The sequence below is a fragment of the Rhinichthys klamathensis genome, unplaced genomic scaffold, assembly GCF_029890125.1.
Source record: "Rhinichthys klamathensis goyatoka isolate OS25496 unplaced genomic scaffold, OSU_Roscu_1.1 h1tg000384l_1, whole genome shotgun sequence".
NCBI lineage: Eukaryota > Metazoa > Chordata > Actinopteri > Cypriniformes > Leuciscidae > Rhinichthys > Rhinichthys klamathensis.
This window is the reverse complement of record NW_026606888.1, coordinates 232,659-507,583: the sequence shown is the minus strand read 5'-3', so window position 1 is coordinate 507,583 and position 274,925 is coordinate 232,659. Positions and strand designations below refer to the sequence as shown.

General features: G+C 37.7%; 16 protein-coding genes across 34 annotated transcripts; 8 read left to right on the top strand and 8 right to left on the bottom strand.

Annotated features, from left to right (window-relative positions):
• Window positions 1-28,136: 28,136 nt before the first annotated feature.
• On the bottom strand, window positions 28,137-29,191 carry lratd2a (LRAT domain containing 2a). The gene has a single exon (XM_056233922.1). The coding sequence runs from the start codon at window positions 29,029-29,031 to the stop codon at window positions 28,222-28,224; it is 810 nt and encodes a 269-aa protein (XP_056089897.1). The 5' UTR covers window positions 29,032-29,191; the 3' UTR covers window positions 28,137-28,221.
• A 3,176-nt stretch (window positions 29,192-32,367) lies between these two features.
• On the bottom strand, window positions 32,368-54,219 carry fam91a1 (family with sequence similarity 91 member A1). Its single transcript, XM_056233909.1, has 24 exons — window positions 53,925-54,219; window positions 52,675-52,759; window positions 52,317-52,468; window positions 48,609-48,666; window positions 45,792-45,859; window positions 45,457-45,570; window positions 45,004-45,094; window positions 44,021-44,083; window positions 43,696-43,802; window positions 43,548-43,586; window positions 42,010-42,122; window positions 40,805-40,914; window positions 40,531-40,640; window positions 39,438-39,524; window positions 39,006-39,135; window positions 38,098-38,246; window positions 37,572-37,706; window positions 37,144-37,257; window positions 36,967-37,039; window positions 36,630-36,767; window positions 36,204-36,311; window positions 35,908-36,031; window positions 34,459-34,528; window positions 32,368-33,907 (listed from the first exon to the last, which is right to left on the bottom strand). The coding sequence occupies exons 1-24, from the start codon at window positions 53,994-53,996 to the stop codon at window positions 33,722-33,724; spliced, it is 2,496 nt and encodes an 831-aa protein (XP_056089884.1). The 5' UTR covers window positions 53,997-54,219; the 3' UTR covers window positions 32,368-33,721.
• Window positions 54,220-55,714: 1,495 nt separating this feature from the next.
• On the top strand, window positions 55,715-60,441 carry klhl38a (kelch-like family member 38a). Its single transcript, XM_056233943.1, has 4 exons — window positions 55,715-56,174; window positions 56,976-58,332; window positions 58,412-58,517; window positions 59,468-60,441. The coding sequence occupies exons 2-4, from the start codon at window positions 56,977-56,979 to the stop codon at window positions 59,755-59,757; spliced, it is 1,752 nt and encodes a 583-aa protein (XP_056089918.1). The 5' UTR covers window positions 55,715-56,174; window position 56,976; the 3' UTR covers window positions 59,758-60,441.
• A 15,597-nt stretch (window positions 60,442-76,038) lies between these two features.
• On the bottom strand, window positions 76,039-120,709 carry spire1a (spire-type actin nucleation factor 1a). Of its 8 annotated transcripts, XM_056233901.1 has the most exons (20): window positions 120,240-120,709; window positions 116,632-116,666; window positions 98,440-98,673; window positions 95,543-95,668; window positions 89,855-89,926; window positions 89,593-89,757; window positions 88,817-88,903; window positions 88,535-88,664; window positions 86,789-86,830; window positions 84,120-84,167; window positions 82,202-82,371; window positions 81,996-82,089; window positions 81,736-81,878; window positions 80,524-80,541; window positions 79,338-79,364; window positions 78,698-78,835; window positions 78,464-78,534; window positions 78,344-78,371; window positions 77,201-77,355; window positions 76,039-77,118 (listed from the first exon to the last, which is right to left on the bottom strand). In XM_056233901.1, exons 1-20 carry the CDS (start codon window positions 120,550-120,552, stop codon window positions 76,869-76,871), a joined length of 2,346 nt encoding a protein of 781 aa, XP_056089876.1. In that variant the 5' UTR covers window positions 120,553-120,709; the 3' UTR covers window positions 76,039-76,868. The 8 variants fall into 8 exon arrangements, with proteins under 8 accessions (XP_056089876.1, XP_056089878.1, XP_056089877.1 ...); XM_056233903.1 differs by lacking the exon at window positions 79,338-79,364; XM_056233902.1 differs by lacking the exon at window positions 80,524-80,541.
• An 8,817-nt stretch (window positions 120,710-129,526) lies between these two features.
• si:ch211-215i13.3 (brain and acute leukemia cytoplasmic protein) lies at window positions 129,527-130,901 on the bottom strand. Its single transcript, XM_056233927.1, has 3 exons — window positions 130,597-130,901; window positions 130,214-130,344; window positions 129,527-130,030 (listed from the first exon to the last, which is right to left on the bottom strand). Exons 1-3 carry the CDS (start codon window positions 130,778-130,780, stop codon window positions 129,896-129,898), a joined length of 450 nt encoding a protein of 149 aa, XP_056089902.1. The 5' UTR covers window positions 130,781-130,901; the 3' UTR covers window positions 129,527-129,895.
• Window positions 130,902-131,717: 816 nt separating this feature from the next.
• On the bottom strand, window positions 131,718-139,971 carry atp6v1c1b (ATPase H+ transporting V1 subunit C1b). Of its 2 annotated transcripts, none has more exons than XM_056233930.1 (13): window positions 139,815-139,971; window positions 139,100-139,236; window positions 138,931-138,998; window positions 138,608-138,693; window positions 138,277-138,371; window positions 138,094-138,185; window positions 137,329-137,427; window positions 136,487-136,555; window positions 134,355-134,447; window positions 133,535-133,628; window positions 133,246-133,343; window positions 133,043-133,166; window positions 131,718-132,339 (listed from the first exon to the last, which is right to left on the bottom strand). In XM_056233930.1, the coding sequence occupies exons 2-13, from the start codon at window positions 139,232-139,234 to the stop codon at window positions 132,244-132,246; spliced, it is 1,149 nt and encodes a 382-aa protein (XP_056089905.1). In that variant the 5' UTR covers window positions 139,235-139,236; window positions 139,815-139,971; the 3' UTR covers window positions 131,718-132,243. The 2 variants fall into 2 exon arrangements, with proteins under 2 accessions (XP_056089905.1, XP_056089904.1); XM_056233929.1 differs by having other exon boundaries at window positions 139,100-139,239; window positions 139,815-139,970.
• A 3,044-nt stretch (window positions 139,972-143,015) lies between these two features.
• Window positions 143,016-146,310, top strand: LOC130069786 (uncharacterized). Its single transcript, XM_056233900.1, has 5 exons — window positions 143,016-143,114; window positions 143,202-143,236; window positions 143,324-143,477; window positions 143,591-143,811; window positions 146,200-146,310. Exons 1-5 carry the CDS (start codon window positions 143,027-143,029, stop codon window positions 146,308-146,310), a joined length of 609 nt encoding a protein of 202 aa, XP_056089875.1. The 5' UTR covers window positions 143,016-143,026.
• azin1b (antizyme inhibitor 1b) lies at window positions 144,862-152,506 on the top strand. 2 transcript variants are annotated; one of them, XM_056233911.1, is made up of 12 exons: window positions 144,862-145,047; window positions 146,200-146,343; window positions 148,262-148,438; window positions 148,556-148,729; window positions 148,850-149,022; window positions 150,007-150,135; window positions 150,223-150,304; window positions 150,384-150,458; window positions 150,550-150,715; window positions 150,797-150,912; window positions 151,004-151,221; window positions 151,374-152,506. In XM_056233911.1, the coding sequence occupies exons 3-12, from the start codon at window positions 148,337-148,339 to the stop codon at window positions 151,447-151,449; spliced, it is 1,311 nt and encodes a 436-aa protein (XP_056089886.1). In that variant the 5' UTR covers window positions 144,862-145,047; window positions 146,200-146,343; window positions 148,262-148,336; the 3' UTR covers window positions 151,450-152,506. The 2 variants fall into 2 exon arrangements, with proteins under 2 accessions (XP_056089886.1, XP_056089885.1); XM_056233910.1 differs by having other exon boundaries at window positions 150,779-150,912.
• Window positions 152,507-152,710: 204 nt separating this feature from the next.
• On the top strand, window positions 152,711-157,467 carry rrm2b (ribonucleotide reductase M2 b). Its single transcript, XM_056233939.1, has 9 exons — window positions 152,711-152,865; window positions 153,428-153,577; window positions 154,589-154,705; window positions 154,811-154,944; window positions 156,310-156,404; window positions 156,503-156,636; window positions 156,791-156,895; window positions 156,987-157,100; window positions 157,189-157,467. The coding sequence occupies exons 1-9, from the start codon at window positions 152,818-152,820 to the stop codon at window positions 157,339-157,341; spliced, it is 1,050 nt and encodes a 349-aa protein (XP_056089914.1). The 5' UTR covers window positions 152,711-152,817; the 3' UTR covers window positions 157,342-157,467.
• Window positions 157,468-159,328: 1,861 nt separating this feature from the next.
• Window positions 159,329-168,544, top strand: mtdha (metadherin a). 5 transcript variants are annotated; one of them, XM_056233921.1, is made up of 12 exons: window positions 159,329-159,778; window positions 160,345-160,464; window positions 162,200-162,284; window positions 162,451-162,615; window positions 162,763-162,810; window positions 163,484-163,651; window positions 163,961-164,041; window positions 164,159-164,242; window positions 164,703-164,824; window positions 165,877-165,978; window positions 166,083-166,194; window positions 166,979-168,544. In XM_056233921.1, the coding sequence occupies exons 1-12, from the start codon at window positions 159,428-159,430 to the stop codon at window positions 167,044-167,046; spliced, it is 1,506 nt and encodes a 501-aa protein (XP_056089896.1). In that variant the 5' UTR covers window positions 159,329-159,427; the 3' UTR covers window positions 167,047-168,544. The 5 variants fall into 5 exon arrangements, with proteins under 5 accessions (XP_056089896.1, XP_056089893.1, XP_056089894.1 ...); XM_056233918.1 differs by lacking the exons at window positions 166,083-166,194; window positions 166,979-168,544 and having other exon boundaries at window positions 159,331-159,778; window positions 160,348-160,464; window positions 165,877-166,011; XM_056233919.1 differs by lacking the exons at window positions 166,083-166,194; window positions 166,979-168,544 and having other exon boundaries at window positions 159,332-159,778; window positions 160,348-160,464; window positions 162,454-162,615; window positions 165,877-166,011.
• A 3,136-nt stretch (window positions 168,545-171,680) lies between these two features.
• laptm4b (lysosomal protein transmembrane 4 beta) lies at window positions 171,681-180,173 on the top strand. Its single transcript, XM_056233931.1, has 7 exons — window positions 171,681-171,932; window positions 173,359-173,476; window positions 175,268-175,341; window positions 175,544-175,666; window positions 175,749-175,847; window positions 176,571-176,666; window positions 179,512-180,173. The coding sequence occupies exons 1-7, from the start codon at window positions 171,837-171,839 to the stop codon at window positions 179,584-179,586; spliced, it is 681 nt and encodes a 226-aa protein (XP_056089906.1). The 5' UTR covers window positions 171,681-171,836; the 3' UTR covers window positions 179,587-180,173.
• A 5,451-nt stretch (window positions 180,174-185,624) lies between these two features.
• Window positions 185,625-188,965, bottom strand: rpl30 (ribosomal protein L30). Its single transcript, XM_056233923.1, has 5 exons — window positions 188,868-188,965; window positions 188,705-188,753; window positions 186,243-186,388; window positions 185,985-186,115; window positions 185,625-185,727 (listed from the first exon to the last, which is right to left on the bottom strand). The coding sequence occupies exons 2-5, from the start codon at window positions 188,723-188,725 to the stop codon at window positions 185,675-185,677; spliced, it is 351 nt and encodes a 116-aa protein (XP_056089898.1). The 5' UTR covers window positions 188,726-188,753; window positions 188,868-188,965; the 3' UTR covers window positions 185,625-185,674.
• A 17,191-nt stretch (window positions 188,966-206,156) lies between these two features.
• Window positions 206,157-213,029, top strand: si:dkey-284p5.3 (uncharacterized protein LOC557830 homolog). Its single transcript, XM_056233946.1, has 4 exons — window positions 206,157-206,425; window positions 210,464-210,718; window positions 212,700-212,750; window positions 212,854-213,029. The coding sequence occupies exons 1-4, from the start codon at window positions 206,347-206,349 to the stop codon at window positions 212,871-212,873; spliced, it is 405 nt and encodes a 134-aa protein (XP_056089921.1). The 5' UTR covers window positions 206,157-206,346; the 3' UTR covers window positions 212,874-213,029.
• Window positions 213,030-215,279: 2,250 nt separating this feature from the next.
• On the bottom strand, window positions 215,280-221,685 carry rida (reactive intermediate imine deaminase A homolog). 3 transcript variants are annotated; one of them, XM_056233940.1, is made up of 6 exons: window positions 221,502-221,678; window positions 219,706-219,811; window positions 219,416-219,470; window positions 219,256-219,324; window positions 216,405-216,460; window positions 215,280-215,415 (listed from the first exon to the last, which is right to left on the bottom strand). In XM_056233940.1, exons 1-6 carry the CDS (start codon window positions 221,564-221,566, stop codon window positions 215,356-215,358), a joined length of 411 nt encoding a protein of 136 aa, XP_056089915.1. In that variant the 5' UTR covers window positions 221,567-221,678; the 3' UTR covers window positions 215,280-215,355. The 3 variants fall into 3 exon arrangements, with proteins under 3 accessions (XP_056089915.1, XP_056089916.1, XP_056089917.1); XM_056233941.1 differs by lacking the exon at window positions 221,502-221,678 and adding an exon at window positions 221,169-221,299; XM_056233942.1 differs by lacking the exon at window positions 219,256-219,324 and having other exon boundaries at window positions 221,502-221,685.
• A 1,200-nt stretch (window positions 221,686-222,885) lies between these two features.
• stk3 (serine/threonine kinase 3 (STE20 homolog, yeast)) lies at window positions 222,886-227,900 on the bottom strand. Its single transcript, XM_056233926.1, has 11 exons — window positions 227,715-227,900; window positions 227,330-227,410; window positions 227,121-227,249; window positions 226,910-227,024; window positions 226,651-226,815; window positions 225,870-226,037; window positions 225,640-225,777; window positions 225,365-225,490; window positions 225,086-225,281; window positions 224,828-225,000; window positions 222,886-223,896 (listed from the first exon to the last, which is right to left on the bottom strand). The coding sequence occupies exons 1-11, from the start codon at window positions 227,735-227,737 to the stop codon at window positions 223,738-223,740; spliced, it is 1,473 nt and encodes a 490-aa protein (XP_056089901.1). The 5' UTR covers window positions 227,738-227,900; the 3' UTR covers window positions 222,886-223,737.
• Window positions 227,901-230,823: 2,923 nt separating this feature from the next.
• On the top strand, window positions 230,824-257,676 carry nt5c1aa (5'-nucleotidase, cytosolic IAa). Of its 4 annotated transcripts, none has more exons than XM_056233936.1 (7): window positions 230,824-231,239; window positions 234,277-234,321; window positions 243,862-244,029; window positions 244,160-244,205; window positions 247,327-247,449; window positions 253,630-253,814; window positions 256,570-257,676. In XM_056233936.1, exons 1-7 carry the CDS (start codon window positions 231,093-231,095, stop codon window positions 256,921-256,923), a joined length of 1,068 nt encoding a protein of 355 aa, XP_056089911.1. In that variant the 5' UTR covers window positions 230,824-231,092; the 3' UTR covers window positions 256,924-257,676. The 4 variants fall into 4 exon arrangements, with proteins under 4 accessions (XP_056089911.1, XP_056089909.1, XP_056089910.1 ...); XM_056233934.1 differs by having other exon boundaries at window positions 244,160-244,289; XM_056233935.1 differs by lacking the exon at window positions 234,277-234,321 and having other exon boundaries at window positions 244,160-244,289.
• Window positions 257,677-274,925: the final 17,249 nt, after the last annotated feature.

Genomic DNA, 274,925 nt, shown 5'->3' with positions numbered 1-274,925 from the left:
ATTTTTATGTCCTTGTAGTGTTTCCTCTGGATTTTTTATCCATTTCTGCTCCGTACAGAATGTAATTCAGGTTTGAACCAGCTTCCTTAACATTTCAAAAGGCTTTTTGTATCCTGCAAGTGACAAATAACATGGGGAATGTTGCAATAAATCTGAGAGAGAGCTAATCTTTTAATAATCTTACTATGGTTCTCAGAACGCAAGCTGCAGTACGCTTGTTCTCCCTCAAGAGATCACGAGTTTGTCAGAGCTGGGTTATATCATTACCCCTCCTGATGGAAATGAAACTTTCAGAGGAGCAACACTCATCACGTTTGAGTCACACTCATCATTTTATTACCGCTCTCTCTAAATGTCATGTTCATTTCTGCTCACTCATTCATCAGCCATCACATCTGTTAATAGACTTGCTGGAAGTCTGCTCTGGAAATCCTGTAATTTCTACACCATTGGGATGGTAAAACTGAACAGAGAAGCTACTTGTTATATCGACTGGTTTTAGATTAAAAGTGAATCACAATAAAAGCAAGTTTAATAATATTAATATAAGGTATAATAGGAGTTAAAAGTGTTGATGAAGGAGTGTCAATGTTTGTAATGGGACTGAGGGGGCATATAATGCAATACTGAATTTTTTTTTTTTTTTTTTGCTGAAATAGTTGATGTAACTTAATTGCTTTATGTGTAATCAATGCACAAGATTTTAAAAGCACTTTTTTGAATAAATGTTGTAAAACTGTTATGTTAATCTCAGGGTTATATGTCACTTTAAAAGGGTGAAATGATACAGTTTTATAAGCAAGAAAACAGTATGTGGTCCTAACTTGTACTGCCAAACAGAATTAAAAAAAGAGACAATGTTTTTTTCATATTTTAAGGGGTAAAGGAGCACTAAAGCTGAAACAGACCGTAGCATATAGATATAAAACACAATTTGTTTCTTTTGCAGGCAGTAATAACTTCAGAAAATATTGCTGTTTTATTCAAACTGCGTGCTGTTGATCGAGAGTAAATTGGACATGTTGGATGTATTGAATGTGACACAGTGGAGCAAGTGTCAGGGTTGCTGCAGGTAGCTGAGGACGAGGAACCAGGATTTCTATGCAATAGTTTATTTACAAACTCAAATAACAAAAACAACAAGAACGCAGGAAAATGCCAGGAACTCAGTGGAAACACAACCATAGATTGACGACGATCGACAAACACTCAGGGAAAACACAGGGCTTAAATACACATGGAATAATAGAATAATTAACAGAACACAGGTGATAAAACTGAACACAAACGAGGAGCGGGAAAACTTAACAGGACTAAACCAAAAACCACAAAGACAGGGGGAAACAAGATCTCAAAAACATAACTAAACACATTGAAAATATGACAATCGTGACAGCAAGAGGCCTAAGTAGCTCATTTTAGATCCAGGCTCCATCAGAAAATGCCTAATAAGCATTTTTGGAGAAAAAAATGAGAGAAAGATTAATTCTAATCAGTCTTACACCATATTGTGAGAGGCTTAGCTGCAATTTCCAAAAATTGACCATTATATCCAAGCGCACAGGCTGCTTTGGTAAGGAAGCTGTGGATTTCTTTGGTGTAAAAATTAGTTAACGCCCAGCCTTCTGTAAAGCCACAGAAGAGAAAATCCTGGCTTGAGCAACAAGATTAGATTCCCTGCACATAACACCTTTGTGTTCGCTTCAAATCCCACAGATCAGCCATCTCATTGGCAGCCTTGTTGGTTGTTCTCCCCATACGTCTACGGGGATGTGATGTGTTAACAAGCATATAAATAAACTGTGACTAAAAAAAAGTAACTATATAGGGATCAAATGTGAGAAAGTTGGATTGCCATTATGAATATATTCCCAAACAATTGGCTTTATGCCACAGCTTCACTACTTCCTGAACTTCAGCCAGCTCCTTGTTTCCTGTCTGACATTATTGGACAAACTGATTAACCCAGGTGTGTCTGGTATTTGTTACTGGTCAGGCACACCTGGATTAATCAGTTTGTCCAATAATGTCAGACAGGAAACAAGGAGCTGGCTGAAGTTCAGGAAGTAGTGCAGCTGTGCATAAAGCCTATTCCCTCTGTGAAGGTACATTCAATAGCTATCAATATATTTGATCAAAAGAAATATTGCTGTTATGCACTGTAAAAAGTATACATCAATAAGTTGTGGCAACATATGTTTTTACATTGCTTTATCTGTTTTATGCTATACAAGATTTGACTCATTTTTTTAAGTCAGTTTAATCATGTAATTCAAGTTGAAATGACTTAAACATCCAAGTTGATGTACTTAATTTAAGGCATCAACTTTTTTTACAGTGTGGTTACAGTGTGATTATTATTCAATGACTTTCAGGTGCGTCGACTTTTTTAGTCAGTAATTTTGAGTTAAGATTTATGATATTTTGTGGAATGTAAATCTATAATAAAGTGATAAATAATAGTTATATGTTTTAATGAGAAGCGCATTAAAATGTTGATATGGTTACATGCCAAGGAATATGTATCTTCTGTTTGAGCATATTTATTTAGCCTATTCTGCTCCAAATCAAACTTGTGTCATTAATGACCACAAACAGCTTCAAATGGTTACACTTTATTTCGAAAGTCCACTTTAGACATTCTACTGACTAAGTAACTTTGAAACATGTCAACTATCTCTCATTAATTTGCAACTACATTTCTACAAATCTTGTTAGAGTATTAGTAGACTTTTAGGTTACAGTTAGGTTTATGGTTAGGGTTAATAATAGAATAAGTTGACATGTACTTCCATACTTAGAATGTTTGTTGGGGAGCATCAAAATAAAGTGTTAGCAGATGGTAAGCAGACAGTCGTCTACTAATACCAATGACTGGTAGTTGACATAGTTGCAAAGTTACAGTTAGTACTAGTAGGCCTATGTCTAAAGTGGACTGTCACAATTTAAACACATATATACACTCTTTGAATAGGATACATACTTTCAAGAATGCCTTAAATCTTTGAATGCTTTCAACACCTCCCAAGATTAATAAATATGCAAAGGTTCTGTGTTGTTTCCCAATTAACATGAGGTCATAAAAGCTGCGTGCATAATAATGATAAAATAAGCAGCAAAATTGTGTTCGGAATAGCTTCAGATTGAGTACAGCATTTAACACCACAGGATATGTCAACCTTCGAAAAGTATTTAATGTCAACTATACCTATGCAGTGTTTATATTTACATTCATGCATTTGGCAGATGCTTTCCTACCAAAGCCATTGCAGGAGGGACTCACTGCATTGTTTTAATGATGTGAAATAAAGGTTTTGTTCCATTATTATGTCAGGGAGAATGCAAAACCTTAGATTAACTTCTACACCAACACATAAAAACCTTGCATTGCCTATTTGTTGTTTCTCTTTCAAATTACAGGGTCTTATAAAACCTCTCAAAGGAACACGAAAGACTTGCTAAACCTTTGATTCAACTTTTTGTTTGATGTGTCATGCACTTGTGTTCTAAACTCCTTGCAAAGTGCACAAGCCATCTGTCCCTATAAGGCATTTAGGAAGTGATTGCACATTTTTAGCGTTAGCTACCCTTTCTTGTGGTCGATTGAAGGGTGTAAAGTGGTTTTGCACAACCTCCCTCCACCCATCACAGAAACCATCAACTGTCATTCCGGTAGTGCAGTGGATTTTCCTATGTGAACAAGAGTACGATGGAAGGCCATTTGTCCTTTTCGCAATGAAGGACATCACATAATCAGAAACCATACAGAATGTTGAAAGATGAACAAAACCTTTAGAAGCTGCATTAAAAGAAAAACCCTGACATATGTGTAACAGCGTGAGATTCACATGTCAACTGGGGAAGGAGAGTGGCATGCATGACCTCCTGCAGGAGAAACTGCTACTTTATATTTCAGCAGTGCTGCTTTTCAGAGGCATAGACCATGGTCTGATCATCTCCTTCTGATTATTAGACCTTTGTGGAGGCTCTGTGTGCTGTCAGGCTGTAATTATAAGAAGCCCAGATAGCTTTTACATGTCAATGCCTTTCACAGAGCAGTTCTGGAGAATATGCTAGCATTGGGAGAATTAAAAAACAACAACCTTGGATTGAACAGCACCAACTGAAGATAAAGAAGGTAAACGTTATTTCGTATTTAAACAAATGTGTTCTTTTTTTTATTTTACATTAACTTGAATTGGCCCTCAGCCTTAAAATTAATTTCAGTTGCATAGAGTGGATGTTAAATGTGTTAAATGTCATGGTGCAAAAGCAGATTGCTTATTAACTTCACAGTAATATCACAGTGTGAAGTCTGCATGAAGAAATACTCATACTGAAAGTGTGAAATGTATTAAAGTTCACCTCAAAATGAAAAGTCTGTCATCATTTACTCACCTTCATGTCATTCCCAAACTGTAGGATTCTTGTGGAACACATAAGAAAAAGTTAAGCAGAAATGTTCACACAGCTCTTAATGGAAGTGATTGACCAGTGGCTGTTAAATTCCAATTATGTTCATTGTTTAATATATATATATATATATATATATATATATATATAGGCTATATTAAACAATTAACATAGAAGTAGTCCATATGATTTGTGCGATATTCCAAGTCTTCTGAAGACATGCGATATACTGTAGCTTTGTATAAGAATCTGACCAAAAATATCCATATATGAAAAAGATTTGAGAGCTGTTGCTGATGGTAAGATATTTAGTGAATGGGGACTTCCAAACATTCAAAGCTCTCGTATGACTTCAGAATACTTGAAATATAGCAAGTGAGATATGGACCACTTTTGCAGGGTTTTGGTTTTATTTGTTGGTGCTTGACAGGCCCTGGTCCCCTTATTGCGTAGGGGCTTTTGCACTGGAACGTTTTCATAGTTGCCATAACTACTGGCAGACATTCACACTTTTGATGTGCACCGCAGGAACTGCCAATGATTTTAGTTATATAGGAACGCCCTTTGGGGACTAAATTAGCTACTTCACAGTAGGTTCTAACCCAACACAATAGATTGCAACAGTTGAGTTCTAGAATGGAAATTGATTTTTAACAATAACTTATAAACCTTTAAACTCAAAGACAGCCTTACTGTGAGCTACGAGGTTGTTAATTCATAGTATTTGCTTCTGTTGAACCCATCACCCCACATTCTTTCAACTTAGTTTTAACATAATCATGTTTAACAGAGGGATTCGTGGTGAAAAACTACATTACCCATGATGCTGTAAAGACAATTCCACCAATCAGACAGTCAAAACAAGCAAAAACGCATAAAAAGATCTCTTTAGCCCCGCCCACTCCCACGAAGCACTGTGAATGACGTAATCGAGTCGATCTTTCTACACTCTCAAAATAATTTAATAACTAAAATAACTAAAATAATAGTTCCGATATTCTATAATACTTTTTGCTTTGAATCAATGTTTGTAATGGTATGATTCACCTTGTAACTGTGGCTTGGTTCATGGCTTACAGTATGTGATGGATTTTTAAAATAAAATAGTAAACTGTATTTTAAACTAATCATAATTCTAACATGTAACCTTACTTCTCCTACAGGCCTAACATTCTAACACTTGAACAAAATGTACTCTGAAGAAAGTTGGTGTGTGGAAACCAGTGAAAACTTTGAGATGCTGGCTAAACAATATCAAAAATATAAAAGTCTATAACAGTCTCATGACATATTGAGTAATCAAATGAACTTCTAACCTCTTCCATTTTTTGAATGATTTTGAGATCTAAATTTTTTTTGATCTAAAATCTAAAAGGGCTTGTTTTGCACAGATTGAACCAATCATATTGAAGGAAGATGACCATGAGTAACAAGTCACGTTAATCTTACTGTTGTACATGTCTCTATCCTATAAAACCTGATGTATTCTTCTTTTTGGGAGAGATTCTCTGAGAAATGCCAGAGAACTCCCCCGGCCATGATTAAAGCATCTAAAGGGCATTTGCTGAAGTCTGTCTGGTTATTGCTGCTCAGCAAGTTAGTGGAGCACTAGAGATCTTATTTTAGTGTTCATGGGGTCAAGACTTTGACTGACTCAGCCGACGTCGATTAGGAAACGCGCTAGAGTATAAATATTATTGAACGTCGATCAGGAGATGTTCAGGGACATTGATTAGGAGATGACCCAGGTAAACTTAAGTCAGGTGCGAAAAAGAGAAAAGACTCTTTTTTTTAAATCCCTGGGAGAAATTCATGGAAAAAATACTTCAGGAACCAACGGCACCAAAATAGTGGGCGGGCACTGTAGCACTCTATAGGAACTACCAGTGACGTAAGTGTACGTTGATTGGCCGAACGCATGCCATATGACACACCGGCACCTGCCATTTTTAAAAAGCCAAACAAACACACAGTTTACGTATACTTACTCCAGGAACTAATTCCAAGAACCTGTTAAACAGCGATAGATATTATTTGCCTGTTGCCTTTGTTTGCGGCGGTGTGTTCTTTTCTCAGGCTGAAGGAAATGTATACTGCAAGTTGTCATGGGAGATTTTGTCTCTTAGCCCTCCTTTTTGTTCTTTCAATCGCATAACTTTTACGTCTATATTCCATATCCATTGTCATGAAACCCATGACCCACAACAAAAACAAAGCTCTGATCATGGAGTCCTCTCCAGAGAGCAACAGTGTCGACCCAGATCCGGCCCACATCTGGGCCGTGTTGAATCCACATGTACCAGATGTGGCCCGGATCTGGGCCGACACTATGTTGCTGTCTGCCTACAGTTGTTGATGTTGTTGAATGCCGCGCTTAAATGATGTCGCTGTCTGCCGGCTTACGTCACTTCAGAGTTCCTACTGGCAGTGCGAATGCAACCAGGAAAATGGTTCGGGAACAATTAGTTCTCGGGGGACCGCCCTGGTGGCTAGTTCCTATAACTGAGTTTCTATAACTTCCCGGTGCGAAAGCCTAAGGGGAAGAGAACAACTTAGACTTTCTGTCACACATATAGGTCATGGGTTTAAACATCTTAAACATCTCGTCCTTTGGATGAGACGTTAAACCGAGGTCCTGACTCTCTGTGGTCATTAAAAATCCCAGGATGTCTTTCGAAAGAGTAGGGGTGTAACCCTGTCATCCTGGCCAAATTTCCCCAGTGGCCTGGGCCTCCTGTCCATCATGGCCTCCTAATAATCCCCATATATTAATATACACTCACCGGCCACTTTATTAGGTACACCTGTCCAACTGCTCGTTAACACTTAATTTCTAAGCAGCCAATCACATGGCGGCAACTCAGTGCATTTAGGCATGTAGACATGGTCAAGACAATCTCCTGCAGTTCAAACCGAGCATCAGTATGGGGAAGAAAGTTGATTTGAGTGACTTTGAACGTGGCATGATTGTTGGTGCCAGAAGGGCTGGTCTGAGTATTTCAGAAACTGCTAATCTACTGGGATTTTCACGCACAACCATCTCTAGGGTTTACAGAGAATGGTCCGAAAAAGAAAAAACATCCAGTGAGCGGCAGTTCTGTGGGCGGAAATGCCTTGTTGATGCCAGAGGTCAGAGGAGAATGGCCAGACTGGTTCGAGCTGATAGAAGGGCAACAGTGACTGAAATAACCACTCGTTACAACCGAGGTATGCAGCAAAGCATTTGTGAAGCCACAACACGCACAACCTTGAGGCGGATGGGCTACAACAGCAGAAGACTCCACCGGGTACCACTCATCTCCACTACAAATAGGAAAATAAGGCTACAATTTGCAAGAGCTCACCAAAATTGAACAGTTGAAGACTGGAAAAATGTTGCCTGGTCTGATGAGTCTCGATTTCTGTTGAGACATTCAGATGTTAGAGTCAGAATTTGGCGTAAACAGAATGAGAACATGGAACCATCATGCCTTGTTACCACTGTGCAGGCTGGTGGTGGTGGTGTAATGGTGTGGGGGATGTTTTCCTGGCACACTTTAGGCCCCTTAGTGCCAATTGGGCATCGTTTAAATGCCACGGCCTACCTGAGCATTGTTTCTGACCATGTCCATCCCTTTATGTCCACCATGTACCCATCCTCTGATGGCTACTTCCACCATGTCACAAAGCTCTAATCATTTCAAATTGGTTTCTTGAACATGACAATGAGTTCACTGTACTAAAATGGCCTCCACAGTCACCAGATCTCAACCCAATAGAGCATCTTTGGGATGTGGTGGAACGGGAGATTCGCATCATGGATGTGCAGCCGACAAATCTGCGGCAACTGTGTGATGCCATCATGTCAATATGGACCAAACTCCCTGAGGAATGCTTCCAGCACCTTGTTGAATCTATGCCACGAAGAATTGAGGCAGTTCTGAAGGCAAAAGGGGGTCCAACCCGTTACTAGCATGGGGTACCTAATAAAGTGGCCGGTGAGTGTATATATACACTGATTGGCTTCATCACTCTGTCTCCTCTCCACCAGTAAGCTGGTGTGTGGTGAGCATTCTGGCGCACTATGGCTGCCGTCGCATCATCCAAGTGATGCTGCACATTGGTGGTGGTTGAGGAGATTCCCCCTTCCATGTGAAGGGCTTTGAGTACCTAGAAAAGCGCTATATAAATGTAATGAATTATTATTAATTATTATTATCTTGAAAGTATGACAGAATCTTTTTATTTTAGTGAACTATGGAAAGTTGGTCAAAAGTGGATTGGCATCATTGAGGTCAAGATAAAAGGAGCTGTTCAGATGATGGGAGAGTGAGAACTTCTTAATGTGAATCATCCATTCAGTCAGAAGCAGCTATAAAAACATCGACAAAAAAGGCTTATCGCAAGCAAAGGTATTGCCATGAAGCTGTGACATAAATAAATCTTTTTCATTTTTCTCAGTGTAGTAAAAAAATATCCCAAATCAACCAAGCTTATGGAACATGAGAATTTCTGTGGTTAGTTATTTGTTATTTATATATCTCTATAAATTATGATCTGTTGCAATGCTTGTGCCAAATCTTGCTCATCTAAATTACCATCTTATGTCCCACAATACCTTTCAACTGGACCACAGCAGGTGTTCACTGATGTCCAACAGTGTCCAAAGCTCCGTATCCCACAATTCCCTTCACCTGTGTCGACTGAAGGTCCTTCACCCATTGGGTGGACGGGAGGCTTCAAACAGCAGCTGCAGAGCTTTGAGAGAATTACTCTCATCTCTGTCTCCAAGTTGGCATCAAACTGAGAGGTGCTTCACGCTCCCCATCTACTAACAGGGATGTGCTCTCAGGGCAACGATTGTTATTGACTTTAAATACAGGGTTTGACTTAATATATATAGTAGGCTATATAGTATGAACAAAAGCTATTCACTAAGAGGTTCTCATTTGAATATGACCAGTGGCGGCTCGTCAGGGGAGGCAAGGGAGGCACAGCCTACCCAAAATTTTATGTCACAGAATGTGAATTTCTTGTTTGTAATTTCACCTCTTTAAGTGTAACCACCGCGCGCTTCTTCCCAGAATGTGCCGAAATGCGAGTCTCGGGGGGATAGAGAATGGGAGGGGGATACAAATCCATAACCGGAGACTTGTGCCTCAATGGAAAAAACAATTTAGCCAATCACCATCGAGTATTTTACTTTCAGCGATTAGGTGTGTTGAGAAAAGTAACATGGCAGAGGAGGCAAGCTTCCCTTGGTATATCAACCAATCATCGACAAGACGTAAATTACATGATTTGAACTGCTACTGCTGATGTAACTGGAGAGTAGAGATATTGAATATTGGATCGCAAACAAATTTACTAAACTACCATTGAAACAACAGCTACAAATTAAAAATAAAGAAGATCTCATGCCCAAGTTGGCTACAGCAATCAACTTCACTAAACGACCGAACGTGCTCTTTTCACACACAGTTAAAAGGACAGAAGGATGTTTTTTTGCTTCAGGTGATAGGCTTGGACTAGGTGAGTGAACTTATATTTATTTTGTATTGATGTCTGTGTCGTTTTCTATAAATATTCAGGTATAAGTGACTAAAAAAGCCATTTTAAAGTAGGTAAAAAATCTGACCTTTTTTTTTTTTTTTTAAACCCACCAGCCACCACTGAATATGACTTGATTTGACTTCTATTCAGGCAGAATCACATCACTTCATGACTAAGGTTGGGAATAGAAAATCGATTCCAATTCAAGAATCGGATACTTGTTATAAAATAAAAATTTCCATTCCGCTTATCGATTCCTGTGAGCGCATTTTATTGTGGTTCTAAACCATTCAAATGCAAGAGACATGAAAAAGAACTCAAATTGGCACTCATGCGTGGTTTTCTGTGCTGGGCACATCCAGAGCGCACGCACAGAAAGCCACCTCTCATTTAGTGCACAAAAAATGCTGAATTGAGTTCTCTTTTGCGTCTTGTTGCACTTGAAAGGAAAAATACACACAGCGTTATGTCAAAATATCCTCATAAACACCATCGGTTGTGTCTTAGGTAAACGTAAACAGTTGAGAAAGAAAACACGTGTAACAGTATATTGGATCCGCGTGCATTCGGTCTTTAAGTGACAGCAGCCATAAACCTGCTGCCGTCTGTGTCAAAGAGCAAAAGAAAATCACTCTCTGAGATCTTTATTAAATAACTTTTGTAACTTTAATAAGGATTAATCTATATTTTATTTATAAAAAGAAAACTATTTGATTCCAATTTCTGAACTTTGTTCAGTTGTATTTATTTGTGCTATTGCTAATTTGCTCATTTGAGATTATTGTAAATACTGACTGTATACTTTTCTTTAATAATGTTTGACATTTATCAATCAATCATTTTATTTCTAAAGCACGTTTAAAAACAACACGAGTTGACCAAAGTGCTTTATATTAGTCAGTCTATTATTAATTAGTTGTTCTTTAGGCTGCTGATTTTTGTTAATGGTATTTAGCTGCAACAGAATGTTTTGCAAAAAGTCAGAATAAATATGTTTGATATCTATGTTTGACTTTTTTTAACATATTGGAATCGAATCTGGGAATCGACAAGCAGAATCAGAATTGGAATTGAAATCGCTAAAATTTAAATGATACCCATAATCATGACATTAACTATGAATATGACTAGCAATTTGTGTCCAAATATGTTTAGTCCTAATTTGGACAGTACAGTATTTATATTGTTTATTAATTGACCTAATAAATGTATTTTTGCTTGTATTCATTATTTTGTTATCAAATACAATTTATTGGTGTTTATTCAACTATAGGCACTTTTGGTCCTGTGGACTAATTTTGTCAACAGTGGACATACATTTATCTGAAATTATGTATTGTGTTTGTGGTGAATATATTGGTTGTGGAAATAATTTGTTTGTTTGTTTTTTAATTGGGGAAAAGGCCGATAAATTGGTCTTGCTAAAGCTAATTTCATTGGTAACGTTTTATGTATCCTAAATACGTTGAATGATATTTTTTTTTAAAAAATCATAATTTGACAAAATTACAGCTTGAAAATGGCACACAATAAAAATAATAAAATCTAAATCTAAAGGGCATTTGAAAAGTAGAAGAAATATGGCCTGGTAAAAAGTCCAAATTAGTTTTAATGTGATCAAAAAGAAAAATATTGAAATCTGTTAATGTTAATAGCAATAAACCAGTTACTGATTTATACAGTTAGCTTTATATATTTGTGTCGTTTTCCAAAACTTGGACCACTACATGTCTACACAGATTCTGAAAACCATCTTGAAAAGTATCACTCCTGACAATAATATGAAACAGTCTGTTCTTTCAACAAAGCTAAATGGCTTTTTAAAACCCCCCGGTATCATTCTGCTTCTTTGGACCAGAGTGTTTTGCTAGTTGATATTAGACTTGATATTAGAAATGAAGCTTTATGGTCTCCCCCACATGAGTTTCTCTTGACATGATTGGGCACATGGAGGAGGCTGGGATGTGAAATTAACGTTCCGCTCTGATAGTTCTGACCCTGAGCTTGCTGTATTCAGTGCTCCAAATATTGATGTACTTAAAATGCGTCCGAGGCAATCACCGCTGGGCACCAGTAAGGCCCTGTGAATGAATCATTCAGGCTGCCCATGGGAAAGTGAACAGGAGCAGTGATCCGATCATTCAGGCATTACCCGCAGAACCAGCAACGAATAAAATCTTTAAATTGACAGAGATTTTGCATTTGGTATAACTTGAGAAATGTATGATTCAGCATTTGGTGTTCATCATGGCTCCTGCAGTCTGGAGTACCACCTCTTGAGTAGCCTACTTAGTACTCAGAAAGTAACGTGACAGCTATCAAAACACAGTCAGACAGGATAAACACAGTGAAAGTAGCTTGGTATTAGACCTGATATTAAGCGTCTTGTTTGCTAAGGGATATAAAACAATCCTGGGTTGCATTTAGACACTCATTTCATTTGCATTTGATGGCAGAACCAAACATATTCTAATGACCTTTAACCAAGTCAGTTTCCAAATTGTCCAAGGAAAGTAAACACAGGTGTAGTTCATTAGATTAATTACGGAAAGAATCTACTTTTAACACTGAAAAGTAACCAAACAGATCATTTTAAACCTATTTAGCTGTTATTTTTACAGTTTGCATAACTCTGCTTGTTTTTGTGCCATTTTTCAAGTGATTGATTTTATGAATGAGTAATTGAATCAATCATTCATTCAATCGATTTGTTAAGGAAACGCTACATCCGGTCTAATCGGACATGTCACGACGCCAAAAAAATAATAGAACACATTATAATCGGTGATACTGTCTGCAATGGTTGTAGACCTTCAGTATCACTGGACGCATCAATGTGAATGTTCAAAATTGCCAACGTTCCAAATCAAGAGCAAAGAGAACCTATTATGCTAACTCTTTATTTTGAATGCTAACACTGTCTATAAGTATCTTTGCAAGTACATGGTAACTTATTCTAACCCAAACAGTCTACTAATACTCTAACACTCTAATTAGAGTTATAGACATGTAGGTCCAACGTTACTTATAGTCAACAGAATGTGTTAAGAGACATAAAAAAAATTAAATCAATGATACTGTCTAGAGACGTTGCGCCGTCGACAGTATTCATTCGTTCTATTTTTGACGTAGGTTACACACTAGCGCTACTTCCTACAACTGTACAAATAAATTTGGAACATTCACGAGTATGTGTCTAGTGTAGACATGGTGTTCACAACAAGGACGGTAACTATAAAGTTTTAATAATCATAATAATTCCATAACAATATGGAAGTCCACGCCATAGCTATGATAACTATACAGAACAATATAATCAAAATCACTTTCAGAACGTTTTTTTTTTTCGAGCTGATGAACTACAAAAACATTAGCCATGCATGTTTCCATCCACCTATTTTTATGCTAATTTTGGGATATTGCATGAAATGTTGCATGCAAGTTGGCATAAATTCTAAAAATGCACTGTGCGCTCAATCGAGTTGGATAATTTTTTATCTGATTAGATAAAATATAAAATTTTGCGTTTCGTCTGTGCGATTTGAGGTGCAAGTTATTTATGATGAAGGATAAAAGAGCCACAGTGGCTTCCCCGGTTGCAGCAACATCCATTTTTATTACAGAAACTTTGTGCCAATTTCCCAGGAAGTGACGATTTTGTTCTCTTGAACACATGGAATGAGACGGTGCTTTATTTGCAAATGTTGAATGCGATATTCCAATTTTGCGCATAGGTTAAATTTGCAACTTTTGATGGAGACATACCACAGCTATCAGACTCAATCTAACTTTAAAAAGCTTGAGAATTTAACGCAGTCAATATAACTGCAGCGCGCTTATAACGCAAACGCGTTTACGTTATCATCTGTTGGTGTGGACGCTAATATCAGATATCTTTATAGTTATCATTCTTGGTATCATTCGTCGTTTAGAGCTATGTTCATTGACAGAGCAAAATTAGATGAAGTAACTGTCAATATTGTGCCTAAATATAAGTTAAGCAATAATAACGTCTAGTTTATTAAACTGTTGTAGGCCTAAAAAAGCAATATCACACTGTGTTATTGGTTTGAATGATCAGGATTGTGATTACCTCCAGAGCTGCTGATATTCAGACAAGCAGCATTCTGAGATCTTGCTTAGGTTTAATTGAACAACTAAATTTGAAATTACACTGGACTGGAAAAAGCAAACTCAATCGCTGAAATAGCTTGGGTTTGATTCAATTATTTATTTTAACAGTGCTCAAACATGCAGACATCAACATTTATGCTTCTCCTCCATTCATTCTATTATTGAGGCAAGTGTGAAACAAGTGACTAAGAAACAAGCTGTGGAGGGAGAATATGTTCCAATTCACTGGAACCATGTAATTAAATGCAAAGCAGATTACCCAGTGAATTCATACATCAGGGAAGGCTTGATTAGATCCTGGAGTATGTGACTATTGGCATTAATCCATTGCCAAAATAAAGCTTTTTCACTTACATTCTCAGATCTTTGGTGTCAGACAGGTTTTTGTATCTTGGCAACCATTTAATCTCCCCTTAAACACGGTAGCGTCTAAATGGGCCTCATTTCCCAGCATCCTACTCATAGGTATTAGCATGTCAAATTTTGTTATGGTTGCTAAGTATCAGTAACTCAGGAGTGTGTGTGTGTGCGTGTGTGTAAACATCCAAAAACAATTAAAACACTTAAAGCTTTAACTTTACGTTAAAGGGATAATTCTCCAAACATGACAATTCTGTTATCATGACTAATTTGCCAAGTTTGAATATGTATTGATTTGAGAGATATGAAAGTTGCCATAATTTTTAAGAGTTTTAATAAAAAAGGGCTTAAATTTGAATATTATGTTTGTTTTTTTGTTTTTGAAGCTTGACAGTTCCTGGTCAATATAAGAACATTTCAAAATATATTATTTTGGGAAAACATGACAGTAAATTGATGATCACATTAAATTTTTTTGAAAAAAGTGCATTATTATATTTGACTATTGTCTCGTTTTGCTCAACAATGTCTGTAACAGATAAAAAACTAAAATATTAATAATATTAAAGGGGTCATGACATGAAATGACATGACATGATTTTTTAAACTGATTCTTTTATCATGAAGTTCACTTCTTATGATGTTAATAAAGTTTGTTGCAAATCTAATTCGTATGTGGAAATATTTTTGTCGACCCTCATTCGACCCTTTGTCTGAAATCAATAAACAGCCACGGTTATAATTGACTAAGGCCATTGCATAGGAAAAAGTATAAACGCCCCCTCGCTGTTGTACACGGGTATAGGTGTTCTGAAAACATTATCAATGTAAACATTATCCATCATTTACACACAAGACATTGTGAAATAGTTTACTTACGGTTTGCAATGATGTAACTGCTGTCAAATCCAATAGAGATGACTTCATCTTTTTAACAAAACTTTCTTTGCGAACTTAATGCCTTGTTTAGGCTACAAAACAATCTGCAGTCAAATGCACCGAACAAACATATAATCCTCTGACACGAACCTGGATGCCGTTAAAATAAACCTGTCGAGATGCTGAGATCCATCTAGGCTGAATACTAGAGACGCAAAGGAGCTGTTTACAGAAGCGAATGTTAATCTTCCATTCCACCTGTTGTCAGCAGACTCAAGCACATGGAGTACATCAGAAACTGAAGAGCCTCTTTATACTGTATTGTATTGATTAGTGGGTTCTGTTTGCTTTTGAGGCAACGCGACGCTCGCGTCTGAACACGCCAGTGGTGCGATGATGAATAGGCTAACTATTCGTCGATGTCAAATGTCATATGCAAATATATTTGCCCGTGTGATGTCACAGATCCCCAAACGAGCTGCTTGATTAAATAAATGCCTTGTTAGTTTGTTTAGGTGGATGTTTTATGCTATGAAACTTGCAGGCTGTTTTAATGGTACAAGGAAGTCAATTGAAAATTAGATTTCTCAAGTCATGTCCGATTTAATATCATCTATTTGAAAGTGGTTACAAAACTTAAAGGGGTCATATAATGCCATTTTTGTACAAGCTAATATGATTCTTTAGGGTCTAAATTAAAAGTTTGTAATATACTTTAATTAAAAATTCTCATTAGTATTGTAAGAAAACACTTATTTTACTTGGTCAAAAACAGCTCTGTTTTCAGCACGCCGTTTCAGTGCATATGACTTTAAATGATAATGAGCTTTGCTCACCCCGCCTCTCTGTTCTGTGTGTACATCGTTTGTAACACAATAACACAATAACCATAACGCGTTGTTCAGTATAAACGTGAGATTATGAATTATATTGAGAACGTTGTACATAGAAAACATGCCGTAATGTACCCTAAGTGTAAACCTTAGACGCATTCATTGTGAAGCGTGCAGCTAGCGATTTGCAAAGATTAATATAAATATTAATATAAAGTTTAATAAAATGTTACACTCACTTCAGTTCTTCTGGAGGTTCAGCAGGAACACGAATAGCTGGTACCGATCCTTTTTTCATGAGCAGCTTCTTAGCAAAACCAGCTCATACTGACCCTCCTTTATAAAGCAGTCTGGTGAGAAATGATTCGCGCAAACATGAGAGCATTGACGTTGCTCGTGGGGAATATTCCCTTCGAAAACAAACTCAGCCACTGCGTCTTCAGTGGTTCGGATTTAGGAACATTAAAATGACTGTGTTCGTTATTACACCCAAGAACAGAACACCACAATCGCTTAGACGCCATTCTGCTCATAGACAGTGCTCCAGCATATCAACAATGACCGTGCCGGTCCGCGCAGACTATGATTGACAGCTCGCTCACGAGCGAGGGCGGGTCTGTGTTGAAATGCTGCTGTCAATCAACAATCGTGGGAGGGGCTTCCGACCGTGTGACGTCACACGGTCGAACGGCTTGATTTGAGGCAGGGGAAAACATATAAGGAGATTAAAACAAAAACACTGGATAGATTTTTATCATTGTATGATGGTTGTGTACAGGCACTGCCAACACACATTTCAGTACAATCAACTTGTAAAAGTGCATGTACCATTATATGACCCCTTTAAGAAAAGTTCTTCTCTGTTACTTTCTTGCAATAAGCCATCTTTGTTCATATTGTCTGTGAGTGCTGTGATTGTTTCCTCCAGTCAAATTTACCATTGCTATGATGTATACAAGATGTTGCGTAGTGTCGTAGGACTAGAACGTACGCTGTTCCAATTTTCTGTTATGCAGCATGAGTATCTCTTGCATTTCTTGGCATGTTTCGAACCCACTTAGTGGCATCGCCCTTGTTTAAATGTACTATCACAGACCTCCGTGCACAGCAGGTGCTCTGAAGTTGAGCAGAACACATTCTCTATCAATTACCTTCCTCGAGTCATTTACTTCTCTGTCATAAATCGTTTAACTCAGCCACCATTGGGTCTTCTTAGCAGTAAAGGTACTATTATGAATGATGGAGGTTTGGGTTTTGAGGAGCTTTTATGTGTCAGACAGGAGAAGTGAGAGTGCTCTAATGAAAGATAAGGCCAGTCCTCCACAGCACTTATCTGCATGAGGCAGACCTCAAGACGCCCTCTTCTCTTAAATATTAATGCATAACCAATTCCTGTCTCAACACACAGAAAGAAGGGTTGATTTTTCCCAACACATTAAAGTGCTCTCACAAATACATTAGGCTGTTGTTCACAAGCACTCAATAGCTCAGAAAGTAATATGTGTAATAGCAAAACTGCATATTTTCACAACCGACACATCAGTAGGTTTCCTGAACGACTACAAATGGGTCAATGCACGTTTTATTTCTGGAAGGAAAATTCCATTCAGTTTTGCCATATAAACTGATTTTAAAACAATTCCTTTCAAACTGACCCAAGATCCAAGGTTAATAATCATCAGTCAATAATAATCAGTCAGTGTCATTTCAATTACATTTTTACAGGCCAAATCCCATGTGATCAACCACACTAAACTATACACTTCCTGAAGAGAAAGATCCATATAGGCCTGCAGTATGTATAATGTATAAATGTGTGCGTGTGTGTGTGTGTGGAAAAAGTAATATTGTGAAATAATAGCTGAATTTTCAGCATCAATACTCCATCTTCAGTGCAACACGATCTTCAAAAATCATTCTAATATGCTGTTTTGCTGCTCAAGAAACATTTAGCCTATTATTATTAGCAATGTTGAAGAAAAAAAACTAAGGCTCAATATTTTTGTGGAAACTGTGATACTTTTTTTTCAGATTCTTTGATCAATAGAAAGTTCAAAAGAACCGCATTTAAATGAAGCACAAATATTTTGTAATATTACAAATGTCTTTACTGTCAGTTTTGAATGTAGTAATTTATGCCCCCAAACTTTTGAACGACACTATGAATCTAGGCTAGTCATTTGACCCTTATAGCTTTTAATCATTTTAATTCATGTCCTAATGATCCTTTATAAATACATTAAAATGATTAAAAGAAGTACAGCTAACAATAATTGAACAGATATCTGAATGAGATATTCTGACATTATCTTCTCACATTATCCCAATTCTAAACCGTTATCATCATGAAATATTTAATGCATCCATTCACAATGCTGACAGAGGCATCTGATATGATTGATATGCTAATTTCTTGTATTTTCAGACATATCACGTTTGTCTCATAAAAAAAGAGAAAAATCAACATTAATCAAATTAGAATAAGGCGCTCCATCTAACAGCACCACATGGAGTGAGTTTTTATTGTGCGCCCGGTGTTTCGATGGTGCCCGGCATCACAATGAGGCCCCTTGAAGCCCTGGAATTTCCATAGCTTTGATTGAGCCAGCAGGTACTCAAACTAAAAGTGATCCAAATACATCCGTGCGAGTTCATTACATATCCAGAATGAAAATATGTCTCATGGAGTCTGGATGATTGATAGAGTTTGGCATTTTTTATGTCACCTTATTACGCTCCAGGCCCTTTATTAATTATCACCAGCTTTAGAAGTCATTTCATCCTTTAAATTCAGTGTCATTACGCTGTTTAAACGGCAGTTCTGAAGGACAAACTCTTAAACCTTTAAAAGCTTTTAAGAACATATCGGCACTCTTTCATATGTCTAGCATGCAGGAAAGGGCCTGAATTCAATCTACCTTTATAAAAAATGGATTGATGTGGTTTTTCTAGGACTGGGAAAAAACAATATTTCGTGAGTCCAGCAGTGGCTTCCATGTTCCTCTATGATAGCTTTTATGTTGTCGATCAAATAGGGTTTTCTTCTGGAGAAATAAGATAAATAATCAAACAAGCTTTCCTCTTTCGAGGATGTTCAAAGCAAAACACAGACAGTGGGTAAAAGTTAATTTTACAACATAGGCTGGCAAAATTGTTTCATGACATGTTTGTCTTTCATGTGGAAGAATAAGTAATTAAATACAAGATAAAAACAAGCACTTAAATAACTAAATAAGTTTATATTCAGCCACTATTCTTGCATTTTAAAGTCCCCATGAATCCAAAATTGACCATACTTACTTTGTTTGCCTAAATTGATCGTTTTGTGGTGAACAATTCATCCATGCAAGTCAATCCACACAAAAAAAATTTTTGGCTTCGTAATCTTTAATCAAAATCTGAAATTTCCCCTCCCCTCTGCGTTGGAGGACCTTGCCTGATGACGTAGGTTTCACGGTTTGGGCGTCTTCTTAACATCCGTAACCACGCCCCTCCAACTGACAGTAGACAGGCTGAATGAAAACACCTACTTTTCTAGATCCAATCAGGTGCTAGTTGGGGGAAAAGCCACGCCCACCATTTTGCCTCATTTAGTATTCCGTTTCTCTCGGAAATACGTCACAACACTGGAGAAAAGTCGTTTGCAACTTCCGGTTCACGGGGACTTTAAAATAAAAGTTTATTATAATTAATATTCATTTTATTATTATTAATAACAACCTAGATTGTTCTCTCATAGAATATCTCTATAGTTGTTGCAATAACTAAAGTTCATATAGAAAAGGCCACTTGCCTTTAGATCCACAGAGGTCTTTTTTTCATAACAAGGAAGAATTAAAGAGGTCTTGTTTCATCTTTCTGATGCGAATCATTTTTTTATATATATATATACAACAAAGCCTTTTAAATGAGGAAAAAAACGGTGCACCTTTAACAATACAACGTTACTGTATTTACAGTGTTTTTTGGCAAAAGTGTCATTGTTTTAAAGATAATGTTCTGTTTAGTGGTGTTTCGTTCATGAATAATCTTTTAAATGAACAAATTCTTTTGATTCACTTCCAATAACTCCCTCCACTGAACATGAGGGGGCTTATTGCTCATTCAGTTTGTCGTGATGATTCACAAATGTGTAAACATGACTGATAACCGTACACAACGCATGGTTATAGGACATTATTGCATAAAGACAGTCACTTGTTTGTTTCCTGAACGAATCAGTATTTTTGAAGGAATCGGATAAATGAATGATTTAAATGACTCACTCATAAAGCGAGGCTACGTCCGAAATCGCATACTTTCCTTATAGTAGGCAAAAATATATGTGACAAAATAAGTATGTCAGAATTCACAGTAGGCCTACTCATAAAAGAGTAGGCAAAAAGTAACTGGATTGACCTTCTTCCGGCAAGAAACTTTACTATCCCATGAGGCCATGGGAAAGGATTTGTGAATGGCAGTGAACTGACTCTAGATAACATTATAACGACAACATGGCGAATGTAGATTGCCCGAATTACATTCATACTACACACAGCCCAGTCCAATGCTCTGTCCAAATACCCACACTTGCGGTCTTTGCACTTGACCACTCTTCTACTTGCATGACATATTTCCTGTATTTGGCCCAAGTGTTCAAGTAGGCATGAAGACACAGCTGAAACTTATAATAAAAAGTTGATAAAAAAAGTAGGCGTGAAGACTGCAAGTGTGTTCAGAACTTTTGATTACCTGATGGGACATACTTTTTTCATTTCATTTTCATTTTCTCTTTATGTGAAAGGCGACAGTGTACATTAATCAACATTAAAACAATGTAAATGTACCCGAGTTAGCTCAAAAGTGCTAATTGTGCTAACTTATAGGCTTGCAAAAAATGCAAGTGTTTACAGTTTTATTTGAATTTTTTTCAATACTCTGCATTTTAAAATAAACTTCTAAATGTCTGTTCAGTAGTCGCCATTTAACTAACAGAAGACACAATTTTAAAATAGTGGTGCTTCTAATTAAGTGATAAAAAGCAGTTGCAAATGTTGTACAAAATACACATAACCGCCTACTCATCTTTGCACCAATAAAATGTGCAACACTTTATGTTTTACTACCAAATTATATGTAATATCTAATTAATTTAACTTACATTGGATACGCTTAGCCTGGAATACCGCTCCGAAGCGGTATTTGAAACAGTGTGGGTTTAATGTGCATTAAGGGCACTGCATTTTAGCATTTTTAAGACATGGGACAGTCTTGCACACTTTCTTCCTGTCACGTTCACGCCCTCTCAAGTGGCCAAGACCGCAAGTGCAGGTACAGTGAAGGCCCCGAGAATAAGGTGGATAGAACATACTTTGTAGTGGTTGTAATTACTCATTCCTATTAAGAGAGTATGCAATTGTATGCAACCTGCCGATCAAATTCAATTTGACTTACTGGGATGATTCAGAATCCCCAATATTACCGTACTTATATTTCTCCTTTAAATATTGCATTGCCTCCTGTTGCAAATTTACACAATGTTCATCAATGTTGTTGACTGTGCGAGGTCTCAACTAAAACAGTGGATGTATTCCAGTGAAACTTTGAGGTGAAGTTGGGGAAAACTGTCAAGGTAGTCTGTGATAGAACAACCAAACTGTCTTATCAAACTCAGAGCAAGGGCAGCTTTCAGAACAATGACAGAGAGGCAGGTTACAACACCAGAGGAGCTGCAGGTCTTTTTTGTGTGTGTGTGTGTGTGTGTGTTTGTTAGAAATAGAGAAACAGGCCAGATATGAACACTCACTACAGCACTTCACATTTCACAACTCTTTGAGAGTGTCTAGAAGGAAGACAGAAAAAGCAGTTTTAAATCATGCCTGGAGTTTGAGAACATCTCAAAACGTTTTGAAGCCAAATTTGTGGACTGATGAGACTAAAATTGAGCTCTCAGGCCTGAGAGTGAAGCATTATATTTGGCACAAACCAAATGCTCCGCACAGTATCACGCTGTGGAGATGATTTTCACCAGTATATGAGAACCTGTTTCAGTTGGTCAGAGATCTGCGTCTAGAGTGAAGATTGATTTCCCATCAGGACAATGACACAAAGCACACAACAAAAAGGATAAAAGGATGGCTTGGGAAAAAAGGTTTGTGCTCTGGAATTGCTGCGGCTGGAGCCAGGCTTGAATCCAATCGAAAATATTTGGCACCATGACTCGACAATTGCTGTCCACCGACGCTCTCGTCTAATCTAGCAGAACAAATTTGCATTGAAGAGAGGGTAAAAATGCCAAATGTAAATGTGTGACGCTCTAACAGACAGACCCAAGAAGATCCACGGTTGTTTGAGATATGTACAAAGAATTAACTGGGATTGGAAATGTACTTTTGTATGGGAGACATGTGTTTTTCATTTCAGAGAAATAAATGTTTTGGTCTGTAAATGTGTTGTTGAGGGACGAAATGTACAGATTGGAAATAGAACAGCTGCTTCATGTTTACCTCTTTGCAACAGGAAGATTCATAATGCAAGAAGTGAAAAAGCAAATTGATAGCAAGCAACTTCCTTCCTGCTTGTTTTTGCCGTTAAACCTGAATTCACTGTAGTCTGTTATGCCACTGAAGGAGAGGCTATAGTGTTATAAATAGTGTTCAAAAAGGTGGTTCAGGCTTAATCTCCAATATTACAATATTAGCCTAATTTAAACACGATTTTAAAAAGCATTTTGTCAAGCCCTGAGGATATCAAATGTATATCATTAAAGGACACGCTTTTAACTTGCATGGAAATTTGCAAGAAAACTGTGACTTAATATTAATTAAATATTATTATGAAAGTCTATTGAATGCTTCAGACATTACGCCATAAAGTAGATTTACATAATGACTCAGGTGTGAAGAGTCTATAATGAGATAATGAGAAGCAAAGAAAAGGTTTTGCTGTGGTTAAATAAGCACGTTTGACAAAGTTGATAAGCTCTTTAAGCATTGACAAATGAGCTTCACAAGTTCACCTCAACCCCAGTCATGTGACGTAAAGGTCTGCCAAAAACCATGCGGCTGATAAGGACAGTGGATTTGATAAGTGTCACTGGACTACTCTTTTTAAATATTTACATTATATTTATATTTATTTGTTGGTTTATTAGTGAATATTTGCAGCTACAATACTGGGATTTTGTAGCCTGGTTAAAACCAGACCATTCTCAGTTGTACTGAGTTATGGTCTGGCAAAGCGTCATAGACAAATCATTTCCAGAGGGGCGTCCCCAACGGACGTCGCGGATAGACCTAAAACCAGTCAGAGCGATTAAGGAGATGGCGTATGCAGAGCGGCAGAAACATCTCCGAGTGTTGTTCTTTGCTCGGTTTTTGACAAAAAGGAAACGTTCAAATCGCTTAAAACAGACGCGATAGCTGATTCGAACGAGTGATGTTCGACGGTGGCATCCATCTTTGTAATGTAGGCTATAAAATCTGCTTCAAAATCCCAGCGCTGACGTCATCGTGTAAAGCCCACCCCAACGTTTCTGATTGGTGCCTCGATTTCGACGGATTGGAAATGGGCTTGAATGAGCTCTTTGCCAGACTAACTTTCAGAGCAAATCTAAATTTGCCGGAAGTTGTCTGGGTTTTCCCAGGCTATATCCATGGCCTAATATTACACTTGCATAGTCCAAACCAATAGAGCTGTTTGATCATAATGGCAATGGGTTGGCCAACCAGGGAGGTTGCCATGGATTCCCTAAGGAATTTCTAATGCTAATTCTATTCTGGGTTTCAGCACGACAAACTGAAAACAGCTCTATGGCTGAAATGGCTAACTATTCACATAAGAGCTGAAGGGACTAGGCAGAAACCTGTACTCACAGCACAAAGAGCAATGTCACTGAGTCAGATCACAATTCAAAACATCACAGACTAAGTGCTCATTAGGGGGCTGTTGTCTCAAGCTGGCAATAGTGTTGGCTTTCCAGTGATTCACAAAGACTGTCTTGTTGCCTTTGCGGGCAACCATTACTCACTCACAGTATGGCATTTGTAATTACTTCCCTGTTTCCCAGCATCTCGTGTTTACTCAGTGTGGACCTGTGGCAGTGTGATTGGGCTCAAATCATAAAACACGATTTCCTCCTCTAACAAAACACATCATCTGTGGCGTATCTCAAAGGCACGGCTATACTTTGTAGAGAGATAAGTCATACTGAGTTTCTGTGACACTGTGTTTTGACCCTTCGGATTGTCCATGCATTTCAAGTTTGACCACCTGATGTTTTCCCATGAGGTCAAAGTCCAGTTTGGATGAAGCAATTGCCTGATCAACATCTCATGATCTCACGACTGAACGGCTCACTGCTATGAACTACTGCCTGTGGCATTTGTTAGGGCTCTTATTATTGAGTGTCAAAGCAGAGATGTGGCATTTTATCCCTTGGCCTTTGATACATTTATTTAATCCAGTCTTAGTAAACTGTTTTTACTACAGCCTCACATCATCAATTCAATTCACACACTCAGAGAAAATTGTAAACTTCACAAGTGGGAGGAAAATTAGAAGGTAAGCCAACTTTGGCAGGCTTGCAAATGAAAGTCGTGCAGAGTTTGCAGGGTATTGAAGAGGCTCAGGATTAAAGCATTTGCTGAATATTAAAACACTACATCAAATGATTTCTATCCGATTTTTTTTAGCCTTTTCAGCCTTCCAACCCAACCATATTAAGTGGCCTCTGGCAATAAAAAAAAAGTCCCAAAATATAAACAGATGGAAAAATGAGACCTGTATAGTAATGTCAAAGGGAAAACAAATGTTCATTTACTGAAAGGCAGGGTAGGTGATTTGTTCCAGAAACTTTTTTTGTTTTTTGTTATGCTGGTTGAAAGTCTATTCACATCCTGATAGCAATCAATAAGTTAAGTGGTCTAAACGTATTTATATTTATATCTTCTGTGTAAGACCATAAAATGTTCATCAATCATTGAATTTGGTTTGAATGCAATTATACGATGTCCTACCTGCCTATCAGAGTATGTATTTCCATACTTCCTCACGCAGACAACGGACGTCATCAGCGCATTTCAAGTTATAAGTAAGACAGATGTCAGTCACCGAGCACCGCAACCGAAACAGCAGAAACCTTTTACAGTTCCTCCTGAACCTACACAACAAGCTTATGCTGCGTTCACGTCATAACTGCTGTAATCTAAACCCGTGACGTTTTACTTCGAGCGGTTTGTGACTCAAATTTATGCATTACAATGGCAACACTATCAACGCCAAAATGAATCTGCAGCAGTCAGGTAATAAGCGTCAGTGCTCTTTAAGTAGTTTATGTTCATTATTATTGTAATGTTATGTGCTTTGAGACATTAGGTAGTTTAACGCCGTCTCTCGTGATGCTTTTGTTTGCTCCCTGCTGTGTACATTCATGTGTTTTGGAGGAGTCGTGGCTTTGGAGACACTCTGGAGGGTGGGATATTCTTTCAAAGCTAGCTCACTGTCCTAGCCTCTCCGGAAATTGCCTACCCTACCTTTAAAGGAGCACTTCACCCATTTCAACATTAATCTTTATTGAAAGTGGGTCATATATGTAGTCGAAGTGTAAAAGAAATTTTGAATTTGGTGCCCTCTTGACAGAGAAAAGACAGAAAATAACTTTTGGGCGCATTTGTATGAAAGACAACAACTCCCACAATGCACCACATTGCACAGCTCCGCAAGCCACTCCCACTAATCCAGAACAGCAGCGCAAACATCACAAATCCCTCTTCCGTCTACAAGGCTAACGTTAGCTGCCACCAGAGTTAGAAATTCATTTTACACAAAATTTATAGCTAGTTAGTTGGCTGTGGCGAGCAGGACGAGGGCGAGCCGAGGCACGTGAGATGACTGTGCGAGGCCGGTGGCGTGAGTGATAATGAACGACACCGATGAGACGCACCGGTCTCTCTCGCGTCTCTCACCGAGGAGCGGACGCATAAAACGAGGAGCGACGACAGGGCAGATCGACTGAGGAACAGGCCTGATTTTATGTTGTGTTTTGTTTCTGTTGTGTGTGGCCAACAGTGAGGGGCTGCTGGCTTATACTTTTGTTTTGTATTTGTTTATTTTACTATTAAAATGTTTAAATGTTTGCCGGTTCCCGCCTCATTCTTCCCACAACAACGAACCCCGTTACATTGGCAAACTCATTAGCGAATTACTCCTCGTTTGTATTTCTTTCTATATGGTGAATTATTGCATGATACCTGGTTCAGTCAGAACATGAGGTGCGACACGAGGATGGTTCACATCACAACACAAACGTCCGTGTGGTCGTCTGATTCAGAGATTTCGTCCAGGAGAAATTGCTATCGTTGAAATTCTCGACAGCAGACGGAGTCTATCTGTGTCCGTAGCGCACAGCGAGAGCACAGGCACCAGCAGTCCGCCCAGCTCGACCCAGCCCGGGCTCCTCGTCCGCCTCCTGTTCCTCCATCAGCCTCAGCTGCTTTTCACTATATTGCGGCTCATATAAATAGCCACGAACATCAGTTTCGAGCAAAAGATTGTCAAAATCCTCCTCTTCCATATCGTGTGTCGTAAATTCAGGCATTATGGTAAATCTAACTCCTTGAGCGCTTGTTAGCTTAGCTTGCTGTCTTCCAAGCAAGATGGCGGATTAATAGTTTAGTTTCTTCAGGTTTAGTCCCACCCACTGATCTGTAATAGGCCGGTGGGGTGAGTGGGTCCCACGCCCTTGAATAATAATGAGCTAAAGGCTGTAGTTTTCTTAATATGCAATGAAATTTATCTTCCGTCCTATCGTGACGCAAAATGACGATATTTACGTCACGATAGGACGGAAGTAAAACACTTAAATCCTTTTTTCTCCCATCTCAGAAAAAAAACTAGCAAAATTCCACCATCATTATAATATATGACTGGGTTTCTAACAATACAAACCTTAATGCAAATGGGTGAAGTGACCCTTTAAAGGTGTTTGATGACTGACGTCTGTCTAACTCTGCATAGCATGAAATGCGCTGATGACGTATGATGTCTGCGCGAGCAGGCTGCACGGAGGTATGGAAATACATACTTTGACAGGACATCATATCATCGTATCGTATCGACATTTGAATGCAATGATTGGACAAACATCTTATGGTCCTAAGCCTTCCACAGACGATTTATATACAAAAAAAAACATGTATACCACTTATATATAGGCCTATACATAAAATACAAATAACCAGCATAACAAAAAAATGTTTCTGGAACAAATCACCTACCCTGCCTTTAAGAAATGCACCATACTGACCCAGCTAAAGAGCTAATTGTGAGGTCAGCTATGTTCATGTGTAATGAGAAAAACAGGAATAACTGAGAGAGAGGGTAAATAGGTGGATTCAGTCACAGTTTACTTGCTGCAATTTCATCTGTGCCAAAACTTTTATAAAGGAAGGTCCACATATAAGGATTTATGGCAATTTTGCAACTCATAGAGAGCCTGATTATACATGATAAAGAACAGCTTACAACTTGAGAGCCATTTTAAAAACAATACCATCATCTGACTAGAATTTTTTTAATAACTGAGTGTGAAATTTTTCTAACATAATTTGTCATCATAATTTGTGATGTCAGATGAACCATCATAATACGTGATGTCATGAATCTCACGAAGCCCCAAAACTGAAAAAAAAAACTAAAAAAAATTTGGCCGAAAGTAGGCTAAATGAAGCATGTAGGAACATTAAGATGTTTTGCATTGTAACATTATTTTTAACACATTGCCATAGAGTGTTTTACTGTTTTTATAAAGGCGGTTGTGAAAAAAAATTATTTAGTACCCAATTTTTGGCAAACTCTTTAAGTGACATCCTTCTCCTAGTCCCTGACATAACAGAACATCTATGCGAGCGGCGCAGTGATATGATGAAGAGCTACTGTATCACAAGTGTGCTGCCTGTACTGACACAATGTGTTCTTAAAACAGTTATTTAAGTTAAAATGATTTTCCAGGGAAATGTTCTGAACGGCTTTCGTGAGAATCACGGATATGTTATGTTGTTGTGAAACATTTCTTTCCGCTACCTGTTGCATGTCAATGAACGTTCGCTTCACTTCCGCTATGGCTTAAATGATGCGCCAACTCCTGTATAACAGCCGCTTTACCGATCTGATCATTTCTCCTCTTTTCCATGATCAAATCCTCCAAACTCTGAAACTCCAGCATATGAAACTGTTTGTCAGGCAAAAGGATCTTTAATCTGTACGGCTGTTTTCCTATCCGTATCTCCACTCCCATCTTGAACTCCCGTTTACCGAATTTGCACCAGGCGGCGAAACACTCCGAATTTCTCCAACTTAATTCTCTGTCTTTCGCTCCCACCTGCTCCATTGCGTTCTGCACCACCATGTCAGAACTCAGGGGTTTGAATTTGTACAGCTCGTTTACGATCCTGCCCCTCCTGCCCTGACTAGCATCGGTCAGAAAACTGTTCTTGACCTCCGCCCGATGCAGGTGCACCACCTGGAAGTCCCCGACGTACACAGCCCAGTGCGGGTACTGGCCGGTGGACACGAACTCCAGAACGTCTCCGGGCTTACATTTGTTCAGTAAATTCTCCGGGCTAAACGTCTCCAGTTCCCTAGTGTTGCCACTCTTCTCGTAAATGCACTCGTCTCGGTGGTAAACTGCGCAGCCCAGCTCGTTGTACGGCTTCTCTTCCTCCTTTTGCTCCGGTCCATCGACATGTTGATGATGATTATCGTCCAGTTCGTCGTCGTCGGTCGCGAAAATGTACGAGACCCCGATCCGCGGGCCGTCTTCCTCCGTGTCCAGTCCGTTCGGGTCAGTCGTGGGAACTTCGGCGTAACTTAGGTGTGACAGTTTGTCAACCTGGTTGCCCATATATGCCACTTCAGCAGCGGACAGATGGAGTGAAATGAGCTCCACCTGTTACGAGCAGAGAGAGATGGACATCTGGAAGTAGATTCGCTGCGATGCTCGCTTTGCGCATATGGTTGCTTACTAAAGCTAGGTCCGCGCGCATCACAATAACAGACCAAAACAAAGTAGGCTACTTTACCTAAGAAGAGAACGTTATTGTTTGGGATAAGTAAGATGCATTACATCCGGTGTGTAGTTTTCATCCAATGAGTGTTGCTCCACGCAGTTAGTTAGGCTACTTAGTAGTCCTATCACACCTGATGTTTCCAAGTTCTTCAAAGCTTCATACTGATGAAATGAATCAAATGTTTCTGCGGAATCCGAATAGAGAAAGGCAAACACGTTATTCGCGTCTTTACAGTAACGTAAAGCGGGTTTGTCTCTCGTGCAGCGAATGTCAAAATGCTCCCGATGGTTTGAACTGCACCTGCTGCTGTTTGCTCGGGTCTATCAGATACGCGAACTAAACTAACAGGCAGAGCTGAAGAAATAAAACCACAGTCACACACTTACACGCGCTCCCTCATTTAAAGTGACATTACTGGAAAAGCATAACATGATTTAAAGCAGTTTAGACAGACACCATCAAGCCATCATTAATATGTGAAGTATCAACCGCATTTGTGCTCTTGTTTTACTAAATATAGGCCTATTGCAACGCTAGATCAGAGGACCCACTGAAACTAAAGCTGTCTAACAAATAAATAGCCTAAGCAAAAACATAGGTTATTAACTTGCAATAATAATGTAGCCTAATTAATAATTATAAAGTACATTTTGGGCCATAGACCCAATACTGATAAATCCTTGTCGGGCAAAGCGATATTTCAGCCATATTTCACTGTATTATTTACAGTAAACCAAAATATTTCAGCAATCATGGCATTTGTGTTTTAGAATCAGAACGATTCGCCAATAAATCACTTGATCTAATCGATCAAGCGGGTTTGCAAAATGGTCTGAAACAGTTTGTGATTCAGTTTGATTCATTCGAACGCATCACTCACTCACTGAATTGTTTTTCAGAAAATAAAAAGAGTGCTGGAGGATGAGGTGAATGTGTTATGGCACACATACGTCTGCAAGATGTCTGTTAAAGATCACTTCATCTGGAAAGCTGATTTTACTAACATCTGATAGACATCTTTAAGATGTCAGTTTAACATACATTCTAAATCATTACGTCTTAAAGACATCTTCTAAACGTCTATTTGACATCTGACAGGAAATAGACGTATTGCAGATGACCAAACACTACGTCTTCCAGATGTAAACACGCACATCAAATAGACGTCTCCGTGATGTACGTGTGCTATCTGGATATATTCTACAGTAAGAAACAAAACTAGCAAATGTCTATCTTTTGTCAGTGAATAAGGACGATAGCTAAGGATGATAACTTATAGCCTATAACATTTTAATAATTGCTCTAATTCTATGAGAATAGGAACTATAACGATAAAGAATGATATCATTGGAATCACTTTCAGAACAACTTTATCTAGCCGAACAATAAAAACATTGACAGCCAATCAGTATATCGTGCTTTAAAAAAATTGAGCATTAATGCTGCCTTAACATGCTATCGGATTATAAATACGGGTTTCCTAGTCAGATATTGGACATGAACACCCCTCTAAAGTCGTATTTACTGGGAAACTGGGAAAATAATTTTGATACCCGAGTTTCCGAGTTAGGCGTGCCATAAACTTTATACATGGTGGAGGGGAGAATGATTGCTGATGTGGCTGGTATTCTTTATTAGTTTTTTACCACAACAGATAGGCTATAGTCTATAGATACCACACATACGTCTGCAAGAGCTCCATCTGGAAAGCATCTGCTGTGTACAAACATCTGACAAATGTTTTTAAGATGTCAGGTTTACATTCATTCTAAATCATAAACATCTTAAAGACATGTTCTAAATGTCAGTTTAACGTCAGAACGGAAACGTCCTAGAGACGTATTGCAGATGAGCAAACACAATTTCATAAAAAATAGAAAATAGCATATTTGACCGAAATTCAAAAATCATCAGCAAGCTCTCAGAGAGAATAATATGACACTACATTTTATTAAAAATTAAATTTCTTCAAAACATTTTGACTTTAATAAGATTTCCCCAAGAAATAGGCAAGACTAAACCATGTTGTCCTTGATTCCTATTCTTTCCATCAACAGCTTGAAATCACGACTTCAGAAGTGGGAAAAAGATCATTTCTGATAACATGTGAGGGCAGCAAAGCAACAGACAACATTTCTGCAGTTTATTTTCCAACTGATGAACAATAAAACCACTGACAGCCAGTCAGAATCCAACTGAGCTTGCACATTTAAAACATAGACGACATAAACAGCGCTTATACAGAGCGTCATTGTCTTGGTGTGGACGTGAAAGCAGTTATCATTATATAATTATATAGTTATCAGTATAGTAGTAGTTATATTATAGTTGTCGTCCTTGGTGTAAACACACCTTAGCATCTCTTTATTGCGTGTACAGGTTGTGAATGACTTACTACAGGTATAGGCAATTTATATCCATAACATTATCACAAGAGTATAATATTGGGACACATTTTAATGGGGCTTGTGCTACTGATGAAAGTCTACAAACACCCCTGTTCACAAATGAGGTCTATGAATTTTAAAGTGAGCCTCAAGTCTTTTCAACTGTAAATAAAAGTATTTAACCTCTTTCCAATTAAGTGACAAATTACATCAACATAGTAATTAATGTAGATCGTGCCAGTTTTGTTTTATTAAGCACTGCTTAGAAATATGAAAGGGTAGAAAGAAAGTTCTCTGGCTAAAAGTTTCATAGGTTGCAAGAACATCTACAATAAAAATGGAGTGTAACCACCCGCTGTGTCAAATTTCCTCCCATACACACATTTCTTGAAATATTGAAAGTTTCTGACTTCAGTTACTGACCTAGTTTTAAAGAGCAAGTCTCCAGATAAAACCATTTTCAATTATTAAGCTACAAGAAGATTAATTATAAAATTAATGACAAAAAGTAAAACCACTACGTACAGTGGTCTTGCACATACTGTAGGATGGAAAATACAGAACAGCTCAACACAAATTGTTGACAGGCATCATCAGATGCTTTTTCTCCCCCTCTATTCCAATGATGACATGCCCCATTTCAGGGCCTCACTGCCCCCTGGTGACACCCCGAATTTGTGTTGCTATAGTAATTACAGTCACCGGGGAGCCGGCCTGCCTGTAGCTGAGCAATCAACAACCTGAAGAAAACAGCTTTCGAAATGAAACGCAGCATGCAAACACTTTATAATTGGTGTTTTTGTAACATATTTATTAGTACTTTCATATACTTTTTACATATTCATTTGTTATGACATATATTTTGGAGAATGGGATGGCGTGAGAGGGGAAATGTAACTTTTGTACCCATTTAATTACAAGAGCATGTACACAGTCCCATCAAGTACACTACAACAGAGATTTCCTAAAATGCAGGGTGACTTTATAAAACTATCGGTTATTTTTTTCCCTAACACTGTGACAGGGTCAGGCACGGGGCCGCTGTTGTTTTGGATCATATCGATGCAGGAAGGAATGGACAGGGGAAATAAAGAGATGAGGAGAGAACGGCGCACAATACACACAACGACTCTACACACTCATCATGCAGCATCAAGATCTCTAATCGGTCTTCATCATCATCATACACCACTATAAGGTTTGTTTGGGGAAACACTGGCAACACCCTCAGTAAAGGCATGAGGGAAAAGGTCAGGCCACTGAGGGGGATTTTAATGCTGTATTACTGCATAATACTCGCACAACAAACTCTAAACCTATACTGATATTCAACACATCTAGGTACTGATTTGATATTCGATAACCGTGTCACTAATTGCAGGTTTGTGTGCCTGAGCTAGACTAAAACGAATTGAACGTGTCAAAACTGGCCAAGTGGAAATAAATGCATTTGGTGACACAGCAGTCTACTGGGCACAACGCAAATAAGGCAGCAAGAAAGTAAAATAATGGTAAAAAATCAACATAAAACAAGTTGGTCTTTGGTCTCAGTGAAGCAGAAATGCTCCTCTGCTAAGCAGAATTGAGAGACAGGTTTTCCAGCTGGAATACGACTCAACCAAATAGACTGTAATCGAGTACCAACTAAGGTCTTGATTTACAAAGAAAATAAAAAAACAAATCGATTATACCTGAATGTCATCCACAGGCTTTGTGCAAAAAGTAAACCTCAACTTCATGTTTTCAAACCCTCAGTCAAGTAGTTTTTGAGATTTTGTGCAGTGATATCATGCATCAGGTCACAAAACATGACAATACGAGTAGGGTGACTTTATCCAACCCCAGGATTGGTCCTATGTTTTCCAAGCAAAGTCTATATACACATTAAAAGGTCAATATAGGATCATTTGTAAATAGCTTTTCTATTTTGTATTCGTGTGACGTTGGGTGAATGAGATGTTTGATTGAAACCGTTGGGATTTTTGAGTTACTCTGGACGCTCGCATCCAGATGTGATGGGTGGCGGCAGCACTTGATGGCTGTGTGTGATTGAGTGCCACAGGTAACATGGTAACTCATGACATAAGTGAGTGGAGAATGGTGTGGATTTGAACAGGGTGATTTTGAGAGTGGTATTTTATGTGGGCTGATCTCTCTGTGGGGCAGAGATGTGTAGGGAGGGAGGCGCTCGGCCGCTCCATTCCTTCAGCTCGCCGTCCTTGAAGAACAGGTTGATCGCAGGGAGGGGGACGCCAGACTCTGCCGGGGGCTGACACAGGGGACCCGAGACCCCACTGTCAGGGTCCGCAGGCTGTTTTCCGTCCTGTGAGGGACGGTGAAAAATGGTAAACTCATCACACATACAAAGAACATCTGACAGTGAAAAAACACCTGGAGTCTCACACTTCTTGCTCATTTTTATAGAGATTGCACTCCCAAAGAGCAATTTCTAGCTGATGAAATATTTTACAGCAGAGCATACCCTGCTAAAAAATCCAGCATAAAGCATCATGAATTTCATGTTGGTCCAAGCTGGTTTATGCCAGTTAGAGCTGGTATGGTGCTGGTCTAGCTGGTGGACGAGCAAAACAGAGCTGGTGTAGCATGCTGATGATCCCAGCATACAAAACAAACCTTATGCTGGTGACCAGCAATGCTGGATTTTTCACAGGGTAACTAGAAAAAAATTATATGCATAGAAATTTCCATGACTTTTAAAGTTCCTGATTTCATTAAACTCCATGATACTTCCAGGTTTTCCATGACAGTGTAATACTGCTGAATGAAATTTTTGAAATAAGACATTAGCACTGCTACTATGAACTAAATCCACATTATATTAGGAACAATAAAATAAAATAAGTGAATATTTACCTGGAATGAATGAACAAAACTGAGAACTTTTAATGCCAGTTTTCGACTGGAATGTAGTAACTCTTGAAGACTGCAAAAGAAAAAGAGTATGTTCCTTATTCTTTAGTCCAATTTGACCATATCTGTTGTAATTAAAGCTGTCAAAACTAACATGATTAAATATCCTTAACGCTGCTTAAATATGCTTAATATTGTTAATGCATGTATTCAATATGTCATTATGCAAGCAGACATTGTTTCTGATTAAAAAGCACAGGTCAGTCGCAGACTGTCACAGAGAACAGGTGTGATTTCTCACACCACCTATTTTTAGTGTTACCTGTCAGTATAGCTGGGACGATAGTGATAATGAAACATGGCAAAGGTGATTCTTTTTCTTTCTGGTATACACACATTGAATTGGTATTCCAAAATACCAAGTTTATTTATAACATTTCAGACTTTGCATGTTTAATTATAATCAAAGCCCAACAAACATTCATTTGTACAAACATGAATGAGAAGGTAATTATTTAATTATAACAGATTAATTATATCACTGTACCAAAATATAACATATTTTAGTGCTGTCAATTCCGTAATAATAAATAATTATATACAATAATCGCACATTTTTCCTGCAATTAATCACGATTAATGCAACCTAATATTAAAGTTTTTCATACATTTTTATATTGTAATAATTTCACATTCAAATTAAGGTAGAAACAACAAAGACAGTAGCTTATATTTTAAATATTTGTTTAATGGCTTCTTTTCATGAAAGAAGGCATCACCAACCACCAATACCGCTATGAATGTCTCTATGAAATAGATTTTTTTTAAATAGCATAATTAAAAGCTATATTTTTTGTAAATAATTGTAACATTTATTAGGCTTTAAATAATGTAACAACTTTTAATTTAAGTGAACTTAAAATAATCTACACATAAACCCATAAATGCCCCATTTACCTGCCCTTTCAAGTTGAGATTTTTACTTGCCCTGTCAAGCAGTGAGTGATTTTCTCGGTCTTTTGTTCTTTGATTAACATTAATGACAGACATCACAGCTGCAGGATTAATAGGATTCTGTCACATATGCTGTCACCTGACGCATATGAAGTGGATCAGACGCACATCCTATTTTCTCAACTCTTTGCATACAATTAATACTTAATTTAACCGTGCTTGCGAGGATACTCGACAAAACTGGCATTTTGGCATAATTGTGTGTGTTGTTGTGCGTTCAAGCGCTGTCTGAATCGGCTTAATGTTAATATATAAACAGTATAGTGCTACTTTTACTGATACGGATAGTGTACAGACAAAAGGAAATGGTTAAAGGGAAAGTAAATGGGCTGGATTCATATGTGCTTAGCCAGAAATATTTGCAGACATGCAACCACAGTATTTTTAAAAACCTTTATGCACAGTAAAAAAAAAAGTGACATTTGTTTAGGTTGTCACCTGTCTTTGCTGCAGAGTTTGTGGGAGACGATCCTCTGACACACTTTGCGGTTTAGCTCAGAGCTAAAAAGAGGCATCCCAAAGCAAAGCTCCAGAGGAACCCATTCATCCTCACTGGACGTCCCTGGGAGAGTGAGCAAACATGATTTTCTGAGCGCCTCATATTGATTAGCATTCCCCACTAGTACTCTCAGTTCAGTTTAACACATTCTGGCATGTTCAAATCCATTCCGCATGTTTTCTCAAAAAAATTAATACATCTGCGGTTCTGGTTATATCAGTCAAAGAACACCTACCTTCTGTTCCCTGTTTCTTGCTGCCATCTCCGTTATTCTCCTCTGTAACCAGCTCGAAAGATTCATTGCTCCCGTTGGCTTCAAGCACTCCGCTTAGATCAGGGTCTCCTGTGAGGAAAGTAAAGAGAGTGAATCTCATGTTTCTTTGAGACCCTGAAGGTAGCGTTCATGTTTCACTCTGATTAGTGATGCAATAAAACATGTGGACTGCAATTAAAACATTAATTGAATTAGAGACCAGCTCTAATAAAACACAATGGTGAGAGCTGTTCTGAGAAGTGGTTGTTGTTCTCATTCTAATCTAATTGCAGCACTTATCGATACAGCTTGGAGTGGCTAATGATCAGCGTAGGTGCTGTCCTTATCAGGCCCTTCACAGATTGGTTCAATGGACAGTGTAGATTCAGAAGAAGCTCTTAGCCCCACCGTCGGCGTCACTGGGTCGTCTGCGATGTCTGTTGTTGTGGTTGAGCATGGTGATGTAGCCACACTGGTGCTCCAGATCCACTTTGTCCTGCAAGATCTTAAGGGCTTTGTGCGCACACATATTGGAATATGAGAACTCTGGGAGAGGCAACACAAACCAGAGTGGCCAGTTAGAATGGCTTTGCTATTCAGAGTGCTAAAATGAGGCACAAAGACACATCTTTAGTGACCCAAACAAAATATAAATCACTTTTTTTTAGGTTTAACTAATGACATTCAGACATTTTTATGTCCAAATACTGTATTGGGCCACTGTATGTATAGATAGAGATTTTACCTGCTTTAAGGTCTTCCTCATCAAATGGGAAGGGGACATAGACAGTCTCACCATGTCCGTGCATTCCATGTCCCTGAAGAGAGTGATACATTTTGGTATAACTTGGATAAGAGAATATGTTCTAAAGTAGGTATTTGAATATGTAACTCTTAGTTGTTTAGGGTCTCCCTGTATTACCTGAATGAGCACAGCAGAGTGGGTCAGGGCGTCATTCAACATTGTTAGCACGTTGGATGATGGGACTACCCCGGGGTCATGACCCCATGATGTAATAAGCAGTCGATCGTAGGCCTGAGTAACATGCCAAATTGAAATGTAAGCGTTATTTCACTTTAAAAGATGTACGGAATTTATGCATTTAAATGCATCAAATAAAATGCAGTCTTGGTGTGCATAAGAGACTTTGAAAAAAATCATTATTTATTTACATTGAATGTAAATACATTTATTTATTAAAATGCATTCAAATATTAAAATAAATGCATGTAATTATTTAAAAGGAATACTGATGCAATAAGAATTGTATTAAACTGGAATGCACAATTAAAAAAAAAAAAATGAATTAAAAAAAAAAATGAAATAAATATTTGAATGCTGAGACTGACCTGGAAGATATCTGGCAGCTTCCGGAGCCTGGAGCCCTTGGACAGCAGCAGTGAAGGAGGGCCTTGACCAGTGATAGAATACAGATACAGCTTGAACCAGATGGAGCTGACCTCAGGAATGGCTGGACCGATGTGCTGAAAGAAACAGACCAGACAATATAAAGATACTCTAACATACAAGCCTAACTTAAAACCAAAAGCACCTAGTGACAAAACATGTAATGCGACGTGAAATTATTCTAAACGCACACTGAAACTTATCCCCAGGCCAAATGCTGACCTTATTTGTGCTGTTCAAAATGAAAGACATCTAAACAGCAAAGAACATTATGGAAATGCAGAGATGTAGTCAGTGGGTAGTTTTATACAACGTGCAACTTTTGTAAAGAAACCCAGAGGCAAAGAAAGACCTATTTAGCTTGAATCATACTCTCAAGAGGACGGGGATCTGACTGCTCACTGAGCACACACAAAGTCCCAGTGATCGCACATCCCTCTCTACGGGTCTGACTACAGTTGGGACTACCTGAGGCGTGCAGCTGCTGATTGGCCGGATCTCGTTGCTGAGTGGCGCCATGGAAACTAGCAGTTTATAGTTCTTGTTTAAAACACGGCTGCAGGTGGCAGGGTCCAATCCCAGCAGGCTTTCACAGCGGAGGAGGTCCAGAGGCAGGCCTGATGAGAAACACAAACATATATTAGTGCCAAGTTAACCAGAACGTGTGAACATGCATGGACTTGTACCACTCCATAATTAAAAGAAAATTTAATTCAATAAAGATCATACAGTGATACAGTTTATATAAGGACACTGATAATGATTACCAAAGGGAATAAAACAACATGCCATTGATCCAATATCTCATTAGAATTTCAATAAAATATTTGCTGATGTTTGAAAAAACGTACAGACCAAGTTTGGGAAATATACATATATTTGTGTCATTTTTATATTACATTTGGCATACTCAATATGTATACTATATTTGATATACATATATTTGCATTTGCTCTGAAAATACTTACATTTAAATACTTAAAAATGACTCAAATGTTAATGCGAGAACTTTATTAATTTAGCATTTTGCTCCTTTTTTTAAGGCATATTCCACACATTGTTTTTAACTAAATAAACAAAAGGAAGAATGATTATTAATCATTTTTATTTATCTGTAATAATTAAACAATTTATTTTTATACATACCAATACTTTTGTGCTGTATATATATTTTGTATAATTTTTCATTCATTCAATCATTTATTGTATTCTTAAAAATGCATCAGTAAACATGAATGAATTCTTGAACAATTCAGAAGGCCTGATATGTGAAAATGAATTCATTTTTGTCAAGTGACGATATAATATTTAATGCATAAATATTTGATTTATCACCAAGGTTTTGCACATTCAAGCCCTCAAATACTGACACATACCTATGTTTGGTAAATCAGGGCCCTGATCAGGTGTGAGATCTTTGTTGTAGCGCAGAAAAAGTATTGTGTTCCTGAGGGTCAGCGCATGGTCAAAATATCTCTGAGCCTCTCCTTCAGCGGTGCTCTCCACCTTATAACATGAAAGCATCCTTATCAACCTCAGCAACACAAAGACAGTCATTATATGTGTGTGAGTGTGAGAACGTGTGCAAACAAGAAAAGAGATATTAAGGGAGAAATGCAATAGCCTTTATGCTTTTGTGTGTGCAAGAGATGTGAGAGCAGTGCCAAAGTGAAAAATGCGACTCTGTGTGTTGTATAATCAGCTCCTGGCGATGGCCCCTTTCTATTTCAATACAAGCACAGAGCTGGAGATTGTCTGTCCACTGTGTGTCCCTCAGCCTATTTTGTGTCCTATAATAAGGGTATTACCTTCTCCAATTCCATGAGAAAACTGTCCAGGGTCTCATCAGACAATTTCCCCACCTCAAACATAGTCACGGCGTGGCTCTTCAAGTTCTGAGATGAAAAGAACCACATGACATCCCGGTATTTATAGATGATATACAAAACATCTTTGATAATAGTTCAATCTTAGACAATTTTAGAAAATCCTTGAGTATGAATCCTCCTCTAAGTTAACTAAATCAGTGGTTCTTAACTGGTTTAGCTTCAGGGTCCAGCTTTTACACTGGAGTTCAAGTGGTGACATAACACAGTACTAAAATTGTTTAGTGTACAAAATTGAATTTCGATGGTTTCATGCTCTCGGCAGGCAATAATTCACCACACTAAACACATTGTGGAGGGCACAAATCGTGTTTTGTCCTTGTTGCAAGTGAACTCATATTTAACGTATTCTGGGTGTTTTTCTTTAACTTGAGTAGTTTTGTTCATGGTTTTTTAAAGGATAAAGGGCATGACACAATTCATATTGGCATCTCCCTTATTTGGCTGCTTTTATCAAGTGACAGATTAATCTGCGTCAAAATACCATAGAAAATGACCATTATATGATCAGTGCGAGATCAGATATCAGCCGATATTAAGAGTTTTTAAAAGTTGACATTCGATAGTCGACATTCGATGCCTTTTAATTGTACATTCTCCTTACCCAAAATTTTACATTTTGATGACCTTTGCTGTAACCTAACGTTCACTTAAAGTTAATCATTAACACTGTTAAATGTAAACTTTATCCATTTTACACACTGCATTATAATGTTGTGATGCCTAAATTCACTTGAATCATTTAAAACAATTTATTGTTTTATTCCTAATTTGCAAAAAAATGGTTAAAAAAAAATCATCCATTTAGCGGTTATCATACAAAAATGTAAACATAATTATTGGCTTACTATATCGGTCATAATTTTAGCATTGGTACAACCCTTGTCAGTTGCATTTAATTAAGAAACCAGGCATGCAATCTGCAATAAATTATATCAAGCACTATAAAAATACACTATAAATCTAAATACTTCTGTAAAACAGAAATACAAAAATCTGTGAGTGAGACACTAACAGGGGAGAGATTGCCCATCATGAGGAAGGCGGTGAGGGTGGAGTCAAACAGGAAGGCGATCCTCTTAGTCGGGGCCACTGGAATACTTAGACTGCTCACACTTGCTGTGTCTAGAGGGTTGGGAAAATCACAGTCATTTCATCCCCATTATTGTGATTTATGTACTGATTGGAGCCAGTCTAATGTTTAACAGTAAACTGCAGTAGAGTGAGTTAGTGTTTAACAGATGAGTGGAAAGCCGTTTATGATTTAATGAATGCAGTTGTGCTCTCACCCTGGTCCTCTAGGCTGGTGGTGTCTGTGTCAGTGGCTGAGGAACCTGCCTCCATCACTGGACTGCCACCCTCCCATGACAGCAGCATCTTCTGAGGGTCCATGGTGCCCCTGTCAAGTTGAGACAAACAATCTCATGTTAAAACACAATAAGCCTTTTACAGGACGTTCACACATACAGCAATTGCAGCCAACAAAAAAAAATCCTGATTCGATTTGACTCTGAATCACAAGCTCTCGATTCAATTCTGATTTCAATTTGTTAGTGTAAATTTTGGAAATATTTAAATTACAATGTCAGGAGTGTTTTACTAATTACTTAATCGCATAACATGCATTTTTACTGTCACACTACAGGTTCTCTTTATTTCAACATTTACAAATATTTTAGCCATTACAGAGTGTGATACAAAGCTAGCACAACACAATAGAACAGAGGAGTTTTGGGGGTGTTTTTTTGGATGTCACTATCAATAACACAGAAACTCTTTCCTTCATGGGAAATTAATTTAAAAAAAAGTATTATTATTCTGAATTATTGTTAAGTATGCATACTTTTTTATATTATTGCATTATCAAATATAATAATTATAAAAAGTATTATATAACATTATATTTTTTATAGATTTTTTAATTTATATTTTATTTATACAATTTTAATTTAATTTATAATTGTAATTATGAAACAAATTAGATTAACATCACTAGCAAAAAAATAAATAGCATTATGAATAGAATATTATTATAAATAAATAATATTATAAATATATAAATAAAATGATTAATAGAGGTAGAGTATGCATCTGTGTGAAGTAGCGACAGCAGCCCAGCGAAATCTAGACAAATTATGTTTGGCAGTAATGTTCATGCGTCAACTCTAAAAATGCATATTTTATAAGATCAATCTTCGGATTTTAAGAATCAATATTTATTTCATACTCATTTTCATTCACTGGAAGGACTAAATCAGAAAATAGATATTTTCCCAGCACTATTGCCCTTTTTTATCAAAAGAAATGGCCAGCTGTGTAGCCCACCAATAATAATAGAGCAATGGTCACTAACACCAACCAAACAGATAGAGTCTCTGTATGTCTGAATGGTCCATCTGGCTGAGCTTGAGGTTCCCACAACAGTTTTTTTTTTTCTCAGACATGAGCCAGCACTAATAGCCTATTCATCAGTGTCAGGAATGTCTTCTCATACTTGAGTCTATTGACCGAAGGGGCACTCTTCCATGAGAGGTGCAGCTGGTCCGGGCTGATCACCTGACCCTTTTTGATAGCAAACCCCAGGCGACAATACATGGACACTGCATTCTGGAAGACAACAGAGAAAAGTCCAATATTCACTCAGCATTCATACACAAACCAATGATGATTATTGACAACTATATATGCATGTTAACACCATAACTTTATGGGCAAGTCGTCCAGTCTCTGAATTATGTTTGGAAAGCATCCACACATCTTCATTAATAATCCATAGCAATATCGGAAACAGCTTTATAATAATAAACATTATCACAGCAGCATCCAGCCAAAACACAATTTCCATCTGCCCTTTTCACCTGACAACAAGAAACATAAAAATCTGTTGCATCCAAATCATTTTGCAGCTAGGCCAACCGAGCTAAGGTTATGAATACATATTCCCTTATTTTTCCAAAGGTTATTCTCTACATGGCTATAAGCACAATTCAGAATGGTTCCAGGTGAAGTGGAACAGAAAAGAAAATTGCGGTACTGTCACATATGAAGATAACACTGTTGGCTCTGAGAAAGATTGAATGGTGCTGGAGAAACTAGGTCAGGATTTGGGCTCCATACAGCCTGGTATTATATCATTGTGCTATAAATTATGATGAGAATGAGAATTTGAATATCACTGCACTCTATTTTTAGATGAGTTGATTAGAATGTTCACTCTACACTGATATTTCTGAATATTTTTATTTTATTCATAAATCATGAAAGGAATGAAATTGTGTGTAAATCATTAATTAATAATGTCCATTAAACCATTCTTACATAAATTGTTGCATTGACTGGTTTTAGGTTTACACCAAAAAATAATTTGCTCATGTTTCATGAATGAGGTCCAATAATCAAGCTTTTCCAACTTTCCAACATCCCTATCAAAAGGGACCATGTCTGCCACGTAAACACTGACGGCAATGGATCTATTCAAACATACTCTATTTCATCATCATTTACTAAATGAATAGGTTTTCTCTAATAGGATGACTGCAGGAAACGTTTCATTCTATTTGTCTTAGCAAAATGTCAATGAGATAATGAAAATGAATACTACCTATCCTGCGTAAAAATAAATTCATTGGTAAAGATCGTGTCCTTTGAGTCACGTCAGTGTTGGTTTTTCTAATAAGGAGTGATGGTTTTTCATGACAGATCTTATGAATAAGCTTGTTTTCCACTCTGCCAGATACTGAAATGGGGGTAAATGGCTACAAAGGAAATGTGTGAACACAATGGTCCAGTCTTCATTCTCCTCAGTCTGCATCATACATTCAAAGAAGGACTCATTTCATAACCCATCAAAAGAGCAAAGGATTTAGAAAATTGCCTTTCGGTTTTTTTTTTTGGTTTTCTTTTGCAGTGGCGGTAACTACAGCACTGGTGCATCCTGGATTCACCGCCCTCCCAGTCAGCTATAAAAGCATCATTTCATATCAAACATTCCATGTAAATGGCCTTCCATTTTCATCCCTGCAAGATACGTACCTTCACCAGGCCCAAGTCAATCTCCAGTACATTAGCCAGCTGAAATGACAAATAGAAAAGTGGTATGAGGGGCTCAAAGACAAGCAGAATCACTGAAGAAACGAGACAGCATTTCAAGAGCACTGCAAAGTGAAAACTGAATATGTACCTCAGACACGTTGGTCTGCTCGTCGATGGAAACGAAGATTTTGTAGAGAAGCGTTTCGAAATAATCGCCCTGGACTCTGTTCATGACAAACCCCTCAAGCGGAGGCACTGAAAATGAGAACCAAGTAGAGGTTGTGTGGGTGAGCCATCATCCCTTTTTGATCAATGATTCTCCCATCCTCTATTGCGTACAATCTAAGCGAAACTCGGGATGGATAAGCAAAATCCTTTCAAAAGGGTCATACAAAGCAAACAGACTTAGGGTTTCATACAAACTCACCAGAGAGCTTATAAATAAAGCCTATTTGATAAAGTGCAGTGCATACCTGAAATACAGCTGTCATCTGATATGGGCACATCAAGATATATATAGCCCCGGTTGTACAAACCTGAGAAAATGAGAAAATGAATAGGTAGGACTTTTCTTGTACTGAATGCACCATCTAAGAGCTGTGAGTCCTGTGACTAAACTGTGGCATTTTGCAACCACTTTTTCTGCATGTGCGACTACATTTTTGTTAGAGGTCGTACTGTTACTGGCCCCACACTTTTAGATTGTTTGCTGCCATTATCTGCTGGCATGGAAACCAATCCTCTGCACAGGCCAATGGACAGCTCGGCACAGTCCAGTACAGACCAGACGTTTCTGTAGTAACTATGGTAATTTGGCTCAAATGTTAAATATTCAGTAAATATGTTGTTGTTGTTACTATTTTTATTATTATCTTATTCAAATAATTATGTAATATTTAAGTGGAGTGGCAGAATATAATTTACTTTGGATTTATATATATATACATAGAGGCCTATATATATATATATATAACTATGGCTGTTATATAGTCTCATTTCATAATTCACTGTCAAAATGTTTGGAGTCTATAAAAATTAGGCCAATATAAAAACTATTTATTAAAATGTGTACCTTTGTGTCCCAACATCATCAATGCTTTACAGCCAAATATGTGATTTCATGGGACAAAATATATGGTGATTGCATTTATTGGTCACAACTATTATTTGCAATTAATTTTTTTTTGTCTTTACTTTTTTGTTTTAATGGCTTTGTCACCAGTGCTACCTAATCAGCAAGTTTCAACATCTGCAGTACTGAAAAAGGATGACAATCATAGTCATCATCGCTACATTGATTGCATTAAAACATTAATGGTAAAACATCTAGATTAATCAGTACAGTAACTTGGATTCACGCATAGATCATATCATGGCTTAATCAGTATATTATTACAAGTGGTTTTTCATTTAAGTTGGCCTCCTAAAAGACTGAAACTCTCTCAGTGACACTCACTCAGAACCACGTTGTACTCCATTGATCCAGCCAGCTGTGGTCCAGAATCGATCAGCTTATCAATGGCAGACTTCTCCGCCACAGAGCAGATCTGGAATCATCCAGCACAAAAGGCCACAGGTATTTCACACCAGTTACAAACCTTCAAATGAACAACTAGGAGAGACTTTGTCCTCTTGACAGTTTCATGCAGGAAATATGAGAGAGAATGTGGCAGTTGATAATAATTTGGTTCTTTGTTCGGATCTTTTTTATTATTTTTTATGGTGTGTTAGAAAACAGAGTTTTAGTTGCATCATAACAGGAATATTAAATTCATAATTAAGTTCTATTCTCAGCCATTCCATTTCTTTGAAGTAATATTCTTTCCTTTTTTCCATTTCCAAAAGCCTAATATCCTAAATAGCCTAATAAATAACACTGAAGAAACATAGTAGAATTAATCCGTCTTACCCTCATGTCGTCCTCGGTGATGTATCCGGTCTGTACCACCCACCAGGGCTCTACTGTGATCTCCACAGGTTTTGCTGGCAGGAGATCCCGAGCCGTTTTCCTCCGGAAGAATTTCTAGCCACAGACAGATGCTGCTTAGGCAACAGTGTGAGGTTATCACTGTGTGTACAAAGCACTGCTCTCTATGGATTTAGATCTTTCATCTTCAAAGGGACCCATGAAACCATCCAGATTTGAGAATCATCTAATGAACATCATGTTGAAATCCCAGAAGAGCTTGGAAGTTAACCAAAAGATCCTAATTGATCTACATTGTAAAACCAAGAACGACTTACTTTGGAAGACCTGCATTGGTTCATTAGGTCAATGTACTGGTTCCTGCCAATCCCAAGTAGCCTCAGACCTGAAAAGGTCAACAGTTAGATCAATTAATATCCTAATGGCTGCTAATTTTCAAATACTTTATGTGTGGACACCTAATCTGCAATCTATGCCCCAGATCCTGCCTTCCTGTGGCCTCAGCAGCCTGTCCCTCCCCATGCATAGGACACAGGGTCCTGGGATCATTAGAGAAGGCCAGGTCTGACCGAGTCATGCCAGGCATGATGCCAAAGGCTGTGGAGTGAGCTGTGAAGGGCAAGAGAGCAGCATCACTTCAGACTAAGATTAGAGAGAGAGACCCATGGATAACCTGCTGTTTACCTTCTGTCTACCCAACCCAAAGACCATGCTCTCTGAGATCTCTGAGCATGCACAGCCTAACCAGCTATGGTGAACAATTATTGTTTCAAATACAATTATTTGTTTCATAACATGGTTTAATGCTGTGCTATTATGCCATTGATGTTTTACCCAGATGCTTTGGAGTGCATATGTACCGTATGTATGAGTGGGTTACACTGTAATTTACGGTGGCCGAGAGAGCTCAACGCGCTGCAACTGAAGAAAACACATGCAAATACAAAAAAACACATGCAAATAAAATAAAACGCATGCAAATACAAAAAAACGCGTGCAAATAAAAAAACACACCCGCAAATTAAGAAAACATCTTCATCAGTTTCACAACACACGTGTGCTCCAAATACTCACAACACCACCAAATACAAACGCGCTGCAAAAGCTCACAACACAAATACAGAAAACGCGCTGCAAATAACACAGAGCACAACGGAAATGTTTCCAGAGGAACCAAATAAGTGACGAACCCGGCTGGGACGTGCTGGAATAGATATCCATAAATCTAGGCGTCCATACATATAGTTTTATGTCTATATCTATGGACACTCTTGAAAATGAGATGTTGCATCTCAAGGGGCTATCCATTAATAAAATTGAAATTGAAATTAATTTCCTCATTATTTTCACCTGGGATGTTCCCATGACAACGCAGCACAGCGTCCATCAGCTGAAGAGCTGTTCTTACCACAGAAATATAATGCTGTCAACATAACGGATGCAAATACATTTTTATTTTTAGTTTACAAAAAAGCTTTTAAAATATGCGTTATATCTGTGTGTCTCAACTTTAAAATTTTGGACCCTACATAACCTAACATTTCTTACGAAACTTTTCTTTATGAAAATGTAATAACATGAAACAATTTGTACAGTGTAACTGATGTATAGATAAATATCTTTCCTTCATGATTTTCTTCTTTATCTTTTTTATTTATTTATTTTAGTTTCCAGCTCATTGTTCTTTTCTCATTTGTATTCTGATGACATTGAACACATTGTTAATACATTTTGTACATTGTATACAAGTTGCATGTCATAAAAAAATGTAATCTCTGTATGTTTTGCACAAATAAATAAATAAAGTATAATTTTAAGCTGTAAGCACCAGCACGCATAGATTTATGGATATCTATGCCACTGCCAGCACGCACGTCCCAGCCGGGTTCGTCACTTATTTGGTTCCTCTGGAAACATTTCCGTTGTGCTCTGTGTTATTTGCAGCGCGTTTTCTGTATTTGTGTTGTGAGCTTTTGCAGCGCGTTTGTATTTGGTGGTGTTGTGAGTATTTGGAGCACACGTGTGTTGTGAAACTGATGAAGATGTTTTCTTAATTTGCGGGTGTTTTTTTTATTTGCACGCGTTTTATTTTATTTGCATGCGTTTTATTTTATTTGCATGTGTTTTTTTGTACTTGCATGTGTTTTCTTCAGTTGCAGCGCGTTGAGCTCTCTCGGCCACCGTAGTAATTCCTTCTACACAATTCACTTTAATCTGTGCCCGCAATTCACATAAAAGTGATGACTTCAATTCCCATAGGATACACAGGCACGTGTCTTTCATGTGAATAATGAGAAGGCATATGGGTAAATGTAAGAGTTTCGTAAAATACTCTAAAAATTACATGCCTTCTTTTTCCACAAAATAATGTAGTGTGATGGTTTGTTTTATTGTCAAGTATTTTATTGCTCCTTCGTGGTGATTTCAAAACTTGTATTCATAAATGCATAATCCAGCAAGCTAAAGAAAATGCCAGTCCAAAGTCTAAACACATTTTATGTCGATGTCTGACTATTTACACAGTATTACTTGAACCTGCAAAACTATTGATTTCAGTGTTATAAATTCAGTGCTTGTTGAATACTAGTAATGAATTGAATACTAGTAATTGTTGAATACTAGTTGTTGAGTACTACTATTTTAATGGGTCTTTCGTGATATATGATATTTATTGTTAAAAAAAAACAATACCTTCAGAAATTACATTGATTGCTGACTGAATCAATTAACTGACTCATTTTTTAGTTTTACAACTCTATAGCTTAAACAGATTCAACTGCATAATTCTATTTATATTTTATTTCATTTTTTATAATTTGACGTTTTCACAAACTGTTTCACAAACAGTAAACGTACCTGTAACCTTTGTAGTGTATATATATTTGACAAGTTTGTAGCATAAAGACGGCATTGCTAAATTAATTACTTTCAAAGCAATAGCAAAACATATTGATTGAAATATTTACTGTACTTTCATTTTAGTCCGAATAACTCATTTTGAAGTGCCACTTCATTTTGAGTGGGCAATGTTCAGTCGTCTCCAGTGGTTTGTGGCCTCGTTATTGTGCATGAACAGTCAGCAGCACCAGTAACAAATAATGATTCCCAGTTCAGACAGAGAGAAAACAACTTACAATCAGCAGCAGTGAAGTTGGGCAGGGAATCATAACTCTTCTCACAGTTCATGATGTCCTGAATGAAGAGGAAAGAGATTGGGTTGTAATATTCAACTGAAATGAAGTTTCAAAACAAGAGTTATGATTCTGTCATCACACTCTTCCTTATGCCTTTCAAAACCCATATGACCTTCTTTCTTCCATGGAAATCAAAAGGAAGTGATTACAGCAGAATGTCCAAGCTGCTCATTTGAATGGATGAATGATGACTGTGGATAATTTTCGTCACACAAAGCTATCATAGAGTTTCAGATTTTTTAAAATATACCCTGGTTGACAGCCTGGTTACCATCCACTTTCTGTCACACTGGGTTGACGCAGAGAATGAAAAATAAAGGATCTAATTGCAGCAGTAAAGTGTTTAATAAAAAAAAAAAAATAAAAAAAAAAAAATCAGGTAACTTTAAACACTTGACAGAAACAGAAAAACCTCTTTATAATGACAAGAGGATACGGAGGAGTAAATATGGAAACAAGATAACGAGCAACTCAACTACAAACAGGTGCGTAACTCAATCAGTAACCAAGGCAACTAACAAGGAAATCAGAAAGGCAGGCAAGCAAATACCAAAACTAAGGCTGTTTACACGGAAACGATCTGAAGAGAAAACGCAAAAGTGGCGTTGCGTTATCACTTTTTATTCTGCGTTTAGACGAGCGTTATGGGTGGGAAATCTGTGTGCATATGGTGACGCAAAAGTGTGTGAAATTCGATGTAGTATGCACTCCAGGCGGCTAGGTGGCAATGTGAAGCACTGCCACACAACAACACTGTCTAGCAGACCTTTGCGTTTTTACCCTTTAGACGGTGGAGCGTTTTTAAGATTTCCACTCTGGAGGGTGGTTTCACTTTTTTGCGTTTTTAAGCCCCAAAACACCGTCTCTGTGTAAACGAAGACGGCACATCTGATAAAATATTTTTTCGTTTTCACCCGCGAGCGTTCTCGTGTAAACAGGGCCTAAAGCCACATCCACACGAAGCCAGAGCTTTCCCTATCCAATCTTTTTTTTTTTCCTCGTTCTAATTTTTTTTTTGGTAAATATGGCATCGTCTCAAGAAATATATGCGAACACGCGAAACCACTGAAACTGACTGAAAACGATGTGGTATACATGCCAGACCAGTATGTGGCGCTGTAATTTTGCCACAGAAAAACACTAAACAAGGAGAAGAAGACTTGGAGCATGCGCATAACCTTGCCCGCTCTATACGAACCCAACACGACAACAAGGTGAAGATGAAGATTGCTCACCGTAGTAGCATAGGAGCAGAAGATTTTGCTTTAGTAAAGCTAATAGGCTCAGTAGCTTCTGCAGCATGACCACAAGCATATAGTCCGCCATTGTTGTTGCTGTTACGTGTGACGTAGTGGTGTGTGACTAATGCTGACACGTGGTGTGATGACATCATCGTTTCACAAAATGTACGGATTGGCCGTACACACGAAAACGCAAGGGTGTCATTTTCAGGTTTATCCACTCTGGGACCCGGTTTAAAAAAATAGCGGTTTTAGTGTCCCAAAACGCCGGATCCGTCTGGACGAAACGCCAATACGATACAAAATTTGTACGTATACAGCTAAACACGTCTCCATGTGGACAGGGCCTAAGGGTAAGTTTACATGACAATGATGTAACGTTTTTAGAAAGACGACAATATTGTCAGAACGATTCTTGTTCACACAGATCCACAAAAACGACTAAAAACACTGTAATATGCATACTGGGCCAGAAGTTGGCGATGTCACTTTGTAAAGAAACATTGCGCGCCCATAGACTGAACAACACATGATATGCATGCACATGACGCCACCGTTTTCACAAACTCGTGATTTTGTAGTTTACATGGAGATGATAACGGTATCGTTTTCAAAAGTTTGCGTTTTCAGGCCGCCGCGTTTTCGTGTAAATAAATGGTTAAAGCGCTTAAAAAGTTTAACATTTTTCGTTGAAAATGGTGTCGTGTAAATGGCCCCTCAAACACAGACAAACCAAACATAACCCTGACGCTTTCATTTTATGGAAAAGAGCAGCATTAAAACCTTTCCTTTAATGTTTCTCAGAAGAAAGAATGTCATACAGGTTTGAAATGACGTGAGAGTGAGTAAATAACGAGAGTGAACTTTCCCTTGATACTCTCAGAACATCAGAATATATATTTAAAAACGAACTAAGACTAAAACTTACTGATGGTAAATTAATTTAAAGCTGCAGTCCACAGTTTTTCCTCTTTGTCGCCATCTCTGTTCGAAATCTGCAATTGCAGTTATTCACAGAATTATCAACTTTACGTGAGTTGTGCCTCGACACGGCACAGCGCGGATGAATCCAATGTTTTGAGGAGAGTGTGCAGTATGTCAGTCGTCGCACCGGTGTGGATACTGGTGTTCAGAATCACAGATTATTTTTTTTGGAAGTATGACCAACAATAATTTTCACCCTAAAATGTCATCTGAACAAGTAAGTAACAGCCACTTTTGTTATTCTGACCAACTAACTGAAAAAAAGCATTGTAGTAAATTGCGCTGATTAAATCTAACGATCGCTTATCATATCACGTCAAACCGTGCAAATTATACTTTGTTCTCAAATTGTTAATGTTAACAACATCAGCATTGCGTGACTACATTTAAAGCCCTTCAGATATTTATCCTTGTTTTCGCATGGGCCGGTTGCAGTCTCTTTTTCCAAACTCTTAGTCTAAAGTCTTTTGCATTTTACAACGGGTGAATCTCCAGTTGTCACTGGTGATTGTCGTTTAAACCTTTCTGGATCCGCCATCAAATTAATAAGTTTAATTATATCAAGTGCAGTGAGAAAAGGCTATAAATCTCCACCTCCAACATCCTCACTCGCAAAATAGCCTATTAGCCGAGACTCCTTCTTTATGTGTACAGATGGGACGTAATGACGCAAAGACATGCTCGAATCTCACGCGGAAATCCACCAGTACCACTGGAATTAAAAACATTATTACAAGCTTACCGTTTTGAATCGAGCTAAGGCAAGCAGTTAGTTTTGAACACTGGCTGGTTATGTACTTGCTCAGAAATTTATTTTGGATAATTTTTAACCCAAAAAAGTTACGGACTGCAGCTTTAAGTCACAAGAGATAGAAAGCAGACACTTGCTTTATACAATTAAATATGGTAAGCTGACACTGCATGAGTCATCTACAGTAATCTTCATAAGCTCAAACACAAAACTACCCGTCAAAAAAAAATTACGTGCCAGGACTCTGGAGCATTGTCAGAATGCAGAACTTATACTGTAATGATCATTAACAAGAGCAACAATAAAATGGTAAACAGTTAATACTTCTCTATCATTAGGAAGAAAAACAAAAACACAACGCTTGGATGATAGCCCATGTCTACCATATGTTGCAACAGTTTTCACATCATCAGTGGTAACTGTAGACCAAATAATTTGGAAGGGTTGTTTGAGAAAATTTAATTAATTCTTTAGAGATGTAGCCTACACATTGAGCTGTGGTGCTTAGGTGGGCAGTGCAGGTTTGAGTTAAGCATAATTTGCAGTCCCTCCCTATTCTCCCCATTATTGTTTATACTCTCTTTACAAACAATTACAAAACAAAAAAGTACAAACAAATGTTAAATAAACGCTTTCAAAACTGTTCAAGACTTTAAGAGTTTAAGAGCAAACCTCCATGATGCTGATGTAGTAGGAGAAGGGGGTGACCCGCAGACCCTTGACCATGATGTCAGACAGGTGGTAGGGGTAAAGCATCAGATGCTCTCGGCTGTACTTCAACAGCTCTTCGTAATACTTGCGTTCATCCTTCTTCACATGCCTGACTGTTAAAGAAGAGGTTTTTAAAGAAGACAGTGTTGTGGGACACTAAATCAGGGCAATGATTTGGTCACTCCTTCAAGTTATTACTTCAAAGTAATTACATCTGCTAATAGAAGCTACAAATGAGATTTTTGGTCTGGAATGGAATGAAAAATAGGAGTTATGGAAGAGAAAAGCAATAGATTTTCTGAGTTGATCTAACGCTTACCTAGGTTATTGCGGAAGCGTAGCTGGTTTCGGATACTGTACAGAAGAACCTGCTTGTCATATTCACGCTGGGAGTTTCCAAGACTCTATGAATTAAGCAAGATGACAATTAAAAAACAAAGCAGGTATGAGAGAAAGTGTGAAAACATTTAATCCCAAAAGATTCAGGAACACAGTGCATGGTCAGTAAACACAATGTTTGACACCATTTATGAGAACGTGAATTTGACTGTGTGAATATGAATTGAATGTGAAAGAAAAATCAATTGCCACATGAAAAATCAATTTCAACATTTTATAAAGTATTTCAAAAGCCACATTTTCTATATTATAAACATTTACTGTATAACCCAATATTCCTACTGTATGTCAACAAATGTCTCATTTTGTTTCCTTTTTAACCATCTTATGCATGGTTTCCAATTTCCATACCCATAATTATTCTATACTAGTTTATATTGCAGTGGATAGTGGATGACTCAAAATATATCATTTCGATAAATCAATCAATCCAACGATAAATTAATGAACTACTCAATAAATAATTCAATAAATACTAAATAAACAAACAATAAAACAAATAAATCAAACCATTCATAAATATTATAAAACGTATATATTATGTCCACTACAATATAAATTAGAATTATGGATCATAATACATAAATACATTTTGTATATATATATTAATAAACATTATTGTATTAATATATTGTTAACTTTAACATGCATTGTTTCAAAATAACTCATGCATCACAGGGTTACTGTCTCCGAAGGAATTTTAAAGAAACATATGATACAACGTTGACATGCACACATCTTATTCAATAATCCATTTACTGGCAATGTAAAATTAATTATTGGAACAAAATGGCAATTCCAACTGTCTTTAACACTAAAAAATGTCAACTTTCTAACGTATAATTAACCTTCCAACATCTATTGATCTTACACATGGACTAGTGCCATGCAGAGGAATCTGATGACAGTAACGACGACGATGATGATGATGATGATGTGTGTGTGTGTGTGTGTGTGTCTGTCTGTCTGTCTGTCTGTCTGTCTGTCTGTGTGTGTGTGTGTGTGTGTGTGTGTCTGTGTGTGTATTTACGGATGAATGAATGAGATGCATGACAGAATATCTGTAAATCGTGCTGATGCTGTGAATTATTACGCAGGTAGGGTAGGCAGTGATGGCAAATGTATGTGTGTGTGTGATAAAGACATGTGTGCTGCTGTGTGTTACAGTACCTGTTTGACATTTGCTGGCAGTTTGTTCCACGGGTAATTCTGCCTGACGTGAAATTCAACGTCCGTGTTCATTGCTGGACTCGAGCTCCACGGTTATTCAAACAGATACTAACGGGCTTTCGGGTAAGTCCGAGATGACTATACCCTCCCGGAACTTTTTCAATGATAGGTCGCCGTTGGACTATTAAATGTCTCCTTTATAAATGTTATTTTAGCCTTGACAGTGAAGGTCTACTTCCTTGTTGTATTTCTAAGCGAGCCTTCGTCACGCTTCTGGCTATGGACGTCACTTCCGCTCAGCGCATGACGACAGTTGTAAGTGCGGATCAGTTAGTGATGGGAAGTCAAGTCCGACTCATTTTTGGCATTTTTGCGCATCTCTCTTTCAAACGGTTGATTTCTATGAACGGGCTCGAAAAACTGATTTGGCGGTTCTTGCTGTTATTTTCTACAGGCGAGCACATATCGCTGTTTATTATGGGTGTCCCTGTTATGTTTTATTAATCAGGGTTTTACTGTAATTTCATGTATATCAGTTCCATTATTCCAGTCCTGATTCGGTTTTCTTTTAGAACCTAAATAGGTTATAAATTCGGACTGCTCGGACCGATTTAATCCGATTTGTGAAAGAATTGTTCGTCACGTTTTTGTTTTTTTGGGGGGTTCAACTGATTAATGGAAAAGAACCGACTCAAATGAACAATGTGGCCACGAATCAGGCATCGCTGAATAAACATTAAATAAACATTGCATGCAAATGTAGTAACCAAAATAAACTCCGATATTAAATCTTTGCCTACTCCAAATTGCATATTATAGGCCTAAGCATTCAAAATGCTCCCTAAAAATGAGAAAAATCCTTAGTGGGACTGTTTGTGTTTAGATGAACGAATTAACCACATGAGCCTGGTAATTCCAGGTATAAAGCATGCAGTAGGCAAACCAAACACAGCTGTTGTCATCCAGGGAAGAGGTGGCATTGCTAAAGATGATGCTCCCTTGCTGACATTCCAGACTCCATGGCATTCAAGGACTGTCATATAATCTGCCTAGATGCATGTTTGTTTTTCTTTCCCTCTCCAGCAATCTAAACATGACAGTAATTCATCTTCTCCCAACATACAGCTGATGATATGTATACAGACTATCTGCTCCAGTATATAGCGTTCAGTTCGTCTGAGATGGGTTTTATTTTCCATTTTATTTCTTTGCCATCTTTATTGTTTGCTTTTATATTGCTTGTAAACGTTAGTATAATTTTATAAAAGTAATTCTTTGTTAATCTGTCAGTATGACTTCAAGATGTGTGCAATTTACAGAAAAAGACAGGTTGAGATTTGCAATTCTTACTGCACATTTTATTTAGATTTTTTGTAAGTCTCTATGACTGTTACATAAAGCCTGTGAGACTATAAATTGATAACCCAAATAAGAAGTAAAAAACAATAAAACTTTATATTCAAGAAACCAAAATCACGACTTGACTTGAAGAACAAAATATCTTGAAAACATCCGATATAGGCTATAGCAAACATGAGGGGTTTAAATACACTGATGAACTTAACCATTTAACAAGAACTAATGATGAAACGAGACTAAATAACAAGAACCCCCAGGATACTTCAAAATAAAACACAAAATTGTCATATCAAAATAAAAAGACATGCACATAAAACATGACATAAAAACAAGGTAAAGAACATGTTGAAAATGCTGAAAGGCGTAGGCTATCTGAATGTCTATCTTAAAGGCAGGTAAATAGCAGCCCAGTCTTCTCCTTATCTTCTCAAACAAGAGGCAAACCAAGGTAACCGGGCCTAACGGTTCAGCTGTTCACCACATTCATCCTAGCCATCAGCACTGCACTATATTTACCAGCTTCCTGGGTTACACAAGCCTGCCAAGGGGTGTGCACAAGCCCTCAACCCCTTCCTCTGTCCTCCGGATAAGCCTAGTTCTCTTGTCACTGCCATAGTAAACACACAAAAAGAATGGTGCACGGCCCACCGCTGAGGGAACAAACAAGGGGAGGGTCACATGTGAGACCCGGAGGACAGCAGCCCTCCAGACTATTCTAGGTAACTGGAATGTATACAGCGACCTCATGGCAAACTCCAAACTTGAGACCTCGTGTCTTTCTCCATGCCACTTTTGACTGTGTCGTCTTTGAGAAAGAAATTCGGGAGAAATGTATCTGCTTTTATCCTGCTGAACTGTGTCTGATTCACATTGGAACTTAAGAACAAACAGGTGAGTTCAAGAGCTACTTTAAAAATATAAACAAGATTGAATTAATGTACAAATTGCAAATTCTGATACAGGGCATATGCTTTTCCTGAATTGTCCTGCTAGTTTATTTGTTGTTCAAATCTAGTTATTTTATGTTACATGTTTGATGAACTAGAGAATTATATTAAAATCCTTATTTATTGAGGTTCTCTTACGGTAGTTATTGTTACTCAGCCATTTTCACAACTGATAGTTTGTTGTCTATTTTGAAGCTGTCTTTTTTTTTAAATGAGTGCCACTGGAATATGATATGGTATCGTTTTTCTGTGGGGAATACTTTCAGCCTTGTTGTGGTGTCTCAGAATGGTGATTAATAATAAGAAAAAACAATTAACATCCCAAAATAGCCGTCAGACCGGCCCATGTGACCTGGAGTGAAATAAAATCAGTAGCTGTCTCTGGGGTGATTAGACGACTTAGTGTTGATAATAGGCCCATGAAATGTCCTGGTCTAAATGGTTGCTGTCAAGGGCAAACCTACTGAGAGGATCAGAAACAGCTGGCAAGTGATACAACGGCGTTGATAAACTTAGCTTTGATTGGGAAATGTTGCCAAGGGTTACACGTGAATGCATTTAAAATGATTTAAGGGACTCTGGAATAGAACATACGGGGTGATAAAATAACAGAGAAAGAGAGCTTAAAGGGAGGGAGGATAGGCTGTGTAGTGGCCATGACAAAAGCAAATGGTAACTTCTTACTCATCGTGACTGAACGGTAATGTTTATTTGCCATTAAACTCTCAATCCTTACCCTTTGCAGCATGGCTAGTACATCAACAGAGATCTTTCCGTTCAAGGACCAAGAGCTGCCTGCTCACCTCCTGTTTCAGTTGAACATACTGAGACAGGAGCAGATCTTTACCGATGTGATCTTGTGCATCGAAGACAGGGAGATCCCGTGCCACAGGAACGTCTTGGTTTCCAGCAGCCCATACTTCCGAGCCATGTTCTGCAGCAACTTTCGGGAGAGCAGCCAGACTAGAGTGGACCTGAAAGGGATCGCATCGGAAGTCATTGAAGGGGTCGTGGATTACATCTATACTGGTACCATCACCATCACCATGGAGCTTGTGCTGCCACTGATGCAGGCGGCCTCCATGCTGCAGTATGGGAGGCTCTTTGAGGCCTGCTCCAACTTCCTACAGGAACAGCTCAATCCGGAAAACTGCCTGAGCATGATCCGGCTCTCTGAGATCCTTCACTGTGAAAGCCTCAAGGAGAGAGCCAAAGAGATGGCCGTGCGGTGTTTCTCGGACGTAGCTGCTTCCGAGGACTTCTGCGAACTTTCTCTTCCCGAGCTAATGTGCTACCTGGAGGACGACCGACTGTGTGCGGAGGAGGAGCAGGTTTTTGAGACGTTACTTGCATGGATCCACCACGACCCCTTCTCCCGTCGAGGAGCCATTCACGACCTCTTCAAGAAGGTCCGTTTGCGGTACATCCATCCGACGTACCTCTTCCAGTTCATCGCCAACGATCCGCTCGTCCAGTCGTCTACACTGTGCACTGAGATCATAGAGTCTGTGCGGCGTCTGATGTTTTCCGTAAGCGCCAAATGCACTCGAGAGCTGAAGCCTCTCTGGACCACACCGCGTCGCTACACGTGCCGGGAGACTCTGGTGGTGGTCGGAGGCCGCAAAAACAACGAACAGACGTCTCGGGAAGCACTTCTCTACGACGAAAGGACACAACGTTGGCAGTGGCTCGCTAAACTACCTTTGCGGCTCTATAAGGCGGCTTATGTCTGTATTCACAGCATTCTGTACGTGGTGGGTGGCCTCAGTCTTAGTCTGGTATCTGGAGACAGTGCAGTTAGTGCCACAGTGTACACACTCTCATTGAAGACAAACCAGTGGAGGACCGCCGAACCCATGCTGGTGCCAAGGTACGCCCACCAATGCGTCTCCTACCTTCACTTTATCTTCGCTCTTGGTGGAATAGGGCCGAATAAGCAGATCTCGAATGCGGTAGAGCGCTACAACAGCATGTTCAATCAATGGGAGGCCATGGCGCCGATGCCCACAGCAGTCCTACACCCTGCAGTGGCAGCCAACGACCAGAGGATTTATGTGTTTGGAGGCGAGGATGCCTTGCAGAACCCAGTGAGACTAATACAGGTAACAAAAGTAATTCGGGAAAAGATAATCTGTGCTTCGCTCAAGGTGTGATCCCACAAATACCTCTCATCTTTCCAAGGTTTATCACATCTCCCGCAACTTGTGGTCTAGACTGGAAACCAGGACAGTGAAGAACGTCTGCGCACCTGCTGCAGTGATAGAAGACAAGATTTTTATTGTTGGAGGTGAGTAAAATTTGTAAGAAAAAATATGCAACATACATATCAGTTTTAGTTATTTATTTAAAAAAAGAAGTCATGATGTAAAACACTTTTTGTAAATCTATGTAAAAATGTTGCATTCATTTATTGACAATTTAGTTTTAGGTTGACAAATTTTTTACTTGTATGCCTCTCATTACTCACAACAATATTTAAAGGCCCCCCAGCCATAATTTTGTTTTCCAAAACTTATTTAAAAATAGTTATAATAAAATAATTACATTTCTGAATCCCATAAGTTTAAAAGATGTTCTTCGGTGTTCACACTCTTTAAACAATTAATTTATTTATATGAATCTCCCAGCCGTTCATGATTTACTGGTCAAGAATTAGGGATAAGATTAATAAGAATTAGAAATGTTTTACTCACAATTTCTTCCCAATGTAATATTTCAGAGCTTAGCATAACTAGAAAAAGAAAAATGCCCATGGAGTTGTAATATTTTAATAATGGAACCCTGGTCTTTCAAAGTAAAACAGACATTGAGGGGGTGAATTAAAATAAGAAATATCTTGATTTTTAGTTTATTTAGGTTGTTTTGTATTATTTTAAATAATTTCAAATGATCTTGAGGCCCGCTAGAACCACTGATTTAATTAAATAATTGAACAATGACAAGCAAAAAACGTAATTTTAACATTTTGTCAAAATAAAGAAATTTTTAACAAATAGTCATAAAAACATTTTAATATAGAACATTAAAATAAATTCACAGGTCACTAATATACAATGACAAAATGTATTAATCAGAGCATAATTCAATGAATAGAGCAACGTTCAATAAATGTTGAGATGAAATCAGTCAAGAGGAACATTCTTGTCCCTTCCTATAGGATCATACAATATTCCAACCATGAAACATCTGTTGAGTTGATGCATTAATTAAACTGCTGTGTTTTGACAATCTTTTTAGGATACACAAGTAGAGTGATTGCCTACGACACCAAAGCTAATAAATTTGTGAAGTGTGCAAACATGAAAGAGAGGAGGATGCACCATGCGGCCACAGTCATCAATAACAAACTCTACGTGACCGGAGGACGCTTCCTCAACGCTCATGATGTCATCGAGGACTCCGACTGCTTTGAGTGCTATGACCCTAAAACAGACGTGTGGACTTCTAAAGGATCTTTACCGTACAAACTGTTTGATCACGGTTCACTATCGCTGATCTGCGTCTCAAACCGCCCCAACCCACCATGATTGCTCAGGTGGTGCAACATCTCTGCTTGGGCGTCCCGTTCGCTCCCCTGCTCATTAAGGGAAATGAAAAATATGGGGCCACAGCTGAGCCTGGAAACCATCTGAGGAAGGTTGCATTGGTTTGTGGGTTGAGTATATCTCAGCTGGGGCTTTGATGGTATGCTGCTGGTGCTCGCCAGCATCTGTGCCGTCTTAATCAAAAGAGATTTGAGCTGGCAATTGCAAGTGTCACAGTGGACCTCAGGGAGTGAGCCCAGGACCTCAGAGCAAAATGGCAGACTTACGCAATGCACAGCTGTCCCTGAAGAACTGCGACCCAAAAATCTTCAGACAGATGTTTCTCATCAGAACAGCTCGAGCAGCCCAATTTTAGTCAATAGTGCCTTGTTAGCCTGAATTTAATTAGAGAGATGTGACAATCTTTTTAGCCAATCTGCAAGCATAAGGACATATGTGATGGAGTAATTGGTGAGGTGAAGAAAACATTCCTATGGTGTGTGGTCAGTTCTGTGTAATTAATAAAGGCTCAAAACAAACCTAATGGATCATGAGATGCTTGATGTACCATGTACACCTGCTTCTAATGAACAGAGTTTACTATTTCATCTACACACATTACTAACAGATGCATAAAATCAAGCATACAACAGGGTCATGCATTTCAAATCAACCAAATTTCAGAAACTTCCCCGGCTCAAATATTTGATTTTGTTTAGCCTATATTTTTTTCTGAAGAAAGACAAACATAAATAGCAATGAAAGCCAAAATATTAAATGTCATGGATGAATATTTATGAAAACTTCGGGCAAAAAACACAAGTGCTTTTCCCCATTTTGAACTGTCACCGTTGGCATCAAACATGGCTAAAGTCAACAGATTTTACTAAAATAATGATGCTGCCATCTATCTAAATACATTTTTACCCTCCTGTAATCTGGCTCCAAATCTCAGGTGAAAATTGTCAGTTTGACGCTCCTCTAGTGGACTACTCAGTCAATATACATTTTAGCCTATTTAATATTATGGCTTTCTTCTTCATTTATGTATTTCTTTGACAAAAAAAAAGATCAGCAAACATCAGCAGGACAATGGACCCCTTTCTGTTTGTAACTCGGAAGTTAATAATAGGGTAAACTTCAATATAAATGCTGTATATATTTTGCATTCCCATTTACTCCAACAGCAAAACAATCCCCTTTATCCGAGACAATATTTGAAGACACTTCTTAAAATAAATCAACTAAATTAAAAAATATGTCAGTTTAATGTTGTACATTATTTATTTATTTTTACATTTTAATAAAGATTAAGTTGATGTAACTAAATATAAATAATTTTAAGACTTGTAAGTTTGCCCAGCCCCCCGAGTAACCACTGCATTTCAACAACTTTCCAACTTTAGAGAAACTTTTATTTTAAATTGAAAATATAAAAAAACGAACAAGATATGTCAATTATTGTGGAAATGCAGATGTGGCATTACGGTAGGCCATGCGATCCAATTACGTGCATAATGAATTAACATAGTAAATTAATTTAATATGAATAATAAATCCATTAAAATAAGACTTCAAAATATTGTTTCTCGATTTAGGCCTAATTACATTTTCTTCTGATGACAAAAAGGTCATGTACAAAATTTGCAGAAGGGATAATTCACGCAGCACTAGATTATATACACTCACCTAAAGGATTATTAGGAACAGCTGTTCAATTTCTCATTAATGCAATTATCTAATCAATCAATCACATGGCAGTTGCTTCAATGCATTTAGCGGTGTGGTCCTGGTCAAGACAATCTCCTGAACTCCAAACTGAATGTCAGAATGGGAAAGAAAGGTGATTTAAGCAATTTTGAGCGTGGCATGGTTGATGGTGCCAGACGGAGTATTTCACAATCTGCTCAGTTACTGGGATTTTCGCGCACAACCATTTCTAGGGTTTACAAAGAATGGTGTGAAAAGGGAAAAACATCCAGTATGCGGCAGTCCTGTGGGCGAAAATGCCTTGTTGATGCTAGAGGTCAGAGGAGAATGGGCGGACTGATTCAAGCTGATAGAAGAGCAACTTTGACTGAAATAACCTCTCGTTACAACCGAGGTATGCAGCAAAGCATTTGTGAAGCCACAACACGCACAATCTAGATGAAAACACGCATGTTTTCATCTACCTCCCCTATACCACTTCCTGCTCTCCTTTTTCTCATCCACCTCTTCTCCTCTTCCTTTCCTCCTTTGTAAGTAGCCATTTACTTTAAAGTGGCGTGTGTGTGTGTGTGTGTGTGTGTGTGTGTGTGTGTGTGTGTGTGTGTGTGTGTGTGTGTGTGTGTGTGTGTGTGTGTGTGTGTGTGTGTGTGTGTGTGTGTGTGTGTGTGTGCGTGTGCGTGTGTGTGTGTTTGGGTGTGTTGGATGTGTGATTGCCCTGCACTGCCTACTTTATACTGGGTGTGATCTTAAATTGACATTCCTTGACAACAATACGGCAACACATAATCTGTAGAATCAGGTTCAATTAGCTTACTTAAGATTTCATTTTTGTCTAACCTGCGCTTATGCCTTGAGCAGCAGGCGTCGGACATGCGTATGGTTAAATAATGTAATGCATGCTATATGTGCATTTATGTGTAAATAAAACCCTGAAATAACAGTTTAACCCTTCACTATATTCACAAATAATATTATATTCGCACATTAAGAGGTTATTGGTGGATTTGTCAACTCCGTCAGCTTACAGGTCAACTCCGTCAGACATAGAACCTGACGGGGTTGACGTCTGACGGAGTTGACGTAAGGGCATGTATTTTCCCGCCAAAACATGTATTGTACACTGCAGCTAGGTAGTTTTTCCTTAGTTGCTAGCTGTCCCAATAACCTCACTAAAATGCTTAAATTCAATCCACTATGGTTTAAAAAAAGTATCTTAACAGAAAGATGGTATTGACATGGTCCAGCTGTGACCATAGGAATATTGACATTGTTTGTCTAAAATATTAAAAAATGTAAAACGTTCCAGAGCATGTGTGGTAGTGCTGCATTCACCACAGACAGGGAGATGAAAAGGGGTCCTCAAGGATATAGCTGACCATGCTATTTCCTGATTTAAAGAGAAAAAATCTGACGGGGTTGACAGAAACTGAGGACACAACTTTAATAGGCAGATATTTATGGAAAATGTTGTTTGATGTTCACTTCATGCATTGTTTTTTATATTTACATCCCTTATTTTTTATTTGATAAAGGCTATATGTTTTCACAATTGTAGAGCTTTTTTAAAGTTTTTTGGGATGGTTAATATTGTAACCTCTTGCTGAGGACAAGTGCAATACATGGACCATCTAACCACAGACCATACATTTAAACAACTTTTCCCCAAAAAGATAAAAAAGTTTATTCTAAAAATCAGATAGGTATATACAATTCCTTTAGATTTAACTTTGTAAATATGTCATACATGATGAATTTCTTATTTTTTGCTATAAATTAGACTTTTCTATGTGGGACATGTTTTGTCCCGACTCTCAAGAATCAGTGATATACAGGTCCTTCTCAAAAAATTAGCATATTGTGATAAAGTTCATTATTTTCCATAATGTAATGATAAAAATTAAACTTTCATATATTTTAGATTCATTGCACACCAACTGAAATATTTCAGGTCTTTTATTGTTTTAATACTGATGATTTTGGCATACAGCTCATGAAAACCCCAAATTCCTGTCTCAAAAAATTAGCATATCATGAAAAGGGTCTCTAAACGAGCTATTAACCTAATCATCTGAATCAACTAATTAACTCTAAACACCTGCAAAAGATTCCTGGGGCTTTTAAAAACTCCTAGCCTGTTTCATTACTTAAAACCGCAATCATGCGTAAGACTGCCGACCTGACTGCTGTCCAGAAGGCCATCATTGACACCCTCAAGCAAGAGGGTAAGACAGAAAGAAATTTCTGAACAAATAGGCTGTTCCCAGAGTGCTGTATCAAGGCACCTCAGTGGGAAGTCTGTGGGAAGGAAAAAGTGTGGCAAAAAAACGCTGCACAACGAGAAGAGGTGACCGGACCCTGAGGAAGATAGTGGAGATGGACCGATTCCAGACCTTGGGGGACCTGCGGAAGCAGTGGACTGAGTCTGGAGTAGAAACATCCAGAGCCACTGTAGGAGCCAGCGTAAGTCTCACATGTGTTCTATGTCTCATTCATAATATTCACAGCACTCGTATTGTAGGTGGTGGGCGTGTCCACCGGAGTTTGGGCGGAAGTGATAGTGGCCTATATGTTTGCTTCACTGGATCACCTGGGTTTTATGGCTTTGACAGAGAGAGGGGGTGAGCCTGGGAGCGAACACTTTCTGTTGACCGCACCCGCATCCGCACTCGCACTCGCACTCGCACTCGCGCACTTCCACGGAATTCTTATGACATGGTAACTGCAGTGCCTGTTGTACTTTTATGTGTCGAAGTGGAAGAAAGGATTGAAATGAGATCGTCGAGTGGAACTGAGTTGCTGCGCGTCACAGTGTTTTCCGTCTCTCAGTGTTTAGCCCCTCACGGCTGCAGGTTTTTGTTTTGCGTTGTCTACAGCCGCTATATTTAGTCAACAGAAACGTTTAAAACCAGAGTGTTGTTCTACGGAAACGAGCCGTTCACACGGATTTCGCGGATCACAACGGAACGCTTTGGATATCAGAGGAAACACGTAAATGTTTGGAGCACCGCTGTATTGGATGGCGGTTCATTCATTAACGTTACCACTCGGAGGATAAAGACCCGGCCACAATCAACGCAGCAACTGAAGCGGTATGTAGTAACTTGACAATTTGTGCTGTGTAAGTTGTTTGTTTGAACACAGTGTGAATAGGTTACTGCCGCTTGTCCATAGGGGACGTATTGTTGCTTGCCGGTGTTGTTTATTGTTGGTCTTTGGACGTGGTTTATGATGCAGCGGTGGATTGATTGAAGAAAAGATTGATTGATTGAACGGCGTGGATTCTTGGATGATTTGTGGTACATAGGGAAATGGCAACAAGTGGATCAAAATTGAATTTAAATGTCAATGGTTCAGAGATGGATGAACAAAGGAGAGAAATCAAACTCACTTCCAAGGCCTTGGTGAATAAAATTGAAACACTGCAAAAGGAACGTAGAAAAAATGTTCATAAAATTAAAGGTCTAATACAGACAATAAAGGATCTCATGCAAAAGGATGACAATGCCCCACAAGTGCGATCCCATCTTGAGAAAATGAGTCAAATGGTGGATGAAACTACTGCGTTACATGAGTCTGTGATTCCCATACTTCCTGAAGAGGAGCAGGAAAAGCAAAATGAATGGTTTGTAAATGTACTAAAATGCCACAATGGATTTATGGAGGATGCAAAAGGATGGCTTTCTGAACTGGGGAGACCAACAAGCAGTACTATTGCTCACGTTGTCACAAGTGATGCTCCCGTATCACAAAAGGAATCAATGCACAAGTTGGTTGAACCTCATGATGATAATGAGCCCAATGTTTCAAATCACGCTGAGCAAGATGTTCAAGCCTCCGTCACACAAGATGAAGTCAAACCTAGTGATAGTGTGTCAAACACAGGAAGCAAATGTTCTAATGGTAGGCAGAGCTCGGCTGGATCAAGGTCTAGTGTGTCAACAACATCATCAGCACGCATTAAAGCCGAGGCAGATATGGCTGCTCTCATTGCAAGACAAAGACTACTAAAAGACAAACATGCATTAGAAGAACAAGAGGAACAGCTAAGGAAAAAACGTGAAGAGTTTGAACTTGAAGTGGAAATAGCTGCATCAGTGGCTAAAGTGAATGTGCTGAGAGGCTCAGGAGGGTCTCGTGTTTCAAGTCATCTATCTGTGAAGTCCAATGGCATGAATTCTTATCTAGAAAGGGGACAAAGGAAAACCAAAACACTTAGTGCTGATGCAAAAACATTTGTGCCTGATAGGAATATCCCAATACTGGGACAGCCCAATCCACATTTCTTGGGTACAAAACCTCAAGTGAAAAATGTTATACAACCAGCACAATCTCAACTCACATCATCAGGACGTCCCGAAGCCACGGGACCTCAAGATACAGTACAGTCACGTCCACTGTTTCAGCACAGGAGTCATCAATCGGCAACACTGGTGACAAGCAGCAGTGATCAAAATCAAATAATTACGGTTTTGGAAAAACAAAATGAAATAACTGCTTTATTGGTTCAGCAGCAATCTCTCTCATTTCTGCCTAAAAGAGATATTCAGGTTTTTGACGGCGATCCTTTGCAATATCATACCTTCATGAGGGCTTTTGAACACAGCATCGAAGAGAAGGCTGACAATCCTAAAGACTGCTTGTACTTCTTAGAACAGTACACCAGGGGGCAGCCAAGGGAGCTTGTCAGAAGCTGTCAACATGCGGCACAAGATAGAGGATATGCCAAGGCTAAGGCTTTGCTACAAGAGCATTTTGGTAATGCACAGAAAGTTGCTTCAGCGTACATGGAAAAGGCTCTTTCAAGGACACCAATAAGACCTGAAGATGTGAAATCTCTACAGGCATATAGTCTTTTTCTACGAAGATGTTGTAACGCCATGGAAGATGTTAGATATATGGAAGAGTTGAACATGCCTACCACTATGCTGACCATCGTAAAAAAGTTGCCCTACAAACATAGGGACAGATGGAGAACTGTGGCTTGTGAGTTGCAGGAAAGGAGTGGCCGGAGAGCCACATTTACAGATATTGTTGGCTTCATTGAAAGACAAGTGAAGATCGCAAGTGATCCACTGTTCGGGGATATACAGGATACACCATCAACAACAGTAAACAGGGACGTAAGGAAATCTAGGTTTGAGCCTCGCTCTAGAGCCAAGGGGAGTAGCTTTGCTACCACCATTGCAACAGTGGGAAGGAAAGTTGAACCTGTAACAAAATTAAAAGAGGGAAGTTCAGCTGGTATGAAGGCTTGTATGTTTTGTGGAGGTGAGCACACATTGGATCTGTGCCGCCAGTTGGAAAAGAGGATGCATAATGAGAAGATTACTTTCTGAAAGACAGAGGGGGTGTGTTTTGGCTGTTTGTGCATTGGGCACATGAGCCGAGACTGTAGGAAGCGTCTCTCATGCAAAGTATGCAGTCTGAGGCACCCTACTGTACTCCACATTTATCCAAAAGAGAAAGAAATTAATTTAGTGCAAACCAAAAGAGAATCTGAGACAGCAGTGGGAAGTGCTCTGATCTCTGTTCAATCCAGTGGTCTCACTGGGGCCGGTGACCAAGACTGTACACTCTCCATAGTTCCAGTTCAAGTTAAACCTAGGAAAGGGCATAAGGTGTTGATTACATATGCCTTTTTGGATCCTGGGAGCTCAGCTTCATTCTGTACAGAACGGCTGATGAACAAGCTGAACGTCAGGGGACGAAGAACTGGTATTCTCCTTAGGACTATGGGTCAGGAGAAGGTCGTTGGAAGCCATGTTGTTTCAGATTTAGAAGTGGCTGAATTAGATAGTGATTGTTTTTGTGAACTGCCTGATATCTACACGCAGAAAAGCATGCCAGTTCATCGAGGCAACATTCCTCGCCAGAAAGACCTCCAGCGATGGCCACATCTGAAACATGTCCATATAAGGGAGATTGATTCAGATATAGACCTGCTGATTGGAACCAACGTTCCCAGAACACTGGAGCCATGGCAAGTCGTTCGCAGCATGGAGGGGGGCCCATACCCAGTCAAAACAATGCTGGGCTGGACTGTAAATGGACCTCTTAGGGGCTATGAAAGTAGAGAAACTTCTTGTGGGCGGCCAGATGTCTCTGTCAATAGGATCTCTATTGCAAACCTCAACGATCTGTGGAAACAGCAGCTAAAGGCAGATTTTCCTGAATGTAGTCAGGATGAGCAGATGGGGTTATCAAGAGAAGACTGTCAGTTCATGGAGTATGTTACAAAATCTGCTAAGTTGGTGGATGGCCATTATAGTGTTGGCTTACCTTTAAGAAAAAAGGATGTAAATATGCCAAACAATAGAAGAGTTGCCGAACAACGTGCTATGAGTCTCACAAGGAGGTTTGAAAAGGATGCCCCATTTCATGCTGATTACACTGCATTTATGAATGACATCATCTCCAAGGGCTATGCAGAGAAGGTACCAACTGAGAATCTGGATCGGAGCGACCGCAGGGTATGGTATATACCACACCATGGTGTATATCACCCGAAGAAAGGAAAGATCAGGGTCGTTTTTGACTGCGGTGCTACATTCCAGGGAACATCTTTGAATGCTCAGCTCCTACAGGGACCCGATCTTACCAGCATGCTAATTGGAGTCATGACCAGATTCAGAAAGGAGCCTGTTGTACTCATGGCAGACATCGAGGCTATGTTTCACCAAGTTAGAGTACCAGCTGAGGATTCGGATCTGTTGAGGTTTCTCTGGTGGCCGGATGGAGACCATAAGCAGAGCCTGGTGGAGCACAGGATGGTTGCGCATCTGTTCGGAGCAACAACTTCGCCAAGTTGTGCAAGCTTTGCTCTCAGAAAGTGTGCGGAAGATAATCGGGAGCAATTCAGCTCCAAAGTAATAGAAACAGTCCTGCACAATTTCTATGTGGATGATTGCCTTACATCAGTGGCTTCTGAGGAGGAGGCGATAGCACTCTACCAAGACCTTCGTGCCCTTTGTTCGAAAGGGGGCTTTCAACTCATGAAGTGGATCAGCAACAGACGTGCCGTGCTGGCAGCTATACCTGCAACAGAGAGAGCAAAAGAGGTTAAGGATTTGGATTTGGACAATGACACACTTCCTGTAGAAAGAGCATTGGGCATACAGTGGTGTGTTCAGTCCGACACTTTTAAATTCAAAGTCCTCATCAAAGATCGACCCTTAACCAGAAGAGGGATCCTCTCCACGGTCAGTTCAATCTATGACCCCTTAGGAATATTGGCACCTGTGGTCTTATCTGCCAAAAAGATCCTTCAAGACTTGTGCAGAAAGGACCTTGGTTGGGATGACCTCATACCAGACTTGTCTGCACAGGAGTGGAGAAGTTGGCTGAAAGAGCTCTGGCAGCTCGAAAAGTTTGAAGTTGACAGATGCCTAAAACCAACGGATTTTGGGGAAGTGATTTCTGCTCAGTTGCATCACTTTGCTGATGCATGTGAGAGTGGCTACGGAACAGTGACTTACCTGTTATTAAACAACATAGACAGACAAGTTCACTGTGCTTTCATAATGGGTAAAGCTAGAGTGGCTCCATTAAAACCAATCACCATCCCTCGTATGGAGTTGACGGCTGCCATGGTTGCAGGTCGAATGGATGAGCTGTGGAGGAAGGAGCTGCAGATGCAACTTCAGGACTCAATTTTTTGGACTGATAGTACTTCCGTACTGAAGTACATCAGCAATGAGACCACAAGGTTTCGTACCTTTGTAGCTAACCGGGTTTCAAAGATACTGAGTGTATCAAATCCATCGCAGTGGAGATATGTTAACACCACAAGCAATCCTGCTGATTTAGCCTCCAGGGGAGTAAAGGTGACATCACTCCTGAAAGATAACACATGGGTGTCTGGACCTAAGTTCCTTGTTGGGCCTGAAGAAGGGTGGCCTGAAAACCCAGATGGCTCTATGAGAATCCTGCCAGATGACCCTGAGGTCAAGATGAGTTTGATTGTGAATGCCGTGCTGGCTGAAGAGAAGATCGATGCAGTCACTCGCTTGATTAATTACTTCTCCTCTTGGATCCGTCTGAAGAAGATGGTTGGTTGGTTCCTTAAGCTGAAGAGTCTATTACTGTACTTCAGTCAGAAGAGGAAGCAAATGAGCATAACTCTTGCTCATTCCGGCTTGGATAAGGACCAACAAGGAAAAGAAATAGAAAAGGAGATGCAGAGTATCAAGGCTCAAACTGGTAGTGGTCTTCTTTCAGTTGATGAACTCAGAAGAGCTGAGTTGGAGATTATTAAGTTTTGTCAGAGAAGGAGGTTTCCAGGAGAGTTCAACAGCTTGCAAAAGGGAGAAAGTGTGAAAGGAACTAGTCATATTTACAAGCTCAATCCAATACTTGAAGATGGTGTTCTGAGAGTTGGAGGACGACTTAGCAGAGCGGCTATGCCGGAAGAATCGAAGCATCCTGCTATATTGACAAAAGATTTACACATTTCTGACATAATTCTTCAGCACATACATCAAGAGGTGGGACACAGTGGTCGTAATCACATGCTAGCTAGCCTGCGCCAAAGATATTGGATCCTTGGGGCTAGTGTGGCTATAAGGAAAACCCTGTCTAAATGTATTGTCTGTCGACGACTGCATGCAGCTCCAGGGCAGCAGCAGATGGCAGATTTACCCCGCGATAGAGTTTCTCCAGATGAACCTCCATTCACTCGGGTTGGAGTTGACTACTTCGGACCTTTTGAAGTTAAGCGAGGAAGGAGTACATTGAAGAGGTATGGGGTTCTCTTCACATGCCTTTCCATAAGAGCAATCCACATCGAAGTTGCATCGTCCTTGGACACAGATTCCTTTATTAATGCTCTTCGACGCTTTATAGCAAGACGTGGACAAGTATTAGAGCTGCGCTCAGACAATGGAACCAACTTTGTCGGTGCAGAGAGAGAATTGAGAGAGGCAATGGAAGGTTGGAATCTTGCTTTAATCAACAACACTCTCCTTCAGAAAGGAATTAAGTGGGTTTTCAATCCTCCCACAGGATCACATCATGGAGGGGTGTGGGAAAGGTTGATAAGGTCTGTGAGGAAGGTCCTGAATTCTACCCTGAAGTTGCAGACCCTTGATGAGGAAAGTCTTCACACAGTTCTCTGTGAAGCTGAGGCTATTATTAACAGCCGTCCTATTACTAAGGCATCCACTGATCCCAACGACTTGGAACCACTAACCCCTAACCATCTGTTGCTACTCAAGATCATGCCATCTTTGCCACCGGGTCAGTTCAAAAAGGAGGACATCTACGCTCGTCGCAGATGGAAACAAGTTCAGTACATCTCTGACTTGTTTTGGAAACGTTGGATTAAGGAATACTTGCCTCTTCTTCAGGAGCATCAGAAGTGGTCTGGTGTCAAGCGCAACTTCCTTACTGGAGATATTGTACTCATAGTTGACGACTCAGCACCTCGCAACTCATGGCTTACAGGAAGGATTGTGCAAACTATCTCTGACAGAAGAGGACTTGTTCGTCAAGTGCGAATTAGGACAAAGACCAGCTATTTGGACAGGCCTATTACTAAGATTTGTCTTTTACAGGAAGTAGAGGAGCCATGAGGATATCCAACTGACCTTTGAACTTCATAGACTTTGACTTTAAACTTGACTGTCATACGGGCCTTTTTTCTTTTACATGACTGACTCTGATTGTGAAGATTATTCTTTACAAAGACAATTTATCTTTACAAAGAAACTTTATTTCGTTTGGTCTAAAGAAGAAAGGACACTTTTAAATGGACTGTCTTATCCTAAAAAAAAAAAAAAAAAAAATGTGTGTTGATCTCCTACATAATGTGCAGTTGTATAATTATTGTGTTAAAATAATTAGGGGCCGGAATGTAGGAGCCAGCGTAAGTCTCACATGTGTTCTATGTCTCATTCATAATATTCACAGCACTCGTATTGTAGGTGGTGGGCGTGTCCACCGGAGTTTGGGCGGAAGTGATAGTGGCCTATATGTTTGCTTCACTGGATCACCTGGGTTTTATGGCTTTGACAGAGAGAGGGGGTGAGCCTGGGAGCGAACACTTTCTGTTGACCGCACCCGCATCCGCACTCGCACTCGCGCACTTCCACGGAATTCTTATGACATGGTAACTGCAGTGCCTGTTGTACTTTTATGTGTCGAAGTGGAATAAAGGATTGAAATGAGATCGTCGAGTGGAACTGAGTTGCTGCGCGTCACAGTGTTTTCCGTCTCTCAGTGTTTAGCCCCTCGCGGCTGCAGGTTTTTGTTTTGCGTTGTCTACAGCCGCTATAGCCACCGTGCACAGGCGTGTGCAGGAAATGGGTACAGGTGCCGCATTCCCCAGGTCAAGCCACTTTTCAACCAGAAACAGCGGCAGAAGCACCTGACCTGGGCTACAGAGAAGCAGCACTGGACTGTTGCTCAGTTTTGCATGTCATTCGGAAATCAAGGTGCCAGAGTCTGGAGGAAGACTGGGGAGAAGGAAATGCCAAAATGCCTGAAGTCCAGTGTCAAGTACCCACAGTCAGTGATGGTCTGGGGTGCCATGTCAGCTGCTGGTGTTGGTGCACTGTGTTTTATCAAGGGCAGGGTCAATGCAGCTTGCTATCAGGAGATTTTGGAGCACTTCATGCTTCCATCTGCTGAAAAGCTTTATGGAGATGAAGATTTCATTTTTCAGCACGACCTGGCACCTGCTCACAGTGCCAAAACCACTGGTAAATGGTTTACTGACCATGGTATTACTGTGCTCAATTGGCCTGCCAGCTCTCCTGACCTGAACCCCATAGAGAATCTGTGGGATGTTGTGAAGAGAAAGTTGAGAGACGCAAGACCCAACACTCTGGATGAGCTTAAGGCCGCTATCGAAGCATCCTGGGCCTCCATAACACCTCAGCAGTGCCACAGGCTGATTGCCTCCATGCCACGCCGCATTGAAGCGGTCATTTCTGCAAAAGGATTCCCGACCAAGTATAGCTTGTTTTCATATGACGTCACGCCACTGCGTTTCCATGGCACGAAATGCAAATGGAGGGCAGGAAGTGATTTGCTGTATTTAGAAAGCACTATAACAAGCTCAAAATGCCTATGTTTTGCGTCGTTTATGGTTACTTAAATCGATCCAACCACGAGGAGTTTTTATCGTGTACCAAAAGTTGTTGTTCATAAGGGGGGAAAATGCAAGAAATTGACCGAAAAACTCCGGAAAAACGGCTTGCAAACCTACGTCTGCGGTCGGGAGGAGCCGGATGGGAAAATGCCCGTGTGTGCAGTGATCACTTCGTCAAATGTGAGTTAATACAACTTAAGTGGCTGTGTTTGTGTAACGTGTAACGTTTCCGAACTTTGTAAAGTCAAAGTATGTCTGTAAGACGAGGTAGTTGCTGATATCTACCGCCTCGATGGCAGGAAAATCTTTCAATTCAGTTGAAAATCGCTCCTCTTCATAACGTAAGGATCACGTCCAACATATGTTTGATTTTTTTGTTTATATCTTTCTCTTGTAATAGCGTGTAAAGTAGTACAGTACGGACTTTCCTCCATCTCGTCCATTGCGCTCTTCACTCCCTGCCCTCCATCTGAATTCCGCGCGTCATCATAATCACGTGACTGAAACCCAGCTATTGACTATTGAGTGCATAACTGAACATAATTATTTTTTGTATTAAAAACACTTCTTTTATTGGTCGGATGAAATATGCTAATTTTTTGAGACAGGAATTTGGTGTTTTCATGAGCTGTATGCCAAAATCATCAGTATTAAAACAATAAAATACCTGAAATATTTCAGTTGGTGTGCAACGAATCTAAAATATATTAAAGTTTAATTTTTATCATTACATTATGGAAAATAATGAACTTTATCACAATATGCTAATTTTTTGAGAAGGACCTGTATATGTGTGTGGCCTGGTAAACCCTACATCATGGGGACAAAATGTCCCTACATGGGAATATCCGAAATCCTTGTCCTTGTGTCGACATTTTTTTTATCCCCTGTGATGGGGAGGGTTAGGGTTATACACAAGGGGATAGAATATACAGTTTGTACAGTATAAACATCATTATGTTTATGGAAAGTCCCCATTAAACATGAAAACACAACATGTGTGTGTGTGTGGTGTTCAGGTTTAAACATTCTTTTGGCCATGTAGTTTATTTCCCCTTTGTGTCAAAATAGCTTTGAATGAAAGACTTTTGAAAGAACAAAAAGTGCTCGTTTAATGATTTGTGTTTGCTGCATTATGTTGTCTTAAAGCCCTGTGCCTTGCCAACAGTTGGAAGAGGTTCTCTTCTATGCAAACTAGATTACTAAATAAAAGATGAGGGCTTGAAGAGCCCTGATATCTTTGAAGACACAAAGGACCAATGGATAGAGATTCAATCAAGATGTAATGCTGCTTGGAAGCTGTCTTTTGACCTTACCTTTGATGAAATTATAAGAAATATCTATTTGAACTGGACTAGTGAATGAAAGAAATGTTGAAGGATTTCTAGCCTATTCATTCCTAAAAAACCGATCAATTCAGCTTAGTTTTCACTGCACTTTGTCATTTACGGTACACAACTACACACACTGAGCATAATAAAGGGGTCTGACTGCAGGAGGGTGAGCGTAACCGGAAGCGCAGCTGGTCTCGCGCAAAACTAACACTTTAGCCCCGAGCCGAGCTTAGAAAATACACACCTCAAGCGTACATAGCCCTTGACAACTGTTGTCGTGGTAACAACCAATCAGACCGCCGGACAGGCTTGTTTTGCCACTGTCATCTCGGTTTACTGTCCACTCTCTTTCAGCTGAACCTCAGTGGGAATGTGTTTGTAAATGAGTCGGCATTAACTATTCAGGCTTAATAAAACACAAGTCTTAAGAAGTTGACTGTATAGCTACAAAGAAGCCCAAAAGTAAAATATTGAGACAGCTAGTTTTTACCATACTGTTACTCAATTGACAGAAAATAACTCATATTGAGGCATATAGGCCTACATGTGCTTCTCAATCTCAAATAAGATTTTTTTATTCACATTTTCCCTAACACCCACCATATTTTTCCTGCTCATTCTGCATAACTGATCCCAAGCTGCTTAAAGGGATAGTTCGCCCAAAAAATGAAAATTCTGTAATTTACTCACCCTCAAGTAGTTCCAAACCTGTAACGTTATGAGTTTCTTTCTTCTGTTGAATACAAAAGAAGATAAATGTTGAAGAATGTTGGTAATCAAACAGTTTACGGTGCCATTGACTTAGTAGGCTATTTGTTTTTCCTACTATTGAACTCAATGGCTACCGTCAACTGTTCGATTGCCAACATTCTTTAAAATATCCACTTTTGTATTCAACAGAAGACAGAAACTCACAGAGGTTTGGAACAACTTGAGGATGAGTAAGTTATGACAAAATGTTGGGGTGAACTATCTCTTTTAAAAATGTAAAATATGCCAAAAGTCATCTGTTGAAAGTGATGTTTTTCTGCCCTCTAGTGGAGAATTTCAATTCTGTCTCTCCTCTACCAGTTTATGTCATGCATCTACAGCTATTTGGATAGTCAAATGTCAAAATCATAAGGAGAAAACATGAAACATGATTTCTAAATTACTCTAGAAACCCTACCGTTTACCCATAAGTTTGTCACTAGTTTAAAAATAGCTTACAGAGACAATCAATATTCAGGTAATAATATGTGGAAAAGTTTGCATTATCTTGAGGCTTGAGTACATTTCATATAATGGATCTCATTTAAACTGCCAGCATCATTAAATACATCCTAACTGATTATATATTTTTTCTTTATTAGGGTTCCATAGAGGTATGTGATTTATTATTCCTTGACATATCCAGTCTGATGATGAATGTTATAATATCAAATGCAATTTCAAATGTTCAAATTTCAAATGCTTTATTTATTGGCAATTCTGTTTCTTAGTCTAAAAAAAATCATAGATTTCATCATGCATACCAATCATTCTTTAGCTTAGAGGAAGGCAGTACAGTCAGTTTTGCACAAAACAGAAGAACAAGTCAACAGGCCTGTATACCATCGCAGTGCATGTGTATTTATAAGTGTGCACGTGTTTTATTAAGTAAGGAAAAACTGAACAAATCTTTCCAAAAACCCTGACATGACTTAAGTACCTTCATATTACGAGATGTTAAAGACTCCTAGGGTCTTTCATTGCACAACATGGGTAATTAATAATATAATATAACATAATTTACAAAGTTTTAAGACATCAAAATAAACATAGTTGAAATATTACAAAATATATTTAGAAGTTGAGTGAAGGTTCAAAATGAACATGAAAAGAAAAGCGAAATTTGACACTTAAAAATAAAAATCATTATTAATAATATAAATCATATAACTTTATAACAATAGTGCCTATTTTAACAGATCAGTGGATCACATGAGATTCAGATATACAGCATATGTACATAAACAACATATCCTACAAAAGTCACTTCCTATTTAAAAGAAAGCGTTGGTTTCCCCCTTCGGGCCGTCACTGTCTCCGCTAAATGTTATTGACTATGTACATCAGGTCCAAGACACATATTGCTCAGATTGTGGAGATTTGTTTGGCACAGCCGAAACACTACAGCTTTTAGCATCCGCTCTAAAAAAACACACATCTTTACCCTCGTCTTTGACTAAAAGCTCAAAAACACTGCCATCAGACAGAGGAAAAATATATATCTGTATAAGTACTCTCTGTAATTATCTAAAACGCCATTCATTTGGACCGTGTCACTATTACAGCAGCGATTTTAACGAACAATAAGAAAAACATTTGGTAAGACTTGATCTTGAATTGTTGTGGAGGCTGAGTTCATCAACAGTCTTCTTGGTCGACTAGTTCTTCCTAAAAGGGGAAAATTAGTCCTTTTGGATGCCTATTTACATCTATAACATTTAGGCTGATTATTCAGTAACTATTTACATACAATTGAACCACTTTTCTTTCCTATATTGAAAAATGTACATTCAGGCCTTGGTTCTTTCAGTAATCAAAGCAGCCTTGCGTTTTCTTTTTCACACTGTCATTTTCATTTCATTCCGTGTTAATTCAGATTCATCTGTTTTTAAGAAAAGCTGGTCAAAATAAGTTTAAAGTGTGTTAAACTACATTCCAAAGCTCCAATCACAGAATCAAACCATTTCCTGAGAAGGCTGGTGCTTAAGGACTCATGCTGGAAGAGGGACGGCTTTATTCCTTCACCTCTGGCACTTTTTAAATGGAAAAGAAGAGGTATCGAAGGTACGTTACAAAGCTAATAAAAGTGGCCGTACTGTCATAGGTAACAAAACACCTTTTACATCGCAAGCTTATTTCTGTCTGGCACGTTCACAACAGGCGAGAACAGTATAAACAGGAACGTTTTAATGGGAAGGACCACACCGTGAAAGTTCCAAGCACTTGGGATCCTAAACCTCTTTGATAGTCCGTTCAGAAGGTTTGAAGTGGGAAGAACTGGTGTTGGACATGTAGACTGAATGGGTCCTGCGGTGCAGACGGGCACGTTTGGTGGTCTGGTTACGCCTGCTGTTGCTGATGATATCGTTGATGAACTTCTTGCAGTCCACGCAGACCTCCATGGTGCTCCAGTCCTCTGTGAACTGCTCGGGAAGCTCCAGCTCGTCTTTGGAGGACGAGCGCTCACCGTGCTTTGATGATCTGAGAGGGATCGTGACAAGAAATACTCTTACTGGACGCCCTTACCGTGGTACAGATGATACTCATAATTTCTGAAGCTCACCTGGACAAGGAACGCTGAAGGCTGTGGCGCTTGTGGCTGGATGCGGAGGAGGTCTTCTCTGCCGGGGCTGATGCTCCAGACTCCTTTTTGGGCAGAATGCTGGGGCCCAGAGAGGAGATGGGTAGGCTGGCATGGGGCTTGGAGGGCAACTTCATCTGAGATGAGAGGATATGAGGTCATTAGCAAATTGAAAAATGCACACAATCGTTCAAATGTTTGAGGTCAGTCAGATTAATACCGTTAATACCTTTATTCACCAAGGATGCAACAAATTGACCAAAAGTGACAGTAAAACATTGATAATGTTACAAAATAATTATCAAAGAAAATGAAAAAAAATGTATCACAGTTTTCAAGTAACTGATAATAATCAGTGATAACTGATAATAATAATAATAATAAGTTTATTTATTTCCAAAGGATCATGTGACACAGAAAAGTAGAGTAATGGCTGCTGAAAATTCAGCTTTGCCATCACAGGAATAAATTGCATTTTAAAATATATTAATATAGAAAGCGGTTATATTATTTTGAATTATAATAATATTGCACAATATTACTGTTTTTACTGTATTTTGATCAAATAAATGCAGCCTTTTTGAACATAAGAGACTTATTTTAAGATGACCTATTATGCCCTTTTTACAAATGCTTGATTTTGTTTTTGGGGTCAACTTGAATTTTCATGCTTGACTGTTCAAAATACAAAATACTGAGTAATGCTCTGTTTAGTTCCTGTCTCTATGAAGCTCCTCCTTCCAATAAGCACACTGTTATCTGATTGGTCAGTGTGTTGTGAATGGTCAACCGCTTCGGCATGTTCCTATCTGCGAGTTTTGACACCCCTTTTTTTTGCGTATGGTTTAGACATGAATATTTTAAATGAGGAATGTTCATTCCAGGGAGAAAACTCAAGACTACAATGGAGGTGTTTCAGGGAGTTCAGAAACAGTGCGCACTAATATAGAGAATAACTCCCTTTGGAGTGGACATTGTAACTTTGCAGATATTTTTCATGCTCAAACAGCAACATTACACACTAAAGAAAGTTGAAAATGTGCAAAAACCATAATAGGTCCTCTTTAAATATTATATATATATATTAATGCAAAAGTAGCAAGGAGTTAAAGATGTTACATTTACCTTCTTACAACACTGTGAACAAACAGGCCTGTGAGAGTAAAAGGAGAAGAAATATGATTCCACTGCACATCGCTACTTTGTTTTCATTATTTAAATTTATGAATGAAAAGCTCCACCCACCTCTTACAGAACTGGCAGGTGTAGGACCAGGTGAAGAGCGAGAACTTCTTCGTCCGACACGAGAAGCAAAGCTAACGGAATAGATTGCACAATTAAACACTTACTGTAGTGAGCTGCCAGTATTTTAAGCATCATAGAGTAGGTGTGCTCCAAAAAAAAAGAAGAGGATTTCAATAAAGCTTGGGCTGTACATTTATAGTGGGCAGTGAATGTACAAGAGTAGAGAAAATGTACCTTTCCTTTCTTCAGCGCATTATAAACCTCTTTATACTGTTGGAACTTCTCCAGCTCTGCTTTAACAAGAACCTGTCTGATATGCATCACCTCCTCGACGGTCAAAGTCAGGCACTCGACAGGGTAGCAGAACTCCTCCTGAAACAAACACATCACTTTCACAAACATGCCGAAGGATATGTTGCATATTTAAACATGCCATGCTGTCACACCCAAGAATTAGGGATGGAAAAACTATTACATGCTAGACCATGACTTTACAGGGTTTCACCCTCTGCCAAACACGACACGAAACAAACCCACAACACAATGGAGATGGCGGCAAAGCAGTATTAAAGGAATGTTAAACACTCCGTCAAGCCTTGTATGCAAAATTTGCATATGAAGATGAGTGGAAATCTTTATTCTCTGTGCTAAAAAAATGCACGGCGCCCCAGGACTAGTCCTTACCCAATTTAATAAGGAACACTGATTTAAGCACACATAAAAGCCAATAGACATCTCTAATACTCACATTCAATCACCTTAACTACCACTCGACAAGACAAATCATCACTACAACAGACTCATATTGGCTTTTATGCCCCTTGTCACCCAGTGTTGGTGTAGTATCATCAACATGTAGTTTAATAGGACGTACCACACGACCGCTGCCTAATGCGTGAGCCTGACCAAAGAAAACAACATGGCTATTATTTGATATTTGTTGAAAACTGACTGGAGTATAGTTTCATGTACAACAACAAAAAGTGTCACTGATACTCCCTAAATGTTATAAAACAAGTAAATGTTAAATAAAAGTAAATGAAAGTATATTTTAAATGGGCAGAAAGTCTAAGAAACACTAACCCAGTATAAGAAAGAAAGCAAAGACAAACCTATTTTAAAAGCACACTGTTAAATTGTTGATAAATTATAAATTATGGGGAAAAAAGAAAATGAGGCATATCTATCCACTGGTATATAATATAATATAATATAATATAATATAATATAATATAATATAATATAATATAATATAATATAATATAATATAATATAATATAATATAATATAATATAATATAATATAATATAATATAATATAATATAATATATAATTAGTGCTGTCAAATTGATTAATTGCGATTAATATTGCATCTAACATAAAATTTTGTTTATATAATATATGTGCGTGTATGTATGCATGTATGTATATATATATATATATATATATATATATATATATGCGTGTGTGTATACATATACACACATTCACACATATATTTATATATGAGTGTTTGTGTATATACAGTATAGACACAGAGACATACATATAAATATAAAATATATACACATATATTATGTAAACAAACTTTTATGTTAGATGTGATTAATCGCGATTAATCGTTTTGACAGCACAATCTAATATAATATAATAATTATTACTTTGCAAATATTGCTGGCTATCTCTATAGTATCCCTTACTTCACCCTTTTATTTAAATCTTAATTATAACTTATCAAAATCTAACACTCTTTGAATGATGCACATAACTTAAGCATTATTCAAAAGGAGGAAGTTCGTTGAGCAATGTTGTCTTCCATTATGATCATAAAATCATCTTGATGACGGGTAACTGAAGTGATTTTAGTGTCGGCTCATTTCCTTCTGCAGTTTTCCCTACTGGCCATGCAACACTGTGCAACATGCACACATGAAGCAACAGCCCAGCTGAAAGACTATAAAGCGATCTCACTGCAGATAGTGATGAAATAGTGATGAAATGACTCCAAAATAATGCAACATAATCTGTGGGTATGAGAATGTGGAAGATGTGTGCTTTACCTTGTTGTCCGGAGACAGCTTCAGTGTAAGGCAGGAAAGGAAAGTAGAGCAGTTACAGCTCTCTATCTAGTATACTGCAATAAAACTACAGTATCACTCTATCTAAAATAATCATTTTCATGTAAAAGGTCTGTGATTGTCAAATTTACAACCGTTCAAAGACCTCAGAGGTTTCACAATCAGCCCTGATCAGTTACAATCCTTTTAGACAGGACCTAACACAGTCAGCATGGCTAAATCTGAAGCAGTCATTTTTCATAAATTAAGCTTCATGTAGTAAACCTATCAAGGCGGATAGATTATATGATGCACTTACTGGGTCTTACTGGATGTTCAATGTTTAGGGTACTTATTTTTTTTGTGAAAGAAGACTTATATTTGATCAAAAATACAATAAAAGTAGTATTGTGAAATATTCGTACAACTTAAAAATGTTTTCTATTTTAATGCATTTTCTTTATTTAATTTATTCCTGCGATGGTAAAGCTGAATTCTTCTCAGCATCGTTATTCCAGTCCTCAGTGTCACATGATCCTTCACAAATCATTCTAATATTCTGACTTGGTCCTCAAGAAACATATCTTATTATTATCAATGTTGAAAACAGTTGTGCTGCTTTAATATTTGTGGAAACAATGTAACATTTATTTACAGAATTCCTGAATTCAGAATTCAGCATTGCAGAATAAAAGTATTCATTTCTTTAAAAACAAAAACAACAATCTTACTGACCCCAAACTTTTGAACGGTAGTGCAAGACATTATTCACTGAAAATCTTTCCCTTTTGGCATGTGTATCCTCAGCGTACCTGCTTTCAATGTGTGAATGAGAATGAGACGAGAAACTAGAGCAGTCCCAGTCCGTTCCCCTAACAATACATCCAAGCCCCCTAAGCAGCTGTATGGCATAGAGTAGCCTTTAATTGGACTTCTGAATTGAAAATGAAAGCACAAGTTCTCCTTTAACTCTCTCTCTCTTCTCTCTCCACACTCAGGGCCTGCAATGCTACGGCACTGGACAGACTTCTGAGAATCGAATTATACTTTCACAAGACTCAGGACAGTTAAGTGTGACCACAGCCTGCAGCCAACTGACTGCTTTACACCAAGATATTCTCATTTACTGTCCTGGGATCCACTCAACAAGGAAAACGACTTTGCAGGCAGGAACATGTCAAAAACATGGAGCTAAAGAAAGGTTGTTGTAGTTACCAGAGATTTGGAGTTCTGGCGAGACGGAGGCAGGAAAGAGCGTACGCTGGTGGGAGCTTCCTTCTCTATGGAGTGCCTCCTCTGTGGAGCGAAGCGTTTGTCAGGCTGAGGAGTGGAAGATATGGGCAGGAACTTTGGAGGAACTGGGAAAAGACAAAATGGAGTGCAAAATTTCAGTTGAAAAAGAACCATAGAGTCAATGACATGTATTTGTTGGACTGCAAATACAAAAGTTCTGTATATTTCAGTATGGTTCTTACTCTTTTTGCCCACGACGGACTCTGGAGATGTGTCCTCAACCAGTGAGGTGGATATGCTGGAGCTGCTGTCGGATTTTCGAGTGTTTTGGTCCTCCTGGAGTAAGAAAAAGAGGCTAATGCAATTGACTCCCACGGGATTCACCTAGAAGTCTGGTTCAACATTTTGGCAGGGTTATTGCAATATAGAAAATATAAAACACACTCACATCAGAGTCTGAGCTGTCGAGCTCAGCCAGCGTAGGTGCTTTGAGCAACCTCTTCCTCTGGGACAGCGGCTGTCCTCCAGCTACACCGTTTACAGGGCTCCGAGCCGGCGTCGTGCCATTGGCCAGGGACAGTGTGCTGACGGCCAACTTTCGGGGTCCGTCAGGGATGTCTGTGTGTGGATGGGCATTATGGACATAATCAGGCACCAATCAGAACAGCAATGGCTTGCACATTAGGAAAAAGTAGACTTTGTTTACACTGTACCCAACTACAAATAGTTTATCTGATCTTGAGCACTAACAGTTCACATTGAAATTGTTCGCACTGAGATTGCATCTGTCTGGTAGCCGTGTCTTAAGCATCAGCCTGATGCTAAGAAACTGGGAAGTTTCCAAACAGTAAGTGAAAAGTGAGGAAGGAAAACTGGAAATGTTGTCCATCGTGGCATCTCGCTGTGTTGCTGAACTCATAAGGCGCATGAGTTACTGTATTTACACGTTCATAGATATACTGTGAAAGAAGCGGTTCACTCACTTACTACATAGCGAATGCCACACTATAGTGAATTTCACTATAAGGGAAAATTAGACACAGACACAGCTAGTAATACATGTCTCGAATGGCTACAAAACACTTGAAATCCAAAATGACAATTTAGAGGTAAAAATAATCAATTTTATTTGGATTTCAAATCATATATCTAATGTACTTTGAATTATAATTATTAATTTTTTTTGCAATCAGCAACAAATGGCCTAGGTGGTATCAGGGTGAAAGGTTATGCACAGTAGAATATAGTGATGAAATTACATAGCATTGATGTCCATAGCAAATTAAAATAGTGTAATTCACAAAATCAAGTCAATAGAAGACAACTAGGTCACAGAGTGACTGAAACAAAAAGTCACAATTGACATTATGGCTATGGATTGATGATGTTTAAAAACAATATGGTTTAATAGTTTGGGGTCGTTGAGATTTTGATAATGTTTTTAAAAGAAGTCACTAATGCTCACCAAGTTCGCATTTATTTGATACAGTAAAGCAGTGATATTGTGAAATATTATTACAATTTAAAAATAACTTTTCTATTTGAATATAAATATATATATTTAAATGCAATATATTCCTGTGATGGCAAAGCTGAATTTTCATCATCATTATTCCCGTCTTAAGTGTCACATGATCCTTCAGTAATCGTTCTAATATACTGATTTGGTGCTCATTAAACAGTTCTTATTTTTATCAATGTTGATAAAAAGTTGATAAAAACAGCATATACCGGTATTTGAAATACAAATCATTCGTAACAAATGTCCTTACTGTCAATTTTGATTAATTTAAAGCAGCCTTGCTGAAGAAAAGTATTAATTTCTTTTTAAAATAATAAAAAAACCAAACTTTTGAATGGAAGTGGAAATCTCTGACACCAAACACTAGATGGTCTCATACTGACAATTATCATGTAATGTAATTTAATGTAATGAGACAATGGTCTCATTACATACAATGTATGGGACTCTCACACAACAAAAAGCATACAATCAAATAATTTAATATAATAAAGACCAGTATACTACAGCTAAGATACTGATCATTTCTATATTAAGAAAACACATATATCTGACATCCATCTGTCAATGTTCCTCGTCATTTGAGCCTCAAGTGAGATATTTCTAGAACAGCAAAAACATTTTTAGATGGACAGAGTATAAAAATAAACTGCAGCATATTAAATATTGATGCCTGCAGACTCAGAGTTACATAACCCCCCTCTTAAACTAGACTAATCCTCATTCAGAAATGAATTCTGTGAGATCTGTGTTTGATTCATACACAAGCTCTCAGAACCCAGGCATTTCTCACACTGGGCTCAGAGGTGATGTGACAGTCATGCTTGCATCAGGAATACTTTACCTGAGCTTCGGAACAAGTCCTGTGGGGTGCTCATACTTTTGCCTGCGCCTAAAAAGGAACATATTTTTCAATATGATCCCAACAGCACAATACAGGTCTTTCTGTAGCTGACTTTCACACAGTAAGTTAATATATGAGTGTAAACCACACTTAGGTTAACCAATCAGCAGCTTTGAGTCTAACTTGTGACTGTGACATCAGCACAATAAAGCACAAACACAGTGCATCCACAGAGAAGCAGCAGCCATACATGACAGAGGATTAGTGGGATATGGAGGTGGAAAGAAGTGTGCGCTAGCAGAGGGAGGAATTATACAGGAAAGTCCGGTGCAAACAGCCATATTGGAGGCTAGGAAAAACGCTTTTAGAATTTAAAAACAATTGGCCGTAGTTTATATGGTTTGTTTAATGTAACGCAAATGAAAACAAGGCTGCAAGAGAAGGAAATGCAGTGGGCTTTATTCATTAAACACCGTCAGTGATTAACTCCGCATTGCTTCCATTTGCGTAAAAGCTCAGCTTGCGGTCACTAATGTTGTCAGAAATTACCAACTCTCATTGGAAATGAAATATGCTGCTGCAAAATGCAGTCAGTAGCTATGTTTCCATCCACATATTTATATGTAAATGTTGGGAAATGGCATTTAAAAAAACTGAATGAAAATGACAAGATGCACATAAAATCTTAAAATACGCTTAAAAAAAACGTGCTCAGTTGAGCTGAATAATTGTTTTATTCTGTAACAAAACATTTGCATAAACTATGATGGAAACGCATTTACCTGAAAATTCCTGGATGCATAAAAAGAAAAAGAAATCACGTGACTGCCTCAACAGATCATGCGATTGGATAACTGGACTAACTTGCGGACCAAACTCATTGCACACCATCTAAAATTTTGTCAATATTCTGAAATGCCTAAGCCAAAGTGTCATCAAAATGATTTGGTATAATTACCTGCCAGAACTATCTCACACCTCTGAATGCAAGATAACACGACAGTGTTTGTTTTATACGAAAGTTTAATTCTTCCAAGTTTAATTTGCAACTTTGGATGGAAACATACCTAGTGTGAACACTCCTTATATCAAGGTTTTTAAAAACGGTGTCTGGAAACTCCCAGGGGGAAGTGGATAACATGCATTTTTAGGGCTGTCAAAATTAATATACTTGCATCATACTTATTAACTTGAGCTATCAATTAAAAAACGCATTTGTTTTAAATCTATTTAACAAATCATTTTATTCCGTTGTTTTAACTAAAAATGTATTTGGTTGTTACTTTCTAGGGAGGATCTCCTTGTTCATAACATTTGTGGATGGAAAAAAACATGATACCACCATAAATTAATAATTAAATTATATATATACCCCCATGTATGCCTCATTTTCATTGCCGTCAAATTAAAGATGGTATATATTTGTATAACCAAAGTCTATTCATAGATAAGAATATCATCTGGTTATTAAGAATTACAATAAGAACCAGGACATGAGAGTTACTCTCTATTCACAGGCCACAGCAATGGATATCCAAGTCAATCTTAACAACCATAACCAAATGTATTAAAGATGGCTACAAACATGGAAGAGAGTCCATAATTTAATAGATTTGACTGATAAGCAAATACTGTAAGTCATTGCTTAAAGAATTGCTTATTCTCTATATCTGGGTTTTATTTGATTGTATATGTGTCTTACTTGGTCAGCCTGAAGTTTCACAATAAACCTTTATATACCGTACACAGCTAAAATTGTAATAACTGATATTCCTGAAACTGGAATACACTACATGACTTTTTAAAATCTGAACAGATTTTAAAACACGAGGCATCATACACTTGACAACTCAGTGTATGATGCCAAAGTTTCTCTAACCATTCACAAACACCGTGTATACACCAGAAATATTATATGATATATAACTTTATTGTCAGACAAAGTCTGAAATTTGTCTTGCATTACATTAAGCTAATTCACACTTACAAGAACCATACCACGGCGTGACACGACGTGACAAAAGCACATAGAACCCAACCCATTATAATCAGTGATGCTGTCTACACTGGATGCGGCATGACGCGACAAAAATTACCGACAGTAAACTGATGCCACAACTTCAAGTGCTCACGCTATTTCTGACAAGAAAAACAAATGGATTTGCAATGGCCGCTTTGTCGCGTCACAGTGTAAATGACTGAGGATCACACACTACCAGACTTTCAAGTCGTTCCGCACAGAAACGTGCCTTATTGCTAGGAAATGCATGACAAATGAAAACAATGTGTTCTAAAATTGTCTCAAAACATTAAAAAACTCCAACTGACCAAAATCTGCAGACTGACTCTGACATTTGTCAACAACTATCAAGCATCAACTTGTCCAGACTGCAAATAGGGGCAAAAGCTGTGTAGTGTATTCCAGCCTTTCCAGAATGCGATCCTGGTCTAAACAGACTTCTATCAATTTTGATAATGTAAGAAGGATTTCCTTTAGACTGAAGGCACTGCCTTGTCCTCTTCCTCCTCTGAGGACTATCAGGATCAATGCCACGACCCCACCAGCGGAGGAGCGTGACATGAGGGTAGGGGTGACCGAGGAGGTCAGGCACAACCACAGAAGCAGGGTCAGTGAGCTAACAGCGGTAAAGCCACAGTGAAGTCTTTACCTGATGAGTCAAAACTGACAGACATGCTAAGTGGGCGCATTACTGTGAGAGAGAGGCAGAGGTTATGGATGAAAAGAGAGGGAGGAGAAGATAAATAAAGCCATGGGTTAAAACAAGGCATTAAATGTTATGCATTCAATGTCAGATATAAAGGATGCTTTTCTGTAAATCTGTTAATAAACAGGAACACAATTCTACAACTGAGCAGTCAAATAACATGTAATTTCTTTTAGGATCAAGAAAGAATCCATGTTATTTTTTACAATTTTATACCAGACAACCACTATGCAAGTAAAACTGACAAAGCTATGATTCACATTACGAAACTGAGGACTGATGAAGCTTTCTGACAACATATAATGGATAGCACATTCACACAACCAGTGGCATACAATCAACTTCTTAAAACGATTTAAGATCAAGTGTGTTTTAAGTTTTTTTTTTATCACAATTTTGCACCGGGCAACCACTATTTAACCTTAAATTTAAAATGTGAAATACTGAAGTACAGTCCAACTATTCACAAAACATACAGTAGATATTATGATGATAATCTCCTTTAAGTTTTAAAGGTTTATATAGACTGTAGACTCTGAACTTTGTCTCTTTAGGCAGATGGAGAAAACAATACTCTTTTCACCACACAAACTGAAAATACGTCCATGGCATGCAAACTTTAAGCTTTATTAAGTCTGCTGCAAGCGACTTAAATCTTGAGACATTTATCCAACATGGATCAGTCTGATATAATGATTGGCAGATTTGTGCTTGTGTAACTGTACAATCATCCACACAAAGAGCCTAAAGGCCTTTATGTATATGCGCACATTCAACTTAAAACCTTACAATCTTTAACTATTGAATTCTACAGAGCAAATCTCAGGGCAAATACACTATTAGGATTACGTACCCTCTATATAACCTTGTAAATATCAATGGAGCTGATGTACAGTATGTTACATGAATCTAATCTTGTGTAACAAAGTGAATAAATACATTTTAAAAACCTACAGTATCAATTCAAGGTGAGAGAAATATTAGAGATTTACAGCTGTAAATTAAATGGGCAGCACAAGAGTTAGAGACACAGGGCTTTACTACAAACACTGTTAGAGACAATTGAAAACTGCAATGGTTCAGTATAACACGAGCAGCCATGCATGAGAATGGCACACTGTCACACATCTGTACTGCTGTCTGTCAAGACCTGAGGTCAATCTCTATCACATCGACACATACAGTACTCACCTCCCTCCACATGACTGAAATACTTGATATTTAGGTTAACAGCATGAAGCAAGGTTTTAATGTAAATACAATGCTATGTAAAATAGATATTGTATATAGCATATGAATAGAAGGTATTTGGAAAAATATTTGTGCACAGAACGATAAACATGGAGAAATGGTGCACTGATAAATGATGAACACTAGCAGTCAAAAATGTGGACACACTTGATTAAAATATTCCCCATGATCTTAAAAACCTTTTGATTATGCTTAAATCTTTAGAAACTGTGCCTACATTTGAATTATCATCTAATGATTATTATTTTTATTTTATTTTTTTAAATCTGAAAAATAAAAAAATAAAGAAAGAGTAGATGTCCCCAGATGTTTGACTGGTATTGTATATAATGGCAGAATTAAAAATGGCAGTGTTTTTTTTATTAGTATATGTAGTCCAGCTTATGTTTTTAGTCATATGCATCAATGATGTGATGAAGTGCGTGGAAGTGCACTAACCGAGTCGACTTCTACGGAGCATGTCGGGTGAGACAGGCCTCAGCTTTCTCTCCGACTTGATCTCTTCCAGGATACGTTCATGAAGACTTGGAGGTATTTGAGGATGAGGCTTAAGCTTACGAGCAGAAGCCTTAAAGCACATCCAAACACACAAGGGATCAATGGTTGAAAGGTTTGTGGTAATAGGTGTATAATTTGTATAAATAGATTTGTTTAATTATAAAGATACTCCAGCTCACAAATGACCAAAGTAAGTGTATTTTTGTGTGCTTTAATGCTTACAGGATTCAGTGGAGGCCTGGATCGAATGAACTCCAGTATGACCTCATGGGCACTCTTCTTTAACCTCGGAGGAATGTCACCATTGACCTACAGTAAAAAGAAGGCACAGCAGGGATCAAAGGTCAGACAGGCTCTTTACAATAAGCACATGTTGTCAGTAAACTAAAACCCAAAGTCTGTGTCATTTGCAATGAGTCAGAAAAGAATGCACTGGACACGTTTCAAACAAGTGTCCTGTCTGAAGAATGCATTAAAATATTATTAGTGACAGCTATGTGCTATTGTCTCTGCATTAATAACTGGAGGCTTGTTGGATAAAAATTTGACCCATTACCTCACTAGGTTTAAATTGGCCTATCATGCAAGGTGTTGACTCTGACGTGGCAGCTCTCTACACAATTATTTCTACACAATAACCTCCAGCCATCTTGATATACTGTTTTCAGTGGCATTCACTTGATCCAGTTCAACGCTATAAAACTTCTTTTTTTTTACCCTGCAGCTTCAGAAATAAGCCTGCTTGAATTCTGATAAGCAAAGTAAACATTGTTTTGGTTTATGATCTCTGTAACAAACAGCAATAAAAGTGAATTGAACTGACTGACTAATGTTGGTAAAAAAGAAAAAGTGACTCATGCTTGTTTGTTCATGGAGAAAAAAAGTTTAAAAAGATGCTGAAATCACAAGATATGCTCTGAAAACAGTCAGTATTCAGTCATGCAACCCAATTCAGGATTTATCAATTCCTATATTTATCTATACATGTCCACACTAACCATGACCTTGCGAAGTTTGTAGCGTTGCGAGCGGATGTCATCCATGAGCATCTCATAAGGCGTGAGCTGGTACTCGAAGGGTAGAGGGTTATATAGACGCTCCTGGACCTTCTTCAGCTTCACACCATGTCTTAGGTCCCTCATTACCTGCACCCAAAACTGTGCCTGTGGAAAAACACATCCTGAACTAAAGTGCACTCTTAACAGAGCCCAGTCTGAATGCATTCAGCACCATTATTTTGGCTTGTGGTATTGCTCTTACCCAGTCAGCATTTTGCAACTCATTCAGGTCTTTGACGGGCTCCTGTGTTTCTCCTTCCATCTTTCGCAAATTCTGAGAAAGAAAAAAAAGACAGAAAAAGATTTTAAGACATATTCCACAGGTTTCAGAAGAGGGCTGTGAAGATCCTGCAAGGGGTCCATAGACATATATAATTCTCAAAACTGAAAAAAAAAAAAATATATATAAAATATATACAATTTTATTTATAAAAACATTTTCCTATGTAGAAATGCATTTGAGAAGTAGAATGGTTGCTCTCCACAAAGATGGCCTAGGCTATAAGAATATTGGTAACACCCTGAAACTGAGATACAGTACAGTGGCCATGATCACACAGAGGTTTTTCAAGACTGGTTCCACTTGGAACAGGTCTCGCAAGGGTCAATCAGATAAGTTGAGTCCTCGTGCTGTGCGTCAGGTGCAGAAGCTGGCTTAAAAAAACAGACGCATGAGTGCTGCCAGCATTGCTTTAGAGGTCGCAGAAGCGGAAGTTCAGCTTGTCAGTGCTCAGACCATACACCGGACACTGCAACAAGTCGGTTTGCATGGCCGTCATCCCAGAAGGAAGCCTCTTCTGAAGCTGGCTGAAGGTTTTCTGAAAGCAACCTGTCCAAGAGCATGAATTACTGGAACCATGTCCTGTGGTCTGATGAGACTAAGATAAACTTGTTTGGCTCAGATGGTGTCCAGCATGTGTGACGACGCCCTGGTGAGGAGTACCAAGAAAATTGTGTCTTGCCTACAGTCAAGCATGGTGGTAGTAGCATCATGGTATGGGGCTGCATGAGTGCGGCTGGTGCTGGGGAGCTGCGCTTCATTGAGGGAAACATGGATTCCAACTTGTACTGTGACAAACTTAAGCAGAACATGATGCCCTGCCTTCAGAAACTGGGCCGAACGGCATGATAACGACCACAAACACATAGCCAAGATGACAACTGCCTTGCTGAGGAAGCTGAAGGTGATGGAGTGGCCAAGTATGTCTCCAGACCTGAACCCTATTGAGCACCTGTGGGGCATCCTCAAGCGGAAGGTGGAGAAGCGCCATGTGACTATTATCCAACAGCTCCGTGATGTCATTATGGAGTGGAAGAGGATCCCAGCGACAACCTGTGCAGCTCTGGTGAACTCCATGCCTAGGAGGTTAAGGCAGTGCTAGATAACAATGGTGCTCAGTGCTCACACAAAATATTGACACTTTGGACACAGTTGACATGTTCACTTAGGGTGTACTCACTTTTGTTGCCAACTATTTTGACAATAATGGCTGTGTGTTGAGTTATTTTCAGAGGACAGTAAATATAAACTGCTATACAAGCAGCACATTGGCCACTCTAAAATATATATATCCAAGTTTCATTTCTATAGTATTGTCCCTTGAGAAGATATACTAAAATGTTTGCTGAAATGTGAGGGGTGTACTCACTTTTGTGAGATATTGTATATATACAAACACACAACACTGCATATTGTATATATGTACAATGTACTAGAAATCCCAGGAAATATTCAATAAAATGTATTCAGAATTGGTGTAACAGATGGCCTAGATTGTCCTCAGTCTGGTGTTAAAATAAGAAAAAGTCAATGTCGCTTTAACCATTGTGGGTCTGGCTTGTTTGTAAATCGATTTGTTCTCATGTGACAGACAGTCCAAGTAAGTAGGACAATATTAATTCATCAATATTGTAGCATGATCAATATGCAGCTAAATCTAGTCTTTAACTAGTCTACACTACACTGGCAAAAGGTCATTTCCACACAGGGTTGAAGTTGGGACAACAGCATCAATGATGGTGGTAATGGCTGTGCCACCTGCAACCAACGACAAAAACTATAAAAACGTGTTTAGTAGACTTTAGCTCAGAATATGCTCTCAACCTGTTTGTTTTGAGTTTGAGTGGTTTGACATTCACAACAAAATAAATGAGATTTACCATCACAAGACAAATTAAAATGTGTATAATTAAATTAGGATTTTTTTTCTGGCATAGCCTTCAAATGATATAAACCAGGCTTATGGTCAGAACAGTAAATCATTCTTTTGCTGCCGCCTGGATTGCTTATTAAATTCCTTTGGGTAAAGCCCAGAGGGGACACACACTTCTACTTTGAGGAGGGGGAAAGACTGCAAAATCACCAGAGTCTGATCTCTTAAATCAAACACAACTGTGCTGCATCACAAAACACAATCTAAAAAGGAGGAATTCATTGATGCATAAGAAAGAAAAAGAAACAGACACAGAGAAAAAAAAAGCTCTGAATCATCAGAGCGAGACTATTTCTGTCAATCTAGCTAAAATCAAAAGAACCACACAGCAGATTCTGCCTTTTTCTGCCCCTTTCCACTCGCTCTCTTCACTCATCTTCTCCTCTAAAGCAGGGGAGCTCATTCAATCCAGCTTCTAAAAATCTACTATGGTGCAGCATTCAGTTCAAAACTTCATCTAACTAACACACCTCCCAGTAATATTCAGCTGAGCAATTGATCTGGGCTGCAAAGAAATTCTCATACTTCTATTACTCACAATCAATGTGCAATTTGTCAATGTTATTTCACACTTTTTTGATGACTTCACTATTATTTAACATGTGAAAATCAGAACTATTAAGATTGAGTAGGTGTGTGCATGAACTTTTCACTAGCAAATGTTAAACATGCAAAAAGACGACCGTCATAAAAATTCAATCTTGATAAGCTGTTGCACACTATAAATTGGCTTGTTTTGTGTAGTTAATAAATAAAGATTACTGGAGTACATATTACAAGAAAATACTATTTCATTCTTTCTACTTTAAAATGTCATGTTTTATTCAATGTGTTACTTGTTCTTTTCTTTGTAATGATTTGTGAAATTTACTTGCAACTACCAAGTGAAAATTGTTTCCACGCCAAATTTGTTCAGTGTAAGTAACATCTATAACATTTAGCTTAATTCATTACTACTTTACTTTTAGGTTCATACATTGAAAAACTGACATTTTTGACAATGGGAAAAAAAGACAGAAAATCACCACAAACTCTTTCTGCAAAGGTTGTGTGAAATGGGAATAGAGTCGCTTTGAAAATCCACTAGAAACATTAAACCATACAGGAACCACAGTAAATTAAAAGTTCAATGATGCACTCATTCTAATCTTGCATACTATTTAGGACAGATAGCATGTGAAATTGTTCCTGGATTAGCGGTTTAAGGTGTGTTTGACTAGAGATAGGACTAAATTCGGGTTTAGGATTGAGCAGCCCTGCTCTAGACCCATGATAACTGCTCCTGTTTCACCCACGAGGCCACGACCCACCAGCATGTGACCTCCACCCAGTGCCACTTGGTGCTAGAGGATTAGGAGCTATAGCAAGCAGGTTAATGCAAACTAATGCCTTTGAGCGAAAGAACACATTCAGATGGATAAGGCTCATGTTACAAGTTCACATGCCATTTGATTGCATGTGACAGTTTAAACAAACAACACATTACACAAAAATGGGCTGAACATGCCTGTCTGACTAGGGAGATCAAACAGCTATCCCCTTAAAACTGCTTCTTACGAGCCTTAGTAATAAAATGAAATGCACACATTATATATGTATGTGTGTAGTAATGGGTAGTGTATACTTTATATATATACATATACACACACACTACCCATTAATGCATGTAGGGCAAGATTTTAATTTTCTTATTGATTATGAATATGCAAAAAAGATCCCTCAAAATCTAAAAATACATAACTGGAACACTGGGATCAAGAAGCTAAAACACAATTACAATTCAATTGAACTCTAAAATCATATTATGAATTGAAAGAATGCCTCAGAGTGTCAGAGACAAAGCAGAGACTGATCCGGACCATGTACAGGCTTCAGTGAGCACAGTCTAGTCATTGAGGCTGGCAGACTCAGAAAGAGCTGGTTATGCAGAGAGCAAAGAGTGTGTGCTCACTGTAGGACAGGAGAGATTGAGACAGAGATGCACTTCCTCCTTCACGGTCACAGATTTAAATCAATAAGAGACCTCCACATTAAAAAAAAAAAATGCATAAACTTAATAAAGAACTTTACAGCCATGACTGAAGTAGAACAAATAAAGATAATATAGGGACAGACAGCAGCACAGGCTGTGAGATATGTGTCCCAGCCTTTGGGATGAACTGGAATGGAGATTACGGGTCAGTCCTTCTCCTCCAACATCAATGCCTGATCTCACAAATGCTCAATGGGATGAATGGGCAAAATTTCCCACAGAAGCACTCCAAGTGGGAAGCCTTCCCAGAAGAGTGGTAGCGGTTATAGCTGCAACGGGGGGACCAACTCCATAATAATGTCTATGTATTTAGAATGCGATTTTATCACAGTCCCTGTTGGTGCAATGGTCAGGTGTCCCAATACTTTTGTCCATATTGCATGCATGTATGCATGTATGGATGCATAAACAACGTGTATGTATCTATGGGTGTATGTATTGGTGAATGTATGGATGCATGCATGTATGTATGGATACATATGTGTATGTATGCATGTATGTAATTATGTATGTATGGATGGATGGATGTGTTTATGGATAAATGGACGGATGGATGGATGGATACCATAGTGCAGTCATAATAGTGCAGTGTATGCTGTTTATTAATGAAATGTCAAGTATTGACAGGTAAAGATGTTCATAACCGATGAAAGATTAGAGCGAATCTCTTCAAAAGTTTCTGCATGACTTGAATGTAACATTTAGTCCCTCTTTCATTTAGCCAATGAATGGAATGAGGGCCATGCTACAGTATATGCAAATATTGTTTTTAAGAGTTAATAGCATCTAAATAAAACCATGTCATAGAAGTATAACACTTCATAATAATGTTTGTTAATAAATCACTGGAACACTTTGTTGACAGTTATATCAATAATAATTGGCTTAACTTTCAAAGCAACGCTAAAGAGCTTGCCATACTAAAGTCTTGCTTTATTTTTAAAAATGGCTCTGAAAATATTTGAGATATAATAATATAATAATGATGAGGCACGTAAAATCAAATATATAAAGGTAAAAGGTAAATAAGAACATATTTATAATAATCAAATGGTTAAAAAAATTAAGTAAATACCTAAATAATTACATATCCAATACTTTACAATCTCTCTCTAAATTTTGTCAGCTTTACTGTGGTGGATTATAGAAGAATTTCATTAAATATTGAACAGAAATACCAGATCTGTGTAGATAATCTATATGTAAATGTCTGAGAATACTGAAAGCCCTTTAGGAAAACATTGGTACAAGATTTACAGTATTAAACCCTGATTAAAAAAGCGTATGGCAATGAGTTAGGTAAAAATGCACTAAAGCATTGTTGGTTTCAATCCACCTTCACAGTCCACGGCCTGTTTATTAGTCACTTGTGCTGTCAGCCCACTCACTCTATTCTATTTGATAAACACAACAGCCTCATGAGGCTTTCAGCAATGTAAATATACATCTGATTTTCACCCAATCATACCAATATTGTTGTAAGACGCTGACCGTTTCATTTGTTTTTTTTGCATAAATGACACAGAACTGAGAACACAACCCTGATAATATGTGTGTGTGTGTGTGTGTGTGTGTGTGTGCCCACTATTGGCAGTTGTGCCATAAATAAGTGTGTAGACATGAGAGTCAATATGAGGGTCTTTACCTCTTTGGCACACTTGATCTTCTCCAAGAAGGTGCGTAGCTCCTTGGTCTCTGCGTACAGGGCTCGACATACAGCCTGGTAGTGGTTGGGAGCATCCGTTGGGCTGGGGAGGTGAGACGTGCAGAGCTGGAGAGGAGAAAACAGTGAGACTAAAATTACAGCATGAGACCAGGAATTCTGAAAAAAAGTTATTTCCATTTTTTAATATTATTATTATTTTATTAGCAATATTTCAAATGTTTTATTTAGATTTCAATTATTTTAAAAGTATCTATTTATTTAAATGTTACATTTTTAGGATTTAATTCATTATTAGTTTTTCATCTACTCACAAACCCCGTGCAGTTGGGGTTTATGAACCCCAGTTTAGGAAACCCTGCGCTAGTCTAGAGTACCATTTGTTTGGGCAACCATCATATGACCAGATGTTGAAACGTTGTTGTCCCTTAGACTGAGACCAAACAAGCAATGACAGGGTAAATGTAATTTTTTATTTTTATTATTTCCCATTTGAATGTTGCTATAAATATACTATACACAACAATGCTCCCAAACATTCCACTGCTTTGCCCCATTCACAAGCAAATTGGTTACATTACGACTACAAATCTTTACTAATTGCTCTGTTTGTCAAGAAGTCTCTTTCCTAAAATAGTTCACAGGGTTTTTAGAGGAGAGAAGTGCATTTTAAGGTCAATGCATGTCTCCTCCATCTCTGTCTGAGAAGTTAATCCTTGCATCTTTCACAGACTTTAAGAAAATCATCATCTGAATCGGTCTAATAAGTTAATTCTTGCATTACACATTATGATTTGGCACATAGCTGAGAGCCAAACCCAAAGCTTGCATGCCTAGCAGCTGAAAAACACAGGCCCGTTTAAAGTTCAGTGTCCCAGGTATAATAGTTTGAGCATGACACGCATTTTAAATATACAATTACTCCGACCAAAGACACCTCCAACCGGCTTAATGACATTTTTCCCCACACCTTCCTTGAGCTCTGCCCTCTTGAGGAATGTCTTACACAGCGTAGATTCACTATCTCCATGACGTGTCTTGCTGAGGAATCACGCTTGACGAGAATACTGACTACGCCAAGGGAAAGTGAATACAACCTAGGGGGGGAAACCTGCTAGACTTGACAGGAGGAAGATACGAAGCGAAATAAGAGTTGAAGGCAGAGGATGTTAAACGAATGCTCCACAAAGTTCTTAAACTTTCCCATTCCAAGCGAATGGGCCGATAAAATAAAAGAGGCATGTCTCAACGGTAGTACACTATCTTTATCTTTTTTGTAAACCTTTCACTGTCTAATTAAAGAATTTAAAAGGTTTCACCAGGCAGAGTATAAATACAGTCAGTCAGCTTGAAGAAATCTAATGTCACGGTTCGTTTCTGTCCTCAGAGACAGAAAGGAAGGCATGAAAGGACAGAGATTATCTAACTTGTCCTGAAAAGGTCCTGCAGAATAATGCAGAACGTACTGTGACCCACACTGACCATTACCAGATGCATGTTGTAGTTTGATGCATGTGGTTTATCTTTCCATATGTATTTTCATGGCGAGCAAGTTAAAGGTACTGCTTATTACGATGTTAACTCATGCTAAAGCTAGTATCTGCGCGCACACATTCTGGTCGTATTCTTTCTTTACACAGCTCGTAAAGATTTTCTACATTAGCGTATTGATAAATATGATTTTAAATAACTGCTGATAAGTGACTAAAGGCCTTTATGGAGTCTCAGGGTAATATGTAAGTGGAGTGGGCCTGAGGGAGTAGCATAATGAATATCAGCGGAGAGAGTATCTCTCAGTAAATAACATTCACAGATCTTAAGAGAGAATAGATCAATCCAAGATCTTGCTTCCCAGGACCCACAAAGGGAGAAAACTGGACTTTTTTTATTTATGTAAAAATGTATAAAAATTCTATATGGATTATATCGTACACATTATATTTAATTAAAAATCTATATTTCAATAAGATTTTAACTTTTTTTTTATCTTGTCAGTCAGCGCTATAATTTTTTATTTATCAACGACAAAACATTTTACTCAAACGACATTTTACTCTAGCCTCGTGTATTCTTTTTTTTATCAACACTTGAATGTGGGTGAGTTTCATAAAAACATTTTGAACAAAAAGCTGAGAAAATAGCGTCAAATGCTTCGCCCAGATCGGATTCAGATTCAAAATGATGATCGAAACATAGATGGGGTAGATCGAGTCCATCAACACCTCCTATGCTTCACAGTCAGTAGCTTTTCATGGTACTGACTGACTTTTATTCTGTAACATTAGGCAGTTTTGATTTATATGCTGCTTAAGCTTGGGGCCACACTAAAAAATTTTTCAAATGTGAGAGACCACAAACATGACGATAAGAAATCATAGATTTAACCATTTTGTTCCTCTAATGTGTGTGGAGTGCATCAATCTGACCAGGAAAGCACAACACACACTTACAGATTCCATTCACAAACAACCAGAGTCCCGCCTCTGAACACAGGAAATCTCGCAAAATCCCTCGCATCAAACGTGACTTTAAAGTAAACAAACATGGCGGACGACCGGCTAGAAGAAATGGCGCTTATAGTGTATGGACTGCTTTTTTACCAAAGATTCACAGGGGGGGGAAAGGAAAATGTTTAGGTGAAGTCGGGGAGACGGTGTGAACATGGACTTTGCATATTACAGCGCAAGCTGGAGACGAGTATTCTGTCAACTCGCTTTCTGATTGGGTATTGTTTGTTTCACGTGATAATCTCCAGAGTGTCCAAAATTCCAAGTGTTGAGTCATAAACTACGGAAAATTCCGTCAATGGCAGGGAAAGAGTTAATAAAATGATAAAATTTTGATTATAACCCGATGTATAATGATCTATCAATACTTACAGAAATGATGTCACGGTAGCCACGAATGTTTGAGACTTCTGCCGGTTCTTCCTCTCCCTCGTCCTCTTCTTCCGTTGCCTCGTATCCCTCATCAGGACAGTCTGTTTCTGTGTCTGCCATGTTGGTCATGAGGTCGATGAGCTGCTCCAGAGGAGGGCTGAGTTCTCGCTCCTCATGCTCCTTCAGCCCGTAATCCAAAGCCTTGTAGATCATTATACCCAGAGACTCTATGATCTGTAACACACAGTCACATTCATCAAGCATTACTGAATAAATAACCGTAAAGGCATGACATCAGAAGCAGCACGTGCTATGACATAAAACTTTATTTTACAAACCATATCCCGACACTGATAAAAGGCATCAGAAGCTAGCTCAAGAGAAAGAGCCTCTTGGATGAGCCTCATTACAGTCTTATGACTCTCAGAGGCCTGCATGGTTTAATGGAGGGGGAATTCAGATGTTCAGATGTGACAAACGCTGGATACTTGGCTCAAATACGGCTTGGCAATGCAGGCTAGTGCTGCATTTAGTCATCTGTTGTAAATCTGTCTTGTCAAGATACATTATAGGATTTATGCTAATGAATGTCAATGACCCAATTCATTATTCATAAATTAATTGTATTTAAATATAATAATTAAAAATTGTATAAAAAAAGAGCAACAATTTTTATTTTTTGCAAATTATTTTTAGAAATAATTATTATTTATTATTATATATTTTTATTTTTATTATTATTGTAATTTTATATATAATTATATACAATTATTTTATGCTAATGAATGTCAATTGATGAATTATTATTAATAAATTAATGAATTATTATTCAGAAATTAATTGTATTTAAATATAATAATTAAAAATTGTATAAAAAAAGAGCAACAATTTTTATTTTTTGCAAATTATTTTTAGAAATAATTATTTATTATTATATATTCTTATTTTTATTATTATAATTGTATATATAATTATATACAATCATTTATGCTAATGAATGTCAATTGATGAATTATTATTAATAAATTAATTGCATTTAAAACAATAAGAATATTTTCATTTGACGCTTTATAAAAAAATATTTAAATAGCAACAATATGTATTATCCCTTATCAGCAATTTATATTTTGTTGTAAATTTGTCTCATGAAGAAATATAAAAAATATAATAATTGTTAAAATATTAAATAATGTATTTGATATTTATTTATTTATTTAAAGATACTCTGACATTATATAAAAAATATATTATACTGTTAATATTATTAGTGTTAAGGACATTTCATAATTTACAAATATTCATTCATTCATTCATATTAAACCATATTCTGACAAATTATATACAACGTTTCTAAAAAATAGCAACAATTTTTAATTTGAGCCTCATGGTCAGTGAAAATAACACCTTTCAGTGAATCAAATTTCCAGATAAATATGAACCCATGCTGTTACCCACCGTGTGCCTGACTGTTTCTGTGGACACAAAGAGGCCCTCTGTTATCACATGAGCCATCAAGGAGTTGATTGACTGGGCTAGTGTTTTGTACAAGTTCAATATGAGGTTCATGCAACAGAAGCGGATGTACTCGTGAGTCAACTAAAAATCAGCCTGGGAATCACTGAAGCTGGGTTCACATCGGGAGACTGTCATGACCCAACAGCCAACAAGCAATCGATTAAACCTACCTAATACAATTGAGCTGCAAGAACAGCTCATGCAGGGCAAATTATATTATGCAATTACTGAAAGAGTGGTAAAACCAACTATTATGCCAATGCAAAAGTTTGGCAAACATCTCAGAACAACAAGAAGGTCTGATAAAGAAGTTCAAATAAGGAAGAATTAAGATAATCTAGATACAGATTTACTCTCAACCCTTTGTCAATAAACTTAAACAAAACTCTAACATGCAATAGAGAATTAGTTGTTTATAAAGGGGGCTATACGAAACGCCTCATCAGCGAAAAGAGATAAAAAACAACATAATTATTGTTATGTAAGAGTGTTATGTCAAACAGATGAGGCTTCGCCATCATGTCTCCTAAACATTTCACCACTTTCAGCGCTGATGTACAAACCAAGACTCATCAGAGCTGCTCATCTCTATATCAATATTGACATTTTCCAGGCGTGGATTTGCTGTAGTTCATACCTGCTAAAACATGCTGTGTTCCAGACGTTAATCCTTGTCATGAGGAAAACAAATATTATAAGTGTCCTGCTCTTATCGTCTATGTAATACACTACACAAGAGCTAAGCTACATGATTCAAGCCTAGCCTGCATAGGATTGCAAAGCAAACACAGAACGGACCCTAAACTGTGTGTAACAGTCAAGGATTCATTCATTACTAGCAGACTTGTTTTTAGTTGTTAAACACTTCAAATGCTAGGAGTGGGCAGTATGAGAGAATTCTCATATCTAGCTATGAGTAATTTTATATCACTGTGGTTCATAATGTTATAAATAGGGATCAATCTACAGTATATTACAATTCTGGCTAATACAGATGATAATTATTACCAATAAATGGTCAATATAAAAATGTTATACTATTTTGTATTTTATACTATTCAGTTTAAAATTTGCCAGATTACATTTAACAGTGTTATAAAATTATAACTGTTTTGAAAGATTAAAGGGGTACTTTACCACTTTCAATAAAACTTGGTTTCCTACACAGCAGAAACTAGAAAAGCGAAGAAAAAAAAAAGAAGAAAAAAAATTCTGAGAGCTACCCGACAGGAGAAAACAGAAAAAAAGGCGTTTGTCTTCCCTTTCGCAAAATAGGTAGAAAAACTTCACCACCCATAATGCACTGGGCATGTTGCCGTCCAAGGCCACTCCCACCAATCTACTATGGATTTGCTTACCAGAGTCAAATACTGCCTTGCTTTAGTAGGAAATACTTCTTAGCAAACTTTCAGTCAAAATGGTGTCGACTTGTATTGCTCCTGGGTGCAAGAATTTAAAGAGAAAAGTTTAGCGGGAGCGAGTTACTTTTGGTTTCCAGTGAAGGCAGTGACTAAAGGCTACAAAGAATCGTAATCATGGAGAGAACGCCGCAACAAAAAATCTGAAAAACCTCCATGTTTATAATCAACACTTCAAACTGGATGACCACAAACACGGTGTTTTAGGCCAAATGGAAGGGAAAAAACTGAGAGAAACTGCCGTTCTGTCAGTTCTGCCTGAAGTGAAACACTGTCGTGTACAGGTAAGAAAGCTGTTGCTATAGTATTCCATTTTTACCACAACGCTCTTTGAAGAATATACATAGCTCAATACAATTTTCAGTGATCACCCTACCCTTACAATAACTGTTCTGTTAATAACCCTCTGTTGATCCAGCTGTCCCTGTGCAGGGATACAAAAATGCAAAAGTATAATCTGTAGTTTTCACGAAAGCCAAAAGTTAATAAATGTAAATTTCTTGGCCCAGGTAACATGGAGAATGAGTAAACATTGTTCATTAACTTCATTTACATATACTACCGACATTGCCAATTTTCAACCTCTTTGTATTGTTACAAAGTTACACTTTCATTTGAATTGAGCATTCAATGACTGAGAAGGAAATCAGAATGTAAAAATAGAGGAAACGAGCATGCAAAATTATTTTTAAATAACATTATTTAATATTTATAACTAAATAAAATTCAATATAGATCAGTATAGTCAAAGTCAACCAATATAGATCAACTTAAAAAAAAAACACATTTATAAAATCGACTTGTTTAAACCATGTCCTGTTCAGTTTTCCAGCCTTGCTCCATGATTCTTTGTCACTCTCACATAACATAAGTCCTCCCCTCAGTATAACAACTCTGTTATAAACAGTCTTCCATCTACGTCCTTTTATTCCATCATTTTCAGGTGTGGTCAACATCAACAAAGCATCAGACATCCACCTCAGTTACACATCTGGGAGAGGCAGAGCTTTTACATAACATAAGGTCACCAAAAAGGGGAAGTCAGGAGGAGGAGGATGTTGTAAATGAATGCAAGATGCAGCGACAGCTTATCGAGTGGCTCATCATTTATTAAATAATAGAGATTGTTTGGCACACGTCAGTAACTAACAGCCCTAAAGGTGAATGTAACAGTTTTGCTATTGTTTCACCCAGACAACAGAGACAGGGATATTTTTTTTCTACTTACACACACACACACACCTTTTTCCTGCAGTAGTGCTAGTTGTACTGTACCCTTATGCTTAAGCTGTGGAGGGTGCGACTGTGAGAACATCGAGTTCCTGCAGACGTCCTGAAACAGTGGAGGAACACAGGACTATTCTCTCTGCAGTTTTCTCGCCAGGCTTGTGACTCAGAAGGAATGAGGGAAAAAATGAGTTTGAGAGAAAGCAGTGATGGTGGAGGGAAAGTGACAAGAGACAGCAAACATCCTGACACACTAATACATACAGGGCTAAATCCAGTCAGAAGCACAAGACTTGAACTAGACATGCATGAGAGAATTTTTATGCTTATCAGCTCTAAATCATTGTTTATTTTCTGATAGTGGAGATTAGTTTTATTGGTCATGCCATGCATATCAGATATAAAAACTAGCCCTCAACCCCCAACAAACCCACTTTGGAGTGATATTTCATCTCCCTCGGTTTAAGTTAACAATAATGATGCAGTTGCCTTCCTCTCTTGTGAGCTCTCTCTCCGTCTCACGCTACGCAAAACAATGAAGACACAGGCTACTGTTCGCTCAGCCCAGTTCACATGACATCACTGCTCCGAGGCAAATCCTGAGTTTGTTAAGCCTGTTCTCAAGGCCTGATTTAAGGATGAACAATATTCATAACGCTTACAACTAGTTACAATTGTTGCTCTTGATTTTTTTAATGTGTTTTGTGCATGCATAATTGAGACAATTCATTTTAAATAGATATCATTAGCTAGTTTTGTAAATTGCCTCTGCCCAATAATTATGATTAGATTAATTTAGTAATAGCAGTAGTAATAAAAAGGTGACTTATATTGCATTCACATAAAAATGACTTATACAATTGTATGCATTGTATATAATAATTGTTGTATATAATAATTATTAATAATAATAATAATAATAATCATTATTATTATTATATAATAACAATAATAATTTTTGTTATTATTATATAATCTACTCATATGTTATAATAATAAAATTCGATAATTAATATTTTTCTTTTTTCTTTACTATATTATTTTCCTATGGTAATTGTATAACAGAACTATAAGTGAACCAGACCAAAGCAGCAAAAACAAAAGTCTCACCATTAAAAGCCATGTCCCAAGCACTTCAACAACAAAAAAGTACAGTAGCCTTGTTTGAACCAGTGTAAATTGTAAAATTAATTTTACACTCCTATGGCCAACTTTCCTTACCAAAAAATAATAATAATAAAAAAAAATATATATATTTCAAGCAATTCAAAACAATCATGGTGAACAGTGTTGCATCTGAAGTGTCTCAGCTGAAGGAAAAAATCCATTATTTATCAGCTTTAAAGGTGAACTAAGTAACTTTTTTACCTTAACCGAACAGCTTTGGAGTCATTGTAATGTTTATATTACTGTTTTCGTGTTGAATGGTGGTCGTCTCGCACCCCCCTGGTGCCTGTGAGCCGCAAAACCACCCTTGCAACTTTGGGCCGGCGGGCCGTCGGCCTCAGTGTTAGGAAGTATCGTGTGATATCAGGTCTCGCGAGGTAACGAATTGCTTTACGGCAAAAAACAGATCTGATAAAATGAGCATCAAACAGAAATAACCCGGCGCCGTATACATGTGGTGTTGGGCGCGCGCAGCTCTTAAAGGGGCCATACCTTATTTCCACTTGTTACAGCGTCCATCCTACTGAACAGGTACCGGTGTGCAGGGGGAGGGGATCCGGCCGTGAGTGCGAGCCATCTCTGCGTGAGTGCTATTCACGACAGTACAAGTACTCCACAGCGACTCTAGGGGTCGCTGTTTGACAAAAAACGGAATTCCTACTTAGTGCTGCTTTAAGGGTATGTTTACACGACAACGATATGCTTAAAACTGAAAAGTTTTTCCTTTGAGTTTTACAGACGACACCATTGTCAAAACGATCTCCATTCACACGGATCCGTGAAAAGGACAAAAAAAATGCTGTATTCCACTGCCAGGCTGTTAGATGGCGATGAAACACTATAGACTGAACACGTAATACACATGACGTCATTGTCTTCAGAGATTCGAGTTTTTGTTGTTTACACAGAGACAGTTTTCAAAGACTTGCACTCACCGTCGTTGTCGTGTAAATCAACGGCCATAAAAAGTTTTACGTTTTTAGTTGAAAACGGTGTCGTGTAGACAGCTCCTAAGAGATCAGCCAAATCTTCTTATCGGGCCGATAAAGATAAAATTAATTAAAAATTAATACATATCGGCAGATACCGATATGGTGGCCGATATATCGTGAATCCTTACTACTAGCAAACAGCATTCTGACCGTAACAAGGGCTGTCTGCCGGTCAGACACAGTTGGGTACCGCTCTCCTCCCCTTATTGAGTTAGCATGCCAGTGCCTTTACACAGATGTGGGCAGCAGTCACCTGTCTGCTGAAACATCGGCATGTGGCTCAGCACACACATAAGCACATGATGCGTGAACCAATGTGTGCACAGCCGCATACATAAGAGGCCATGTGTTTCTGTAACCTCTTAATAATGTGCCACAAACAAACAGCATTCAAATTCTGATTATTTCTAGACTTTATCAGAATCATTCCAGAAACAATATTAAGAGGATGGTCAGCTGTGCCAAATCGTCCACAGCAGACCTCAATAGCACATAATCAATAGAACAGCTTATATGGAGTCAAATCACATTATGCAAAAGGGAGGGGAGGTTTCCAGGTTATTTATTTATAGACGGCTGACCCTATTAAGACCATCTAAACTACAGAGCAGATGAGTGTGAGACAAGATGAGACAGGTTCTTCATCACTGTTCATTCACACCAGTTATTATGTCTATTCACTAGGGGGTTATTGTGCTGATCATCAGAGTGCACAATGGGAAGGGATTAACATCAAAACACAAGATGAATTTCTTATAAAGACCAAGGTGAAAACCATTCATTAGTTTCAGCCTCAGACTCATGCTATTGATTAAGACATTAAAGGGATAGCTCACCCAAAGATTGTGTCATCATTTAACCCTCAAGTTGTTCTAAACCTGTATGAATTTCTGTCTTCGGCTTAACACAATATGGTAGTTGATGGGGCCCCATTTACTGCCAAAACTGGGGGGGGGGCCCCAAGTCAATGGGGCCCTGTCATCAATAGTAACAATTGAATTTTCGTTTTTGGGTGACCGTTTAAGCTGCAAGCAAACTAGGTATCCATGTGCAAAAAAAAAATAATTCTGATTACTTTAGTGTCATCAAAAATATAGATTTTATGAGGCTATAGATTCTGAATATTTGAAACTGATTCAATACTCATTTTCTGCAGTATCGATACAGCTCATACTTTCCAACATTTTTGTGGACTGATGATTACAGCATTTCTCTAAATATATAATGAGAAGAATTTGTAATCCTGCTGTCAGCAACTTAAGGTCTTCCTGCCAAAATAAAAGTTCAAGGGTTTAACTCTTGGAAGTGAAGAAATTAAGGGTGTATTCACACCAGGAAAGTCCGATAGTTCACTTGCTTTGCTCCGGACCAAATAAAACATTTCTTTCTTTTTTTTTTGGTACGGTTCGCTTTCACACTACTCTTTTTGCAAGTGAACCAAAATTTGTAAACAAAACCACACGTGTGCTAAGGTCCTCTATTCATTGGACAAGGATTCTCAAGTAGGGAAATCAGGAAGTGCAAAAAAGGCTTAACGTAAATTAACGCAGCATCATCCTTGTATTGTAACTATCGTTACATTATATGAACTGCAAATGTTTTTTTTGCATCTATGCGCGATTAGACTAAAGAGAACGCTCTGTATGTGAATGTCCTGATGCACACACTCATTCATTCATTCCATTCCAATGATGCACACACGACGCGCAGAAAGACGCGCAACAGATGTAATGTAGTAGGCTACGACAGATCACTTTCCCATAACGCAACTCCGACTACGGAAGCCTGTTAACTCAAAGGCGCAGTGCTTTCTTGCAATTGGGTCGGTTCATGTTCACACCGTAAACGAACCGTACCAGAGTTCGTTTGGAACCGTACCGAGACCACCTCTTCAGCTGGGTCTCGGTTCGGTTGTTTGGTCCGCACCCGAGTTCGATTGCTGTATTCACACCTGCCCAAAAGGTCCGCACCAAGGGGGGAAACGAACTAGAGTTCGATTCAATCATACCAAACAAGGCAGGTGTGAATACACCCTAAGACATTGTATTGTATTGTATTGTACTAAACTAAAACAATTAATATACTTGTGAAATATGTATTTACAGTACAGTTGTATTACGATAGTAATATACTTCTGACTTAAAATGCTAATATTATTATTATTATTATTATTATTATTATTATTCCCACTCGGAGCCTGAGGAATCTCAGACAGCTGAGTTACAGTTAATGAGAAAATACTTTGACTTGGCTATGGTCACAAGTAAATGAACTTGGATAGTGGATACTGGTCCTTAATGTTGTGCTGGCAATTTGTCCCTGTGGTATTGAAAATGGTATCCAATACCAATATTTTTCCCAGGTATTGTATCGAGGTTAGAAATTCCAGAATCATGACAACACTACATGGCAGTCAGAGTTTCACTTCCCATCTAAAAAGTCTTTCATGACCTATAAGCTAAAATGGACAGCTCATGCAAAAATCGAATTCTGCATTCATAAACTTTCCAAACCACTTAAAAGCGTTTCCTTAGCAACATTCCATTAATAGTTATTCATTCACCAGGTGGGTTTCCAGCAGTACTAAAGACAAACTATATAAACACTGGTAAATCTCTGCTCATCCAAGATGAACTAAGCAAACATTCCGAGGTGAACAGTTAAATCTGAACGGTCTGTGTCGGTTTGAAAGTGATGGTGGAGGGGAAAAGGCCACCCATGTGAACTGAGCTGACAGGAGAGAACAAAAAAAACATCCTGCCACTTCTTCCACGCATATACATTGCAGCTCTATGAAAAAGAATATGAACAATATGCCTGGTTTGACATCCCACCTCAACTAGCTAAACCCACTTTGGAGTGATATTTCATCCAACTCAGGACATACAAATTCATAGTATATGCAGTTGTTTTCCTTTCTCCTGAGCTCTATCCGTCTCTCACGTGACAAAAAAACAATGAAGACACAGGCTACTGTTGTCGGAGCCCTTCTCACATGACATCACTGCTCCAAGGCAAAGTTTTCACCATTTCACCAGCATCATATGGAGATGAGCCACTCGAGAGGAGCAGAACAATGCCATTCTTCTCTAATTTACTCAACCGCCTCATGTCGAACTTTTGAAGATAAACTCAGGATTTCAGACCACGCATTAGGAGCACATTCTCCAAGACTGCAAATGCCCAGGGGCCTCAACCACACCTTGATAAACTTACATGGTTGCTTCACAATCACTTATGAATGAAACAAGTTGGGGGGAACGGCGGTTGTGCTCCAGGGTCCCATGGTCCTTTTACCAACCCTGGATAACCTACTGTATATGAACAGGATGTGAAATTAACATCCACCGCCACCACCAACCAAATGTTGGAACTTTTCATTTAGTGGCAGATAACAGAGCAGTTGCTTTTAATTGTAGCGTCCGTTGTCCAACTTAACTAAATGGTTTTTATCTCTATAAAAAGCAATATGACAATAGGGGCAGTGGTGCGGTATAGGCAAGTAATGTAATCGGTGTACTGACAAAAATTATATAACAGAGGTAACACAGACTAACACAGCAAAATTATTTTGCCCATTATATTTAGTTGCTGGTAAAATTGGGCATTCACCAGTCAATAGTGGTGATAAACGATAAAAAGCCCGACTCTGACATATGAAATAATAGTCCGAGTCAATTTATTTATTTATTTTAGTTTGCATGTGTTTTTTGTTGAGTATCATATTTAATACATCAGGCTTTTATGCCTCATATAGTATGATAAAAGAAGAATGTGGAGACTTGAGAAGGAAAAAAAGACACTTGAGGAAGAAAAAAACACCTCAATTATATTCAGATGAGTAAAAATATGCAATTTGGTGCAGTTGTTGTAGAACTGTGCGATTATTCAAAATTGAGTTTCAGTAACGATTTTGGCTTCCAACGATTATGAAAATATGATAATCGATATAAAGCGATTATTGTGCCCCATTCCGTTCCTTTAAATGCTTAATTTTAAGACCAAAGCTCTGTAGATTTAATTTTGGGTTTCAAAACATAATGCAATGCAATTCAATGATAATTGAGAGATGATAAATGATAATTGAGATTGAGAACATCAATTAAACCTTGAGTTGCTTCAGTCCAGTAAGTGTTTATCTTGAAATACAAAGTTTACTTCGTAAAAATCTGTAAAAATTTCAGAGCAAAAAGACACGTGTACCACAACCTGGAGGAGGACGTTTTTATAATTATACTAAAAGACCTTTTCCTTGCTAAAAAAAGTATGAGCCATCAATCAGAGGGCAGAAGGCATGTAGCAGATTGCGTACAACAGGTTTTTCAGGAAAGTTTTGATCATATTGCACCGATACTACTTTTTCCAGAATGAGTCCGATACCGATACTTTCATTTTAGGTACTTGTCGCCTACAGATGCCTGTATTTTCATTGCATTTGTAATTTTTTTTAAATATAGAGAAACCAAAACAATTATAATCATTTTAGTTGGCTTAATTCATTTAGCAAATGTATTTATATTTATAATATCAAATATAAATATATTAAATATTCAAATTGTTTTAATATTTAAAAAGTTTGCCTTTCTTTGCAATTCACACATCCGACCGAACTGCAAACTTTACAATGATGTCTGTAAAAAAAGAGATGCGCTCGATAAGCTTGCGCTCAATCCACTCTGCGTTTCACTCGTCAGCTCAGGCACAGCAGCTATATAGGCGTAATTATTTCATTTTAATTTGTTTAACGTTCTATTAATTTGATAAATTTACTTCATAGGAATACTAATCTAATCTAGTCTAGTCTAATCTACTGTATAAATGCCTTATTTATTCATTCATTCTTCTCTGATATATCCATTCTGCTCTCTGTTTGCTCTGTTGTCTGTATTTCTTCGTCACAAACACTACTGTACACGCTGCGTGGTATCGGGTTTTTGGTATCGGATCATTTTAATGACTACGAATACACGAGCGCAGTATCATGCATCCCTAATATTGACAATTTAGAGGCCTTTTACAGGGTTAAAGATTTTGCAATATGCTGAGCATTGCAATAACATATATTTATATATCGCCTGCAGTAAATGCCCATAAAAGACCTCATTTAACTTTGCCATCCTTAGTTAAGGCTAACACTATCTCTGGATGGTGGCGTGTGAGGTGAGTTTTATTATTTTCACATGACACTCCAACCAAATCCCGTATGTCATATCCACCTCATTCGTTCCTTCCTTAATAAAAAATCCTAAATAAGTCTATATATTTGATTTAAACGTGCACCAATGTGCTGTATAGGTTTTCTCCCCCACCCCTACTGGCAACCCTTTGGTGGACAAAAAAAGTCAATTTCAAAAGCTGTATAAGAACATAAACTGTATTTAAGGGGCATTTAAGGACTGTTTCTCAGGAATATTTGGAACATAAAGTACAGAAAGACATCCACTCAGCAAAAAAAAAAAAAGACTACAAAAAACACTGAGAAAGTGAATGAAAGAGAAAGCGAACAGTTACATAATGATATGGGCTACATCCAGAACCCTACAGCAAGGTGGACGTTTGCTGTCCTCCGACGAGCACTGTGACTCACTGTCCCATACACAGACTGACAGGAGGACGACTTGTCCTACTGTTCCAATTGTTCCTACTGCCTCAACTCTCTCTGACCTCATTCAAGCAAAAAATGAATGGAAAAATGAATGGAAAATCTATTCTGTGATGTTAAAAAAAAAAATCATATCAATCCCAAACTTTTTAATCTGTAGCGCATGATGTCTAAAAATGTCTAAGAGTACAGTTATGTAGCTGCTATCGCTCTCAGTAAGAAAGAGATAGACAGCAAAGAAAGAGACGCACTTTATGTAGTCTTGTGTAGTCTGTAAGGATGCACCGAAATTTCGCCCGCCAAAAATTATCGTCCAAAAATGGCATTTTCAGCTTTGTCTGAAAGAGAAAAAAGGCTGGAAATATAAGCCGAAAACATATGCCGCTCCGCCCCTCCATCTTCAGCACTCAGGTTTCACTCTCGCGCAGCTTTGCGAGCGGCTCCGTTTCTGAATACGCACAAATAATTTTTCCAGAATTTTCTTTTCGGTGCATCCTAATAGTCCGCATATAAATGTTAAATTCTTATTTTTAGTGCCTTTTTAGCTCTTATTTTACTTCTTTGTTTAGTCCATTTAATATCATTTAATTGTGTACAGTTTAGTTTTGTAGTCCTGCGTCCGGATTGTCTTATGTAGTACCATGGTCCTGGAGGAACGGCGTTTCGCTTTACTGTGTACAGGCTGTATAGAGCTGAAATTATAATAAAGCTACTCTGACTCCGGCAGATGCAGAATCCCGGTGGGCTCAAAGCAGCAGACTCTAGATGATCTGTGTGAGGGGGCCGGAGACTACGCTTCTTCTGAAACCTAAAACCATTAGTCTCACTCTGCTGTTCACAGCCCTTGAAGTCCTCTGGGAAAGGATGTGGTAACTTTATAAGGTTGACTCATGGCCAAAACAGCATAAATCTCATCAGACAAAGCCATTCAGCAGTTTAGTCAACCACACAGTGACAGAAGCCACAGAAGCAACAGGTTAGGGATACGCAAACCTACTTATTGAAACTAAACTGTGGATTATATCTAAGTGTTCCAGGGATATTTAAGTGTTTGTTTAATTTTAGTAACTCTCAGAGGTTACTGCAAAGATACTTCTAGTCAGTAGGATGTCTAAAGTGGACTACCCAAAATAAAGTATTACCGATTATCTTCCAGAAAGCACAAGACAATATGTTGAATAAGAGAACAACTTGTTTTTTGACACTTATTACGTGGCTGAAAAGTGATGTATGTGCGTAAATCGTCTCCAAATGCGAATGGGAAAATTAAAAATAACGTTGTGCGTCAAGGCTGTGTGTGACCGGGGCAAAGTACTCAAACATTCTACCTCATCCTTACACACAGACACACTCACACAGTCAGCTGAGGAAGGAAAGTTATGCAGCGAGGAGAAAGAAACAGGCTTTGTGCAAAGAATAAAAAAACCTCCGGAGAATAAACCACGAGAGCATCAAGCTCACAGCTAACAAACAAGTTCCCCAAACCCACACAACAACTAAAAAAAGAGAAAGCGAAAGTGAGATGAGGGGTATTTCAGAGGTGAATTGTTTTAAAAAAAACTCAGACTGAAGGGAAGGTTGTAATGGGAATTTACTTGAGTCTCAACAGGTGTTTTACAGACCATCAACATTCCTCCTCATCCAAAGCCTGTCTAACAGTGGCCTCTCTTTCGAGTCCAGAACCACAGACAGGTAGTATGACCCGCAGCTTGAAGAAACTCTCATTAAGAGGTCTGATAATCCCCCTTTAGTCACCGAACTAGATCTTGGGTCTAATCCTCTTTGTCTGTGCACCTTGGCGAAGGAAACACGGTGATCTTTACAAGTTTTCATTAAGCTGCCAAGATGCCTATTGGTCAAAATGGACTGTGTCTTTCACCCTTCAGATCATGTAGATCAAAAAAAGCTTTAATGATCAGTTGGCAGATGCACATCAGTGCATAATGGAAGCACTTGGAAACCCAGTCTGATTTTGATGGAGTGGGTTTGTTTTTAGCTGAAAGACCCTGGTGAGAAGCCAAGGCATCTAAATGTGATTACTATTCTCCTATTTATAAAGCAATCGAGTCCTGCCAATAGTACTGAGTTAATGGGGAAAAACTGGGTCAGCTCGCCTCTATCTGTCCAGAGAACTGCCAAAGGCCAGAGTGGGCCGGATGAAACCCAACCGAGAGCACTTCCTAAAATCAACACCATTTTGGGCATGGATCGATATGATTCGCTATTTTGATACAACTTTATTGATAAGGTAAAAAATGACAAATATCTTTGAGAGACAGATTATGGCTGTCTTGAGAGCTGAAAAATGTTGCATAACACCTTGCCTACCAAGATGCCTCCATCTGATTGGTTTTTAAAGCCAGAACAGATGTGACCTTCACTTCCTATGATATCTGGGTGAATGACACAAGGCCAGTGTTGTTGTTAAAGCTGCAGTCGGCAAGTCTGGCAGATTGAGTGGACTTAAGCAAAATGTTTAATGTTTACAACTCTCATGCCCCTCCCCCACTATCAACGGATACCCTCCCACCGAGTTCGTGCTCGTCAGTGCGTGTGCACCAGGTTATCAGTGAACGCGCCCGGCTCATCAGCATCCATGCACTATGGAGTATTTGGAGGTATTGCTGCCCTGGCTAATCTACCGATAGATTGCAATTGTTAACGTCATTTATACTCTAAATGAGCTTACTTGATTTGTTAGTGTTTTGAAAGCGAGATACATCCGCCATCACTCTTTGTTACTGCGCGAACGTCCGGCGTGTGCATGTGATTGTAACGTGTGATTGCCCGATCTGTGATTGACAGTCAGATCTCACACCCCCCTGCGCTGATTGGACCCGATGATCCGGGAGCTGTGGATTATTGCAAAACAAATAACACGCTCCAGGTGGAGTTAGAAGCTCGGGTTTTTTCTAAAACCACTTTATTTATGTTGTTCTGTCGGATTATAGTGTCGATTTCACTGAATATGATCAAAAAAATGTTGCCGACGGCAGCTTTAACTAAAACCAAAAAACTATTAAAACTATTTCATTCATTAATTGAAATAAAGCTAAAATAAAATATAAACAAAGAAAAACTGAAATTACTACTAAAACTGAAATAAACATAAATTCAAGCTAAATAGCGTTAAAAAATAACTTATAAAAATAACAAAAGAACATAAACTGACTTAAACTTAAATTAAAATTGAAAATATAAACAAAGTTAATTGTTCAAAGTTCAAAATATGAATAAAGTCTATTATAGTAAATAAATAATACACCGCACAGGGCTTCTTTTTATCCAATCCATTATTTCAATTATATATTCATTATTTCATTAAAAATGCATTTGCATAAGATGACTTAAATACACCTATTTTATGTTTTTACATTTTTAAATTAAAATTAATTTTGATATTTTTTTAGACAAAGTAAAAAATATTAGGGCGATGACAGTCCTAATGAAGACAAAGCAAGGAATTAAATTTCTAAAAAGAAAACCTTACTGAGTACCTAGTTTCTCTTAAAATGTCAAATAATTGAATCTTTTCATGCTTGAGTTTGTTCAGTTGATACAATGTCATGTGTTGTGAATCCCTAAAAATTGTGTGATATTTATGAAACAAATAATTGATGATAATTGTAAAAGAAAAAAAGAGGTATATTTCAAAACTTGATTACATAATGATTATGTGTGTTCGACCACATAATATTAAAGTCATTAAATTTTTCTTGAAAATGCCAAACAAATACAAAACCACATACATGAAAAAAAAATATAATAATTCTAAGAACTTGACGTGCTTTAAACTAGATTTTTCCTTGTATCTTGGATGTCATGGATGTTCACATTAGTCATGGACTCTTTTACTAAGAAACAAGCAATGTCACTTTTTCATGTGAAGCTCACTTAAATCTGTTGTAGACCATTAGGGGTGACATGATGCCTTAGGTGGCCTGTCTGAAACAGATTCCTTAGGAGATATGTTCATGCAAAAACACTACTGTTAAGTCGCTGACGGACAGGGCAGTTGGTTTGAGACACACACAGCCAGAGGGGGCCTGTGGATGTGGCGTGTCTGTGGCGAGTAGCAGAATACTTTGTTCAGTCAGTGTCGAGGCATTCGCTTAACTTGGCCATGAGGGCGAGGTCTTAAACATGCATACTGCAACATCACATGGTCGCTGAGAGAGAGGTGCAGTCATGCAGAACAGAGCACACACACCCTCTCATTACTGCCCTAAGACAGGGTAGGCTTTATGAAGAGGAGGGCGCCTTCGCCTAAAGCTCTGATCTCACCAAGTGTACATATGAAACATTATGTACAAGCGAAGATCCTGTCATCATTTACTCACCCTCATGTCGTTCCAAACCCGTATGACTTTCTTTTTTCTGTGGAACACAAAAGGTTTTTAAGCTTCAAAAAGGAAGTACCACTATAAAAGCCTTCTGAAGCCATACAAATTAAACAAAAGTATGGAAGCTTGTTTTCGCCACTGAATAAAAAAAAATAATAAAAAAAAAGGTAAGAGCAACTTTTTATCTTGCAATTCTGACTTTTTTCCCCTCAGAACTGCAAGTTATAAACTTGCAATTGCGAGAAAATATCGGAATTGCGAGCTGACTTTTTTTTCCTCCGAATTTGACTCTCGCAATTGCGAGTTTTTCTCGATTCTGAGGGAAAAAAACGAATAATTGTGGGGTTGATCTGAATCGCTTGCATCTTAATAGAGCAGATGCGTTTACTCACTGATCGTTCTCGATCACATCTGTGAGATCCAGTGACAAGTGCTTGAATTCAGCAAAGAACATGTATGACTGTGATTTAAACTAGTTTAAACCAGGTGAATCAGCGCTGACATTCTCAACAGCACTGACAAACACGAGAAACATTGTGCCATGAACACTCCAGTCAGAAGGCTTTTCAATCTACAAATCATCATCATTTACCATGGATTTACACTAGTAACACTAACTGGCTGTCCCACATTGTACAGCGGCTCCATAGCCACTCCACCCCTGAACTGCACCAAGGTATCATGGCATAAATGTGGTATATTCATATAGAATTATTATATTATTAATGTAGACATGTATTAAAGAAGTAATGAAATGTAATTACAGTATTTTTTGTTATTAAGCTATAGCATTTGTGTTAATACTAGAAATGTATTTAGGCTAATGTTTTTCATAACAAATAGCATAGAAACTATAGATTTTACCTTAGTAGTGATGTGCTATATGGGTGGTTTTACCTATGGTTATCATGATCTAAATGTATGATACAATGGATGATGGTTAATTTTATGGTTAATTGTAATAAAAGTAGAGTCCTAACTTAAACAGTCATAATATATTATCATGATCATTTTTTTGGCCATATCGGCCAGCCCAAGTCACAAGGTCTATGAATGTTTTATGTTTACAAAATGTCTTATCTTTGATGTGTATCAACTCTATTGGAAAAAAAGATAGTGTTTGTGTGCAGAGGAGGCAAGGCCCTGCTGTTCTGCTCTTTGAATATCCTCCCATTCACAGTCACGAGTTTACCGTCTAGTGCTCTGTTGATAATCTCGTTCAGAGATGGCCGCATGTGTTCTTTTTGTTTGGAACTCTGTGCGTGTGTGGCTGTGTGGGCGCATGCTTGCATGTTCGAATCCCCTCTGTGGACCCATCTGTTAACTCTGAGGGCATTTTAAAATCGATCACATTTAGCCAACAAATGTTACTTCAATTTTTTTAGCATAACACACAGTCCTATTTGCACAGCACTGTCTTCTTTACTAAATAGGAAGGGCGTGCAAATGTCTTGCCCTGTTCTGAGGCGGGCGGCATGAGATCTCTTGGTGCTGAAAAGCTTGGGAAAACTATTTCCAAATGTATTACAGCAAAGCTTTGGCTACTTCCCAGAGTGGCAGGGAGCTTTAGGGAAACTTTGAGGCAGGCCGAGATCCACAAAGTTGTCACGCCAACAAAGAACTAACAGCTAATGAATACCATCAAGACAATGAGGTTCCCACAGACACATATACTCCTGAAAACCACTCGCACCTAAATCTAGCTGGCAAACATCCACACCACGGGAAGAGTGACCACCAGAGTCAGCAAAAAACACTGCACCTAGAAACCTTCAGAAACCAAACATACAAAGACGAATACTAGCTTTTTCCTCCAGGTGGTTTGTAAAGCTGATGCCCTTTACCAAATATAGCAAAAGAATGACTCATTTTTCTCAAAAGTCAAAAACCAGTCTGGCACCTCAACAAAAGTAAATAAGATGACTCACCTCTATTGATGAACTGGGCGGTTCAATGTGTTTATCTGTAATGGGGAAAAGAAAAAAGAAAGAGAAACAAATCAAATATATATAATTTCTGACGAATCCATTTTTTAAAATCACATAACTCAAAATATTTACATTTCATGTACGTTACAATTTTCTGATATATCAATGAACTTGACAATAGGATATAATCTAGAACTAGATTTTTTTCATTTTTGGGTTCTTGCCAATACATAAAGCAGTTAGGTGACTAAGTATACTTAGAAACCATTTGTTTTACATTTGTTGCTAAATATGCATATCTAAACAAATATTTAAGTGGTTTGAGAGCATGGGGAGATTATGTTGTTCGCAGTGCCTCATGGAAGTGGGCGGGCACTAAAGAGTTCTTTGGCGCAAATTGTTTGTTTTGATTCTCTGATTGGTGGAGATTCTCTGAAGAATCATGGGTAATGTAGTTTTTCCTCAGGTATTCTGCTGTTGAACACAATTATTTTTAAAAAATAAGCTGAAATAATGCAGGCTGATGGCTTTAACAAAAGCACATAAATCGATTAACAACCTCATAGCTTACAGTAGGTCTGTTTTTAAAGGTTTATAGGTTATCATTAAAAATCAGCTCCCCTATGAAGAAAATGAACATGATTTTTAATTCCAGAATTGGCGACTGTTGCACTCTATTGTATTGCCAAGGTGTTCACGGAGGTTGCTAATAAATTGCTAGATGGTTAATTGGTTGATATGGATGGTTTCTTATTGGTCAAAAGAGCCCACCCTCAAGTCTCTAATATAATATGACTCGGGTCCTTCAATCAATGCGGGTCTATGGGTTTTGTTTTTGTTGCTCGTTTTTCATACACCAGCCAAAAATGAAAAAAGTAATTAGCACAAGACCATTTTGATTCATTTCCAAAGCACAAATGATGCAGGACGAGATAATTAGTTAGGGAATAATAATAAAGATGCTGTTTAATAATGATGCTCACTAAGGCCAGCATCTTTCTAGAGAAGTGGTGTATGGGTTGCAACCATGAATACATTTAATAGAAGTGAAATTGACCATGAAAAGCCCCCTCCCCCATTTCTATATTACAGAGAGGGACCCAGGGGTTCACCTCAGACAACCTTCACATTAAATATTTAACACAAATCTATAGGAGTCAGACAGAGATGCCAGTTGAGTGCCAGTTGAGCCTGAGATACACTACAAAGGGCTTAGAATCATAATGTCTGTTTTAGCCCTTCCTTTAGTGGCACTGGAGGTATAATGTTACAGTGTTAAAAGAAAGAGCCTCCTCTGGTATTGGCCGAGACCCAGAGTTCACTGCTGCAACTAATGAATGAACCCAGTGTCACTGCAACGGCCACTTTCAACAACTGAAAATCAAATATAACTGAAAATAAATTTCCAAAAGAAGTCTGAATTTAAACCCACATAGAGTCGAACATACACCATCCTGACAGGAAGAAGGCATTTTTCAAGAGGTTCTTTTGTACTTAGTGCAATAGGATGCCATTTACATTGTTGTATGAAACAGATGAGTACTGTAATATTATCTTCACTGAAAATAATTCATCGTTTACATTGTGACCTGGTTAACATGGAAATCAATTCACAAGGGGTTTTGACTCAGGAGGACAGTAACAAACTAAAATTGGGACAAAAGGGCAAAGGTATAAACCCATCCAGCTGTGACTATGACTATTTATTTAAATGACTATTTATTTAAATAAATATATTCATTTATTTTTCAGGAGATGAGTAGGGCAGTTAATAAAAAAAAAAAAGTATTACTACATATGGTAATGTTTGCATATTCATATTTTTCAGTAGACAATACTAACAACATCTGTGACAAATCTGCACAATATTCTAATGCATTTGATGCAATCCCAACACCTTGTAAGGACAGAGAGTGAAAGCTTTATCTATCTCAGATTAACCTATATGTTTGAGTTAGGCTTCTCAGGAGCTTCAGATCTACACTACCATATTTCATTTTTCTAGTTGGGATACATTCTGTTTCCAGGGCTGTAACAACTGAATCACTATATGGCTTTAGCAAGCAGAGAAAACAGAAAAAGGAGACATAAACATCAATGAAGCATTGTCTGGAGCTTGGAGACGAGACTTTTTTCTTTTCTTTTCTTTTCTTTTTTTACAAATCATATCTCGGCTCTAAAACTGTTTTATTCAATTTGAGAGACAGATCTATTCATCGGGGATAGATCATGACTGAAACTGGCAGGTTCACAGTCTGATATCATTGGTCAGTCAGCGTAATTTGAACGTACCCACATTTGCCAGGACAGCAAACTTCCCCAGGAGAGCAGAATTCAGCAGACCGTCATGTTACATAAGCATTGATTTTCCTGCCTGGTATAAAGGACCATATGATCTTACTTGCTTGGCATTTGGCACTATACACACTTCTATACTTAAGGCAGAAGACTTATGCTTGTTCTTAACAACCATAATAAAAGGTTGTATATACATGGGCATGGACTATATGTTGGTAAATGCAGGTCAGTCACAGGCTAGTACTCTATTTTAATGAGAATAAGCAGGAGACATCTAGGGAAATGTCTTTTAGATTAAGGTACCTGCCATTTAAAACATAAAAAAAAACTAAAATAACTGCTGAACCCCACGTCTAAATCCTTGTTAGGGAGGTGGAAGGATTGAGACATTCATCCCAATAATTATACTTATGAACGGCAGTCAGATTAACTCCCAAAGGAGAAACAGAGATGGAAGCCGAAGCCAAATCCAAAAGCCTCAGGCGAAAGAACCCAAATGAGATAATGGCTGAGAATTTAATTATACTACTTCTGTCTGAGAAATCCCTCTCTCAAATTTGATTAATTTTTGGTTAATAGAAAACAGTTATTATTCAAAGCACTATACTATATTTATCCTCAAATGTATTGATTTGAAATATATTGCGGTTAATCTGATTGTATATTTTAATTTACAATTGATTAATATTATTAGCCCTAGAACATTCAATGTGCTAAATATGAGTGAGAGTATAAAATCAGATGTAGGCCTATTGACCTAGCAACATTTAACATATTAAATGTTGTAATTGTGCATCCTGAACAATACATAAATACACCTAAATGTTGGATCAATATGGTAAGTATGCATATCACAGGAGCACTAGGCCAAAGATCAGGTCCCTTTTGTTGCCCCATGCCTAAAGGTGCCTATGGATGAATCCATCACATGGCCCCATTGTTTACAATGGCTCGATGGTCGATACGATATAACCGGTATTACAGAGTAAATGGTTTGTATTGCAATGAATGAGATAATAAATCAAAATCAAATCAAAGCATATAATATTTATATATGCAAATATCGGCCTATATTTAAACTTTCGAATAAAACAGGTAAAATGATGGATACAGTTAGAATTGAGGTGTTAGTCTAGGTACATCCCTAAATCTGTCTAAATAATTAAAATGGCCTCCATTAATCATAATATCGCTTATATTTAGCTGCTTTGTAAATAATAACGCATCATGCTATTGCTGTTCAGTTGGCTTCATGCTGCGCCATTTACTGCGCATTTACTTTGACTTCTCAAGTAAACATTATGATTTACCTGGACTGCTCTGTTGATACAATTTAACAGTCCCGTCCTTCCGGATCCTCACATCTCCAGGACCCGCAATCCGTCCAGGTGGACTCACACCTTTCTCTTTCCGTCTCTGTTTTTGAGTTAACCACCTGCAGCACTGATAACACACGGCCCAGGCTTGCTCCTCGTTGATCGGTTGACTGTACAGTGTTAAAATCTCCTCCAAACACAATTCATCTTCCACGTCCGTACAATCCATACTGATGTCTTCAGTTTTCGCTCCATCTCCGGGATCCTGGAGAGCCGACGGTGAGATTAACATTCCTTCGTCGGTCATTCTTCTTCTCCAGGCTTCCAAGGAGACGAAATGACTGTGTGTTGAGATGATAAAGAGACAGAAAAGGTATGTTTACGTTAGGTCTGTCATCTAGAAGGACCGAGCGTGTCCACCTCTGAAGCCTGTGTCGATACTTCTGAGCTCGAGCTACTGCTGTTCGACTCTGAGAGGCGCTCATATGACTTTTCCGCATGGTCTCAGAGTCAGTCAGGTCCGCAGTCACTTCATTGACAATAGTATTAGAGAAGATTGCTTCATCTTAAATATCATTTTTTAAATCCTAATATTAAAATAGGAATATTATAAGAACTTAAAAATTAAACAGGCCTATGCAGCCCTTTAGAAAATTGTTTGTTTAACTATCTGTTGTAAAGTCGTCATGAAAGTATTTTCTTTCTTTTGCAACATCTGAGTGAAACGGCTTCTTGAACAAAAAAAAAAAAATGTAGAACTGGACTGATTTTTTACATCGGGAATTTATTGGATCCTTGTCATTTGCGATTGCTGCGATCTCATGACATGCCTAAACTGGTGTCCCGCCCTCGCGCCAATAAACACGTCATCATCAGAGAAGCATGTGCAAGAGCTTGAAAAAAGTTATTTTGATTAAAGTTTTTATAAAATAGAAGTTGTGTTAGTCTTTTAACATAGCCTACAAATGAAACAGCTTCTCGAACAAGAAAACATATAGGGAAGGACTTTATTCATGTCCATGCCATGTCCATCGGGAATTTTTGGTTCGATGGATCATTGGTTTACTATTGCTGTGATATGTGAGTGACAGTTTAGGCTTGTTTGACTTGAACCGGCGCTGCACAGACCGATCGGTGAATGACATCAAAGTACCGCGAGCGAATAGAGAGTAGACAGCTCCTTATGGTTTTGAATCGCTCTCTCGGTACTTTGATGTCACAAACCGATCGGTCCGTGCAGCGCCGTTTCAAGTCGAACAAGTCTGCGGCCCTCAAGCCAGTAACAGCAGGTCATCAGAGAAAAGACCCCATTTGCAAGGAGAGGAAGTTATTTTGATTCAAGTTTATGAGGGCACATTATTTAAAAAACAAAAAAAAAACAAAGATGTGCACCCATAAATGGTGACTTTAAGAACAAACATCTGAAAGTTTAAAGTTAAATTAAATCATAACACATTTGATACAAATGTTACATTTAAATAAAACTGTGATATATGTTAACCCTTCATTCAAATTAAAAAAATGTTGGCTGTGGGCAGTGCCAACCAAATAACTGAGGAATAAACCAATAAGCCTGTGCTAATTTTAAATAGATTAGAATTTAGATTGCCCAATTAAGCCTGATTCACACATAATTACTGCACGCCTTTCTTTATAAAAAGGTGACAACTCAAAATTGCACTAAATTGTGGAAGCAGTGCGAGACCCAGGGAGGGCTGTAACACCATCGTTTTAACCAATTAAAAGTGAGCTACAGGGGTGAAATCACTGTCATAACTGAAATTCTAAAAAATGGTAATGGAAAAAAATTAGGGGAAAGAAAGTAAAAATGTCATATATGATTTATAGTTTGATTTGCACTCATGCTATTTGATGGTATTAAATAACTGAAACAGCAGGTTCTCTTGTTTAATTTGACAACATCCATAGAAGCTTTTCATCAACATGTCAAAAAACTAGACACATCATGTCTAACCATGAAAAGTGTGGTTGTAGCACTTCCAAATTAATGTAATTCTACTGGAGCAACAAATTCCACAAAATCAGTATAGACTTAAATTTGCTACAAATGTTTTATTTATTTGTTTGTTTGTTTTGAACAAGGGCAATACAGAATAGCATAACTTCAAATTTCATGCAGTAGAATTCTAGGTAACACTGTCACGTTTGATCAATTAACTTTCTCTCTCTCGTCTTGTGTGCTGTGTGTGTGTTTAGTGTGGGCGTGGTCACTGATCACTTCTGATCAGCAGCGCCAGCTGGTTTCACTTTGTATGTGGCTTTATATGCTCAGTAACTGGTGTCTCATGTTGTCAGATCATTGTTCGTCTCTGGTGTGTTCCTGTTCCTCGTGCCCCTGTGTATGAGTGGATTCCTGTTCTTCGTGTCGTCGTCGCTGAGTGGTATTCCTGTTCCTCGTGCTGTCGTTCCCGGTGTGGATTGTGTATCTCGTTACGTGTTCTCTGGATTGTCTTCACGGGACTTCCACAAGCAGTCACGGATACTCACCACGGGATCACCGAGCACCTTCACGGAGGATTATCACCGGCACCTGCACCATCAGCTCACCTGGGTCCCTGCGCCACTGTTCCATCTGTGTTGTGCCGTCTCGACCCTCTTTGTGTCTGTTCTGACCAACCTATCATTGTGATCTTTAATAAAGCGTTATTTGCAATTGCATCCAGTGTCGTTCTGAAATGTCACAGAATGATCTGACCTCAATGGATGCAGCAAGCGCATCAAACTGGGACAACTTCGCTGCCAACAGCATCGCGAGGATGGACCAACAAGAGGAGGGCATTGAGAACATGGGTCGAGCGGTTCAAGCACTTGTGGCGCAGGTGTCCGAGCTCACCCAACAGCTACAACATCTTAGAGTTCCCACTGCGCCACCCACACCGCCCGTTCAGCCCACACCCCCACAGGATCTGAGTCTTCGCGAGCCTCGCTTACCCACACCCGAGGGATATGCAGGTGAGCCCGAGTATTGCAGAGCATTTTTGACCAGATGCTCTATGCACTTTTCGTTACAGCCGCGGACGTTCGCTCAGGAACAATCCAAGGTGGCGTTTGTACTAACCCTGCTGTCTGGAAAGGCTGCACTCTGGGGAACGGCGGTGTGGGAGAACCGAGATCCATGCTGCGCCTCGTTCCTGGCACTCTCGGAGGAGATGAAGAGAGTTTTCGATCGGGCTGTGGCGGGTAGGGAGGCGGCCAGACTACTCGCCGATCTACGCCAGGGAGACCGCTCGGTGTCGGAGTATTCCATCCAATTCCGCACCTTGGCCGCAGAGTGCCAATGGAACGAGGAGGCGCAGTGGGACCATTTCCTGCATGGGTTGGCTGACCGTGTCCAAAATGAGATTTACATGTTGGATTTACCCGCGAGACTTAATGGACTCATTGAGTTGGCTCTTCGGGTTGATGCTCGGCTGAGCAGGAGGAGTCGGGTCGTCCAGAATCGTCATTTCGTCAGCACGGAGAGGGCACGCGCCTTAAGCGAGGACACGGTCAGCCCCGTCACCGATCACGAGCCCATGCAGGTGGGCAGAGCTCGGCTTTCCCGGGAGGAGAGAGAAAGGCGGAGATCCCAAGGACTGTGTCTCTACTGCGGTAAATCGGGGCACTTCATCCATTCGTGCCCGGTAAAAGAGCAAGCCCGATAGTAACAGTGAGGCTACTATCGGGTGGGATCTCCGCCGAGAAGACCTCATCATCTACTCTCCTCCCGGTAAGGCTCAGGTGGGCTACTCACTTTCACGACACCAAGGCTTTACTGGACTCTGGGGCAGAAGGTAATTTTTTGGACATTAGACTAGCTAAGCAGCTTCTCATCCCCATTTCCCCACTCCATCACAAGATATCCGTCAACGCACTCAATGGTCAAGAGCTCCCTAACATTTCCCATGTTTCTGAACCCATTACACTCACTACATCTGGCAACCACACTGAAACTATCACATTTTTCCTCATGGATTCACCCATTGCACCAGTGGTTCTCGGGCACCCCTGGCTTACACTGCACAACCCGAGAATTGATTGGGGCCAGAATTCTGTGTCCGCTTGGAGTAATAAGTGTCATGAGTCTTGTCTCGTATCTGCGTGTACGTCTGTACCTGTTTCTGTGTTCCAGGAGGAGGAAGTGAATTTGTCAAACGTGCCCGAGGAGTACCAAGACCTGAGAGAAGTGTTCAGTAAGTCTCGTGCTGCTTCTCTACCTCCGCATCGTCCTTACGACTGTGCCATAGACTTAGTGTCAGGTGAGTCTCCGCCTAAGGGCAAGTTATATTCACTTTCTGTACCAGAGAGGGAGGCTATGGAGAAATATATTTCTGATTCTCTAGCATCCAAGTTCATTCGCCCTTCCTCATCTCCAGCAGGGGCGGGGTTCTTTTTTGTGGGGAAGAAGGATGGATCCTTGCGACCTTGTATTGATTACCGAGGGTTGAACAACATCACGGTAAAGAATACTTATCCTTTGCCGTTGATGTCTTCAGCTTTCGAGAGGTTGCAGGGAGCATCCATCTTCACAAAACTGGATTTACGTAATGCATATCATTTGGTCCGCATAAGGAGGGGTGATGAGTGGAAGACCGCATTTAATACCCCTAGGGGGCACTTTGAATATTTGGTCATGCCGTTCGGGCTGTCCAACTCCCCGGCGGTCTTCCAGGCACTCGTCAATGACGTGCTGAGAGATATGGTTGACCAGTTCATATATGTTTACCTGGATGACATATTGATTTTTTCATCTTCTCTCCAGGAGCATGTTCAGCACGTCAGACGAGTGCTTCGGAGGTTGCTAGAGAATGGGCTTTTTGTCAAGGCGGAGAAATGCGTTTTTCATGCACAGTCTGTTCCTTTCCTAGGTCACATCGTTTCGTCTGAGGGAATGCGTATGGATCCTGACAAGGTTAAGGCTGTGATAGATTGGCCAAGTCCAGATTCCCGTAAGGCCCTACTGAGGTTTCTGGGGTTCGCCAATTTCTATCGGCGTTTTATTCGCAACTACAGCCAGCTAGCCGCACCTCTGACTGCCTTGACCTCCCCCAGAACGACGTTCAGGTGGTCCGATACAGCTGAGGCTGTATTCGTTAAACTCAAGAGCCGCTTCGTTTCAGCTCCCATTCTTGTCGCCCCTGATCCATCACGTCAGTTCGTGGTGGAGGTCGACGCGTCAGAGGTGGGGGTAGGAGCAGTTCTTTCCCAACGCTCTTCCTCAGACGACAAGATGCATCCTTGCGCGTTTTTGTCCCATCGTTTATCTCCTGCCGAACGCAATTATGACATAGGTAACAGAGAGTTGCTGGCAGTCAAGTTAGCGCTGGAGGAATGGCGTCACTGGCTAGAAGGGTCAGGGGTACCTTTTATTGTTTGGACTGATCACAAGAATCTAGAATACATTAGAACTGCTAAAAGACTCAACTCTAGGCAGGCTCGGTGGGCACTGTTTTTCGGACGTTTTGACTTTTCTCTCTCGTACCGCCCGGGCTCCAAAAACATCAAGCCCGACTCATTATCTCGTATTTTTGATCAGACCGAACGCCCGTCTACTCCCGAGCGTATTTTACCAGAGTCTATAGTAGTCTCCGCTCTCAGGTGGGAGGTCGAATCGAGGGTCTTATCGGCCTTAGAAGGGGTAACGCCTCCGCCCGAGTGTCCACCGAACCGTTTATTTGTGCCAGAGGGGAATCGGTCCGAAGTTATTCAGTGGGGACATTCTTCCAGCATAGCGTGTCATCCAGGAGTTAACCGCACCAGTTTTTTGGTCAGACAACGATTCTGGTGGCCCATGATGGCTCGTGACATCCGCAATTTTGTTTTGGCTTGCTCGGTTTGCGCCACTGGTAAGACTTCCAATCGACCTCCAGATGGGTTACTCCAACCGTTGTCAGTCCCTTCGAGACCCTGGTCCCATATCGCTCTAGATTTTGTTACCGCCCTCCCGCCCTCCCAGGGTAAGACTGTCGTTTTGACGGTCGTGGACCGGTTCTCGAAGGCGGCTCATTTCATTCCCTTGCCCAAATTACCCTCAGCCAAGGAGACAGCGGTAACTGTCATAAATCACGTCTTTCGACTTCATGGCCTCCCGATAGACGTGGTCTCTGACAGGGGTCCCCAGTTTGTGTCCAAATTTTGGCAGGAGTTCTGTAGGTTACTGGGGGCGACTGTCAGTCTATCTTCAGGGTTTCATCCCCAGAGCAATGGACAAACCGAGAGAGCCAACCAAGACTTGGAGAGAGTGTTGCGATGTTTGGTTTCCAAGAATCCTTCCTCCTGGAGCCAACAACTCCCTATGGTGGAGTACGCCCACAATTCGTTACCAGTGTCATCTACGGGCCTCTCACCGTTTGAATGTAGTTTAGGTTACCAACCACCAGTTTTTGCTAGTATGGAATCCGAAGTCGCGGTCCCCTCCGCTCATGCGTTTGTCCAGAGGTGCCACCACACCTGGAATAGAGCCCGTGAGACTCTCCTCCAGGCGGGGAAGCGCACCAAGGCTAAGGCCGATCGCCACAGGTCAAGGCCTCCCGTTTACGTCGTGGGTCAAAAGGTGTGGCTTTCTACGAAAAATATTCCTCTCCGATCCGTATCTAATAAACTTGCCCCCAAATTCATTGGCCCGTTCCCTGTCACCAAGATCATTAGTCCGGTGACAGTCCGCCTCAAACTTCCTCCGGCGTACAGGAGAATTCATCCCGCCTTCCATGTTTCCAAAATTAAGCCGGTGTTTTACGCACGTATTAATCCGCCAGTCCCGGTTCCCCCACCGCCGCGTCTCGTAGACGGGGAACCAACGTATTCGGTAAATCGTATTCTGGACTCGAGAAGGAGGGGACGCGGATTTCAATACCTGGTGGATTGGGAGGGTTACGGTCCGGAGGAGAGAAGTTGGGTACCTGCTAGAGACATCCTGGATCACTCTCTGATCGATGATTTCAATCGACAGGTAAGGCGTCCTGGGGACGCCAGGAGGCGTCCCTAGGGAAGGGGGTACTGTCACGTTTGATCAATTAACTTTCTCTCTCTCGTCTTGTGTGCTGTGTGTGTGTTTAGTGTGGGCGTGGTCACTGATCACTTCTGATCAGCAGCGCCAGCTGGTTTCACTTTGTATGTGGCTTTATATGCTCAGTAACTGGTGTCTCATGTTGTCAGATCATTGTTCGTCTCTGGTGTGTTCCTGTTCCTCGTGCCCCTGTGTATGAGTGGATTCCTGTTCTTCGTGTCGTCGTCGCTGAGTGGTATTCCTGTTCCTCGTGCTGTCGTTCCCGGTGTGGATTGTGTATCTCGTTACGTGTTCTCTGGATTGTCTTCACGGGACTTCCACAAGCAGTCACGGATACTCACCACGGGATCACCGAGCACCTTCACGGAGGATTATCACCGGCACCTGCACCATCAGCTCACCTGGGTCCCTGCGCCACTGTTCCATCTGTGTTGTGCCGTCTCGACCCTCTTTGTGTCTGTTCTGACCAACCTATCATTGTGATCTTTAATAAAGCGTTATTTGCAATTGCATCCAGTGTCGTTCTGAAATGTCACAAACACTTTATAATAACTACACGCTAATAATCATTAGTTAAGCATGGTTAATTCATCATTCATAAAGCATTAATAGACATTAATAAGCAGTTTATAAATACAGCTATAAATGCTTTCTTCTTGATTTACAAGCATATCTATAATTTATTTAATAATTGTATTTTCATCCTTTATTAATGATCAATTTATTATTTCTAAATGATTAATTACATTTTTTATAAACCAGTTATTTAAGAGTTTTCAGTGGTTTACAAGATTACTTAGAACGTGTAAGTAAATGATTAATAAACTATTTAAATGTACATTCATACATCTTATTATTCAGACATATAGTGATGGTTACTTAGTGTGTTAATAAATGCTTTATTAACATGTATTTAAGCTGTAATTTAGGGTTGATTCGGGTAGTTATAAAGCATTTAGTAGTGGTCAGTTAACTATGTTTGTGAGCTCATCTAAAGTGAGGACTGTTCATGTCTAAAGTTCTGTATCACTGTGTTGTGTTTGTTACATTTTACTGTTTAGAAGATTGATGAGCCTTTAAATCTCCTTTATAAATGCTTTACAAGGCATGAATAGTCCTCACTTTAGATTAGCTCACAAAATAGTTAACTGACCACTACTAAATGCTTTATAACTACCTGTATTTACTACATTTAGTTACACTTTCTAAGTGATCTTATGAATAACTGACAACTCTTAAATAACTGGTTTATAAATAATGCTATACTTCATTTAGAAATTATTAATTGATCATTAACAAAGTATGAAAATACAATTATTAAACGCATTATAGATATGCTTATAAATCAAGAAAAAAAGTGTTTATAGCTGTATTTATAAACTGCTTATTAATGTATATTAATGCTTTATAAATGATGAATTAACTGTTTACTCATGCTTAACAAATGATTAATAGCATGCAGTTATTATAAAGTGCTACCGAATTCGGTACAGTCTTCAGCCTGGAGAGTGAGGGTGTGTTAGATGTTTCCAAGTATTATGTTTCATATTATATATATATATATTTGTTATTTGAATTGTTTTGAATTTTAAAAAGGTTTCCTATATGTTACCTGTTGAACTTCAACTTTTTAAAGTGAAATGATGGTGATAATGGATGTTATAATGATCATTTTGAATTTAATATGGTAATTAAATTCACCTGTTCATGCAAAAAACCATTACAACTCAGCCCATTAATGGGGTAGATGTAACAACAGTGCTCTTTGTACTTGACATCATTTAGGTAGGCTATAAAGTTAACAACTTTTAAACAACTCCCTGATCTTCCTTATTTTAGTTTGTCTAATTATCAATGTTTGTCATCAGTTTGGTGATGCAGCATTAAGATTTGTCAAAAACCATGTACAGACAGTGCCTCGCATTTTTAAAAAGCTTTTTTATATAAACTATATTAAATACTTCATTTTAATGTTACACTAAATGTCCAAAACACAGCAATAGTCTGTTCATATAAGATAAGCTGCTCCATCTAGTGGTTATTTTACAGCACTTATAGCTGGTTGTATAAAATGCCTGTGAGTAAGGTCGATCGATCTGTTGTTATCCTCCAAAGAAAGCTTTAGAACTTTATTTCTAAAATAAAACTACTATGATACTGAATCACTATTAAATATAAAATAAATAAATAAATAAATAAATACTGTAAAATTTCCAGTAAATGCATATTTACAAAAACAGAATAACCCAAAAATAATATTAACCAACTGATTTTTTTTAACAATTATTTAAGCATGACAATAAAGCATTTAGTAGCCTGTTCTTTAAAATCAGTGTCATTAGCATTAAAATTGCACAGTGCATTGTGAGCAATAATTCATATATGCAATAATATGAACATATGCTGCTTTGCTCAGTAACTCCTATGAGGACATCAGGGTGCCAGCAGACTAAAATCTATATTTGGCATGCTAATGATCAGATGCACCTTGTTAACCCATTTTAGCAACAAAACTTCAGTAAAGTGTAATATTTCTATGAGCGAGCGTTAATGAGATGTCATCTCTTGTGAAGCTCGATTTCTCTCGACAGCTTATGATTTCTTATACAGCCTGTAATCCTCATGGGCTGAACTCCTCTGGGTTTCAGAGCGTATCCTCCGCATCAGGCGAAGATGATTTTTCCCTCATTGGCTCCCCTGGGTGAGACGCAGCATCAGATGAAACCCCCTCAGAATGAGACGTCCCCTCCTTACGTGTTGTCGGGTTTGAGTCACTTATCTGCTGTAAAAACACAAACAAGCTGTCACCATATCGATTGGGAAACAGACTTAATGTTACTCAAACATTGACACAGCTGTCTGTGCACTACATTGGCAAAAACCCTAAAGTTTGAAGAATTATACATCCGAGACCATAATGTTTCATTAATAGCTGCTAGCTTTTTGAAGCAGTGACTCAAACCTCATGGCCACAGGATGTCCTTTGATGGTTTGTGCAGGTGCTGGAAGTCAAAACCTGCCTCCCACATTGAGTTCCTGTATTAACCATCCGTCTGCCTCTGTCTCCACAAGACCTGGCCTCTGTACCTCTACCTGTGGAAATCATATTTCACAAAAACTTCTGTAAGCTTGGACTTTGCCTGATAACATTCTAGGTTATCATATTTCAAATCATATTTCAAAAGAGAATAATAAGCCAAACAAACTTTGATTTGATTTCAGAGCATGCTGAAGATAGTATCTTAAAGCTAAAGAGTTTTGCAGTTAAATCATAGCTCATGCATTTATAAATATAGCCTATATATTACTTTTCACCAACAACAGCAAAACAGCATTATAGGCTACCTGATAGTTTTGCATTGCCTTTAATAAGCTGGCTACATTCTCCACGAACGACGCGGTTCTTATAAGTCACGCCGTTGGGGATTTCAGCATCAGTGTTGGTAAGCCACGTCGACTCGGTTTCTCTGGTCCAGCTCTCATGATATCGCGGTTCAATAGCGTCTGCTCGACTCCCACCGCAGCCCATTGAGAATTTGAGATAAGATGGAGCGATGCATGCGCTATTAATGATGATGCAGAAGAGCGCGCGAGTGTGTGCTGTGGTCCCACGCGCAGCTGTGCCCTCGTGTTGTAGTTGTCTAACTTGAGATCTGTCATCTCTTGCGTCATCGAGGGCCGGCTACAGTTTATTGTGAGACAGTGTAGTGGCGATTTGTACGAAAACAAGTAATGTTCGGCCCAGAAAAATTGACATCCTCACCATTTATTCAAATTATTAAAAATGTGATTAAGATTTTGTTAGCAATTTGCGTAGCTATAGTTGTGCTAGTCAATTGTTTTAGTTGTGATAACTCAATGAAACACGCCAAATTGTGCGGACACATTTTTTGGCTAGGCTGTCATACAAAGAAAGAACATATCGCAAAAACAAGAGAGAACCAACGAAATATTCATAACTGTTTATGTTGAACTTGAGCCTATCGATGCATTTTCCTTTGAGTTGCTATGCAATTTGTTAGGAACAAAGTACATTTACTTGAGTAGCCTACTGTACTTAAGTACACTTTTTTAATGTTCTTTAAAACAAATTCTTTAAAACAAATTGCCACAAAGATGGCAAAATCTGAAATCATTGTCCTTGTGGGGACATTTTCTGCTTCCCATGAGGAAAACAGCTTATAAATCATACTTAGTAGTCTTTTGAAAATGTAAAAATGCAGAATTGTTTTCTGTGATGGGTAGGTTTAGGGGTCAGGTTAGGGGATAGAATATTTGTACAGTATAAAAACCATTATATCTATGGAATATCCCCATCAAAAATCAAAACCAAATAGTGTGTGTGTGTGTGTGTGTGTGTGTGTGTGTGTGTGTGTGTGTGTGTGTATGTGTGATATGTGGATATATAATATGAGTAACAGTGCATAGTCATTTGAATTGTCCTCTGACTATAAAAAAAAGCATAATGATGTGCTATAATTTTATTGACTTTGATTGGTCTTGACATTCAGCATGTGATCATGTATTTCACCGTTTCCAACAAAAATATAAATACATTTAATCTCACAGTAGAAGCACAAACACAGACAAAAACAAATATAGTGGTTCTCAATAACACAATTAAACATAATTACTGCATTACCTGCAAATGGCACAGAGTAACTAAGCACCGACAGAAAAAAACAGAGTGCACAACCATTATAGGCTCAGTAAATGAGGAGTGTTCAATGTTGGACCGCACATGCCATCTAAGGACAGATTTTAAAACCCCTGAAAATCCTTCATTTGTAAACACATTAAACCAATAACACAGATGCTAAAACTCTGTGACTGCTTATAGTGATCTGCAGGCAGGAATGAAAAAGGAACGAGCCAGTGAGAGGGAGGTACTAGCAGAAAGGTTAAAAAGGTAATGATAGAATAAACAATAAGTGTTTAATAAATTATTAGAGTCAGTCTCTGTGAAGTAGAATTAAACAATGTATTTGAATTCTATTTGAAGTCAAAGAGGTTGCAGTCGATCTTGTAGTAAACGTATGGATAATACTCTTGCTGGCTGAGATTCAAACCCGGGATGTCCATAGATGCCTATAACACAACAAAAAAAGAAGAACAAATCAGCTGTGATTTAGAGATATATTCAATTAGGTCTGTGGATCATGTAGAAAGTACACTAGCGTTCAAAAGTTTGCAATAATTAAGATTTTTAAAAATGTTTTTTTAAGTCTCTTATGCTCGCCAGAGCTGCATTTATTTGATCAAAATGCAGTAAAACAGTAATATTGTGAGATATTACAATTTAAAAGAACTGTTTTTAATTTTAATATATTTTGAAATGTAATTTATTCTTGTGATGTCAAAGCTGAATTTTCAGCAGCCATAAATCCAGTCCTTCAGAACCTGTTCTAATATGCTGATTTGGTTCTTAATTTTATCAATTGTTATTAGTGCTTAATCCTTCCTGAATAAAACTATTCCTTTCTTCTTCTTTAAAAAAAAATCTTCTTACTCCAATTTTTTTTAATGGTAGTGTATCAGAAAAACAGTTTTTAACATTAATAATAAATGTTGAAATAATGATGTAATGATGCTGAAAATTCAGCTTTGCCATCACAGGAGGAATAAATGAAAATGTTTGTGTAAATGAAAATGTTATGTTAAACTGTAATAATATTACTGTTTTGACTGTATTTTTTATCATATAAATGCAGCCTTGGTAAAAATTAGAGACTTATTTGAAAAACCTAAAAATGAGTAATTATTTCAAACTTTTGACGGTAGTGTAACTCACATCAATAACAGTAGCACTGCTGTCCAAGTGTTTGTAAAGGTCCTGCAGAACTTCTCTGAGTTTCTTTACATTCTTCTTGCCGGGCTGCAGCAACATGGCCTGGAAATTGACTGGCAGCCCATACCTGTTAAATACAAACATGGAGGTCATATATCTGACAATCTACATCTCCATAAGAAACAGTTTTATACCCCACATTGTACCTCAAGACAGACTCTGTAAAAACCCGAAGTGCCTTGATGTGTATCCATGTGATGAAAGCCTCACTGAAGTTTACTTTAAGCCAACGTACCAAAGGACCCTGAGGTGCAGAAGCAGATTGCCTGTTGTTATCATCATTTATCTTTTCGTTTTCCTGTTACTTCAAATGAAGAGTAATCAAAGCTCTGGCCCTCTCAAGCTGGCTGTGATTTTGAGGTTCCTCATCAACATTATTGTGAATGATTTTATAATGTTCAATAGTGAATAAAATGTAGACAGCTGCACGCATACAAACTGCTTTTTCTTGTCAGTGGAGAGGCGAGTCAGCTCCTCTTTGTCTGCTTTCATCTCCTCTTCATTGTACTGAAAGTCACGCACCACGAACCTGAAAAAAATTCAGTAGCAACAGGTCAGCTTCCCTCTGATTCAATGAGCATCAAAAACCGACAGGCACTGATAGCAGTCTTATAACAGTATTCCATACATAATCTGGGGATATATTTACATTGATTCTTGAAATATGACAAAACTGACAACAGAACTGAAAAAATTAAAAGTTTGTGTTCAAAAGCAAGATTTGGGATTTTAATCATTTTGATTATAAGTAGACACTATCGTTCAAAAGTCAGTAAAAAAATGTTTTATAGAATTTCATACTTTTGATCAAATAATGCGTCTTTGCTGAATAAAAGTAACAGTAAAGACCATTATAATGTTACAAAATATATCTATTTCAAATAAATCCTGCTCTTTTGAATTTCCTATTCATCAAAGAATCCTGAAAAATGTATCATGATTTCCCCTAAACATATTAAGCAGCACAACTGTTTTCAACATTGATAATAAAAAGAAATGTTTCTTGGGCAGCAAATCAGCACATTAGATTTCTGAAGGATCATGTGAGTGAAGACTTTTTAAAATTGTAATAATATTTTTTTATTTTTGACCAACTAAATGCAGCCTTGGTGAGTATAAGAGACTTCTTTTGAAAAACATTTAAGAATCTTAACGGTAATTATATATATATATATATATATATATATATATATATATATATATATATATATATATATATATCGATATATATTATTCAGAGAGTTCAGACACTCACTTGTTTTCTCGTGCTTTTTGTTTGAAGTCATCAATAGCCTTCCTGAAGAGTGTGACGCTAAACAACCCACTGTCGTGATCTTCAAATAAAAGCCTAACAGAAGATGAAAACTCTGATTTAGGATCTATCACAGAGCAGCACTTTACTTGATTCAACAAGAGGCAACAATAAACTGCTATGGACATATTAAACACATATGAAGGTTGAACATTAAAAGCAGTAATCTCATTACAACAAGAGGTCTATAAAGCCACATTTTGGTCTTTGGTCTACATTGTGATTTCTTTTAGAGTTGATTACTTCAGATGCGATTAATTGTGCACATAAAGGAGTAATGGTGTGTGAGGCTTTAGACAAGTAATAAATATTAGTTACAGAAAGTACATAATTCTATGCTTAGGCAATATAATTTGAATTTGACCAAAGACTTTAGACATACAAAGACACTTGGCACCCCATGAATAGGAGAAAGAAAGTGCAATGAGCAATATGGCGGAATAAGTCCCACCTTCTAAATAAAAAAGCCAATCAGTGAACAGGTTTGGAGAACTTGATGTTTCCCCATTCAAAGAGATAGGAGCTGTACTTGAATGACTGAAATAGACCTTATTCACAATCACAGCAGAGCCATCTTTGATTTTTAACGGGAATGACAGCAAGGCTGTGAGGGATAGAAATACATCTCTTTAGTGGGTTGTACTGTTATTTAATGTGTTTTTGGATTGTTCTGCTGACGAAACACTGCAAAAATATCTTTCCAAGAAATTTGAGTTGACAAAAAACTCCAGACAACACAAGCTGTGTAAAATTATAAGTGATCTAGGAGCTTTATACGGCTTTTTACCGAGGATAGATACCATGATAACTAGGGATGGCCCGATACCGATACTGGCATCGGGGATCGGGCCGATACTGTCCTCATATACTCGTACTCGTACTCATAAAAATTCGCCGATACCACGCACCGATACCACGTAGCTACATTTTGCAAAACGAAACTGGCCGCCGCGAGTGCTTTGTCGAGGTAAACTGAGGCATAGGAAATTATAATGTCGGCGGTTTGGGCTCATTTCAAGAAAAGGGATGATGACAACAGCAAGGCAGACTGTAAGTTATGTTCAGCTAAGGTGTCGAGAGGAGGGAAAGAAAGTAGGCTACATCGTTTAACACCAGCAATCTAATTAAACATCTGAAGACGCATCATAGATCTGATGGCCGAGCGCGCGCGCGGGCGGTAATGCAATCACTCTGTGTGTGCGGGTGCGGGAGAATAAAACGATTCGCGGGACTCCCGCAAACTAGAAATATCTATAAATAAAACATAAAAACTAATAGATTTTTATTCATCTCTTGCAGAAAAGCAACAAGAACAACTACAACAAAATAGAAACGATTTACAGGCCAGAGTTTCTATTCATAACATGGTTACAGCGTTGAGCGATGTAGCCAAGCACAGACATATGTGTTGATTTCTTGAACGCAATGGCCAATCAGAAGCATTTAAGATAGACTCCCCTCACCGCTCAAAACGGACTTTTTTGTTCAGTGCTGAATTCTGTATGCTGGCAAATCCTCTAATTATAACAAACAAATTGTGGATATTATGAAAGATTCATTGTGCAGTCAGCTTCATTGATAATAACAGAGTTGTGTGAGATCGCGAGGAACTGTCAGCTTTTTAGGATTTAAGGGAGCGCACTTTGCGCGCATTCAGTCATGCCAGACCATGCACGCAGTAGCCTGCTTGCTTTTATGTTAAATTAACAGTGGTTTGTGTGTTAATACATTTATTATTTTACAAATTTTTATTTATTTTTAGACTTGTTAAAACAAGCAGAGAAGAAAATAAAAACAGTCTTCTAACCTGTGTTCTAAAATAGTCGTCTTCTTTTCTGGGAGCCTATTACTTTTGCGGTAGAAATATCGGTATCGGTACTCGGTATCGGCAAGTACACAAATGTAAATACTCGTACTCGTATCGGTTTGAAAAAAAATGGTATCGGGCCATCCCTAATGATAACACGGTAAGTCATGGCACTGCACTGAGTAAGGTCTATAGCTGCCCAAGAGGTGTTTCAAAGATGGCCGTCAAGTGAAATGATTTGCCTTAAAGGGACTTTGATTTTACTCACTTTGTAGATCTTGGAACAACCATTTCAGAAAGGGTTTCATATGTCTTCTGCCAGTCAGGATAATTTGTCCTTTTTGGGCCATAAAATGGACAAAAATAAGGTTTTTAAAATGTTTTTTTGCAGTGATAAAAGATATAATGAACGAAAGTTTGCACATTCTGAGTTAAAGGGAAAGTTCACCCAAAAATTTAAATTCTGTCATCATGTATTCCCCCTTATGTCGTTCCCAACCTCGATTACTTTATTTATTCTGTGGAAGATCATTTTTAAAATGTTCAGTTCCCATTGACTTCCATAGCATTTTCGTCCACACTATGGAAGTCAATGGGAACCAAAACTCTTTTCTTAATTCAGATCATTTACTCACCCACAAGTTGTTCCAAACCCACATGAATTTCTTTCGTCTGTTGAACACAAAAGAAGATATTTTGAAGAATGTTGGTAACCAAACAGTTGATGGGCCTCATTGTCTTCCATAGTATAAAGAAAATACTATGGAAGTCAATGGCTACCGTCAACTGTCTGGTTACCAACATTCTTCAAAATATCTTCTTTTTAGTTCAACAGAAGAAAGAAACTCCTATGGGTTTGGAAGAACTTGATAGAGAGTAAATAATGACAAAATTTTAATTTTTTTGTGAACAATCCCTTTCACGACATTTTTCAAAATATATTCTCTTATTTACTACAGAAGAAAGAAAGTCACACAGGTTTAGAATGACATGAGGGTGACTAAATGACAGAATTTTCAGATTTTGGGTGGATAAACTATCCCTTTAATGCAATGAAGAAACATTTAAAAAGTCTTTACAAAGGAGCACAAATACTTAAGCTTGACTTACTTTGGAACAACTACAAGTAGAGTAATAAGGTATTCAGAGTCTAGTATAAAATCATCCTTCTTGACTATATCAGCCAAACTCCTGGTCAAAAGACTCCCCCTAGTGGACAAGACATGTTATTATTTGACGTCACTTAAAATTAATTTTTTTTTAAATGAAATGCTTGAAAAAAACCCAAAAAAAACATTAACAACAATTATCGTCATCGTCATAACATAATACAATACACCAGAGTCCTTCAGCCTTTCAGTCCAGATTAAGTTCCCTCAGTCTTTCAATCTTAAAAATGATTAATGCAAGCGTGCCGCACACGTCCTGAAAAGTGAAGCCAAAACATTTCTATCGCCCTCCTGGTGGCTGGCTGCAGTAATATTTTTTTCTTCCAAAGATGGTTTCTGTCATTTTAGTTAGTTCTTATCACGCTGACGTATGTTCAAGTGTTTGTTTTTCTAATAAGTTTGGTTTTAGTTAGTTATTTGACGCTATAAAAAACGGGATGTAACGTCATGATTGACAGCAGTGCTTGCGATTAAGTCTGCAGGAGCGGGATTGTGGGCGGGACCGTGATACCGTGTGGCTCCACCCCAGAATCACTACCGCAGACTCGGGCTCCAAATGACGTAAACGGCGACGACCGTTTCTGGGATATTTTGGCTTCATTCTTCAACAGTGGAAGGAAGTGGAGACACATCGTCCATCTTTTTTACAGTCTATGGAATAGTCTCACAGAATGTAAATTGAGTATGTAAAAAGCCTCCCACTTACACATTCTTCCTCTCCAGACTCTGTAGGTTCCCCTTTAAGCTATTATAAGCCGAAGCTCTGGCTTTAAGATCATTGTCAATCTGACTCACTTGCTATGAACAGAGAACCAAAACATGATGTTTATTGAAAGATCAATCTCTTTGTGCATTATAAAAAATTATAAATGATTTTAACATGCCTCACCTTGGACATAATGTCTGAGATGTTCTTAAGGGACTGTTTGATGGGATACTTGGCCATATCCCACTGGAACCGTGTAACATATGTTACCAGATCAACTGTATGGAAATTATAAATATTTATAATCATATAAAATAAGTTTTATAAGATATGTACAAAGACTTTCAAATACGACTGACTAGACTATGAGCGATTACATCATTTTTCTTTAACAAGATTTTATATAAATGTTAGTTTAACATTACTACCTATTAAATATCTGTATGTGATGTTGGTAGTAGTAGTTTACCATCAATATTGTGGTTAGTGTGTATTGAGGGTTGAGTTCACTTGCCTCCATTGGCCAAAAGATTCTCCTGAACTTTATCTCGACTGTCTTCTAACACATCAGCCATGTACTGGGCCACTTTCTTCACTACACTGGAAAATTAAAAAATATATAAAAACCACAGTATAAATATAGATAACTACATTTAGAGAACTATAATGTGACAGAAGCTATAAAATGCATGAAGTGAACTTGAAGGGAACTATGAGTTTGTACCAAAGCAGTGTCAGTGATACTGAAAAAAATATTAAAGAAAAATAATCAAATGAATCAATTTTGACAAAAAAAAAAAACAATCTCTTATAATAAGACAAATGTAGACATGAAACCTTTCTACGAAAGAGTCCAGCTTGGCCAGATCATCTGAGAGCCCTACAAGGACATCCAGAGTTCCCACCTGTTGAGAAACCCCTAATCTCATTAGATAGAGGAGAGATGCAAAATATGTGTCATTAATAACAGTGTTTTAACTGAAATAGAAAATAAGGAGTAATCAACCTTCAGTTCAGGCATGTTGAACTTGTGGTTAGTGGACAGGTTGCTGGTCTGGGTTGTGGCCATGTTCATCGTGTCCCATGTCTGCTGGCAGGTCTTCTCTCCAGGAGCAGAGATCAGCCAAAACTCTGTCATCATTACTTCTTAAATGATAACAGAAAGGCTCATAAAAACTTGTAGATTAATGCTGCCTTCACGTGCCATCGGATATTTCCTACTTCCCACTTCTGTAGTCGTGATTACGAGCTCGTCGCATGATGAAAATTTTGACTTGATGTCCAATTCATGTCCCATTTTTTTTTAACTAGGAAACTATTTACGATAATTCCGATAGCACATGAAGACAGCATAAATTCTGGTACCAGAGACACAAAAATAACTGTCAAATAAAATACACAGCTCTTTTCCACATTGGTCGTATGAGCAAATTCACACTTCTCCATTTCATTCCATAAAAATGACCAGTCACGAGTCATTCCGAAATAATACAACGCATGGCTCCATCAGATACTAAGGCTAAATGTGTCCTGCTCGAACAGCTATTCAAATTTTGAATTGATCTTTTTTTTATCTTAAATGTGTACATTAACATGGTATATACGTATGCGTGAGTGACTTAGACGCTTCTATTTTTTTAAAGTCTGTAAATATTGTATGAGCAGCGTTTACGGCTGTCAGTCACGACTATGAAATTGAAATCATTTTCGGCGATACTTACCGATTATGTAGTCCCTTAGTATACAACAAAACAATCTGATAAAACTGTCAATTGTTTTAATAAAGCATTGTATACACAGTTAATTGAGTCGCTGTGTTGAAAACGCTTCAGACCGCATCACACTTCCAGTCAGCTGATCTGAGCTGAGGAGGTTGTGTTTCGTTCAGGTGACAGTGCGTTCAGGATGCGCAAGGATTCAGGATTTTTGCACGGTTACTAAACTTTATTTCTTGGTTAATTAAAGGGAGTTAAGCAATGGGCTATGTAGCCTATTTAAAATAATTTAGCTTTTTTTTCAGCTGTTTTAAGGATTGAAATTAAAAATCTAAATTTGTGTACTTGACTGTAATCTAAATATTATTACAACAAAACCTCCCTGCAACTTCTTCTTTTTTTTTTGTTGCATAAAAACACCAAAAATGAACAATTTGATCAAAAGCAGGTTGCATTCTTTGCAACTAAATATTCTCTCCTACAAGCACTTAACAATACAATTGTAGGGGGAAAAAAACATTATTTTTGACTAAATGTAGGCCTACTAAACCTTACTCGGTTTCTAAACTTTACAATATGTGAAATAACCTCTTTCAATTGACAAAACTTTCTTCAAGAATTCAGGCTGCACAAAATACATGTATTTAATGTTTATCACTAAATACACAATATAATGTTATTTGAGCACAGTAGGCCTACACGGTATCCAAATGATCTACCTTTAAGTTACTACTCAGTTGATACAGCTAATGTGCAAATTCAGTTCAAGTCAATTAAAAATATTCAATTTAATTTTACTGTAAATAACATGATTTGCAGACAAAGTGTAGGCTGAACATATTTTGCAACGATTTACTGAAACAGAACAAGATCTTTGGTGTAGGCATGTGCACTCTAACAAGTTATTTGTCTGAAAAATACGCTTTTAGTCTGTTTGGGGCATTATCTAAAAAAAAAATAAAAAAAATTGCCAAACAAATACAACCCAAAACCTTAAAATATGACCTTTCACCCAGCAAAAGGCTATGAAAACAATTGCACCTTGTGCTTTGTATGTTTATGTATCATTGTGTACGGGTTTGTTATGACAGCTTTGCCAGCTGTAAACCTAATCATTATTGTATTCTACACTATGAATCAGATGAAATACAACTGATGAATGCAGTCTGTGTTGACAGAGAACATTATGAACACAACATTATGAACGGGTTTTACTGGTACTGGTGGTACAGTTGTATACAGTATAACAACACACAATTTGCTGGTTGTATAAAACATAATACAATATGAATTTAAAAATAACAACAATGACTTCCATGCCTATATAATGACATAACTAAATAAAAAGGGAGGGGTGTATCAGAAAGCATAAGCAGTGTATTAAGCTACATAAACAGAACCCACGTTGGCCCATACATGTCTAAAGGAGCGCATTTCTCCAAAAGGAATTTGCTAATGAATCATAATTTTTTCGTGAGCACAGATGTCCACGCCCACCACTCTGCCTTCGAAATTCGAATCCCACTAAGCGAAAGGCTGAGCTTATGAATATTAATCAGAGTGGGCTGAACTTTCTTGGAAACCCTCTCCAGAACAACCAGTCACGAGCCAGTTACGTAACCTAATTAATATTCATAAGCCAAGCCTTCGCTGTAGTGAGAAGGAGGTCTCTGCAGAGCAACAAGGGGCGTGCCTCAATTTGGGGGCGTTTTACAACCAGGTAGGCGTTTTACAATCTCTCTGCCTGGTTTGCTAAAACTTGAGTGGGTGATACTTGAATACGCTTTCCCCATCAGATATTCAGATATTAGTGATAGCGAGAAAACGGTACAGTCTATGGGTGAAATGAGGAGAGAGGTCACCTGTCCTGCATATGGATGTAAGTGGATTTGTGTAAATTCTCATTTTCCGTCAGTTAACGCTAATTAGTTTGTGTAAACTTGCTTGCAACACGATTAAGAAAAGCTCCAAGAGGTCTGCCACTTACAATCTATCGCTAACCACTATTAACAAACATTCGCTAACTTTTTGGTGCATGCGTTTGTTACTTTAGTGTTGATAGTGGTAGTTTGCTTACTGTCGGCGTATTGTAATATAAAAAAATAGTTAACGTTAGCTTGTCAGACTAGAAAACAATAGTTGTAAACAAATATTAGTGGGCTATTCCACCGAATTATGGCCCGGTTTCACAGACAGGGACAGGGTTTAGCCTAAACCAGGATTAGTCCATAGTTCAATTAGGACATTTAAATAATTTTCATAAACATGCTTAGAAAAAAAAAACATTACTGGTGTTCATCTTGAGACAAAACAAAGACACTGATATATTTTAAGATCAGTCAGTGCAAGTGTATTTCAGTTGGAACAGCTCAGACTTATTTGGTCTAGGACTAGGCTTTAAAATTGTTTGTGAAACCAGGGGATATAGGTAGCCTACTAATATGTTCTATAAATACAATAATAAATAAAAAAATAACTATAAATACATTTTAAGGAAAGTGTTGTGCACATTAATCTAACTGCAAATTCTGTCTAATTAAAAATGATTAAAAACGATTAATTTTTTTTTTGTGGATAAATTACGTTTTCATTCAGTCCAGAACCCACTCCCTTCATATAAGAAATGGTGTTTGAGTGTGAGGTGCGCTGTAAGAAAACAAGAAAAGCTGAAAAAGCATTGCTTGTTAAGTTTATTATTTTTAATATCAATTTTAATGTAATATTTATAATTTTTCTGTTATTTATATTATATCTCATAACCCTAACAAAAACCTCTGCAGACACCTAGATTTAAATAGAAACATGATTTGACCTTTTTTAGCTGTGAGATCAGCTCACTAGTCAATGTTCAACACTCTTCATTATATCAGTGCAGGCATTAATACCTCACATGTGTAGTCAAACCTATAGACTAACATAATTATGTACAGTGGAGGAAACTTGTTAAATTAAAATGGATGAAATTGTTGTCTATTCACCACATCACAATTCAGCGGAGAGGACAAGAGCCTCAACCACAGCGCTACCTTGCAGATACTAATTTATTCACATGCCCCTTCTGCACATCTCAAATATGTAAACCCAGACATTATCATCAAATAGTGGCCCATATAGCTGGGCATAAAATAAGGCCCCAGCAGCACCTGATCCACCACAACAAACTCCTTCGCTGGCCCCAGCGGCACCTGATCAAAGAAACTTGATATACTGTATTATTAATGTGTTTTTATGTCATAAATTTATCAAGATCGGTCATGGAAATCCAGCAAAGAAAGAGAAGGCGGACTGACAAGCCACACAAAACTGGTATGATTTATTTTGTTTGAGGTGCTCTATTATTTATAGTAAATGTTGACTGTTATTTACTGATGTTCTTCATTTGTCCCTTCATAGTGGCAACTGTTGACCAACCCCTGAACATACAGGAGGCATGTATTTGTTATTACTCAATTTATAAAATGCAAGGGAATCATTATAACCACAAGAAGTTCAGATTATGTTTTGTTCATGTATAGCTTCCTCCGCTGGTCCTTCGTGAAATCTTACTGGAGGTTGTGCTTCAAGATGGTGATGTTGCAATTGGCTCCCTTGCCCTCACCTGCAGGTGCTTCAACAGCATTGTGAGCATGGAAAGTTTCCGCCGAGAGGCTCACTTTCGGTGGTTGGACAGTAAGTTTTATTAGTGTCACTGTTTGGTTAATCACAGCTCTCTCTGTTTTTCTCAGTTATGTATGGTTGAATATTAAGACAATGATGAGGTCAGCTGACAACTTTTTTTTTAGGTGTCGTGAACTGGAAGGCATTCAGTGAAAATGTCAGAAACCTGTACAGGGTTCCATACAGTCTATCCAGATGTCTCCATTTTGATACTACATACAAAGACTGTGGCGAAGGCTACAGAGGAAGAGGGCAAAGAGGTGTGTTGCAGGGGTTCTATGGCTCTGATGACTCCCCAGGATACTGCGGAGACTGTTTCTATGTGGCTGTGGAGGAAGCATCTAATGTTTCATGCAATGTGTTCCTCATGTTTGAACTTGCCACATTTATTGCTTATTTTATTTGATTGGATTGGATGCTCTCTTTTTTACTATTACATTAAATAGAGAATGCTGCATTTATCAATACAGTTTTTCATCATATTGGTTACAGTATCTATACGGTCAATAAAGTGATGCTAATGTTTAAAGTTTTCAGAGTCATTATTCTAATTAAACACATTTTACCTTAATTTAAAGGTCAATACGTTTTACTTTATATATCATTTAATGTAAGCTACAAATATCACTTAAATATCAGTCATTACATATAAATATATTTTGAAAAATACAGGTGAGAAAGACCAATACAATAATTTTCACCATTGCTTTACAGTAGGATTTGGTAACTTTATTGGAAATTGAATTTTTCCTTGTTAATCACCGTTACAACTTGATTTATGTTGTGTTGTTCACACACACACAAAACGAAAATAAAACTAATGTAGGCCTAATTATAAATAGTTGAGTAATAAAGTAATTTTTAATACTTTTACCTTTTAAGGTTTACATTTAGAGAAAAATTGCATGTAGGTAGGAGAGAATATTATAAAATATAATACACACTCACAGGCTATAACAACATTTACATATACATTGCGACAACATTTATGTCAAAATAAAATCCAGCTACTTATTTTCTTTAAAAAGGAATTCTTTCATAAACCAAATTTCCCGTTATGTTATAAGATACAGATCTTGTATAACTATCTTATGAAAGAATTCCTTTTTATATCTTATGAAAGAATTCCTTTTTAAAGAAAATAGGTAGTTGTAGCCTGTATTTTATTTTTTACATAAATCAAATGTTGTCGCGATATAGACATAATAGTAAAAATCAAGAAAAAACCCGAGAAATAATAATAACGCATTTCCGCTTCTGAAAGTGCTTCCGAATCCGTACGGTTATGATTGGATGGTTGGAAAATGCCTAGACCGGTTTGAAAACGCCCATTAATTGGGAAACACCTTCTTGTTGTTCCGCAGAGACCTCTATTTGGAACCGCCCGCCTTCTTCCACCACCAACCATTCTGAATCTGCCTGAGATAGACAGCAGCGCTCTCGTGTTCGGCCGAGCCCTCTTACCCAGGCATATGGCACATAAAGCCTCTTTTCTTTCTTCTATTTGTGTCCCCACCACTCTTTAAAAATTCCGCCGAAAAAGAGAAGACGATTTTCCAAATCTTTCAGGCCGTTATCTCACGTAAGTACAGCGTTTGTTGTTGTTTTTAGTCTTCATCCCGGAAAAAATTAGCCGTTTGCTGTAAAGAGCCGTGACACAACATGGCGGTTGGTAGTAGTTGCGCTTGTTATACGGGCAATGGCAGGGCTCCATGAAGGACAACGACAAATGGATTTAAAACTCACATTTTATGAGGATTACACGCGTTTATTGGTATAAATACTTAGTTGTCGGAGTATGACGGGTGTAGTTGGGTAAATAGTTAACGTTAGTGAGCTGTTCAGTGGACCAAACCCAGGTGCTTACGACATGTCATGTCAGGTTATTGAATGACGAGTGTTACACATTAAAATATAGACTAGTTTACCTTGTTCTAAATAATTTCAGATATGTCATTCTTACTTGGCCACAAAATATATTATACTTGCATAATTTATGTGAGTTAAAATTTTGTTTTCCTCCAGAAACTCTTGTATTGGTACAACATTACCGCATGCCAAACACAAGTCTTAAATTACTTGTGTTTAAAAAACTTAAATTACACAATGTTTATTATACCATAATAACACTATATTACCACAACTTTCTACGCCTTAGTGGATTAGTATTTAATGTACTTCGTAAAGTTGAACAAGTTAAAACCTATTTCTTAACCAATTAATTAGTAAGGCCATAGGAAACAATTAAACAACAGATTTTTCAGGAAAGTTTTGATCATGGCCCTAGAAACTCATTGAATATCATTAAATATGATACAGTGTGTTTTATAGGTTAAAGCGGTCCACATGAAGAAACAAACACCATGACCTCTGATAAATGTTCAGCAAGTTACTCCATTTATTGATCCCATGTGGGAAGATGAAGATAAGACCATGTTGTTTAATGCTTAAAAATGAGAACACTGAGTAACATCACCCAGGTCAAGTACAAAGTACAACAGTAAATAAGCAGTGACTTGATAAAAGCGTTATACCCTACAAATGAAGGGATGCTAAAATATATAATGCACCCGTGTTAGAAAACTGGTTGTGATTCTGTGAAGAATTATTTCAGAAATGTTCTAACCTGTCCTGCTACTTTTTTTTTTTTGGTTCTAATATATATCAGTTTATTTTATCCATCAGCTGCTCTTGTAAATCAAATATTTATACACCTGTTTTTGTGACTCCACAGGGCTCCCCACTCTCTCTGAGAGTGTTTAAGCGATACCCAGAAGGCCTAGGGGAGGCCCTCTACCGCGAACTGTTCGACTTCAACGCTGAGCCGCCTTGGGATCCTAGTTGATAGCGGGAGAGGACCATCTCCCATCTTGTCCATGTGAGTACCTAAATATTACACTCTGCTCTTGAAGTACCGGTTATAGACAATTACATAATAACATGATTTATTTAATTCCACATAAAAATCTGTGTCTGCACGCACCCAACTGTAGTGGATTGTTTTTGGTTTTACGTAACACTATTGGTAGATTATATTTAACACCTTTGCCCCCCATTCATACTGCACAAATCCATTGGTAATACCATCAAATACTTCATTGTGCTTCAAAGCCACTGGGATTTATTTTGATTGGGTCTGAGTAAAAAAAGTAGCCTGTAGGCCACATTCTTAAAGCCTATGTGTTGTCATCTCTAAAGATGGACTCATGTGATACCTTCTCTAGCTATGTGATTAGTTATCCATGCTTGTTGTACTTATTAGCTTTGTTGCTGTTGTAAACCAAATTTAGATTAATGACAAACCTCAACTTCCTGTTCAAAGTTTGCTCATAAAACTGTGTTTTGAAATATGTGGGTAGGTGTTGTAATTGACCTTTCTTGGTAGTTTGATTGACAGGCGATCTGACCAATCATAATCCGCTGAATCTGCCATTTTTGTCCGACAAAACAGTCAGGAGAGTTAGTAAAATAACGTTGGAGGATTTGAACTTGAAAAACGGAGTGTATTGACGTCTTTCCGCGGTTAAATGTACAATATGTAAGAATTTTGTAATAAAATATCCAAAAATCACCTGCACGGTGTGATATATTTCCTGCAGTTGTGTACTTACAATATCCCAAAAGTTCCCAAAGATTTTAAATTTCAGAGAAATTTGAAATAATGGCTCGTCCCTGGTCATTGTCGCCTGTCAATGAAGTAATATCCGCGTTATCCCTGGTTTCCGCTCGTACTGCCATAGTAACCATGGCGACAGACGTGGACAACTACGCTACGTCTAGCTCGCTCACGCTGTTGTTGTTTCGTTCAAATATTATGGACCATGGCAATCAGACTTTGGGACAAAAGAACTAAAACGAGGATCAATATCGGCGTGGCGTTTCCAGATGTCAAGAGCTCCACGTCCGCAACTAACTTCGACTTGACAGAGACACTGCTCTTACATGTAGCCTACGTTATTAGACAGGTGAGCAAATGTACATAAAAATAATCGATGTTATATATCTCAACATGATGAAATGTTAGAATATGATCAGTATATGTTATTCTAATGTTGATCTAGCTTACTGCTAGTCTCATACAGCCAACAAACTAACTCATAGAATAACATTATAACTTTCAACACACTCAAATGCTGTTTAGTGTGATAGTGTAGACCAAGTGAAACAGCGCTGCGTTACCTCAGAAGTTTAATGCCAGCGTAGATGTCAAACAGTCATGATAAAAACATCAATGTATTCACTCATCCATAAACATTATTAGATCATTCGGCATGACGACAAGTTCCATAATTCCGCTTATGCGTTATCAACCTACGCCTTTGTTATCTAGCGTGGAAAAAAATTACATATTGTAGCTTTAAAACAACATTCCTTATGTTCATTCATGTTTATTTGATGCTATAAATTAACTAGAAGGAAGAGATGAGCGGTTTACGAGCAGCTTTAACTGAGGCTATATAGCGATCTGTCAGACACATTAAAGAGCCACAAAATGGTATTTATTGTTTAAATTAATGTAAAAAATGACCAAATTTGAAAATTGAGACTTTGTTTCATATCAAAAGTAACCTGGTCTGTCCTGTATATCAGTGCGTTGTCAGTGTCCTCTCTGCTCCGCGATGTATTTTTCAAAGCGTGAGAACATGGTGGGGTGTGAGAGCAGCATGGCTTGTCATAGCGAACTCTTTGCAAGCAGTCAATTGTACGCCTTGTCGTCAAGTTTTGTCTGAAAGCGTAAGGTTATTTGAATGTTATGCAAGTTTTTGTTATAAAACCATTTGTTTTCCCTTAAACAGTTTGTTGCATACCCAGAATACCCCAGCGGCTCAGTAAACTCTCTATGATTGTCGGATTTGCGGAATACGGTTGAGATGAAAGGATTCTTTGATGCACCAAACTACTTTATAGAACTACTTGAGGGAGGTACGACCCTTGAAAATGTTATCGACAACCACGTCTATGAACAAAATCTGGTGAGTTCAGAAAATTGGTTGTCAAGTTGCATCATGATGAATGTCTGTTTAAGTTAAGAAATAAAACACTGGTGTTTTTTCATTTTTTTCATTGTTTGGTCCGATTTTGTTCCTCAGGCTGAAAAAAATGCATTTGTTGTGGCCGACCTTGGGGCCCTAATGCGACAGCATGTTCTGTGGAAGACCACTATGCCCCTAGTTCGACCCTTCTACCCGGTCTGTTGTAACAGCAGCCCTGTAGTCATTGAAGTTCTGTCTGCACTTGGTGTTGGTTTTGTCTGTGCAAATAAGGTAACATTGAAATTTTTTACTTACTTGGAAGATATTAGAAAGATCTCAAAACATTATTTTGAAACATCTCATTGGATTTTGAGGCACACCATCTAATAGAACTGTATTGATTTCTTTCAGGCTGAAACCACATTGGTGTTGGATCATGATGTCCCTCCTGAAAACATCATCCTCTCTGGAGTTTGCAAGCAGCTCTCACTCATTAAACACGCTGCCAAGACCGGCATTAACTATCTGGTGTGTGAAAATGAGGCAGACCTTCGCAAAATTGCCCGTGCCCATCCTGAGGCCAAGTAAGTCCTTTAAACCTATTCACGTACACTACAGTTTAAAAGTTTGGGCTCAGTAAAAAAAAAATGAATTAATGCTTTATTCGGCAAGGATAATTAAATTGATCAAAAGTGACTGTAAAGACATTTATAATGTTACAAAAGATTTAGATTTGAAATAAATGCTGTTCTTTTAAATTTTCTATTCATCGAAGAATCCTGAAAAAATTTATCATGATTTCCAAAAATATGAAGCAGCACAACTGTTTTCAACATCGATAATAATAAGAAAAGTTACTTGAGCACCAAATTAGCATATTATAATGATTTCTGAAGGGTCATGTGACACTGAAGAGTAGGGCTGTCAAAATGGCTGAAAATAATACTATATAATACATAATATTAGAATAATATTCGAATATAAGGCATTATTTCAGTTAGGAGAAAAAAGCTTTTGGCTTGTCTCCTGAGGCCACAAGAGGGCGCAAGGAGCAAAATATTAATGCATCTCATTAAATTGTTTATTCAAAGCAATAAAATAACATGACAAAAAAAAAAAAAAAGTTTATAAATCAAATATAACTTTGTAAATTGCATAAACAATTATGAACAGAACAGCATCTTGTAGTTATGTATTTAGCTTTGTTTGATATAAAGAGCCGAAGCGTCGATCACACACTTTTTGTTTTAAAAACATGAGATAGAGTGGAATGGGGAAAAACCCCCACAAAGTCTCGAAATATATATTTTTAAAGGTTTAACTTTTTTTTAAACTTAACATGGCTTTTTAAACGTGCGGCTCTCATGCAAGACGCGAGTGCAGCGGTCAAAGATGTCCGTCTAGTCTAGTTCATGTCTACAGAAAAGTGCTTTCTGTGTGAACGAGATTTTCTTCATATTATGCTTATAAACACAATAAACGCTGTCATATTATCCCTAATTTTATTTTTCATGTAATATTTTTTATATTTATGAAATTCTCCTGTGGCACCGTTCTTGTCTTAACAGGCTTTTGCTTCAAGTGTCTACTGAAGCACAGGTGGAAGAGGCGAGTGTGACCATTGGTTGCTCCCTGAAGGGCTGTAGACACCTTCTAGAAATGGCCAAGGAGTTGAGTGTAAATGTGGTTGGAGTCACGTAAGTGAAAGGATTTTGATCCCCATAAATCTGCTATGACTTCCTTGCTTTTTAAGAGTTTTTATAAAATGGGATATTTTTTCGCAGGTTCCAGGTACTAGCATCATGCAGAGATCCCCAAGCATACACCCATGCACTGTCAGACGCCCGCTGCATCTTTGACATGGGGGTCAGTTTTAAGAGAATTCAATTTTGATTAGTTAATTTCATGTATCTATTGGAGTGCTGAGTCCTCCTTGTTTCTACAGAAGGAATTAGGCTTTGACATGAACATCCTGGATATTGGTGGAGGATTCAGTGGTTCTGAGTTTCAGTTGCAACAGGTACAGCAAGCATGCATCTCATAGTTTTTCTTTTTTTTGTCATCCAGCGTAGATGTTACTCTAAGCTTTTCTCTTCTGTCTGTTTGATTAGGTACATTCTGTTGTCAGACCTCTGCTGGAAGCCTATTTCCCCTCAGCGTCTGGAGTGAGCGTCATTGCTGAACCAGGAAATTTCTTTGTGTTTTCCTCCTTCACCCTGGCTGTCAATGTTATTGGCAAAAAAGCGGCATGCCGGGATCTCCTTAGCAGCACACATGGTGAGCCTCATCGTATTTGATGCGTATCCCATAATATATATCTGCCTTATCTTATATTCTCAGTGTCTTTTGCACTTTCAGATGAGCTGACCCCAAACGACGTACCAGAATTTGTGTATTACATGAATGATGGTGTTTATGGAACTTTTGTTGGGAAGTTGTTTGGAAATATCATCGCCACACCCTCTGTCCACAAGGTAAAAAAAAAACATGCATGCACCAGAACACATGAACAATATTTGTACCAGTTACCTGAGGTTTTTAAACCGGATGTTTTGTGTATTTCAGATGTCGCTCACCCTTGATGAGCCTGTGTTCTCCAGCAGCTTGTGGGGTCCATCGTGTGACCCACTGGACCAGGTGGTGGAGCATTGCCTGCTCCCTGAGCTCGCTGTTGGGGACTGGCTCATTTTCAGCAACATGGGGACAAGCGGTCAGGAGGGCCCAGCAACCCTCAGCGACACAGACCAGCCACCTGTGTATTACACCATCTCCACAGATGACTGGTGATTATGATCACATTTCATTTGACCTTATGTGCTTTTTGTAGACTGTTTTTGTCATCCCTTTTTCATTTCACCCATTCTAAGAAGTGATTCTGTGATTTTAAAGGTTGTTTAAAGTGAATATAATGCTGTTTTTTTTCTCTTTCCTCCAGGTTTGAGATGCAAGAGGCTGGAATTTCTCTTGATGACACCATGAAAAACCTCTCTTTGGTCCAGTATGGCTTGTAACAGAGCCAGAGTCTGTCCACTAACCACTGGGCATGTGTATTGCTTGCAGAGTCAACATTCCATGGGTGGAAAAATTCTATTTGACTTGATGTTATTGGTCAAAAACTAATTGATTGACATTGTTACCTCAGTTTCTCACAATTACAACAGGGTCACTTTCCTTTTCGCTCAAAAATGACAGAAAACCCATATAAGATAACATATGCAACAAAATGGATGACTGTGGAGATGGCACCCAAATCCTGGGTTTCTTAAACACCGTTTACATAAATGTTCAACTAATTTAATTTTATTATGTATACATATATTGATATAGATGATCTACTGACAGTCTTGTAAATGAGTTGTCCGTACAAGATGCATTTGTTTCAAATCATGATAGATTTTAGATTCTGCACAAATAGGCCATGACCCTCAGTGTGTGAACAAGTGTACATTGGTTTAGCGATCTGTCCTTGTTCTCTCTTTTTAGTTTTCCATGGTTTTATAGAAGTAGGGAGCTTCTCTTCGCTCCTCATGCCAAATTATGGTTTCCTAATTACATGTGGTGCGTCACGTGACAGTATTTCCAAAGGTTGTTATATATTTCATAGTGCTCTATGGTAGAGTGTGCTATAATTTGCAGTGTCCCTTCGAAAGATTTTGAACCTTCTGCCAGGTTGTTAGTAGAAGGCAGATGTAAATTGGTCTCATGTTTTCCCTATTGTATATTTTATCAAACTAGAAAAACGGCGTGGCGTTATGACTCTGCTGATAACCTGCTTAGAGATGACATTTACCTCAAGTTACAGCTAAAATACAAGTTTCACCACAATCAGATTAAATACTGCAAGGCACTAGTTCTCAATCTAAAATTGAAAAGTCAAATGGTGTATATTTCAAATTCATGTTATACCTCATGGTGTCCAAGTTTGATTATAACAGCTCACGGTTTTATAAAATCACACCCCTTAGTAATGAAATATACTTTTGTCTAAGGCACTAATGGACCATTGCCTGTTTTTGACTGTAAAGTTGTGCTTGTAAAAGTGATTGATTAAAATATTAATTTAATACATTTCTGAGCAAATACTAATGAGTCATTTTTGTCTCGATTTTAAAATCGTGTGTGAATTAATTAAACTGCATTACACAAGGTACTAATATTATTATTTTTTTCTTCATTGAACTAGCTGACGGGTGTTTATATTTTACAGTAATTTTACCTTTAGTGAAGAATCGAAAGGGTTAATGTCTACAGAGGAACTGTGGAGGAGGAGGAGCGATAAGCGTGGTATATTCTTGCTTCAGTTAACTTAGTCATTTTCAATGACAGTCGACGTAGAGAGATCGCAGCTTCATCGCTGCTGACCAAACACGATAATAATCATGAACTCCAGTAAAAGCAACTCTCAGACGGACATTACGGAATATCAGGTAATAATACAATTATTATGCAGCATACGGACTTTGAATAAATGTTGAATCTGCCTGCCTGAATATGTGCGCGGATGTAAGCTTTCATAACAAAGCCTCGCGCACAGGAAAAGGTGACCTTAGCGCTAAATAAAGCGTATAATATAATAATAATACATAAATAAGGGTTAATAGCAATACAATTTCGAAAATAGTGTGTGTCATAATGACAGATTCAGTAAAAAGGGTGTTATGTGTTGCAAATCGCGAAAGCGATTTGAAAAAGTGGTAACTTGGTATGAATAAAGTGAATTATGTAGAGATTATTTGTATATTTATTTTGATGTGTTAAAATGTGAATATAGTTAAGAATTGTAATGTTATTCTTTAAATCACACGTGAATGAATATGTCCTTTTAAATTTTTCGTAAGCAGATTCGTCATCAGTCCGCACCACATTAACGTTATTCAATCAGTGACAGCTCTGTTTATCTGTTCTCTTTGCGCTTTAATAACGAGCCGATGTTATAAGACTGCAGTGAATAAGTTAAATCCGCTATTAACAGTCATGTTTCTCTTGCAGAATGGTCACAAGGATGTTGGCCCAAGCAGTATTGAAGACGAGCCCCTCCTCAGAGAGAACCCCAAACGATTTGTCATTTTCCCTATTCAATATCCAGACATCTGGAAAATGTACAAACAAGCTCAAGCTTCATTCTGGACAGTTGAGGAGGTGAATATTATTTTTGAATGATCAATTATAATAAAAATGAAAATATTCTTAGAATCACTTTTAGAATGATTTTTACAGCTGATGAACAATAAAAACATTAACAGCCAATCAGAATCCATTAAAATTTAAAGAGCTCGAACATTTAAAACATAACTGCAGTGCATGTTTATAATAAACAGAACGTTATCTTGAGATGGTGTGTTTGCTAATGGACCGTTGTCGTGGCAAATCAGGTCCTCCCCCGAAGTCGGGTCTCTGTTAGGACCCCCAAACTTTCCCATTTGCTCAAAATACTTTTAATAACTACTCTTTTTAGAGCCCGATCACAATTCCTTTTTACAATACAAAACCATGTTATGATAAATGCTGTTTGAACTACGTTATAATGACCATTATAATGACATTAGCTTATGTACAAGCATTGCATACAGATATCTGATTAGCTAGTTTAGTTTATACACGCAATACCCTACATTTTATTCACAATCATCTTTAATGTAATTACTATTAATTAATAGTATTAATTTAAGTGTTAAATATTTCAGTTATAAAAACAATGTAATGATGTTCAATTATTCACTTAATATTGATATTAGGCTATAATTAATAAATAACAGTTTATCAAGTGATGTTATGTTCAATTTGTTTTATTATGCACTGTATAGTAAGCTAAATTAATATAGTTTGTTTGTGCTTAATGTAATAATGAACCCGATTTGTCATGACACTGTAATAACTATAACATTTGAATAATCCTTAAAGATTAGGAAAGTCCGCACCACAACTTTAACAATAACGACACAGAGGAATTAACTCAGTATCACTTTCAGATTGATTTTTTCCATCTGATAAATATAAAAAATAAAAATAAATCAAACCTGTCCATTAATGTAAGAATTTACATTATAATGAATTATTATTTTTGGTGCTCTGTTCTTTTCATTAAAATGAGTATGTGCACTTGTCACTGCTGAATGTGAAACCACTAAACGTTTTAATGGGTTTGTATAGGTGGATTTATCAAAGGACTTGGTTCACTGGGACAGCCTGAAGTCTGAAGAGAAACACTTCATATCCCATATACTGGCTTTCTTTGCAGCAAGTGATGGGATAGTCAACGAGAACCTAGCAAGTGCATCTCCTTCTAACCCACATTAACCAATATAAAATGTTATGAAATAGATCAGTAGAACAAGATGTTTCCAATAAACATAATGTCTTTATTTCTCACAGGTGCAGAGGTTCAGTCAAGAGGTGCAGCTCCCGGAGGCTCGATCCTTCTACGGCTTTCAGATCCTCATCGAGAATGTGCACTCCGAAATGTACAGCATGCTCATCAACACCTACATAAGGGATCTGAAAGAGAGGTGAGATGAAAATGAAGTGTACTTTTAACAATGTCAGTTACAGCTTTTACACAGGTGACAGGTGCAAGATTCAGTTAAGCTGTTTTTGCTAACATTTTCCTTATGTGGTTTATGAGCCTCAAAACCACACAAAAAAAACATCTGTAAGAGATATGAAGGTATTAATTGTTCTACTTGTGTTTTATATGAACATCATGATCAAGATTATAATAGTCTTAAAAACAACTTGTGTTATAAACGTTTCATACATAGCCTACTAGTGACTTTAAACATAACAACATAAATTGCACCGCCTTTCAAAATATTTTCTGAATGAAATCCAATACTTTTTTCTCTCTAATTTTGGGGCGCTGATTCCAAAAATTCCACACTTTCTCACAAAACATGGGTAACACTTCATTTTACAGTGTCCTTGTTACATATGTTACATGTACTTATCATAGCAATAACAGTAAATTATGGATAATTACCATATCCTAATCCTACCCTAATCCTATAGTAAGTACATGTGGTTAATTATTATTACTCAGTACTTAAATGTATAATTACATTGAAACAATGACACCTTAAAATAAAGTGTAACCAAAACACAATATGCATTTCGTAGCATTTTTTGCTTTCGACAACCATTTGCAAGTTGAAGTCTTGTATTATCCCTTTAAGGAATAGTTCACTCACTTACTCACTCATTTACTCCCTCTCAAGTTGTTTCAAACCTGTATGAATTTCTTTCTTCTGCTGAACATAAAAGAAGATATTTTGAAGAATGTCGGTAACCAAACAGTTGATGGACCCCATTGACTTCCATACTATGGAAGTCAATGGGGTCCATCAACTGTTTGGTTACCGACATTCTTCAAAATATCTTTTCTTGTGTTCAGCGGCAGGATTCCTACCTTCCTCTGAATTCTCAGACAATTTTCACATGTATGACACTATTTTATGCCTAATCCGGATTTCAGGCTTAGAATTATGGCCAATGACAGAAGAGGATGCAAACATGAGCCGGATGTTTTCTACTACATCCAAACAGAAAATTACAGATTTCGTGAAAAAAGCTAAAAAGAGTATTTGAGCATATTTTTCCACTCCTGTGCAGATTGTAAGTTGAATAATAGGCTGAATTATATGAAACTTTTGACATTTTACTGCTTTTGTTATTATGATAAGTGCATTAAAGTCACTGAAAAGTCTTCAGCTGAAAAGTTTTTAATAATATTTTTTAACTCGGCATCATCAAATTAGATAATATTAGGCTCCCCGACACCCCCCATCCCCCCAACCCCCACCCCACTTTGTAATTTTTTTTGCTATTTTAATACAATGTAAGGATCCTCTCTAAATCCAAATCTCTTCTTCCTAAAGGGACTATTTGTTTAATGCAATTCAGACCATGCCTCTTGTAAGGCGGAAAGCAGACTGGGCCTTACAGTGGATCTCTGACACAAACTCAACTTTTGGTGTGTGGGAAAAATTCATTTTTCCTAAAATAAGAGTACGAAATTGATTATTATTAGACTTGATCAACAGCAGCTTTTGTTCATTTATTTATTCTTAGGAGAGCGACTAGTAGCTTTTGCTGCGGTGGAAGGCATCTTCTTCTCTGGATCATTTGCTGCCATCTACTGGTTGAAGAAAAGAGGCCTGATGCCCGGACTCACCTACTCCAATGAACTCATCAGCAGAGATGAGGTTAAAACAAAAATATGATAATGTTATCAGTAGAGGCTTTAAGATAATTAGATCATGGTTTGATCAAAGTGTGTTATCAATGATAAAAAAATATAGTGGAGATAACAGTAAAAAACTAATCAAGGCTATTGTTGTTTATTCTGAACCTTCACAGGGTCTGCACTGTAATTTCGCCTGTCTAATGTACAGCTACTTGGTGAAAAAACCTTCTGCTGGCAGAGTGAATGACATCATCAAAAAGGCTGTGAGCATTGAACAGGTAAGTTCACATTGCTGTGCTCTAGTAATGTGGAATGCATTATTGCAGGCATGAATTTAATTGTATCTGTCTTTGCTTGTCTTTCCTGAAGGAGTTTCTCACAGAAGCCTTACCGGTCAATTTGATCGGGATGAACTGCTCTCTCATGAAGCAGTACATTGAGTTTGTGGCTGACCGATTGCTAACAGACTTAGGATTGGCCAAAGTCAGTATTCTATCTAGATTGTCTTCTGATTTTTGTCTGATAATCTTTATATTTATATAACTGTGCTTTAAAATTTATGTCTCAAAAGGTTTACCGTTCAGAAAACCCCTTCGACTTTATGGAGTCAATCTCATTGGAGGGAAAAACAAATTTCTTCGAGAAGCGAGTTGGCGAGTACCAGCGACTTGGAGTGATGTCAAACATGATGGACTGTGAATTCACTCTTGATGCAGATTTCTAACGATGAACTTGAAGAAATTGTATTTATTTATTGGACAGTGTTTTATTACTTCCTAAAGAAAGAAAAGTCGTCAACTGACTTTTTGTTTGTTTTTAAGTCCAAGCTGAAAATGAAAAATGAACAGTGGACTTTTTAAGTTTTGTTTTATTTAGGGTTTTTTTTCACATGGGACTCCATGGTACACAGACAAGCAGAAAACAAATTATGGGTTCTCAAGCAGAAACAAAAACAAATATTTTGTGGTGTAAATCTTTTAGAATTTCAAAGATGTTTTAGATTAAAACATAAATATTGAAACTTGTGTAACATGGAAAATGATAACCCATGACACATTAAAGGGATAGTTCACTTTGAAATAAAGTTTTGGTATGTTTTAGCTTACCTCAAGGGCATCCAAGATGTAGGTGTCTTTGTTTCCGCAGAAGTTTCAATTTTGATATTTTTAGGTCAATCCGTTCTTGTCTGTCAGTCATATAATGCAGGTCTATGGTCACAGAGAAGTCCAAATTAAACATGATTTAATGACTAGTAGTTTCATATCATACCAAAACATATCAAAAATTTTTTTCAAAGTGAACTATCCCTTTAACTTCAACATTAACAATTACATTAACAAGGGCTAAAAAATTACATTGGGTTGACAATGTCAAGTGTGAAAATCCATTATATTCCATTTCAGAGAGAAAACCTTGAAACGTTGAGGTTTATATTACAATAAAAGTTTGTCAAATTAGCCTAAGATGTCGGCTGCAATTTGTCTGGGTGCGAATAGAAACTGCAGACAGCTAAGAAAAATAACAAACTGTAAAAAATATTAAAGAAAAAATAGAATAAATACAAAGAAAGAAGTAAAAATATAGGAAGACACAGAGAGCCACTTTTGTAGATAGGTTGATACGCCATGGATTTTTCATTTTTAATATCAAGATTTTAGATTAATGGTATTGCTTTTTTTTTTTTTTACCCAACAGTCAGCGTTCAACTTGATTGAAGCCTTTTTGTAGCTATATTGTCATCTGCTGTCGCTGAAACCTTGTGAGTTGCCCACATAGACAGCATTTTGGACATCTTAAAGGGAAAGTTCACCCAAAAAAGAAAATTCTGTCATCATTTACACCCACCCCACCCCCAAGTTGTTCCAATCCTGTAGGAATGTATTTATTCTGCTGAACCCAAAAGAAGATATTTTGACCAGACAGTTGATGGACCCCATTGACTTCCATAGTATGGAAGAAAAATAAATACTATGGCATCAACTGTTTGGTAACTGACATTCTTCAAAATATCTTCTTTTGTGTCCAGCAGAATAAAGAAATTCAAACAGGTTTGGAACAACTTGAGGGGGAGGAAATTACACAAAAACAAATGGGTGAACTTTAACTTGAACGCACTTGTGTTCAGGGTTAAGAGAACCGAAACCTGATCTTATTCAGAACCGGTTAAATATTTCGCAATTGATTAATCGATTACAAATACTGTGCAAATGACACGTAAGTCAAAGATATTTGTACAGAATTATAAAACTTTCGGTTCCGTATCTTTAAAGTGATTCCGCAGAATATAGAGCATAGACTGTGAGAGTGTTTAGTCGGATTCCTGAATGAATGACTCGTTTGAGTCGGTTCTTTTTAATGAATCATAACCATTTATGAATAAGAATTAGATTTATTTCACTTTTACGTATTTATTTTTGTGTTATATGTTCTGCTTAAATCCGAAATTATCTCATAATTTGGCAATAGGCATAGTTAAAAAAAAAATATATATACTCTTGTTTCGCAAAGGCAAAGGTAGTAGTTGAACTATGAAAGAACTCGTTCAAGATAAACCAGAAGCGGAACTAGAATATTTACATTTCTTTCGATTCTACTTCTTTTCGATGTACAACAATGCAGCGCCCTCATATGACGCCCAAAAAGTGTTGTCTCTAGGTAGCCAGATCGATAGGTATTGAAACACAACTATCATGCAAGAAAGCAAGCATTTCTAAAGCCACTCCCTCCTGCCGTCCACTGACTCTCTCCCGCTGCCAGCAGCAGGAGCTCATTATTCGTCTCTTCGTGCGGTTCTTGTCCGCTTGCTAAAAATGGACCAGGACTGGCGAACTTTAGCCACACAGCGAGCCGAATACGTGTCCGACCGTATCCGCGGGCTGCTGTCCTCCGGCCTGGATTTCCTCCGAGCCGAGCTGGGGATTGATCTGGGGATAAAGCCGGAGCAGTATCCGTCGTGGCTGATTCTGAGCACGGCTCTTATCGGGCTGATTGTGCTGGTGGTGCTCCCGGCCTGTGGACGGAGGAAGCGCCGAGCGGTCCCTGTTACTGTGAGTCCCAGCACCGTCGCCGAGATCCCGGTCAAGACCGCCCTGCCACCGAAGACTGTGAAGACCGAGCCAAGCGAACCGAAGAAGAAGAACAAAAAGAAAGCATCCGACAAGGTAAGCGGCCTGTGATCGTGATTTCCTAGTGCTAATGGCTGTTATCTCAAAACCAAGACAACTGCCTTCCTAGACAGCTCTTTTGGACACTTATGTGACACCCACATTTAAGAGATAGATAGACAGCTTATTAAGGTTTTGAGATGCAGTCCTATAAATCATATGCAACTTGTTAGAGATTAGCACGAGTAGCTGCTAACGTGCTAACCTGTCAAAACCAGTGAGAAACGGCTGTTGATATAGAAATCTTTCCCCTATCAAAATTATGTCATGCTAAATTGTTTATCGTCCCCTTTCAGATTAAATGAACAAATCAGGCCTTGTTATTAATATTTCGAGTGTCGTGATATAAGAGACACGAAGGCGATAGAAGAGCCACGTAGCACTGTAGAGCTGACCGGTTAACTCACGCTTTCACAACTTTCGGTTTAGCTAAACACCACCTTTTGTAAGTCTAACGCATATTGTGACAGTTTTCGTGCCCTAAGTGGAGTTTTCAAGCACTGTCAGTTCATAGAGGAAGGAAATGTGAAGTTTGTTGGTTTGTAACTGTCATGTGCTCGCAGCAGAAGGCCCAGGCGAATGGACAGACAGTGGCTGAACCTCAGCAGGAAATCAAAGTCACCGAGGAGAAGAAGAAACCCCCTCCTTCACCAGCACCAGCACAGCCACCTGCAGATACAAAGGTTGTTCCACATAGAAGTATTCATTCTGGTTTCATAGAGGAAGTGTATTGGTTTGTTACTTTGTTTATATATTTGTAGTCACAATAACTGTAGTAGTATTTTAGACATTTGGCAGCTACTTCAGTAAAGGGTGGTTTGCTCTGCAGCTCCTCTGAATAGCAAAACCGTTTGGAGTTTTTTTTTTTTTGCTTACATCATCAAACATAATTATGCAATGATTTATCTTTTGCAAATGTTTATACAGCACTTTGAGATAAAAAAAACAACAACTTTATTTACCTACGTTTCATTTGATTATTAACTGACATAAGAAACTTGTGAACATACGAATGTCCTGACTCCTGTTAAATTATTGAAATAATAACTTAAAATCTTGTGGGGTACATCAGGTGAATATTTCATGTCATCCCATTCCCAGCACTACAGACTTGCATTCTGCTCACTGATACAAAACAGTGATAGATAAAAAAAAAATAGATATATAATGTTATATACATGCTTGACATTAACACCCGCTAAATGCGGGTGGATTTCAGTAGTGGAGTGTAACGCAGTCATTCCTACTAGCCACTTTGGTGGGTTGAATTAATATAAAAAAAATGGTAACACTTTACAATAAGGTTCATTTATTAAACATTAGTTAATGTATTAACTAACATGAACTAACCATGAGCAATACATTTGTTACTGTTTTTGTTAATCTTTGTTAACGTTAGTTAATACAAATCCAGCTGTTCATTGTTTGGTCATGTTAGTTCACAGTGCATTAACTAATGTTAACAAGATTTTAATAAAGTATTAGTAAATGTTGAAATTAACATTAACAAAGATTAACTAAGAATGAACAATACTTCTTCAGCATTTGTTAATGTTAACTAATGTAGTTAACTAATGAACCTTATTCTAAAGTGTTACCAAAAAAATGCAATGTTTGGATGCTTGAATTTCTGCGTGGGATTGCGCCTAATTTTACTCAATCCCGCAGATTGTGCTCACACCCAAAGTGAGCGCATACAAAGCCGCCTCTCAGTACTAAATTAAGTTATTGGTTCACGAGTAAACACAGTCAGTTATGTTTTAAGTGAACGCATATGTAACAGATCCGTGCGTCGGGTCTTAAAATGACAGTAGCCTAATATACCTGCTTCCAAGTTATGTGATAATGTTAAAAAATTCCATTTTCCCCATGGTATCGATGTCAAAATTGTTGCCAATGAAAATGCTGAGTGGCTAGTAAATTTGGAATACCACTAGCCACAGTAGCTGATAATTATCCTTATAATCCCTGGATATTATCTATATTAGTTCACTCTTTCCAGTCTTTCAAATCTACACACCCCTTCCAACGCTTGAAAATATGACTTTGGTTGTTCATTCTTGTACTCAGAACTTGTAAATGTAATTTCGAACTCCACTTCAAGTAGGGCTATGAACGTTTGCACCAGCCTTGGTTCAGTCTGTAAACAGTGATTGAGAGAGGTCGGGTGTCAGTATCGGGCTGTAATTTGATAATGCAGATACAGCAAATGTAGGGTACATCCAGAGGGGAAACTATGTACTTTGTCCCAAGGCCTCAAACTTTAGGCATAGTTTTTACAAGACCAAATAAGCTTTTTAAGATATCTTAATATGTCTGAAATGGCACTTTGTGTCTGTAGTAAGAGTGAGAGCAAGAAGATTCTTGCTTTATGACTTGTCAGGAAATTGTAAATGAGTGTTTTTGGTTCCTATGTAGACCAAGAAAAACAAGAAGAAACCAAAACCAGAGGTGAAGCCAACCAAAGCTGTTTCCTCCACCGATGGCAAGGAACCTGATGAAGGTATGAAACTAGGTTACCAAACTGTAGTGGCAACTTGACTTTTTCAGTATGGAAATTGTTTGTTAGTAATTAGATTCAGAAGTTGAAATGCAAAATATCTTGCTTAAATAAATTCAAGTGAGCTGCTTGCTTTGAGAAGGTTCTTTTTCAGTATGACTGTGTTTAGCAGGTGCTTGGGAAACCAAGGTCAGTAATCGAGAGAAACGTCAGCAGCGCAAAAAGGAGAAGGGCCCTGGCGACAGCTCTGGGAGCCCTGAAGCTGGAGATCATGCCAGCCAGAAGGTGGAGCAGCCTGTGGTTACAGTCACAGCTGGCACCAAGAAGAACAAGGGTACGCCTTTCCTTTGAGTCCTTTTTAGATTTTACTCTGTATATTTCTGTGCTGATGGCATTCAAGATAAGGTTAATACGCAGGGGTTTCCTTTAAGACGCTAAGCAGTTTTAATCATTAGAGATCTTTTCCTTTGATTTATTGTAGAGTCATCACGTGCCAAGGCCGGGAAGGGTGATGTCATCACAGCCCCAGGTAAAAAAAAAAAAAAAAAAAAAACATTTAATTTACAGAATAGAAAGTCTGTGATCATTCCTCTTTTTCTGTCTTAAGTGTATTGAAAAAAATTATTAAATATTTAAAGATAATATAATAGACTTTTATTGTCAAACAGATTAAATTTGATTGAATTTCCAGATTTGCTGTTATGTATTTTTTTATACACTTTGAAAAGGCATAGATTCCATGTACAATGTTATTCAAAAATTATGCATTGATTAAAAATGTCATTAACAACATTAATGTTACTAAAGATTTCTATTTTAAATAAATGCTGTTCTTTTGAACTTGATCAATGTTGAAAACTGCTTAATTTTTGGTGGAAACCATTATACATTTTTGACTAATCATAAAAATGGTTCTTGAGCACCAGATCGTCTTCAGAATGATATCTAAAGGATCATGCGACACTGAAAACTTGAGTACTAATGCTGAAAATTCAGCTTTGCCATCTCATGAATACATTACATTTCATATATATTCAAAAAGAAAACCATTAATTCAAGTTGTAGTAATATTTCAAAACATTATGGTTGTTACTGTATTTTTGATCAAACAAATGCATTATTTTTCAAAAACATTTTAGCAACCCTAAACTTTGAACGGTGTCACTCAGAATATACCTTACAAATATGACCTTTTTCTTTAGTGACGTCTAACTGTAATGATGTGAACTCTGTGAACGGTGGAGGGTTAATGGAGGAGCCTGTGAAGTCAACACAAACAAGCGCTTTAAACAACGAGAAGTGGTCTACTGGGAAAAAGACCCTTGGGCAAAAGAACCGTGATAACTCCACCTGGAAACTAGAGTCAGAAGGTAATAGATCACAGTTGTTTATGACCTTGCCTTGAGTTTATAACAGTTACGGCTGCATTTGAGGGTTTTTAGCTTTCAGGTAATTGTGACAGAGCTTGGAGTTTCTTCTTATGTGTAGTAAATGATTAGATGGTAGTTCCAATAAATTCAAACCTTGGGGTTATTACACTTTACTTAATTTTATATTAAGATGGTTAGCATAGTAACACCTTTATCACAGTACTTTATATTTATAAATTTGGTTTATCAAGTAATATTTTTCAATTTTACAGCCGCTGTGGATAAACATGCTGTCTTATTATTTGTCAGGGGCATGGACTAGTTTGGATGGAAGAATTAAGGCAGAACCAAACCCAGTGAACTTAACAATGCTTAGACTGAACCCATCAGGTATGTGTAACCTTTTATTTTCACTAAGAGGGCATTCTTGTAAGGAGCACATCATTTTGTCCTTGTATGCTAATAAACACTACAAATATTAATCATCTTTTCCCATGTGTTTTACAGGTGGAGAGACTCGGACTAAATCGAACATTGAAATAGGGAAATGGGACAATACACCCGCCCCTGACAATGAATGGTCCAGCTCCAGTAAGATCAAAACTTATTTAGACTCAGAAATGAGAGACAGTATTTTCTAGAATACATTTTAATACAAAATATCGGTTTGTGGTCGGTAAGATTTTTTTTTTAAAATCACCAAGGCTGCATTTATTTGATCAAAAATACATCTTCAGTGTCACATGATCCTTTAGAAATCATTCTAATATGCTGATATGGTGTTCAAGAAACATTTGATTATCAATGTTTAAAACAGTAGTGCTGCCTAAAATTTTTGTGGAAACCGTGATGCATATTTTTTTCAAGATGCTTTGATGAATAGAAATTTCAAAAGAACAGCATTAGAGATCTTATTAAAAAGTCTTTACTGACACTTGATGAATTCAATGTGTACTTGCTGAAGAAAAAAAATCATTGACCACAAACTTCTAAATGATAGTGTATATCATAAAAGACTATTAACATTTCCTGTGTCTCCGTATGATTTCAGATGGTCTTTCCGCTGTGGACCCGAGCTCAGACTGGAACGCTCCAGCTGAGTTATGGGGGAACTATGAGCCCAAAGTTGATGCTCCTGCTTTGAAAGAGATTCCAGTTTCCAACCCACTTGTGGTATAAAAAACAGTTATAATAAGGGGTGTGCAGTGGAGCTAATATTTGGATATGTATCTGTAAAAAATATTTGAATCTGTATTTAGATAAAACCAGAAGTGGGTGAGGATTTAACCAGAAGTTAATATGAATTGGAAAGACAGTTTAAAATCTGTCTGAAATTGTACTTCAGGCGACCCAAGGTCGAGACATGCCTCAAGGATCTTTCCCGATCTCGATAAATACATAATTAAATATCTTCTAATTATAATACTAAATGTTAAATAAAAAAAGTTGTCTTTGCGTACTTTAACTTTATGTACAAGTCGGACTATATAAAATGGCTGATTGGAGAACATGGAAATTGAACGAAAATATTTAGTGGTTAAAAATCACTAAAATTACTTTTACTATGCATACAAATGCAAATCTGAAAAAATTCAAAATAAACGAATGCTTGCCATCTTACAGAGAAATGGTAGCCTATCATTATCATACAAGGTTTAAAACACTTAAATAGAAACATCAAGTAGAAAATGTGTACGATTCAGTATCTTAATTGGTATTACTCTTGACAGAGCTGGTTTTTAAGAGATGGCAATGCGGCTGTTTGATTTCCAGTCGTGCTATGCTCATTTCATTTATTTTAAATCATTTAAATACACGTATTAAGTAGAAGAAAATGTGTATGATTTAGTATCTTAGTTGATATTCCTCTCGTCAAGCTCTGATTTCTGAGAGACGCACTGAGACAGCAATGCAGTTATTTAATTTGTGCTCATTTCATTCATGGAGTTTACACTCATTCACTTCTTACACGCATTATATTGCATAGTGATTTTTGAGGTTTATGCATAATATTGTGTTATCCTCTCACCTGTGATTCAGCAAACACAAGAAATGACTGTCTGCTGAATATTTTTTCTATTATTTGGTTGAATTCATTATTTGTTTTGAAGGCATTATCTGTGCCTTTCCTATTAAGGTATTTGGCTTTGGGCACATCCCTAGTTATAATTTTATAAATGTACTTTTAGTAGATTTTGCTAAATGTTTGTTCGTTCTGGTTGCAGGAATCAAATGATGACAAGGACCAGGCAGATCCTGCAGGAGGTGGAAAATCTAAGAGACGAAAGAAAAAGAAGAGACCAGAGGAAGAAGGTTCAACCGCTGAGGTACAAATCATGTTTTAATAAACCGCGAGTCGACACATGAACGCTTAAACGTCAACACTTTGTGAATTCTGCTTGACTGACCAGATTGTATGTTCCTCTTCAAGGTGACTCCAGAAGGTTCTGCTCCTGCAGAGAAGAGTGTGACTGTCAAGCTTCATCCTCATGTTCCAAAGGATGAGGGATCCAAGCAAAATATCCCTCCACAGTCTTCTTCAAGTAAGTAAATCACAAATGAAATGGTGAATCTAGTGAGAATGTTTAAATAGGGCATATTAGGCTTTTTTAGTATGTGATGTCTCTGTTTACAAAGCACAAAGTCCACTCTAAAGGGAGGAATTCTCTATATCAACAGAGAAACACTGTTTCTCAACTCCCTAAAACACCTTGAGTTTTCTTTCGGGAACATATACGACATATTAAATTCAAATAATTTCTCTCCAAGGCATACTGGAAAAAAAGGGGTGAGACATAGTTGAGTTGTTAAAAGCATTGACCAATCATAACACACTGGTCCAGCTGACCAATCAGAGCACTTTGCCCTTTTCAGCAGGAGGGGCTTCATAGAGACAGGAACTAAACAGAGCATTACTGATAGATTGAAAAGTGAGGTCCTGCAACAATGTGAAATATGTAAAAAGGGTTCTTTTTTTTACATTCAAGCATAAAAACACATTCTAGTAGACTCCAAAAACAGAATTAATACTTTGTAAAAGGGCATAATTAGTCCTCTTTACCATCAATATAATGTGTGAGGTAAATGCATTTTACCACATACAGGTCCAAAAGCCTCTTTTTTTTTTCTTTTTTTTTTACTTAATTTCAGAATATTGTTTGTATGTCATTTATCCACGCTTTTCTCGCCACCAAAAAAATACATAAATAAAACTTTAAGTCCTAGATTTTCAGATGTGGCTTTGGGATGTTATATAATAACATTAATAATGTATGATAATCTTGCTGAAAATAATGTATATTTTCTTTTCCATTTTTGCTCCCACAGAGAAATCTGATCAGAATTGGGAACCACCGAAGCAAGTTCAGAAGAAAAAAGCCAGGAGAGAAACATGAACTGTGAATAAAATCCAGGATAGCTTATGCAAATAGATTGTTTATGCAATAATTCCACAGTACAGAATTTTATACTGAAAAGTTGACTGTGCTTTTAAAATAAAATCCAAAATAGAAACAAAACTGAGTTGGAAGAACTCAGCAAAAAAAAAAAAAAAAAGAATGAAAACTATAGAGTAAAGGTGAGCAGTCTGTGGGCTGGAACACTACTTATGTGCACTATTACGCCACACTGAGGTTTGTTAATATCAGACATGCTTTCAGTGGAGCAAAACATTCATGATCATTATTTTCCAACAGATGCTTAATTGATTTTGAACTTGGAGGGTTGAAATCATTTGGGAAATCGACTTTCTTTCCATCTATTACTGTTCCTGTGGCACTTTAGTTCTGCTGAATTGCACTTTGCTGTCCAGCAGTTTCTGAAGTGTTGCAGTTCCTGTTAGAAGCCACAGAGAGGCGCTGTGAGCCCGCGTCTCCTCCAGCAGTTCTTCTGTGAGGTGAATTACTGTAATCCTCTAGATCGCGGTGGTGGAAAACCAGAGAACAGTTATATTACAGAGAAGTTTTTTTAATGATAAACCTATTTTCTTAGAGCCTTTCTTCCGTCCTGAGTACCGGTATATGTTTTTTACCCATGTAACTGGGTATGTGGATCTTGGAGATGTTTAGAGTTACAACTCTTCCCTTTTTAATCAACTACTAGTTGACTAATGCTTTATTTCCTGCAAACTAAAGTAGAAAAAGCCACGCCATATGTATAGAACTATAAGGGCTTTTTTTATATGGTAAAACTCTTTGTAATTGCACTGTGCTGAAGGTTGTAAAATACCATGTGTATTTACTTATTTGTTTCTTGCACAATGTGAACATTACATTTTTGTTCATGTTTGTTTTGACTGAGTTAGTTAGTAGGTTTATGTGATTTTGATTGGGAAAGTTGATGATTATTAGCGCAGCTTTAATTCCATGACACTAAAACAGTATCAGTATCAGGAATCTGTTGCCTTAATCTATAGCCTACTTAATAGTGTATGCTTTCTGTTCTCTTCCTCATTTTCTAGTCTTTTTAGCAGGTTTGGCGTTACTTTTCCTTTCAGATTTGATTGATGTCAGTGTTGCACTTGCATGAACTTAACCATTTATATAGTGATGAACAACGTCCTGATTTTCTGTTCACTTGTGCAAGTACCACTCACTGTAAATAGGCTTTAATGAATGATGATGATGAATGGATGTGGGAGGGGGGGATAAAATGCTTATTCATATTTGGGTTGACTTAGTGGTGTTTTGCCCATGGTTTTTTGTAAATTTCAGTAGATCATGTGTTTCTGAGGGACTCGGGTCTAGCATCGGATGCCTGCCTTAGTTTATCATTCTAGAGGTTACTCAAATGACGTATTTCTACAAATTTATGGATTTAAGAATGATCATGTTTACTTAAGTCAATGCAATATTTCTATGTTGATTTGTTAAATAAAAGAAGATTGCTATTTGAGCTTATTGAGCTGCTGATTTGTTAAATAAAATAAAAGGCCGTTTGGACTCCATGAAGTGCATTTTATATTATATTTAAGAAATGTAATCATTTAGTTTAAAAGTATCCAATCTGCTTAAACCCCACAGCATAGTCATAATGGAATTTCATGAGGAATTTCAGTTATTATTTAAAGAGTTATCAGCCTTTTCTTAATCCATCTTTAGACTGCAAACACAGCACATTGTGTCTTTATTTATCCATCAATATTTAGGTTCACAACGTTTCTAATGTCAAGGTTACACTATTTTGCTGCATTGCAAGCACATTAATTTAAAGCTACTTTAACTTTTTTTGATCAAAATTGTTAAAATAAGTCAAGACATCAATCCTTTCACAACGTGTTGTCTAACCCTGATTAATTATGGTAATATTATAAAGGTTTATATTTAGACCTGAGGGAATGGTTTTTGCAGACAATTACGTCAGCAAGAAATCTTGAACCTCTGTGGAGTCGCGTTAAAAAGCCAAACGGAGGACAGTCTGCTGGCAAAGAACGCGACCGAATGCATAATAAAACCAGAACCAACATTGTCTTGACTTTCAGAAATGGCGAGAACTGAGGGATTTGAAATGTTGTAAAAGCGACACAGAGATGGTGTTTTTATTACTCAACAGGTGAGTACGGTATTTTATTGAACCCGTAAACTGCCATAGCTCTCTAACAGAGTTAATTGTGAAGCATTATCTATTAAGGGTCATATTATTATGGTTTTAGTGCTGTGTGTGCTGGAATTTATTTTCAAGGAAGTACCGTGTCTATTAATGGGTAAAGCTACAGTAACGTCTTCAGCTAGTCATCCTGAGATCCTTTCCATCTACACTGGTTATTTCTGGCCCTGTAGTGAGTGTTTTATAGGACAAAGAACCATATTCATCCACAGTCACGCAAGGCCGAAGCACAACCACAGCAATGTTCTTCCTAAAAATACATGCAGGTTTTTTTTTTTTTAACCGCTAGAGGTCCAAACGTTACATAGAAAGAAATGCAATTCTTTTTAAATGATTTTATTTTTTTTTTTTATTTTTTTAATCTAACAAAAGCATGCACTAGACAATATAGATTTGTTGGTTTTCACTAGATTGTACTGCATCCTGAATGATGCAGTCTCACGTCATATGAGATTGACCTCTCCTGCCCGTTTCTCATTTCATTTTGGATCTGTGGCACATTAATCCTTTTCCATTGATTTGTTCTTCAATTTGTTGATTTATTTGATACAATAATACAGTAAAATAGTAGGCTATTATAAAATATTTTTACAATTTAAAATAACTGGTTTTCAAATGTAATTTATTCCTGTGATGTCAAAGCTTTCAGCATCAATACTCCAGTCTTCAGTGTCACATGATCCTTCAGAAATCATTCTAATAATGCAAAAAACAACAACAACAACCATTTCTGATTATTATCAATGTTGAAAACACTTGTGCATCTTAATATTTTTATGGAAACTGTGATACTTTATTTATTTGTTTTTTGTTGTTGTAACATTATAAATGTATTTACTGTTACTTTTGAGCAATTTAAAGTGTCCTTGTTGAATTTAAGTATTATTTTCCTACAAAAAATGTTAATGACCCCCAAGATTTGAATGGTAGTGTAGTAATTTAAGTAAAAGAAAAAAGCTTGTATAGCTAAAACAAATATATACAAAAACTACAAATTAATAAACAAACACAACAAAACTTTTTACGCCAGACTAAAGGCTAAAGAACAATTAAACACTCTAGTGATAAAAAATAAATAAATAAAAAAACAGAACCAGTGAACCTTTCAGTCTTTGTACAGTCACCATGTTGATTTGTATCTGTTAAACTTTCTTACTTTGGCTGAGAGCTGTAAATCCCCTGATGCAGTGATGAAGCTGCCGCCCACAGAGGCTTAGCGGACACACACACACACACACACACACACACACACACACACTGTCTCACTGGTGGTATGGCCCATCTGCTCTCCTCCTCTGTCACGTAGAGCATGCCCTGTCCTCATCAACACTGAATCCCTTCATATAATCTCACAGGAGATTATCAACACTTTTGTAAGCAAGAGGGGGAATAAGTCTGCATCCGAAGACATGTTTGCTCCAGTTTTTACTTGCGTTTCTCATATCCATGTGTATCGCCTGTCACTATAGGGATGGTTTTCAAGGTTTTGTCACAATGAACGGTTTAAATGTCGATCACAAATGAAAAAAAAGAAGTGAGATCATCTCAATCATTTATCCAACCACGTTTAGGCAAAGAGCAAATGGAGACGAAGGGAGGCTTTTGTGATTAAAAAAGAACCCCAGTTATGTCATCTGTGGAGTTTCATCTGAATAAGCATATCTCAAACTGTGCTCGGATTTGCCAACATGACATATATCATATTCTTCATGTGGAGCAAGTTTATTATTTCTATTATTGATTGTTAAAATAGTAGCTTTTATTATGAAATATTATTACAATTTAAAATAATTGTTTTCTATTTGAATATATTTTAGCCTACATTTATTCTAAATATTCTAATTATAAACATTATAATTATCAATGTTGAAAACAGTTGTGCTGCTTAATATTTTTGTGGAAACTGTGACTTTGATTCATTGATGAATAGAAAGTTCAAGAGCGGCTATTTTTTAAACAAAAATCTAGGCCTATTTTTTTATTTATTATTAATGTTTGAAATGTTATGCATTTAATACAGCTTATTATTTACAGTATGTGTTGGTCAAAATCCTTTACATTTTTACTGTTTAATTTCAAAAAATTATTTTGTTTATTATTTACTTTACTGTTTAAGTTTAGCTGAAAAACCTATAATAGGTTCCACTGTGACAACTTGCCCCAGATAGAATGACAATATTGTTGTAACAAAAGGTCAAATTATGCATAACTGTTTCTTCCTAAATGTTTTACATCATCTTTCTCACACAACACAAAAATAAACCCAAATTTTGACTTCCAGGCGTGACGTCTGCAGTCAAGTGACTTGGTCTGGAAGAGCGAATTGCACCAGAGGGCCCCTGACGTCACACCAAATCCCCCTCTGGTCACGTGGTGCGGAGATGAGCTGCTGGATTAATGCAGCGGTAGGGAACAAACCGAACAAACGGGACGGGACGGGAAACGGAAACAACACAGGATTTAACTGCGACGGTGAGCTGTAGCAGCAAAAAAAAAAAAAATTCCATCGAATTATATAAAAATAAATCTATAATATAAGATAAAGACACATGCACTAGTCGTGCAGTTTTTGTACGGAAAGATGATGATTTCGCCGTGGGACAGATGGTACACGACCAGCTGCTGCCTGTGTTGTCATGTACGGACGGGCACCATTATCCTGGGCATCTGGTATATGGTGAGAGTCAAGACGACTTATTTTAAATAACATATGTAACGTTATTTATAGTTATATATATATATATATATATATATATATATATATATATATATATATATATATATATATATATATATATATAACCAGCATAAACTATTTTTGAATATTGTTAGTAAATTATAAATATTTGCAGAATTCTAATTGAAAGTTTTTTCTAAAATTACTAAAAATGGTCGTTATAATATTGTGTTACCTATGTAGACAGCATTTTTGTGCATGCCTAATTCTTGATGTTCAAAATTCTCCCCGCACATTTATGATTCATAATGTCATTGTGCTGATTAATGCTATAGATAAAGCAACACCGCTGACAGAATATGAAAAATAAATAAAATACGAAAGAGAAAATCTGAGAAGAATGAAATAATTTAACCACTAAATGATTGTTTAACAACGCGTAATTGCTCCCATGATGTCGTGCTTCCTCCTAGTTGAGACTTGTTTTAGAAACTAGAGCTCCTTTGCGTAGTATAAATAGAAAAAGAATCCTTGATCTTAAGCTTGAAACTGTAACTAAAGAAAGTTGTCTAATCGAACTGTGTCCAAACAAAGACCTAAATATAGGAGATAGAGAGTAATAAACAGTGGACTATTCTGGTCACCTCCAGTTTCTTCTGCATTGCAAGGAACTACAGAATTCATTAACCTAAAAACTACAGTGACGTTTATTGACACAGACAGGAAAATGCTTCCACAGACAAAACATTATAAGAGACAGTGAGTGAGGATAAAGGAAATGTGTGTCACGGATTAATTAAATATAAATGTCCTTCAAGAGCTAATGGCATAATATGATTGATTGGTCTTTTGTTTGGTCTGCAAAGTCAAACAGCACAATATATATATATATATATATATATACCAATTAATTAAAACATGAATATATATGTATTATATTATTATGTTATAATATTATGTGTGTGTATATATGTATAATATTATAACATAATAATATAATACATATATATTCATGTTTTAATTAACTTATATATAAATATATATATATATATATATATATATATATGTATGTGTGTTTATTAGAATACTATAATTTTAATTATGTGGCATGTATTATGAAAGTTAATTATGCGAATACAGTAGACCTTTATTTGTATACTTCGAACAACATTATTAAAATATCCAAATGCCTAATAATAAACTAAACAATAAACTTTGTTAATGAGAATACTTGTATTAAATCCGAGCAGTTTATTCCAAAACTCAATTTATACTTTAAAACATAAGATTCCTGTTTTCTGCTGATCCTGTTTGCTTCTGCCTAAAAACTAATTTATCTAAACATCTATATTGTTAAAAATTATATATATATATATATATATATATATATATATATATACCGGTATATATTCTCTGTCCTTTTCAGCTCATCAATGCAGTGGTTTTGTTAATCCTGCTGTCGGCTCTCAATGACCCAGTCCAGTACCACTACCACCTCACCAGCTCCGAACTCGGCACGGATTTGGACGTCATGGACGATGCAAGTACGTTTGAGACATTTAATCTCCCATAGTTATTCTATGCCAGTATGAACAAACAGATCAGCATCAACTTTTTAAGTTCAGCAAGAACTCAAAGACTGCTATCGTATTTCCTGGTGGTATCAGCACTGCTATAGATTCTGGCTCTGGTGACTTTGATTAAAACTGACTCTCATCAGCAGGATTCAAACTATGATTCCCTGTAATTGGTTTGGGCTGCTTTGCATCTGGCCTCTGTTATATGAAGCCTGTTTTGTAACAGGAGCTGAAGTATACAGTGTACGGTTGAGTCGTGTACTTAAACATATGGAGGAGATTATGTGGAGGGAGCTATTTCAAAGACCAGCACCAGTGCTCTCAATTTACTTGCAGTACTGAGAGCTCGAGCATCTCAAATTAATTTTATAGTTACAGTGTCTCATTCAGAAGTGTCAGAGATTAGAAAAACTGTAATATTAGCCGTTGACTGAACTGAATATTTAAAGAGGGCATATTATGCTCTTTTACAAAGTCTTGATTTTGTTTTTGGGGTCTGCTAGAATAGCTTTTCATGCTTGCATGTTCAAAAAACACAATCCTGTAGAATTCAACCAATCAGATGACGACAACTACGAAACTTCCGAAGTGTTTGTGTGCCTTATGCATCCGTGGCGTGGGCGTGACGTCACGTCATTACAAATATATGTAATAGGTCCTCTTTAATGGTCAATGATAATATAAGACATTCCCTAAAAAAGGCCAGGAATCTGCTGTTGCCAGTGTGTTCAAACAGTCTCCCTTTTAGAAACTAGAGAAGTTAGTTTACTTGTTTTCCTCCACTATGTGCTTACTAGGCTGTATTATTATCCGTAAAACGTATTTTTCCAAAAACATGAGATATGCTTGTGTTTCGGAGAGAATGAGTGTTTGGTGGTTGTTTTGGCTAATTCAGTACTATAGATAATAGGTCAGGTAACTAGTTCATGAGTGCCTGTAATGTCTTGTGAGCACTAGGCTGAACTACTAAAATTTTAACTCAGGCAGGCAATCTGACTGGCTCATATATCAGTCTCTAGCCTTTTCTGATAAATTAGTAAGTTTGTTCATGCATTAATCATTTAGAATGTCAGCATGAGCATTCATGGTCAGAGTTTACCAGAGTGGTTTACCAACAGATGATTGAAATGATGTATAATTATCATTTGAATGAATAAAATTCATTACAATTTTCATAGATATATTTCAGATATATTGATTTAATTTTTTTCGCAAAGTCTTCTTCATTCAGTTCAGTCTGATCTGTATTTTAGTTGGTTTACCTGACTAAATCTACATTTGAGTTAATGTCGATTCGAGTTAATTTTTTATTAGATATAAATCATTTTGAGTTAATTTTTGATTAGATATATATCTTATATTAAATGAACTGATACTTTGAACCGTACAAGGAGGTAATCTCTTAACTTTGCATTACTGTAATATTTACGTTTAATTAACATGAACACTACGAAACAGTCAAATTCAGTAACATTTTCTTTAACATTTTTTCAAAACATATTTGGTAAAACCAAGTTTTTTTTAGTGAGCTCAGCAGAAACTATGTAGAAGAAGAAGCAAAATAATGTTCAGTGAAATTCTTCAGTTCTCGTATTAAAAGATCAATCTTGGGATTTTTATGAAATATATGATTTGTTTTCAGACTGAAATTGAAAAATCTTTCTTCCTATATCTTTACCCAATCCTAGATGGTACATATTGGCCGTTAAACTCAATATTCATTGTGCAGATCTGATGTGGTTTGTCTTTCCTCCACAGACATGTGTATCGCTGCTGCAATCTCATTGCTGATGATTATGATTTGTGGAATGGCAACCTATGGTGCATATAAGGTTTGACTATTTACTTATTAAAGTTCTTCCATCATTTACTCACCATTATGTTGTTCCAAACCCATAAGACTTTCTTTCTTGCATTGAATACAAACATTAGGGTGAGGAAATGAGATTTGAGGATCATTTGAAGCTCATTCTGATTCTGCAAAAATTGGTTTGTGCCGAGTAGTAAAATGATTTCTTTTTTTCTATTTTTCAGCAACATGCTGCATGGATCATTCCTTTCTTCTGCTACCAGATCTTTGACTTTGCTCTTAACACACTGGTAGCAATAAGTGTTGTTGTTTACCCCAACACTATACAGGACTATCTTCAGCAGTTGGTAAGGATCTCATGACTTTGAGTTTTTGATATTGCAAATTATCATTCTGTTAGTGACTCGATGTGTCATTATGTTTTAACAGCCTGGGACCTTTCCATACAAAGAAGACTTGATGTCCACAAACAACATGTGCCTAGTATTAGCAGTGCTTCTCTTTGTTGGATGCATCTTAGCCTTTAAGGTAATGCGAAACAACTGTACTTTCCCTTCGTTGTGATCTGCCAGTTCATTTCTGGTTCACTATAGCTAGATGTGGCGGACTGTAAGATGACTAGTGAACCTGACTGCTTCAGACGAACACTGTGTTGTCCTTCTAGAAGCCTGACTTTTCCAGAAGACTTCAGATGTGATACAAATGGCTTTATGACAGCCTGCGCGCATTAGAGAGAGGCAGATTACTCTTCTGGGATAAACACAGTGTGCTAAAATTAACCTCTTAGCTTGCCTCCCCATGCTGTTGTATGCATGACAGTCTAATAGGTTGTTTATTGCATTGTGATCTGTCTAAAGCAATATGAATTAACATTATTGTAAATTTGACCAAAGGTTTAAACCAGAAAAGTTAAAGCAGATACGGTCGACAGTTTTTAGATTAATAGGCATTGTACTCATTTAGCAATTCCTCAAATACAACAGCAAATAGCTGAGGTTATGATTAAAAATGGGGAAAAAAGTGCAAAAAGAAAGAAAAGTGACCAGTTTTTGGACATTAAATTTAGGGAAAAAATCGTGATGTTTATGTTATTTGTCCCATATGTTCTTTTTATATATATTTTACCTTCTGGAAGTTAAATAATGTAGATGAGGCACTGTATCTGTGGCTCATTATTTTTATTGCTAAGCCTTATGCGCCTGATTTATGATGGTGTTTTATTTAGCATCAACGGCTGTTCTTTCTCTTTAGGCTTACCTTATTGCCTGTGTCTGGAACTGCTACAGATACGTCAGTGGAAGAAGCACTACAGAGGTCCTGGTTTATGTCACCACAAATGACACTACAGTAAGTCAAGGGTTTATTTGAACGTACACTGTTTTGTTTCTTTACATTCACATTTGCAGATGTTTTCATAATGAACACACATAAACTGTTATGATACCGTTCAAAAGTTTGGGGTTTGTAACTCTTTTATTCAGCAAAGATGCATGAAATTGATCAAAAGTGGCAGTAAATACTTTTACAGTGTTACAAAAGATTTCTATTTCAAATAAATGTTGTTCTTTTGAACCTTCTATTCAAGAATACTGAGAAAAAAGTGTTTCATGGTTTCCACACAAATATTAAGAAGCACAACTGTGTTCAACATTATTAATAATAAAAGAAAATGGCTCCAAGACTAAATTGCATTTTAAAATATATTTAAATAGAAATGTATTTTTATTTTACAAGCTATTTTAAATTGAAATCATATTTCACAGTTTTACTGTTTTTACTGTATTTTTAATCAGATAAATACAGCATACAAGACTTTTCAAATATATAAAAAAATCTTACGACCCAAAACTCTTGTAGTGGTAGCGTGATTAGGGATGGGAATCCTAGGGAGTTTGATTATTCAGTTTCAGATTCTGATTTCATTTAAAAAATCCAGTTCCTTAGTAATTCCATTTATGATTCTTTTAGTACATTTGAGGAGGCCCCAAATAATTCATCCTAGCTTTATTATTACCATATAACTATATGAGGTTTATATTTTTATAAACAAAATACTGGATAAAAACATTTTGGTAACATCTAAATTACATTAAAATTAAAAGAAAAAATAAATTATAAAAAAATAATTCTCTTCTGAATGTATATATTTAACATTTGTTTAGATTCAGATTCCTAAATAGCAATATTTTTTTAAACGAACTAATAAAAGGACAAAAGCAGATAACAAAATTACTAAAAAAAATAAACAAAAATTAACATAAAAACTAAAAAAATATCAAATAAAAGCCAATTCAAAATATGAATAAACCTAAAACAACACACAAGTCATTTGTTCACAAATTATGCTACACTAGTCATGCTGCATATTAGTCAGCAAAAAAAAAATATATGGTCATGAACCATTACCACAAATAAATAAAATCATCCAGTTCTCAGTTCCTGATCCTACACATAATTCAGTCATAAGAAACAGTCATGTAGTCTGCTCTAGAGTTTATCCTTGCACAGCAATAGGGGATGTTCTGATGTGCATCCCAGCAGGTTCATGAATGATGACGCTCTCCTCATGCCCTCAGTATTGTTGAGTCAGTGTTTATGGAGGGCATTAGAGAGGGCACTGTGCTGTGCTTTAATCCAGTACTGTCTGCCAGAAGAAATCCTGTCTTACTGCCTCTGTCTATCTGTCCTGCTGCTCTGTTGACCCTCACAGCCCTCCAGTCACTGACAACTCACATATACCAAGAGTTACATTCAATGCATTTGACAGACGCTTTTATCTAAAGGGACTTTCAGTGCATTCAAGATATACGTTTTATCTGTATCTATGTATGTATGCAATTAAGTATAAAAATATTCGTATTTTTTGGGTGTGGGTGATGATCGGCCTAATTGGATTGCCCGGGTCACTCAGCTGAATTCCACAGATGACCTTCCAGCATAATGAGTGGTCAGATGCTTTAAAAAGAGACAGAAAGAATAGAAATAAAAGGCCATTGAGAAGCATAGGGCTTTTTCACTATTCAACTGCAGGCCGTTACATAACTGTCCACACTTGTTCGGTTCATTTGAAATCCGCTCGGTTGACGCATTCCAGCCATCCTGACAAGGTGCGAACGTGATCCCCTCAGGGCATTCATGACCATATTACTAATTAGCTAATCTTTTCATAACAGTACCTAAACAAAGAATGTGGTCTTTCAGAATTTTGGTTGCTCTATACAGGGAGGATTAACTTTTCTCTGCTGTGACAGAAGAGGGTGAAAGAGACCCTCTTATCCAGAGTGGCTTGAAAATGCTTTTGTTTTATGTGTGACTCGGCCGTGGTTTACAAATGACTAGCAAAGCAACAGGAGACCGTAGAGAGAAAAGAGATAAGAAGATAAAGGTGAAAGGGGTTTTGGGCATGCGGCAAGCAGAATTCGAACCTGCATTTTCCACATAAGCACCATATCTCAATGGCTATTTTCAGAATACATACTACTGTGCTACTTTTACTATTTCTTCAGTATATAGTATGTATACTACATGCAGTATGCAATATAGATATTATGGCTACAAATTAATGCATTTGTTAACATGGCCACAAATGTATTAGTTTGGTGCCTTAATTTAGTTCAATCATGATTTAATGGGAACAAATTAAGTTGTGGAAAACAAATTCTATGAGCGGGGCTCTGTACAGATGACCTACTGCCAAAATATGCATAAAAATATGTATTCCACAATGCAAGGCTCTCCAATACCATGTCCAATGTGACAAAATAAACCAGAAGTAATATCAGACATGAGATCTTGAACCTCTTTCTTGACTCATTATGCAAGTTGATTTGATGTTTTAATCCAAAAATGTAATTTCCAAGATGAAATATGATATTTATATGCCAAATGTATAGCTTACTACTCTTTAAAACCTTTTATTGTGCATAATGTGCTGTTTTACATACTATTTTAATAGTTTATAGTATAAACCGCACAGTATTCAGTTAGAAGCAAGCTAATGTTCATCGCAAACATTGCTAACGTGTTAGCATGTGTGCTAATGTGTTAGCATGTGTGCTAACTGCTACAGCTCAAACTTATCGTTTTCTTTTTTTGTGTGTCCTGATCATCTAAGAATACAGCATACAGAAGAAATGGGGAAACATGGAAAATAAGGAAAGCATTTACTAATATGTTACTGCATTAATTTCAGGTACTACTTCCACCCTATGAAGAGGCGATCGCCATTCCACCGAAGGATCCCCCTCCCCAGTACGTTTCGGCTTGAGAATCGCACCGATTTCTTACTACGCTGCCCCCAAACCTTCTCCAAAGAAACAATCTCTTGTCACAATAGCCCATTCCGTTGCCCCGGTCTCCCGTTTGTCGCTGTGTGACGTAAGTCTCCTCTCTGGAGGCAGCAGTATGACTTTGAGACGCCCTTCCCTCGACAAGGCTACCCAGCTGTCCTGGCAACCCAATGCTGTGTGTCAGCTCCAATCTGATTTGCACTTTCGGCGATTATGTGTGGTACTGGCCTTTTTAATACTGTGAACTTCTCAGTAGTGTTGTCGTCTACTGATATACCTGAGATTTGAATGCAGCGTGCATGATAAACACGGGAGTTACGTAAGAGCGCTTTTCAAATGGGAATTACCTAGAAATGTACTGAATGTAAGAAGCCGGCATTTTCACTTTAATTTCGTTGTATACTGTACGAATTGAACGAAATTTGAACTCTGATTCAGAATATAACTAAATTAGTTGTTTAAAAAAATGTAACAAGCAATGCAACACAATTTTATCTAATAAAGTTAAATCTTTCAAGTCTTCCTTTATACACAATGCAATAATTTGTTAATTTAGTCTTTTTTTTTAACAAATCTATTGCTAATCATTGCTTAGATGTCGTAAGAACCAGTGTTCCTGCTGTGAACAGTTACAAAGCTCTATAAACTTAATATACGTGATGACTCTGATTTAGATGAGAAGTCAAGTAGATTTGAAACATTTGAATGATTCTGTTGACTGTTTCATGCATCAGGGAGGATCTGACTTCTACGGAGCCCCTAAATTTGCGTTCGATTGCAAAATGTTTGCGTTCCCCTGAAAAATGTTGCATTCACTTGCAAAATGGTTGCGATCTCCAAAATTTTTTTGCATCCGCTTGCAAAATGTTTCCGTTCTCAAAATTTGCTAAAATTGGGAAACTCAGGGGAACGCAAAGGTTTTGGAAATGAACGCAAAGTTTATTGGGGGAACACAAAAAAAACGTTCCTGCGAGAGAACGCAAAACCATTGAAATATGTACCTTTAGGGACTCTTTCTGTACACATCAGATTAAAGGACTTGTTTAAAAGAAAAAATCTAGGTTAAGGTGCGGTCACATTTACTGTTTCAATAGGAATCCACACGATTGTGATGGCGAAAGATTTTCCTTCGCAGATTTCGCAACAGATTTAAATTGGTAATGCGAATTTACCGCGTTGATGAACAGAAAGTTACTTGGTTTCAAAGCGACTTCTGTTTGAGCTGTGTTTCATGCATCGCTACACTATTTGACAATAGTCAATTGACCTTTTGCTCAAAAAATGTCAGTAATGTGGCCACATGTTTACAGTGAGGCACTTAGAATGGAAGTGAATTGGGCCATCCGTAAATGTTAAAAATACTATTTCAATAGTACACCTAAACAATGTGTGTTAATATGATTTTAGTGTGAAAAAAATGTGATTATAACTAATTTTACTACTTCTTTGCCGTGACATGTAGGCTAATGCCTAAAATGCTAAATTGACTATAAAATCTTAAACCGCTTAAAACACAAGTTTTAACAGAAATATTAATGTAAGTGCTTTCATAAAATTAGAAGGATTCACATTTCTGCTTTAAAATCATCCAAAAAATTTCCCCATTCACTTCCATTGTAAGTGCCTTGATTTTTTTTTTATATATATATTTTGTGATAATCAACCATATGCCGCAAATGTTGTCGATTGATCTAAACGTTCATTGAACCAGGACAGTGCTCAAATGGATAAATGAGAATTATGTGTAAGGAAATAATTTTTTGTCATTTGTTGAAGTTACATACTCCTGTTTAGAGAAGTAGTATAACTTTTCTGTCATTATCACTAGGTTACAATCTGTGGCTGCAGACTGCAATGTTTTTGCGCATATGAATATTATTTATTCATGTTATTGTCTGTGAATGGTGTTAATCAGTAATTGTGACAAATTAAAAGTAAATTACGTTACTGCCGACAGTAGATTAGCACCTAGCTCGGTTTAAGTTAACATGGCATCTCCCCCAGTCATCTCCAAGCTTCTGTTATTGGGAACGTTTTTCATTTTTATATACAGTGGCTATGCAGGGTATTTTGTAACATGTATCCATAGCTGACAATGACTAAGTACTTACATTTAATCATCATGGTAACAATAGGTATAGAAGCATTAATGAACGTATTAGAGATTGATACATATAAACATTTCCTTTCATTGTTCTAAGCGTAGACTTTCACCTTCATTTCAGCATCTCAGATTCAGCTTCAAGAAAGCAATGTTTTTCGTGACTCAATTTTCAAATTATTCTGTGTATTTGGAATTTTGCTGTTGGTATCATATTGTGACCTGTACATTTTAATTATTGTCATGATATTCCTCGTAAAAATGAAACGGTTATCAATGAATATCACAAAAATTAATTCTCAGAAACCCAGAATAATGTTTGTCAGTAGGTAGAATGACTGTGAGTGTTTGTCTTTGTCTTGTTGCACATCCTGTATTGGGTTGACACTGGCTTATGTCTTATTCATAAACAATAAAATATTACAGTAATGCGTCAATATGGCTGTGTATCTCTTTATTATGCAGGTGACTAAATGAAGATAAAGGATAAATAAATTGTTCAAAAACTATTAAGTACAGTATTATTCATTATTAGTGACCAGTATTATTGGTTTGATAACGTTTACCTTTGCATGATCAGAGAAAGATTCACCTACTTTTATTTCTGGATGAGCAGAACCATGTCAGGGGTTTAGCACTTGTGTTTGTAAGAATTTACAATATATACACTTCATCCACTGACCTACTTTTGATGGTTTGGATTCCAAGGATACTGTCCAGTGAATAACACAGCCTGCATGATGTCTTTTCAGAAGCACTGTTGAGATCTCATGTACAGTTCCCTAGTTATCCGTTTAATTTTTGCAAGCTCACTGAACACGCTCATATTTATCTGTGTGGGTATTAGAATTAGACTTAAAAAACTGATGACACGTGACTGAGGAAACTAGGGCAATCACTTCACTGAAGAGAGCTTTTGATGTGTTCTCTGCTCAAGCGCTTTAGGCCTGTCACAGTTTTATTTTGGTCTGAAAATCCTTAGGAAAAAAGTATGTCGATGCAGCAGCACGTTTATAATGCCTACAATATTGCCATCATAGAATGTCAAGGGCTGTATTCAATCAGTAATATGTAAATATGTAAAAAAGAAATATACTTCCTTGATCTAGGCCTAATAGACTAAAATTAAAATACAATTATCCCATACTCGTCTTATTTTGCATGTATTATTGGTTATATAAAAAACCATTACGTTATCATCATTGCAGCATCTTTAAGAAATATAATTTAATGAATTTTGATAGCTTTAGCAATTTTTCCTTTCTTAAACTAATTTATAAGTGCATTAATCATTTAGCACCTGAGCCACTAAGTACATTTATTGAGAGACAGCCAGGACAACATCCGAGTCACTAGGAGCTCCACAAATCATGACTGTAAAATAGCATACTGCAGGACCAGCTTTGGACAGACGACCTTCTCTGTGAAGAGTTCTAAACTCTGGAACTCATTACCTTTTGAAATCAAGACTGTGCCTGACTTTAAGATGTTCACTTCCAGGCTTAAAAACTGGTTAAAAATAAACCAAAAGTGTAGCCTACTCATTTTTAATTATTATAAAAGTTGTATATGATATGTATGTATGTTTGTATTATTATTATTTTATTTTTTATTGAAGTAGTTAATCATGTAAATTTTATTGTGTATAAAAGCCCTTCCAGGGACAGGAGTTGAAAATTAGCAATAGCTATAAACTTTATATGCAACAGATCAGTGACATGCTTGGTTTTGACACTATGTTTGTTTGCATTGTCCCTGTCAAATAAATAAAAAAAATGTTTGCTCTGTATTTCAGTTCTGTGCACTCACAATGGAAAAATTATCCTGAAAATCCATATAATATATTATATATGCGTGGATATTATATGTGCCTGGATTACAAAAACTGTCCTTATTTAATTGCTGACAAGTTGGAAAATCGCACACAATCCATAGTGTCAATGATAGCCATTGAAATGACATCACGGCACCATGAGGTTAACTGTGGAATGAAGCAAATCAAATATTTTATCTTTGAATTTTTAAAAGACGAATACCAACCTCTTTCATATATAGCATGGAAAAACAACATCAGGAAAACTGCTTTGGTAGCGATTTAAAATGCCGTTATAATACAACTTATTTTTCAGTTAAATCTACTCTAGACATCATGTCTTTCAGAAAACATTTTAAGACTGCAGAACCTAATTATATATCAACTATTTTTGGAGTGAAACTTTCAAACCAAAAGCAAAGATTTGTATTCTGCTCACAAAAGTGTGCGCACCCCGTGTTCTGAAACGATTCAACTGAAGAATTAAGGATAAAATGCATTAGATATTGCGCCCTCTAATGGTAAAATCATGTTATGTGTAAATTTCAGCAATGTTTTTGTGTGGGGTCAAAATGCCAAATCAAATTGCATGTTTTTTGGCACGTGTGCAAAATAGTAAGTATAAATGTCTACAATTTGCACAATAAATAAATACACATGGCTTACTGATCAAAACTGATGAGTTGATTCTCAGTGAAACTGTCATATTCTTCACTACTTCTAAACATTATTTCATCGTGCGAGTCATCACATGCTAAAATGATCCATTCACTCTAAAAAATGCTGGGTTGTTTCAACCCAATTTTGGGTCAGACATGGACAAACCCAAATGTTGGGTTAAAAATGTAATTAGAAAATGTAACCCAATGGCTGGGTTTGTCCATATTTGACCCAAAGTTGGGTTGAAACAACCCAGCATTTTTTATCAAAATCTCTGACATACATGTAGCCTATATTCCATAAATATGTGACATTAAATGTTTGTATTGTCTGCTGAATTGGCAAATGGCCTGCCATTGAAATGAAATGCGAATCACATTCTTACCAATAGTTTAGATCATATATATTATGGACTAGTGAGTTAGCCCGGCATCACTACCATTTTTCAGTAGCTATAGGAGTACATTATTTTGTATTTATACAGTACATTACATTTTGTAGAAATGTGACAAAACATAAGTGTAAAAATGCTACCTTGAATTTTCAGTTAACGTAACATTTCTACAAAAAATAAATGTACTGTATAAATACAAATGTTCTTTTTTTGTGTGTACTACAGAATCAACTTTTCCAAATAAAATGTTTATACCTACTGTTAAAAGAATCTAAAAAGCTCAGTGATTAAAAAGAGCATTCAGCGAGACAAAACTGACAATCTTGAAGTGCAGAAAGCAGTCAAGGTCAACAAAAAAACCCCAAATGTTTAACAAATATTTTCATGGTGAAAAAACATCTACACATTTTGACCAGTGTGGTTCACACGACAAAAACACTTTATATTTTGTTGGCATTGGCCAATTTACTGACACAATAACTAGGTTTTGAAGCATGAATTAAATATTTTGGCGAGTTATATTTTGAAGACACACAATAGTCCTGATGTTCCAGCAAACAGTTGTGACAATTGCACTTATAGTTTAGAGAATGTTAAAAACTGTAAATTACAGGTTTAAGTAAATAGCTCATTTGATTCAGATTCACCCCACGACTAGATCGAGAGAGAAAATAGATTTTTATTATTTTAACTAATTCTCCTACTGCAATAGAACAAGTTGAATTCAGTTTTCAGTATGTGTATATAATTTTTCCAGCTAATAGGAATAAACTATGAACCCTGTTCATTCTTCAGGACATTGAGAAAAATAAACCTATCCCAAAAAGCATATCCAAGATTTCAAAAAGGTTATCTTTCTTTAAAAAACAACAACCACATGAATCATAGCAAGTAAACAAAAAGTGGGATAAATATCCGATTTCTCAACATTATCAAAGGTGAACAGATGAAAAAAAAAAAAATCAAGTTCCATCTCTCATGCAGTTTATCCATTAAACAAATCAAACCTGAACAAAAGCGGAGACAAAAATAACCCAAAAAACCACAATGACCGTTTCAACCAATTTTATTATTAATAAAGATCTGGTGGGAATGGCTCTACTTCTCCCCCTGCTGCTGGTCTGGCATGCTTCTGATGATGTCAGAATCGCCTGGGAACACGAGAGGAAGGCATTACTTCATTTACTTACATTTATTTATTTATAATGCAGAGAATATTAGTTTTCATTCAGATTATCTAGATTTCTACTTCTGAAACAGTGCAAAACATACCAGCAACCTTTTAAATCTACATTGACTTCATATAAATGACCTATTAGTCCAAAAGTAACAATACAGTATGACGGAAAGTTACAGGCAAACAAAATTACTAGATCAAGTCGTATCAGTTCTGCCAGTGAATACACACCAGGGTCAATGATGGCCAATGTGCACACCCTGTAGTATTTGCCACAGGCTGTACCGAGCTCAATGTTGTTTCCACTGTAATGATGGACTCCGGTTTTGGCCAACATAGCGTAGTACTCAATTTCAGATTTCCTGGAAAAACATCATGAATCATTAAAATTATCCTCAACCCTCACAAAACTGTATTATCTAAAAGGCCACAGATTATTTTCATGGTGACAGCAGATTGACAGAAATATTCAAGCAGGGAAACACGCACCTCAGAGCAGGACAGTTGTTGGCCAGGATTACCAGCTTGGCTTTTCCTTGACGAATCATTTTCTGAGACTGCTTGTATCCGAGAACGTATTTACCGCTCTTCATCACAAGCTGCAGTCTAGAGTTGATGGACTCCAGGGACTTTTTCTGTAAAGATGAAGATATGGAACAAAACAATAAATACACCAACAGCACAGAATGTCAAGAAATAAGCTTCGTCTTTTTCTATTCAAGGCTTCAAAATTGGAATAACCATTTTGAGACAACTTCCAAAATATTTTAAACAAAGGTAGGTGTGTGCTCTGCTATTCCAATTTTTGGAACAGTTTTTCTTTTCTTCAAGCAGTTAGATATATATTAGTCTTCACTTCTTTATTAGCTAGACAATTAATTTGATTTGTCTTTAAAGCTCCAGTCCGTAACTTTTTTAAGTTAAAAATAATCCAAAATAATTATATTAAAAAAAACTTATTCTGCCAGTGGTCAAAACTATCTGCTTGCCATAGCTAGATTCAAAACGGTTAGCTTGTAATAATGATTTTAATTCCAGTGGTACTGGTGGGTTTCCGCGGGAAATTCGAGCATGTCTTTGCGTCATTACGTCACACCCGTACACATAAAGAAGGAGTTTCGGCTAGCCGGCTATACTGCGCGTGACGAGATGTTTAGATGTATAGGCTTTTCTCGCAGCACTTTACATGATTAAACTTATGGCATCCAGAAAGATCCAAACAACAATCATCAGTGTCAACTGGAGATTCAGCAGTTATAAAACCCAAAAGACTTCGTACTTCGGATTTAAGGTGGCTAGAGAAAGAGAAAGAAACCGTCTCATGCGAACACAAGGATTTAAACATCGGCGGGGCTTTTGAAAAGTGCGTGAACTCCGTGTTTTGAAGGGGTTCGAAACGGAAGAAGAGACGGCTTTTTTCTGCTGAACAATTAAGTTAAGACATTTCAATAGTTCAATCGTGTAACAGTACGTTTTCTTAATTCACACAGTTATGGAGTTTCCTTTGTTGTGCCTTTCTCGTTTTGCTATTATGGAGAATATGAATTCTGAACTACACAGGTAACCATAAAACACATTAAATTTAACATTAGTCACGCAATGCTGATGTGATGTTGTTAACATGAATTTGAGAACAAAGTAGGCTATAATTTGCACGGTTGCTGTAAATCGCGTTGATTAAATCTAACGAAGCTTATCATGTCGAATGCTTTTTCCCCCTTAGTTGGTCAGAACAAAAATGGATGTTACTTACTTGTTCAGAAGACATTTTCTTATGAAAATTCTTATGTTGGTCAAACTTTCAAAAAGTGAATCTGTGATTCTGTATGACAGTATCCACACAGCGCGGTGACTGACAGCACCACTCGCCTCAAAGCACTGTGTTCATCCGCACTGTTTCATGCCGATTTACAACCCACGTAAAGATAATAATTCCGTGAATCACTGCAGTTACAGATTTCGAACAGAGAGATGGCGACAAAGAGGAAAAGTTACGGACTGGAGCTTTAAGTATACCTAACATTTCACAATGACTTGTTGATATGTACTTTCTAAAGCTGGAAATTTTAAGATGCTCTCAGAATGACAGCTCTGGTTCTCAACCATATATATATATATATATATATATATTTTTTTTATAATATACATTTTTCTATATAGACTTCTTCGCTCCGATGTAAAAAGATGAAATAACTGTGAAATGTCATTCTGTTTAATGTTTCAATGCTTTTCTTTCACTTTTCACTTAGAAAATGACTTTGAAATAAACAAGTTTACATGTTAAATGTTTAACATGCCAGTTGTCAGTCATTTCTTTGACTCAGGTGTGAATCCTGCGTTTTAATCTTGCCTATATCACACTAATCATACATGTATTCAGTCTTTAACACAATTACATTTCTTAAGCAATTAAAAACCATTCGCACTAAGTTAACTTCAGTCAGCGCACTTATGGTCACATGTACACGGTTTATATCATGTCTATTTCACAGACAACTATAATTCAATACTGTATCTCACTGACACTTCATAAGTACTGCTCCTGTACAACATTTATTAAACAGTAGGGTGTGATTATTTATTAAATGCGCTTTTAGTAGACGATAATAAACGTTACTTTAAACGTTACGTAAGACCTGTTTTCTACACCACGTTTTCAGGGTAAACTTGATATATTAATGTTCACAATCTATTAATTTTTTTAGAGCAATTTCCTTAACTAGAAACACCCTGCGCACCTAAACTAGCTAATACTCAGCCCATACAACACCACGCCAGCGAGCAAAGATAAACATTTGCACAATATAATATCTAATATCAATTCAACTGCGTAACAATAGTCATATACATCAGTATTTGTGCATGTAAACATTTTAGTTTTTTTATAATCAGGCCTGTAGGGAGCTTCCACGTGAAGTTCTCCAGCATGCGCAGCATCGCGCTCCACTCACCGTTTTCTTTGCGGCCACCATTTTTCCTGACTAGTCCGATCTGGCCAACCTGAACACAAAGAAGCGATAAATCAAGATCTACACTTTCAAAATAATGCGCTCGTATTCTTCGCAAAACTTTTAAAGGGATTATTTTAATAATTTCCAGCAGAGCCGCGCTCACCTCCTGATCACACCAAGATGGCCTCGTAGAGAAAGGGCTTCCCAGCGTGCACCGCGCGCGTAAACCTCACGCGCCCGCATCGCGAGACCGCGCAACCTCGAGATCACAGATCTCAAAACAGTCACTCTGGGACGTGTAGTCAAAGAATCTTTGGTGAAGGCGAGTGGTTCTCAACCTTTTGACTCCAAGGCTCCTAATTGTCCACCACAACAATATTTTCCACCTGATAAAATATTTTAGAGCTTGGCAGACCTAAAAACATCCATCCATCCATTCTCCAAACCGCTTTATCCTCTGCAGGGTTGCGGGGCGTCCAGCATCTCTGGCCACAGGTGGAGACCGGGGACACCCTGGATGGATGGTCAATCACAGGGCTACCTAGAAGTATGTTATAAAATTCTCATGGAGTTATATGATTGTATGAATTTACACAAATTTCCCATGTTCAGAAATCCCACTTTTAAAATTAGGTTACCTCATTTATCCAGGTTTTTTCGAGACAATGGGAACCCTTAAATAGAAAAAGAAAAGGAGAGGGTAAATTTAGAAATGTCTTGTTTTTTATTTATTTATTAGCTTATTTTAATGCTTGTTTTGTCTTATTTTAAGTCATCTTGAGGCCTGATGCCCCCGAGTCCCATCCCCTGGTTGAGAACCACTAGTATAGGCATATTACTCAGAACTGCACAACCTGTCAAACATAGCGTACTCATTCTTCATTATTAAATTTTTTTAGAATAATTGTATAGTCATGAAATAGCAAGAGTGTAAGTGGGTGATTCTTCAATTACGGGAACTTTTATGTCCCCAGGTTATACATTCATGTTAAAAATACTATTTTATCAAATAAATAGTTTAGTTATTTCAAATAATATTTATTGCACCACCAAAAAATGTTATACACTAAAATCAGTATGATTTCCATTTTTAAAAATGCTTTCATCACTAATATTTGGCTACTTAGGCCTTGTCCCCAACCCAGACTTTAAAACTTATCTGCTCTGAAAATGTGATCAAATGTTATCAGTTAATTAAAAAATCACAATATATGTTTAAACAGTAACTTAAAAAGGCACTTGATGCATAATTTGGGTTCATATCTGTGCAATTTGTGAATATTTTTAACAATTTAGTATTGTCCACAACAATACTGTCATTACCGCGACAGTCTATGATTACAACAAGGATATTTTTTAGGGTAAGACTTGTTTATGCCATAACCATGGAAATGAAGACTAGCAGGGGAGCACATGTCAGCCATGAAAGAACAGTGAAATTTGATGTCTGAAAAAGTAAGTAATTTAATCATGAATTCCTTCTGATCATGGAGTAGACTTATTCAGCGTCATTACCATAAATGCTGTAGCAGCAATATTTTGATAAATATATATATATATTCACAATGATTTATGTGTATTTAAAGGTCTTTTTGTACTAGCTGTTGAGTAATGTTAGCAAAACCATGACCTAGCATCTTTTTTCCTGAAAAAAATGAAAAATGTCATTATCGCAACACGTCATTACCAACACACAACTTGTTGTGATGGTAATGACAAGTGATGGTGGTAATGACATGTTCTGTGTCACTATCTATATCATATTATGTGTTTATAAATTAAGTTAAAGAAGCATAATAGTGTGATTTTACAATGAAACTTAAGTGAGATGCCTTACTTCCTAAAACTATTTTTTGTCTTATTTTTTAACCAGAATGGCTCCCAAGAAATCAACTGAAAGGTCTAGAGATTATAGAAAAAAATTGAAGGAAGATCCTGTAAAATATCAGCAGTACATTGACAGAGAAAAGGAAAGATACAAAAGAAGAAAAGAAACAGGAAAGCTAATCTCACAACTTTCAAAACGGGAGCAAAGGCAGAAACTAGAGATGGGCCGATTACAATTTTCTAGGCCGATTCCGATTTTTCAGAGTTTGACCTGCCGATACCAATTTTTAGCCGATTACGATTTCATTTTTTCTAATCACTTTACAGCACACACAAATATTTATTTTCTCTCTTTTCTTTAGTAGAACATTTTACATTTTGCATAGAATATTTTTGAACAGTAATCACTATAAAATAGGACTATATAAATTACTCCTGGTGTGGGAAATTCACACACATCTAAAGTGCAGTGTTATGGAAGAACCATTTCCTTCTTTTCACATCCAATATCCAACAAAAAAAGTGTTAATTTCAAAAAGAAAATTCATTTTCTTTTCTGACAAATACTCCAGTTCTTGTTAAAACACACCTGACATGCAAATTCTGTGCATTTTGGGCACTTTTGTGTGAAATCATATTTATTTTGTCCATCAAAAGTGTGCTTTCGTGAGCAATGCAGCAAAAATAGACTCTGCACCGAAACCCGTGCTTCACCGCTGCTCACGTGCGGCTCCTGCTCCCGGTGTGAATGCACTCATTGATTAACATGCACGCTTGAAATAATACGCGCTGCTCACGTTTGCGGTGTGAAACGGCCGTAATTCACGAGGTTTCCAACATGTGCGTTCCGTGTGCACTTGTGATGCTGATGTTGCTCGATATTAATCATGCGGCGCCCGAGTGTATTTGACCGGCATAAAATGTCATCGCCGATCATGGCCAATCGAAAATCGGCCAATTCCAGTCACCAGCCGATCAATCGGTGCATCTCTAACAGAAACGCAAACAATGGAGAGTTAACCAAAACAATCAAAGAGCCAATGACAAAATTCGACAGGAAGTACAGCTTCAAACACCCCCCAACATCTCCAGACATCCCCCCAAGATCTCCAGTGCAACAGGGTCAGAACAGTGAAAATGAAAATCGTGAAACTCCTTGCAGAAGAGGTCGTAAGAAAGTTAAAGGACAAGTTCGGTATTTTACACAAGCCCCGTTTCAAGATCATTGCTGATGAAATAGAACAAGATTACAATTTGGACACATGCTGCTGTCCCGAGAATTTTCGGTTTCTGTGGTTGCACCCCCCCACCTCCACAATGGTTGCATAGGTGCACTGGAACAATCCTTCCTAAAACGCATTAAACTTTAGTTTACAAAGACGTTAAACTCACCGAGTGGTCTGGGGTGTTCACTGATATGCTGACACAAAAATCGCTGCAAAAGATGCTTTTCAACTCCATTGACTTGACTTGGACAAAAACTATGATAAAACCTGTTGGAAAGCATCTTTTGCAGCGATTTTTGTGTGAGCATATTACATAGCACATTTCACCTAATGGTAATAGTCATAGTTATGAAATGTTTATGAACGATACTGTGACAATTGATATATTGTATGGTTTCTTCATGATTGAAATAAACATGTTCAAGTTGATGGTTGTGTCATATTTATATATATCTCCTTACATCTGTCCATTTCTTTCAACAACACTCACCAGAAGTCATTATTTAAGCCTTTAAATTTGATTTATGTATCAGTACACTTTTCATTTGTCATTACCAAAACACTATGTCATTACCAGAACAGTATGTCATTACCACCACGTTGCTTAATTTACAGCAAACATACCTTTAAATCTGTTTTATGTTCAAACTTGAGGTGCTACATGAAAAGCCTAATGAAATACTCATCCACCTATTCAAAGAAAAAACATCTAAAATTAATTTTACAGAAATTAAACAAAAGTGTGCTTTGATGAATACAGGAAAACACATTTTGATGGTAAGAACAAGAAAATATATGGAATTCGCAGAATGGAAACATTTTGTTTTTTATATGTATTGTTGAAGGTTAACAATGTTTGCAAGATGAATGAGTTTAAATGATCTCCTTGATACATTCTTCGCATTATGAGACTTTTTGATGTTGTGATGGGAATGACGTTTTTCAGTGCCAGTTGGCAAATAGATATAAAATACTCAAATTATATTTAAGCTCAGTCGTGGCCATTATTATATCTTTACATCAAAGCATGTAAACATTGTCTTGACATATTCCAACAAAATTCAACCAGATTTCATTCATCAAAATGTAAGATGGCAAAATAGCCCCCAATTGAAGAATCACCCAAGTATGGGAATAATGCAGTGACCAAAATGTCATACAAATCTAAACAATCTTATATTTGAGCTTCTTCACCCTGCTGGAAAAAGCTCCTTGTACACAATAAAGTGAATTTAACTTAATTTTCAAACTAAAAAATAAATAAATTTGTTTTCAATTTGTTTCCCCCAAAAATACAAACACTATTTTAATCTATATAAACTGAATTAATAATAAAATACAGGATTTTTCAGATTTTAAGTCCGAAAGTGAGCAGGATATATTAACGTATGGCTTCGGCAGGCGTGTGTCTACACTAAAGCCTAATTTATATACTTCTATAAATAGAAGCTTAAGCTACGTTGTAGGCTGTGTGTGAAATTTAAAAATTTGGAATTCTTTCTCTTCTCTTCTTCAAACAGATAGCGTCAATGACAGGAGAGATCAATATATCAAAGAAATAACAGAAATGTTCAGACAGTACATCCTTAATAACAATCGATGAAATGTTTAGACCCTTACTGATAAGTAAATCTATGTGTGTCCACGATTGTGTGTGAGACCATGTACATGCTGAGTCAGATCAAAAGTTTTAAAAACAGTTCTGATTTCTTTTGCCATATTGGTTTCTGCATTATCTATGTGAAAGTTAAAATCTCCAGCAATGGCAAAACAGTCAAACTCTGAGGTAATTGTTGATAACAGTTCTGTAAAGTCCTCAGCAAAGGCTGGAGAGTATTTTGGAGGTGATAAGTAAAATGTGTGAAGCACCTTTTAACACAATACTCGAAAGACGGTTAATACCCAAATGATACTTGCTTACATTGATAGACATCTTTAACCCTAAAACAGGCAACGTGACTCACGAGTCACATCGTTTTTATTGTCTTTTTTGGGGCATAAGAACGATTTTTTCATCAAATCATTTTATCACTTATGACAGCCTGGTCTGTCTTGAGTATGCTGGTCACATGATTTGCTTCAATTTTTTTGTGATTAATTAGTCAGCCTGACCTAAATCCAACATGGCTGCCAGTGGTGCAGAACATTCAGATTTTGAGATAAGTAAATATATATTAAACTTACTTTTCTTCTGAAAAAAAAAGAATACTGCTAACATTAATTGTGAACATTGTCTTAGGGTGCTGAAGGAGAAAATTAAGTAATATGTTGTTCATGTTGTTATTTAGCACGTTTTGAAATGTATGTGACTCCTGAGTCACGTTGCCTGTTGAGGTATAAAAAAGGGATTAAACTAGCTCTATTTAAAATGCACTATTCAAACTTAAATGATTGTAATTCAAGAATGCTTTGGAATATAGACCTAAGTTTGGTCTTGTTTTAAAGAAAACAGTCAGCAGATTATTGCTGAAGTGAAATGAAAGTATGAAAAAGTTATGGAAGTTTAAACTTACAGTAAATCAAATAGACCCCTTTTGCGCCGACGTCACAATTACGTCACAGCGCTAGCTGGAGGGAAAACAAACGGACAATACAAACCAGCACAGATAAGGAGCTTAAATTATTATTATTATTATTAAATGTCATCTTGTTGTGTTGTTGGGTGCAAGAATCAATGAAAAATGAATATGCTGTATCTGGAATTTTTATTTCTAGAAAATATTCACATCATTAAAATTGCACCGTAATGTCACTCTTTACATTGTCGTCTTCTCGGCGCTGGCTAGGCAGAACTGCGGATCGTACCACACAAGTCTTGTACATGACCATTTAGCACATAGTTATAGGCATCTAAAGATTTATATGCCCTCAGTTTCTCTTTCTGCTCTGGAAACTCCCGATATGAAGTAGAACGCGGAAGTTGTGCAAGTAGCCTAGTCCAGGAGTGCTTCTCAATTCTTATTTGTGCATCCTCGTTTCCTTTCCTCGCGTCTCAACCCCACCCCCGGTAGGATGTGAGGGAAGGCTGCAGGGAAAGAAAATGAAAGCTTTTTTATACATTGGAATACTTGATCACTCGAGCATCACTTCACAGCGTCATTGGCAGTGCTCAAAGGATCTGCCCTTATGTTGTTGAAGTTTGGTTATTTAATAAATTCATAATAAATAATAATAAAGCATGATTAAAATGATTGTGACCGATGTTAAGGAGGAGGAGAATGTATACGTGCTTCACGTTTAGTAGATAAAACACTTCTGCAAAGGATACACCCGTGTATCTTCGCTCATAACTCCTCAGGAAGATTCCTCCCTCCTCGATCCTCAGCTCCTCTCGGTGCAATTAGAGAATTGAGATGTCCTTCAAGATGGCTGAGCTCGATTGGTTTCCGAGTCATAGGATGGCGGATGGAGGAGCGAGGAGAGGAGGAGGGATATTGAGAAGCACCCCAGGACTGCGTTCAGCCCCGACAAAGGCTGGATCCCAAATGGCACACTCCGGCCTTGTGGACCTCCTTCGAGTTCACACTTGGTGACGTCAGGAAGTGCAGACCTAAGGGAAGCTGGGCTCAAGTCCACGAGGGCACATGGGAGCAAGGGGGTAATCCACCAGCCGGAAACTGAAGTCTCCCAGGGGGCCGCCATTGGCTAGCAAGCCTTCACCTGCTGTTAGCATTCCATTGACTCCCATTCATTTTGGCGTCAATTTGACAGCGAATAACTTTACATCTGAGGCGTTTAAAGACCCCATTTTTCCATTGTTTATTTCTAAAGAAACACGAAAATGTATATAAGGCTCCATTACCTTGTATCTTACGTTATGGCCCCGTAAAAGCAGTTTTTGTAAAAATAGGCTAACGATTGCGTCATAACACGCGACTCTCTGTCGCACAGTAGAGAAATTACCGTATAGCAGAAGTGGAAGCTTGCGCGCAATCGGGGGGACGTGGAGGCATAAAGTCAAGGGAGAAGCCCATAGAGAGTTGTAAAGCTGATCCTGCTGCTAGCTCACAGACAGCTCCTCACGCTCTCCGTGTCTGCAAGATTCGGAAGGGAATGATTCAGATTCCTCTTTGCACAGCTCCTAGAAGACGCACAACTGTGAGACAGGTTGCTCACGTCATATCTCCGTCGTCCAGCTTAGTTTGAGCCTGCGCAGTGCGCTTGGCAATCAGGAAGTGAGTGCTTCTAATTGACTTCACTTTTCTCCGTTGAAGTCTATGGGGTTGCTGTGTCCATTTCTTTTACTGTCTATGCGTGGGAGTGTATTTTGGGACAGGCTTGATGACATCATGCCACTGAAAGTCAAACAGCCACGAAACTCCTCCCCTTATTTATCTGATTGGGCGTTCGCAATGATGGTAGGTAACTCGTGTGGAGGGTGCGAAAGTGCAGGCTTCGCTGAAGTCCGCATCGAGAGCACAAAGGCGGCGTTTCTGAGCACACTTCTGAGCGCTGAAATGCCGAATGGGACACCCTACTGACTCGTACACTTGGCGAGCATGCGCAATTTAAGGCCACGAGACCGAACTGTGTCATTTGGGATCCAGCCAAAAAGTTGCTAAAAGTTTTTTAAACGGAAACGGTGGTGCGTTGAACACACTGTTCTGATGACGCAAGAGTTGCAACTATGGCAGCTGAGAAGGCCATTCTTCATGTTCTTTTTGAAGAATTTTCGGAGCCTGATGAAATCGGTATAAATACGTGTTTAATACTGCAAAATACGCTCGATGTTACAGTCACTGCCCTTGCCGTCCAGAATAAAAGAGAACATCCCAATCGAGTGAAGGGTGGAAACTGTGGTTCCTAATTATTGTGATCCAACATTTTCCTCGCATTTAAAGATGAAAAGACAAACATGTCTTCTAATATCTTCAATTGTTGCATATACCGAGCTGCAGCAGAAACATTTGTAAATGACTTTACTTGAACCCATGTGAGAGCTGCCTCTTTAATACCACGTGGTTTATTTACATGTTGCTGCTGATTGGGCTGACATTTTTGACAGGTTTGAACGTGCCCCAGCTGAGCTTCGTGACGCACTTCCGTTTTGAAATAGCACATCTCACTTATTTCCGATTATGTTTATTTTCAATGTACTGTAGTATTGAGCAGTGTCCGCAAGAAGATTAAAAAATGTGGAAATTTTTATAGACAGGAGAAGGGGTATTCTGATGTTTACTGTGTACAGAATTTTGATTTGCGTACTTGTTTTTTTACTCATTTATTTAATAATTTACTTGATTTTATCATGGGAAATGACGCGTACAAAATCTAAATCTCTGTCCATCATTTTAAAAGGCTATTTTCACACAATTCTGGAAATATTTACATTTTAAACCATGAAGGCGAGCCAGTGGATTTTGTGTAAAACAAGTTGTTTTTGAAATGAGGAAGCTATAACTAATCTTTTATTTTCCTCGCAGCTCGTTGGTTATGGGGTGATGCGCTATAAAATTATTGCGGGGCAAATTAATTGCAATATTAATTTAATAATAAAAGTAGTAAATAATAATTTAATACAATACTTGGAAACGTCCAATCCTCTTGATAAGGCCGAGCTGATGTAGCCTGGGAAAACCCAGACAACTTCCGGCAAATTTAGATTTGCTCTGAAAGTTAGTCTGGCAAAGAGCTCATTCAAACTCATTTCCAATCCGCCGAAATCGAGGCACCAATCAGAAACGTTGGGGCGGGCTTTACATGATGACGACAGCGCTGGGATTTTGAAGCAGATTTTGTAGCCTACATTACAAAGATGGATGCCGCCGTCGAACATCACTCGTTCGAATCAGCTATCGCGTCTGTTTTAAGCGATTTGAACGTTTCCTTTTTGTTAAAAACCGAGCAAAGAACAACACTCGGAGATGTTTCTGCCGCTCTGCATACGTCATCTCCTTCATCGCTCTGATTGGTTTAAGGTCTATCCGCGACGTCCGTTGGTGACGCCCCTCTGGAAATGATTTGTCTATGACGCTTTGCCAGACCATAACTCAGTTACAACTGAGAATGGTCTGGTTTTAACCAGGCTAGAGCTGATGCTGATCATCTTATGATCATGGTCTATCGGCGCATAGCGTGTATCAGCTGATCATCGTCTATCTATCGGCACAACAATACAATACAATACAATATTTATTTATAAAGCACATTTAAAAACAGCCAAGGCCGACCAAAGTGCTGTACAAAGGAGAGGATATAATAAAATGCAGTACAGGACAATAGAAATAAGCAACTAAAAGTCAGGGGGAATTAAAAGCAATAGAAAATAAAAAGGTCTTTAAAGAGGATTTAAATATGGAAACTGAGGGAGCCAGTCTGATATAGAGGGGCAGACTGTTCCAGAGTTTTGGGCCTGCAGTCGCAAATGCACAATCGCCTCGTTTTTTGAGTCTGGATCTAGGGACGGTAAGAAGGCAGTGGTCACTGGATCTTAGGGTACGAGACGGAGTGTACAGACAGAGCAGGTCGGTCAGGTACTGAGGGGCCAGATTGTTAAGAGCTTTTATACACAAAAAGTAAAATTTTAAAATCAATTCTAAATTTGATAGGTAGCCAGTGAAGTTTAAATAAGATGGGAGTGATCGATTCATACTTGCGTGTCCCAGTGAGGAGTCTAGCCGCTGCGTTTTGCACTAACTGTAAGCGAGAGAGAGGAGACTGGGATAGACCAAAGTAAAGAGAATTGCAATAGTCTAGTCGAGATGTTACAAATGCACGAATTACTATTTGGAGATTGTGCTGAGTTAAAAAAGGTTTCACTTTGGAAAGTTGGCGGAGATGGAAAAAGCATGACTTTACAACAGCACTGATCTGTTTCTCAAATTTTAGGTTGTGGTCAAATATTAGGTTGTGGTCAAATAAGAAGCCCAAGTTTCGAGCACAGTGAGTTTCATACGTTGCGAGGGTACCACAGTCAACATCATACACACAGTTTTCCTTTGGCCCGAAAATAATTATCTCTGTTTTATTTTCATTTAAATTTAGAAAGTTACTTGAAAGCCAAAGTTTAAGTTCACTCAGACAGGCAAGCAGAGGTTATAGACCATTTTTATCATTATGTTTTAGAGGAAAATAGATCTGCGTATCATCGGCATACAGATGGAAGGATACTCCATATTTATTGAAGATGGAAGCCAGTGGTAGCAAATACAGAATAAACAATACGGGGCCAAGGATTGATCCCTGTGGGACTCCGCAGTTCAGGGGCACACTAGAGGAGGAGTGATGCCCAATACGGACACTAAAACATCTGTTGGTCAGATAAGAGCGGAACCACTGCAAGACTAAGCCTTGAAAACCCACAGATATCTCCAGGCGCTGCAGAAGGACCTCATGATCAACTAGGTCAAATGCAGCACTCAAATCTAATAGAACTAGCGCCAGGGATTTCCCAGAGTCGGTTACAGTGAAAATATCACTTGAAACTCGTAAAAGAGCGGATTCAGTGCTGTGTAAAGCTTTAAAATCAGATTGGATTGTTTCGTGGAGAGAATTTACTGATAAGTATGATTGTAGTTGAATCAGTACAACTCTCTCAAGGATCTTCGAAATGTAAGGTAAGTTAGAAATAGGACGGCAGTTACAAAGAGAGGAGGGATCGAGATTTTTTTTTTAGATATGGCGTCACCACGGCAACTTTCAGACTGTTTAGTAAGGAGCCAGTTGACAGGCATTTGTTAATTAATAGTAACAAGCCAGGACCAACTGTGGCCATGATTTGTCTCAAGAAAAGAGGTGGAATAATATCCTGAGGACAGATAGTAGGTTTTACATAACTAACAATTTTGTTACATTTGTCTAGGTCAATCAGCTCAAACTCAGACCAGGTGGATGGACAGAGTAGAGTATCATGCGTATATACAGAGTTCGACAAATCAGATCTTAATGAAGTAATCTTATCAACAAAAAACTTCCCAAAGTTGTCGCAGAGAACAGTAGAGGGCTCCAAGATGGGATGCACAGAAGGATTTAAAACCGAGTCAATAGTAGCAAAGAGCGCTTGAGGTTTATGGCGATTGTTGCATATGAGTTCAGATAAATGTTTACATTTTGCAGACTTTGCAGCTTTCTGGAACACCTTGTAGGCGTTTTCCATGATTTCATACGAAACCTGCAGATGGTCCTTTTTCCATTTGCGCTCAGCCTGTCTACACAACCTGGCACGGGGGTTATCGCAGGGCCCTCCAACAAGCAGGGCCCTCCGCAGTGCGTGCCCATCCGCTACGCCACTGCACCTACCGAGTATCATTCATTCAACTATAGGCCTATTTTAAAAGACTGGAATAAAAGCACCAGCGCAAACAAGCAATCCCTTTAGTCAAATTCATTTAAAAATGTAAACCCAACTGATATGAAATATCAGTAAGAGAAAAACACTGTTAATGAGAAGACGAGCATTGGACTGCAGGTTAGTGTGTAAATATATTTAGCCTATCATTCAGAATGCACAGTTGGAAAGTGCAGTATGTGCGCTGAACGTTGTACCGGAAACTCCCAATAGCCTAGCCTACATTACTCGCCTCACCCTGTTTTCTTATGTAATTAAATTGAAGATTTATACCATATAAGGATACAAAACATCTCTCTCATTAAACTGAAAGCAAAAGTCAATGTGTGTTACTCTTGATAAGCCACGTTTTCTTGTCGACACTAACAGAAAAGAAATCTTACTCTCTTGATGAGGTCGAGTTTTGATGCAATGGAAGTGGACAAATATATCTTGACTGAGGCGCTCTCTGCCATTCTGGGAGTCACTGTGAAATTGCAGTCAGATTGCAATGGTTTAGATGGAGCCATTAAACTGCATATTACCAGTCTTACAACTCTTGCCCTTCTTGGTTATGAATCGTTCATGTATGTGGTCCAACCTGTGAGTTATATAACTTATTTACTGGCGGGGTTGTTGTTTGGTGATCAGAAAAATTCGGGAACCCCGAAAAACGAAAGCGCAAACTCTTCTATCCGGAAGGAGTTATTTGTGATCCCAGATGATTTTTTCGACCCAGTGTTTGACTTTGACTTTACGAACATGTCCAAGCCGAACTTTGATGCCTGCATGCGCGGGGACGAGCCGTATCAACGGCCCTACGGGTGGATGCGATTCGCGCTGAAGGTGCGGGACAAATACCCGGACGGGAATGCTTGGCTGGGAACAGTAGGATGGAGGAGCCGTTCCGCGCCCGGTGAGTGGCCAGTCTCCTACCACGGAACCAACTTACAGGGGGCTGAGGGCATCATACAATCTCACTACAAGGCGGGAGAAGGACAGGCTTACGGAAGAGGGATTTATTCATCTCCAGACATCAACGTGGCAGATGTCTACGCAACAAGCAAGAAATTCACCTCGCAAAAGAATGGAAAGACTTACAAAGTCATCATGCAGAACAGAGTCAACCCCCAGAAAAGGGACATTATCGGGGGAAATAACGTTTGGTTGGTCCGTGTTCCTGAAGGCACATCTGCTGCGAAAGAGAAAGAAATAGTGGCGAGTTCAATCCGGCCTTATGGCCTTCTGCTTAAAGAGGTGGAAGGCAAACAATAGGATAGGCTATTAAAGTTTCAACTTTCAAATCTTCTGACATTGACTTTTGGTTAAAGAGATGTTCATTACCATATACAATTAAATCGTTTATTAATCCAGCAGGGTGTTTTTCAAATCTTCTGACATTGACTTTTGGTTAAAGAGATGTTCATTACCGTATAAAATGAAATCGTTTATTAATCCAGCACTGGTGTTTTTCAAATCTTCTGACATTGAATTTTGCTTAAAGAGATGTTCATTACCATATAATTAAATAGTTTATTAATCCAGCACTGGTGTTTTCGATATACCTGCTTTTCTTACTGTAGTCTAGCAGAAGACATTTCAAAATACAAAAGTACCAAAGACCATTAGGCCTATTTAAGAAATGTTCCATTGAAACAGGGCAATGCTATGACTTGCACAACTAGCCTACTTCAGCGTTCTACTTATGCTGCCTTCACGTGCTATCGGGGTTATCATAAATGCTATTTTCCTGGTTAAAACATTGGACATGAACGCCCTCTCGAGTCAAAATTGGAATGCGTTGAGCTTGTAATCAGTAATCGTAAAAAGGTATTTCCAATAGCACGTGAAGGCAGGTTAGTGACATGTTCACTCTACCTTTTTCTTGTTCAAAAGTCAAATAAATAAACATATTTTACATTTCTTAATCAATTATGTATTCTGAAAAAAGTTCAATAATGATTATGATATCATTGAATAATGAGATATATTTTAGGCCTATCTTTTCTCAAAAAGTTGACATGAAATTGTACAGCTGAAATAAAGTTTTTTAAAGAAAAAAAACTTAACTGTCTTTGTTAGACTTTTATTAACGTGTAAAAAGTCTCAGTCCTGGTCAGATAGCCTATTTTTTCTTTAAGCTTTATCTTTTCATTTTACAACAAAGGTACTTTTCAGAATCTAATAATAAATTGTATGTTGTATTCTGATAATAAAATTCATGACCCAAAACAATGTCATGATGATAAAATCCCCATATCCTTATAATTATGGCAAATGTTTATATCCAGAGAATGATGGTTTACCTTTTAGCAAGTTGTCCTTTAATTGCCTGTTGCAAATACTATTTCACCTAATTTCATAGTCTTCTTTTCTTTGATGTAAGGCTACCCCCTTAATTTTAAAAACTTGACGGTTGATCCTCTGCTTTTGAAAGCATGGTTTCCAGTCACGGTCCCGATGAGATGATGATTGTAATCAGGTGTGCTAAATAAGCAGGACATACAAATGTGTAAAAATCTGGGTCCTCACTCCCAGACTGAAAACCTCCTGTGTTACACGTTGTTTCATAACAGATCAGAGATCTTGATAAGTTCGATTAACGCGATGGAAGTGGACAAATATATCTTGACTGAGGCGCTCTCTGCCATTCTGGGAGTCACTGTGAAATTGCAGTCAGATTGCAACGATTTAGATGGAGCAATTAAACTGCAAATTGCCAAACTGACAACTCTTGCCCTTCTTAAAAATGAACCAGTGACTTGTCTGACTTCTTCTCTGTCGCGGTTGTTTGTTGGTGATAAGAAAAAATCACAAGAAACCCCGAGAAGCGAAAGCGCGAGCTCTTCTCTCCGGAAGGAGTTATTTGTGATTTCAGATGACTTTTTCGATCCGAAGTTTGACTTTGACTTTACGAACATGTCCAAGCCGAACGTTGATGCCTGCATGCGCGGGGACGAGCCGTACCAACGGCCCTACGAGTGGATGCGATTCGCGCTGAAGGTGCGAGACAAATACCCGGACAGGAACACTTGGCTGGGAACAGAAGGATGGAGGAGCAGGTCCGCGCCCGGTGAGTGGCCAGTCTCCTACCACGGGACAGACTTCCAGGGGGCTGAGGGCATCATACAGTCTCAGTATATGTCAGGAGACCGTCAGGCTTACGGAAGAGGTATTTATTCATCTCCAGACATCAACGTGGCAGACGTGTTCGCAAAAACCAAGAACTTCATTTCGCAAAAGAATGGAAATACTTACAAAGTCATCATGCAGAACCGAATCAACCCCCAGATTCGAGAAAAAAAGACCAAGGACATTTGGTTGGTCCCTATCCCTGAAGGCACATCAGTTGAAGATGAGAAACAAATAGTGGAGAGTTCAATCCGCCCTTATGGCCTTCTGCTTAAAAAGATGTAGGCTTATGCCTTGTTGAAAATGTTCACATTTGGAATTTCCTTTCTCTTTAATTCATGTTTGTGCTGCCTTATATGTCAGATTTGTTTAGTCTATTGATTTCATAATTGCAAAAGTTGAATAAGTGGTGTGTGTGTTTATGGAGAGAAAAAAGAACTTCATTCATCATATTTAAAATAGAGGACAAGTGTGTATAGGGATGAAATTCCATATTGTATTAAAAAGGCATATACAATTTTTGTTTTGCACCTTATTTTTGCATGAAGGATTTGTTTTCGTACAAATATGTATCATGCATGTTTAGAAAAGCGTGATCCAGTCAATTTGCTTCTTTTTGGGGCAATTTGACCCCAGAACACACTGCAAAAACACAAACAAATCCAAATGAATGGCAAACATCTATTCTACACTGTTAAATTCATTGCATTTTATATTAGGGGTTCCTTAAACATTTTGTATGGAGAATGATTAAAGCATATTATTATTTAATTAAACATGATTTAGTCAATGTTAAGAATATTTGTCAATTTATTGGAATGTCATTGTGTTTCAAGACAACAAACAGAATATAGTTAAATGCTTCTCATGCAACGTTTTTAGTTGTAACCCTAACTCTAACCAACAAATATAAATGTCCTCATTATTTGAATGCAATAAGAGCAGAAAATTATTTATAGGATGGCAAGGGGGCTGGCATATGGACCCTAACCTGTACGTAGTTTATGGCTTGGCATACACATTCATGTGAATATCCGAACACTTGTATTACCACAAAGTAATCATCTATAGGCTACTGTTTAAAAATAAATAAAATGTCAATATCCAGTTCACAGACACTTAAACAAATCAACAGATTCTAAATGTATAAATCACAAGTTTTAGTGGATCAAGTTTAAAAGCAACACTATAAGTCTGTTTCCGTTTGCAAACAAGTTTTGAGTTTCTGGTATTAATAGGTGTGGATGCCTGTCTGTGGACCACTTATCGTTAACTAAAACCATTAAAAAATATATTACTTGAAATAAAACAAACATTAACTAAAATAAAATAAAATCTTAAAAACATCAACTTCAGCCAATTAACACTGAGCATACCTGTTCCCAGGGTCCTATGTTTCCTGAGATTTATATGGCACATAAAGAACAGGGGTGGATCCAAGGTGGCCCAGAATTATCCCAGTATATAAATGTAAGCAGTGTTTCCTGTACCACTTTTCGGTATGGTGCTTCAATACAAAAAGACAGTGTCCTGAAAATTATGGCAAGAATGCATCTAACAAGACGTTTAACTTTTTTTTTTTTTTTTTTACAGTAAAATACTATTAAATGAACAGATTTGGGAAGTAATCTTTTAATTTATGAAAAAAACATAAACTGACATTGACAATTACCTGCGTGACTTTACATTTCATGGTTGTCACGTTCTGCCAGTGTTTTTGGACTTTGAGGGGCCATTTACGCGACACTGTAAAACGGAACACTTTTTATGTGTTTTGGCCGTTCATTTACACGACAATGGCATTTTGGAGGGCTGAAAATGCAAACTTTTGAAAAAGTGCAAGTTTTTGAAAACGATCCCGTTTTCGTTTCTGTGTAAACTACAAAAAAGCACATTTGTGAAAATGGTACGCATAGTTTTTCTTCACAAAGTGACTTCGCCAAACTGGCCTGGCATGCATATTGCAGTGATTTTTATAGTCATTTTCACAGATCAATGTGAACGGGATCGTTTTGACAACGTCTACGTTTACGTTTTTAGAACATCATTGTTGTGTAAACGTAGACTACCCTCAGTTGGGTTTGCACTATGTTCTTGTTCATCTGTTGCCATAGTGTTTGGTTTGTTCTCATGTGTTAGACCTGTGTCTTGTTAATTATCTAGTTCGGTCCCTATATTCCCTGTGTATAGCCCTCTGTCAGTTCTCGTCTCATTATAAGTGGTTGTTCGGTTTCATTTAAAATATTCTTGAAGAAGAGTCATTTTAAGTTTGTTTTAATAAAAGAACTGCAAGCGATTAGATCCTGCAATTTTATTTAGGCCTACTGTTTTTATTGCAACAATTGTGTGACAATGGTATTTTACATTAAAACCCTTTAGGGTTGTGTTACAACTTATGGTGTAGGCTGTAAAAAGTGTATAGTATTATTTTAAGGTCACATTACCATGGTGGTGTGTTGTATTTATGTGCATGAAACTGTGCACATTCAATATAGTATTTACTTCAGCTTGTGGAAAAGCTATGTGTGATTACCTTTAATTTATCATGTGTCTCTTTACCTACAGTGGTTATAGGGTTAGAAGTTCATAAAGCTAATAGGGCCTTGTGCACTGACATTATCCACCATAGTTGTAGATTTAGATATGGAAGGTAGGAGTATTCATTGTATCAAGATGTTGTCTTCTACAGTTTTTATGACATAAGTTTGGGTTGGCCAGTGCTACTCCAGAAGTCACCTGTAGATGTCGCCAAAATCATTACACATGAAGTAAGTGATGTCATGTTTTAAGTTAGAGTACATTTTCTCTCTCACTAAACGGATGTTAACAGATTTAAATCGATATTTTGGTTTTTAGAACTGAGGTTAAAACATAAAGTGTCACATAGCCTATCATTTCTTAACAAAAATACTGATCATTTTAATCAGAGAAGACAGGAGTTCACTGCTGTTTTAGCATTGAACCGTGACCTGTTACCGAGAGAATAAGGGCTAGTTTGCATATGACTGTCATTCCCACACACTCACCCAATGTGTTACCTGGTTAGGGAATGACTGCTGTCTATATCGAGTGCGCTTTAAATTAGCGCAGTCTTCCTGCATTTGAAGTCGATGCGCGCCGCTGGGCTCGACAACACTCACCAAAGTGCTTGACTTGACTCACTCACTCTTGTCCTGTCAGAGGAAGACACGATGGGATGCACTTCCAGCACTCAGACCACAGCTCAAGACACAACACGACCCAACACCAAACATGATGGGAGCACATCAGGTAAGACTATACAGCCCAAAAACTCACATTTTTGAGCTATATTTTGTCAAATATTGTTGATTTGCAAGGTGTTTCATGATGAGAAGGAAGAATTTCTGGTATTTAGTGTATTTTGATCATGCTAAAATGCATTGTAGATCATTAAGTGAGAGGAAGATTGCAATCTTCAATTGTAATGCCACTTCAGAAGTGCTTCTACGCCACCTTTGCAGTGTAAATTTGGCATTAGTTACTTTTCGGACCCTAGGTCAACCTAACTTGAAATTGAACCCTCAACCTTTGTGTAAGGCACCCAAGATCCCTATCCAGAATGCTGTCATCAGCCCGACATGCAGTTTAGATCTACATGACTCCAGCGTCTCTCATAGAGAAACTTACAGTATTCATTACATTGAAAGTCCCCATGGAGGAACCAAAGGTTAAACGCCATGCCCAGATCCTAAACCATTAGACTTTAACTGAAAGTTACAAGAAAAATTATGTTTTTATGGCTAAGGTGAAAATTTCAAATAGCAATTTGATAACTGGCTTTAAATTATTAACATTAGGAACACTGTGATGTACAGTACAGTTATTTTATAACTATCATGCATTCCATTTTTATGGTCCCGTATATTACATTTACATTTTATATTTAGCATCTGATAGATGTTTTTATCCTATAGTGTTTTTACCTAATCACAAACATAACTTTGGTGTTGCATTGAGCTGCTAGAGGAACAAAATTTCACACTTCAGTACCAAAAATGTGATTATAAATGGTGAAATGCTTCAAATAAACGGTTACGGTTACTCATTAAACTCTTTCCTTTATGTTTACATTCCTTTTAACAAAATGTTGATGATGATTGCAATCTCGTGAGCATTCATCAACTGATACGTGTTTAAAAAGTGCTATACAAATAACAACTGCATTTGAATAGAACTTTGAATTTAGTTGTATTGAATTCAATTTGTCAAACAAATTAGGGAAATGTGTATTTTGTTTTGTTGCTGTGTTTGTTTCTTGAACCATCACAGTGTTTCTATGGTGATTTCTTGGAATTTGAGGAAAAACATTCTGGTGATCAGAGGAGGTCCTCCACACCTCAGGTGCTCCTTCGGGGGTGGTGATGCATGCCACCCTGCTAATGGTTACATTTAAACAAAGTGGGTTCCTCCCGGATCTGAGAAGAAGGTTTCATGTAAATGTTGTGTACTTTAGATCACAGATGGCTGATGATGTCACAAACCTTTGCTAGTTTGCCTGTTTTAATACATCCCTTTTCTTCAGCACCTGTTGTTACATTAGTTTTCATTATTTAACCAGGATGTCAATGTGTTTATTTAATTTTCATTTAACTATTAACAGTGCAGCTTCAATAATAGATTATACCAGGCTTTAGTTTGGAGGGTTACTGTTGAATTTAAAGTAGGCTTATAAAGAGTTGTCTTGTACCTTATCGACACTTGATACACAGAAGAGAAGAGAGAAATGACATAACAGATGTTTGTCATATTTCTGTTAATGAAATGTGAACTCTGTGGAAATTATTTAAATATAGTAAAATGTGTTGAACAGAGCTGAGTATACTGAACTCGGTTTGGAAGATGAAAGCATTTTCAAAATAAATTTAAATTGAGGTGTGTAATTGTTGCGGTAACCTGTCTGAAAACAATTATTTTTGTAATTCTGTTCGGTGACACTAAAATGCAATTAAATAAGGAATGTGAATGACGGCTGTTTGAATCTGTGGAAATTTGTGGAATTTTCAATGGAATTTTGTTGTCACAGATTCTATGCAGGCCTAGTTGTACTCCATTTAATATGCCTAAACATACTGTATGTGACCGATAATATGAGGGAAATAATAGTGAAAAAAACACTTCTATTTTTTTTAAACCACTTCTATTTTTTTAAACCATTATTAATATTATTTTAGATTTTTTTAAATGAAAAATCAGTGTGATTTTAGTATCGTTGATATACTATTATGGCTTTTGGTAATATTTTCAATTAGATGTTTTATATTTTGCTTATATTTTAATTTTAAAGTTTTAGGAATTTTGTTAATTTTGTGTTTTAAAAAAAAATATATTAGTTTTTTTTATAGTTTTTATAAAGTTGTAAGTTTTATTTAGTTTTAGTTATTTGAGTACTTCAAATTAAACTAAAAGAACATGACAAATGTTGCCTTGGCAATAGGGGTATTGTTTGAATTTTAATGATTCCGATTCCAATTCTTACGGATTCCCAGTTTCCATTCGAATATGGTCAAAAAAGAAAAGCAAAAAAGAAAGAAGTCAAACATTTAGATATCAAACATATTTATTCTGTCTTTTTGGAAAACATTCTGTTGCAGCTAAATACCATGAAAAAAAAAAACAGCAGTAAACTAGACTAACTAATTTAAATTTCAAACATTATAAGGACAAGTGTTAGTACAGTCAGTAATACACAACGCATTCTCATCCCAAAGCGTAATATTTTGACTCTTTTGCCAAAGCGTCTATGTCCAACGCATATGGCACCCTTTAGCGTCAATATAACACGCTTCGGTTTTGGGTAGGTTTAGGTCTGGGGTAGTGTTAGGGTTAGACCACTAGGAGCCGCCATATATCTGCGTCTCATATGACGCTAAAGGGTGCCATGTGCGTTGGATATAGACGCTTTGGCAAAAGAGTCAGTATATTACGCCTTGGGATGAGAACGGGCTCTAATACAATAAGAACAAATAAGCAAATTAGCAAAAGCACAAATACAACTAAGTTCAGAAATTAAAATCAAATGTAAAACAACACTGCAGTTTTCTCTTTCTAAATACGATAAAGATTAATCCTTATTAAATTTACAAAAGTTATTCAGTCAAGATCAGTGAGTGATTTTCTTTTTCTTTTGCTCTTTGATTATCAGCAATGGCACAGATGACAGCAGGTTTATTAGGCTTTCTCAACTGTTTATGTTTGCTTAAAACATAACCGACTGTGTTTATGAGGATATTTTGACTTAATTGTGTGTATTTTTCCATTCAAGCGCAAGAAGACTCAAAAGAGAACTCAATTCAGTTTTTGTGCACTATTTGAGATGCAGCTTTCTGTGCGCACGCTCTGGATGTTCCCAGCACAGAAAACAGCGTGAGCACCAATTACCGAATTGTTCTCTTTCGCGTCTTCTTACGCTTGAATGGTTTAAAACAAGATTAAAATGCGCTCACAGGATTCGATAAGCAGAATCGAAACAACAAGTATCTGATTCCTGACCTTAAAGGGATACTCCACCGTTTTTTCATATTAAACTATGTTATTCCCTTAACTAAGACGAGTTGATGCATACCTCTCTCGTCTCAGTGCGTGCACTCAATCGCTCTGGCGCGCGAGCCATTTTGATAGCACTTAACTAGCCCAGTTCATTCATTAGGATCCAAGCAGAGAAGCGACCAAACACCTCCAAGTTTTTCCTATTTAAATACAGTTACGCAAGTAGTGTAACTCGACCAAGAATGGTGACACACAATAAAACATTGCGCTTTTCTAAGCGTGTAAAGTGGATAACTATAATGTATGAGATTATAGCCGAGTTGAAGTGCTCCCAAGCACTTGCTATGGTATTCCGCCATACATTAGTTATCCACTTTACACGCTTAGAAAAGCGCAATGTTTTATTGTGTGTCACCATTCTTGGTCGAGTTACACTACTCGCGTAACTGTATTTAAATAGGGAAAACGTGGAGGTGTTTGGTTGCTTTTCTGCTTGGATCCTAATGAATGAACTGGGCTAGTTAAGTGCTAACAAAGTGTCTTGCGCGCCAGAGCGATGTAGTGCACGCACTGAGACGAGAGAGGTATGCATCAACTCGTCTTAGTTAAGGGAATAACATAGTTTAATATGAAAAAACGGTGGAGTATCCCTTTAAGTATCCGATTCCAGAGTTGGAATTGATTTTCGATTACCAAACTTACTCGGCAACTAGATTAATTAAAACATTTCTCTTTCATTTCAAGTAGTCATTTTTTATTATGCTTTTAAACTTGGTTAAAATATTTGTCTTGATCTCTAAGGGACAAGTAATGAAAATGGGGGTCCTGCAGCAGACAGTGAGACCATTCCAGACCAAACCCAGGCCGAGGAGTCTCCACAGACATCCAGTGCAGCTCCTGTTCACTCAGAGGAAATACAGAGCTCTACAGCTGCAGTAGCTCACAGTGAACCAGAAGCAGCTGCTGCTGAGGCCATCATGTCTGAACCTGCGGAATCCAACCCCTCCATGACAGCTGAAAATACTGAAGAACCAGCACCAGCACCAGCACCAAGTGGTATGTTTCAAATTTTTAGACAACAAGACTAAAGTCACTTTTCTGCCATTTTCAGTGAGTGAAGTGTCCTCAAAAAACCCGTCCTTAAACGAATTCTTCTCAAGATCAAGATACATTATACCTTGTGTTCTGTGCTTGTGTATGCAAATGGTTTAGCTAGTTACCAGGGACGTATCTCTAGATGCAAAACACCTTGCACATTCTCTTTTAGCAATGAAGACTTCCTCAAATAACTTTGTATAATTGTAAAAATTTAAAGCACCATATTTACACATTCATACTTAACTTCACACTTCAAGTGAAAGGTGATGGCAGTGGTTTAAATTGGTAATAGTGTGTTTGTTTAACTCTAGTTTCCTGACAAGTGTCCTACTGACTGTTCCATAACCAAGGAGTACAACACTGCCCGGCTTAGTTTCACTTTCCAGCCCTGGTTACCGAACTGAGGGTTTCTATGAAATAAAAATTATTCCATCTGCTTGTCTAACAAAGGATAGGAGAACTAAACCTTGAGAAAGAAAAGATAAGATTTTGGCAACGAAAGCCAGGTTTCATTTAGACTGACAGGTTTCATTTTGTAATTATGTGAATATGCAATAAATCAGTGGGTTTCAAACTTTTTTTATGAGCAACCCTTTTTTCTTTTTTAAATTGGCGTGACCCATACAGTAGCATATATACAACCATTTACATGGAATTAAGTCAAGCCTTACAAATATATAGGCTGTGTCTGAAAACTGATAAATGCTGCCTTCGAAGGACGCATTCCAAGGTCGGAAGGCATCAAGGCACGTCTGAATGCAGTGTTAGTTTCACTTCCCGTCTCCTGAGATTCCTTAATTTGATCGATTTTTGAAGGCAGCATAGATCTATCCTTTGCTGCCTTTGATATCCCACAATCCTGTGCTTGTCAGTTGAGTGCCAAAATTAAAGATGGTGTCTGAAAGTTGCGGCTGGTTGTCAGTTTGTGTGTAAATGTAAGTTTTTTTTTCCACTTATGATGTCATTTCTGGCGAGAAATTACCATTGTAGTCATTAAATATTCACTTCGTTTTCAGAGCGAGATTGAGCTTATTCGCGGATCCAAAATACTGTTACACAACATTTTAACTAAATTTTTATATTACATTTACATTTTTCAACTATTTACGTTCCAAAACTGACTGCGTTTAACTGAGTTCTCGCCAAGACAGGTATTTTGACATAATTTTGTGTATTTGACCGTTTAAGCGCAGTGAGCCACTCATTTTGGTACTTGCCAGGCCTAGGACTTTACGTTTTGTTTTGCGACAGTTGGCCATGAGGCGGCTGCCACTTACTTTCGTTTTGTTGTTTGTTTATTTTGTTATTAAAGTTATTGCTGGTCCCTCCTCCTCTGAGTCTTGAACTTTGTTATATACATACTGTATGTATATATATATATATATATACATATATATATATTGATTAAAATCACATTTTCCTAAATCATCCTGGCAACCCATTTTTTTAAGTCTCAGGGGTTTGAAAACCTGTGCAATAAATAATTGAATAAAAAAAATGTATGCATTCTTTTCATCTTTAACCATAGTTATTTTGGTCAAATCCTAATGGTGGTGAGGGCCACAACATGACTCATTATCTGAATTTCAAATGTGAATGACAATTTATCCACCGATGCAAATATCTTGGCTGCAATGTGGAAAAACGTTGACATTGACAAATACATAATGACTAACCACAGAACAGAATACATACCAGAATGCAGCAAGAAATAATAAAAAGGGTTTAAAACTAGTTTTAGTAAGTACAACTTGAGAAACCAGAGAAGATAAACACACAGGACAAGTCCTGAAAAGAAACAATTGCCAAATGGTCTCAGAAGACTGCTAAATGTATAATATGTATAACAATTTCAGTTTATTTTTATATTATTTTATTTATCATGCGAGTTTTAAAGCCTAAAACAATAAATTAATTAGATAAATCTATATTTCCACAGAAAACACAACTGAGGACCAGGCAGATTCCTCCCCACCAGAGGAAGCACCTGGTAAGTAGGGTTATATAATTCAACACAGACCTAAACATTTTAGTATCTCTTGAGGATAAATGTCTTATCTGATTGATTTCCCATACCACTTCATCTCTTTCAGCCTCTGGTGAAGATAGTTAAGTGTGCAACAATTGACACAGTTACTACAGAATCCAGATTCAACCACAATAAAATCAGGATTTCACATGAATGGTTTAAAAATACAATAGAACATTAGTTTATTTATTATTATTATTGCTTGTTCGTTGCCAAGAAATAGACCAACTGGTCTTCAAAGACTCTTTAGTCAAAGTCAAAGACTTTTTTGCCTGTCTTTATATACACAGAATAAGAACACAAAGTACAATAATAATTGCTGGCGTTATTTAGAGATTTCAATAGTTATTAATATTTCATATTGGTGCCTCTTCTTAGTGGCTTTACCCTTAGATAAAGATGCGAAAAAGCCAAAGAAAATATGAAAATTGTGAAAGTAAATGTGATATTTATATAATGCAATATTTTAATCAACTGAACTGTTACAGTGATCAGTAAAATCCATGCATGTTATATACATTTACAGTGACAATGGAAAAAAATATGTAAAAAATAGGCCTTTATTTGTTTTATTTATTACATGCAAATGTTTTCCTTCAACAAACAACAGATTGAACTGAACTTTGCAAATGGAGGAAATGTAATGTGTGGCGGGATAATGACAGATTTGTAGGAGTTTAAAAATAAAGTTTTACTTGAACTGGGTTTTGAATGGTTGCTATTATAGATTAAGTGTATTTAATGATGAAAGATCAACAGTAAATTCACAAAGTAATAGTAAAATTTCAATATCATGATAATATTAGCAAGAATGCAACAGAAGATATTGCCCATGGAAAGGAATGCTTTTATTGGTGATTTTCAGAGGCGGACAGAGTACAGAGCTTTGTTACTTGAGTAAAAGTACAGATACCCCTTGCTAAATTTTACTCAAGTACAAGTAAAAGTACTACATTCAGATGTCTACTTAAGTAAAAGTACTAAAGTACTTGTTTTAAAAAGTACTTGAGTATCAAGAGTACAAGAGTAGATTTTCTAAATATTGCATTACTAATCTAATGCCACAGTGCTTACATTTATGCACAGAAACGTCCTACATGGAGTTATGAAAAATGTTAATGTTAATACCTTGGAGAATGTAAAAGGAATTGAAAGTAAAATCAAGTCATTTTCATCTTTTTACCATGTTGCTTTATTTAATTTAATTCAATTTTTGGGGGGTCCCATCTTTAAATGCGGGGACAACACACACACACACACACACACACACACCACATGTAAGGGTGCCGCTGCCAATAAAGCACCAAAAAGCTGTCACAAAGAACCGGCAAAAGGAATGATTATGAATATGTAAAATATAGCAAGGAGATATTTTATTTGTTAATAAACAAGTGTTTTCTTTGTCAGTGTCGGCTAGATGAAGTTGACGATGCTGACTCGCGATCTTCAGTAGTGAACGCGCCAGAGAGAAATGCACATTTCATACGGATTACATAAGCAGAGAGCAGTCTGTAGTCTGTTTTCTTTCGTTTTGAATTTTTCTGTTTAAAAGTAGACATGTCTGTGAGAGGCAAGTAGGCTACCTTATACACTGAGTTTCGGTTCATTTATGAGACGAGATCCAGTTCACGTGCCAGCGCCTCCGTTTCTTATCTATCGTCTGCTATTTACTTCTTATTTATTAAACCCAGGCAAGTGGTTGATGAAACATTGATTCAAATTAAGATACAATTAATGCAAAACGAAATTCAGGTTAAAGAAAGGTTTTGTGTTTTCTGTTTGATGTCTCTGTGAAAGTTTTAAAGCATTTTTTATGCCGCTTTCAGAGCGCTCACGTCCGTAACGGAGAACACGTCCATAACATTGTTTTTTCCTCATAAATGCAAACCCGAAAAATAAAATAAAACAAAATGAATATTTTATGTACTGTGGAGACTGAGCGCCAACCCTTCTTCATTCGCTGGGTAGTAGCCTACTTTGGTTTGCGCAGTGTAATTCACATAATCAGTAAAAATATATTTTGCCTCCTAAAGTTTTTTTTTTTAAGAAATCAGAAATCCCTCGTGGCTACACCACTGCCACATTTGAACCTGACTGTGTTAAACACACCACATACTCAAGAACATCAAATCTTACATTAATGTGTAATATAAAATCTGACCATGGAGTTGACTTTGGCGGAAAGCTGAAAGTGATTGCTGATAGGCTGTCCCAATCAGTGGCGCCTGCACAATCCAATCACGTTTGAGAGGGAAACAAACGTTTTTTTTTGTTTTTTTACTCGGGTACTCACGGTTATGGATAGAAATGTATTGGAGTAAAGAGTACAATATTTGCCTCTCAAATGTACTTGAGTAAAGTCATGAGTACTCCCCAAAAATGATACTCGAGTAAAGTACAGATCCCTCAAAATTGTACTTAAGTACTGTACTCAAGTAAATGTACTCCGTTACTGTCCGGCTCTGGTGATTTTATTTTAAAGATTACAAATTGGTAATTTGTAATCTTGGATGCAGTCTCCATAAAACTATATTTACAATTTGTGATGCATGCTGGGGTCATATAGTCAGGAGGCATCTGTGATGGGTCCCAACACAGCGACGGCCTCAATCTCAACAAGCCCCCCCTGAAAAACAAAGTGAAATTAAAATGAGGTATGAATACAAATAATATATTTTATTGCAATATTTGTATCTTAATCTATTATAATCATATATAATCAACTAGATTTGTACATTTTCAGAAGAAAATTTGAGTGGTGGTGGCCATGTAAAAGTCACTGAAATGATGCAAGGGTGGTTGCCAGGGTGTTGCTATGTGGTTGCTTACTGGCTCAAGTAAAAAGAGCTCACCTTAAGTCTTAATGACATTCTGGTTTCTACATATGTTGCCGGTCCCTCCTTCAATGAAAGTTTATGGGATTTTCTCCCTTTTAGTGAGTTGATCACTTAAAAAAGGAACAGTGCACCTCTCCTCTAGAAGTCATATGATTTGAGGTATCATTCATATCCATAGCTCAAACAGTGTTGGATGGGTTACATGCCAAAATATAATATTTTACACTACTGTTCAAAAGTTTGGAGAACAATCTGTTTTTTCCCCCAAATGTATTTGAAAGAAGCCTTTTATGCTCACCAATGCTGCATTTATTTGATCAAAAATACAGTAAAACTATAATTTTGTGAAATATTAGTACAGTTTAAAATTATTGTTTTCAATTTAAAATTTCATTTTATTTATATGGCAAAGCTGAATTTACAGTGTTCAGTGTCACATGATCCTTCAGAAATCATTCTAATATGCTGATTTGCTGCTCAAGAAACATTTCTTATTATCAATGTTGAAAACGGTTGTGCTACTTAATATTTTTGTGGAAACCGTGATTTCCCCCCCCCCCCAGGATTCTTTGCTGAATAGAAAGTTCAAAAGAACAGCATTTATTTGAAATACATTTTTTTGTAACATTGTAAAAGTCTTTGCTGTCACTTTTGATCAACTGAATTAAAGTATTTCTCTATAAAAAAAATCTTACTGAGCCCAAACCTCTGAACGGTAATGTGTAGTTAGCTGGTTGGCTTAGCAAACACCACTAACTAACCTGCGCTTAATACTTACTCTGGGCAGCGCGGATACTTGATAGGCAGCTCTAGCTGGGAAATTGCTCTTGAAAACTAAGAGGAAGAAACAAAGAAATGAAAAAAGAAAGTCAGACAATGGTAAACTCTAGGTTCTTTACTGATGACAAAGATGACCGCCAGTAAGGTTAAATTTGACACCTTGTGTGTCTATAAGCTATATCCTATATCCTATCTATAAGCACCATCTTACATGGTTGACTACTGCAGTTCTTGTGACATGAAAAACAGAGTTGTAAAGCCCGTTCACACCAGCAAACGATAAGAAAGTGTTCTAAAAATCGTTCTAAATGTAAAAGAACAGCCGAGTTCACACCACAACTACAACTAGAATCACTTTCAGTGATGTTTTTCGGTTTTTCCCCCAGCTGACGAATGACAAAAAAGACTCACAGCCAATCAGAATCCATCCTGCTTTAAAGAGCTCACGCATTTAAAGGGATAGTTCACTTTGAAATAAATTTTTGATATGTTTTAGCTTACCTCAAGGGCATCCAAGATGTAGGTGTCTTTGTTTCCGCAGTAGTTTCAATTTTGATAATTTTAGGTCAAACCGTTCTTGTCTGTCAGTCATATAATGCCGGTCTATGGTCACCACCTCAAAGAGCATGCACAGAGAAGTCCAAATTAAACATGATTTAATGACTCGTAAATGTAAGTACACATTGATGGCCTAAGACACGAAACGAGCGGTTTGTGTGAGAAAACGAACAGTATTTATATCGTTTTTACCTCTTGTAACCACAGACCGAAGCGCCCACGCCCTCAGATCACTTGGACGTGGCTGTGTTTACAAGAGGTAAAAACTATAAATACTGTCGTTTTCTCACACAAACCGCTCGTTTCGTGTCTTAGGCCATCAATGTGTACTTACATTTACGAGTCATTAAATCATGTTTAATTTGGACTTCTCTGTGCATACTCTTTGAGGAAGTTACCATAGACCGGCATTATATGACTGACAGACAAGAACGGTTTGACCTAAAAATATCAAAATTGTGCGGAAACAAAGACACCTACATCTTGGATGCCCTTGAGGTAAGCTAAAACATATCAAAAATTTATTTCAAAGTGAACTATCCCTTTAAAGTGGCAGACGACTAAACTGGAGCACGCGCTTATAATAAACAGAACGATATCGTCCGCTGGTGTGGATGCTAATCGCAATAGTTATCATTCTAGATGTGAACAGGTCTTTATCCCTGTGTTTATATGTATTATTAATTGCATCATAAGTTACATGAATCTGAGTATTTGTTAACACTGTAGGTTTGCATGTCACATCATGGAAAGTTCTGTGAGGTAGGAGGCAGTGATGATGGGTTGTCCTCGTAGCGAGGAGGCTTTCGTTTCACAGAATTGCACTGTATCTCTTTACACGCAGACAGGATAGGATTACCCATCAGCATTGTATTAAAGAGGAAATACCAAGGACTGCACAGACACATCATTGTGTAACATCTGAATAATCAATAACCTGCTTAATGCATACCGCCAGAGTGCAGGAGGGGAAGTGAAGGTTTTTTAGGGAAGGTATGTTGACAAAAAGCGCATTGCCATGCTTGGTTTTAATTTCAAAACAAATGACACCCAGCGTATCTGTATCAGGTATCAACACTTCTAATATAATGCTTTTTATTACCATTTTCAAGACCTTCACAAAATAATGTTAAGACCTGCACATCCTTTCCATCGGCTTCAATGCGAACAAACAAAATCACCCTCTCAAAAGAGATATACAGTACAAATGTACAATGGACATTTCTGTGCATTATGATTTTTAAAGAATCATTTTTAAAAAATCTATCGTGTAATTTAAATATTGGACTGAAAATATAATAATAATACATTTTTATATGGGGATACAAATAGAAATATATCAGGACAGGAGTATCATTCTTCTGTTTTAATTCACTTTTATGCATTAGACCGGCTTTACGTACGATTTCAAAAAACAAAGAGTGATAATGAAACCTAAGTCTTCACTGCGGTGTCAGTTTTTTTAAGACCTTTAAATAGTGGATTTAAGACTTTTTGATGCTGATTAAGGCCTTATTCAGGGTTATTGCAGGTTTTATCAAGGTAAATTTAAAGCTATTTTAAGACCAGGTAAAGAAAATGTCAGGAATAAATTAATGGGAAAACTATTTCAATATGTCAATATGTCAAAACTATGTCAATATGTTCTCTAAATGTAAATGTTTAGGGAGAAACACAATGAGTTGTATTAGCAACACTTCAGAAGTTTGACAATACAACTTACGACAGATAACCATTACTTTTTAATTTTTACTTGAATTTAATCGCTTCAGAAGGCCTTTATTAACCCCCAGCCGTATGGATTACTTTTATGATGGACGGATGCGCTTTTTGGAGCTTAAAAAAAGAGGCTCTATTCACTCCCATTATAAAGCTTGGAAGAGCCAGGATATTTTTTAATATAACTCTGATTGTGTTTGTCTGAAAGAAGAAAGTCATATACACAAGGGATGGCTTAAGGCATTTTGGGGTAAACTACACTATTAAGACGTTTGTCTCTGATTTAAAACCTTTTTAAGGCCTTAATTTCTGTATGGGCGAAGTAAGACTTTTTAAGACCCGCAGAAACCCTGTTATTTTTACATTAAGGGATTTAACACATTTTAAGACTTTAAGGACACACTGATAGTCATTTTTGCTACACTTTTAGAATGAACACATTATACATTAATATCATTCCCAAGAGGTTTTCTATAATTACCACGACCACTAAAACTAAGGGAAACTTATGGTTGTATGTTTAGGGACTCTCTGTGGTGAATTATGCCTTTGTGGCTCTCATTCATACTCACACTGCTTGTAAACATCATTGACGTTATTGAAGTCATTAATGTCTGCCAACAATACTGTGGCCTTGACAACTGCAAAAAATAAAACAGAAAAAAGCAGACTTTGAAATGCCTGAAACCTTGCATGGAAGAACTGACATGTAGGTGATGGTTGATGACGTACCATTTTCATATCCACATCCAGCAGCTTTCAGAATCTCCCCCATGTTAATGAGTGCCTATAAAGTTGTGAGGAAAAAACACTGAAACATGCACTAAGACCATGTGTCCCATTTTAGTGAAAATTACTACTTTGTGTAATAAAACATGGTACTTTGTGTATTAAAGTCAGCATGAAATCAAAATGGACTCCATTTACTTAAGTTCTAATTCGTGTTGTTGTAAACGATTAATTTATTCCAAACTATGTTAATCTAAATGTAAAAACTATCTACTGGTGCTGTCGTTTGTCACCTGTTTGGCCTGAGCCTGCACTCCTCCTGCCACCAACTGTCCTGATGCTACGTCCATTCCCAGCTGTCCTGAGATGTACATTGTGCGGTCCACCACAACAGCCTGGCTGAATATAGAAGCAATATCATTTAAAATGTGAATTAACAGTGAACTCTGACTTAGGAAGGAAAAGTGATGTTTACTCTCATTAATGTTGTCCTCCTCTGCCTTCTGCTGGTATAACCAGTACACTGCAGTAATAACAATCAAGTTTACTTGCCTTGTTAAGGTAAATCTTATTTTAATAGTTTGGATATTATTAATTATAAACTGGATGCTGGATAGATAGATAAGATATCACTTATAGAACACCAAGATCACATAGAAGTTCAGCTTGAGATCACAGTCCAAGTTAATATGTGTCTAATACAAGACTACTTCAGAAAGTTATATAATGGAGTAAATGCTGGTTCTTTTTACACAAGTGTGGTTTTGCACAACTGCAAGGAAACCGAAGATCGTCGGTCACCACACACATCAAATCTCTTGATTCATGCTAGTTTGAATGATGTGTCAGTTGATCATAAAGTGAAATGTATTGTCAGAAGTTTGGAATAAATAAGTTTTTTTTTTTTTTTTTTTTTTTTACTTATTACCAATGTTGAAAACAGTTGTGCTGCATAATATTTTTGTGGAAACTATTCAAAAGCTTGGGGTAAGTTAGATAAAATAAAACAACAACAATCCTTTTACTCAGCAAGGATGCATTAAATTCAACCCAAGTGACTGAACTTATTTGAACTTTTTATTCATCAAAGAATCCTGGAAAAAAAATTTATCATGGTTTCAACAAAAAATATTAAGCAGTTTTCAACATTGATAATTAAAAGAACCATTATTAATAATTTAGCACCAAATCAGCATATTAAGAATGATTTCTGTGATCATGTGTTTATAATATATATTAACAATATATTAAAATAGAAAATTAAAATAAATTAAAAATAGAAAACAATATTACTGTTTTTACTGTATTTTTTTATTAAATAAGTGCAGCCTTGGCGATATATATATGCTTATATAAAATGTGCCAGAAATGCCAAACAAGAAAAATAGCAGGTTGACCTTTGGTCAAATCAATGAACTTGACACCTCCTCTTACTGTCTATTGGTCGAAACACAAACACCCCCATTGTAATGACATTCAAGTTATTATATGCAAAATATTTTTATAAAAAAATAATAATCTAAAAACCTGTCGCTTTTTTGTTTGCAAATACTGAATTAAAGTTACAAAAATGTAGTGCTACAGAGACACTTTTTTATATTGGGGGTTAAAGCCCCTTGTTAAAAATGATGAAACAGTTGTAGTATGGAGCACTTCCAAAATCATATTATAATGCATACAATCCCAATTATACAATTTAGAAAAGTTTGGAATCTAAATGTGTTCTAACATTAAAGTTGGTTGACAAGAATCTTACCTGTATATGCCCTGTCTAACAGGGGCTTTAGCTGTATATGGGATTTTTCTATGAACAGAAGACATCTCGTCTAAACAGTATATGAAAATTTGCACAAAAATCTAAAGCACAAAGTTGCTGAGTGCGCTGTCTAAAGACACGCCCCGAACAAATATTGCACTGCAACTTATGTCAGGCCTTTTGTTGCACTAGACGTACTGTAAAATTCATAACTGTCGGTGCTTTAGGTACAACTTTTTTTTTACAGTATATGGGTAAAACACACTTATCCATATGCTAGAGCATGTCACGTGTGCGTTTATTATTGCGGAACATAACCATCTGACTGCTCACCTGTAAGGCCCGATCGCGGCAGGAGCTGCTGCAGTGTGAATGATCTTCCTAATAACCGCAGACATATTTGAACACTGAGAGACCCGTGGATCACAAGTTAACTACCAGTTGAGCTGATGAATGAGTGTAAAAGTCTATGGTAAAAGCAAGCAGGTTTGTAGAGAATCACTTCCAGTAGGCGTAAGCGATTCCTACCGTAACAATCCAAATATAGAGGCTTTAGTTTAGATGCAACCTATTCATTTACATTTCGCACAGTTCGGAACTATAATTATTATTTAAAGGAAAGAATTAGAAGACAGAATATACACTTTAAAATGATCTGTTTCGGATCTTTATGCATAGGCTAAATTAAATATAGATGTTGGCACTTGGAAGAAGTTCATAAATCAGAGTCTGTGTAATAGAGTGATTACGGTAATTCGTGTAACCAGTGGATGAATTCATCTTCACGAAAGGCAGTGGAGTGGATAGTTTTAATGCCCGGTATAACTGTTTAAATTACTTAATTTACTCTCTTAATTACTTGGAATTTTTTGTGTTCGTAGTTAAAAATCTAAGTATTATGCTTTTTTAACACCAAACTGTTAAGTTGTTGTTTCTGCCAAACTTCTGCACAAGCAAATGTAATAATTTAATAGATAGATAGACATTTGCTTCAAAAAGAACAATTTCCGAATCTGATCAAATATGTTAAACTGAGAAAAAATTACAACTAGATTTTACTTGACTACATTTTTATTCATTTTCTAGTAACAATCACAATTTCAATTTCCCTTTTGTGTCCAGGTTTCTCTGTATATTTAATAGCTAAAATATATTGTTAAAGAAGTCCAAATGTGAATTAATGAGACGAGTAACAGACCTTTATTCAAAAACTCTGATAAAATGCAAAAACTCTGGTGCAAAAAATAACATACAATAGGAATAATGCAAAAATAAATTAGAGTGTTCAGTAAAGACGTGCCTATGTAAATGTCAGAGTATGAAACAAACTGATATAACTCACAACTGCAGGAAATGTAAGGCATTGATAACATCCCTAACTATATTTTAAAGAAAGAAAAAAAATTAAAATTATTAACTGACTATACTTCAAACCAGCTCAGATTCATAGACATCATCAGTCCACAATCAGGGAATAAACATTGTTAAGAGTCATTTAAAAACTACATCCTTCTCTTAAAAGATTCAGTAACATTTTAGGCCATTCACATTACTGGCATTGTTACATTACTGTCCTTGAGTTGCCGTATTGCTTATGGTAGGTATGGAGAGACTCAATAATGATGGTACCATTCCCATAATGAGAAACACAATATCACTGCATTGAAATCTTTGAAACAGACCAGAAGAAAGAGTTTGAAGCCGAGCAACCCCTGAGATAAAGCAAGAACTTTAAAATGGGGCACAGGAAAAGTAGTTCTCACTCACTTCCTCACACAAACATTTGCCACACTTTATCAAAGAGCCAGTGGCAGTGAAGAAAACATAGGGAAGATGACACAGAAACATTCAGAAACTGAGAAAATGACATTGAGCATAAATAAGCCATGCATATTTACAAAGCTGTGGACAGATGTTTCAAACCTTACTTTGTGCTGAAGAGGAATTTTGATGAAATGGGAAGCATAGCTGCAGTAATGGTCCCGTTTCTCTAAATTAATTCCATGAAAAAGATCCCTACTGTAACATGGTCCCATATTAGCAGAATACTAACCTAAAGCTTGGTGACGCAAACTTCAAAAAAAGGGTTAACAAGCACTAAGGCATTGTCTGCTTTTGATTGTCTTTGGTTTAATAATCCATTCACACCTAAAAATGACTTTGCAGCAGTTCAACCAGCATTTCTTATGAATTCAGCCACAAAACGTTACATTATCACAGTTATTTTTGCCTTGGCTTCATTTACAGTATAAGAAAAGTATTAACCACAGATGTAGAGATGGCTGAAATAGTTTTTGGAAATTAGAGAAAAGCATAAACTTCATAATATTGTGAGGGTGAGACTCAATCTTCTCTATTTAGGATGACATTTGAATTCTAAAGAACAACAAAAAAGTTCTTGATTGAGTATTATATCTTGATTTTTTTGTTTTATACATCCACTAGGGCCTTCTTCTAAAGTAGAAACAGCAGGAGTTTAGAATAAGATGCATCAGTACAAAGATTGAACACAGGAGGGAACATAAGATCTGGCCAGCCAGCTTTGAAGCTTCAGCATCTGTGAAGTCGGTTAGAAGTTCTGCTGTCTGCGTTTCTTCGCATCCATGGCGTCGAGAATGGGTTGCCTTTTAGCCGTGTAGCGCTGCCGCAGTTCTTCAATCTCTCGCTCCATCATGGGGTCCAGAGCAGTGAGACGCATCTGGAGCTCCTCAAAATCAAGGTTTTTCAGCTACATAAGACAGAAAAACTCATTCAGTTTAATCAGCTTTAGACATACAAATAGATCTGCACGATTCTGGATAAATTGAGGAACACAAATCTGAATAGACAACTAAACTTATTTAAGTTTAGTTTACCTTAATAACTTCATTTACTAGAGGTTCTGACAAAATGTTAATTGCTGCTGTCTATTTAAGAAAAATATTTATGTAAAAAAAAAAAAAGCTTGAGTGAATGATCAACATTTTTGAATGAATCTTGTGAATGAATGGCTGCGCCCGAAATCGCACTCTTGAGTAGGTAAATAATTTGAATAAGTAATTACTTCGCTGTCACTAAAAAAGTATGTTCTATATGAATGTAATCTGGACGTACTACATTCGCCATGTTGTCAATATCATGTGACCAATCAGCATCAGTTGCTTCGCTTCACTACCATTCACAAATCCTCTCCTCTGGCCTCATGGGATAGTAAAGTGTCCATCGTATGCACTTCAGAATCTCGCTAGGTCAACCAGGTTCCTTTTGCATTCTCTTTTAGTACAGTGAATTCGGACATACTTCTTTTGTCACATGCTGTTTTTCGCCTACTGTATAGTGGGGAAGTATGTCTTTTGGATTCATTGACAAATAAAACAAATTTAACAGTCACTTGTTACCACCTACAGGTCAGGTGCTATGATGTATTTGCTACAATATTTAAAGCGTCAATTTAATTTTCATACCTATACATGACAACTGCTCTCTCTGGGTCAGTGGCAACACCAACGAAGATTTGAATGTTCTGCTACGATCGTACCGGTCAAAGGTTTAATACACATAGCCGTATCATTGTCATTTAGAAAGAAGATTGCATGGGTGTTTGAACTGAGATTACGAACTTTAACAATTAATCATGCAGCTAACACAAAACGAATCAAAACACCCATCAAAGCACTTACAAAATCAAAATCTCCATCTTGCGGCACTTTCCAATTATCAGGGAAAGCGGTCTTGGAAATTAAACACGGGTCCTGCTGGTTGTGGTTATAACCCTCTTGAGCTTTATTTGAGTCCTGCTTGTCAAAGTAGTCCATGAAGGATGGACGCTGAATTTGCTGAGATGTAGGATTTCCTATTTAGAGGATAAAACATCAGATTATACATTTCTCAAAGAGCCACAAAAATGTTAATTAAAAGATAAAGACATAAAGGCTCACTCCTCATCGAGCCGAGATCTTCCTCTTCTTCCTCATCATCGCTGTTGATGACCATGGTGCCCAGGTCAGACTCCAGCATTGTGCCATCGTGCGCGATCATGGTCTGAACGCCATCGCTCATGGTCCCTGTGGCCCGCATGGTGCCGTCGCTCTCCGAACTAGACTTCATCATGGTGCCGGAATCTACTTCCTCCTCCTGTAGAATGCAGTCACATATGACATCAGCTAAAACACAAATGCTGAGCTCATCGTAAACTGAACAACTGATATGCAACTCACAGAGTTCTCATCCTCCTCCTCCAGCTCTCTCTGCTGCTCCTCCTGTCTCTTGATCTTCATCTCCATGGCCTCTGTGATCAGGTCCCGCAGGAGGATCACTGGTTTAGCATTGGTTATAAAGGGATGCTGCCAAACAGACAAAATACAAAGTATATTAGATGTTTATAAACACTACTTCATGGAAAACCCCCAAACTAAAATAGAGAGTGAATTAGTAACTGTATGAATCATAAACAGGAACTATTAGTTAGCAATACAAGGCTCTTATCACACACCTGCAGCAGTTGAGTGGCCGTCGCTCTCTGCTCTGGGTTCTTCACCAGACATTTCTTCACAAAATCTGTGAATTCATCACTCCACAGCTCTGGCTTGCGGAACGTGGGTGGAGGGTTTGTGGGAATCATAAAAATAGCCTGATGACACAAAAGAACAAAAACAGACAGAGTCACCATCCGGTTTCTTGTCAAAATGTCAAGTCAAAGACTTCTCGGTGTGTTCCACTCACTCTCATTGGATGAATGTCTGCATAAGGAGGCTTTCCTTCAGCCATTTCTATGGACGTGATGCCGAGAGACCAGATATCAGCCACACAGTTGTATCCGATCTCCTGGATCACCTCTGGTGCCATCCAGAAGGGTGTCCCGATAACTGTGTTCCTCTTTGCCATTGTGTCCTATTGTGGTCAGTATAAATAGACATAATTACATTAATTCATGTAACATGATACACCACCAGTTTGGACAAACTTGACCGAAAAATATATTAGAAGAACATAGATGAGAGAAAAACGTTTGATCTGAATGCTTTAAATTAGTTTTGTAGTCAAACATAAATAGTTTTGTCATATTTTTTTTTTTTCAAAACCAACTTTTTTTTTTAAGGATGATTTGGACTCAGAAAGAATATATATAATCTGGGCTTTTTTTGAAGAAGCTAAAACTACTAAATCTGAATTTAAACTGAATTACATTTTTATTAATTACATTTAATGTTTATGTTATGTATCTTAGTTTTATGCTAATATGGGACCATGTTACAGTAGAGAGTCTGGTATGTAATCTTTACAGGAACTAATTTAGAGAGAAACTGGACCAATAAAGAAAATTCAATAACATCAACGTACGTACAAACAGACAAACAAACAAAAAAGAAAAGCGCTGGTTCTTTTATATTTTCGATGACTTAACTATTATTCTAAAAAATAATAAATAATCAGTAATGTCCAAACCTTTAACAAAAAATGTATGCAATTTTTCTACATTAAAGCAGATAGGTTTAATACTCACGGTAAGTTGTCCAGCCACTCCAAAATCAGCTAGTTTGGCATGGCCTTCTGTGTTGAGAAGAATATTCCCAGCTTTGATGTCCCTGTGGATTTTCCTCATGAAATGGAGATATTCCAGACCTTTCAAGGTGGATTTGAGGACAGTGGCGATTTCATCCTCGGTGAGCTTGTCATGAAAAAAAAAAAAAAAAAAACAGTGTTATTAAGCATGGGATGAATCTGTATAGTGTATTTATAGTTATAATATTTTCATATTTTACCGTTTTATTGCGCAGTCTGATGATATCAGACACCGATCCAGCGCCACAGTACTCCATCACAATCCACAGATCTGTGTTCTTGAAATAGCTGCCATAGTACTTCACCACATAAGGACTGTTAAAATACAAGGATAGAGTAATTGGGAATTACTTAAGCCCAATAACAATATATTACTAAAATACTTTATTATTAATTCATGAGCTGCTTTACCTGTCACATTGCTGCATTATGGAGATCTCTTTGATGATTTCCTGTAGGTCTGATTCGACAGGAACCTGTTTAATGGCCACCACCTGGCCTGATTCCTTGTGGATGGCTTTAAAAACACTGCCATATGATCTGAACCAAAAATAATTCATTATGTGAATATTTCATACAAAATGTATTTAATATAATTTAAGTATAAGAGTGGTACACACCCTTCTCCAAGTTTTTCAAGGACATCAAATACTTCCTCTGGCTGCTTGGTAAGACTGTCTTCACTGAGTTTCTTCAGCTTACTGTCATGAACAAGACAATCGTACTTTATTTAATGCATAAAACGTCAAGGGTTCAGACACTCGCAATTATAATGTAGCTGTTAATTGTAACCCACACTTAGATGTACCAATTAACATAACAACTGTAGGTCAGAATACGTTCAAGCGTTCATTTTGTAGATATAACAACGAACATCAAGATATCAACCACACAATCTATTCTAGTTCGTTCAATGATATGAAGTTTCAGTTTGGTTGGTGAGATGAGGCCTGTAAATATTAGCTTGGTTGATAACTGGTTAGCCGAGCTGGCCATTTCACTTACTTTTTGGGCACCGAATGCTCCATTCTTGTTATTCAAATGAATGGGTATTTTCCGACTAATTTCAAACAGTTTGTTTGTTCAAAACCTAAAGAAAACAGCAATAACGCATGTTTTGTTTGGACTTTAAGGAAGCACTGCTGCTATCTGTCTTTCCGTTCCGCCGCCGCTAACAACGATGTGAAGCGAGATGACGTGTGGGATTTTCCATGATAAACGGCACTTCAAAGTAAAGGTCCCGCGACCTTAATAAAATATAATACCGTAAGTATCCACTCTTTATAAAATAATGACAATCTTTTTATGTATATACTACTAAGTATTTCGCTTAGCAACGCTGAAATGATGGAGACATTCACTTACAGTGTTTCCGTAAATAACTTACATTTAACTTACAGCCAGTTTGAGGCCCAGTTTCACAGACAGGCCTTAGATTAAGCCAGGATTAGGTTTTAGTCCAATTAGAGCATTTAAGGAGCTTTTATATAGTATGTGACTTAGAAAAAAACATGATTGGTGTGCATCTTGAGACAAAACAATGGCACTGACTGACATATTTTATGATCAGTGAAAGTTGCTTTCAGTTAAAACAGCTCAAACATGCATTTTAGTTTGGGACTAAGCTTAAACCTTGTCTGTGAAACCGGAGTGAGAGTTACAGTTGTAGTGGATTTCATTTGTGTCATATTTAGCTATTTAATGTTGTTTTAAAGCCTCCACTGAAAGATAAAAACATGAGTTTCCTCCCCACATGTTTATGGGGAGAAATAAGGCTGATGTATGCAGAATAAAACATATAGGCCTGGTTTCACAGACAGGGTTTAGATTAAGCCAGGATTAGATTTTAGTTCAATTAGGACATTTAAGTTGCTTTTATAAACATGCCTTAGAAAAAAAAACATTACTGGTTTGCATCTTGATACAAAACAATGGCAGTGACATATTTTGAGATATGTCAGTGCAAGTTGCTTTCAGTTAAAACAGCTCAAACATGCATTTTAGTCTCGGACTAGGCTTAAGCCGTTACCGTGAAACCGGGGGATATTGGTGTTCAGTTAGTAAGTTCCTGTTCTCTACTCTGTTTGGCAGAACCATGTTTCAGAGTACAACACTGGGTCGCTTTGTACTGTCTTATCCCTCTGCCAGTCCGCTTGTTCACAAACCAGAATCGGTGTGTTGAGAGCAATGACCATTTTTAAGGACAGTTATTGAACTGTAATAAAAGCAATATCACATTCACGCTTGTTCCAAAATGCTGATTATCAGCATGTCATAGTCTTGAATTGCTGTTGTGGAATCATGGGCAGGGCCATGAAACTGTTTTTGCAAAAACAGGCAGTAATGACACCAAAATTTTAGATAGCAGTGAAAATTCACAATTCTCTATTCCAATTTCGATACCATAGCTTAAACTACTAGCCTAACTAATATCAATTTAAAACATTATTAAATACAAATAAACTGTCAGTAGTAGCACAAACAAATACAACAGAACAAAGATTTCAATTAGATAAGCTGTGCTTTTCAGGTACGTTTTTCAGGTTGGTCCAACAGTAGTTTTCAGGTATAAAACTTTAATAAAGTAATCAAATGTAAAATAATCACTGCATAGTTTTCACTGATTTAGACATAGATTTATCCAAGTTATTAAAGTAAAAAGGTTATTCAGAAGAGCAGTAAGTGATTTTCTCTTTGTCTTTTGTTGTTTGTTAGTTGTTTGTTTGGATATACTGTACTACTCATGTGTTTTTCTCTCAACTATTTACGTTCACTTAAGACATAACCTATGTTTAGTTGGATACTTTGTGTAAATCTGTTCTTTCAACCGCAAGACGTGAAAGAGAGCTCAATTAATTATTTGCGTTCTCTGCGCTGTGTGAGACAGCTTTCTGGGCGCACATTTTGGATGTTTGCGCACAGAAAACTTCCCACAGCGCGTGAGAAACGAATGGGCTCTATGCACGGCGGTATTTCCGGTGAAGGTCTAAGGATGCTGGATTACTTCCCCCGATCGTAGAGTCCAATGCTATACCGAGAATTTATATTGGTTTTTATACTCTATTGCTATACTAAAGAAACGTTAGTCACAAAAACAGACAAAACAGACACCCCTTTGTTTTGTTTATGCTTCTTTGTTTATTATATTAAATAAACATAACTATATATAAAATTACATCTAAACGTATTAAAGTTTCGTTTTAAAGACGAGAGGACAGTAAATTTTGAAGACTCTGCCATAATCCCGTTTTCCTCGGTTTTCCTCCGCTTTAAATCTCCCCAACCGGAAACGCAAGAGCATTCTTGCATCAAACGCGGAAGTTATGCGTGCATATAGCCCATTGATTTCCCTTTCGAGTCTTCTTGCACTTGACTATTTAAATTGGCAAGGCTTTAATTTTCGTGACGATGCAGCTCTGGTCGTCAACTGTTCCGAGCGACTTTTTAAGTTGTTCAAGTTCATGTTCTCACAACATTGGGTTGTTAGAATTTATAAATATGTTACCAGCCAACTGAAACCGTTTCATATAGCCTACTCGCCAACGCAGATTTTTACACGCATTTGGCTCTTGGCGAGTGTTTAAGTCTTAATTTTAGGCCTTGTGTGGTGTCCTCTATGAGCGAAGAGAATGTAGTTCCTTTTCACCCAGAAGAGGGCAGCCTATCATTCTATGTACAGTGTGGACAGTTTGCCACTCATATCCCCAAGGCTGTTGACAGGGCTGCAATTAAGCAGCCAATCTCTGGCAAGGTTCTACATGAGGTCGAAGTGCTGCCTAGCAACTGATTATTGGGTTACAAACAATGCCATCAAGGGGACAGTGGGGAGAAAGAGCAGTCATGTTTGTTTTGGTATCTATCTATCTGTCTGTCGTGTGTCAGGGCTGCCAATGACAGGGGCAAGGACTAGGAAGGACAGCTGTCGGGGAAGCCCATTATTCATTGGCTGATATATGCTGATCCAGTTAGAATGTATGATATTTTGTCTAGTTTACTAAGAGAGTGAGAGAGAGCACATGCAGATAGATGATAGCACGTAATAGAGGGAAAGGGAGGGGGACAGTATGTGCATTAGTGAGGGATGAGAGGAGGGAGGGAGGGAGGGTGAGAGAAGGGGCCAGATATCAACACACACCGCGTCACAGCAGCAGATTGCAGGCAGAGCGTCAGAGCAGAGAGGATATAGACGCACAGAACCAAAGCCAGCACTGCCATTAGACCTTGAAGCAGGAGATATACCATTGGATACCAACAGCACTGTCCTGCCTAAAGCTGGGAACACACACTGTGTGTGGAAGAGAGGCTGTGCATGTGAACAGAGAGAATAGCACAGCGTGATACAGCCCTGGATCAGTGTGTCGTTAATGAGAAGCGTTGGGGAGAATGAGTCTTGACCATGTTCAGGTCATGAAGGGGCAAGACCCCATGCCCAACACCTGTCCGCCAGCCTCAAACGGTGATAGCAAAGCATCCTGGGAGGACAGCAAGGATATCCATGAAAATATGGCTTCTACAAAGAAGCCCAAATCAGTAAGTGTCCCATTTGTGATCAGTGTTTCACAGTGTATTTGTGCATCAGATGGACATTTGCATTGTATAACTCTTAACATTCATTGTGATGTGATTTTCCTATCGCTTCTGACCTTTTTCTGGTGAGGTCCCACTTTTGACGGCTATTTAGTGTGTGAAATGTTTACATACAGTGAGTAGTGCACGTGTTTCACTGGCGCTGTGAAGCCAGTCTTATAGTCGCAGTCTCACTTTTCCCTCCACAGAGAATAGCATAATTACATGAAATATAATTATAAAATATCTGTAAAGAGGATCATAGCCTTTCATGTTGTGGTGTCTGGTTGTGGTGTCAGTGTTTATAAAAGAGAAGCAGAACAGGTTTCATGGGAAAGGAGGGGGTGATAGCACTATTAGGTAACGGTAGGCTACTAATGTAAGGAGATAATGCCATCGGAGGTGCAGGAGGTGCAGATCATTTAGACTCTGAGAAACATCGCCGTAAAGATATCGAAATGCCATCTGTCATATGTAGTGGTGAGTAAAATAGTGACAATCAAGGGCAGAGCTTTATAAAATGAGAGTTTGTCTGGCCTAGTGCATTGTTTTTGTATATTAGAGAACTTTAGATGTGTTATCAAATACACTTTGGATGGCACAGTCTCCTTAACACATGAAAACTGCTCCTTCAGCGTGTGCAACAGGCAGTTGGTCAACACCATGTGGATAATTCCCTTCTCCGTCGCAGCCTTTAGCTCTATACTTATTATAAGCGGCACTGGCCTTTTCCAGATCTATTAATAACCTGCAATGCCATTCTCCTCTTTGTTATCCTCTTGTATTCTCCTATTTCCAACACTTGCACTAGTTGCCCCAGACTGACCCAAGAGATTCATGGTTCTTGTTCCCAGCAGGGATCTTGTCTACTATGCAGTGGGTACAGAAAGTCACCACCCCCAATTTTGCAACTTTGACCTGCATGAACCCATATTAGTAATTCGGTAGACGGAAATAATATTAAAATATTTTATTTAAAAACCCGACTTACAATTGTATTTTTTATCTGTGCAGGTAGTGGAGCCCGGGGCTAGTTGTCACACCTTTTGCTCCAGTGAGTGAATATATCTCAGTGTGTGGTTTTTTACCTTAAAGTATTGACAGAAAAAAAGCTGTTGAATATTTCCTGGCATTATTGATTAGGAAGACGTTACAATTAATTTTAATGATGCATGTACACTATAGTGTTGTCATAATGGGAACCAGCACTTAAACAGCCACATGTAAAAGGTAATATATGAATATATTAATTTATTTAAATTCTACTTTTTTTTTTAAGTAATAAATGTTGCAAAATTACAACAGACACTACTTTTCAAATGTTTGGTGTCCGGAAGTTTTTTCATTTTTTGAAAGAAATTAATACTTTTAATTAGCAAGGAAGTATTACACTGATCAAAATGACAGTAAATACGAAAATACGACAGTAAATTATTTTCTTTTTGAAATTTCTATTGAACAACAAATCCTGAAAAAAAAATGTATCATAGTTTTCACAAAAATATTGAGCTGCACATTGATAATAATATATGATTCTTCAGCGCTAAATCAGCATTCGAAGGATTTCTGAAGGATCATGCGACACTGAAGACTGGAGTAATGATGCTGAAAATTTAGCTTTACCATCACAGGAATAAATTGCATTTAAAAAGCATTAAAAAGCTTGTTTAGCTAAGCACAGATTGGGAAAATGTTTAACCTTTCAACATGGCACTGACCCAAAACACAACCGGAAAGCATCTGTACAGTATATCATAGCCAGGTTTGCCATCAACTGGTCTTTAATGTAATATCTCAAGACCCAATTTCCAAATCGAAATGGACAATTCCATGTGCTCCTATTTTATGAGATTTAAGAGGGATGGTGTCTTTCTTTGCTAACTTTATATTTTTAAAGAATGGATGCAGTGCAAAGGATCAGAGGTTGAGTTTCTGTTTCCGCCTGGTAACAGGGAAAGAAAACACAGCGTTTATTTAGTTTATTCACCAGAAGATTGTTTCCTGAGCTGCTACTGGTAACACTCAATCTTCAACAACCCCCCCCCCCCCCCCCAGCCCCCAGTGTGTGGTTTGACAGAAAAAAAGCTGTTGAATATTTCCTGGCATTGTTGATTAAAGACGTTACAATTCATTTTAATGCATAGTGTTGTCATAATGGGAACCAGCACTTAAACAGCCACATGTAAAAGGTCATATATGAATATATATTATATATTCATATAATATATGTTTGTATAATTTTATACCTGAGACGAGCTGCTACTGGTAACACTCAATCCTCAACATTGCACAGCTTCTGATTGTGAAACCGCTGAGATTTAAATTCCCGAAGAAATGGGACAACCTTTCACAGGTGTGAATGTGTTGGTTTGTGTTTTTATATGTATTAACTCAATATTACATATTTTTACTATCGTACTTTTAATGTTTTTACTTTTTATATGGTACTTTTTAATGTCGTGTCAGCTGACGCCTTCGTCTTGTTTTATTGTGTTAAGTGTAGCAAAATCATCTGCTGAAGTCTATAGATATTCATAAATGCGTCTAAATACGGTTGCAGATGCTCAGTTAACTTGCTCTTGAATGTTCACTGACCGTTCCATTATGGCGGACGGCTTATGTATATCGGCCTATTGAAATGGCTGCTAATGAGGCATCTATGTATATCTATATATATATGGTAAAACCCTTAGTCTATAGGAACATCCATTCCAAAGCGCCACAATTCGGATATCACTTATCCATGACTCTTATTGAATCAGAAGTATACCAATATTGTCGTTGGTTTTACGGTCATCATGATAGGATGGTTATGCAGTTCTGTTCTCAACAAGGTTCATCTGTTATATTAGCATTTTTTCCCAGCTGTGTTTTCCTATTCATTTCCAATCATGGCAATTCTTTCCCAAACCAGAACACATGTATTGTTACATGCATTACATAACAGACAAATCTGTATACCTGTGACATGGAGGTTGATATGAAATGTTATTTTATGAAGGGACCTGTGAGACGGACCAGGAAGGTGGAGGGAGGCATATTTTTTGTAAGTATTTTCAAAGGGTCATGCAGATTTTGCTCTCTGCCATTTCATTAACAATCTGTTCTGCTTGGCTCTACTAAACGCATGACCTTTTGACCCACAATATGGACTTACACAAACAAATTTGTTAATGCATTCTTAAGAGCTCAGTTTGATGGTGCTTAAATACATTTGACAGTGTTTTTAAGTGACATTATACTGGGTACAAAGAAAAGTCATTAAAATTTGAAATTTGTCAAAAGAGTGATGCTTTAATTTTTTTAAGTTGAATCAACTTGGATGTTTAAGTCATTTCAACTTAAATTACATTAATTTTACTATAAAAAATGAGTTGAATCTTGTACATGTAAAAACATATGTTGTCATAGATGTTTGCTACTAGTGATGTTGAACTGAAGTCATGAGATATATAAGCACTGTTAGACATTTTATTGTATTTTTGCGGTAACTTACTGGCAGCACTATTGCCAGTAAGTTACTGTAAGTTCCCCTTTACAGTAGCTTACCTGTAAATGTGTTTTACGGTATGATACCCTTACTGTAATTTCATTTTACAGTAAGATGCCCTTACCGCGATTTAATTTTACAGTAAGATGCCATTACCGCGATTTAATTTTACAGTAAGATGCCCTTACTGCAATTTAATTTTACAGTAAGATGCCCTTACCGTGATTTAATTTTACAGTATGATGCCCTTACTGTAATTTCATTTTACAGTAAGATGCCCTTACCACATTTTCATTTTACAGTAATTGCCATTACTGCACTATATTTTTACAGAATGAAAAAATAAATTTACTTTAATTTATATTTTACATGAATGCTATTGAATTTAATAAATTCCCAAAAAAGTGACTTGAGACCTTGTACATCAGCATATTCTTTATTCACTGTCACAATCAATTACATCCATTTTTTACATTGTGATGCAACATTAGGCAAGGCAGTTTTATTTATATAGCACATTTCATACACTTTGGCAATTCAAAGTGCTTTACACAGTAAGGAATTAAAATAATCACAAAATAAAAGCAAGAAAAATTAAAGTGCCCCTATTATGGATTTTTGAAAATTACCTTTCATGTAGTGTGTGACACAGCTCTAAGTGAATGAAAACATCCTGCAAAGTTTTAAATCTGAAAGTGCACCGTATATATAAAGTTATTGTCTTTCAAACGTAAGAGTCGACTCTGAGTCACTGAAATGAATCGTTTTTCAAACGAGTCATAAGCCGTTTCATTGTGACGTCAAGATGAAACATTAGCATATTGCCCGCCCACTTATTGCGCGCAGACACCACGGAAAACTTGAACCTCAAACACTGCAGCTGATTCCTGTGGATGCTGGACAGCATCATGTCGAAAAGACGCTGTGCTCTACAATGTGACCGTTAAGCCAGTTTTTTTTTCACCGCTCAAGGACGAGCATGTGAAGAATCAGTGGTTAAAATGTATCTTTACCATGATACCACAGCAGTATAATCCTAAACTTTTGCTGTGTTCCATTTATTTTACTGACGACTGCTTCTCAAATCTCTGAGTTCAATGCAGGATTCGAGAACCGCTTGCTCTTGAAAGATGGTGTTCAAATACTTAGTTTTGAGTTTTATATTGTGTAGGTCTCCTGCTAACTGGTCTTACTGAAATACTTCTGCTAAGCAGCTGTGGGCCACTATTACCTAAAACTGTGTCTATTAATGCAGATTGTCTGTCGTTCTCACTACTTTGAGGAAAGATTAAGCATGGAGCAAGATTTGTTTTATCTTACATTAGTCATTCACGCTAGAGCTCGGCTAATGTATCCGCAGTTTCCATGTGTTCATCGCAATAAATTAGAAAAATACTCTGTAAATAAATAAGTACAAGTAAAATAATCGGTTTGTTGATGGACATGCACTTGTTAAAGGGATAGTTCACCCAAAAATGAAAATTCGGTCAGTAATTACTCTCCCTCATGTTGTTCTAACCCCGTAAGACTTTCGTTCATCTTCGGAACACAAATTAAGATATTTTTTATTAAATCTGAGAGCTGGATCACTCCTCCATAGGCTTCTATAGGATTGAAACTTGCCGGGCCAAAAAAGTTATTAAAGACATCGTTAAAATTAGGGATGGGGCCGATCCGATCCAGTATCGGGTCCGAGACCAGTGTAATTCACGTATAGGATTTTTCCGTCCCAACCTGCAGAGATATCCGATATCCATGAGCCATGTCTGCGCTTTAACGTTGTCTGCTGAAATGACTCCAAAAGTTATTCCTGCCGGCTAGTCTGCTAGCTGGCTGCAAACTGCGGAATGGATTTCCTGAACGGAGGCGCGGCTCAATGAGACACAGAGTTATGAGACACGCCTCCGCTCAGGAAATCCATTCCGCAGTTTGCAGCCAGCTAGCAGGAAAGCATTGAGCAGCATTATGTCCGCTGTGGAAAAACTTCACACTGGAAACACTGCAGAGCAAGACAGCAAAAAGCAATGTTTGCAAAGCCGTAATTCAGAGAGGTGGAAGCTCCCTCGCGTCGGTCAACACAACGAACGCAATCAAACATTTAAAAAAGCACCACGTTAAAGAGCACGAGGATTTAAAAAATAAATAAGTCCTCACGTTATGTCAATCACGCTTGCACACTGCCACTGAAACTTTCGTCCGTCAAAAAAATAATAAATTTGAATCGGGTTCGATTTTCTGCGTTTTTCGCATCCGTAGCAAGCAGTTTGAATGGTGTTTTGACAATTCAGAGCCACTGAATCACGAATACGATTTCGGACTCAGTGTGCAAGGGCCTTAAGATGTTTACAGTTATTGCACTTTTCCTATATTTCTAATATTTGACATTTTAAAACCTTGATTTGTTGATGCTACAAGAGCCAGTGTACTTGATTTGTGCTGTTCAGATGCACACTGTTTTATTGATAGTGTGTGTGTGTAAGATGTTTACACTTGCACGTTTCTTATATTTCAAGACTCAAGTATTTGACATTTTGGGAATGTAATAAATATTGACATGACAATCAATTTGAAACCCTTACAGTTGCATATTTGATTTCAGAATGGGATTTTTCCTGTGAACAGGATTTCCTGTTTTTCTGACTTCCTTTTCTGACCTTATACTTATACTATAAAGTTGCCTTTTGGGACATACATGCATACATACGTACATATCATACTTGCATGTTGAGAGGAGTTTATTTCAGCATCATATAAAATCAACAATAATGATAATAATAATATTAAAGCAAACAGCTCTGGTATCGGAATAGAATCGGTATCGGCCGATATCCAAATTCAGGTATCGGGATCGGATCGGAAGTGAAAAAATGTGGATCGGTGCATCCCTATTTAAAATAATCAGAGTGACTACAGTGGCTCAACCTTAAGCTTATCAAGTGACGAGAATACTTTTTGTGCGCAAAAAAATAAATAAATAACGACTTAATTCAACTATTCATTTCCTTCTCTGTGGGCCTCTAGTTAGTTCACGTAGTGTGACTGCGCAGCGTTTCTGGCCCGGCAAGTTTCAATCCGATAGAAGCCTATGGAGGAGTGATCCAGCTCTCAGATTTAATCAAAAATATCTTAATTTGTGTTCCGAAGATGAACGAAAGTCTTTTCGTTGGAACAACATGAGGGAGGGTAATTACTGACAGAATTGACATTTTTGGGTGAACTAACCCTTTAATGCTGATGCTGAGGAATTACAGTTGCAACATCTCACAATGTACCTCAAACTGAGTAGTGTATTACTGAGAAACGTCCTGCTCGAGTCGTCCTTGTGATGGAGGTTCGGGTTGAATAACGAGTTCTTCCAATGTTTCATTATTGGACTCGCGCTCGGATTGATATGGTAAAATCGACGTCATTGTTCGTCACTGTGTTCAGTTTACGGTGTAGGAAGCCTCAGGACAGCTGATGTTGTTATGGCAATGGGCGTTTTTGTTTTCGACACATGCGCTGTACGCGGTAAACCAATCACAACAGACTGAGCATTCTAGCCAATCAGAGCAGAATAGCTCGTGAAAAGGAGGGATTTAGAGAGATTGATTAATCTGACGAGTAGTTTGAGAATCATTAAAAAATGTGGTGATGTGCAAATGTATATTATGAGAAAATTAAAGTTTTTTGACCTTTGATGCATCTAAACCTGTTGTAGGAGACTGCAAAACAACATTAGGAAACTTTAAAATAGCATAATAGGGGCACTTTAAAACAGTTTTATAAGGAATTAAAAGAGATATACGATACAGTTATAAAATTAATTAAAGAGTAAAAAGATGATACATAGATAAACTTCTCATCTGGCAAAACACCGGCGTATCATAATTTTCACAACTCTGAGATTTTCCCATGGTGATTATACTGTGTCTGTGGTGTTCTTTCGGCGCGCCTAAGAAATATATTGGACGTATCCAATAGGCCCGATTTTTCCCCAAAATCATACAGGAGAAGCTCTAGGACTGACTCACGGTGTAACCTCGGGTTCACTGCCACATCACCCACAGAACCTCGATTTTAATAACACATCAAACTCACTACTCTACCACAGACCCAGGTCATCAGCATGGTTTCATCTCTCAAATTCCCCAATTAAGTATTTTTTGTTTGTCTCTTACCCAATTCGCAGAGCCATTGAGTTCAGTTTAGAATCAAAAGGAGAATTCAAAACTGAATTCATAACAAATCAAAGCAGAGATAATGACAATACGCAAAAAAAAAGCATGAAGCATGAAAAACCATCCCAGTTGGTCTTGACTGGCCTCCATACCGGTAAACCACTGATGGCTGATCTGAAAAAACAAAACAAAAAACAAAAACAGAGAAAATGTGTGAGAAATGGTCATGAGTTTACAACATGTTACTGACAGTATTTTTATTTTTGGGTGAACTATCCCTATAATTGCCTGAATGTACAATTATGTAAAAGGTACACTGAGTAACCAAATAGCCCTTAAAAGTTAAATCTGAAATATAAAGCTTTTGTAGCATTACAAATATTTGTACTGTCACTTTTGGTCAATATAATGCATCCTTGCTGAATAAAAGTATTAATTTCATTCAACAACCAAAAAAATTATAATAATTACTGACTGAACAGTAGTACTTTCTATTTCAGATAACTTAAATGCTGTTCTTTTGAACTTTCTATTCAAAGAATCCTGGAAAAAAAAGGTGTACAACTGAAAATCATCAGAAATGTTTCACACAAGTGCTCCTAAAAATAAATGTAAGCGAAGAGCCCTTGCAAGTTATGCATTACAATGTTAATCACATAATGCATCTGATAGTTAGTCAAAACATATACTTACAAAGCCAAAGATGCTCAGTGCTGTGGCTCTTAAAAGAGCCTTTGAGCTGTAGTTAGCTCCTTTTGACACAGGGAAAAGAGAGAAAAAGAAGAAACATTATTTTTCATTATGATTATTGGCTAATATGACTATAATGTTATGAACATGATAGATCACAGATCTAGGATGACTGCTAGATTGATCACTTACACAGTCAATCAGATTACAGTTTTACCAATGATTGACATAGAATTTCTAAAATATGTTGCAATGAATATTTTTCTATTAATCTATTAGTCTGCCATTACATTGCTTTAAATTCGTTACTATTTTAACATGTCATATTTCTGTTATGTGCAGAGTGAATCCAGAATGTATATGTATGTAGCCGTCACATCTCTTACATCGTGTACACTTTGTTATGAGAGAGCGCGAGAGAGTGCCTTTGAGAAAACGCGCAAGGCCTAACGTTAACGTTAGGTCCTAAACACCACACACATTTAACTGACGAGTAAAATATGCCATATCTGGTCGTAAAAAAGACGGGAAACCATTGTTTGAGTAAATACTAGATTGGGTCCATCTAACGTTACTGGAAAAGGCAGTCAGTCAATTCTATGACATTTAACGTTAGCTGCTAAGTAAATGGGATATGAAAATGGCGGTTTTTGAGGAAAGTTCCTTCAGATTCTCCTGTAATAGCCATACTTCATACATTTAGCTATATTTAATTGATATTGGTAATGGTTTACTTTGTAAAAGTAATGTATAAAAGAATTTGTTCAGTAAAAAGTACTTACCTCCGAAAAACTCACAGCTGGCGTCTAGCGATGCGATCCACTCTCAGCAGGGACGTCCGTTATGAGCGCGCACTCTCGACACGTGACGTCACACAACAAACCTCAGTTTACATTCTGCCAGGTTGTCGCGGGCTTTGCACGAGGGCAACAATTTAAATTTTGTGAGGTGTAAGCAAAGTTTATATATATATATATATATATATATATATATATATATATTTAAAATAATGAAAAAATACATTTATATCTCCACACGTGTGCTGTTTTACCTGGCATAAAAAAAAAATAATGATTGCCTGTATGGGAACCATAGATGGGAACCAGTTGTGGATTTAAAACATATATATATTTATTGGAGAAAATGCTAATATAAAAATTACTCTGGTCTCTCACTAAGAACTCATTTGAAATCTTTCCATTCATGTGTTTTTTTATTTATTTAACTTTCAGCGTGTGCATATAGCTTATAAATGAGAATGCAGATTCATGATTTTCATCTGCAGAACAAGATGGGGGGAAAAAACTATAAAACATTGTCATATGACATTTTAATATGCCTAAAACATAAATACAATATGCATATAGCCCTATAAGTAATACAAGTTGTGTACACAATGAACAAAAGTGCAGTCATCCCATGAATTATAAGGCAATGATTACACCTTAATTGTACAGTGCTTATATGCCCATTCATATGTAATGCAGATGTGCATTTACAGTAGCACTACTGCTTTTGCATAAACAGTAAAGTACTGCAAATACCCATATACAGTAAGTTACTGTAAATTTCATTAAAAATACCCACAATGCAGTGCATATTACAGTAGTTAACCGTAAATAATATAAATGGTATTTTACTGGGCTTTTTTGCGGTAAGTAACTGTAAAATTACGGCAAAGTCTAACAGTGAGGTATATGCCTTTAAGTTGATATGAATGTGCAATGCATTCAACATTTTTTGCTTTCCTGTGATTGACCACAAGAGACAGAAAAATGGCAGAATAAGCAGAATAACCATAACATAACACACAGTGGGGTCCTAAAGTCTGAGTCTAAGAGTGGAAATAACTGGAAATAAAGTTTAATTTACTATTTTTTTAAATTACAATTAAATTATCAGATATAATTATAAAACTACAGTATTTAAAGCATAAAAAATTACCATAGTATGTTTGCAGATATTTAGGAAACATAAGTTCACACTTGTTTCTCTGAAAAACAATGCTACAGCCAGTTATTTTACTTTGAAATGTGCGTTCGGTGTCAGAATGTCTGTTTTTGTTTTGGTCTGTTTGATTCCGCCCGGTTTAAGTCTTCTTGGGCCCCTTTGGAAATGTGCCGAGGCCCCTATGGGCCCCGGTCCCACTGGTCACAAGGACACTTCAGACTTTTTCCCACATATAAATACATTCTAAATTAATAATTCTATTTTAACTTTTTTTTTTGGTTTTGTTTAGTTCCTAAAACATCCTAAATGTTTGCATGTTCTAAAAGTCTAACTTTCTTCCCTGTGTTTTTGCCCTCATGTTTCTCTCTGGTTCAGAAAACACTAATGTATAAATGGCACATATAGCTGGTAGTGGGCAGTTCAGACAATTACGATAAAGAGCAGGTCAATGTTCACTTTTTCCTGATCTGTAAAGGGCTGTTAGAGTAAATGTTCCATCTAACAGTGTGCTGAATAGTTAAATTCTGGTTCAACTGGCCATATATACAGCCCATTCCCTTTGTAATGCAGTGGCCACTTATCCACTCTCATTTCCCGGTAATGTCTCATTTCCACAACCACTGGAGCCCCTATCATTAAAACATTTCCCAGACCTGCTCAAACCTCTCAGGATCTCCCAGCATGACCAAGAGTACACACAGCATCATGGCTCATCTGGAATGGCAAATCGGTCTCCGGTTCTTTGGTGAAAGAGGCTTTTCACTCATCACAGATCAATTTACACAGGCTTGTCCTTTTCCCATAACCCCTCAGGCAGTACATTTCACTGGTCGGAGGGTATAGTCGCTCGGGTGAGAGCATGCTGAACGGCACGCACAGCGGTCTGGCTGCGTCATACGGTAGCCCCTTTCCAAAATTAACTAGCCCTGCTCTTCCTGGGTTTCCTGTGACATACTGAGCTGCTAGCAGTCAGCTGATGTGTGGGCCATGTGACTATAAACACTGTAGGCCTACATGTTTTATGCTCTGCTGCTGGGAATCACGTTACCAACTACACCATTTGATACATTACCAGCAGTGTCCACTGAATTACAGAACAGGGATAGAAAACATTACTTGGAAGTGAATTTTAGTTTGATCACTGGATCACTCTTAGTAGTCTATCTATGTGACAGCATGAAATAGTACTGACTGAATATCAGTCCTGTCTCTGACCTACTCTGAAAGCGGAGATCCTAATGTGCTTTTTATTAATCGCGCCACTCTTGCCTTCTCACTTAACAAGATAATCTGTAATGACGCATGGTTGCTTGCTTAGGAGAGATGACTATTGCATTTCATACTGTTCTTTTAATTGCTTTCTGCACTCTGTCAAATTTCCTCACCCTTATAATGATTCAAATCAGTATGATTTGTGATCTTCCATGGAACACAAAAAAAGATGTTTAGCAGAATGCTAAAGTGGTCTATATGGATTGTGAACTATTTTTTAAGTCATCTGAAGAAAAACGATACCTAAGCGACATTGTAATTTAGCAATTTTCCTTTCATATGTGATTATTCAAATATGATCTATTAAAGGAATAGTTCACCTAAAAACGACATGACGGTGAGTATGACAGAAGTAACATTTTTGGGTGAACTATCACTTTATAATGTCTTGCCAGGTTTTTATTCAATGATACTAAATGTCATTGGTTCTTATATCCAGCAGTATTGTTATTGTTTTTTTAATTTAATACTTCTGAAATAATTAAAATAAATATTAGATGAAAACTTAAAAAAAAAATAGAAATTAAGTATTAAAATGAGTAAAAAAAGCTAAATAGAAATATAAAAAATGTACATGACAAAACCACATAACAAAAACTAAAATTAATATTTTAAATGTAAAAATAAAAAATGACAGGCCTATAAGATTTTTAAATAAAAAACATTTAAAAGCTCATTTAAAATATGAATACATTCTATAACAGTGTATAAATAACATTAATATCCATTTGTGATATGCAAGATGTGCAAATTCAACTCACAAGTGAAATTTGAGCACTATAAGAAGATTTTTTAGTGAAAACTAACAGATATTAGAGAAGATATTAGTGAAAACTAACTTAAATTTCAGTCTATTTGTCACACAAAGCTTTCAAATAGAGTAATATAGACCACTTTTATGAAGAACATGCATGCTTTTAGCCAACAGAAGAACCAGGTCCCCGGTATACTTGCACGTTATATGCTCAAAATTGCCTTGTGTTTGTGATGAATGTCTCACAGCACTTTCACCATCCCTATTCAGCCCAAACCAGAGAACGCTGTCACCATTGCAGTGTCATCGCGGGTTATGTTCCGCACGGAGAAAGAGCAGAAGGTGTTTGAGGAGCAAGGAATAGAGGAGTACCTCAGGTATCAGATGGAGCACGAGAATGAGCCTTTTGCTCCTGGTCCAGCATTCCCGTTTGTTAAGGTAATACACAAGGATATAAAAATATAATGCATTATTAAGTTATAATTTCAAACGACATTGCCTTATAGTAATATTGATTGATTCTACACCTCTTCATTTGATAGACACCTTATTTGGCATGTTTTCTCAGGCACTGGAGACAGTAAACAACCGATTGCGGGAGCTCTACCCAGAAAGTGAGGAGCTTTTTGACATTGTGCTGGTAACTTACAACCATGCCCACGTAGGCGTCAGACTCATCAACACCATCAACCACCACAGTAAGTGTATTACTCACCCTCCCATAACCTGGATTCATACTATCCATAAACATGTACATGTTCAGAAAGGTCCACTAGTTGTCCACTGCAAAAAAAAGATTTTCTTACTCAGTATTTTTGTCTTGTTTTTCAGTACAAATCTAAACATTCTTAAATCAAGATACATTTACTTGAGAAGCAAGATGACATAAAATATTAGGTCTTGTTTACTTAAAAATACATAAAAAAAAATAAAAAATAAAAAAAAACATCTGCCAATGGGGTCAGAAAAATAAACTTAATTTAAAGGGAAAACAAGATTATTTTTCTGACCCCACTGGCAGGTCATTAATTTTTAAAAACATTGTTTAAAGGTAAAAAATAAAATAAAAAATTGGACAGATGTGTTTTAAAAATGCTGAGTAATAAAATCTTTTTCTTTTCTTTTCTTTTTTAATCAACTATGATTATGTATGACAGTTATTAACTGTTGCAAAAGCTGAAACCTTTCAATTAAGTCAAGTCAAAAAAACTTGCATAGTGCTTTTCACAATATGCATAATCATTTCAAAACAGCTTTGAAGAAAGTTGAACAGTTGTGTCATAACTTAGTGTCTTAGTGCTTTACCATAAAAGTTTAGGGGCTGGGAGATATGACGATGTAAAACTATGATACAAGCTTTCCTCTGATTTCTAGACCTATATAGGCCTATTGTATTTATAGTGTTGTCTAGACACAGATCTGAGCATTCAAAGGTAATTTAGAGATTTAAAAAGATTTGTATTGTTCCTATCAAGAGATTTAAATATTAGTTGGTTTTGTTCAAAGAAAGAGTATAGCCATTCTCAGAAAGTATTAATGGAAATAAGATCTGATGTCACAGGTGAACACATGTAAAGTCTGATGGTTAGACACACGCCGGCGGAAAAATATTTATGCTCATATTAACAAAACAGAATATGAATATTCATATTAGAAAAGGCAGTCAAATCTGAATCAAATCAATAACAAAACCGTAAAACAAATAGACTGGTACGATCAATCAATAAGTTGAAAGTACGGGATGGAAAGTAACAACATGATTCTAAGGACACAAAACTGTAAATGCAAATGTTTTCTTAGAAGATAAATCTCCAGCTGGCCAATAATATCTTCCCACAGAGATGCATGTGACACCTCTAACCTTTGTAGCACAAACCAGCCACTTCCTGCTCAGTTCCCTGTAGCGCCTCAGCTGGACTGGTTTTGATCGTCCCGGTGGCTAACTGAAGAAAAAACAAACATCTCTCCATCTTTTGGCCTTTCTTCAGACAAAACAACAAAAATGCGGATATGGACTGATGTTTCAAGAGGCATTTGAAGTCAGAACTATGAGTTCTGAACCACAAAAAAATGTTAGATGTTTGTTAGGAGATAAATGTGAGCCTACAAAACCCATGACTGCAATTATATAAAAGAATACAACAAATAAGAATGGCCGGGCCAATATATTTTTCTTTTATCAAAATCAATATGGTTTCTACAATTAACATTTACAAATAGAAGCACTGTGGCAAGGGTGTCCAATCGTTCCAGCTGAGCTGTAATCAATTCCGAAATTGCAAATAGTAGGCAAAAAAACAGAATGTGACTGAAGAAGTATGTCTGAATTCACAGTACTTATAGTGTGGCAAAATGTACAGGGATGACCTACTTCTTCGGGTGAGAAGTGCATACTATGGACTAATATCCCATGAGGCCACAGGAGAGGATTTGTGAATGGCAGTGAGTGACACAACCGAACTGACAGTAGTAGGTCACGTGATAATGACAGCATGGCGAATTTAGTACATCCAGATTACACTCATACTACACGCATTCAACTTGTTCCAAGTTGAACACACCTATACTTTCATGATCTTGTGGTCAACAACAACAAATCAATGTTAGTTCAATATCACTGCCCCCACATGTGTGCTGTCGGCTTTCATCAAAATTTCAATGCTGATCCAACATACTTTAAACATTAAAATGTCAATCTCAACCAAAATGATGGATTGGATCAAAGCTCAACATTGTATTAATGTGATGTGACTGTGGTGGCATTTAAATATCCTGAGCCTTTTTTAAAAATATATCATTTAGGTTCTTTAGGCCATCTCTGGTCTGCATATATCTTGTAATTTAATGGCTCTCAGGAATTCTTGATTCTGATTAGTCAGTCACAGCATTTGCTGGTTGCATATTTTTGTATAATGAGGCTAAACTGTATATTAGGTCCTATTTGGTACTGTCATTTGGTTTCATGTCTTCCATTGCACTCTGCAGTTTCTTTTTACATGATAAAATAACTTAAAATAACCCACTGAGTAGCCATATATGTTTGATAATGTACAGTTATTGTAAAATTATTATTATTGCAAAATAACCCCCTTCAGGATGATACAAGATCCCACCAATGTGCGTCAGGATCCTGATCAGGGTTCATTTTACGATAATGATCCCTTAGTTACTTTACTCCTGGGCAAACTTGGCTTGACATGTCATGTAAATCAAACCTGCTGCTAATGTCTTAAAGAGCTGGCACTCATACCCTAATGTTTCAAAGGCTAAAAGGGGCACATTACCCCAACATTTCTCACCAGTCTCAAGCTTTCCATCTGTTAAACAGTTCAACTGAGGTGTCTCAATAGGGAAACCTTCTCATTGAAAATGGTGATACATTGATTAAATAATTTGAGGAAAGTTTCAGTAAATAGTACTTACAGATAATGAAGCTAATAGATAAATGCATTTCAACGTACACTCATGTGAGAGGAAGATTCCAGTCATATAAAAGCCTTTCTATTTTACATGGAAATGCCTTTATACCTAAATAAGAATTGTCAAAAAAACAAAAAAAGCATTAAGGTGCTGGCTATGATAATAACTGATAAAATGTGTAACAATAGCTTGAAGGCAATGTACCGTAAGTCGCTTGGGATAAAAGCATCTGCCAAATGCATAAATATCAATGTAATAATAACTGGCTCTCATGAAAATGTTAATTGCTGATTAATATTATTCTCTTGTCCTCAGATCTATTCATTGAGCGGTTCGTCATGACAGGAGGTAGCAGCCCCATTGGGTACCTGAAAGCGTGGCAAACAAACTTGTACCTGTCTGCCGATGCTGAAAAGGTTCAGGAAGCCCTTGCTGAAGGTTAGTACATATGAGATAACACATGCAGCAAGTACTTCATCTTGTTGTCTTTTACATTCAGTAAATCAAGAGAAATGCATCATTAATGTGTAACAAGCAGTACACATTTCACCTTTAGAGATGCTTACAAGAGACCATTGATATTATGCTAATATAATTGTGGCGAGCAGGACGAGGTTGAGGGCCGTGGGAGAATGGTGCGAGGCCGGTGGCGTGATTGATAATGAGTGACACAGTAATCACGCCACTGGCCTCGCGCCGCTCTCTCACGGCCCTCGGCCTCGTCCTGCTCGCCACAATAATATTTAGAATGACAAAATGTAGTTGCTTACAAAGGTTTCAATCAATTTGGATTTACAAATGGTGAGTAAAAGTATAGTATGTGAAGCAGAATTGGTATTTTGTCATGATGCAAAACTAGGAAGCAATAATGCAAGTAAAAGGATATTTATTGGTGGTACAGACAGTCAGATGTAGACAACACAAACACAGTGGCAGTTGAGTGGCGCAAGGACCTCGATGGGCAACACGGATGGATGGTGGTGATGAAATGGTTAAAGTCCGTGAAGAAACAGGTGATGTAATCCAGACAAGGATCGAGGAACACACTGTGAAATCAAACTCACGAACACGCCAGACTGAAGCACAACAGGACGTCACACAGGATCGGGATTCGGGCAAAAGGACACAGCACGAGAAGACTTCACAAATGATCTGACAATGAAAGGGAGAAAACCGTGAGTATAAGAAGGCGCGATGAGTAGCTGCAGCTAGAGCCGCTAGTGAAGATCAGCTGTCACCGCTGATCAGCGATAATGATCCGGACCACGCCCACACATACACAGAACAACAATGACACGAGACGAGAAAGAGACAATGAATTCATGAACCGTGATAGTACCCCCCCTCCCAGACTCTCTTACCTGTCGATTGTAATCATCGAAAAGAGAGTGATTCAGGATGTCTCTAGCAGGTACCCAACTTCTCTCCTCCGGACCGTAACCCTCCCAGTCCACCAAGTACTGAACTCCGCGTCCCCTCCGTCTTGAGTCCAGAATACGATTAACCGAATAAGTAGGTTCCCCATCTATGAGTCGCGGCGGGGTGGGGGGGTGGGGGGTGGGGGGGGGGACCTGGGCAGGCAGATTAATATGAGAATGAAACACGGGTTTTAGATTTGACACATGAAAGGGATGAATTCTCCTGTAAGCCGGAGGAAGATTGAGGCGGACTGCCACCGGACTAATGATCTTGGTGACAGTGAACGGGCCAATGAATTTGGGAGCAAGCTTATTAGAAACGTAGCGGAGTGGAATGTTCTTGGTTGAAAGCCACACTTTTTGACCAGCGACGTATACGGGAGGCTTAGACCGGTGGCGATCGGCTTTGGCCTTGGTGTGCGCCCCCACTTGGAGCAGAGTCTCATGGGCTCTACTCCATGTGTGGTGACACCTCTGGACGAAGGCGTGAGCGGAGGGGACCGCGACTTCGGATTCTAGACTGGGGGATATTGGTGGCTGGTGGCCTAAACCTGGTTTGGCCATTGCTCTGGGGGTGAAACCCTGAGGACAGACTGACAGTCACTCCCAGTAATTTACAAAACTCTCGCCAAAATTTGGACACAAACTGGGGTCCCCTGTCGGAAGCCACGTCCATCGGGAGGCCAGGTAAACGAAAGACGTGGTCCACAATGGTCAACGCTGTCTCCTTGGCTGAGGGATATTTGGGCAAGGTAATAAAATAGGCCGCCTTCGAGAACCGGTCCACCACGGTCAAAACGACCGTATTGCCCTGGGAGGGCGGTGATAAAATTTAGCGCTATGTGGGACCAGGGTCTCGAAGGGATGGGCAGTGGTTGAAGTAACCCGTCTGGGGGGCTGCGTTCCAGTCCAAAATTGTCATGCCCTTCACTTGGTAACTTCCCTCCGTCTTGTTCACTCGGATGTACGTCATTGCTTACGTTGCACGAGTGCCCACTACTGGCGGAAACTGCAATTGGCTGAATTGGAACGTCCTAAGCCCTTGATCACTTGGAATCAGCCATGGAGTTGATTTATTATTTTTTTTCAAATTTCCTTTAAGGATTTGTTTAATGCAGCATCCAAATGTATATAGGTGTGTTTGGGTTGTTTTAAATTAAATATATATATATATAATTAATATATCAGAGTTGTTTGTGGTGGTGGTGATTAGACGAGATCTGCGGTGACGTCACAATCGTGTTGCATTGTGGTATATGGAGCTGCCTGAAGTGTACATATGAAGTAGACTCGCTCCCTCGGACAAAATCGAGGGAACAAGTGTCTGTCCATATAAACTTCCCTTGTCCACTTCACGAAGTGGAACGCACTTCAAAATGGCGGCAGGGATTCCCCCGAGGGGAAGTGCTTAGGGAAGTTCGCAAGTGGGTGTCTAAAAGTGGACTGGAACGCAGCCATAGTCGATTGGAAGTCTTCCCAGTGGCACAAAACGAGCAAGCCAAAACAAAACTGTGAATGTCGCGAGCCATAAGTGGCCACCAGAATCGTTGCTTGACCAAAAAACTAGTGCGGTTAACTCCCAGATGACAAGCCACGTTGGAACAATGACGTTGGAACCCACTGAATGACGTCAGACCGTAATCCCTCCGGCACAAATAACCGATTCGGTGAGCAACCGGGCGGAGGCGTTACCCCCTCTAAGGGCGTCTTGACCTTCGATTCGACCTCCCGTGTGAGTGTGGAGACAAATAGGGTCTCAGGTAAAATGCACTCGGGAGTAGACGGGCGTTCGGAAACGGTCAAAAATGCGCAATAAAGAATCGGGTTTGATGTTTTTGGAACCCGGGTGGTACGAGAGAGAAAAATCAAAACGACCGAAAAAAAAGTGCCCAACGAGCCTGCCTGGAGTTTAGTCTTTTGGCGGTTCTGATATATTCCAGGTTCTTGTGATCGCTCCAAATGATAAAAGGTACCCCCGACCCTTCTAACCAATGACGTTATTCTTCCAACGCCAACTTGACTGCTAACAACTCCCTGTTACCAATGTCATAGTTACGTTCGGCAGGTGATAAACGATGGAACAAAAGCGCGCAGGGATGCATCTTGTCATCTGTGGAAGAACGTTGGTATAGCACTGCGCCTACCCCCACCTCTGACGCATCGACCTCCACCACGAACTGACGTGAAGGATCAGGGGCTATCAAGATGGGGGCTGAAACAAAACGGCCTTTCAGTTTGGCAAACACAGTCTCAGCTGTGTCTGACCACCTGAACGTAGTTCTGGGGGAGGTCAAGGCAGTCAGAGGTGTGGCTAGTTGGCTGAAGTTGCGAATAAAACGCTGGTAGAAATTGGTGAACCCCAGAAACCTCTGTAGGGCCTTACGGGAATCTGGATTTGGCCACTCTACCACAGCCTTAACCTTCTCAGGATCCATACGTACTCCCTCAGATGAAACGATGTACCCTAGGAAAGGATCTACCATATATCGCAGCACGTCATTGACGAGAGCCTGGAAGACTGCTGGGGAGTTGGACAAACCGAACGGCATAACCAAATATTCAAAGTGCCCCCAGGGGTGTTAATAGCAGTCTTCCATTCATCCCCCTTCCTTATGCGAACCAAATGATATGCATTACGTAAATCCAATTTTGTGAAGATCGATGCTCCCTGCAACCTCTCGAAGGCTGAAGACATCAACGGCAAAGGATAAGTATTCTTTACCGTGATGCTGTTCAGCCCCTGGTTTTCAATACAAGGTCGCAGAGAACCATCCTTCTTCCCCACAAAAAAGAACCCCGCCCCCCTGGAGATAAGGAAGGACGGATGAACTCCGTTGCTAGAGAATCAGAAATATATTTCTCCATAGCCTCCCTTTCTGGAGCAGAAAGCGAATATAACTTGCCCTTAGGCGGAGACTTACCTGGCAGTGAATCTATGGCACAGTTGTAAGGACGATGCGGAGGAAGAGAAGCATCACGAGACTTACTAAACACTTCCTTCAGGTCGCGGTACTCTGCGGGCACGTTAGACAAATCCACTGCCTCTTCCTAAAACACAGAAACAGGTACAGACGGACAAGCAGACACAAGACAGGACTCATGACATTGATTGCTCCATGCGGAAACAGACTTCAGGCGCCAGTCCACTTTGGGATTGTGATGGGTTAACCAGGGGTGACCAAGAACGACAGGTGCAAGTGGAGAGTCCATGAGGAGAAATGATAGAGTTTCCGTACGGTTGCCTAAAGTGATGGGAGTAACGGGTCCGGTAGTGAGAGAAATAGTGGGAAGTTATTGACCATTAAGAGCGTGGACTGAAATCTTGTGCGTGAGTAACCTGATCGGAATTTGGAGTTTGTGAGCGAATTTAAAGGACACGGTCAGCTAGCCCAAGCAGCAACATGTCCCACTGCGCCTCCTCGTTCCAGTGGCACTCTGGTCCGAAACTCAATGGAATAGTCTGATAGGTCACCTTCACGCAGGTCGGCGAGTATCCTGGCCACCTCTCTTCCGGCTACATCTCTGTCGAACACTCGCCTTATCTCGGAGGAGAGTGCCTGGAACGAGTTGCAGCATGGATCCTGGTTCTCCCACACCGCCGTTCCCCATAACGCCGCTCTTCTAGTCAGCAAAGTCAGGACAAACGCTACCTTTGATCGTTCGTTGCTGAAGCTTCTCGGTTGTAATGAAAAGTGCATGGAACACCGTGTTAGGAATGCCCTGCAGTAGCTGGGTTCTCCTGAATACGATTCGGGAACAGGCAGGCGAGGTTCTGACTGGAAGAGGGATTCAGGTGGTGTGGGAGGAACTGGCGGTGTGGGTGGCGCAGTGGTAGCTCTCAGATGTTGAAGCTGCTGGGTGAGCTCGACCACTAGAGCCTGTACTGCTCGACCCGTGTTTGTGAGGCTCTCCTCCTGGGAATCCATTCTGGTATTGCTGCTGGCGATGAACTCATCCAGAGTGATCGTAGGACCACTTGCTGCTTCCATCTGGTGGTCAGATCGTTCTGTCATGATACAAAACTAGGAAGCAATAATGCAAGTAAAAGGATATTTATTGGTGGTACAGTCAGATGTAGACAACACAAACACGGTGGCAGTTGAGTGGCGCAGGGACCTCGATGGGCAACACGGATGGATGGTGGTGATGAAATGGTTAAAGTCCGTGAAGAAACAGGTGATGTAATCCAGACAAGGATCGAGGAACACACTGTGACACCAAACAGGAACACCGACTCACGAACACGCCAGACTGAAGCACAACAGGACGTCAAACAGGATCGGGATTCGGGCAACAGGACACAGCACGAGAAGACTTCACAAACGATCTGACAATGAAAGGGAGAAAACCGTGAGTATAAGAAGGCGCGATGAGTAGCTGCAGCTGGCGCCGCTAGTGAAGATCAGCTGTCACCGCTGATCAGCGATAATGATCCGGACCACGCCCACACACACACATAACAACGATGACACGAGACGAGAAAGAGACAATAAATTCATGAACCGTGACAGGTACAAATATTTAGTCTCACTGACACAGCACAGCAAAGAAAAAACATATATGAAATCTGAACAGGTGTGCTTTACAGACTTTAGACTTCTAGTATATTTAGATAGTGATTTGAGAGGTAACCTGTCAATAATTTTGAATTATGAAAAGTGTCGAATTACTTAGTGGTCAAAGTGCCTCCAAAGGAATTGCTCTTGCCATTTAAAGATCCTTTCGGTGAACTCACTCTAGGCACGGTTGCCTTGTACAGAGGCCGTGCATGATTATTCCCTTTAACCTTAATATACTAAATTAAAAAATGAAATTAAAAAGTGTACTAACCAGGTAGAAATAGAAGATGTTTGTTGTTGTAATGATTACAGTAGCGCACACACAAGTAGTAGGTTCAGAATCAGATCGCCTAGTGTGAGTATATGAACACCATATGTTGCTCTGTTTAGTATCACAGATTCACATCATTATTATATGAATAATTACATAAATAAATATGTATAAAATACTCTAATTAAAACTAACTGAAATGGGGGAAAGCACTGAAATCCATATCGACCGAATGTCTAACAATCCAATGACCTATTGGGTTTGCTGAGGCTTAATGGGTCCTAAAGAACATTTGCTTGAAATGCCATTTATTACACTGCTTTTCCCTTAGGCTGGTAAACTTTACTTTTGTCTTTGCGTTTTTTTACAGGGATTGCAGCAGCCACCATGTTTATGTCAGAAAAACAAATCGAGGTGTCTGAGACCCAGCTGAGAGTGGCATTTGATGGCGACGCTGTTCTCTTCTCCGATGAGTCTGAGCGTATTTTTAAAGCCCACGGCCTGGACAAGTTCTTCGAGCATGAGAGGGAAAATGAAAACACATTGTTAGATCATGTATGCAATTTCACGGTTACCCATTTGAATAGAAATAAGCTACATGTTTAGAGGTGATGCGTGTCATTTTGGTCACACTTTAGATTATAGGGTCCAATTCTCACTATTGGGATAGTTCACTTTGAAATTAATTTTTGGTATGTTTTAGCTTACCTCAAGGGCATCCAAGATGTAGGTGTCTTTGTTTCCACAGTAGTTTCAATTTTGATATTTTTAGGTCAAACCGTTCTTGTCTGTCAGTCATATAATGCAGGTCTATGGTAACTTCCTCAAAGAGCATGCACAGAGAAGTCCAAATTAAACATGATTTAATGACTCGTAAATGTAAGTACACATTGATGGCCTAAGACACGAAACGAGCAGTTTGTGTGAGAAAACGAACAGTATTTATATCGTTTTTACCTCTGGTAAACACACCCACGTCCAAGTGATCTGAGGGCGCGGGTGCTTCGGTCTTTTCCGGCAAGCGCCGGAAAGCGCTGGAAGTGATCTCTCGCGCGTGTATGTCACTCATACAATTGTTTTATTTTTTATTTTTTTAATTTTCTTTTAGGACGGTTTAAACATTCCGGATAAGCGCAAATTAGTACCATTTTAATTAGCCGTCTTACCTACAATCTCTGTTCTGTGAAAACAATGAGTGACGTACACCCGCGAGAGATCATTTCCGGCGCTTGCCGGAAAAGACCGAAGTGCCCGCGCCCTCAGATCACTTGGACGTGGCTGTGTTTACAAGAGGTAAAGACTATATAAATACTGTTCGTTTTCTCACACAAACCGCTCGTTTCGTGTCTTAAGCCATCAATGTGTACTTACATTTACGAGACATTAAATCATGTTTAATTTGGACTTCTCTGTGCATGCTCTTTGAGGTGGTGACCATAGACCTGCATTATATGACTGACAGACAAGAACGGTTTGACCTAAAAATATCAAAATTGAAACTTCTGCGGAAACAAAGACACCTACATCTTGGATGCCCTTGAGGTAAGCTAAAACATATCAAAAATTAATTTCAAAGTGAACTATCCCTTTAACTAACCACAACTTTGGCCTCAATAAACCCCTAATTACTGCTTATTAATAGTTAGTTAAGTTTAGGTTTGGTAGTTGTTAAGTTTAGGTATGGGGTAGTATTAAGGGATGTAGAATATGATCATGCAAAATAAGGCATTAATATGTACTTTATAAGTACTAATAAACAACCAATATCCTAGTAATATGCATGCTAATAAGCAAGAACTTAAAAGTGAGAATAAACAAAATGTTACCGTAATTTATATATATATATACACTCACCGGCCACTTTATTAGGTACACCTGTCCAACTGCTCGTTAACACTTAATTTCTAAGCAGCCAATCACATGGCGGCAACTCAGTGCATTTAGGCATGTAGACATGGTCAAGACAATCTCCTGCAGTTCAAACCGAGCATCAGTATGGGGAAGAAAGTTGATTTGAGTGACTTTGAACGTGGCATGATTGTTGGTGCCAGAAGGGCTGGTCTGAGTATTTCAGAAACTGCTAATCTACTGGGATTTTCACGCACAACCATCTCTAGGGTTTACAGAGAATGGTCCGAAAAAGAAAAAACATCCAGTGAGCGGCAGTTCTGTGGGCGGAAATGCCTTGTTGATGCCAGAGGTCAGAGGAGAATGGCCAGACTGGTTCGAGCTGATAGAAGGGCAACAGTGACTGAAATAACCACTCGAAGACTGGAAAAATGTTTCCTGGTCTGATGAGTCTCGATTTCTGTTGAGACATTCAGATGTTAGAGTCAGAATTTGGCGTAAACAGAATGAGAACATGGAACCATCATGCCTTGTTACCACTGTGCAGGCTGGTGGTGGTGGTGTAATGGTGTGGGGGATGTTTTCTTGGCACACTTTAGGCCCCTTAGTGCCAATTGGGCATCGTTTAAATGCCACGGCCTACCTGAGCATTGTTTCTGACCATGTCCATCCCTTTATGGCCACCATGTACCCATCCTCTGATGGCTACTTCCACCATGTCACAAAGCTCTAATCATTTCAAATTGGTTTCTTGAACATGACAATGAGTTCACTGTACTAAAATGGCCTCCACAGTCACCAGATCTCAACCCAATAGAGCATCTTTGGGATGTGGTGGAACGGGAGATTCGCATCATGGATGTGCAGCCGACAAATCTGCGGCGACTGTGTGATGCCATCATGTCAATATGGACCAAACTCCCTGAGGAATGCTTCCAGCACCTTGTTGAATCTATGCCACGAAGAATTGAGGCAGTTCTGAAGGCAAAAGGGGGTCCAACCCGTTACTAGCATGGGGTACCTAATAAAGTGGCCGGTGAGTGTATATATATATATATATATATATATATATATATATATATATATATATATATATATATTATGTTTTGTCCGATCCCAAAAGTGTAACGCTGTGGCACTTTTAAAACATTTTCTGCTTGTTTAAGTATCCTAGTTCACAGCCTGACACAGCATTATTGGCTCAACCAGTGGAATGAGTTTGGAGCGGGACTTTCTGTTCAATGGCATATGGGTGGAGGACACATTTTTGTGAAAAGAAAAAAGATACTTTTTGCATTTGCTGCCCCTAGTGGAGTACAGTGCAAAATGACACACTTGACCTTTAAATTAGCAGATATAATATGTTATATAAAGCTCCAAGAGCATGACTGAACATCCTTGTTCTTCAGTTTAGTGGATATGTGCTACAATACATACTGTAATGATTTTGTCCACCTCACAGGGGCCGCTGAAGGGTTTCCTAGAATTGCTTGGGAAGCTTCAGAAGAAATTCTATGCTAAAGGCCACCGTCTGGACTGTCCCATCCGCACCTACCTCGTGACGGCCCGCAGTGCAGCCAGTTCAGGCATCCGTGCCTTAAAGACTCTCCGTGCCTGGGGACTAGAGATAGACGAGGCTCTTTTCCTGGCCGGCGCGCCAAAAGGCCCCATGCTGGAGAAAATCCGGCCCCACATCTACTTCGATGACCAGATGTTCCACGTGGAAGGTGCCGCAGAAATGGGTGCCATCGCTGCCCATGTGCCCTATGGGATTGCACAGAAATTCCCTCATAAAAAAAGCACCAATACAGCATAATAACCAAGACAGGGATGATATATAGAGGTGCATTTTGTTCTTATTTTGGACGTGACGTTCAAGTTGCAGACATTCTTTTTTTAAGTAATTTGTGCACTCAATGGATACGGATCTCAGTATTCTCTTGGCCTTTTTTCCATGTGCCCTATGCAAGGCCACACACAACATATGTAGCCAAAAAGATTCAACCCAGTGCTGTTTTTTTGGAGTTATTCTGTACATGACTCTTGAAATATGCATTATGATAAAGAAATTGTGCCTCTTGTGAAGCACTGCAATGAACGATCATTTTCATAAGCATACACTTCCCAGCGACAGTTTGTCGAAAAACAAATGACATTATCTTACTGTTAAAATTGAATGTGTGCTGCTCTTCTTAAATGTAAAGTGACTAAGGAAAAATATACTGAAATGGTGTTTACACAGTGTATGTTTTGAACTGCACTGTAATTCTAATTCAGCAATTGACTGTGATGGTGTTTTTGTTTATTGCTGAAGATGGTGTTGTGTGAGTCAAACTACAGTATTGTTTAGTCTAATGTATGTGGTCGTATATGATGGATGGAGTATTAGTCTGTAATATAATGTTCGACATTGATAAGAAGCCATAGTATTGTACATTTGAGAGAATTAAATATATAGAAATCTATAGAAAGTTAAAGTATATTTTCTTTAAAGTTTATCTTATCTGGATTCAATAATATATACACTACTGTTCAAAAGTTTGGGGTAATTAATAAACTTACAAACTTACACCAATAATTAATAAAAAATAATTATTTTATTCAACAAGGATGCATTAAATTGATCAAAGGGGACAGTAAAGACATTTATAAAGATTTCAATTTAAAATTGAAAAGTTTTTTACTTTCTATTCATCAAAGAATAGATGATGGTTTTCACAAAAATATTAATCAACACGAGTGTTTTTAACATTGATAATATTAAGAAATGTTTCTTGAGCAGCAAAACAGCAAATTAGAATGATTTCTGAAGGATCAAGTGACACTGAAGACTGGAGTAATGATGCTGAAAAATCAGCTTTACCATCACAGGAATAAATTGCATTTTAAAATATATTAAAATAAAAAACAGTTATTTGAAATTGTAATAATATTTAACAATATAACTGTTTTCACTGTATTTTTGATCAAATAAATGCAGACTTGGTGAACATAAGAGACTTATTTAAAAAAAAAAAAAAGATCTTATCAGCTCCAAACTTTTGAACGTTAGTGTATGTATATCTTTTGACAGAAAATTATTGTACGTGAAAGGGAATGTAAAGGGAAAAGAATCGGTCAGATATGTCTGTCATCCAAAGAAAGAAAAGGTCCATATAGTAAAATTGTAGTCAAAACATCTAAACACTGCAATATCTTTATTGAGCTACATTACCTGCCACTCTTTTTCTCCAGATTTGTCCTTTCTTGTTACACATAATCCTTGGTTTGATATCGAACACAGAAATAAAGGTTATCATCATTATCCAGAATTGGCATCTGATTATTATATTATACAGTAAGACATAATTACCTGCTAACGTTTCTTGTGCATTGTCTTCTTGTGCCACTGTGCTGTTTAGTAATGTTTTGCAGCGTCTATCCTATAAACATTATTGGAACAAATTGTGTTGACATCAGTGTTTAGACTGCCTCTTTAAATTAATCTACCTCTCATTGTTAAATCTACACGAAATGTGACAGATTAGCTGCCTCCTCGATAACTGTCTGTTCATTTGAAGAGATCTGTCACTGTGCTGTTGTTCTCTGGATAATATGGTATGAAAATATCAATATTATTAAGGACAAAAGTTATATAACGCCATAATTATTGTTTAGTTTTAAAAGATAGTGTATGTACTGTAATCCAGGTACATTCAGGCAAATTGAGACACTTTTGTTACATTGTGATGATTGCCAAAAGAGGGCCCAGTTTACGTGAGTTCACTCTATTAGTCACAATAATGAAAAAATGACCTAATGACATTTAATGTCATGTCATCAGCTGATACGAATACAGACATCATGTAGTAAATAGCATAGTCAAAGATATTTCCAATATTGAATAAACCTTATTAAGGTAGCTAACTCTGAGAAGCAGATATCATTTCAGCTTTCATTGTGCTGTCTATAATGGTATTGATGGAGAACATACCGTATTGCTCTCAGTTTGCTCTCTGAATAGGACATTCTGTTCTGACCGAATTATTTTATTTTATGGTTTTTGCATTTAGAACCTAATGTAAAAATCTACCTTGAACAAAAGGTAAAATTACGAGGAGTGCAGAATTTTATGAGGACATGCACAGAACTTTTGTGCACATGTGCAACGTGGCAAAAAAAAAAAAAAAGTCTTATCAGTTTCGCTGTCAGCGTATTTCTCCTGCAAATGCTGTATAGACAAAAGACTAATTACATAATAGTCCTTCAGCTGTGCCTTGTTCAGTGTAAAGAATGAACTGTTTTATAAAACAATGTTTTTGAGAATATATTGGAGTAATCCTGGCATGTACCTCCTCAGCATTACATTAGATGGCAGCAGTGCTTTATGATATCCTTAATGACTGTAAAAGATCTAAAAGCTAAAGACCCTTCAAAACATTAATGCTACCATAATCTCAAAACAAATCTTAAATCATTTATAAATAAGAAACCATTTTGTGCAAGTTATTATTTTGTGCATCATCCCATGTGATGTCTCAGATTTGCTGGAGTTTTCAGTCTGAAAGTCTAAAAACAGGCCTAGAATTTGTCAGTGTCCAAGCACTTGTTAAGCTCAGCGAGGTTTTGAAACTAAAAAGAGAAGAAATGAATGATCTCTCTGTTGATTGTTGCTGCTGGTGCCAATTACCCAGAAGGCTTGCCAAACTGCAGGCACAGATAAACTAGAGGGCTATCAAGCAACTGGGCCTTTGAGGCGCCATCGTGGTAATGAGGCCATCGTTGCCGACCCCGTGTGTAGTGATTGATCAGAGATCGTTTCCATTTTATTACTTCAGAGAAGTGCTGGGGAGGGACTACTGCCATCTGGCTCGCATTATTAATGCACTCACACACTGTGTAAATAAGCAAATGAAAGTCTTCTGCTAAACAGACTTTCAATAAAATAGGCATTTGATTTTTTAAATTAGAAGCTGACTGAGAAAACCAACTCGGGATGCATCTTCATTTCAAGCGCAAAACTTTCAATGGAGGAATAACAAAATGTAAAACTGCTGCTGATTCTTTCATTTAAACGAATGATACATGTTATAAATACTTTGCCTATAGAGGCACTTCAAATCGATTACGTGTGATAATAAAGCTCACAAAAATTGAATTCTGCCTGCAGATCGATAGTGGTGTTGAAACCAGTTTGGCTGCTTGGGGAAAACCATGTGTTTATGCCCTCAGGAAAATAAATTCATAACACTTTTACTTCCTTCGTGCAAAGTTGGCTCATTGTGCGCTGGCTCGATAAGGACTCATAGAGTGGAACATTACGAGTCGAGGCAAATTTGTGGTTTTTGATATGCCTGTTGTGTCAGAAGCATTTTATGTTGAAATAATGAGCACCAGATTTTTTTTTTTTTATAACCTTAGGTCAGCAATGCACACCAATCCAAACAAAACGGAGCTCACTAGATACTTTTGACAGCTGCTCTGTTATGACATTTGCCAGGCTTGGCTAATTAGAGCGGCTGTAAAAATGCACAATGCAGCCTTATTTTAGTCACAACAAGATGTTAGCGGTTCTGTGTTTGTTTTTGGCAGTGTGTGTGTGTGCTACGTGCACCATTACATCCTGTAGTATTAGGTTGAACCAGCTGTGATATGATGGGTGGAAGATTATGACCGATTTATTATGAGCTAGAGAGCTGAACATGGTGCAGACAGATGGATAAAAACGCTGTGAACTTGTATGATCTGCCTGACGCAACACAAGTTCGTCCCCTCCGTCAGCAAGGCCTCGCTTCAGTTAATCATGTGGTCTCCACTGCTGATGTGTCTATATGTATTCAGACCAATGTTTTAGCAAATATATTCCACAGGAAAAACATCTTCTCATCAGATAGGTTGCAGCAGGTGCTGTATACACCTAATGTTTAATATCCTGTCTGAAATCGATAGCCTCATGGCCCTCTAATGGTAGCCAATGAATTGGCCTTTGTGGCAATGAGGTAATAGTGAGGTAATTGCCAGACTTTGAACTAATAACAATAATTAGTCTCTATCAGCAGCTGTGGGAATTCATTAGGGAAAATGTGGGAGATTGGATGGGGTATGGCCCCGGGGAGTTAATCATCATTATAATCCAGTGCCACGATTGACCACAGAATCGGCATTAAAGGGAATTCGCTGTTGTTTTTTACACATTCTTAATGATTTTCTCCACATGAACATATGCAATGTAACAGATACCATTAAATAAACATAAAATAAAACCTTAAAATGTGTACAAAAAGAGGTGCCTCTTGCTAATATGGTATTTCCATACTGGTAGATATCAGAGATTTGGGAGAAGTGTTTGGGAAGCTGCTTTTTAAGCTTTAACTAAGTCTAATAGCCAAGTTACACAATACAAAGTAAATACATTAAAGCTAATTAAGATGACATTTAAAATATAACTATCTGATTATATTGTTTATTTTTGCAACATTATCTTTATAATGTTAATAGATGCATACAGATAAATCTTTAATATGTATCAATAGTGTTTTTGCATTAAACGTAACTAAATTTACAATAAAAACAATTAACACAACTAGAAAACAATCCAATAACTGAGTTGAAGACAAGCTGATGAGAACAGCAACATTTAACTATGTCAGTGCACTGGCTTTTAAAAAAAGTTTTTTTACAGGAACTCGAATTGGTAAATCACTTTGTAGTAACTGTTCGAATGAATCGATTAATTGGATCGGACTTCTGACAATGAGACAACTCAGTTTTGGAGAGCTCACAAGAAGGTCCATTAAAGATATACATTGTCCCACAGGACACTTGTAACTAGTACGCTATTTGAGGCTATGGCCCCATCCACACTACTGCGTTTTAGTTTAGAAACGGATAATTAAAACGAATACGATCTCCGTCCACACCAGCGTTTTAGCTGCGTATTAGAATTGATCTCCGTCCACATTAAAACGACTGAAAACGTGGATCACGTGACCATTCACCAACACTGGGCATGCGCGTCCCGGTGTAAACACAACTTCATTGATAAAATTATCCCACCATGCTCTGGGTTAACCACAAACCGACGCTCCGTACGGTCAACGCCGCCGCTGCACACGGGAATTGTCACAGATCGCTCGAATAATAGCTTGACTCCGGCGCATGTAGGCAGTTATAGCGTTGTAAAATGCAGAATTTACTTGTACAACAGCTGCTAGCAAAGATATACGCCATGACTGATGACACCCAATCATAGAGCTGAGCGTGAGCCTCTACTACGTCAACGTTTCTAAAGTCCTCCGTTTTGACCCGTCTACACTAAAATGCCCTCCGGAGTTTCAAAACGAAAAACGGGTCCGGCAGCGTTTCTAAACTTCTCCGTTTTGGGTCTCCGTTTTTGCCGTTTTAGTGTGGAAGGGAGCTGCAAACGTAGCAAAAGGTCTCCGTTTTTAAACGAAAACGCAGTAGTGTGGACAGGGCCTATGTCCACATTAATCCGGATACATTTGAAAACGGCGTTTTCGTTTAAAAACGCTCTCCGTCCACACTAGCGTTTTCAGGCGTTTTCCGACGTTTCAGTGTGGATGAGAAACTTCTAAATGCACCTTACTGCGCATGCGTGAAACCTCACAAAAGCTCACTGAGATGATACAGATGGAAAAATAAATAATAAAGTTATCGCGCAATTCTTCTAACAGGATCATTTTATTTAGCAAAATATCTCACCATCACTGATAGTGATGGTGAGATATTTTGATAAATAAAATTATTTAGCAAAAATAATCGCACTCAGTCACCATATGTTTGGTCTAAAACGCAACTGCTCTCCTGTATTGCCGCAGGACAGCAAATGTGAGTACATTTTTTTTTTGCAGTGTGATATGAAGAGTATGCAAAGTTACATATTTTAGCAACAGTGTAAAAGTGAACAGCACATAACAGGCACTATACCAGTAAACATGAATATCTATTGGTACAACATGGATCACATGACTAAACTTCAAATAGACCCCTTTTCAGTTAGTAAACATGGTGACGTTTTTATGTGGACGGAGCTTAGGTGGAGGCAGAACGGATATACACGGATTAAAAATACAGGATAATTTTAAATGGCTGTCAGCATTTAGAACCAGTGTTATTATGTGATCTGTCACAGGGGCTAGCTGACCAACTTAAACCAGGTAAATCCCTTGTCATCATTTGGGGATGCATGAGATCCCACCCTCCCTTCAGAGTGTCTCCAAAGCCATGCCTTCTTCAAAACATGAACGCACACAGCGGAGTTTGCATAGCATCACACGAGACGAGAGACGGCGTTAAACTATCTCATGTCTCAAAGCACATAACATTACAATAATAATGAATATAAAACAACTTAAAGAGCACTGACCAGTACCACCTGACTGCTGCAGATTAATTTTGTCGTTGATAGTGTTGCCATTGAAAAGCATAAATTCGAGCCACGAACCGCTCCGGGAATAAAATCACAGGTTTCCATCTCTTCCGAATTACAGTAGTTTTGGCATGAACGCAGCATAAGCTTGTTGTTTTGGTTCAGGAGGTAAAAGGTGGCTGCTGTTTTGGTTGAGGTGCTCGGCGACTGACGTCTGTCTAACTCGTAGCTTGAAATTCGCTGATGACGTGTGATGTCTGTGCGAGGAGGTAAGGAAATAGCCAGGCAGGTAGGACATTCGGAACGAATGCAATGATTGGACGAATATTTTATGGTAGGCTATAGGCTACATACAGCACTTAAGTTAGTGATTGCTATCAGGATGTGAAGAGACTTTCAACCAGCATAACAAAAAATGTTTCAAGAACAAATCACTTTATCCTGCTTTTAAGCTAGACTCCCAGCCTGACCAAATGAGAAACAAATACCCAAATCCTAGATGTCCAAATCAAAGATGACCAGCATAAATTCTTATCCAGGCTGGGAATCAAGCTAAGACCAACAAACAAGCTTAGGCTGGTTTTAGACAATTTTTTTTAGCAGAAAGATACCGAATGAACTCAAGCGCATCTTGTCTCCTTCTTCCTTTGTTGTGTCACTTTGTGCTGTAATACAGACATCTCTTCCTCAGATCAATGTCTGGACTCATAGACCAAGAACAACAACCCAGTTTAAAAGAGAATGAGTCCTGACGGATCCATCAAGCTTAACCAAAATGCCTCTGATCAGCCAGAGCCATCAGTTCTGTATGACAGGCCTGAATAGATGACGGGGAGGTGGAAGGAGCCAAGTATGGGTAGAGAGCCCTGCTCCCTAAGCGACAGCTCTACTGAAATGTCTCCTTAAGCAAGCATGCAGATCTAATCGATAAGCTCATACACTGCCGGGCATTGATTTCCGTTGTGACTAAAAGCAACAGTTAGACGCATTCTTCTACCTGCGTCTAAAAAAAGAACAGCGATTTCTTTTTTCCCGCAGACATTCCGTGTGAAACTGAATCTAGTCTCATGGAGGCAGAGACGAACTAGTGTAATTAGTTAACAATGACACCTTGGTTACATGCTAATGCAAATATGATTGCAATGTTTAAAAGTTTTACATAACTTCAAGATTAATTTGTATCCTTTATTATAATTTAAATGGGTTCATTTATTTATTTCTATATCTCGCTGGTGCGGAACCTGGCCTTAGTCGTTGGCAGGAGGTATCCATGGCAACAGGGTGAAGTTTTCCCTCGGTGTGGCCAATCTATGGTCAATCTTTACAGTATTTATTAAATTAGAAACAGCTTACTGCTGTCTCCATAGTAACCGGAGCCCAAGTAGCACCATTAGAGCAATCATGCATAACTTAGCTTTGGCTCCTCACAAGAACAGGGTTCTTTTTATTAATCAACACCTTTATAAATGCACTCATGAGTTTTCAGGTCTAAGAGAACTTTCTGGAAATTGAATCCGTTTTATAATGAGAATTGGCAGCAAGTTACTCTTTACAGTAAGGTTGTATATGTATATAATGTTAATATTTGATATTAGGCAGTAGGCATCATGAACTAATAATAAGCAATATTTTTAAAGAATTTATTTATCTTGGCTATATAAGTTTCATGCCCATTTATAGCTGAATGGATTAAAGTGGATTTTGAAACAGTTGTTTGTTAACTAAACTTGAACGGTTTAAAATCATTTTTGGCAATTGAAATAAAGCTGAAATAAAATAAAATATTAAATGAATTTTTTTATCTTCAATGAAATTAGAAGTGTTGCCTTTTCAACAAAGTTTAGGTTAAAGTACTACAATTACTAAAAAGGAACTAAAAATAAATTAAAGTTATATAGAAATGTAAAATAACAGCAACTAATAAAAAGCACAATAAAATTACTAAAATGTCAACTAAAATTAAAATGTAAACTGATGCATTAATTAATAAAAAAGCTAATTCATAATAGTAATAAATACTAATCAGAATCAGAATAATATTATATATAGTATATCAATAATATTAAAATACCACTGTTTTGAATGCAACTTAAAAAAAGTATATCATATATTTAACAATTAATTTGCACTTTTTTTAAAGTAAACACAATAGGCCTAATTGTTTCGTTTGTCTAAAATGCAGGCATTTGCTAAAATGGATCATCTTGAATTGAAACTCAAATTATTATTTTTTTCCCCCATTGTGAAAATATTCATGAAAAGTACATTTTCTGTTTTGTTTAATTAATTTTTACATCTGTAACACTAAAAGTTGTAGGCTATATGTTAAAAGTAATGCATTACATAACTAAAATCAACTAATAGTAGCCTAAAGTAGCATATTTATAAATGAACAATAACCAAGATGAATAGCTGCAGCTGCAAAATTATTATTCATTAGTTCATGGCACCTACTACATTAACTTTATTTTTATTTTTTTTTTACACATATACACGCTTATTGTAAAGTGTAACTGAATTGGCAAAGTAAGCTTGGTTCGGATACATTGCTGACACCTTGACGTAACCTTGCGGTCAGGCTGTGGGTGGACGGGGCAGCGGTGGGTGGCTTGCTCTGGGTTTTTAGGTCCCCAGTGTGCATCCGTTCTGCAGTGATTTCCACTCAGTCTAGATATAGCCTATGCTGTGTAGACCATGTTTGGAAAATACAGTTAAAATTCTGCTTAACATTAGCCAAGTTTCCATCCAAAGTTGCGGATTTAACTTAGGGCTATGCGTAAAATTGGAATATCGCACAAAACATTTGCAAATAAAGCACTGTTTTCATCCCACGTGTACAAGAGAACAAAATCGTCCCTTACTTTGGCACAAAAAAATTAAGTTGCTGCAACCGGGAAAGCCGCCGTGGCTCTTTTATCCTACATCGTAATCGTAAGTGACTTGCGTGCAGACAAAACGCAATAAATGCTGTCATGTTAACTTGCATGTTAACTATGTGAAACGCTTCTGGAAGGGAATGATGGAACGAAAACCACCGGCTGCGTCTGAAATGCGCACTCTCTTAAATAGGTAGGCTATTAATTTCGAAAAAGTAATGACTTCACGACCACTAAAAAAAGTTATATATAGTATGAATGCAATCTGGACGTATAGCTACATTCGCCATGTTGCCCTTATCACGTGACCTACCAGCGTCAGTTACGTCGCTTCACTACCATTCACAAATCCTCTCCCGTGGCCTCATGGGATAGTAGTCCATCGTTCACACTTCAGAATCTCGCCAGAAGAAGGTCACCGGGTACGTTTTGCCTGCTCTTTAATGAGAAGCCTGCCTATTGTGAATTCAGATATACTTATTTTGTCATAGCCTACTGTTTTCCCGCAAACTATAGGCTATAAGGAAATATGCGAGCATACTGTTGAGTTTTTTTTTTGTTGCGCACAGAGGGATTTATTTGGTAGCCTAAATGTGTTTCCATATGCGCATGTCTTCTTATTGGATAAAAAGTTTAGGCCTATGCGCCTTAATTGAGCGCTTTTTTATCCACATTTATAGAATTTATGCACATCGTGGTGTTTCCATCCAGTGTTTTTTTATGTGATATTACAAAATCTGCATAAATATGTGGATGGAACATATAGTGTCCATACCTTAAAGCTACAAAAGTCCGTACCGTATACGGGTATATGAGTATACTGCTCAAACGTCCCGGTTCCTTGGTTAAAATCGCAATTTTCTCACGATTTACAAATAGTTGGAAACATTTGGGATATTAAGTAATCAACTAAACAAAATATATAACACTGCCCTAATGGGTTTTGGATATTTTACTGCAAAATTCTTACATAGTGCACCTTTAATTGTAACGTTGCCAAAAATCCAACACTTTATTATCTCCTCTAATTTTGAAGAGCTCTCCTCATCTATTTGTTCACATCAGGAGCGGCCTGATGATGCAGGAGTTAACTGCACCCATCAGCAACATCTCCAGATGTTGAGCTCAGCGGCCGGTTGATCGAGCGCCTCGGGAATACGTGAGTCCACATGGAATTTGCATTGAATTCCTTAATTTGCATCTGTCATGATGATCATGGATGTTTTACAGAGAAACATTTGGTAAGACACGTTCACTTTGTATTTAAAACCGCAAAAATGCATGTCATTTGTATCCTGAATGCAGTTAGGCTTGTAATGATGTCAAACGTTGTCTTTTTATAGCCGGCGTTTTAATGTGATGATCCAAAACCAGGAGAGAGATGAGAGTATCGCTAAACAAATAAAAACCAACCAGTCTCTTTGGCTTCATGAAGAAGGGAGCTGATAGATTCAAACTGCCTCCAGATGTGCGCCTGTTCTCCAATATCGATGGCCCAATTTTAGTAGCTTTTTTATTAGAACCAAAATGTGCTGTAAAGGTCACTCATTCACCTCCCAGTGACATTTTAACTGTTGAGTCACACTTCTCCCTATGTGTGAAATGCTTGTTCCCGGAAATCAGGTTTATTTGATGTCTCTGTCAGTTTGATCCCGAACAACAGGCGTCCCCCCCCTGACGCTGTTGATCTCCACTCCCTGTCAGGCCACACCGCTAGACTCAATTGGCCGTGTTCATCTCTCTCTCTGTGACTTTAAACAGACAGTAATGTAATAACAGGGACCCTGTTTGCACAGACACAACACGTTTCCTCTGAGGTCGCGCAGATTATGCACTTTAAGCCAGTCATCATTTAGAGACACCCAGTCACTAGAGAGCTGAGAGCAATGCGAAACTGGATGTTTATCAGTCTTCCAGTTTTACACATTTGATGGTAAACAGTATAGTGAAAAATTGTTGTTCTACACTCTAAGAAAAGATGGTTCTTTAAAGGTTCTTTAACGGTTCTATTTAGTACCGTATCATAGGGACCTGAAGAACCGATAATTCTTCATCTGCCGATATATGTTCACTTTTAATGTTATCATTGGCCCGCTAAGAAATTTGGCCGATATATTAAAGCCGATAAATAATGGATGATTTCCTTCTGCTTAGACACTTCAGATGCACACTGTTCGGCATGATGGTTTAAATTGCTTGACATATGATTGGAATCACTTCAAAAAAGGAAAATACAGTTAAGTGCAACATGTACAGTTCAACTCTGTCATATATACAATTATAATGAGAACAATACATTATAATTGTGTGCATGGCTTTTAATGGTGAGACTTTTGTTTTTGTAATCAGGCTCTCAAAAAGTATATGAAAATTTTAGATTTATATTTATCGGCCAATATATCGGTTATCGACTTTCAAATATAAAGAATTATCGGTTATCGTATCTTCCAACATTTTTATATCGGTGCATTTCTAATCAATACCCCATGAACCATGATTTACTACTTGCTATTTCTAGTCAGGCAGGACATTCATTTTTATATAATCATGTTTCTACATAAAAGAAAAAAATTCTCCATTTGTTTCTTATGCTCCAAAAAATGCAATGACAAAAACAAACAAAAAAACTCACAAAACTGGTTCTCTGGAGGTTAAGACAGAGTTGTTGACTGTATTATACATATGTATTAATTTAGTCACTCACTTTTTGTTTTCATATAGATCCTGCTGTAGGCTAAAGTACATTTTCTCTTTTTCATAAGACAAAGTATATTTGTAAATGAATTAGTCCTCCAGACTAAACATTTTTTAAACAGCAACGGAACAGATTTTTGCCCAATTCGAATTTGTCTGAGTCATTCTCCATGGGGGAGAACCTTTCCACTGCTCACCATGGCAACCTACTTGTGCACTGGGCTGCTTCCAGATCATATGGCGTGAGGTTCATTCACAGAATCTGTTTAGATGGCCCTTCTAGAAAGTACTGTCTAACAGTACATCATGTAATGTAAATAGTATCTTGTTTATTCCTCTATATGAGGGATGGCAATACAAATATGTCAAATGCATTACATCAGAACCCCCCTCCTATCCCATTTAACCCAAACAGCTCCAGTTCCCATGGTGAGTCAACATGAGTCAGAAATGGAAACCTCCAGCATACCTTGCTATGGGGCCATTTTTGGAAATGGGGATTTTTAGTTAAGTGTTAAACTCAGCTTAGTCTTTCACAAGTCTGCATTTCAAGATTGCATTTCATCTTTGACAGGTGTCCAGATATTCAGAGATTTAGAAGTACACTGGGGTCTGAAAAGCCCTGAGATTATATCAAAACTCTTTTTGAAAAACAAATTTTGGAAAATTTTAAACAAAGATTCATTAAATAGTAAAATAAAATAAAAAAGATTCTGCACAATTTATAGATTAATATATAAAAATGTTACTTAAATTGGTACACTGATGATATAAATCATAATTTGCCATAATATAATTATTAGTAAATTAATAATGATTTTTTTTTTTATTAGAAGCATTTTCACTATCCTCACTGTATTATTATTTTTTTACTTCATTTAAGCTCACATTTCCAATAAGCGTGAGCGGCACTGTTTGAGATTATTTAATAATTGATGTGAATTTTGTTGGCTTTGAAATTCTCTCAACAACATTGCTCTTAAATGAAATTCAAACCCCAAGTCACTCTCCGGCATTAAGGCAACCATACCTATTGCGAGTGTGCCCTTAAGTGTCTGCTAGATGTCCACTGCTTGAATGCCTCTGCAAAGGCTCATTTACTCCAGGGACTAGTTGTCTGCTCTCATCTGTTTGCAGCCCTAGTGCTATATTTAGGCCATACCAATAACCAAATCCACAGCGCCTGATGAGCTGTGTCTTCAGACCAATGAGTAGCCCTGGGTGACAAGGCCTTCCAATAGAGGCAATGTCATCGGTATTGAGACTCCCCATAATGTGGGGAAAGAGAAAAACAGAGAGAGAAAACCCTCACACATAAATTAAACCTTCCCAACTTTGTTGCCATGGAAGCTCAATCCTTTTGGCGAAGCTTCTCATTCTTCAGTCTCCATTTAATTAAGGCTCCTGAGCTGCCAAAGGCTGTTCGGCATACGACTTTGCGTACATCAGCTCTGACAGTCACGCGCTGGCTTGACTTGATAATCCACAACAAAGATGCAAAAGGATGATAAACTCACATTTAATAACATACATGGAAACACCAGCACAAAACGTTAGCACAAGACAATGAACAGACAATGACGGAGGGTTTCAATACACAAAGGTAACAAGAGGCTAAATTAAGGACAGGTGTTGGTGATTGGATGGAAAACGCATCAATTGGAGTAAAGAAGAGACTGTTTCATTCTTACCCTAAAAAAGTCCACACTTGATAGTACAGTTGGCAAGGCTAATACGAGTTTTATGCAAACCGGTTGTATACTGTGTTGGTCCAATCAATGACAATGACACAAATATGCAAATAAGAAGGCTAACCCAGGGTTTAGGAATGTACAGTGCGAAACAGCAGCATATGAATATCCAGGATCAATTGTTAACCCTGGGTAAATTATGAGCAATGTGAAACGTGAAGGAAGATAATGAATGACCCAGGGTTTAGAATGACCTAGGGTTAACTAGTGTAAAGCCCTACACAACTGTGACTTTGTTGCGATTTAAATGCTTTGTTTTTTTTACTCTGAGGCGATTACAGGCTTCCATACTTTCTCCTAAGCATATGAAAACTTTTTTCGCATGGGCAGAGTTGTGCCATTTCCAAACCTCTGGGAACCTTGCTGTTATAATATGTTAATGGATGGAGTCTTTATCGAGTTTCGTTTGGAAAAAATACTCCCTAGATACCAATGGCAGAGATTAGCAGAGGAACGATAATCTGTCAAATCTAATTCGATGCACATGCAGATTCAGTCTCATTAATGCAAGGAGAGCAGAACGGAAACATTTGACCTTGCTGCATAAAAAATAAGGCTAAGAATCCACTAGCATGACGCTAATTCAGACTGGGGTGTCCCGGTTTTTGTCCTGGTAATTAAGACAGTCACAAAGGGGCTAATTAGGGCAATCCACATTAATTAAAACCGCTCCCATGTGAAGCTGGTCTCAAATTGGACTTAAATCGAAGGACTAGTGCAAATGTGATTGATGTGTTCATAGATAGAGCCTATGCTGCTCTCTGCTCTTTGATCATGAGCCTCTTAAATCGATGGTCTTGGAGCGTATTTTGCGCCGCACAAGGGAGTAGTCCATAAGCTGTGGTTTGATTTTGAAACCTCTTTCATTCTCTGTTTAATTATTTAGGCCTGAGTCTGATAGCTTTGTAAACAAATTGCAAAGTATTTGTACATAAAAGGATACATCGATGAGATTAACACTTGTTGAAAGTCAACACGATTACGTCAAGACCATTGTTCAGAAATTGGTCCAGGCTGTGAGCTGACAGTTCAGCTCCGAATAAAAAGAGACACTCTGTTAAACAAGTGACAAGAAGTGGGGACATTTCCAAATGAAATGCGATGGCGGAGATGGAGAAAGGGTGAGAGATAATTGTACAGTAGATTTCACAGTGGAGACTTAAACAACATCAAACAGAGAAATGTTTTTAGTAAAGTGAATGAGATACTAAGATCAGCAGGATTCCAGTTATTCCCTAGGAAATAGTAGGGATATACTGTATGTTTTGGTTATCATCAGCCAATAGGTTTAATTTATTGGTATTGGTTGATATTGAATCTTTATATATACATTTAGATTAACTGTTTGCTGTCATCTATCGCTCTTTAAAAACCCTAATTACAGGTCCTTCTAAAAAAATTAGCATATTGTGATAAATTTCATTATTTTCCATAATGTAATGATAAAAATTAAACTTTCATATATTTTAGATTCATTGCACACCAACTGAAATATTTCAGGTCTTTTATTGTTTTAATACTGATGATTTTGGCATACAGCTCATGAAAACCCAAAATTCCTGTCTCACAAAATTTGCATATTTTAATCCGACCAATAAAATAAGTGTTTTTAATACAAAAAAAAAAAGTCAACCTTCAAATAATTATGTTCAGTTATGCACTCAATAGTCAATACTTGGTCGGGAATCCTTTTGCAGAAATGACTGCTTCAATGCGGCGTGGCATGGAGGCAATCAACCTGTGGCACTGCTGAGGTGTTGTGGAGGCCCAGGATGCTTCGATAGCGGCCTTAAGCTCATCCAGAGTGTTGGGTCTTGCGTCTCTCAACTTTCTCTTCACAATATCCCACAGATTCTCTATGGGGTTCAGGTCAGGAGAGTTGGCAGGCCAATTGAGCACAGTAATACCATGGTCAGTAAACCATTTACCAGTGGTTTTGGCACTGTGAGCAGGTGCCAGGTCGTGCTGAAAAATGAAATCTTCATCTCCATAAAGCTTTTCAGCAGATGGAAGCATGAAGGGCTCCAAAATCTCCTGATAGCTAGCTGCATTGACCCTGCCCTTGATAAAACACAGTGCACCAACACCAGCAGCTGACATGGCACCCCAGACCATCACTGACTGTGGGTACTTGACACTGGACTTCAGGCATTTTGACATTTCCTTCTCCCCAGTCTTCCTCCAGACTCTGGCACCTTGATTTCCGAATGACATGCAAAACTGAGCAACAGTCCAGTGCTGCTTCTCTGTAGCCCAGGTCAGGCGCTTCTGCCGCTGTTTCTGGTTCAAAAGTGGCTTGACCTGGGGAATGCGGCACCTTTAGCCCATTTCCTGCACACGCCTGTGCACGGTGGCTCTGGATGTTTCTACTCCAGACTCAGTCCACTGCTTCCGCAGGTCCCCCAAGCTCTGGAATCGGTCCTTCTCCACAATCTTCCTCAGGGTCCAGTCACCTCTTCTCGTTGTGCAGCGTTTTTTGCCAAACTTTTTCCTTCCCACTGAGGTGCCTTGATACTGCACTCTGGGAACAGCCTATTTGTTCAGAAATTTCTTTCTGTGTCTTACCCTCTTGCTTGAGGGTGTTGTGGCAAAAATTCATCTCAAACAAACATCACTGCGTAAGAGACACTCAGAGTCAAATTATATAAAATAGAAGTATTTATTCTTGCAAGAATAGGAGCAGTCTAATACACAGTTGTTACCCTGTGCAGAAGAGTGACACACCCCCAGACAGACTGAACTAGCTTTTATCTTAGTTTCAAGGCCTTCTTCCCCCCCAGAGCCTTCCTCCCAGTAGTTTTCCATAGACGTCACTAGTTGGCCCACTAAGCTCCCCTGCACCAAATGGCCTTCTGACATCTAGGTCAGAGGTCCTTGTTCGTCTGTTCTCTGGAGTGTCTCCCTCTTCTGCCTCCCCAGGTACATAAACAGAATCTTCTCTCACTACAAGTGAGAGACACACATGTGACATTCTTTGAATCATCTATATTTAACTAAAGATCAATGAATATCATTAAAATTGCCACCACAACTCCTCACTTTTTATCATTCTGATTACCCATAATCACAATAATAAACAATAAGACAAATTTTAAGTCATATCATCACACTTATACTCTTCATCTCTGATTTTTCCATAAATGATCACTCTCCTTGAACCTGTGAAGAAAAGTTTAGAATGAAGAAGCATAAGGCTGTTTTTGTGGGGGAAAGGCCCCGTAATATTTTAGCAAGCAAGTAAACATTTTTACTGGGCCGGGCTAAACGAGAAATCTCTGTTCCTGCGCTCCTGTAAACAGACCCTCAGTCACACCAGTAAGGAGTAAATAGTTATAACACAATAAGGAAACCAACAGAAAAAGTATAATAAAAAATCCCTCAGTTTCAACCCCTGTCCTTGTACGCCATCTCGTAACACGGATGACCGCTGCTTGTAACCTTCTTTAAATCTTTTGCCCTTAATCTTTCTCAGAAAATAAACAAATAGAAGAAAAACAAACAGAACATACATTTACCACATATCTCACTGTAGCTCCCGCTACCTGTATCGTCACATAATTTTGTTCATCCTTGGGATAGACTGTCATTTTCACCAATTGAACAGACAGCATGTTTCACCTGTCACTGTAATCATATTCCCCCATGAATAACAAAATTATTAGAATAACAATCCTAACTCCTATCATTAAGCCTTTTCCATTAATCTACGCCCATCTCCATATTTCACCTCGGTTTTCCTAACCATATTTTGTTCACTTCTAATTCAATTTAGTAAGCTCTATTTAATGCCATATTTAACAAAATCTAACCAGAGAAGTCTTATAATTTTATCCATTCTTCTAACCAATGCAGTTGTTCAATATTAACTCTAATATTTCCATTACAGACACAATCAATATATTTTCTACATTTACAATCAAATCAATACCTAGTTTGATTCAATCAAACAAAATCATCACAAAAACAGATTCTTCTGTTAAACTTAAACCATCAGTTGTGTTGATCATCTCGTTCGCCCCACGGACGTTCCGTGTTCTTTTACCTTTAACTTTTAATTCAAACATGCTGTGGTTCTACTTAATAAGCTTCAACAATTATCCCTATAATTTACATTAATTAATAGATCTTC

Excerpts from the sequence above, each read along its gene's own strand:
- spire1a (XM_056233901.1), bottom strand. The coding sequence starts at position 120,552 with ATGACCGACGAAGGAATGTTAATCTCACCGTCGGCTCTCCAGGATCCC. Across the intron at positions 98,674-116,631 it reads CGCCCAGTTCATCAATAGAG|ATCATAGAGTCTCTGGGTAT; the intron begins GTGAGTCATCTT and ends TGTGTGTTACAG. Across the intron at positions 78,372-78,463 it reads ACCTGCCAGTTCTGTAAGAG|GCCTGTTTGTTCACAGTGTT; the intron begins GTGGGTGGAGCT and ends TTACTCTCACAG.
- rpl30 (XM_056233923.1), bottom strand. The coding sequence starts at position 188,725 with ATGGTGGCCGCAAAGAAAACG. Across the intron at positions 186,389-188,704 it reads TGGTGGCCGCAAAGAAAACG|AAAAAGTCCCTGGAGTCCAT; the intron begins GTGAGTGGAGCG and ends TCATCTTTACAG. Across the intron at positions 185,728-185,984 it reads ATTGGCCATCATTGACCCTG|GCGATTCTGACATCATCAGA; the intron begins GTGTGTATTCAC and ends TCGTGTTCCCAG.
- azin1b (XM_056233910.1), top strand. The coding sequence starts at position 148,337 with ATGAAAGGATTCTTTGATGCACCAAACTACTTTATAGAACTACTTGAG. Across the intron at positions 148,730-148,849 it reads GTTTTGTCTGTGCAAATAAG|GCTGAAACCACATTGGTGTT; the intron begins GTAACATTGAAA and ends GATTTCTTTCAG. Across the intron at positions 150,913-151,003 it reads CCACACCCTCTGTCCACAAG|ATGTCGCTCACCCTTGATGA; the intron begins GTAAAAAAAAAA and ends TGTGTATTTCAG.
- klhl38a (XM_056233943.1), top strand. The coding sequence starts at position 56,977 with ATGGCTAGTACATCAACAGAGATCTTTCCGTTCAAGGACCAAGAGCTG. Across the intron at positions 58,333-58,411 it reads ACCCAGTGAGACTAATACAG|GTTTATCACATCTCCCGCAA; the intron begins GTAACAAAAGTA and ends CATCTTTCCAAG. Across the intron at positions 58,518-59,467 it reads CAAGATTTTTATTGTTGGAG|GATACACAAGTAGAGTGATT; the intron begins GTGAGTAAAATT and ends CAATCTTTTTAG.
- LOC130069786 (XM_056233900.1), top strand. The coding sequence starts at position 143,027 with ATGTGTTTTTATGTCATAAATTTATCAAGATCGGTCATGGAAATCCAG. Across the intron at positions 143,237-143,323 it reads AACCCCTGAACATACAGGAG|CTTCCTCCGCTGGTCCTTCG; the intron begins GCATGTATTTGT and ends GTTCATGTATAG. Across the intron at positions 143,478-143,590 it reads TCACTTTCGGTGGTTGGACA|GTGTCGTGAACTGGAAGGCA; the intron begins GTAAGTTTTATT and ends CTTTTTTTTTAG.
- si:dkey-284p5.3 (XM_056233946.1), top strand. The coding sequence starts at position 206,347 with ATGGGATGCACTTCCAGCACTCAGACCACAGCTCAAGACACAACACGA. Across the intron at positions 206,426-210,463 it reads ACATGATGGGAGCACATCAG|GGACAAGTAATGAAAATGGG; the intron begins GTAAGACTATAC and ends TTGATCTCTAAG. Across the intron at positions 210,719-212,699 it reads ACCAGCACCAGCACCAAGTG|AAAACACAACTGAGGACCAG; the intron begins GTATGTTTCAAA and ends ATATTTCCACAG.
- si:ch211-215i13.3 (XM_056233927.1), bottom strand. The coding sequence starts at position 130,780 with ATGGGCTGCGGTGGGAGTCGAGCAGACGCTATTGAACCGCGATATCAT. Across the intron at positions 130,345-130,596 it reads AGGCAATGCAAAACTATCAG|GTAGAGGTACAGAGGCCAGG; the intron begins GTAGCCTATAAT and ends TGATTTCCACAG. Across the intron at positions 130,031-130,213 it reads GGACATCCTGTGGCCATGAG|ATAAGTGACTCAAACCCGAC; the intron begins GTTTGAGTCACT and ends TTTTTACAGCAG.
- nt5c1aa (XM_056233934.1), top strand. The coding sequence starts at position 231,093 with ATGAGTCTTGACCATGTTCAGGTCATGAAGGGGCAAGACCCCATGCCC. Across the intron at positions 234,322-243,861 it reads TGGAGGGAGGCATATTTTTT|CCCAAACCAGAGAACGCTGT; the intron begins GTAAGTATTTTC and ends ATCCCTATTCAG. Across the intron at positions 244,290-247,326 it reads CAACACCATCAACCACCACA|ATCTATTCATTGAGCGGTTC; the intron begins GTAAGTGTATTA and ends TCTTGTCCTCAG.
- atp6v1c1b (XM_056233930.1), bottom strand. The coding sequence starts at position 139,234 with ATGATGACAGAGTTTTGGCTGATCTCTGCTCCTGGAGAGAAGACCTGC. Across the intron at positions 136,556-137,328 it reads CTACTTGTAGTTGTTCCAAA|GACAAATTATCCTGACTGGC; the intron begins GTAAGTCAAGCT and ends TGGCCCAAAAAG. Across the intron at positions 132,340-133,042 it reads GCAGTGCTACTGTTATTGAT|GCATCTATGGACATCCCGGG; the intron begins GTGAGTTACACT and ends GTTGTGTTATAG.
- mtdha (XM_056233921.1), top strand. The coding sequence starts at position 159,428 with ATGGACCAGGACTGGCGAACTTTAGCCACACAGCGAGCCGAATACGTG. Across the intron at positions 162,285-162,450 it reads TGGCAAGGAACCTGATGAAG|CAGGTGCTTGGGAAACCAAG; the intron begins GTATGAAACTAG and ends GACTGTGTTTAG. Across the intron at positions 164,825-165,876 it reads CAGTTTCCAACCCACTTGTG|GAATCAAATGATGACAAGGA; the intron begins GTATAAAAAACA and ends TTCTGGTTGCAG.
- rida (XM_056233940.1), bottom strand. The coding sequence starts at position 221,566 with ATGTCTGCGGTTATTAGGAAGATCATTCACACTGCAGCAGCTCCTGCC. Across the intron at positions 219,325-219,415 it reads TGGATGTGGATATGAAAATG|TTGTCAAGGCCACAGTATTG; the intron begins GTACGTCATCAA and ends TATTTTTTGCAG. Across the intron at positions 215,416-216,404 it reads AAGTATCCGCGCTGCCCAGA|GGGGGGCTTGTTGAGATTGA; the intron begins GTAAGTATTAAG and ends TTTGTTTTTCAG.
- stk3 (XM_056233926.1), bottom strand. The coding sequence starts at position 227,737 with ATGGAGCATTCGGTGCCCAAAAA. Across the intron at positions 225,491-225,639 it reads CGGCCACTCAACTGCTGCAG|CATCCCTTTATAACCAATGC; the intron begins GTGTGTGATAAG and ends TCTGTTTGGCAG. Across the intron at positions 223,897-224,827 it reads AAGATGGAGATTTTGATTTT|CTGAAAAACCTTGATTTTGA; the intron begins GTAAGTGCTTTG and ends TGTCTTATGTAG.
- lratd2a (XM_056233922.1), bottom strand. The coding sequence starts at position 29,031 with ATGGGCAACCAGGTTGACAAACTGTCACACCTAAGTTACGCCGAAGTT.
- fam91a1 (XM_056233909.1), bottom strand. The coding sequence starts at position 53,996 with ATGAACACGGACGTTGAATTTCACGTCAGGCAGAATTACCCGTGGAAC. Across the intron at positions 37,040-37,143 it reads ACTCTGCTGTGCTCATTCAG|GGACATGGAATGCACGGACA; the intron begins GTAATACAGGGA and ends CACTCTCTTCAG. Across the intron at positions 36,032-36,203 it reads CAAGAAACAGGGAACAGAAG|GGACGTCCAGTGAGGATGAA; the intron begins GTAGGTGTTCTT and ends TCACTCTCCCAG.
- rrm2b (XM_056233939.1), top strand. The coding sequence starts at position 152,818 with ATGAACTCCAGTAAAAGCAACTCTCAGACGGACATTACGGAATATCAG. Across the intron at positions 152,866-153,427 it reads CGGACATTACGGAATATCAG|AATGGTCACAAGGATGTTGG; the intron begins GTAATAATACAA and ends TTTCTCTTGCAG. Across the intron at positions 156,405-156,502 it reads TGACACAAACTCAACTTTTG|GAGAGCGACTAGTAGCTTTT; the intron begins GTGTGTGGGAAA and ends ATTTATTCTTAG.
- laptm4b (XM_056233931.1), top strand. The coding sequence starts at position 171,837 with ATGATGATTTCGCCGTGGGACAGATGGTACACGACCAGCTGCTGCCTG. Across the intron at positions 175,848-176,570 it reads GATGCATCTTAGCCTTTAAG|GCTTACCTTATTGCCTGTGT; the intron begins GTAATGCGAAAC and ends CTTTCTCTTTAG. Across the intron at positions 176,667-179,511 it reads TCACCACAAATGACACTACA|GTACTACTTCCACCCTATGA; the intron begins GTAAGTCAAGGG and ends CATTAATTTCAG.